Genomic DNA, 282,781 nt, shown 5'->3' with positions numbered 1-282,781 from the left:
CATTGGTATGCGCTGTGCGAAACCAGAGGCCGCCTTTGAGCCGGGATTTGCATTTTCTCCTTGCAGAGCTATTTATCTGGGGATGTTCAAGTCCTCTGTCTGCGGTGAACTCTCATTTAGCCTTATATAAATGGACGCCAACCGAATCCGTGTGGTTCAGGGAGATTTCCAGAAGCGGGCAGCCTGTTGGCTGGAATAGCTTCCCATAATTCTGTATAAAGAATTAGACTGGCTTCTGCATCAAGGAAAAGCTGAACTGGACATCAAGCCTCTTTTCTATAAGAGAACCCCAGAAGAGATGACTAAAACTTCAATCCCAGGGCTTTGGAGAAAATTCGCATCTCTAGGAGGGACTGCGGAGGACAAGGTCACGCAAAGGTCACCTGCAAGTTAGGAAAACTCTTCCCCCAGCCGAAGTAGGGTAAAACATACGCTACATATTTAATCAAGCAGTGGATGGCAGGGAACAAGATGTGACCAACCCTCGCTTCAAAATCATCCCAAGAAAGAGGCTGGACCCAAGCTGAGTCAAGTTGATAGAAGGTTCCAGAACCAGGTGCGTCTGCCCCACATGGCTGCATTGGCCACTGGGCAAATGGCCACTGGTTAGCCATTTGTCCAGGCCGGGTTGAGAGCTCCCAGAGAAACACAGGCTGCAGACTTCTCCCTGCTTCATTCTGATGTGGTCGTACAGCTTAGCTCCCAAGGATTTGAAAAGCAAAGCGCAGGTGTTTGGGTGAGAGTGTGTATATCTGGTAATGGATGTTCTTGGGCCCAGCGTGCCCAGAATAGCTGACCTGCCCACACGCTTGCTCCCGTTCAGAGACCTTATTATATATATACATGTTTTTCTTTGCTTTACGGTGAGTCTCATATCCCCAACCAGACTATATATTCCTTTGAGACTGGACAGTATCTCAGACCTCAACATGCTCCAGCACCTAGCTCAGTGTGGGCCCCATGGGGGCTACGTAGACTGAAGAGGGCCTGAGAATGACCTGTAGTTCGCATTAGCCTGCTGGGGCTGCTGCAATGAAAATAGCAAGCTCTGTCTTCCTCTTCTTCTAAAGCCATTAACCCCATCATGAAAACCCCACCCTCATGGCTTCATCTGCTCTTAATTACCTTCTAAATGTCCCGTCTCCAAGTAACATCACTTGGAGGGGTAGGACTTTAATATGGAATTGGGGGTGGGAGGGGACACAACACACCGAAGTCCACAGCGTTATAGTAACTCCTCTGGTCCTCTTCAGACCAGGGAGGCTGCTGGGGAGGGAGGGGGACCATGAAGGTCTAACTGAGACACTTGAACAGAGAAGGGGACTTTGAAGGAGGTGGAAATCCAAGGAACAGCCACAGGGTAGAGCTAGTGAAGGGAATATTTAAGCGTCTTGAAGGGTGGGGCACCCATTCCCAAAGAGAGTTCTCCACCCCGGACATTGCAGAACGTTCCAGAAGTTGTCTCCCTGACTCAGGGGCACGTCCCTGAGGGACCAGATTGGTAGCATGTCTTCCCCACTCCCTGAGGAGGATCAGTGAGGGGCTACTGGGCTCCATGAAGCGCCTGTCCCTCTGTCCGGTGGATCTGGTTTAGTCATTTCTGGCGCCCCTTGTTTGGGACCAGGATGCCTAATCTCCTTCCACTCCCAGCCAGGGGGTTACAGGATGTGACATTTTAAAGATACCTTCACTGCAAAGTAGTTTATAGTCCCCCTGGAGGGAGGATGAGGGTAGAGACAGACTGGCCAGGAGATTGGAGAGGGCAGGGCAAACAAATCTCTATGCCAATTCGATTCAGTTTTTAAAAAGGAGAAGGACAGAAATACAAAGGGATTTCATGGGCTTCTCTCTCTGTCTCTTTCACATACACACTCAGACGTGCACACGCCCCAGGGCGACTTGACTCCTCGCAGGGATCACCTGGTTACCTGCATTATTCTCAGCCTGCCTCTCTGCTTATCGCCCTCCCGCACCCTCACTCCTCACTGACTCTTCAGCTTCTCCCGGGCCCTGCCTGCTCTTCATTTAATTTCACAGCCGGTCACGGTGCTGTGATTCCCAGGCAGAGTTATTTATAAGGCCTCTCCCATCTCTCCTGCCCCTTCCCCTAGCTGACAAGCTCCGGTGACCCTGCCACACACGTGAGACGGGGTGGACGGACATTCTTAGCTGGTCCACCGGGCTGTGATTCTACTCCCGTCTCTAGGTTAACCACACAGCCTATGAAAATCCCACCCCCCTGAGCGAGAGCTCACAGCCAGAGCTGGTTCTCATGGTCATGCTGAGCTGTGGGTCTGGGGAAGTACCATGGCTGGGGAAACAGCAAGAAGTGGCCTTTCGGTCTTCTTGTTTGTAGGAGTTTTTGAAAAAAATTTAAGTGTATTGATTTGAGAGAGAGATTGAGAGACAAGCATGGCTCCATTGGTTGATTCTTGTATGTTCCCTGACTGGGGACTGAACCTGCAACCTTGGCCTATCTCGGATGATGCTCTAATCCACTGAGCTCCCCCAGGGCCAGGGCTGTGGGAGTTATTTTTACGTGTGGCCATTTTGGAAACAACAGGACACTCTCTCTGGGAACTGAGATCATGCTTCGGTCCCACACCCCGGCTTGACCAACACCTGCCCAATGTGTCTATGTTTCTATTTTATTCTCAGGCTTCCCTGCGTGCTCCAAGTATGTGCGTGACTTTGGCCAACGCGCCGTCCTTGACTTCCTGATTTCTTGTTCTCAGATCCTCAAAAGGCAGGGGTCGACAGGGCTGGAGGGTTTCCAGTCAAGCAGAGTCCAGGCCCAGCTCTGCCACTGTTCAGCAAGTTAACTCGCCCCCCCACCCCCACCCCCTGCACCCTCTGCAACTCGATCATCTGTAAAGCAGGCATAACGGCAGTGCCTGCCATAGGCGGTCGAGGCGGGGAACACAGGTGCCCTGAGGGTTAGCACTGAGCACCAGTATAATTTTGGGAAGCAAGGCTCCAGTGGCAGATCGAGACCTCTAGAGCATCGTGGGGCAGCGAGGACCAAAAACCTGCAACACAGGGAAATCTGTGGCTAAACCTGACCCCTAAATGCTCCAGGCCCGGCTCTGGAACCTGAGGGCTGAACAGTGGGGGGAAGCGTGGGCAGGGGGTATTAGTCCTGGGAATAAATCTAATGCATAATGACCAGTGTTTTTTGTTTTTACAAAATAGAACTGAATAGACTAGAACAGAATAGAAAATTTCAGAGTGCCTGGCGCATAATAAGCAGAGACACCGTATCACGTAACTTTCGTTTCATTTCTGTGTTGTATATGTGTGTGTGTGTGTGATGTGAAATGTATATTTTGTTGGGTAGCTGCCAAGAAAAGTTTGAGAAACGTTCTCTTGGACATTGGAATGTGTACCGATTGCTGACCACTGCCTTCAGAGCAAACAGACTTTCTGCCCGCCCCTCAATTATTCTGCACTGGGGAGTCGGAAGATTCCCCTCCACTGTTTCAATCTGGTGCAACGACGTGAAAGAAATTTCTCCAAGTCAGCTTTCGTGACTTGGAAAGCTTGGGGCAACTTCCTTCCAGCGCTGACAGTCTCCGAGGCCTTCCCACGCTCTCCAGGCTGAGTCCCAAACCCACGGGCTCCTCACCGGACGGCCTTTCCAGCCCGATCTTCTCCAACTGCTCCTGCCTGGCTCCCTTTCCTGGGGTTCGTTCCATCCGCCCAGGAGGAGACTGCCCCCCTCTCCCTCACGTATCTCTAGGCCCCAGGCCTGTCCACATGTCGCTGCCCCCTGAGGCTGTCCTCGCTGGGACAGGACAGCATTTCTTGGGCAAGGAGCCCACGGGGATCCCTGGTTGTCCTGGGCCAGTGGCTAAAGTGCTGTCTTAAACACCATATTCCCTTAGCACAATGCTATTGAGATTCATCTTTGCGTGACATGTATCTATAGCTTGTCCCTTGCTTTAATCGCCCAGTTCTATCCCATTGTCCATGCCACAATCTGTTTATCCCTCTTTGCAAAGTCTGAAGGAACCCCAACCCCAGCAGCCCATGGCTGACCTCCCTCCGGAGAAGCTGGCTACAAAGGGGGAGTCTCCACAACTGTCCTCGGGTTTCATCAGTTGCTAGAACCACGCACAGAACTCAGGAAAGGGCTATGTTTAGAACGACACTTCTATTATAACAAAGAGATACACGTTAGAACCCTTCACAGGTTCTCCTGCATAGGGAAGAAATGTGGAGGGTTTCAAATGCCAAGTCTGCCTGGCCCCAGGGAGGTGGTACCCGCCTGGTATCAGTGGGTGGCAAGGTGCACAGAGGACGGCGGCCCAGGAAGCTCACTCAGGCTTTCAAGTGTGCGTAGTTTTTACTGGGACTTGATCACAGACTGACACGCGGCTGACCTTTAGTCCCCAGGCCTCCCCGGAGGTTGGCACTAACCTATCGTAACTCACCTTATCAGACCATTGGGTGGCCAAGCCCCCAGGTAAACAAAGACAGTCCTACAAGGCAGGATAACCCAGGGGCCCAGAGAGCGCCTTCCAGTAAGTAGTCAAGGCGAAGGCCAGACCTTCTGGTTAATTCTCCACGCACACTGTGTACCTGCTGTGGCACATTTGGAGGGTTTGCCGTTGGGGGTTGTTAGGAATTAGGCCGATGATACACACAACGACATCGGTGAACCTCAACAATATTAGGCCAAGGGGGCTTGTGATTCCATTTAGACAAAACTGCAGAAAAGACTGATTTCATCTACGGTGATGGTAGCATAGGCTACAGCTACGTAATTTGTGGGGCCAGCTGCACTTTAGTGTGTCAGTTATACCTCAATTAAGTTGCCTTTTAAAAACCCCTCTGCCAGTTACTTTGCCCTTGCCCTGTGTGGGCCATTCTGCTCTGCACTTTACAATATTAATACTTGTGTGTGTGTGACATCTTTATCCACTCAGCCACTGACGGGCGCCTCACTTGCTTCCAAAGCTTGGCTGTTATAAATAATGCTGCAGTGAACATGGGTGTGCACGTATGTTTTCCAACTGTCTTCTCTTTTCGTTTTGCAGATACTAAATACCCAGTAGTAGAGCTGCTGGGTCATATGGTAGCTCTGTTTTTAATTTTTTGAGGAAATCTCACACTGTTTTCCCTAGTGGCTGCACCAATTCCCACCCCACCCCCCACCAAGAGTGTATAGGTTCCTTTCTCCACATCCCCACCAACTTTTGCTATTTGTTGACTTTTTGATAATGGCTATTATCAAGTGTGAAACTAGATTGCGGTATGGTTTTCATTTGCATTTCCCTGATGATTAGTGACGTTGAGCATTTTTTCATATGTGTATTACAGGCCATTTATTTTGTTAATATTGACAACAGTCTGATAAGGTAGGTATTATTCTTTCCATTTCAGAGATAAGAAACTGAAGTTTGGAGGGATTAAAAAGCTCATCCGAGGTAACCAAGCTGGTGTAGGCACCAGAAGTCACACACTCTCTTCTTCATTTGCCCCCTCGGTAAAACAGGAATAAGAATGGTTCATACAGTTGTGGCAAGAATCACATCGGTGAATGCGTGCACTGTGCTGTCTTCCAAACAGGGACTCATTTCGAAGGCCACAGGTCAGGATGGGAAGACCCTCTGCTGTCCTGGCCATTCAGGTTGAAGTTGCCAAATCCCCAACGACCTTACCTGTCAAAAGACAGGGTCAGGGAGACATCATCCCAGGTTTGACATGGGTCCCTGGGGCCAGGTGCCACCCAGGGGAGAGGGCTTTGGGAGTCCCTGGGAGGCCGGACCACCACCTGGAATGGTCCTTCCCTCCCTACATATAGCCAGTGCTCTGGCTTATGTGATATGATACTCAAGGCCCCCGATGGTTTTGCCCTGTCTACCTCTGAAGCAGGGTCAAGCACAGGAAATAGGTGCCAAGTATCAAGTTCCCCATCTGTGCTCTTACCTTCCGATGACAAAAGGGAACCCTGGGCCTGCTCTCACCAAGTGTGGTTTAGGATCGAGTTCTGGCCACCGAAGCTCCCAGCTCTCAGCACTCCCTGGGTGCCCTTCGAGTCCCTTCCCCACTGCAGCCCCACACATCAGAGCGTCAGCACCCCTCCCTCTCCACAGCCCCCACAGTGGGGAGGCGGCCACATCCCTGCATATGCAGTCCTCGGAGACCTGCTTGAGGCAATTTGTCACCCACTCTTCAAGCTGCCAGCCAAGGAAGGGAGTGAGAAGACTCTGTAATGAGATCTCCCTGCTGTAATTAAGTGCCAGGCTTTGTTTTACGCCCATCTCTCCCACCTTGCCTGACCACACCGCCAAGCTTCGCTGGCCAGGGAGTGCGAGGGCTGGCTGTTCTGTGATTACACCATGAGCTCCTAGAGGCAGGTGCAGGGGGTGGGGGCTCAGGCACCTGCAGTCTGCACCCCTGCCCCATGCTCTCCCACCCCAGTCTTGCTCAAGTCAGTGCCATGTCTGTCTTTGAACTGGGTTTCAATTAAAGAGCCCCTGCACCACTTGTTCACAAAGTCACCTCTCTTTAACCCTTTCTTTGCTCCAGCCTCTGGGGAGCCATTTTTCTTTCTTTTGACATGTCCCTTTTCCTGCAAACCCCAACAGTGGGGACACAGACAGGAAAAGAGATGAGAAGGCCTGTCTGAAGGAACACCTCGCTCCAAGGACCAAAAGGGTCTGTCTCCTCTTGGGTTCTCCCGCCAAACTCAGGGCTTCTTCCTTGGAACATCCCAGCTCCCACAGCTGCGCAGTAGCCCTTGCTGACCGGAATCTGTCATTAAGATCTTCCAAACGGGGACTTCTGGCCAAGATGGAGGCGTAAGCAGACACACTGTGCCTCCTCACACAACCAAAAGAAGGACAACCACAAATTTAACAACAAAAAACAACCAGCACTGCCAGAAAATCGAACTGTATGGGAGTCCAACAACCAAGGAGTTAAAGAGGAAACGTTCATCCAGACCAGTAGGAGGGGCGGAGACAGGCAGCCAGGGCAGAGGGGATGTGCAGCAAGGCTGTGGCTGGCGGAGGGAGTGGTCCCACGTTTGCATGGGGAGAAACCGGGAGAAACAACTGGGAATTGAGACCATGCAACCCAGGATTCCAGTGGGTAAATAAAGCATTAAGCCTCTGATTAAAAACACATGTGGGTGTTGCGGCAGCAGTAGGAGAAACTCTCAGCCTCACAAGAAGGTTCTTTACAGAGACCCACAGGGTCCTAGAATGTACACAATTCCACCCACCCGGGAACCAGCAGCAGAAGAGCCCAATTTGCTTGTGGAAAGCGGGGGACACAGCTGAAAACTGGCAGAGAGCAAGTAGCACTGTTCCCTCTCGGACTCCTCCCCCACACATTGCGCCACAACGCAGCCAGGTGGGTTGCCCAGCCCTGGTGGATACCTAAGGCTCCACCCCTTACTACGTAACACGTCCGCCGAGAGAGAAATAAAGGCCCAAATGAAAGAACAGATCAAAGCTTCAGAAAAAATACAACTAAGCAATGAAGAAATAGCCAACCTATCGGATGCACAGTTCAAAGCACCAGTGATCAGGATGCTCACAGAATTGATTGAGCTCGGTTGCAAAATGAAGGAACAAATGAAGGCTACCCAAAGTGAAATAGAGCAAAATATACAGGGAATCAACAGTGACAGGAAAGAAACCAGGACTCAAATCAACAGTTTGGAGTAGAAGAAAAAAGAAACATTCAAGCAGAACAGAATGAAGAAATAAGAATTCAAAAAAAGAAATGAGGAGAGGACAACTTTAAATGTTCCAACATCTGAATCATAGGGGTGCCAGAAGGAGAAGAGGAAGAGCAAGAAATTGAAAACTTGTTTGAACAAATAATGAAGGAGATGCTCCCCAATCTGACAAAAGAAATAGACTTCTAAGAAGTCCAGGAAGCTCAGAGAGCCCCAAAGAAGTTGGACCCAAGGAAGCATACACTAAGGCACATCACCATATGTTACCCAAGGTTAAAGATAATGAGAGAATCCTAAAAGCAGCAAGAGAAAAGAGACAGTTACTTACAAAGGAGTTCCCATAGGACTCTCAGATGATTTCTCCAAAGAAACCTTGCAGGCAAGAAGGGGCTGGAAAGAAGTATTCAAAGTCATGAAAGGCAAGGACTTATATCCAAGATTGCTCTATGCAGCAAAATTATCATTTAGAATAGAAGGAAAGATAAAGTGCTTCTCAGATAAAGTCAAGTTAAAGGAGTTCATCATCACCAAGTCCTTATTATAGGAAATGTTAAAGGGACTTATCCAAGAAAAAGAAGATAAAAAGTATGAACAGTAAAATGACAACAAACTCAGTTATTAACAACTGAACCTAAAACAAACTAAGCAAACAACTAGAACAGGAACAGAATCACAGAAATGGACATTCCATGGAGGGTTATCAGTGGGGGAGTGGGAGGGAGAGAAAGGGGGAAAAGGTACAGAGAATAAGTAGCATAAATAGTAGGCAGAAAATACACAGGGGGGTTAAGAATAGTACAGGAAATGTAGAAGCTAAAGAACTTATATGTATGACCCATGGACATGAACTAAAATGGGGGAATGGGGGTGGGTGGGGGTGTGCAGGGCAGAGGGGAATAAAGAAGGGGAAATAGGACAACCGTAATAGCATAATCAATAAAATATATTTTTAAGAAAAGATCTTCCAGCCCTGGCTGGTGTAGCTCAGTGGATTGAGTGCAGGCCTTCGAACTAAACAACCGCAGTTCGATTCCCAGTCAGGGCACATGCCTGGGTTGCAGGCCAGTTCCCAGCAGGGGATGCACAAGAGGCAACCATACATTGATATTTCTCTCCCTCTCTCCTTCCCTTCCCCTCTAAAGATAAATAAATAAAATCTTTAATAAAAAAAAGATCTTCCAAATGTGGCTTGAGGTTTGGTGCGGGTGAAGGAGCCCTGCTCTGGGCATGGGGAGTTGAGTCTCTGGGGTGCCAGCTTGTTTGTGGCTGTGCCTCTGGGCAGTTACTCCAGGTCCTGAGGCCCGGGCCTCCGCCTCCGTCTGATGGGAGAGGAAAGGCAGGGGCGATGCCGGTCTAGAGGACCTCGATGGACATCTCGGGTAACTACAGAGGCTGCAGCTCTGTTCCCCTCCCCTGGCCAGTTCCTCTCTGATCCAGGATACCTAGCAGCACGCCCAGCACGCACGTCCCAGCCCCCTGCCGCCTAAACCCACCCGCTCCTGTATTCTTCCTTGGCAAACAGACACTTTGCCTGGTCCCCGCAGCCGCAGTGCCTCCTAGGCACCGGCAAGTCCGAGGCGCCCAGCGATGGGCAGAGATTTGCCCCAGTCCACTCAGAGGTTACTTGGGGGCCGGGAACCGGCCGGGTGGGCGGGGCCGGCCCCGGTGGGCGGGGCCTGAGGCGTCTGGTTCAGCAGCTGTAGCCTCTCCTGTTGGCGACTAGCAGGAGCAGGTGGAAGCGCAGTCTGCCCTCCGGAGGTGAGCGCCTTGCAGCGAACACGGGCACACGGGCGAGGGCCCACGCCCCAGCAGGAGGCTGGGCGAGGCTGGAGTTAGTGGTCTGACGGCTTTCCCTCCCGGAAGTCCTGGGCTCTTTGCGGGGCGGGAGTCCCATTCCCGTACCTTGCTGTCTGCGCCGCCCACCCCCCCACAGGGGGGCCCTGGGCAGCGATGGGGAGAGGGCTGGGGACAGAATGTGGATACCTTGTGCCAGGTAGGTGGGACACAGGAGAAGGCAGCTGTGCAGAAATCCTTTGTTTTCTCACCTTTGAACAGTCTTTTACTGGACTTTGTTTTCACTTTATCTTCGCCCACGAAGGGGCAGGTGGCTTCACTGTCTTCCTTGGAAGAACGAGACAGCTACCTCCAGCAGAGCCCTGGAAGTCCCAGACAGCACCTGAGCTGGTCAACAAAAAGCCTTGAGCCCCCCACCCCTAGCACCGGGGCAGAGGCGCCGAGGTAAACAGGGTGGGCCTTTATGTTTCTACATGCGAGCCACGTCCCGGGAAAACCGCAGTTGGGGTGACATTTCCCAAGGGTGAGGGGGGGTTTGGCGTGTTGTGTTGGGGGTGAAGAGCGCTGTCCCAGCAAGGCTGCTGAGCCCGTGATGATTGACAGCTGAGGGTGGGACTTAATCCTAGCCGCGGGTTAGCTCGCAGTCACCTGATGCTGGAACACACCCATCCCCCCGCAGCAACACACCCACAACTGGTTCATGCCGGGTGTCCTTCAGGGAGATACCGCTGCTGAGCAAGAACCCAGTCAATACGGTGCCTCTGTGGACATTAAGTGCATCTGGGTGTCACCCTCCCATCCCGGCCTGGGAGAGGGCATTAGTGTTGTGAGCTGACGCTAGACTGGGTGGGCCTAGACAGAACCCTGGTCTGGTCGCTTTTCTCTGCATTTACTGGGCCAGTCCGGGCTCTTACTAGTCTGTCTAAGCGCCCCTGGACTCCCTAGCCTGCGTCACCGTTGTTCTTGTACACAGAAGCCAGTGGCCAGTGACCTCCACGATGCCGGGGAACCCTGGGGCTGAACCTGGGAGAAGGTCTCGCCCTCCATGCTAAACCCTCACTGGTGGGATTGGGGGGGGGGCAGGCCAAAGTAATAACCAGTCATATTTTAACAATCAGAATGCCCACACTTGTGCATGGTGGCCAGACTGGTACTTCCATCCTAAGCATGTCCCATCTTCCCCTTGGGCGTTAGAGCCCTGAGCAAAGCAGGAAGCTTTTTGATTCCCTTGTCTGAATGCAAAGCCAACCCTTCTAGGTTTCTGGGTTTTTTTCTGAGGACAGAAGACTTCTGAGGGGGTTGGCTCCCCCACACAGGGAAGTTGGCTTTGCAGAGTGTCGAAATCAGAGCAGGCCTGTGTGTTTGTCTCTGTATGCTACCAGACTCAGATGGCGAGAAAACACTGAGATACACACGTGCCGAATCCAGCTGCGTCGGTTTCACTCTTACCTCTGTGGGGAAGAATACAGGCGGCGGATCCAAATCCTCAGTCAGGCCCCGAGCTTCAGGGATCCCCAGTGCTGGCTTTGCAGTGCCCCCAACTCCCCACGGGAGCCAAGTATGCTCAGCTGTATGGCACCAACTCAGCTGGGAGCATAGAAACCTCCAGGTTCAGGGAGAAGACAAAGCCGGTGCCTGGGCAACAGTGAGAGCGCCAGTAAAGCGTGAGGTCACACGGCATTCTCTCTGTTCAGAGGAGATGGCAGGTGAGGGCTGGGCAAGGCAGCGAGGGCTTCTGGAGCTACGCGGTCTCAAGTAGCATTTAGAGACCACAGGGCCAGGCAGCGGGAAGGAAGCCTGAGTCTAAGATGAAGCTCAGAGCAAGAACTCTCTGCCCCCGCAGACAGCCCTGTGTCCCTGCCTCCCTTTCCAGCTCTGCTTCTTGTCACTCTCTTCTGTCCCCTGCCACAGTGGCCTTCTGTCAGGTTCTGACCAGGTCTTTTTTTGCATGCTGCTTCTCTCTTTGCTGTTGGGGAACCCTCTGTTTTTTTAAAGATGTACCTTCTCCATTGAAGACATCCCTGCACCCACTGCACTGGCCCCCACAGTCTTCCAGCAGAGTTGGGGAGCCCCTCCTTCAGCTGCACTGCTCCTGCATGAACCTCTATGGACACTCTTACACCCTGCATTGCTGGTTGGAATCTGAGGCAGGGCTGTGTCTCACTCAGCTTGCAATCCTCTGAGCCCAAGCTGGTGGCTGGCACAGAGCAGGCCTTTGGGAAATGTTGCCGGACTGAAATTGAGCCATACATAGGGCGCATTGAAGCACTTCACCTCCTGGGAACAGAAGGCGTGGGTTAAGCACAATTATTGGGAATTCAAGATTAGACTCATCTGGTAGAGCTAAATCCCCGGGCCTTAAGGAGTTCAGTGCAGTGATGGTACGAGAAACCTTAACAGCCCACTGCCCTCAGAATGGGATGCAGGATCCTTCTTGGTGGGACCCCAGGGTATCTTCCTTAGCCTCAGCTTCCACGGCTCCCACCTTGAACTCACACTTGCTGAGCCTCGGCTCCCTCCTGTCACTGGACCACCAGCGATGCCCAGGGCTGCCTCCAGCTTATTCTTGGTCCTTAGGACTCCGTGTCTCTCTCCCCGAGTGTGGCAGTCTCTCAGCCCAGGTGGGCGTCCTCTGCCCACGCACATGGGTGCACCACCTCTAATGGCCTCATGTCCCCTTTCAGCTGCCTCCCTGCTCATGACTCAGCACCCCAAAGGCAGCGATGGGGCGTTTCCTGGAGAAATGAGGGTGGATAACATCTTTGTTGAGAGAGAGTGCCCAGTGAACACATCTCTGATGGAAGATTGAACCCTGGTGATGAAAATAAAATGTAAAAGGAAGAACAGCTCTAGAGCGACATTTGGAAGGGAGAAAGCTAGGATTTGGTGATGAGTTATGGGACGAAAGAGGAGGGGAAGGTGGGTCTAGGTGACCTGCAAGGCAGGTGGGGGTGGCGTCACACATGAATTGGGTCCCCGGCCAAGGGAGAGGGCCGCTTCTGACTGCCGTGCAAAAATGTTTCTGTTTCTATGTGATTTCCAAAATTCAAAGCATTATTAAATCATTTTGGGCCATATTGAATCTGAAGTTATAAAAGGGCCCTTTAGTCAGCCAAAATAGCCACATACTTGGAGTGCCAGTGAGGTCAAGGCTAGAGGGAGATTGGGGGAGCATAGTGGGGAGGGTCCAACTTGTGGAACCAAATGAGCCCACTGAGGGAAGAAGTCTAAGCCAAGATCAAGGGCGTGAGCAGAAGAGACAAGCTGCGGGGTGGGGCGGGAGAAGAAAAGGAGCTGGTGCAAAACAGAACGACAGAAAGATGGAAAGAAAATCAGAGACACTGGGGTGTGAGGCGGGGGGAGGGGGAGAAAGAGGTATTTCAAGAAACAAGTGGCCAACACTGTCTGTGCTAAAAGAGAATGGAGACGTTCAGACAAGAGCACACCAGAAGGAGGCGACCTTTGGGAGGGTAGTCCCCTGGGAAAGCCAGATCTCTTGGGGTCAGAAAGAGGCTAGTTAATGGGCAGTGGGAACGTTGGACGGAGTCTTTCAACCTCACGTCAGAGGAATTTGGCCATGAAAGGAAGGAAAGATCAACTCTCAGCGAGAGGGAAGGAGTGGTCGTGTCACGAGAGGTCTGCCCACAGTGGAATGGAGGAGAGAAGGGGCCGTCTGTGCTGAGGAATTCAGATCAGTGCCCCTCTCCACATGGACTGTATTTTGCATAGACCTTCCTCCCTCCCCTCCCCCACAACTGTCCCAGAGAACTTCCATTTTGGGTGTTCTTCAGAGTCAGGAAATCGCTAAATCCAAGGACAGGATATTGCAATGCTGAAATGATGGTGGCTCCCCTCTCCTGTCTGGGGTAAACTTGCCGCCCGCACCCCCAGACTTGACTTTCCTTCGTGACAGTGCTGGCCAGACGTTTCCTCCTTTGCTGTGCACAGACTAGTACCACCGTGCCTAAGAGCAAGCACTTAAATGGCATTTGCTCTGAGCCGCACACTGGTCTGAGTGCCTCTGAGGGGGTACTGTTATTACTGCCATTTTTCAGGTGGCAAAGAGCAAGTTTATGCTTTCAGGTAGCTTGCTGTTTGCGTTCCTGATGCTGCTCCAAGATTCGTAGTCCTGGCACTGCCGACAGCGTGACTTGTCCAAGGTCACCGAACCAGTGATCTGTCGGCACCCAGTTTCACTGTGGGTTAGACTGGCTTTCACAGGTAATACGTAATTTAATAGTCAACAGTTAGTCTGCTGTGTGCAAAGCATTGCTAGGGACCCCAAAACAGGGGCTGCGTGTCTCGTCACATTTAATCCTTAGAACACTTCTGTGTCATAGGTGGGGAAACTGAGCCAGCACTTGAACTCAGACAGACGTGATAAAGGCAGGAACTAAAGCCACCTTCAGCCCTGAGTTTCTGCAACCTGAGCTTCCTCTGCATCATGGTCAGAGATGCAACTGGTTCTAAATGCACATGGTCCCTGACTTGTGATTTTTCGACTTTACAATGGTGCAGATAATCCTTTTGTTATATGCACCATATAGCAGTCAATAAATGATATCATGAGATATGCAACACTTCATTATAAACCAGGCTTTGTGTTTGGTGATTTTGCCCAACTGCAGGCTACCGGAAGTGCTCTGAGCACATTTAAGGTGGGCCAGGCTAAGCTGTGATGTTTGGTAGGCTGGGTGTATTAAATGCATTTTTACTTATGATGGGTTTATTGAAATATACCCCGTCGTAAGTCAAGAGGCATCTGCTGTTTCAAGGCTAATTTATTTTCCTGCCCAGCATGCAAAATCAAAGGATAGAGGGCGTGAATCTCTAGCGTGTTCAGGTGTGCCTGGGGCAGTGCCTCTGTTGCTTTTCTAGATACCTGTCCCATCAGACTGGCAAGAACAGAACCCCCCCCCCCCCGTGGCGGCATCACTTACAGCTGTTGTGCATCGTCAAAACCTCGGGGCGGAGGTGGGGGTGATCCCGCCCCCCTGCCTGGCCCACGCCGGTCACCAGTGAGCATGTTCATGTCCCTGCCCCCAGGTCCCTGCTGCTTTCAGACCACGAGCCCCACTCTGGGGTCACACCAGAGTCCTGCCCTCCTGGGACCCACAGACCTGCCACCCCTCCTATTCCTTCCAAGCCTCACTGCTTTTCCCCTCCAAGCCCCCTTCCTCTCTGTTCCTGGAAAAGCCTCTGGGTCCTTGACCTGAGGCCATGTTTGGAAAATCAAAGCTACTTCTGGGTCTGGTCCTGCCACTAGCCTGGCCTGGGACAGTAACATGGGGAGGCTGCGGGAGCCGTGGCGGGGGGAGCGGGGCAAGGTGAGGCGGGGGAGTGTTCTACTCTCAGAATATTGTCCCGCCTCTGAAACAACCTCCTATGAGAGTAAATTCTTGGGAGGACTTGCTGCTTAAGGCCAGGATCTGCTCGGGTCCATTTTATTTCTAACATTATTAATGTTAATAGCATTATCTTCCACTAGATATTTTCAAGACCCCCCTAGAACAGGCTCACACCTTTACCAAAAGGGAGGGTGCACCTTCCACCCTTAGGAGGACTCCGCCCCGGTTCGTGACTGCAGTCACGCCGCTCGGCCCATCTCGTCAGGTCATTGTGGAGCTGACGGTGGGGGTAGGGAAGTGCTGCCAGCTCACGCTTGCCATCACACACGCACAGACACAGGACACGGGAACCAAACTGGACCCGGCACCCAGATGGTGGCGGAGGAGGGCTGGGACCCCAGGGTCCCCTCCCCCAGCCCAGGGCTTTCGCAAGGGCCTCAGTCGTCTTGGTGCTCCCGCCCAAGGGAGGTGGAGCCGAGTCTCTGGCTGACCCCACTCACACGCAGAAAGGAGCTCAGCCACTCCGGCAGCTGGCCCAGGGCAGATTCCAGGAGCGTCCCCTCGGCCCAGAGCACTGCACACAGGGCCGAACAGTGTTTCCAGTAGGGGTGTGGTGCCCAGCCCAGCCCACCCACCCGGCACACCCTGCTCACCCAGGCAATGGAATGTCTTTCCTCTTCTGTACCTAGTGGGCCTGGAGACCTGGGACCCACGCCTGCTGGCCGGACTCCTCTCTCCCCCTCTTTCACCTGTGCCAGGGGGTGTCCCCCTTGGCTACAGAGCAAACTTGGTTTTAGCCCTGCACAGGCTCCAGATCCCGCCCAGGACAGCTCTCAGGGCTTTATAACCTCTTCACCCATCTCCATGGCCTGTGTTGTCAGGTCCAACAGTTTAATAAGATTTTTCCACCTGGGTCCCCCCCCCCCCTCCCCCCCCCCCCCCCCCCGCCCAGCTGCTCCATCAGCATCACAGTCCAGACGATGTCTCCTGCTTTCACAACTGAGTCTGAGTCATTACTTCAGGGACCGCAATATCGGACTCCAGGCTCTCCTCTGCTCTGCTTCCCGACCTTGCAGTTGCCCCTCTTCCTGGCGACTCCCTTTGCCCATCCATACGCAGGCATGAGCTGAGTCGCATGCGGGACGCCAGCAGCCTGAGCTGTTAATTCTCTAATTGAGACTATCGGCGCTGCCTGAACTTGAAGCTGGGTGAAGATGTGCCGTTCCTTGCGGAGCGCTTCCCCCAAAGGGTTTAAATATGTCCTGCTAGCTGTTTGTCTTTTAAATAATGGCTCGCATGGAATTTTCTCTCTGCATCAGACGCTTTAAAACGGCACGCTAACCATTTGGGGTTTCAACCTCCTGTCTTTAGAATGGCATTGCTTATGGCTACCGTTTTTGTTGTTTTGTAGTTCTGGAGGACAACCACCTGAAGACAGAAAGACAATAGGGGAGCTTTTACAGACAAGAGAGATGCCAGCTCGCCTCCATGTATTGAGAAATTCCATTTCCTTCTCTCAACTCTACCCTTCAGTGGTTTCTAGAAGGAAGACATTTCTGGTAAGATGCAGTTGAGTAAATGATGTGTGTCTACTTAAGCAAGTGAAAAAAAAAAACAGAGGCTCGTGCACCAGTAACTTGTTCTCTGGTTTGGGCTCTCAAGTGTCCTCAGATGCCCATGTTGAGGCTTCCTGGGAGGAAGTAAAAACTGTTACTGTGGCTGTTGTATGGGCGATTAAACTGATGTTCCAAGAGGTTAAGTGCTTGTTCAAGGTCATGTGTTTATTAAACTATAGAGCTGGGATTTGAAGCCAGCTACAAACTTAGTTGTCATTTTAAGCCTTCAGATAAATCAAAATTGTACCTTGACTGGGTGGCTCAGTTGGTTGGCGCATTATCCTGGGCATCAAAAGGTTGTGGGTTTGAATCCCAGTCAGGGCACATACCTAGGTTGTGGGTTCGAATCCTGGTCAGGGCATGTAGAGGGGGCAGCTGATTAATGTTTCTGTCTCACATCGATGTTTCTCTCTGTCAAACCGATAAACATATCTTTGGGTGAGGATTAAAAAGAAGAGGAAGGAAGGAAGGGAGGAAGGAAAGCACTATATGTCAATTCAACTTTCAGGATCCTTATTCTAAATCTGTGACCTAGTAATGTCTCCTAATTCACCTAGCCACACTGCTTAGAAATGCCACACTCTGAGGGAGATCTTAGCTGCTTTTCCCTAGGAATCTGCAAGTTCTCTGCTCACTGTAGACAGTGCACTGTTCTCGCCCTGGGGCTTGAGTCCCCGGAAACCAAACAACCACAGAAATGACACGAAAGGGACTCCTAGGTCCACAGAAGGCACTTCCTCACCACCCCAGGGATTTAACAACAAGGGATGGCGCCGTGCAACGTCAGCATTTCCCTTCCTGCAGCTGTAGAGAAGGAGGCTGCGTGTCTGACCAACTGGCTTATACACCCACCTTGTGAAGCAGAGGCTAGGCCTGGGGTTTCTCCGGATCCCTTCAGCTCTGAGGTGCCACAGGCCTTGACTGACGAAATGACCTTGATCTTTGCCCATGATATTGCACTCAATAGGAGACACACCTAAGGTTTTAAATTCTTGCACAAAGCAAATGGCTGCATGGCACAGAAAAACACCTGCATAATGTTTTCTGTTTCTGTAAAATAAATAAATATTTTATTTATTTATTTATTTCTAGAGAGAAGGGAAGGGAGGGGGAAGCAGAGGGAGAGAAACATCAATTGGTTGCCTCTCATATGCTCCCACCTGGGGACCTGGCCCGCAACCCAGGCATGTGCCCTGACCGAGAATCGAATCGGAGACCCTTTCGTTCTCAGGCTGGTGCTCAATCCACTGAGCAACACCAGCCAGGGCTGTTTCTCCCTCTCACTTGGATTTCCTGTTCTTCCCCAGGAAAACAAAAGCCCTTTCTCATAATTTACTGGAAAACACTGACCACCATTGTCTCCACGATGAAGCTCCCGTAGTCTAGCAGCTGACGTCCTTAAATAACCAGGGGACGTGCCTTCACCCCCGGCTCCAGAAGAACACGTGAGAAGCACCTTGTGTTAGGACTGGGAGGTAAGTACTCCTGATGAAATCTTCTCATGCTGTTCATGGGGAGAGACGGACAAACCTCCAGTCACAAAATACGTTGTGGGGATGCAAAGTGCAGCACAGGGAAATCGTCGATAATCTCCTAATAACTCTGTACAGTGGCAGGTGACCACTGGGCTTCCTGTGCCGATCACGTCGTCAGTATGTAAGTTGAATCATGACGTTGTACACCTGCAAGTAATATGCCATTGCATGTCAACTACAAAAATAAATGATAAAATAAGTAACGTTCCAAAGACTATGAAAAGGAAATGTATTACTAGGGCACTTAAGTTGTGCTGTGTATGTCAGGCTCCTTGTTCTCCAGAAATGGACAGTCTGGGGGCGGGGCAGGAGGCATAATATGTGAAAATGGCCTGGGGGGCTGCAAACAGGAGGTCATGGAGGGAGAGGAGGCCTGCCAGTGGGACTAGGAGAACTGCTTCATGGGAAAGCCGGCCCTTGGGAAGGGGCAGTGGGAACTGGATGAGCACGTGAGACAGACGCGCTGAAGCCCAGGCGTTGGCCTGGGGAATCGGATAGAGGCCAAGTTCTGAGAAACAAGCCATTCCTGGGACACAGGGCCAGACTGTGCACACAGCCAGGAAGGTAGGCTGGCCTGGCTTTCGCCCTCTGTTCAGAGAGAGAGGGGTCAAGTGCTAGGAGCCCTCTCGGACTGACCATTCCAGCAATTATCGTCCATGGGGAGGGCCTTGAACTCACCCAAGCTCAGGCGAGTGGCGACGGCGGTGCTGTCCAGGCAATTAAGTCAGGAAAGGGGACCCGCTCCACTAATGTCTGGGACTCAAGCTAAAGGGATCTGACTCGGATGAAAGAGAGGCTGCCTTCTCCCTCTGGTCTCATTATCTTAATTAACGGCGCTTGGCAGGAGTGTTGAGGTGGCATTGACGTGCTGTTCCCGTCACCCCTCAAAGCCCCGGATACATGTTGGCCCAGCCTTTGCGATAAAGTCCCAGCATTGAACCACAATGTGTGTTTCTTGCCAGCCCTTCTTTGAAGAGAGTCAGGGGTTTCTGAGGGGGCTCCTTTAGACCAGGGTTCCTCACGCCGTGGCCTGAGAACCACGTTCTTCAAAGTACGTGGGGTTTGGCTATGAAATGAACTTCCCAGGCTCACCAGACCCACAGGACCCAAATTCCAGGACTCGGACTTAGGTTTCAGTAGTGTCAGGGTTTTTCATTTTTTTTGATTGTGGTAAATTATACATAACATAAAATTCACCATTTTAACCATTTTCAGTGTACAGTTTTGTAGCATTCAATACATCTTTCTGTCTGATACCAAATCACCCCCTTCTCCCCAGGAGGGGCCCTCGGACCCCCACTTCCACAGGCAGCCCTCAGGTTCTTTCAAGGTACAGGGATATTTTTTGCAGTGTTCATGTACTTCTTAACCATGCAACATGTATGAAATGGGGCTGCCATGGGTTTTTTTTGGTGGGTCACTGGTGAAGTTTTGGGGGTTTGTTCTGCCTCCCCTTTTCCCCCAGGCACCCTGTGGGCTTCTTGTAGTTTTACACAGTGCTCTATATAGGAAGGCATCCTTATGGCACCTGACAGCAGAACTAGCAGCATCTGTGATTGTACTGGATGCTTCTCGTCCTCTTGTTAATAATGCTTCAGGAGCACACTGACTCCCCTTTCTTCCTCCAGACACCACTAGAGGGCGCACTCCTCTGATGGGGTCCAATGTGGCTCTGGGTGATCTGAACTTTGGGAGAAGCAGTGGCCCAGTGAGCCTCACTCCTTACACTCTCACTCCTCCTGATCCTTATGGCTTCAACCCATGTAGGGCTTTAGGTCGTTTGGTCTTCTCTTCTGGGTTCACACCTCTCTCCTAGGTTCACACCTGCGGCCCACCTGTTCTCTCTTGCTGCCCCGATGGACCCCACTTTTGAACGCTCCTCCTTCCGAGGCTCCATCGGGTCTGAAACAACTGCACCATCTGGTTGCCATCTGTAGGCGAGCTTTCCCCTATGTCCCTGCTCATTTATATTTAACTTCACCCTGCTTTGGCCTCTGGGCCCCGTGCCATCCAGGACACCCCTGTCTGGTGGTCCCTCTGCCCAGCTGTCTTCATGAGTAGCCCCTCCAGACTCCTGTCAGCTGACAGCTCACCTGGCTCCTCTGCTCACCTGCCCTGGCCATTGGCCCATGCAGGTCTGCCTCAGAGATGAACATGTAGTTCTATCATGTCTCTCTGTATTTCTTAAGAAAATAGCTCTGAATGGGGTCATTGCAATACAGCAGAAACCCAAGTAATTGTCTTTAAAATCTATTCGTTCAGCTGGCCTTATCTACCTGACTGTTTCATTTGAGCTTCCCTGGTATGGACGTGAAGATTCAGTGTATTGGGATGCGTAGGGTTTGGGGCTTTCGTCACTTGTTACCACAAATTCAAGGTCACACCATGTAGGTGAGCGTCTGCATTCAGAGGCCAGCAGTGAGTCATCTGTGCCACTAGGCAGGAGCGAAACTAGAAAATTGTCCTGTTGCTCTGAGCTGGTGTTCTCCCTCCCACACCTCTGCAGGGATCTTTCCGTCTGGTTTACATGAGAGGAGAAGCCGTTCGGATGCTCAGATAAAACAGCAGCTGCAAAACTGGCAGCGATCTGGGGGCCGAGGTAGTTCTTTCCCCAAAGACTGGTAGTTCAGGGTCAGGATGCGTTTACCTGACAGTCACTTAAAATCTTCATCTGTGATATCAAAGTTGCCATTCTCTTGTCTCCCAGAACAGAGGTCAGCAAACTGTGGCATTTGGATGGCAAAGCCTGAAATATTTATCATCTGGCCCCTTACAGAAAAAGCTTTCCAAGCTCCAACGTAGGACATAAAATGTGGTGGGTGCTACCTAGAAACTAGGGGTTCTCAATGGAGATTGAAAGGGGCAGGCTTCAGGGGGCCCCCGTGCCCCCCAACATTGGGAATAAAACTTGGTTTTGCGATGCAAGAGTGCATTTTTGAAAGGCAAGGAATCAGAGCTATTGTCAGATTCTTGAACAGGTGCATGACCCTCAAACCAGTTAAGAACCATCCTGACATGCAGCAAATGCAATACAACAGATAGAAAGACAGTGAGGAGTGCTGTTCTGTGTACACCAGACAGCGTTTGCCCACAGCCGTGTCCACGGAGCCGGAGGACCAAAGGGTCTGAGACAGCAGGCACATCACATTAAAGCTCAAAGGGTCCCCCAGGTTCTAAGGGTCCATGTGTCACACCTCAAGCTTGGAGGTAGCTGTGTTTGCATTCTCCCTTTCTCTCTATAGGATCATGGGAGATCACCTTGACCTTGTCTTAGTAGTGATGCTCATGGCCAGTCCGGTGCTTGGAATTTCTTCCTGCTCCTCTGATGGTCGCATTGCCTTATATCGTTCCTGCAACCTCACCCAGGTGCCCCAGGTCCCCAACACCACTGAGAACCTCCTGCTAAGCTTCAACTATATCAAAACCGTCACAGCCTCCTCCTTCCCCTTCCTGGAGCAGCTACGCCTGCTGGAGCTTGGGACTCAGTGGACCTCCTTCACGATTCACAAAGAAGCCTTCAGAAACCTGCCCAACCTTAGGATCTTGGACTTGGGCTACAGTCAGCTAGACTTCTTGCACCCAGAGGCTTTCCAGGGACTGCCTCATTTGTTTGAACTCAGGCTCTTTCACTGCAATCTGTCTGATGCTGTGTTAAAAGATGGTTATTTCAGAAATTTAGAGTCTCTGTCTCGCCTGGACCTGTCCAAGAATCAGATTCACAGCCTTTCCCTCCATTCTTCATTCCGGGAACTGAATTCCTTGAAGTCCATTGACTTTTCCCTCAATGAAGTGCCCACAGTGTGTGAGCATGACCTCCAGCCCCTCCACGGGAAAACACTCTCCTCTTTGAATCTCGCTTCTACTCAGCTGTACATCAGGGTCTCAGTGGACTGGGCGAAGTGCATGAACCCATTCAGAAACATGGTCCTAGACACCCTAGATGTCTCGGGCAATGGCTGGACTGTAGACATCACCAGCAACTTCAGCAATGCCATCCGTGGCAGCCAGGTCTCCAACCTGGTGCTTGCCTACCACATTATGGGGTCCGGCTTTGGCTTCCATAACATCAGAGACCCCGACCGGAGCACATTCACCGGCCTGGCCAGAAGCTCAGTGAGAAGCCTGGACCTTTCACAAGGATTTATCTTCTCCTTGAACTCCCGACTCTTTGAGACCCTCACGGAGTTGAAGCTTCTGAACGTTGCCCACAACAAAATAAACAACATTGCAGATGAGGCATTTTATGGGCTCAACAGCCTCCAAGTTCTCAATATGTCTTATAACCTTCTGGGGGAACTGTACAATTCTAACTTCCATGGACTACCTAGCATCATCTACATTGACCTGCAAAAGAATCACATTGGGATCATTCAAGGAGATACATTCACAGCCCTGAAAAGATTACAGACCTTGGACCTCCGGGACAATGCTCTGAAAATGACTGACTTTATCCCAAACATATCTACTATCTTCTTGGGTGGCAATAAACTGGCAACTTTCCAAGATATCAGATTCACAGCCAACTACATCCAATTATCAGAGAACAGGCTGGAGAACCTGGATAATCTCTACATCCTTCTCCAGGTCCCTCACCTCCAGACTCTCATTGTAAATCAAAACCGTTTTTCCTTTTGTACCCAAACTCGTGCCCCTTCAGAGAGTCTCAGCTTAGAACAGCTTCTCCTGGGAGAAAACATGTTGCAACTCGCCTGGGAGACGGGGTCCTGTTGGGATGTTTTCAAGGGGCTTTCCCGTCTCCGGGTCCTGTACTTGAATCAAAACTACCTGAGTTTCCTTCCACCAGGAGTATTTCGCTCTCTGGTTGCATTAAGGGGACTCAGCCTCAGCTTCAACAGGCTGACTGTGCTTTCTCCTGACGACCTACCCCCTAGTTTAGAGAGGCTGGACGTGTCCCAGAACCAGCTCCTCACTCCTGATCCTGCTGTATTTGCGTCACTCAGTGTTGTGGACCTAAGTCACAACAAGTTCATCTGTGAGTGTGAACTTAGCACCTTCGTTAAGTGGCTCAACCACACCAATGTCACCATATTCGGGTCTCACGCAGACGTATACTGCACGTACCCCGACTCGCTGGCTGGGACTTCCCTCTACTCTCTGTCCACCGAGGGCTGTGATGAAGAGGAAAGCTTACGGTTTCTGAAGTTCTCCCTTTTCATTTTATTCACTGTCATATTGACGCTGTTCCTGGTGACCGTCGTCACGGTCACAAAGTTCCGGGGGGCTTGTTTCTCCTGTTACAAGACAGCCCAGAGATGGGTGTTCAGGAGCCCAGGCAACACAAGAGAATCCGACACGTACAAATACGATGCCTACTTGTGCTTCAGCAGCAAAGACTTCGAGTGGGTGCAGAACGCTTTGCTAAAGCACCTGGACACTCAGTACAGCGACCAAAACAGACTGCACCTGTGCTTTGAAGAGAGAGACTTTACCCCAGGGGAAAACCACGTTGCCAACATCCATCACGCCGTGTGGAGCAGCAGGAAGACTGTCTGCCTTGTGAGCAGACACTTCCTCAGAGATGGCTGGTGCCTGGAAGCCTTTAGCTACGCCCAGAGCAGGGGCCTCGCTGCCCTGGACAGTGCCCTCATCATGGTGGTGGTCGGATCCTTGTCTCAGTACCAGCTGATGAAACATGAGTCCATCAGAGGGTTTGTACGGACACAGCAGTACCTGCGGTGGCCTGAGGATCTCCAGGACGTTGGCTGGTTTCTTAATAAACTCTCTCGGCACATACTAAAAAAAAAAGGAAAGGAAAAGAAGAAAGACAGTAACATTCCATTGCAAGCTGTAGTGACCAACTAACCCCCAGTCAACGGAGTCATTTTCCACTTATCTCAAGCCACAAATAACTCTTCACCTTGTATTTGCATATGGGGGGGTTCCTTTTTGAAGTTTCTTTTTTTCTACTATGAAAAAAAAACCCCATAAAGCTCTTGATTTGCATAGCAACACTCCATGGATTTTCCTTCAGACTCAATAATACCGTTCTTTCCCAGTGCATCAACTATAAAATATTTCCCAGTCTTGGGGAGGTGTCCTTTCCCACAGAGGACAGGCACCCTTTCTCCAGCATCCAGCTCCGGAAGGCGCTGGCCAGTGACTCCGAGCCCTCTGTGCCCCGCAGGACAACACTAGGTAGAAAAGAAAAAAAGGCACATTTCCTACTTCCGCCATGGGAAAAACGTCCTTGCTGGGTCAAGGTCATGCTCAGTCTCAGGGATAAGAGGAGGCACCAAGGAAGCCGGGATGAGAATAACTAGATCTCTTCCTGTTCTTACCTTTGGCTCTTCCACACGGAGCCCGAGTGGGGCCATGAACCGTCTTTTTGGAAGGTGACCTTTCATTCAGCCTCGCATTGAAGACCTTCCATGATTCAGCACCAACCTACCTCAGTTTTCTTTCTTTTCTATTTTTTTTTTTTATCATTTATCAGCCACTCAGCCTCTTGCAGAAGGACTGAGCCCTGGGACCCAGACCCTGGTTTGCGTTCTGATGCTGCCACTGACTTGCTTGATGACCTTGAGCATGAGGCACACCCTGATGGGCCTCAGTTTGTTCACCTGTAGGCCCGGCCGTATCTACCTCATCGAGTTGCCGTGCAGATTGAATGGGTGGAGGATGCCAGATCTTCGCAGGCCTTGTCTTCCGCTGCCCCAGTGGCCACAGGAGGGTGCAAACACTCAGGGGCCTCCAGGACAGAGTCAGAATTTCTTTGAGGTTGTATCTGTTTGATCATAAAAGAAACCTACACATATTTTGCATTCTGCTTCAGTATTTTCTCATTCATTTTAACATAGAAATGGTTTTCTGAAATTGAGAAAATTTAGAGCAAGGAAGGTTCACCAAAATTACCCGTGGCTTCACGAATCGCCTTTTCTGAGTCCAGCGTGGACTCAGGATAGTTGCTGCGGGGTGAGGAGCCACCTGGCCTGGGACTCAGCCGTCCCAAATGTCACCCCCTCTTCTCGCTGTGCCCTCCTTCATCCAAAGTCCTCCGACACACATACTGGCTATTCCCACCCTGGCCCCTTTGGGCCCCTTCGATCCACGAGACTGAGCTTGCCCTGCACGTGCTGATATTATGTGTGAACAATGGCAGTGCCCATAGCCCTGTTCATAGTCACAGAACACACACACACACACACACACACACACACACACATACATCCCCTAGTCTACCCTTCCTTCTAGAATGTTCTCCCATCTCTGCCCATCCATCCTACTTGTTCTTTGGAGCCCAGCCCACCACATCCTGGGATCCCTCCTGCCCAAAGTCCTCTCTCCATTCTGTGCAAACTGAGCCCTTTAGGTGTTTGTTTAGAATGAGCTCTACTTCATGCCTCCTGTGAGAGTGGGGGGCCGTCTGGCCGCCCCCCTGTGGACTATACACTCCCTGAGGAAAGACCCTTCCTGCTGTGCCCTGCCCCCAGCAGCTGGGTCTTTCTGAGGCCACTTTTCAGAGTCCCTCTTCACAAGAGTCGCTGCATGTATGGCAAGAGCAGAGACTAGCAGGGCTGTGAGGAGCTGTGGGTACCAGGGGATCGGCCGAGGTGCTACTTGCTAAGCAGCTGCCCTGGATTCCCCTTCACAGTGATTCCAAGTCAGTAAGTTGATGGATTCCACGGGGCGCGGTCCTTCCACGTCACTCCTCCATTGCAGGGACCACTGCCACTCAGTCTAAGAATGCTGACGGCTTGCTCTATTTGAAATTGAAACTGTTCTGGAAAATCTAGAGTGTCATTTGGGCTGCTGAAAACTTCGGAGGGCGTCCTACTCACCACCCCAAACACAACCAACTTTGAGCATTTCTTATCAGCTACTTGAATCTGCAGAGACTAATATTTAGATAGACCTGATATAATATAAATTAAACATGGCTGAACGTTTGGAATTATAAAATAACTCTATTGAGAGGATAGGAGAATATAAAGTACAGGTGTAAAGTAGATAAGTGCTCTCCTACCACAAGACAGAATCAAGATAAAATGTCTAGGGTGTTAAGTCAAGAAATGGCATTCTGAGTGTGCACTGAGAAATGTGAAATGCCGGAAGGGAGAACTACATGAATTAATGGTGATTGCTGAAGGATTTGTGCCCAGTTCTTCCACTGGAAACATTGAGAAAAGCTGGAGAAACTATTTTTAAAATCTGTTTAAAGGCATTGGAGAGCTAAAAGGCAGTAAAGAAGGCCAAGACCCAAAAGAAAAGGAAATTAGGAGAAATGACCGCATTTAAAGCAAGACCTTCTGCCCTGGCCAGTATGGCACAGTTGATTGGATCTCATCTCTCGCTCTGCAGACCACAAGGTCACCGGTTTGATTCCCAGTCAGGGCACATGCCTGGGTTATGGGTTTGGTCCCCAGTTGGGGTACATGTGAAAGGAAACCAATCAATATTTCTGTCTCACATCCATGTTTCTTTCCCTCTCTTTCTCCCTCCCTTCCCCTCTCTCTAAAAATAAGAACTCCAAGCAAGATTTTCTATTCATGAAAAAATGCCATCCCAAAATAGACCAGAGCATTAAAAATTTCCCAAAGGGATACCCCATATCCAAAAGCAAATGAAAAGATGTTCGACCTCCTTTAGTCATCGGGGAAATGCAAATTAAAACCATGCTGAGATAGTCCCCGCCCCCAACACACACGGAATGGCCAAAATAAAAATGCCTGGCAGGATCAAGTACTAGCAAGGATGCGGGCAATTAAAATGCAACTACGTGATGAGTGAGCATGTCATCTGACGCCACTTTGAAAAACAGGCTCTTGTCCTCTGCTGGGGCTAAGTCCACAGGTGTGTCCACATCAGAAAGCCATGCCCACCTGCACCAGAAGACAGACCTGGTTCTGGCAGTGTTATTTCCAGCAGCCAACACTGGAAACAAGCCACGTGTCCATCAACTACAAAAGGGATAAATAAGTTATGGTCGTTGAAACCTGCATAGACATGGCAATTAACCAAATATAATGACATGCAATGATATGAGTAAGTCCCCCAAAGAAGCAAGGCCTAATTTTTCCAAACAGAGTGGCTCCATTTTTAGAAATTTCAAAAAGGCAAAACTCACCTGTAACAAGCATGAGGATAACGGTCACCTTAGGGAGGAAAGGCGGGAAGTGTTGGGGGTGGGGTGGGGCGCTTCTGACGTGTGGGTCACGTTCTTCTTGACCTGGATGGTGATAACACACGTGAGTGCTCCCATTGTGACAACGCTTTTATCTGTGCCGATTCATTTGTTCACTTTTCTGTGTGGTGCGGCTTTTCAATGGAAGACAAATTTTAAGAAGGAGGCAGATTTGTTTTTTTAATTAAAGGAATAAAAGATGTGTGGTAGACCCATTCGCGCAGAGCTGAGACATCCTCCTCCCGCACACCCTGCCTTTGTTAGGGGTGGCGTCTGTTAGGCTTGCTTCCTCCCCAACCCCGACCAAAGGAAAACACACAGTGTGTGTGCTGAGGGCACCTAGGACCGCAGGAGGCTGGGGTGGGCCAGGGGAGCGTAAGCTTTCATTAAACTCCTAGAGCCCATGGTATTACCGGAGGGTTAACTCTGCATGCATTTCATGAACACTTTCATAATCACGAAAATAAATAACACGCACATTCATAAAGTAGTTAACTTCTGCCCTCGGCAGAAAGAGAATTCGCCAACATTTTTAAATTAAACCATCACCAAAGGAAAATGACATTATTATTTCAGCGGGTGACTTTATTTTTCTTAAGAGTAAAGGAACTTTTCATCTGTTTTACTTAGCAATTAAACATCTCATTTCTGCGCTGCCACAATACCTTTCATTATATGGACTTCTGAAGAAATTGACCGCTGTTCTTTTACAGACAATCCTGCGGAAGGTACACACTCGGAGTCCCTTGGTCCTCAAAGACACACAGTCCAGGCTCCGTGATGAGGAAACTTTATTCCTGAATCTTGGGGACCTGGTCCAACCGGCTGGAAATCTTGTGTCCCCCACCCCGCCCCCCAGCTCGGGTAGCTAACCTCCGCGAGGCCTTGTTTTTCTGTCTCCTCTCTCTGAAATGTGATAAAAACCAATGATGTCATGTCTCATCGGGCCTTCGGCCCCTTCAGGAAGCAGGTGCCTTGGCAGAGTCAGGGCTGGCGCATTTTTTTTGCTGTGCTGACCTGGGTTTGCCGCTCAAGTAGCCCTCGGGGCCTAACACTCGAGGCCGCTTTCTCATTTTTTCCAATGACCTTGACCGTGAATTGGCTCCCCATCCGTTCCCCACCTGCAGCTGTGTTATGGGACCAGCGTCTCCAGGCCTGCGGCTCGTGCCAAGCCTGCAGGGGTTTGCAAACATAAGCAGCCAGTGTTCCTGTGGCGTGCTGGTGCGCGAGGAGCAAGACAGCCTTTTTGGGGAGGCAACGGGGACCGAGCAGAGGTGCATCTGAGGAAGGCGGACCCTCGGGCTTGGGTGTCAAACAAACAAGGGGGAGTTGGTGAGGGAGTCACTGGCTGGTGAAGGCTCTACTTCTAGCCTTGCTGAGGCTGAAGTCCCCAAAGGAGCAGGGGGACAGAAGCTCCTGGGGACATCCACGGAAAACCCTCTGGCCTCTGAATCAGAAAACTCAAGTTGTCATTCTGGCCACTCAAGTCGTCATTCTGGCCGACTCTGGTCTAATGGCTTGGAGATTCCGGTTTGGGGGATTTTGTTGTGAGTGGTGGTTTCGTCCCAGGACTGAAAGGTCTGTGAATCAGCCTAGTGGCTCTAACATGAAATAAATGCCCCTCGACACCTGGGGGTGCCCATGGGCGAGGCCTCACCGTTCCATCAACCGTCAAGGTTTCCCTGAGTTCCCGGGGTCTGCCTTTAGGGCCTCCGGCCTGAACATTCTGGTCCTTGTCCCTGGGGTGCATCTGGTCTTTCCCAGGCCACACCTCTGGCAATCTGACCAGGAAATCCCCGTGCTGTTTTCCTTAAACAAGTGATAAAATGGACAGATCCGAAGGGAGCACTTCGATGCGCTTTGACATTTGTCCCCACCTGTGTGATCACCACCTCAATCCAGACAAGAGTATTTCCATCACTCCGGAAAGCCTCCTTTTTTGCCCTTTTGCCCAGAACACCCACGGCCACCCCAACTCAGATAACCTCTGCCGTGATTTCCGCCAGTTTTGCCTGTTCTAGAACTTCGCATAAATAGAGTCATGCCATCTTTGGCATCTGGCTCCTTTTACTTCTAATTTTTTTGGAGATTCTTCAGAGTGTTGCATCTGTCAGTGGCTTGCCCCTCCTCATTGCATTGTACGGTTCGACCACAACTTCTTTATCCAGTTTCCTGTTGGGGTCTGGTGTTCTCAACAAGCTGGGGTGCTTCCAGCTAGTAGCTACTACAAATAAAGCTACAGATTTTTTTGTCGATATGTATTCATTTTTCTTGGATAAAGATCTAAGAGGAAAATTGCTAGGGCATTAGGTAAGTATATGTTTTATGTTAAGAGAAACATCCCAGGCAGCTACAATATTTTACGCCTCTACTAAGTAAAAGGTCCCAGTTGCTCCACATCCTTGCCACCACTAGCTATTGTCAGCCTTTCACATTTTAGCCTTATAAGTGGGTGTGAAGTCCTATCTCCTAGTGGTTTTCATGTGCATTTTTCTAATGATCACTGTGTCAAATATCATTTCACGTGCTTATTATCTATCTACATATATGCTTACATGAAGTGTTCATTCAGATCTCGTGCCCATCAAAAATGGGTCACCTTTTTATCATGAACTTCCAGACATGTTTTGAATGTTCTAAGTAGAAGTCTTTGTCAGGCATATGTATTACTATGTTTTCTCACAGTCTACAGCTTGCCTCTTCATTTCATTAACAGTGTCTTCGGTGACCACAGATCTTTAATTTTGAGAAAGTCCGACTTACCGATTTATTTTACGGTGGGTGTTCTTGTGTTCTGCCTAAGAAATGTTGGCCTACATCGAGGACAGGGGCAGGGGATGTTTTCTCTTAGGGGCTTTCTAGTTTTAACTTTTATAGTTAAATCTTCGGTCCCCACCTTGCCTCCGGGATTCTCTACACACTGCCGTAAGGAACTGTTTCCCACAGGATGCCCCCAGCACAGACAGACAAACACTCAGCATGAGGACTTCTTTGCCATCTCAACCCTCTTCCTTCTGAAGAGCAGGGAAGAGCTAGAAGCTGCAGCATCGGGCTGAATGTCCAGAAAGCAGCCGGCAGCCTCTTCGTCGGCCAAAGAGGAGGGACAGAACCAACTGAGACCGGGCCCTTTCTATCGCCGGGCCCCAAGCTAAGGCATTTACCTAGGTCGGCTCATCTGAACCACACAACAGGACCTGGTGCTGAGCGGGCGCCTCCCTCCCCGAGGGCCCCCCATCACGCACGGATCTTCCACTCTTTACAGGGAAGGAGACTCAGATTCAGAGTCAGAAAGCAACTCACCAGCTACTGAGTGATTCCAGTCCGGGCTTTTCCGGCTCTTTGCGTCTCCTTCCTGGGCCACCGCCGTGCCCCTGCTCTCTCCCCTGGTGGCTTGTTCAGGGAGGCCGCCCTCCTGGCTGGCAGCTGCCTATTCTCTCTTCGCCACCGACGCCCACCGCCCGGTCCCGGCAGACCACAGGGGACCAGCTCTCAGAGCTGCACGACCTTCCCTCTGTCCCGGTCAGGATTCAGCTGAGAAAACAGGAGCCACGCCATGTCCTCCATCCAGGTGTTCGGGGTTCCAGTTTGGAGAATCGGGGGTTATCAGAAGACCCAGGAAAGTGAAGGTCAAGGGCACCAACACCTAAGACCTCGGCCTGCAACGCTCAGGCAGAGAGACCCTGGCAGTACACGGTTAAGAAGTCGATTGTCACCCTGGCAGGTGTGGCTGGGTGGCTTGGGCATTGTCCGGCAAACCGAAAGGCCACAAGTTTGATTCCCAGTCAGGGCACAGGCCTGGGTTGTGGGTTCGGTCACCCATCGCGTGCAAATGGCAACCACTTGATGTTTCTCATATCGATGTTTCCCTCCCTCCCTTCCCTCCTCTCTAAAAATAAATAAATAAAATCTCTTTTTTGAAAAAGAAAATATGTGAGTCATCCTGTCCCTTCAACATTCACGTAATTATGTCTGACCCCCCAGGACTTCGGAATGCGCCCGTATTTGGAAAGTGGGTCAGAGAGCTTCGGTGGAGGGCTGCGGTGGGTGGGAGTCCTGTAGGGTGCTGAGGCTCGGTTCATCTGTCGCCGCAGGTCCATTCTCATTAGTTATGCAAAGCAGGCAGCCCTAAGTGGGTAAAAATTATACTCCCCTGGGCTCTATTTATTTAAAGCAACTGGATGTGCGAAACACAGTCTTTGGTCTGGTGGGCTTGGAGCTAATGGTTGCAGCCCACTATGAAGAAGCAGACGGCAGCAGGGCCTGGACAGAGGGGCCATCCTCACCCCACTCACACAGCGCTCCTTCAGGAAAACCGTGGACAAAACGCAGGGCAGAGTCTCCACTGCCACGGGTGACGCAGACCAGCGCCGCTGGCTGCCCCAGAAGGGCCGCAGACTGTTGCCCCAGCTGCCCCAGGAACACAGGGTAAGTTCTCACCCAGGAGCAGGAAGAGCAGCAGTAACAGCATTGAAGTATCTCCACCAAGCTGGAGCCAGAAGAGCTGGAAGCCAGATATGAAGAGGGGAAAGCTCAGACTGTCCGGTGCTGGCTGCTCCCCAGGGTCAGTGGGACGCATGGACACACGGACGCACTGACAAGCCGCTCTGTGTGGAGGCCTCTTACTCCATCCCCTTCGGCACCGAACCAATCTATTCATAGCTGAGCTGGTGTCTCGTTTTATGGGTTTCTGGGAAACTCTCTTCATCGGTGTTTTCAAAGAATAGTGTGTGTGTGTTTCATCTTGTTTAAAGTTTCAGCTGGGAACACGAAGCCACAGAGCTTCGTAATGGAAAGAAATGTTCCCTCCTAATAATGGAGCTGTGGTGGGAATGGGTGGCGGATCTGTCACCTGTTTTATAAATGTCACCTGTGGCATAATGGACATCACAGGGACACTGAGGAATCCTTTCTCCCTGAGGCTCCCTCCGCATTCATGATACTTCACGTTCACGGAAATTTTTTTCCTTTGAAGTGTGGCACGATCTGAGTCTGGAGCAAATCTTTTCGGGGGGGGAAAGTGGACACACACACACACAGAGTTTGTCCTTCAACAGAAAGGAAGGAGAAAGCGCTGCCCTATTTTTATGCTCACACAAGTCATGCACGGTGGTGGGGGTGTGAACTCCAAGCCCCGAGAGGCTGGGGCTGACATCTGTGAAGAGGCAAACCACACGCAGACATCACAAACGATGACCCTCCTGCCCGTGAGCCGAGGGAGGCAGAACATGTCCCACCCAGACTCTCGGGCAACCTCGTTACAGGAGCCCCACTGAAAAGCTTCAGGGCCGTTGCCAACGGCCCTTTCTTTTCATGAAACACAAGTCAGAAAAGAAAAGATGAAGGCGAAGGAAGAGCAAACAGCAAAGCGCCCTGTATCTCCTGGCAGCATCATGGGAAAGTGACAAATTCCTGAGCCCGAGCTTCAAAGCCCTCAGCTCCTACAGACGCCTCGGCAGGCTCTGGAGACAATGGCCAGAGTTTTCCTGGACTGATTTAAAACCTGCATCTGAAGGCACAAACACTGAAATCCCAGGCACCACTGAGAGACTCAATACCACACCATGAAAGCAGTAAGGAAGGAGGTCCACAGATTAGATTGCCCAAGGCATACGGAAAATGCCGAATGTGGCGGGTGTCCCGTTTAAAAATGGCTCCGCCGCGTGCGAGGACTCAACTGTTGGATGACAAGGAAAAGTCAGACTTCTCCCAGGTAGTCGGTGAGGGGTGCACGCATCCCCTCCAACCATGGGGGTGGAGAGGCCTTTTACTTGCACACAGGGTTTGGGGTGAGCTGCACCCTGAGGATGGGAGGGGCCAGGTGGTAAACGCAGCCCGACGTCTGCAATCAGAGGACTCGAGGGGGCCGTTGAAAGGGCTAGAATTCAGGACACCAACCAGAGCTCAGTTCTTCACCCATAAAATGTGGCGGGTGACCCCAACAATCTTCCCAGTTTGAAAATTCGAAGGGTCTTGGAATAATCGGCTCCTCTTCACCAAGTAGGTATTCTGACAACGAGCGGGCAGGGAGGGCGGGGAGCGGCCTATTCTGGTCACTCTGCGACCCCCAGTGAGCCAATCCCCGTGGAAGCCTGGGTGTTCAGGGCAAGTGTCCTCCCTGCGATTGATGGACTCAGAAAGCAAACCCCGAGGAACTGGGGAGTTTCCTCTGGGGTCTGTGCCATCGAGGACCGGCCCCCGCCCCCAACCCGGAGGGCCACCTGGGAGGGGAGGCTGGTTGGTCCCAGGGCGTCATCTCCAGGGGCCATTCTCCTGGCAGCCCCCAGGTGGCGCTGCAGGACCACAGCCCTGGGCCATCCTCAGCTCAGGCCCCCGGGAGCCGTTCCTTGGGGAGGAGAGACCAATAGGCTGTAGCTCGAATTCCAGGCCTGACCTTCCTGGCACTCCAGCACCTTCTGGAGCCTTCCAAGTCATGCACTCAGAGGCATCTAGCATGTTCCCACCACCTGACGTCAGAAGTGACACTGTGCAGGGAGCCTGGCCGCGGGCATTCGCACTGGGCCAGCCCCCGGCCCCTGCCCTGCCCCCACCCTGCCCGTCCCTGCGCCCCCGAGACCGCCCCGCGCCCCTGCTGCCTCCAGGAGCCCTACCCACGCCACGTCCACAGACACTCCCGCCGCAGGGAGGAAAACCTCTGAGAGTCTCCCGCTCACAGAAACAAGCAAACACAAAGAAAAACAAACAGCACAGTCACCAAACAGTCTGCACAGACGGAGCCTCCGGGCAGAGAAAACAGCTCACCCTCCACCCACAGCCCTTCTGTGATTCCGCCCAACTCCGGGGGACCCACAGCCACACCCCCACCACACACACAACACCACTTACACATCCACACGCACCACACACACAGACCCATCACACACACAACACCACTTAGACATACACACACATCACTTACACATCCACACGCACCACAGCACACACACACCACACATACACACCCATCACACACACAACACCACTTACACACCCGCACACACCACACCCACGCACACATCACCCCCCCACACATACACACATATACACGCATACCACACAGTAAGTAACCTCTCCTGCCCTAACCCTGGGCATTTTCTTCCCTTGTCTTGCAGGAGGAGGGCCCGAGTGACCCAGGAACAGTGCTCTTTGGACCCCGTGGCCTCCCCACTGGAGTTCAGTGCCAGGATCCTCACCCGGCAGCCAGCTAAGGCAGAGACCACGTGATCACTGAGGCCGGAGAGTGGGCCAGAGGGGTGCCTGTGAAGCCCAGGGTCAGGACCACCGGGGCCCCGGGCCTGGCTGCTGCTCAGTGTAGCCAACGGGGTGTGTGAGCCAAGCAGAAAATGTGGACGCAGAGGTGGGCCACCGGCCCAGAGCAGGAGGCCTGGGACCTGTCCCTGTGCCTGGCGACGGGGGTAGAAGCAGAGGTGAGATGCAGCCGTGCCCCGCAGCCCCGTGGGAACTCTGAGACAAGCATCCTTCTCGCCCATCTCAGCCCAAGGCCAAGCAGAGGGCACTCAGTGGCTCTGCACAAGATCATTCCTTGAAATCCCAGTCCCTCCCATATGTGATAAAGTAGAAATGCTCAAAGCCACTTGGACCCAGTGTGGGGAGTGGGGGCAGGCAGACACCGGGACCAGGTCAGGGACTGGCTTTGCTGGATGGAGCCCCTGGGCCTCCCGAAGGCCTTGTTCACAGTGCTCCTGTTCTCTGTCTACCCCCACGGCTGTACTGTAGGATTTGGGTTTGGGGGCCTCCCCGGGGGGGAGAGACAGGCGCTCAGGAGCAGAGGGAGCATCTGGTGGGCGCGGCGCTGTGCATGTCCCGTCTTCTCTGGAGCAGCGACAGACATGACCTCATCCCTCATCTGTGGATCTGCCCTCCCTTCTTGCCTGGCTCTCCCCACCCCACCCCACAATGTATGGGGCCAGGAGGGCAGGGAGCACCTGGAAGGGCAGAGTGGGTGGCCCATGGGTGTTCATGGGAAAAAGTAGAATCTGTCCAGACCCCTCCCCAGAGCCCCAGAATAAGGGGTCCCTGCCTCTCGGGGATGCTAGGTGGCCACTTGGGGCTGGGCTTGCTGCTCAGTGGCACCTTGGGCCCCAGGACGGGTTGGCCCCACTCTCCAGCCCTGCGTGCTGGCCTTTGTGTCTGGCTTGGCTGTGCGTCTCTGTGGTTTTTGGCCCCGTGTCTAGAGCCTTCTTAGGACAAGGACTCGCTGACTTCAGGCTCTCAGCAGCCCTTCGGTGGGAATGTTCTTTCATAGAAGAGTTGCTCAATAAGTGAGAAGTTAAATGAAATCAACTGAATTCGAATTTCGTCATGTGGGGCTAGCAGGGCAGGACCTTGACCATCCCTGAGACCCAGGAAGTGGACTCCGGGCCAAGGCCTCGTCCACGCCGGGTCCTGCTATCCATGACTGTGACCAGCAGGTGCGGCGTGAGTCGCAGGTGCCTACGGAAGGCCACAAGGGTGCCAGGGCGCTCGTGTCCAGCCACCCTCTGGTCGTGCCATGCAGTCACAGGCTCCCTGTGGGCACCGGGTGTGCCCACACCACAGGATGGAAGGGAGAGATTTCGAGAACGGAGCTTGTGCTGCGGTGGCATCCACTCACTCGGCCTGCCGTGGCCCGCCTTCCTTTCCCAGGGGCTACTCCCGGTGCACCCCACTGGTCCTCGAGACTGAAAATGAGTCTCTAGAGACCACAGGGGGGGAGGGAAGGAGAGGAACTCCGGGGGCCAGCGGCCTCCGCAAGTCCCCATCTCCAAACCGGAAGGCTGGTCTTTCCTGTTTAGACATCATGTCTGGCAGGAGGAAGTCACGACCAAAGTAACAATAATAATTACATAACCCCATGATATGTTAACATCACTAGTATCAAAAATGGCTCTGTTTGTGGAAGGCCTGCCAAGCCCGATGGGACGCAGTGTGACTCTGGGCTGCCGTGGTCGGACGGTGGGCAGTGGCGTCAGGGAGGCTTGACCTGGGGGGCGGGGGTGGCACCCCTGAGGGATGCCCCTGGATGCTGAGGGACCCTCCAGCACGGGGGAGAATGCAAAGCAGCGTGGAGCAGTGGAGGGAGTCCGAACTTTGCTGTCTGCCCAGGTTCAGATCCCACCCCGGCTCGTGCTTGGATGAGCTACTCAGCTTCTCTCCATTGCAGCTTCCTCAGCCCCCGATGAAGACAGCACCCAGCTCCCAGGCTCATGGACCGCCCACACACCTGAGTGCTTGGAGCCACCTGAGAAACACACGGGCTAAAGGTGCGAGCTTTAGTTCACCTTGTGAAGAGAGCGGTTGGACCAAAAAGGGGCCAAGAGTCTCAGCTTCCAGCGGGAGAGGAGACCTCTTATGGGGGTGAGATGTCCCAGGCCTGATCGGTTGTCCTCGTGAGCTGATGGGTGGCACCAGCGAGACCCTCGTGCCCTTAGTCAATGCCAACAAGGCAGCCTCTGCTCACACAGCCCTTCAGTGGGTGCCCCACACAACTCCCCCCACCTGTGTCGGCACCGGTGCCTGGACACATGACGGAAACTCGGAAAAGACCATGCGATGTTTCCCGGGAAACCGACACCCCTGGGAAGAATGGGCTCCCAGTTCTTCCTTAGCGACCGAGAGTGGGCCTTGCAACTGAGTTTAAATCCACAGGGCGCCGGAGGGAGTTCTGCTCCTATGCCGAAAGGGACTTCCCGAGTGCAAGGATTGCACGTGGAGATTTCATGTGATTGTTGTGTTGTGATCACACTTTTAGGGGGCTTCTCCAACTGGGTTAATGGGAAGAACTGACACAGAACACCAAGGCCCAGTCGCAGGAAGAGCGACTCACATCACAGGCTCACGCAGATAACTTGCAAAATCTGAGAGAGACTCAGTCTGCCCAGCAGAATCAAGTTCGTGTTCTCGCCTTTCTCATCACAGGGAGCAAATTGGTTCTGGGGGCCACCTTATCTTTTGCTCCCAGGCTTGTTTCGAGTTAACTCTGTCTGATATCTTCATGAGAGACCATTAAGTTATCAAGAGTTGTGTTCATGAACCTCACACAGCTGGAGCAAAAAATAAATGTATGTAAAAGCTAACAGTTGAGCTGTGAGTTCTAACACGCTGCTCACGAGCTAAGAGCCTTTGTGCCCGGGTATGCACTTCATATTTGCCGGCTGCTGGTGGACATGCCGCATCCACACCCCAGCCAATGTCCACAAATATGCTGCTCCCGTGGCCAGACATGTCACCCAGGCCCTGCACAGCCCATGACTGTGTTGTCATGTGCTGTCTTCTCAAGACCACAGAGAGCAAATGATCTGTTTCTAAAGAAAGAAGTGACCACCAAGAAGGGGTATGGGTGCTTGCCCTGCCTGTGGCTGAGGTCAGTGGGTACTGTCCTCCCCCCAGGCTCAAGGTCCCCTCTGGTCACTCAGGGTCCTCTCCACCTTCCCCCACACATACACACACCCTCCCAGACTCAGTAAACCAACAGCCCCTTTCAACACATGAGCAGCCTCTCCTAAGCCAGGAAGTTTGCTCTCTGTCCGCTTCTATTTTGGGAGTTTGGACTCAGCCCTGGAATTTTACAAGCCTGGGAGGAATTGGCTGGGTCTCGGCACTTTGCTTTGCCCCTGCCTCCCCTCCTGACAACGCCGCTGTCCTCGTTGTCCCCCGGACAGAAGGCCCGATGTCCCATGGGCAGCAGGCAGGCTACAGGAAAGCCAGCGCCCCCCGCAGGCAGACAGGAGGGATGCGGGAGCAGGGGCCGCAGCCTGGCTGGGAGAAGCCGGCCCCTTGCAGAGGGCCCCTGTGCGGCGAGAGGCTAAATAAACACTTTGTATAGCCAAAGCGCATGGTCCGAACTAGAATATCTGAGAAGATTCCCTTAGCTGGTGTCAGGGCAAAATAGACTAACTTTCCTAGAAAAAGGGCTCCTGACTATAAAGATAAACAGCACCTTGATGATTTGCCTATTACCTGGCTCCTGACTAGCCCGTGTTTTTTGTGGGTGCTGGGAATTTTGTCTAATTCGCTGTTTTATGGCCAGCACCTGGGAAGGGGAGCAGGCGGACAGAAGGAAGGAAAATAGCCCACTCCTGTGACGCCACCTCATAGCTATATGCCCAGGGACACTGCAGACCAAGGGAAAGAATGAGGTGGCTCACCTCTACCGAAACTTTGGGGATAAAAGTCTAGCTTCTACTGACCGAAAACCCAAGGGCACCATCTCATTTTACACTTTCACTTCAGGGCTTTAGATCCCAGCAAGGGAGAAAGAATGGCTGCACCAGCAAAGACTTAGGCTAGACATGAAGGAGAACTTCCCATTACTCCCCCAACACTGGCTGTGTAGTGACACACAGTCACCACGGCCAGGTCCCTGCGGCAACTTCAAAGATGTCTAACAGTGGACTCCCCCTGTTACAAGAACCACGAGGCAAACTCGTAGAAATCAAATATTTCAAACAACCTCAGATTCAGCCTGACCTATGCTCTGCTTGGTGGGACTCCGAATTTTAGAGCTTAGAGCAGGGCTTCTTCACCTCAGCACCATTGGCTCTCCGAGTCAGGTATGTCTTTGTAGTGGGGGCATCGTGTGCCCTGCAGCACCCCTTGGGGACCTGCCACGCACAATTCATAATCAAAGCTTTTTCAAGCTCTTTCAGCTCTGGCCTGATGCCATTGAACATTGAAGTGTCCATCTCCTGGCTCTGCTTCTGAGCTTAAAGACTATCTCACTCACCTCCCCCAGCAGCCTCACTACAGGGAGAGAACTCAGCCAACCCTTCAGCGAGTAAGGGTTTCATTCTGGTCTAGACCTCGAGCCCCTGTGAGTCTGGCTAATGGGAGTTTGCCTCAAGGTACAGACAACAAAGTTTCCGGGCATGTGAGGCTGAGAGCCAGACTGTGGGATTGTCAGGGTCATCGAGAGGAGGCCCTGGAGGGCCTTTTGAGTTCATCCCTCCTCGTCATTTTGTGCCTCCAGAAGCTGACCCCAGCAGTGCCACAACTATGAGACAATTCGGAGCTGCTCAGACCGCTGTGGGCCAGCCTCATTAATGTGCACGGACGGCCCCAGAGCATTCAGGCTCTGATACCCTGGACCTGCGTGGATAGAGAGCACCTGGACCGCGCCCTGCGGGGATCCAACAGGTGTGTGTTTTCACGAGCAAAGCATTTTTAAGTGCCTGATTCAGAGCTTTCGGAAAACCCAGGAGGTTCATTAGAAGGAGAACGTGCTTCCAAAGACTTGAAAGCATCCAGGACAAGACAATTAAGTTTATCAGCCTCCCTGTTTTGGTACTCAATAGAAGTGTTTTTAATTCAATTACTTCTAATTCTCTGTCTACAGACTCCAGAAAAAGGGAGTTTTGCAATAATTAACTTGTTGAAAAACAAATAAAATGTCAGCCCACACCTGAGCCCGGAACGGGTCAATCTGAGGCGGGTGAACAGTGCATTTCCGCGTACTCGGTGCCGGGGGCCAAGGATGCAGACACAGTGACAACTGCGTCACAGTTTTCTGTGTGTTGCTCCGAGTCAGCTCAGTGAGGGACTGGCGTTGACTTCGCCGGTGCTTGGACCTCAGTCAGACTCTCTGGGCGTGAATGATTTTATAAATCTGCATCTATGGAATTCTATTTTATATACGAATATCTTCCATGCTTCTTCCAACACTTAGCGCTTTATTGTCCCTTTGTCCCTCTCCTTGGAACTCCATCTTCCCCAGGGCGCCGTCTCAGCCCGGCTCACACTCGCGCCCATGTCCCAGACTCCCCTCCACAGAGAGGTACAGACACCAGGAGGGGAGCAGTCTGGGAGCATGGCGCCTTCCCGTCCCCTGCAGGTGCTGCTCATCTCAATAAGGGAGTTTTTAACAGTGTCAGGACTGAACGACCTTTGCGTGGTAAGAACAAGGTGGGGAGATTATTCCATCCACCACCTGTCCCCGTTCTCACCTGTCCGCAAGGAGATGGCACGGACCAGCGGGTGCACCCCACCCTCTGTGAGGTCCACACCTTGCCCCAGGATTCGGACATTCCTGGCTGGACTCCACGCCAGCCAAGCAGGCACTGCTGGTCCTGCCCCAGGTGAGGGGCAGGTGCAATGCAGCTGAGCTTTATGGCCGACTCACGGAGCTGCGGGCCCGTGTGATGGCGGAAGACTCCAGAGTGAACTGCGGTCAAGTGTCAACCCTGAGGGTTCAAGCCCGGGGTGAAGACCACAGCCAGAGTGAGGGTCGGAACTGAGCCAGCCAGCTCTGAAGGACGAGATGGAGGCAAGGTCAGAGGAGGGCGTGGGGGTCTGGGAGACCCTCCAGGCCATCTGGGGGCACTTCACGGGAAGACAGGCAGGCCGGGCACTGAGCCAGGTCCTCCTGCTCCGTCGCCCTGGTCAGGAGCAGCCTGCGGGGACATGAGCCGGGGAGGGGGCTGTTTAGAGGACTGTCCTGCTGTCTGGAGCGCCAAAGAGAGTCTGCTTCCCTTCTGCTCGTATTCAAACTGCCGCTGCCCGAGTTTCTACTCCAACCATGTTGTGAGCCTCTGAACAGCAGAGAACATGTTGTTTTCATCTTAACGACAGCCACTCGATAAACATTTGTTGTGCCAGAATAATTACAGCAATTACATTAATAAAAAAGAAAAAGATGGACCACCTCCCAAGTGCCAGGCGCTGGGCAGAATCGCACTGTGTTCTCAAACAGTCCGAGGCTGTAGAAGTCAACATCTTCAAAGATGAGAAAATTGAGCGTCCGAGAGGTTAAGTAAGTGGCCTGCATCCTCCAGACGGTGAGTGGCAGAGCCCGGCTTTTAACCCAACGTGTTCCAGGGCTTACCCTGCGAAGGAATCCCACAGCCAGCTCCGGGCACCAGGACGAAGGACCAGGCTGTTGGGGAGGTGAGGGGGGGTCAGAGAGAGGCGGGAATACGGACACCCTCCTGCTGGAGAGACACCCAGATGCGGCACTGAACGTGGCGATGACGGACCTTCCTGAACTGCCTGGGCTGGGCCACTCACCAGCCTCTTGGAAGCCACAGGTTACCCCTTACCTCTATGAAGACGGGGGCACACCTGAAAAGGCAGGGGGAATGGAGATGCCCCAGGTCTCACGGCGCTGCTCCCCCAGCCTGGTGAGAGGGGATTGGCCATTCTTAGGGAGCCCCCAAAGAGGGAACTTCAGTTCTTGGGAACCCGTTGTGGAAATAAAGTGAGAAGGGAATGACCTGCATGCAAGTCATTCTCCAGCTTATTTTAATTCTGCAGAGAGACCCAGCCAAACTCCTGGCACGTGAGCCGGGTGCGGGACAGAGAGCCCTGCAGCTCATGGCAGTGCCCCGGGGTTAGCCAGGGCCTGCCCAGGACTGCACACGCCCGGCACGGCTACCCTGCACGTCCAGACCACACACGTGGGTTTCTATCCCCACGTTACAGAGGAGGAAGGTGCAACGCAGAGACCTTGCAAGATCACGCAGCTCCAGTCTGGACTTAAGGCACAGTTCACCCGTCAGCCTGCACTCTTCTGGGACAAAGCACAGATGGCTGTGGACTCGGGGCTGGCACTAAAAAGGTCCCCTGCGTTTGCTTGACCTGCTTCCACCCGCATGGGAGTCCCCTGGGCACTGGGCCCAGTGCCGACCCCTCCTTGCCTAAGTGCCTTCAACCTGCGCAACCCCCACCCTGTGAGACAGCCCACACCCCTTCGGATGGCCGCAGCGGAACAAGGCTGTCCTCCTTCACTGATTTGGGGCAGGGCCCCCTCGAGTCTGAGGTGACTGCCACTCAACGGCTTAGGCCAGACCGCAAAGCTTTGGGGCAACAGGGGCACAGGCCCGCAGTGACTCTGCCCAGCAGGCTCTGCTGACTCCCGTGAGGGACGAGTGCTGAGAGTGGGCGCCCCGTGACAGATGTTTCACCCTGTGGGGGACTCCTGGCACAGCTCGGCCTTGGACCAGAAACGTCCCTGGAAGTCACAAAATCTCAGAGACGTTTGCACGTGTCCCCAGAGGCGCCCACTGAAGGCTGTTTCCCAAAACACTGTTTGCACCAGGAGGAAAAAGAAGAACTGGAAACCAGAAATGTGAGTACTAGTAATGGTAATATTTCCACTGATAAGGGAGTGATTAAATATTGGTTTGTCTCTATTACAGACAGTGCGTCGTAGCCGTAAGAGAGAATGAGGTGATTCCATTTTACTAACATAAGATCTCTCGGGTGTAGTTTAAGCAACAAGCAGCCAATTACAAAATAAGAGTATCACCCCATTTGTATAAACGGCTTTATAAAATGAAATTGCACATTTCTATGCCCTGCGTGGAAAAAGACCTGACCACAGGGTGCGTCTCTGGGCAGAAGGAAAGACTGGTGAGATCAAAGGGGAACTTCGTCTTTCTCTGTCGTACTGTTTCCAAGCATGAACACAATAAAAATGAGTGACAAAGGATATCCGTGACCCAGGATTAGGGGAGACGCTTGGATCTGTGGTCAGCAGAGTAAGTGACATTCACTGTGCTCTGTCCCCTCCCCCGCACTGGGTGGTTTAAGTGTAGAAGCACCAGTGTGCACAGAGCTGGTGCCTTGGCTGTCACCAGAGCAGCCCATCAGCTCCAGGGGATGCCCCGCGCCGTCCAGGAGGCAACGGCAGAGGCCACTGGGAACCTGGGAGAATGAGTCTTCCATGTGCGTGTCTGGGGAAGGGTATTGAATCAGGCAGGTAAAAGAGCAAGTGCCCGAAGCAGGTGTGGACTGTTTAGGGAGCAGCAAAGCAGCCCACGTGGCCATGTGTGGGGAAGGCCTGGCCTGGCTCGGGGCAGGTGCTCCCCCGCAGCACCACGGGATAAGGAATTCTGCTTCCCACACTTTGTGGGAGCACACATGGGAAATCACTGTGGGATTTTTCGTGTCGTCACTCACACTGGCCATGTGGAGGGAAATGACCCCAAAAGTGGGGAGGCTAGAGAGGAATTCCAGGGAGAGAGGCTGGGGCTGGTCCTTGGGTCCCAGCAGTGGGGGATGGTAAGAAGTGATTACATCAAAGAGACGTTGAAAGTCCAGCCAACAGGCGATAGAGAGGATGGACGACTCAGACGCGCCCTCTGTTTAGTCTGGAACAGGGCAGAGGATGTACAGACAGGCTTAGCCTCCCTCAGGCCAGCTGCGAGTGCAAAGTCAACCACCGTCCTCATGAATGGGGCCGATGGCGGCGCTTTGGAAAGACACCAATGTGGTGATGTCTGATTTTTGTTAAATCGCCTTAGCCAACTATTAAATCATGGCACGAACAAAGGCAGAGGCGCTATTGTAGAACAAATCAATTCACCCCTGGGTTTAGCCAAGGCCCATCAAGAAGCCTCCTTGCAGATTTGATGGCCAACATTACTGCAAAGGACCCCAGCCAAGAGATTGATGTCCCCAGCCTATAGCTGGGGTCGAAGGGGCAGAGGAGCGTCCCTCTTCCTGGGGCTGCTGGACAGAACTCTGCTCTGAGGCTCTCTGAGATGCTGAGGGTCATGGAAAACAAGACCCTTGCAATTTAAAAGCTTGGGTCACAAAACCGAACTTCAGGCCGGAATTCCATCACAGGCCCCACCCAGCCCCACCCAGCCCCGCCCATCCGGAGTCTCGGAACAGCCTGTGGGTGGGGGCCAGGACTGGGAAGTGGTTTGAGAGGTAGGCTATTTGGGTCCTGCTTCTAGTTCTGCTTTGATTTAATGTCGTGACCCCGTTTTCCCAGTAGTAGCAACACCTTCCCTTCCCCCCTTTGCTGGGAGACCAAGTCCCGAGCCACATCCAAGACACTAATGCAATCTCTGGCAGGACCAGACAACGCTAATTCAATTGCTGTCGCGGTACCAAACGATGGGATTGTGCAGGTTCAGATGCTCTTCCTTTGCCTCGCACAGGAGAAGTGCTCTCGTTGTCCGATTATTATGGAGACAAAGATGACAGTGCTCACAGTTACTGCTTCTACTTCACACTGCACTACAGGGGAAGAGAAAGGTGAAAAAGTCAGTTGTGTAGGAGCAGGCGTAACAAAAGAGGCGCTAGACTACATATACGCCACGGTATCTTTGTCTAATTATCCATCTATGGAATACTTAGGTTGCTCCCACATCCTGGCTATTGTCAATGATGCTGCCAGGAACAAGGGAATGGAGGGGCTTGTTTTTTCAAGACACGGATTTTACTTCCTACAGATATAATCCTAGAAATAGAACTGCCGGATAGCACAGGAGTTCTATTTTCAGTGGTTTGGGGACCCTTCCACAGTGGCCGCGCCAATTTACATTCCATCAACACTGCCCAAGGGTTCCCTTTTCACCACATCTTCGCCAGCATTCGTTATTTCTGGTCTTTTTTTTTTTTTCACCACCATTCCCACTCATTCGGACCTTCAGGGGAGAGGTGATATCTCACTGTGGCTTTGATTTGCATTTTCCTGGTGATTAATGATGTTGAGCATCGTTTTTATGTTCCTCTTGGCCATCTGTGTGTCTTCTTTGGAAAAACGTCTGTTCGGATCTCCTGCTCATTATTTTGATCTAATTGTTTGGGGTGGGGTTTGTTATCGTTGCTGCTGCCTCTGTTATTGTTGCTGTTTTTGCTATTGAGCTGTATGAGTTCTTTCTATATTTTGGATACGAGGCCCTTATTGCATATATGACTTGCAAATATTTTCTCTCTCATGCATAGTTGCCTTTTTATTCTGTTGACAGTTTCCTTTGCCATGAAGAAGGTTTTCAGTTTGGTGTAGTCCCTTATGTTTAATTTCCTTTTTGTGGCTTTTACTCTCCCATGTGAAAAATGTAACAGATACGGGAGGAAATATTTGAAATATGTATGACCTTGGGCAGCTTGTTTCTCTCTGTTTCCCTCTTCGGAAGATGAGGGGCTTAGATCAGTGATTTCCAAGTTCCTTTCAGTTCTGACATTCCAAGTCAGTAAGTCTACAAACTGACCTATTTCTTTTCTATTCTTTCTACTTACTGATTTTAGAGAGGAAAAAGAGGAAAAAAATGAGAAAGAGAGAGAGATATCAATTTGTTCTTCCACTTCTTTATGCACTCATTGGTTGATTCTCGTATGTGCCCTGACTGGGAATTGAACCTGCCACCTTGGCACATGGGGACGACACTCTTAACTCTCTGAGTAACCCAGGCAGGGCCTCAAGCTGACGTCTTTGAATGTCCCGAAGGAGACCTGGTCTGACCTGGCTAACACGGAACTCCTTGCTCTCTCAATTTCTGTCCTCTGTGGGGTCTGCCACACAAGGAAGGTGGCCCTTGTCACCTCAGAGTTTCCCAGCCGCCGAGCTGAAGCCCACACCCAACAAGTGTCATCCCTAGATGACAAATTTAGAGCCGGGAACAGATGTGTGTTTGTGGACACCAGCTGACGTGCTGACGGACATGGCAGAGGCCTTGGCTTGGGTGAGAGCCAGGGCCACAGCGCAGGGGGCCCCGGAGGGGGCCGGTGTGCGGAGCGCTCAGGAAAACACGCGAGGAGCAGTGTGCCTGGGCCCGCGGGGGTGGGTGGTTAGAACGTGCGGAGAAACTGAATGGGGACTTTATTGGGCGTCCGGCTTAGGGACTGTTTTTGTTTGGGCTCGAGGCATAAATTACTGCTACATGTGAGAGTTCCCAGAGCGAGAACCCAGGGAAAGTAGTTCAGTTTTAGGAGGTGAAATAAATCTCCTCTCGGTTTTCAAGGCCAACCAAGCTGTCCCCCCCTCTTGGGTTCTGCTGCACCCACCCACCCTCTGCCTCTGGTGCCACACCCAGAGTGGGGACAGGACCCCTCCCCCAGGGCGGTGAGGAGGCCAGGACAGGATGCTGACTGAGCTTTGGTTTGATGTGGCTGTGCTCGCCCAGCCCTGGTCCCTGCCTGGATCCTTAAAGATAGAGAGGGAGGTGACCTTCTCTCCTTCTGTCACTCCCGTCACAAAGCCCGACAGTGGGTAATATGGGGTGGCCTTGAGCCAAGTGGTGTGCACATTGAAGTGGAAGTTTTATGAGGGACATGCGTCCCCAGCAGGTGGCTCTGTCCTGGCCCCCGATTGAGACCCTCTGCAGGGGCATCGGCCACTTCCCACATCACATCCACTTCCTCTTTACAACAAATGAGACCTGGAGACCCCGCCACTTTAGAAAGCAGGGCACCTGCCCTGACAGCTACACGATAGGGGCCCTCTGGTCTTTCTCTGGCCAGAGTCCCTCCTGTGGGATAGAGAGGATGGGACCTGCAAGATGTCCCCTGCCTGGAGCGCGTGGCCCGCGTTGTAGAACCTACATCTTGCTCAGTGGACCCGGGACCCCCAAATTCCCCTCCCCATGACCCTGAGCTGACTCCAGCACCTGCATGGGACTCTCCCCCAGGTCTGTCTCTCCCAGGGGGTGGCCAAAAAGCAGGTATGGGGGGGCGGGAACAGAGCTAAGACCCACGCCCTGCTGGCCAGCTTGGGGATGGTGGACCTTGTCTGGGATCCGAGAGGGTCCTCGGAGAGCAGGGCCAGTCCTGTGTCCACTGCAGCCACGGGCGTCCTTCCACTCCACGCCGGGCGCCAGAGAGCTTTCAACATGCTCCGAATTCTTGCAGAGAGACCGGGCTCCATGCCTGCCTTCAAGCGACATTAACCCCCTGGCCTTCTCAAGCTCCATCAGAAGCCAGGGAGGCTCGCGGCAAAGCCCAGCAGTAACAAACCACAGCCTCGTGGTTTAATAAACTGCATGGACACGCGGCCGCGGCCGTGTGGTGGGAGACAGGGGAGCCCTCTGCACTCACCCAGGGTCCTGTGTTCACTCCTCCAGGCAACAGACCAAAGGGTGTGAGGAGGACAAAACCTCAGTGTCCTGTATTCCCACCCTACTTTATTAAGAGGCATCTGTTAGGAAAATTGCTAAGAAAATTAAAAAATCTCTTGTTATCGCCATTGGGAAATAGTTGGATAGTGGCATGTGGACTTTCTGAAGGTAAAAACTCAGGATTCACTCTTCCTGCCTCCTGGTCTTACCACCTGAGTGCAGTCTGTGTGTGAGGGTCGTCAGCCCTGGTCCAAGCCAGCCCTCTCTCTTTGTCCCCTTGACAGCCAAGTGTCCGGCCTGTAGCCACAGTGCGCTCTGAAACGGGTGAGTCAGGGCAAGTCACCCTCATGTGGGAAGCCCTCTGAGACCTGCCCAGGGACACTCAGAGTCAACCCCAACTATGCCCTTAACCCCTGACCTTACCGCTCCACCGGCATGACCCCCGGCAACACACTGGGCCCCTGTGTGCTTCTTGAGCCAAACATGTCTCAGGGCCTGGGCTCCTCTTGCCGGGACCTGACCCGGCTCCTGACCCGGCTCCCCTGGCAGACGGAGGAAAGGGCTGTGTCAGGGGTGTGTGCAACAGTGGGGTGCATGGACTCGCCCTGCCCTGAGCTGGGGTCCTGGGGAAATAACCACTGTGACCTGTTGAGAGGTCCCTCAGGCAGGACAGAGGCCTGAAACCAGGGCTGAGACTCCACGCAAGCCTGGAGTCCACGAACTCACCACTGGTGCCGGGGGCAGACGGCAGGGTGTGCCAGACACCACCAGCAGGGGCAAGGGCGGGTGAGTGTAGGTGGGCCCCGGGGCGAATGCCTCCTTAAATTCTGCATCTTTGCATTCACTTGCCTCAACCTAATCTCTGTCCTGAAAACCAGAACAGGCCGGGCCTGAGACGCCCTCCACAGGGGCCCCTCGAGCCCCATTTTCTACCTGACCATGCCGGACTCGGCCCCTCCAGGACCTCCGGCCTGGTGGCATGGCCTGACACTGACTGGCTGTCCCCATCAAATGTCCCCATGCCACCCTCTCCAGTGGCCAATTTCCTCCAATGCTGAGGTCTTGCTGTCTGGGTTCCTGTGTCTACCTGCCTGGTGGTTACTAAGCAACCTGGATGTTGCAGCTTCCTATCCATGACACCTCTCCCCGTGTCCCAATGACCAGGCCTCACAGTGACTCCTGGGGCCTCTGCCCATGACCACGGGCACCAATGAGCTCTGTGAAGGCCACTAGCCATACAAAGGCCGTTCTGTGAGTGTCACGGGCCACGCGCAGGCCACATCACACAGCGATGGCACTGACCCAGGTGGGCTGCTGTCCTTTCCCAATCGGGAAAAGGATCTGTTACAGAAATCCCACAAACTGCCACACACAAACAGGCGGGGCCACAGGCTCAGAAGCCTCCAAATTTTGTTTGAAAGGAGGAACACCCAGTTCAAAAGCCACAGTGCAAAACCTGTAATTGCTCCTAAAAAAAAAATCACTCAGAGACGTTTCCAGTAGCAGGAGGTGAGCAACCAGGAGCTTTGGGAAGACTTAGGCCTTAGGCGCGAGACCAGAAAGGCTGTGAGCAGACACACAGGACTCTCCTCTGGGGTCCACCGCCGTCCATGTCCCCAGTCTGGCAACGACGAGAGGCACACCCACACGCTTAGCCCTCCTTCACATGGGTACCTCTCCATCCCCAGAATCACTTCTCTGGACAAGACCTATGAGACAAGCACCAGTCCCGGTCCCTCTTGGGGTGGGGCGGGGCACGGACACCCAGAACTGGAATCCCGCCCCTCCACACTCTGTCCCAGAGGGGCCTTTCTCGGGGCCACAGGGCAGGAAGGGGCACTGTCTTTCTGCCATCAGCTCTGCCTGTCTTGGGGTCCCAGCCCCAGCCCTCTTTTCCTGTGGGACAGAAGAAGGACTGTCCCCAGACAGTGGAGCTCGGACCAGGCTGGGCCCAGGGAGCCAGGACTCACCCCCTCCTCCCTCACCCTTCTCTGCCTCGCCAGCTCTTCTCTCCTTCCCCGCCAATCCCTTGGACTCCCCTCCCCACAGGACAGTGGCCTGCTGGGGGCCTGGGCCCGGCAGCCAGGTGGGGTGCAGGCCTCCTAGCAGAATCTGGGTGTCAGATAAGCAGCAAATATTTTTCGGTAAGAGCGTGGCCATATTTTCTGTGCTGTGTGTGGCAGCCCTGCCCCTGGGGGCTGGGGAGGCCGTCAGTGAGGAGCCCAGGCCCCCGGCCCCCGGCCCCTCTCAGCCAGGTGCCCGGGGGCAGGGACAGTGGGCCGTGTCTGTTGTCCCATGGCCCTTCCCACGTGGCTCACCTTATTCACGGGGCTTTCTCAAAAGACCAGATGAGCACAGGACATGCGGGGGGGGGGGGGCAATCGGGGAGGGCCCCTCGGGTGGGGCAGGGAGAGGTGCCCCTAATGGTTTCACTATGGGGGAGAGGGAGGGGAAATCAGAGGGATTGTGAAGACAAGTCCAAAGGCCAGCTCTGGCCCTCACTGCCTCTGTCTTTAAGGAAGTCACCGAACCCCTCCCTGTCCCCGTTTCCTCGTTTGGAGACGGAATCCCTATAGCCTGGGTGAAGAATGAAAAGGCCGAGGTTGCTGTAGACATTAGACAGAGAGTAGCTCCCACCATGGACGCTGTTGGCCCACAATCGCTGCCTCGTGATGGACCAGGCATTAGCCGCACAGCACTGAGCCTCCTCTCAGGGAGAGGTGACAAGAAGTGGACGGTCCAGTAGATAACCACGCTTGAGCCTGCCCTGGGGACGGAACTGGCCAGGCATGGGGGAGCCATCCGGGCCACTGTGACTGCCCTGGAGAGCTGGGGAGGTGGGGAAACCACTCAGTGTCCGCAGTGGGACAGGCGCCTGTCACTCTCACCCCCGGGCAGGAGTGAGAGAGAGGACCTCACCACCCACGCCCCCTGACCCCCACGTGCTGGTCTGGCCACAGAGAATCCTAGAATCCCAGGAGCCCCTAGGAGCTCCGACCAGGCCCTGGTAGCCTGCCCTGGGTGCCGGGATAGGGCCTGCTTGGGCAGCGGCCACCCACTCAGGTCTCTGCCAGCCCAGAGGTGCCAGGAAGGTGAATCCATGGTCTGGGACCTTAGGGAGGAGGGGAGAGCATCCGTGCCTGGCAAACACTTCTATACTGGGTATCATTGCAGGGTCCTGGCTCCGCTCTGGTCTGGGGGGCTGGCTGGAGGTCAGGCCTGACTCCCCGCCCTGCCCGCTGTGTGAGAAGCCCAGGATTCCCGAGCGATGAGGCTCCAGGAGCCCTTGGGTGTTTCCCTGGGACCAGAGGTGGGAATCACAGTGGTGTAGAAGAGAGGCTGCATGCCAGCCCGTGACCGAGACTGGTTTCATTCATATTTCATTGGGGCACGGCGTCTCTAACAGCCCTGCCTGCTGGCTCTTTTTGGCAGAAACTGCTATAATTTCCCGATATAGCATCTACTTTAAACATATACCAGCATTCTTTCTCAAAATGTTTAATTGTTATGTGCTTCTGAATGATGGAAGGGAATCTTCCTAGCCATGTGAACGAGTTCCCCAGAGGGAGAGCTGATAAACCACCCCTCCGTGCCATGAACTTGGACTCCAGAAAGTCCGAGTGGGGCCTAGGATGTGTCCAGCCAAGCGCTCTACCTGGGAGACCAGGGCACCTGCTGGAAAATCACGGGCCGGCTGACACGCCAGAGGGCTGCTAGTGGCCAACCTGGCTCGGGTCTCGGGGGCACCTTCTGCCTTCACGTCCGCTGAATCCGAAGCACATGCCTGGGCCCGTGCCCCAGCTCCCGGAAGGCGCGGAGCTCCCGGCTGCTCTCCCTCCCACAGGCCCCCGAGTCCTGATCTTGACTTTCACTTTCTACAATAGAATGAGAGCAGTTCCTTCCAGGAAGGCAGGGCTCAGGGGATGTGAGGTTTAAAAATACAACTTTCTACCCCTCCCCAGGGAGGAAGGAAACCCGAGGAAGCTGCAGGAAGGAAGGTGGTCAGTTTCTGCCGGCAACTTAGATTGTGTCAACAGCTGTGCCTGACTCCCAGTGACCTGGAGCCGTGGGGTGGAGTGGGCTGAGCACATATGGGGGGGCGCACCTGCAGGGAGGGGCAGAGAGGCAGCGCTCGGAGAGCCCCCTGTCCTGGCCTGAGGCCACACCTACCCCCGCACTGACTGAGGAGCCACATGCTCTCAGGCACTGTGGCCATGGGGGGGGTGGAAGTCCCGGGCTGCAGCAAGAGGGCTACTCCATCTGAGCCCCCCCTCTGCTGCTCCACACCAATCAGACAGAATATCTTGGGGGCGGGAAGGAGACTTCTTGACCAGCTCTGCCCAGAGCGACGCGCCCATTGTCCAGCCCAGGATCCCATGCCCCAGCCAGGCCAGGCCAGGTCTCAAGACCTTCCCCACTGGGCAGTTTCTTTCTACTTCCCGTGTCCCATCCACTGGCCCCTGGGAGAAGCAGCTACTGGACCCCCTCCTCCTGCCCTGGCTTCCCAGATCCCAAACCCACAACTGGGCCAATGCCACCCCGCCTGCGCCCATGCCCATGCTTCAAGACCCAGTCCACATTAGCCTCCCTCCAGACCCCCCTCCACCCACACAGCCCACTGCATGGCTTTGGGGCTTTAACATTTTTGTGAAACGGGCCGTGGAATCCGTCACTTGCTTCTGCTCTCTGTTGTCCCTGGGTGCCCTGGCATCGTGTGTGTGAGCAGAAAGGCCTGGAGGGTCCTGGCCTCTCTCGGCTCTGAGAGCCGGACCCATTGTGTTGTTGGAAGGGGCACGTGCGAGTGGGTCAGCGCACGGGTGAGCCTGGACGTCATTTCCTCCAGAGGGTTCTTCCTCCAGACCAGTGGCTCCCTCCTCTTCTGCACATTAGAATCACCCTGGGATCTTTGGGACCCCCTGATGCCCAGGCTACATCCTGACCAATTAAATCAGCACCTGTCAGGGAGGGACCCAGGCACTGGTACGTCTCCCAGCTCCGCAGGCTGGATGGAGAATCCTCACACCAACCAGAACAACCCTTCTCAACCGCCACAGTGTGTGTGGGTCACGTGGGGACCTCCTTCAGAGGAAGATTCTGATTCTGGAGAAAGGAAATGGGGCCTCGGACCCCGCCTCTCAGACGAGCGCGTCCGCAGACTTCACTTTGAATGACAAGGCCGGTCGGCAGTTATAAAACAGCCGGGGGTGTGTGAAGAACAGCATAATGGAATATAGCCAATAACATTGCAGTAACTGTGTGTGGGGTCAGGTGGGTACCAGGCTAACCTGGGGGATCTCTGTGTGAGTTACAGGAAGGTCTAACCCGCTATGCTGCAGGCTGATATGATACTGAATGTCAGCTATAACTGATAGATAGATAGATAGATAGATAGATAGATAGATAGATAGATAGATAGATAAATGGCATGTCTGGGACTCAGATACGTTGACTCACATTACCGCCACATTTACAGAAAAACAACACAGGTTGTATTTCTTTTTTTTTTTTTATTGATTATGCTGTTACAGTTGTTCTATTCCCCCTTTATTCCCCTCCACCCTACCCCTCATCCCCACCATTACCCCCCCTTTAGTTTATGACCATGTGTCTCAAGTCCTTTAGATTCTATATTTCCCATGCTATTCTTGCCCCCCCATCTATTTTCTATCTACTGTCTATGCTACTTATTTTCTGTACCTTCTCCCCCCTTCTCCTCCTCCCACTCCCCTCTTGCTAACCCTCCTTGAGATCTTCATTTCTATGTTTCCACTCCCGATCTAGCTGTCCTTTTAGTTTGCTTTCGTTTTAGGTGTGGTTGTTAATAACTGTGAGTTTGTTGTCCTTTCACTGTTCATGTTTCTTTAACTTCTTTTTCTTAGATAAGTCCCTTTAACATTTCATATAATAAGAGCTTGGTGATGATGAACTCCTTGAATTTGATCTTATCTGAGAAGCACTTTATCTGTCCTTCCATTCTAAATGAAAGTTTTGCTGGATAGAGCAATCTTGGTTGTAGGTCCTTGTCTGTTCATGACTTGGAATACCTCTTTTCAGCCCCTTCTTGCCTGTAAGGTCTCTTTTGAGAAATCTGCTGACAGTCTGATGGGGACTCCTTTGTAGGTGACTGTCCCCTTAGCTCTTGCTGCTTCTAGGATTCTCTCCTTCATTTTAATCTTGGCTAATGTAATTACGATGTGCCTTGGTGTGTTCCTTCTTGGGTCCAACTTCTTTGGGACTCTCTGAGCTTCCTGGATTTCCTGGAAGTCTATTTCCCTTTGCCAGATTGGGGAAATTCTCCTTTATTATTTGTTCAAATAAGTTTTCCACTGGTGGCTGTGCCTTTCCCCCTTCTGGTACCCCTATAATTCGGATGTTGGAGTGTTTAAAGATGTCCTGGAGGTTCCTAAGACTCTCCTCATTTCTTTGAATTCTTGCTTCTTGACTCTTTTCTGTTTGGCCATTATTTGCTTTCTTCTGGTCCACTCCATTGATTTCAGTCCCAGTTTCCTTTTCATTGCTATTGGTGTCCTGTGCAATTCCATTCATTCCAATTAGTTTCGCCTTCATATATTTGTCTAATTTGTCGGTATAATCAACCAGTTCTGTGAGGATCCTGATCACCAGTGTTTTAAACTGTGTGTCTGTGAGTTTTGCTATTTCTTCATCGCTTAGATCTATTGGCTCTGGGGCTCTGAGATCCTCCTGCGCCATTCTTGGTCTGTTCTGGTCCTTTATGTGTGAGAAGCGGCGCCTTGGATTCCCAGGTCACTGGGTTGTGACACTGTATGTGGGGGCGTGGCCAGAGCGGGGGAAATGGCGACCCCCTCTGCCGCTTCTCACAGCTGGGTGCGGAGGAGCAGTGCCTTAGGTGGTTCACCTGGGCCGGGCCACTCAGAGTCGCTGGGTTATGACGCTGTATGTGGAGGTGGGGTCAGAGCAGGGAAATGGCGGCACCCTCCACTGCCGCTTGCCGTGGGGACCCGCTGGCCCTGGTCCAACCGCCCACTCCCTCGCCTGTCCACCCGCGCACAAATGCGCGATCACAGTCAACACGCAGCCCCGGGCCCGGCTGTCTCCCCCGCGGTCGCTCGCCTGGTTGCTCGCTGGGTCGCTCACTAGGTCTGACCCTGCGCCTGGATTCCGCCGGCCTGAGTGTGTCTGACCGAGTCCTCCTGTGCAACCCCGCTCCGCCAGCCGCTGGTTTCGCCCCTTACCGGTCAGGCTGAAGAATTTGTTGTTAACGGACTTCCGAAAAGTTCCATTTTCCGTGTTCTGGCTGTGTTTTCTGTTGCTAATATTTAATTTTCTCTAATCTTGGTTGTGTGAGAAGGCACGGCACATCCACCTATGCCTCCATCTTGGCGGAAGTCCCAGGTTGTATTTCGAACTTTCTGGAACTGCCCCAAGTTGGCCCTGTCCCATTTTTTGTGACCTCAATTACCTTCTCGCTGGACGCTGAGGGCAGAATTACTGTCCCGCTCAGCACTGGCCTCCTAGTGACAAGGGAGTGTTCCACTGTTACACGCGTTGTGGGTGAGCAAATGTAATGATTGAATGAGTGGAATGAATTTAAGGTGCTCAGATCTATGGTCCTTCAAACGCTCCCACCTCAGACAGACAGCTGCCAAAGGACAATCCAGAGCCCACCTGTCTGGTGCCTGGACCCCTGGCCACTGGGGGCCAGGAGCTGGGAGGCCACTGAGACTCAGGGAGGCCCATCCTGTCGGCGAAAACGCCAGCCAGCTGTGGCTGTCTGGAGCTTCCTAGGCAAGGGTGGGCTGGGGGAGGGCAGAGTGGGGGAGGCCGAAAGGGCAGGGCTGAGGGCTGGCCCAGGGGAGAGAGGCCTCTCAGGCCAGCAACATCCGATCTGCCTCTCCTTCCTGCTAATCCTCAATCACAACAGTGTGAAATCTGAGCAAGTGTGAACGCCTGAGGCTCCAGCTGTTTTTCAGATCAAGGGCCCATCCCAGCCTGTCAGTGTGGAAGCCCCACTGAGGATGCAGCGGGAGCTGCTGGTGCAGGACTGTGGCCCTCAGCCCTGCAGAGGGGGGAGGGCAGCCCAGGCTCAGGGTACACTCTCAGGGAGTCCGGCCTGGCCTCTGTAGCTGGGCTGCCACGGAGGCTCCAAGTCGGTGCCCAAGGCTGGCTGTCTCTCTCCCCATCGCCCCCGGGGACCCCCAGTGCTGCCTTCCTGCCCTTGTGGGCTTCCTGGGGCCTCCGGGAAGCAGACCAGGCAGGCAGGGAGGGATGGGAGCAGCTGCCTCGCTGGGAACCGGAGACCCTGGGGAGGCGGCCAGCCCCACAACTGTGAGCCCAGACGCAGGGCCCGGCCAGGGCGGGTGACAGGCCGGGTGACAGGCCGGGTGTCCTGGGAGCGGCTCAGTGGCTGTGGCTGGGGACTGGGAGAAGAGACAGCTCTCGGGCAAGTCTCCCCCATGTCAGGCCCCATTGCTCTCCAGGAGGACGTGCTTGGGACCTTGTGGAACACGGTGCTGTGAGAGCTGGGCCCCCGTGGCCTGGGGCAGAACTTGGCCCTGGAAGTAGGGCCCTGATGGGAGTCGGGGCCAGAGGCCAGGGCAGGGGGCTGTTGGCAGCTTCCTGTCTAGAGAGACGAGGACCCACTGCCCCATTGGCTGTTCCCTTCCAGCCCCACCAAGGCCTGGCCCTGTGCGCTGACAAGTAGGTGAGCACCCTGTGGTTTTAGGACTCAGGGGTGTTGGTCACTTCGGACCCCTCCTGGGGTCGCCGTCCCTGCCCAGGGAGAAGCCAGAGCCACGTTCTCTGTGCCTCTGGCGTCCTGCTGCTGAACGAACAGGTGAGCACACCTGGCCGGCACAGGCTGGGCCGGTCTGACAGTCGATGTGGGAAATCGTCCCTGGGACTTCCAGGGCCTCGGTTTCCTGCCTGCTGGAGCTGGAGACGGGGCCTGGGGGTAGAGGGCGCCGCCTTGGAGGGGCCCTGAGAGGCCATGTGCAGACAGAGCAGAGGAGGTGAGCTCACAGAGAGAAAGGAGCAGAGAGACAGAGGGACAAGTGAGCGGGAGAGACCATGTCACCCCAGAGACACAGGCGGGAGACTGCGGGACGGCAGTTTTCTCGGCTCCCTCCCTTTCGGAAGCCTGTCCTGGGCTTCTCACCAAAATCTTCCCCCTGGAATGAAGATAGGTCGTGCGCGGGCCTCTGTTCTGTGAAGCATGCCATTCAGTAAGGTCAGGCTGCAGGGGCAGCCAAGGCCGGGGAGCAGGGCAACTCCAGGCCTGGATGCTGGCCTCTCACTTCTCCCCTCGTGGGTCCTGAGACCCGAGGGGACACAGGCATCACAGACTGGCCTCAACTTTGGTCCTCACTTGAGCAGGGGGGTGGTGCCTGGCTCCCACGAGGCCCTTGGGCCGCCCCCTCCCTCAGGAATCCCTGGCGTCCCCGACCCCCTGACCCCAGCACCGCTGGAGCCATCAGAGGGGCTCCTGAGAGAGGAGGCCTGCCGCCACCCCCTGCCTGGCCCCTTCCCGACATCAGGGAACAATTGTGCTCCGACCGATATCCAGTTTCCAGGAAAGGTGGACCACATCCCTTGAACCTGAAACACACCAGGGGTAATAAGATCAGTCTGAGAACGTGGGCAGCCTGTAATGTATTGAGAAGAGCTTGGCAGACACACCAGCAGCCTCCGACAGTGTCCCTGGGACAGGGCAGTGCTGGGATTATAAGAGCCCTCTGTCACCTCCACGTGATTCTCTCTCGGGCAGGGGAGGGACGGATGGTTGCCATACTTCACGCGTCCTGTTCCGGTCACCTGGGTCCAAACCGACCCTGTGAGCTGCTTCTGAGACGCAGTGGCCACTTCGGGATCCTGGACCCCCAGACAGGTACACGGGCTGGCTCTGCAGACCCTTGTCAGCCCAGACTGTCCCTAGATGCCCTGGTCCATGCGGGAGCCTTCAACGCACCTGAAGCTCCCCAGCCTCCTAGAGGAAGCCCCAGTGAGGGCTGCTCCCAGCCTAGGACTCAGTTTACCTGCTGAGCACTTTCTTAAGGAAACCGCAAAAGTTCAGACTGCAAAGGGACAAGTGGAGGCGGAGTTGACTGTGGGCGGTGGGTCTGCCGTCGCAGCGAAGCCGGGGAGTGAGGTAACTGATTTGCAGGCCCCAGGGCTGGGCACACACTAGCTCACCGAACGGGAACGGAAGAGGGTGAGGGACTGAGGGCGCAGAGAGGAACCCGCTATATTGGGCTCCGCCGTGTGCCGTCGAATCCCACCTACAGGGAACACAGGTCATCAGGTGGCCACTGTGTCCCCTGCGGCCCTGCCCTCCAGGGTCTCTGCAGGAGTGGGGCCAGTGACAAAAGATGGAGTGCCTTGGGACAGGTCACCTCCACTTCTGTCCCCACCCTCACGGGCAAGCCGTAGCTTCTGGAGGTCCAGGGTGGAACAAGCCTGTGCCGTGTCCTCGAGGGTGCCCCCCCCAGCGCCCGGTATACTGTGTGTGGAATGTGCCCTCATCCCAGACGGCCCAAGGGGGAAGTGGTACCCTTCACCCCCACAGCTGTGAGCCAGATGCACGAAGGGACCAGCCTCGGGTCGCACCCAAGAGGGGCTGGGCTGGATTTGTGTCCCTGTGTCCGGGCTCCCAGGACCTTAACGTCCATGTGCTTTGGCCCGGACACCCTGGCCCAGAGGGGGATTAGGGTCCCCCCGCCAGGCCTGGGAGTGTCCTGACCGAGAGGTCACAAGACAAAGCCCTCAGTCTGACCTTTTCTCTCCTGTGTCTGGAAAAGATGCTGAGCAGAGACTCTCTTCCCAATCAATGACAGGATATCCCTTGCTTCCAGTTAAAAAGATGTAGCTCATTCAGGAACTTGCAGCGCCGGGACAACCTCCTGTTTACTCCTCTCCACCTGGGCCAGCCCGCAGATCCAAGGGAGGAGTGGTCCGTCCTCTCCCTGCTGCAAGGCCGCTTCCTGCCCGTTCTAGGCAGCCGCTTCCGAGCTGGACCTTTTCCCCAGGGCATGGGGATGGACACCACAGGTCCTCCAGCTTGGGAGAAAGCAGCGGGGAGGGGTCCCAAGAGAAATACCAGCAGGTAGGACGGTAGGGAGAAGGGTCCCAGGCCCACCTGCAACGGACAACAAACGCCTGACCCGCGTATCCTCTTGGATGTAAGAAAGCCACTTTGCTTTCCATAGGAGACAGGCCCCTTCTCTCCGTCCTTGACCTTCTGGTCTCTGTACTTGATGGGAACCCCCACAACCGCACTGGCCACTCAGCCAGGTGACCCGAGGCAGACCTGCCCGCCACTAGATGGCACTCAGGGCTGGTCCCTCCTGGATGCAGCACAGACCAATCCTGCCAGGACCCCAGGTGGGCACTGCCCGGGCGGCCTACCAACAGCCAGCCTCCTCCAGCCGGAGCAGGGCCTGTCCCCATGGCAAATCGAAGTCACCGGATTGTCACCACTCTCAGTCTTCGTTTTCCGAATTGGTACTGGGACGGGTCACACACTGTTGGCTTAAAAGACCTCCCTCCCTTCTCTCCCTCCGACCTTGTCCTCCAGAGCCTTGCCTGCTAAATCGGGTTTCCAACTTCACAGCAAAACTTTCCCACGAAATATGCAGTCATGGGCCGCTTAGTCTTTATTTATTTTATGTATTTTTAGAGGGAGGGGAAGGGAGGGAGGAGGAAAGGAGGGAAGCATCGATGCAAGAGAGAAACATTAATCAGTTGCCTCTCGAATGCACCCCCACAAGGGACCAAACCAGCAACCCAGGCACGTGCCCTGAGCAGGAATCGAACCAGCAACCTGTGCTTTGTAGGACAACGCCCAACCCACTGAGCCACGAGGGTCAGGGCTTATAGTCTTTATTTTTGCTTTAACAAAACTTTGCTCATGAGGAAAAACAATTCTGTCTCTAACTCCAAAGATAATGGATCTAGAGCATCATTAAGCCACAAGACTGGCCTCGCCTGGGCTCCTCGGCCTGAGCCCCACCGTGGGCCCAGCACCGGTCAGCCTGGCAGCAGGCAGGACCAGCTCTCCTGAGCTGTCCTGGGCAGCTGTGACTCTATCTCAGGGTTTTTATTTTTTCCTTAAGATCAGCAACCCTGGAACCTCCTTTGCATGCTGGGCCTCTGCATCCACCTGTTATTATTAATGTGGCCCATGAGCCTAGGACCAGCCCAACAGGCTGCGCCAACTCCAGCCGACCCTCTGTCTTGAGGGTGCTGTTCTCCAGCTCCCTCATGAAAAGGTCCTAAGGAAGCCAGAGAACTTTAAACATGTCTCCTTGCCGCCCCGTCTGGGTTCACAGTCTTCTTTTTCAAGTGAGCAGGTGGCATGGGAAAGTCGCTCGGGGGCAAGGCCTCTGTCACCCCAACTGGGACTTTTAACAGCTGGTCCCACTGTTGGCACTTGCTGTGGAGGCAGCTGTGTGGTCCAGGCAGTGCTACTGGAATATCTAGACTACTTACACGTTATGGAACGTGCAGTGGTTTCTGGGTAGAATTTAGAGTTCCGGGGAAAAGCCGAAACCTGATCGGAATGCACTGACCTTCAGGAAGACGCAGTGTTAGCAGAGAGACCAGCACACCTCACCTTCGTCTCCATTCTCTAAACGAAGCCAGGACCGATGACAATATAGGAAACCTCTTCCACTGCTCTGGGCAATCGATCGCACATTATGTTGATCAGGGTTCTGAGCTGCAGAAGACAGACCTGTTCTAGCTGGTTTTCGGCAGGGCAGGACTTGTTCGGGGAAATTAGAAAACTCACTGCAGTATTACAAGGGCTAGAGGCACCTGTCCCAAGCTTCCAGGGACAATTCCTGGCACCTCACTGAAGAACAGGCCTGGTAAGAGAGCTGCCACCACCTACAAACGGGACTCACCTGCATCTGCAACTGAATGCCTGTATCCAGGCTTGAGTCATCACTCCCAGCTCATCGATTGGTAGAACCTAAGTCACATCTGTAGTCCTGCGGCAAGGGATGCTGGGAATCAGGGTTTTGGATGCTATAATTCGAAAGTGGATTTCACATCATGGGGAAGGTTTTCAAAATGTAAAGAGGACAGTTGAAATGTGTGGGTGCCCATGAATGACCCACAAACTCCTCTTTCTGCTCATCCGTGGGTGAGATAGGGCTTCTGAGTTCAGCTCTGCATTTTCCTGTTCTCCCTTCTTTCCAGAGCCCTTCCCCCACCTCCAGTCTTTCATCTCAGGGCATGTGAGGAAGTCTGCAGAAAAAAACAGCTCGATTTCGTGGTGACTTGTAGATTCTGTCTCGCTCTTTTATGGTCTTCCTGTGTTAGGTATGAGAACCTTCACCAGGGATCCTCAGTTGTTACAAACGGCTCCTTCATCTGGCTCCGTGCTCTCAAGTCTGAACTCTCACCTATAGTCATCACCTCTCGTCACCCCTGCAACACCTGGACCGAACGTTCCAGGAACCTGCGGGACAGACCTGGTTGAAAGCCAGCTCTTCCGCCGCGTTGCTGTGTGACCTGACGCATGCTTCCTGATTTTTCTTCTTCTGAGTGTGCACATCCATAAAGTAGGGATAACATTGCTGACTTCCTAAAGTCGTTCAGGGACTAAATGGCTAGTTGACTGGTAGTGAACACTCACGATTCCTTCCGCCCCGTCCTTCTGATTCCCATGTCTTGGACACACCTCAGTTATAAGGCTTAGGCATTTGGACATGTAACGATTTTTCTTATTTTAAAAATATTTAAAGCAAATAAAGTTAAAATCACCTACATTGCAAGCACATGGAAAAAGGCATATGAGAAAGAGGAAATTACTCCATCATTCGTAATTAGCCCCACGTTCAACTCTACTCCCCTGAGGGAGTATCATTCTAAACATTTTATTTCAACACATTTTTCCCCATTTAATAATACACCACAGGAATCTTTCCAGCTCAGCTAATAAATATTTGCATCCTTTTTTAAAGGGCGACACAAGGTATTCTAAAGCTTTGTTTAACCAGGAGTCTAATGGTGGACACTGAACTTGCTTCTCATTCTTACCGTGGACATTCCCACACATATATTCAGCACATGGGTGCTGTCATTTCTAGAGGAAAGGTCCCTAAAAATGGCATTCTCTGTCACAGACTGTAAACATCCACAACTATTGTCAGAAACCAACTCTCCAAGGTGTCATGTTGATTTTTGACTCATCCAAACTGCCTCTTTCCCCACCTTCTCCCCAGCGCTGGACGCTATCGGTCTAAAATTCTGGCCAACCTGATGGGTCAAACAGGAAGTCATCTAGTGAAGAGATGGCCATGTGTATGCCTCCGTCTACATGGTGCCTGTGTATATCATCAGTCCATTTCTCTACCAGGTCTCCTTTTCTTTCAGCTTTGTGTAACAGAGACATTCATCATTTGTTATAGGTGCGGTAAAATTGTTTTTTTCGTCCAGGCAGTTTCTTGTTTTTTGTGTGTGTGATGATTTGTTTTCTACTCTGGGCTCTTGGAAGGCAGGATGTCTTCTGGTTTTGTTCAGTAAGCGGCTGGCTCAGGGCCAGCTCCCAGTGTTGCCTGTTGTGTAAACGAGCGAACCTACACAGGGAGGGCAGGCAAATCGAGGGAAAGGCAGCGCCTGCGTTAGTAAAAACTCTACGTCAGGGGATTTTTAAAATAACAGGTATCTTCTGGAGAGTGTCCGTTGTGTTTGTTTTCTGAAGTTTTCATTTTCACTTCAGCTCATTGCAATCAAAACCACTATGGAGCTTGAGTTTTGCTTTCCCATTCTGGCATTATGAAACCTGCAAGATGAGTATGAAACAGATATCGTGTGGCAGCATTCATGTGTGTAAATAGCAAATACAAACTAGAAAAATCTGTATTGACCTTGAATAAGAGCGAAATAAAGATGAACAGGCTGATGAATTCTTCTATCATAAGAGTAGCCATATAGCAGCCAAGATAATATCATTATAGCAGCCAAGAAACCATTGATCATTTTAAAAATTAATTTAAACATCTTTAGATTTAGGATCTAAATCTATCTTTAGATAGATTTAGAAGGAGAAAGAGAGGGAGAAAGAGAGGGAGAGAAACATCGATGTGTAAGAGACACATCCACCAGTTGCCTTTCACACACTCCCATCTGGGGAGCTGGCCTGCAACCCAGCCATGTGCTCTGACTGGAAACCAAACCTGTGACCCTCCAGTTTGCAGACTGGAGCTTAATCCACTGAGCCACACGAGTCAGAGCTCATTAATCATTTTTCAAATGACTTAATCATGGTAGGTTTATATCATGGGGAAAAAAAACAACACAAAACTCTGGGCTCCTAGCTTGGCACATATAATTGAGTGCTCATATTCAGTTCTTTAATCTCAATATTATCATCTGTACACAGGGGGAAAGCTTCTGCCCAGACTACTTTAACTATCCATCCCTCCATCCATCCATCCATCCATTCATCCATCCATCTATCCATCCATCCATCCATCTATCCATCCATTCATTCATTTACAGTCATCCATTTACAGGTGACTTGTAAACTATTAAAAAAATACTCTACAACCATGTCTGCTTTTGGATGACAGGAAAATGCAGCTCATGAAAAACACCATGGAAGAGTTTTTATTATATTGAAATGTGTGCACAAAGGTTTCCATGAAAACACATATGGACATACATTTCTGGCCAAGCAATAGTCCAGAAATGGATGGCTGCAATAGAGGCAAACCCGTAGAGAGCATCTGTGCAGCACTGACTCACCTAACCAAGGCAGCCTGCTCCGTCTCTGCAGGTGGTGGTGCTCTGATGAACAGAGAGACATGATGAGCATGGCCATGACTGGTAACATCCACACTGCAGCATCTCGGACACGTCTCGTCTCATCTAACCCTTGCCCCTCTGTGAGGTGGGCATCATCAACTTGAGTTTATAGATGAAGAGACTGAGCCAGTAGAAAGGGGCTGGTCTTGCTTTTCAACCTAGGTCTTTGTTTTTGAAAGTCCAAATCCTTTGATTTTTTTTAAGGACTTGCTCCTTGATACCAGGGTGATTCTGAAATGCATCAGACTATCTGAATTGTAATTTCAACATTTTTTTGTTATTTAAAAAAATCTTAGTTGTACAATGGCTTGCTTTGCAAACCCCTTTTTCTGGGAGGGCATCCCTCTTGCGTTTTTAGGAGAGGAGCCTTCTGAAAGGCAGGGGTCCTACGTCTCTAAAGCCCTCCTCCGTGCCCTGAATGCAGTGGCCTTTCAGTCCTTTCGGTCAGGTTGTGTCACTTGGGCGTGCCAAGGTGCTGAGGAGTGCCTGATCTCCAGGACTTGGTCCCCTGAGGGAGATGGTCACTCGTAACACCCAGGCATGTGCCCTGACTGGGTGGGTGCTGATGGGGGACCTCGCTGTCGGAGCGACTCTGCTGAACAGAGTTGTGGAGTTGGAGCCTGTGAGGTTACCCCTAGTTCCCCGTGGGATTGGCCCAAACTGCTTAGAAAGACAGATCGGACTGGCTGTCCCGAGAACCAGATAGGACATCCCCACACAGAGACTGTAAAACCTTCCCTCTGCCTTGGAAGGGGCTCAGATGGGTTCCCCGCCATCGCCCCGTGTGGTCGGTACAACAACAAACCCAGAGATGAGAAAAATCACAGTCCTTGTTTTCAGAGCGGCACCTGGGCCTTTTTGTTTTCTGAATGATTTAGAGGATTTAGAGGAAGGACTGAATTTCGTCTCAGAGTTGGCTTTTCTAACCTCTGCTTACTCTTTGATGGTAACATGTAGGCATTTGCCAGAGTGCTGTAAAATGTGCCATGATTGGCTGGGAATTCATTCATTGAAGGAAATTTTCTTTTATGTGCCAATCAGAGCCCAGGGGCCTTTCCAGGGCAGGGTAAAAATTCAAGCCGGGTCCTGGCTGGTGTGGCTCAGTTGGTTGCACCGTCGTTCTGTACTCTGAAAGGTCGCAGGTTCAATTCTCTGTCAGGGCACATGCCTAGGTTGTGGATTTGATCCCCAGTTGGAGCCCACATGAAAGACAAGCGATGTTTCTCTTTCACATCAGTGCTTCTCTCTCTCTCTCTTCCATCCCTCTAAAATCAATAAGCATATCCCCAGAAAAGAATGAAATAAATGCTCTAAAAAAATCAAGTTAGCATCCATGATAGACCTATTCAGCGATCTGAGGTTACTTAGTATATACCTATTCCCGTCTGATATACCCTACTGATAATACACACTCTTCAGAAAACTGAAGGCAAAGAGATCAAACTGTAGAGAAGAACAGACACGGGGGGACTCCACCCTGTGTGGGGAGGTTGCCAGAGATTTGCTCGTTTCCCAAAGCCTTTTCTCCAATCGCTGCTCAAAAAGAAATTCTGCTGGAGGAGAGATAAGCCCGTGGCTTTCCTGCACACCCCGCTCTCAGAGGCTGTGCTGGATGAAGCACTGGCAGCTGCCAGAATGCCGAGCACGGCAGTCGCCTGCAGACCAGAGAGCTCTCGACGTGGAATAATGGCCCTCCTGGGAGTGAAGAGCATCCAACAAAGATCACATTCAAGTCTGTTTAAAAATAGATGCTATTTTATTGTTCTCGGCAAGTGTTTAAACATCTGGGAGAGATTTGCCTGGAGGTGCGCCGACTGGACTTTGCTTTATCAGTGGGATTTGTGATGCTCACATGATGTTGCAAAAAAAAGAAAAAAAAACAAACTCCAAAAACTGAAATAGTGTTTTGAACTCTAGAGGTTTGTTTTCTTAGGCAGGCGGCGCGCATGGGCTCTTTGTAATCTCATTTAGATTATTGATTTACTTAGCAAGTCCTTTCTGAAGTGGAAAGCTGGAGTCCAGTTTGCTGAGCAAAAATGGTCAGTTTGTGGGTACAGGTTGAGCACGTGTTCCTGTTTGTCGCTTTGTCTCAAAACCAGCTCTTATTAGAATCTTCCTGGGTAAAAAGAAAAGGAAAAAGAAAACACCTCCCACTGAGAAGAATCTGCCCTTCATTTTGCAGGAAGATGCTGTTGCATAACAGAAAGATATGTGAAGAAGTATGATTATAATTGTCAAAGTTCGGCTACAGCAGTTGATCTGAGTAGATGAAGTGTAACTTGTCCCACGGGAGTGGGGATGCCACAGAGTCACAGATAATAAGCACAAGGCCAAGCAAAGTATCTCAGGTGTCAGGTGATGATGGCGAAGGTGCAGACTGGTGTTGTAAATGTTGGCTCAAACCCCCAAGAGAGAGACGTGTGTTCTACAGAGTTCCTCTTAGCAACTTCAGCCCGTTACGTATCCTCTTCTTTTTTTAAAAAAGATTTTATTTATTTATTTTTAGAGAGGGGAAGAGAGGGAGAGAAACATCAATGTGTGGTTGGCTTCTGAACATCCCCTACTGGGGACCTGGACGAAGCCCAGGCATGTGCCCTGACTGGGAATCGAACCAGCAGTCCTCTGGTTCGCAAGCCTGCACTCAGTCCACTGAGTTATGCCAGCCAGATATGATGTATCTTCTTATTCAAAATTGAAAGTATGTGGTTCTCAAGGTTATCTAAAAAAAAAACCCTTGAGGAATGTCCATCCTAGGAAGAGCCCCTTTTTGTACTCTGACTGCTGAATGCAGACTCATTGCTTGTTCCACGCCACGTCCCTAAAACTTAGAACAGCAGTCTTGCACCCCAGTCCCCTGTAGGTCTTAGTTCCCCAAAGCAACAAACACCCAGCAGACTGTGCCAAGTTAGCCAACTGTGACCCAGTGGGCCCGTGCGCGGTCAAGTTCATTCTCTAACTGATGGTGTAGTGGGGGTCAACGGGAGCTGCATTGATCCTGCTTACTCAGTAAGTTCCTGTGTGTGTGCACCTTGGTTTCTAAGCTAATGGGAAGAGAAATTAACCCCTTTTCATAAAAATATCCCAAATCGGGGCCATTGAAACACGGTTGAGAGCTAGAGGTACGAAATTCTGCTTGTCAACCACAGATATCCATAACTTACCCTTCTTTTCCTATTTAATGCAAAGATATGAAAGCTCTGAATGTAAGAAATCAAACACTAACGAAAGTGGCTGTTTTAACAAAAAAAATCATAGCTCAGTATAACAATTGGGGATAAATGAACTAAATGCCAGCAAACATTTTGGAAAGATCCACTCTGGTGTAATGGATATTTGAACATGATAGGTGCTTCTGTACTTAAAAAAAAAAAAGAAAGACCCTCGTAATTTCAACAAATTTCTACTTTCATGGCTATGTCTGGATCTGATGAGAAACAATCCCAATTGAGCCTTTGAAATTTTTTTTTAACACAGGCTTAATTTTTTTCTTCTAAAATGACCCTCCTCTTTAAAGAGAAAAGACACAGCTGTTTTCAAAGTCATTGTTTCCTCATATTTCATTCAGAAACGGTCCTAACTGCTGGTGGAAAGATGGTTTCCACGTGAACCGATGTGAATCAGGAACATTTCCTGATTTCCGTTAAGACCTCATTTGTAAAACTACTCTTCCCATTACCCGTTACAAAAGTTTTAAAACTCCGCATATTAAGGCTGGAGCACCGATTATTGCAGTGAAATTTAATATGATAGCAGCTGAGCCTACCTTTAAAGAATATTGTTTTAGGGGGATGCGTATGTTATAGCAGTTACATGTAAGAAACGCGTATGCACAGATGAAGCTGTGTTAGTTTATTTCAAACAACACAGCTCTTCTCTGTGCAAAACTGTACACTCTTGGCCTGTTCCACTTTTCAGTCAGGTAGGGATTGGAAAAGTGACCTTCCAGGCAAGTCAGGAACAATCTTCGCCTCATGGATCCAAACCACAATGGTACATCCTGTTGGCGAAACAGTCTGTGAATCCTGCCCATAAGCAAATACCCTCCAAGCCACAAATACTTCACAGTGAAAGGACTCTTTCATCATCTAAACTTCCGTCTGCTTTGCAGTTCTCTAGGACAATGAATGAAATGTCTTTGTGAACCAGAACTAGAAATAGTGCTACTTTGTTGCCCAGTAATAAGAAATTAAGAAAAAATTTTTCCTAGTCCCAGCTAACAAATTCTTCTAGAAATTTCTGCATGAAAAATATTAATAGGCAAAGTCCAAAGTCTTGGAGAAATCAACGCGAAAGTGTTCCTGCCACGTTCAAGGTGGAGGGTAACCAGTGTCTCCGTTTTGGGTCTCTAAATGAAGCTCACCTTGAAGTCTTTCTGGTTGGACTATCTATTAAGAAGTCTGCTTCTCCTGTCTCCCTGGAGCTCACTCTCTGTCCATGCCAGGGGGAAAAAAGGGGCTTTTCTGTCTCTAAGTTATCACTAGCCAACTGTACATTCACACATTTCAGAAGAAAAACAAAGCATCTAAAGCTGGGGATTTTGAGTCCAATTTTCAGGAGCCCCCTCCTCCCCTCCCCACTTTGTCAGGTTTATCTAACACAATTAAGTGCAAGGGTAACACGCATCTGGCTCTGAACTTCAGTGTCAGAAGCTAAGGGTTTGAAGAGGCAGCTAAGCAGCAGTACATGTGAGACAGACAGTGTGTTTACGCCCCTCTAAGTTGCGTGTGCGTTTCCATCTCCAAGTGAACTAACAGGAATCCCATTTCCCCCGGGGCCGGTCACTTTTCTGCACTGGTGGGAGTCTGTTTTGAGTACCACACCTGGGCAGGGAGTTCCACAGCTTTCCCCATCCAGAGACAGTAATTGCCTAATCAGCGTTTTAACAGCTGAAAACCCAGTCACGGGAAAAACCGTTGAGTGAACTGGGGATTTCAGTGGGAGGACGCGAGCACTGTTTTCCAGCATCTTTCATGGCAGAAGGATCAGAGATGCTCGTTTTCACTTCGTCGAGCAGAATGAGGATGGAAGAGGCAGAAAAACTGCAGGACAAGAGATCTGGGTGCAGACAAGGGAGCCCCAGGGCGGGGGGGGGTGGCTTGGAGTCAGTGAACCCCGAGACTCTTTCCAACACCTGAAAGCTTTTTTCAGGCCCTGAACAACGGGCAAATCTAATTTGGAAAAACAATTCCTAGAAAATAACAAATGTAACTTTTGGAAAGAACGTGGGATTTGGAACTATTTCCACCAGTTGTTTTTTTTTCAGAGCACCAAAGCGAAGGCAGGATGCCAGGGAACTGCCCCAGGAGGGGGCAGGAATGCACAGTATTAGGAGACGTCTTATAAGGAGGACCGTGTTCTGGGAAGCAGCCTCGGACAGTAGGCTCCACCAGCTCGGTCACCTGGGAGTGATCCAACACAGGATGCAGCGTCATTGAAGATGCAGCCTGAAGGCTGAGCACCTCCAGGTGTTACCTGCACAATAGAATCAGCCTGGCACACACTGAGACACTGGCACAGGAGAGAGCAGCCGTCTGTATGCGTCACCTGGGGGCAGAGACGGAATCCTCGAAGGGTTTGGATTCACCTGGCCCAGGTCTGTCTTTGTCAACGTGTGACTCATGCTAAGATGTGTGTCCCCGTCCGGGTGACTGCATCTCTTCCTCTGAGCTCGTCCTTCCGGGGCACCAAAATAATTGTCCTCTGACACAGGGTGAGGCCGGTGACTGCTGGTAACAGATGTAATAACGGAAGAACTGTACATTTTGGCTAATGTGGAAAAAGACATCACTTTAGCCACAAATGTGTCACTGACTTCATGTAAAGTGTATTCATGCAGGCAAGTGGGAAGAACTATTAAAATGCTTCATAACTAATTTTTAAATGAGGCTTCACCCAAAATGATAAATCTTAGTGCTGTTGAGTTCCTAGATCACAACAGAAGTGACTCTATTAAAATCCATATAATGTTGTACAATCAAATGTCCTAATTACTGACAAGCAAATGCACCAGAATAAGAATATTAGGTAGATAGGATTGCCAGGAAGAATGGAAATGTCTAGGTAACTCAAACTCTAAATCTCTGACTCACTGCTATGAGGGACAATTATTTTTCAAGTTGGGGTGTAAAGGAAAAAAAAAACCACAACTGTACCTTTGGAAAATATAAAATCCAAGACTCAGCCAACACTCATTGTGTGTCTGAGTGCCCACACAGAATATCCCAGCATCCCCTGCTTTTGAACCAAGAGAAACCTTGTTTCTGCATATTTTTTGGACTCCTTTTCATTTCAAAGGAACAATGGAGGCACTGGTTCTGAATTTAATGCTATATTTATTAAAGTGTTTTTATCAACAGACTTTCACCAGAAAGTTCCGAGTGTGTTAACACCGCAGGCACGCTGGCCTCCGAGTGCGGCGCCCGGCAGTGCAGGGAGCTGCACCTCCCTCTCACAACTCTGCCTCCGCCGCGCGGGTTGGTTGGGCAGGACCCATAACCAGCCTCCCCCATGAAACGGCTCAATAGGAATTTTGGCTCCTTTTGATTTAAACGTTCTGAGTTCACGAGGACGTCGGTCTGTGACAAGCGTGGCTCGGGCCCCCCTTCTGCCCTGTCCGGCCGAGGCACTGACCCGGAGTCCCTGTCTGCAGCCCCTCGGCTGAGCGCCACACTCGTGCTGTCTCTGTTTGCACCTGGTCCCCTTTGGTTATTCTCGGAGTCGCGGCATGCCCTCCGTAGAGAGGCTGTGCTTCTGCAGAGAGAGGAGGGGGTCTCTGCTGCCTTCGGGAGACGCTCTTCGCTGCTCTGCAGACCTGTCCGGCCCGTCTGGTCCGCGGCCAGCACGTGCTGCCCCGGGTGCAGGAAGAAGCTCCGCGATGGAGCGCTCTGCATCCCCGGCGCTTTCCCTCCGCCCTGGAGGCACGGGCAGTGGTGGATGTGTGGGAGGGGGAGCACGAAGCCCTCGGGGGCCGGCGGTGCCGCCTTCAGAGGGGCCATGCCGTTCTGGACGTGCACAAAGCTGCTGGCACACGGGTGGCACGCGCAGTCACCCATCTGTTGGCAAGGATGTGGGCTGTATTTCAAAGGTTTATAGGTGTGTGGGCAGCTACACCTCTGGTTCACAGAGCAGAGGTGCCGCACGGGGTGCTGTTCCAGGGAGGAATGTGCCAAGGCGGCGCTCGGGTCGCTTCTGGTGCTTTTGTTGGGTTCGAGGGTGTAAGCTGGGTGCACGGGCGCCCCTGCGTGCTTCGCCTGGCTGGGGAGGAATTCAGCGCAGGTGTGGGCCTCTTCGTGCGCGGACTTCTCGGAGGCAGGGCAGCTGTGGGCCGCCAGGGGCTCTAATTCATAGAACTCGTGCTCCACGTCAGATTTCTGGCCCCTGGGATCTAAGTGGTAAGCGTTCAGGGTATGTGTTTTGCTTTGTCCCTTGTCACCAGGACTTGTGGACAAGGCCTGGGAGAAGGCACTGCACTGGAGTTTCTTAGGCAGAGGGATCTGGCCACAGGTTCCCTGCGGCCCCAGGCACCGGCACAGGCACTGGAAGAAGAAGGTGGCGAAGGCCCAGCTGATGCCCATGATCAGCATCATGAAGGTGCCCAGCTGGGTGTAGGCCAGGACGGTGGACGGCATCATCATGGCGCCGGCCACGAAGGTGGTCAGAGCGGCCATGGCGATGGCGGAGCCCATGCGGCTCAGGGAGAAGACCACCTTCCCTTCCCGGTCGGCGTCTGGGGCCAAGCGGTAAGCCACCCCGTAGTGGACGGCGAAGTCCACGGACAGGCCGACCGCGACGGAAATGGTGACGGACTCCAAGACATTGAGCTCCCAGCCCAGCAGCACCAGAGAGCCGACCGTGACAAATATCGTGCCGGCTATGGAAAGGATAGCGTACAGGCTAATGATGATGTTCCAGGTGGTCAGCAGCATGACGATGAAGGCCACGGCCACGGACAGCCCCATGGCGATGAGGGTGCCGTCCGAGAGGCTATCCTGCAGGTCGTAGAACTCCAGGTTGCTGACGAACCAGCCGTGGCCGAGGCCCTCGGGGGCAGAACTCAGCTCGCTGGAGATCCACGCGTCCACCTCTTTGTAGAACTGGCGCATCTTCTCATAAGCCAGGGTGAAGAGGTAGGTGCTTTGGAACTCCAAGACTACCGCCCTGATGGTGTCGTTGATGTCAAACCTTGGTCCTGGGGTTTTGCTGTCCAGGTGGTACCCCGTGCTCCTCTCCAGCTCCATGATGGCCCTCTTGATGCACAGCTCAAAAACCTCCTGCTTGTAGGGGAAGCTCCAGCGGCTGCAGCATGGGTACAGGGCCGGCTCGTCACAGTCCTGGTTTTCCATCCAGCGCTTGAAGGTCTCGATGAAGCAGCTGGTGAAGTCCTGTTCGTCCGTCTGGTGAAAGAACGTCTGGTTTCTCAGCTTTTGACAGAAGTGCAAGATCCAGACCTGGGAGGCGGGGCTCGCGATGTTGAAACTGCTGTCCAAGGTCAGCTTCCCTTTGCTCTTGGGGTTCAGGGGGTTGCCGTTGTCCTCCGGGGACACGCCCCAGATCACGGTGATGGGCATGTGGAGCTCCTCTCCGTGGTGAACACGCTCAAACATGAAGAGCTTTTTGTACTCGGCATCGTAGCGCTCAAAAGGGTGTGAGGGCCTGAAGACCTGGAACTCGGACAACTCCAAGGAGGGCAGCTTCATCTTCGGGTTTACGCACACGATGTAGGCGCCGCCCACCGTCAGGGCCAGGAACCAGAACAGCCAAAGGTAGCGAAACTTGATGACGATGCAGGGCAGGACTTTCTCGAAAAATATTCGAGAGGCCTCGGAAACGGCGAAGAGGACCTTGTGGCACTTCTGGCAGGCCGCAGTCCAGCAGCTCTTGTTCTCGTAGATTTGCTGCTGCGGCTTCCTGAAGCATGTGAATAGGTTGAGCAGGTACCGTTCGTGCAGCACGACCACGGCGGGGAGCCATGTGACCATCAGGACGTAATTGACCAGGATTGCGGTCCCCGCGTACACCCCGAAGCACCGGATGGCCGTGATGTTGCTGACGTAGTTCGCGTAGAAGGCGGCCGCGGTGGTGAAGCTGGTGACGAACATGGACAGGGCGGCATGGTGCAAGGTGATGCTCACCGTTTCCGAGGTCAAGGCGTGAGGCTTGTCGAACTTGGTGTAGTTCCACACGTCGCACAGGACAAATGCGTCGTCCGCCCCGATGCCAACCAAAATAATGAGCGCAGTGAGGTTCATAAAGGGGAAAAACTCAAAGTTAAAGACTATGCGGTACAGGAAGTAGGACACGATCAGGGAACTGATGATTGCGAACATCGTCATCAGCGTGATGAACATGGACTTGGTGTAGACGCACATGACGAACAGGACGATCAGAATGGCTATGGCGGGATACACGGTATCCATCAGAAGGTAATCCTGGAACAGGCTGTGTTTGATGCCGAACTCGATCCCGGTGACGGTGGTGATGCCATCGGACGAGTTCCAGTTCTCGAAGTTGTCCAGGTAAATGTTCATCATACTCTCCCCCTTCTCGGTGGGAGAGAAGAGCATGCTGTACTTCAAAGACGGCGCGGCGTAGTCGCCCGTCTTCGGGGTCATAAAGTCTTTGTCCACCAAGTAATGGAGGATCTGGTACACGGCGTTGTACTTGGTGCACTTGCGCGGCACGTGGGTACACTTGAGCTGGTCCTTCCTTCTGGCCGCCGTGTCCCAGCAGTCCGGCTCCAGGGTGCCGTTCTGGTAGTGCTTGGCACAAGTCCGAAGCAGCTTCAGTGTGTGGGACACGTCCCGCTCCACGATCTTCTGGCAGGACGACCGGTTGTTCAGGATGGCGATGTAGTTGCCCAGCGTCCAGCTGGGGCAGCAGGAAGCGGCTGAGGTCCTCTGGCAGAGGTCGCCAAACTGGGGGTGGGACCTGATCTGCGGAGAGAGAGACAGGCGGAAGGGCTGGTGTTTAAAACGGGGGCACTCAGAAGGTGGCACTAGGGTGGCCATGAGGGACAGGGAGTTACGGAAGAGGAACAGCCACCCTCGGGAGTCAGCTATGGCAGGGAACTCGCTAGGTTACTTGATTCTGAACGAGAAGGCACCGTTTGGGGATGACATACCAGCGTGAAACACCTTCAACCAGTGCTACCTCAGTTAAAAAACAGGAGACAGAATTAACACCTCTTAGGTGAGCAGGCCTTTTCAAAGTCACTTTAAAAAGCCATAAAGTGGGCAGTCTGGGTGGCTTCTGCATGTACACCCCTAGGGTTAATTAAGAGAACAACTGTCCGATTGATTTATGTAACGACTGTGTGGCTTTGCCTAAGATTTCTGGTTATCGGCATGAATTTGGGGTGACGAAGGTGTTACAGCTGAATCAACTTAGTTGGAAGCAACAGGATAGGCCCTGCAAAACTGCCAAAAAGTGACAGGGAAACCAGAATCGCTGACGTCAAAGACGCAGAAACAAAATTGTTTCCTGAGATATATACAGCGTGGGCAAAAGCAGGTGTACAGTTGTACAAATACAAAATGCAATAATTGATAAATAAGACTACGGGAGTAAACCCTGTGTTTTGCGTACTCACAACCGTAAACCTACTTTTGCCCCCCTTGCTATGTACCTGATTTTTAAATGAACACATACAACTAACAAAATAAATAAACCCTTTTGGGAGAACTTTCTCTTTTGGTTTCTCTCTCTGCTGTGTACTAACAAGTGTGACGATTCCAGATTCCAGGTGGACAGCATGTCACTCAGGACACTGTTCCTACAGAAGGCTTCTCTGCTGATGGCTGTTCTTGTAGAGAATTGAAAACCTGCTCCAGTGCCAGGTCCGGCATTGCTCATTCAGGGGAAGCCCGCCCGATTCTGTTGCCTTCAGAATCCGTAAGTGACACAGGTGAGAGTAAGAAGCACTCCCCTTCCCCCGAGCCTGTCCAGAAACTTCTCTTTAGAAGAGCCAGAGCTAAAGACCACCCACTCCTATCAAGCTCCCTCTTCTTTGTTTGTCAAAGGCTGTTCCAGAGAGGAAACTCCGAGGTACACGAAGGGTGTGAGTATTTTTTTTTCTAATAGAATTAAAACCATCCTTGATCTTAATTCAAGGAGGCTTTATCAATCATGCATTGAAAAATACCTTCTCAAAGTGGAGAAGATGTTGGCGTTAATCATCTCTTTGGAACTTAGACCTATGCAGAACCGGGTTGTGTATGACCTCCACATGTCGTTAAGTTTCGGGGGAGTCAAGAGTTATATGTGGGATTTTGACAGCACAGGGGGTTGGCATCTCTAACCTCTGTGTTGTTGAAGGGTCAGCTGTATTTTATTGGGACCAGTCCTGGGGGTGAGGTGTAGAAAGAATGAGACTGGCCATGTATCGGCCACTGGTGAAGTTGGAGAAATTGAGTAATTTCTCTGCATGTGAGAAATTATTTAATTATACCACGTCTGCCTCTGGTAGAAAATCTCCATAATAAAAAGTTGTCGTTTTTTTAAAGATACTCTCTTGGGGGTAAAGAAAATGAGCCCAAAGAGTTATTATTCAAGTGTCCTAAATTAATGTTTATTTTAACAAAACCTTAATTTTTCAGGTCACTTGTAAAGAGCAATAGTTCCTTGACATTTCACAAAGTGGGATAATTCGTATTTAGTTGTTTCCAGGTTAGGACGTGCACATGTGCTAAATCGGGAAACAGACCACCTGGCAAATGACAGGAAACTGGAGAACACCTGTTCCGTTTTCACGGCCCATGACCAGCTTCGTCCCTACAAAGAAGGCACACGCGGGCCCCTGGAGTCAGCCTGGGTAACCGAAAGGAAGGTAAGGCAACCCTGACGTCTGACTGTTTCCAGATGGAGGAAAACGAATTGTGTCCCTTATGAAACCCAGGATCAGCTAGAAGGAACCTATTTGTAGCTGATGATATACAGGGTCCAGCACAAATACTGCCCCTTTTTTATGATAAAATCTCTTACTACAAAATCATAAGCATGTCATTCTGTAATATAACAGTATCACACCCAAGCATACCGTATGACATTTTAGGTGAAATATTCAAATGAAAACTATAAGTTATTACACCCGTATAATTATTACCCTGCCAACTACACTCAAGCAGGGGTTACTTCTGTCGGACCCTGTATGTATAAGAGATGAAAAGAGAAAGGGAACAATAGGGCTGCCAGCTGAGACTGGGAAGAAAAGCTCAGGACCCTGTCCTTGAATAACCTTCAGAGATAACAGCAGGGTTTGGTGTGTATGTGACCGAAGATTAGAAAGCTGGCTGAGATCAACAGACCACACCCTCCTTTGATGGCTGCTATTGAAAATGAGTGCTCCTAATCCGCTGGAGAGCCAACCATCAAATGTGAAGGTGGGGCTGGCTGATGTGCAAACTCTGTAAACCAGCATTCGGGGACACCTCCAGGGTAAGACATAAGGACAGAGAAAAGACATGGTGACTGGCACATTTTACGTGGATTCAAAAGCTAGAGCCCTGATCACCCGGGTCTGAAGGGATGGAGTGTGAGGGAATGTCTTGGCTCTCAGCAGTGAGGCCAAATGTCCCCATGCATCCATCCATCCATCCGTTTGTTCGAAAGAAAGAACACTTATTGGCACCTCTACACGATGAATAGGCACAGTGGTCCTTGCTCTCAAGTCGCTCACAAGTGTGGCAGGGAAATCAGACAAGACAGTCAATAATTCTAATGCCACCTGAGAAGTACTGCATCATGTAGCAGGGTCTGTGTGAACCTGCGGAGGCAGCGCTAACATGAGTGACCGAAGGTGAGGGGACAGTGCCCAGACTCCACTGTCTGTGACTGAGACAGCTAAACGCACAGTCCTACATTGTCCCGTGGGGCCTACAGAGATTGGCAAGTGGGTATATCTTCAGGTATATTTCTGCCATACTGTGGGGAGAGGAATTCATGGGAATGATTTCAAAATCTTTGACATTCATAAAAATCAGAACAAGGTGAGTGAGAGCAATTTCTCATAGCTCTCGTGAGCCATCTAACTCTTAATTCTAGGCATTCACAAATTGGCTGTGAGGAGGTCATGTTGCTTATGTGGTTATAACATGTCTTTAGATACTTCCTAGTTAGATAGTCACAGGGGTGGGGCCGACTTAAAATAGGGGGTAAAGGAAGAGGAGAGCAAAAGAAGCAACCAGCAGAGTTTGAAATCATACCGTAACTTTTAAAACTAGTAGCTAAGTTGGAGATATTTTCAGAGGCTGAGAAAAAGCTAAAGGGAACAAAATTAACCCCTAATTCCAGGTTCCCTCCCTGTGCAACCCCGTGCCTCACACATGGGAAGTTTAAGGGATCTAGAGAGAGAAGAACAAGGGATCCACAGCCTGCCTAACACAAGCATCAGGAAACACACTTCTGGGTCCTCTGAGCTTCAGGGGTGGGGGTCCCAGCTGTCCATAAGAGTAACCCTAGGAAACAGGGTCTTAGGCACCAGATTCAAATCCCTTTTCTCAGCCAACTGCCCCAAGTTCCAACTATGACAATGTACAAAGACTCGGAAACGAGACAAATGGTTTCCGGCAGAGTCGAGATCAGAAGAACACACTTCTGGGTACTAGCGACAGTCTGCCAGTGTGTCCCTGAGGGTGTCAAAGGGCAGGAAAAAGTAACGAGGAAGGCAGCAGAGTCAACTGAGGCTCCTTTCAGAAGGCTAAGAAACGAGCATTTCAATTGGGGGGGAGGAGACAGCAGCATGAGAACCGGAAGTGACGCACAGCAGAGAGCAAGGCCCGGCTGAGCTGAGTGTAAAGGGCATTTCATGGAAATGGAATCTGGAGACAGAACTCAATGTGCTGTCAGCCCAGGCTGGTGACAGCAGAAACATCTGGTCTCCTTGTGACGCCACACTGATGGCCAGACCTTTTCCAGAGCTGACCTAGGACAGCCAAGCTCTGCTCTGTATCAGTTAGTTGGTGTGTGTCCCATTGGACAGGATAGCTGTTAGTAATCAAGGGCTTAAGTGCAACACCAGGATTTGAATGGGGAGAAGGAAGAGCATGCCAAGTTGCCCCAGGACACAGTCTGCTCGAACCAGCACAACAAACAAAAAGTCCTAAAAGCGTCCTGAGACTAGAAAATGGTACCGTAATCATCTGAAACCTGAACCAACCAGTAGCTATGACACCATTGGATATGTATTATCACTATGAGAAAAGTTTACTCTTCTGGGTTCATGGCAGAGTATGAGACTAGAATACAAAGGCACTAGCCTTTGGTAGAAACAGAATTAAATTTAATGGGTTAAAATGACAACCATGCCTTGAGGTTGAATTTGGGGACCCTGATTACTCACTTATTCACTTATCAGAGTGGCTCTGTAACTGGCTTGACCATTCATTCAGACGTCTGACTTGGGTCTGTGCCTCAACTTTGCACAAGGAGACCCCATGCTGTGGTGGTCTTGCTATGGACTGCAAACTTGAACTCCTGGCCATCCAATCCTTATGGTGAGCCAGTGGAGAAGAGTACTCAAAGCAGAGTGCTGCCACCCCTTTACAGAGCCTACACCTGGCAAGGCATTAAAGCCACTAGAAAGCCACACATTTAGATTTCTTTGCTTTAATCCCTTGTCAAAAAGCTTTTGCTGTAATGTTTTCCTGCTACCAACCTACCTGAGATAGGGCCTACCCATCGGCTAAGCGTCATTCCCAGGTCTCTTATACGCAGCCTGTGGGGGACCTTGCGCACAAGGCCATGGTTTTTTGATGAAGGCTATGAGGAATGGTTCTTTCCTTAGTACCAGGGGCAGCTCGGCTTCTTCCAAGAAACAAACTGGTTACCCCACCTACATGACTTCTGTCACTGATCGTGACTTCCTTCTTGCTCGGGCTGTCAGGGGCAATCTGGACAAGTCTATTGTTCACGACCAGCAAGTGGACGGGATCACGGGGACTGTGTTCCTGGATGTTAAATCTTGTCCTGAGCTTCAGGGTTTTCCTCCCACTATTTTCCCCTCATGTAATGCATTCCACCTGTTTATCGTATCTGTTCTGTCAAGCCTTTTCGTAAGCTATCTACTGATGCTGATTTTAATAGTCTGATCTATATGAAAATGAGATTACATATGAAACAGTGCATTGCTTTCACCACTGAGAGCTGTCACGACAGGGCACTGCCCCTTGGCCTTTGGGTCTCTGAGTCCATCAAGGATAAATAGCCGGCTCTTTGAAAAGGATACTTATTCTGGGCCATGCTGACTCCTTGAGGTCCATGTGAGTGGGAAATGGCATATGTAGTACAACTGAACAAAAATGGGGTGCAGAAGCATTCGGGGAGCCTAGGGCACGGTGAGCACAAGCACAGGCTGGAGTTAGGCTTGGCTGAGTTCAGATCCTGCATTTGCCACTTAACCACCCGTGTGGGCAAAATAATAGTACTTAATTCGAGACACTATTGCGCAGATGAATAATAATTCAACAAATGATGAAATCATTCATTCGAGGGTTTAGAACACTTGCTGACCGAAATCAACAACACTGAATAAACATCAGCTATTAGTCAATTGCGTGGATTTAGCCACTTCAAAATCTGCAGGGAAGGGAAGGTCTGAAGATCAACTGGGAAGGTAGGACAATGAGAACTGGGAGGTGAATGAGCTGTTCTCAGCCAAGGTGTGAGTATCCAGGTGGCAGACCAGGCTCACAGGCCCCCGGGGGGTGAGGTCAGGTACTGGGCATACATAGTAAATACTCTATATATCTACTACTCCAGAGCTAACTTTCTACATAAGAAGGGTGGTAGCCTGTGGCAAGGAGAAATGTGTCCCCTGCTTCCAAATAATGAGCTGGTCGCTGTGGAAGAGGAGAAAATATGGCAAAAAAAAAAAAAAAAACTGACCACGGAATGCAGAAATGGTTGTGTTTATAGGTGGTTTGCATCTTTGGTCTGTTTCAGTGATTTTCCATCTTTTTCATCTCATGGAGCAAGTAAACTAATTACTAACATTCTGTGGCACCCAATCTGACAAAAGAAAGGTATAATTTTGATTCATTCATACTGGATGGATGGCTATTATTGTGTGGGCTGTTGTCATTTTAAATTTGACAATCTAAGGGAAAAGAGGTCAGTGCCCCTGACTAAATAGTCAGGCATTGCATGTTTTAAAAATTCTTGCGTCACACTGGTGGGAAATCGCTGCTCTATTTGGAACTGGACAGAGAAAAGCTGGTGCTTGTGGAAAATCCTGACAGATCTGTCAATGGGGTGGTTATTTGCAAAATGTATAAACAGCCTCTCAGAATGTCACCCGCTAGCTAAGCTGGGTAAGCCATGCAGTTCTCCGCAGGCGCTTCCACCAGCAGGATGAGACTGCTGGTCTGGGGGCCTCAGAGTCCTTTCCGCCTTGTATTCCATTAAGAAACTCTGTTGTTAGAACAGGCGATTGCGCTGAACTGTCAGACCAGCTCTTAGCCTTGCAATGTGATTAGACTTTCAACTAACTAAATAGTGATTTTGTGTCTTAGAGCTCCTTTTCTGCTCAGTTACTGTGCTTGGACAGGTCCATTGGTGACATCGGACAGCAGTTTCTGCCCCAGAACACAGGGAACAGACAGCTCCTCCCAGCCCAGAGGCTGCCTCTGCAGGTTCTGGGGATGACATCTATTCATTCGGCCACAGAGAAGAGGAAGATCGGAGACCCGAGTCTCTCTGCATCCCTGTCTTCTCGGGCAGCAGGGCAGCGAGGTGTTCAGAGTTCAGGGCAATCTGGATTGGATTACCCTGGCTATTTACATAGATACTGTCTTTATACCCTTTGATGTCCCTCTCCCCTTTGAGGTCTCAGGCCCAAAGGATCCACTGATGGCTGGAAAGACAGGCATTTCACTGGGTAATTAAGATGCTGACAGTTGCCTCGGGGGAAGTGCAGTGAACAATGGAAGCAGATTAGGAAAGAAAATATGACAAAAGGAGAAAAAAGGTCTTAACTATTATCCTGAAAGGAAATCCGCTGTGAAAGAATGCAAAAGACTATCATGGACAAAGAACAGGAGAGCGAAAGAAAAAAGTCCTTTATTAAGGAAGAAGGTCTGTTCAGGGTGGGGAAACACAGGGACACTTTGATCCTGGGATCTAGGAGACCTCGGAGCTGGCCTGCTGGTGTTCACTCCTCAGCAGGTAAGCCCCGTAAGTACCTCCATCTGATCAGACCCCGGGCTCAGCAGTAAGAGGAGTTTCAGAAACATCGCCTTATTTGCACTACACATATTTCAGCTTTCCTTTACGTACCCTTGAATTATCTACATTGCACATCGATTTAATTGCTGGTAAATTCCATAATGTCTCTCCTCCAGTGGAAGTAAATACTACTCTGGAATATCGGTCACCTGGTGATAGGAAAAAAGAAAAAGGTTGTAAGTTATTCCCGTATTTCATAAGACTTGGCATGTAGAAGCAATACAGACTGGGAAACCACATGGACAATTCATTAGCTGCAGGGGAGCCTCGCCTTCGACAAATTCCAGGAGAAAATATATTTTAAAAAGCGATGCTATAATTTTGTCTTAGCTCAAAGCTTTTGTCTACTTACTACATCTTAAAAATCATAGGAGTTTCGTAACAAATGCATTTTGGATCGGACTCTAGTTGGGAAGTAACATCCATAAGAACTTTCAGCAGGTAGTTAATTAAATGTCTGCACCTTCATTTTCCAACACGTTGCCACAATGGTGCATAAAATCAAAGAATGATGCACCAGGGAATGTCGAGAATGGATTATACGGATGTTCTCTTTGGCAGCTAACTGGAGAGGAAAGACGACAGGTGATCAATTTAAAAGCACTAAAAAACGTTAACTAAGTGCAGACTGCTAGCCAGGGAGGGCCATGGCCACCCCCTACATTCTTGGTGAGAGCATGCTCTCTGCAGAAAAAATATCTTAAAAATCATACTAAAATATGTTTCTGAGTAAGGGAGGTTCTGTGATTTCTGGAAAGGGCCTGGCCTTTGGAGTTAGAACTGGGTGTGACCAGGTCTTGTCATTTCCTAGTGGGGTGACCTTGGGCAACCCACAGCCTCTCTGAGCTTTGGTTCCTCACTGGTAAAATGGAGAGCACAACACCTGTCTCAAACAGTTGTGAGAATTAAATGCAGTGATTAAAAAACAGGTGCTCACGATGTATGGTTTCTGCTGCCTTGGCCATTACAAAAAATCTGAACCAAGTTCAACAAAGCAGGCTATAGTTTTACATGATCTAAAATGCCTCACTGTCCTAACAAAGAAAATCAGCCTACAAAGTTAGGAATCAAGCTGTAGGAGATAAACTTTGTTCACGATTATGAAGTTTTCTTCATAAGCTCTTGTCTTCATCAAATGGCTATTCTCTTACGTAGATTGATGTACACATCAAAAGAAGTCTTGTAAAACATTTTGTTTTACTAGAGTCGGAAATGACTTTTTCAGGGTGGAACCTGCTACTTATATGAGACAAATATTTAGTGTTGACTGCTGAAATACAAACAAGACTGTATTTCAGGAATTTGCTGATGTTCTTCCTGGTTAAGGTATTAACTATCAGGTAGATGCTGGTTAAGCAATATATATATATATAACACCCGGAGAGAAATAAACAGCCAGAACGTGCAACTAACCAGAGCCCAGCTTTCTCAATGAGAGACAAAAAAAAGAATCTTGCGATGCTTCCTGGTCTCCACTGGCTATCTCTCTATTACTATACAGTGAAACCCTGTTCGAAACAGAGACTCTGAGGCTTGGCAACATCTAGAAACCTCAAAGAGCCAACCAGGGCCTGTAGTGATTGGAGTATACACACTGCAGAGAGACTGTCAACACCAACCAAAAAAGCAGAAACCAAGAGAGCTGCAACGGTAATATTCACCGACAGAAGGTAACCATCCACAAGTCGTCATTCCTTATCAGGCCTAATCAATGACTCGCGCACTTGTATGAGCTTCCTCTGGGTCCTGTACTCCTTCCTCCAGGGCAGCTGCAGAGCGGTTAGGCCAACTCTAGGCTGCAGCGGCTTTTTAGTGGATTTGCTGCCAACATTGAACTCTGGATTCCTGACCTCAGGGGAATTCTTCCAGTATCTGGGATCTCGTTTCTTCAGGGGCTCCTTCTGCTGGCAAAGTAGTCATTGTTCTTCATTTCCCCACAACCCCTGTCCCTTCCTCCTGTCTTCCACTGCCATCCTCACTGCCCAGTGGTTGGCATGATGACCCAAGTCCCCGAGGCACTTCACATTTTGGACTTACTTCTAGCTTTGATTTTGGTCATTTCTCTACCCCTAATGCCCAATGGCAAGGCAGGCACAGAGAAGGCTATCAATATATGCTTTTTGAATGACTTAAACTTTAAAAAATATATTTTGGGTTAAATGGTATTTTAGGGATCAATCTCAAAATATATACTTGTTACTTGAGCTTTTTTTTAAAATAGCAGGAGGAATTTTAAAAAGCAACTTGAAAATTTTAGGTCAAGAATTTTATTTGATTTATACCTTCCTTAAAACCGGAATATAACTTGATCATCTCTTCCTTATTCATTTTTGCTCTAGGTAAATACATTCGGATTAGTGGTTGGCTGACCTGGAGAAGAGGACACGGTCATTAAACTAAAGCCTCTTTAAGGAAGACGGGGATAGCGAAGCTGTGTGATGAGCCACACATGTCTATGGGTCCAGACTTTAATCACGTTCACTGCTAAGGAGGCCAGGGACCCAGAGAGGGGCTCGATCCCCCACAAATGCTACTCACTTGGAACGTCGCAGAAAAAGCTGTCTTTGTGGAAGTTCCAGTCAGCTTCTCTTTTTTCTCTTTCGTAATGATCATCGGACCACCGATCATCCCGATGGCTGAAACGGAACAAGTCAGCCTTCAGTAAAGTGCTAGCTGTTTCGGTGAGCGTGCCCGGAACAACATCCTCAAGGTCACGGCCTGTGGAGCACTTGAAATTAAGCTAGAAGGATTAACACAAGCCACAAACATTCATTTTCTCACGTCTGGGAAGAAAAAAAGCTGCAAACCCTCACTGTTTCATCCTAATACAACAAACTCTTACTGTGACTGTCACTCTTACTGTGACGATGACAACTGAAACAAGATTCTGAGCCACACATTTTCTATGGACTCTCTTTGCTCAGGCAGTGTTTAAAAGCGGAATTCATTAAGCAATGTTTTGTCTGACAGTTAGTTACCTTTTGGCTTGCTCATCTGCATATTTGAAGGGGTAATTGGCTAGTGTCGCTTTGTACCCTGTATTTTTCACCATGTTATTCCACGTGACCAGTCTCTGGCCTATTGTCGTCCCTCTCGGTTCAAAACCCTGCGGCAAAAAAAATCACAGATTCCTGTTAGTGTGCTTTATTTCAGGCCAGGGGGCGGTTACAGCAGCTTGGGGAAGCAACCTCCAGGTGAACAGCTTTCAACAGAAAATACAGACATTTCTCATGGCTACGGGCACTAAATTAAGGAGGAGCTAACGTGACACCGTCACCTGTTTACTGTGACACATCTCAGGAAAGAGGGGAAGAAAATTATCGGAGGCTTCTCTTTCAAGTCAATACTTTTATGTTGTGAAATATTATGGTGACGTTAGTTGACAAGAGGACATCACTGTCCTGCTCACCTCTTCCTCATCATTCCTTCGGGGCAGACCCTGCTGTGTCCTAGTGATACTGAAACTCCTCTAACTTCTTTGTGGGGAAATAGAGACAGTTTAAAGACGGAATGAAAACTTCTTTGTCATATGAAGATTCTCCAATTTCTTGCTTTTTATTATAACTTAAACATGGGAACCAAGAAGCAGAATTTCCAGATTTCTCATGGTGAGTACACTTCTTGACTTCTTAAGAACCTGAGAATATGGAGAAGACATCTTCGCTTTGCAGACAGATGGGTGTTTATACTTAATAATGACTTGAGAAGGCTTTAGGAAAAATGGGACCCTAAGTAACATACTGTGATCGGCACTAACATTTTTCTGAGTGGGTTCTGGGCTAAAGCACATAGGGACACAATTTCTGCTGGCCCCGCCCTCCTTACCAGCAGGGGGTCGGAGAAGTCGGGCAGCTCCGGCACCAGCACTCCAACCAGGGCACAGGCCACAATGAGTACAGTGCACAGGCCCAGGACCACCACGGGCCAGTCGGCTATCAGGGCCGCGTAGCTACAGAGCAGAGAGAAACCACAGGTTAGGCCTCTCAAAGCAACGGAGAGATTTCTGCTCCCTCAGCCATTTGTTCCATCCTCATACTTCTGGCCCAGGACAGGTATTTAGCAGTAAAAGATCTGATGAGATTGTAAGTATTCATATGTAGTTGTAACTGGAAGTAACAAGGTCACTGTCCTCTCGTGTCTTAGAGGTGAGCAGCGGTCACGTGCCACAGGCTGTGGGGAGTCAGGATACTGTCTATTTTTTGACAAATAACGTTTTTTTTGTCTATCTCTATGCCTGGAAAAGGGAAACTCTAAAATCTACACTCCCTAAATGGAAAGAACATGTATTTTAACAGAGGACCCAAAGTCCTTGTCACCTCTTCCAGAACTTTGGTTGTCTGGCTTTTCCTTTTCTTCATACTTTCACTCTGTAAACTCTGGCAAAAGAACTCAGCCCACGAACAAGTTTATGTAGTATAAATCTTAAGACTAACTCAGCCAAACCACAAATGTCCCACAAACCAATCACTTTCCTTCTAGCCAAAACTATAGTGAACATATCAATTAGACTGAGATGAAAGCAAAGTGTGGACAGGTGAGGTAACTCGTTCAGAGTCTCCAGATATAAAAAAAAAAAAAAACCCAGAAAAACAAAACCTCACAGGCCTGTAATGCACAGCATGACAACTGTAGGTAATCATATTGTACAGCATATTTGCTAAAATAGTAGATTATAAAAGTTCTCATCACAAGAGAAAAATTTGTGTGGTGTTAAGAGGTTAACTAGCTTCATTGTGGCATTCGTTTTGCAAATATATACAATAGCAAATCATTAGGTAACACACCTGAATCTAATCTAATGTTACCTCAATTATATCTCAGTAAAAAAGTCCCAAAGCTTGGAACCCAGGTAGTCTGGCTTTAGAGCCTGGACTCTTAACCACGATGATATCATCTTTTGCTTCAAGCACAAGAGAAATAAAAGACATCAAAGACTGTACTTGCAGGGATCGTTTCTATAGTTTGTTAGAAGACATCACAAATAAGTCAACTTGCCACAAATGTACCTTCCCCAAGTTCAATTTAAAAATGAAATTCCTAAGCCACACTATCAGTTTATTTTTCTTCAAGTCTGAATATTATTCACCAGACTGTAAATTCTGGATTTAAAAACTGATTAGGGAAAAAATTATGCTAGATAGGAGGGAATAACCTAACATTGATTCTGAAGGGAATGAAAACATGTGGTTGTTCAAATGTAAACACCAAGTGGTCAGAAGCTTTTCGATTTTCTACAACACACCCAATGCTTGTATTCTTTATACTTTATTTCCTCCTCCACCAAATGCAAACTAGGATGAAAGTAACTGCTTTTAAAGCAAGCACACTCGAGACTTTCTCTTCATTGTTTCAGACTTAAAGAGGACCTTTTACATTCTAGACGTTTCAAACATCAGCCCTGCAAAATGAAAACAGCCTCGGGCTCATACAATTACTCATTACACTTCATTTTAAATGGATCGATTTTCTTTCAAATGAAACAGAAGTTACCCGTTTTTCCTAACGTGTTACCAATAGAGGGCAGTGGGCCCCAATTTGCCTGGTTTTCATACCGAAGCTGAATTCGCCCACATAATGGCCTTTTGTTTTGTGCTCTTGAATCTGCACACACGTGCACAGCAGCCTTAGAAACCTGCTGCAGTAATTGCTCTTCTTGCCTTTGAAAGCATTTGGTTTTGATTTTGCTGCGCTGCTCTACGCGACATACGTGCATCGGCTACACGTGGAGACTTTATGTGTTGGTGACTTTAGCACACAATCCTTCCACACGCGGTTCACCTCACTGTGTTACAAGGCCGCTTCCTCCCACAGGTGTTTACACGCTAACCTTGCCTAGAGACACCTGTTCGTGCTGAAGAAATGGAACCGCCACCCCAGCACAGAAAACAGCTGCGGGTGGGGGAGGGGCCTCAGCCACTGCAAATGAAGTTTGCTCAGATGAGTGTCTCTCTGCGAAGTGCCACAGCATTGGTCTTCCTATTCTCTGCGCTAGGGTATCAGGTAGCTACGGGCACCTCGTGGGAAACTGAAGTTTCACACACCATCTGAAACTCCGACAATGGCTGTCACAGTAAGATAAAAATCGAGTTAAGCTGGAAAATTAAAGGGGATGTAAAGGAAATTAAAAAAGGCCAATAAAAGCTCACTGCTACATTTTGTGCTGCTTCCACCCCCGTTGAGCCTGGGCCCAGGGTACATATCCTAACTTAAAGAATGAAGTGCTTGAACATTATTTTCTTTGGAAAGTGCACCACATGTACATGAGAATTTTCAAAAGGGACCACTCTTTTTACTATAGTACGTTCTTCTGCACACCATACAATACTTGCCTTTCATCTGCCTGTTCTAAGTTTGGAAATCCCGAGACGCCGCAACGGAACTGTAATTGTAGTTCACCTCTGCAACACCTGGGTTACAGTTGGCGGTCACTCCCCAGTGAATGGCCAGGTGACAGTAGTCCCTGAGGCCCTCCTGCTGTCCCAGTTGCCCAGGTCAGGGCCCACAGGTTCACACTGTCATCTCAACAGGTTCACACTGTCATCTCAACAGGTTCAGTGTCCAGCAGAACCCAGGACTGCAGGACTCTCCTTCTTCTCTAGGATGAGGAAGCGGAAGGAGCAGAGTGGGCGGCATGTGTTCGGGGGTGAGCTGCAGATCTGATCGAGTGGACATGCTGCCTGCTGCCCGGGTCCACATTGTGACTAGCACGCTGGCCTTTTCACGAGCATCCAATGGGAAGTCCCCCAAATATACCCATAGATTCCCAGCCACCTTGACATTGGGTTTACTCTGGAGCCAGATCAGAAATAACTGTTAAAATAAATAAACTAAGTGTCTTATAGGGCGAACTTATGCCCAAGTGACATCATAGGGGGCCTCTCTTAAATGGGCCACTTGTGTTACAATAAAACCCTCTACAGTAAATTTTCCTTTCTTAGGTTACGATTTTTTTCTTTGCCTTCCATGCCTTTCTGGAAACACTGTCTTCTTTCTCTCCTTCCCTTCTGAGCAGACAGCCAGCCATGCTCCAGAGTGTTCAGTGCCCTGAAGGTAGGACCTTCTTTTCCTGACCAACCACCCAGTCCTAATCCCCTTCCAGCCCGGGTTTTGCTCTCACTCACAACTCGGGGAAACTGCCAAAATCAACTAACTAGTCCTGGTTTTCACCTTTCTGGACCTGAGCAATATTTAACCCTTTGGTTACCCCTTTCTTCCTAAAAATCTCATCTCTGGTTTCTCCTTTCCTATTTCCCTCAATAACTCTTCCTTCTTTCTGGTCCTTTAAAGGTAAGCATTGCAAAATGTTAGGAATCCTAAGGTCTCCAGTTTCACAACTACTCCTGCTTTATTGTAAATGGATAGATTTTCTTTCAAATGAACCAGAAGTTACCTGCACTTTTACCTCCAAACCAGCAGCATCAACTGTCAATTTGGTGGGAGGAATGACTGACACCTAAGAACTTTCACAACAGAAAACTGGACACAGAACTCTCTCTCGACTGCAAGGCAATAATTCATTCAATAATTTGATTCATATAGTAAAGAGGCAGGGAATTCAGGAGATAGAAAATTGGCAGACACGGATCTTGCCCTCAATGAACTTGGAGCCTAATACAGAAAATCAGACAGGTACTCAAATACCTACGCAACCAGGTAAGCAGGGACGTGTTTTCAGAGGAACGGGCAAAATGTTTTGTGAATTCAATGAAGGAAGAAATTACTCCCTGTTAGGGTGGGGAAGGGGAACTAGAAAAGGCATTTTCTTTTTTAAGAAGCTGCATTTATATGTGTAAATACTGAAATTAGGATTTTAAAACTGTTAATCGAATAACAGCAAAAGTAGGTACAAAGTTTTTCAAAATGCAAAAGTTTTAGTCATTCGAAAGGCTCTATTATTTCTAAAAAGTGAAAACTCATTTTCTTACTATACCATATTTACGTATATAACCTGTTCCCTCTATTTTTCCATCTTTTTTTTGCAAGAATGGATAAAATGTAGTATATGCTTACAATGGAATGTCATTCAGCTTTAAAAAGGAAGGTCATTCTGACACATGCTACCATGTGGGTGAAACTTGAGGCATTATGCTGAGTAAAATGTATTAGTCCACTCATATGAGGTATCAGTCAAATGCACAGAGGCAGGAAATAGAATGGTGGTTGCCAGCAGGGAGGGAGGAATCAACAGTAATCGTTTCATGGGAATGGAGTTACAGTTCTGCAAGATGAAAAAAGTCCTGGGGAGGGACGGCAGCATAATAATGTGAATATACTGAATGCTGCTGAACTGAGCACTTAAAAATGGTCAAAATAGTAAATGTATGCTGTGCCTATTTTACCAAAACTTTAAAAAATAAATACTTTTTTTACATGGCAGGGGAATTCACACATATTAAAGTTTGTGCTGTCATTTTCCTGCAAAAACAGGATAATTCTCCTTAGACAGGCTTCGGAATTACGTATCTGAGCTTTTTTAGCAAGTGAATTTCAAAGATCACTTAGAGTTTTTTAGGGTGTTATACCTGGAACATCTGAGACAATACTTTTTATCAGAAACTTATCCATTCAAAATGTTGCTCTTCCACTGAAAACGCAGAACTTTAAATTTCCATGTAAAAGAATACCTCCGGTCTTCATATGGTAACAGGCTTTTTAGGAAGAAACATAGCCAACCTATTTGGAAAAAAATGTGCCACGAATTCAAGCCGTGGGAGTTGGGAGAACACTATCTCTCAAGGAGCAGGGCACCGAGAAGCCAATCCATTCAGGGAAGGAGCACAAAACAATCAGGCAAATGTGATTAAACACAAACGGACTTGAAAGGCTGTCAAGCTACCTGGAGATTAGAACTGCTCTTGGAGATACAAGACCTCAAGCAGCCAACTCAGGGGAAATTTATTTTTCCTTCATAAAAATATGACGAGGAAGGTGGAAACAGCAGCAAAATGGGGAGAAAATACTAGACGGGGAAAAGCATGCAAGTACGATGGTTAGCGAGTAAGATAATCCAAGTTACTTTACCTTTTTGGTAACTTGAAAGGTCTGGATGGTCTGAAAAAAAAAAGCAAAGGGAAAATCATCAGAAAAAGAGCACTGTAACATAAAGGCTTAGTATGTATGTGTTCAACATTTTACTTCTTGCTCTCTTTGGAAGAATCTGGGAAGGGCTGGAAAAAGACAGCCAAGAGTTTCAGCACACCTGGATCCGACAGAGTTGGCCATCTGGTCCACCAGGTGGGAGGGTGCTGGCGCCGCTGGGCGGCACGCAGCGCCTGCACACCCTCCTAACGGGATCAGCCACACGGAGCATCGTTCCCCAGTCTGCAGCCGCAGGCTCACTCATCTCTCTTACGAGAATCCACACCCCTGTCTCCAAGATGAGCTGCTACCTTACTTATCAGGGATCCTCCAACACCTTTTAAAAATAGGACACTAGCACTTTCTGGTATAAAAACATCCCTTTTCTGAGATGGAGGAGCCGCTTCTCCACCTTCCAATTTCTTCCTACCTGACTCTACCACCACTTGAACAAGTATGGGCACACACTTCAACCGGCTCTTCCCACACCCTGTGTTTTCATTCCCTCTCGGCCTCTGTACCCCATCACCTCCATATGGGGCCTAAGTCATCTAGAGGAACTCCAAACCCAACTCGACACCAACCTCCAAACTCTTTTTTCTTACCAGATTTCTTTTTTCCAATTTACTGGCACATGGTAAGCACTTACTAAATATTTGGTGAACAAGCAAAATTCATTACTCATGTTTTCCTGTTCCCAAGTACAGTGTTTTCACAGTGTGGTCTGCAGACCCTCTCTTTTCAAACTCCATACCTGCATAAAGCTGGATTTTCTACGTAATTTCATATACTATATGGTTTTCTAGGTAATTTCATATATTTTAGCCAAATAGCACATTGCAATAGACTGTGGAAGTGGATAGGAGAATCCTGCTGTCTTCTACTAAGCCACACATCAAAGAGAATTGCAAAAATGTGAAACAATGCTAATCATCTCACTATTTTTTTTGTTTTGGAAAATATATTATTTTTCACAAAATGTTATTTATATTAATATGGGAAGAGCTTATTGTTATTTTAAGTGAGTTAACAAATTAAACATTCTGAATTTCTCAGTTTCAACCCCAATGTAGTACGTATCAGCTATAACCCATACAAACAAAAGCTCTTTGGGTCCTTAAGAAGTTCTGACAGCGTAAAAGGGTCATGAGATCAAAAAGTTCGATAACCATTCGCTGATATAGAGGATACTTAAATATTTGCAGAATAAACGAATAAATTTCCAACCTGTACAATCTACTAACCTGCAGTCTCGTACCAGGCTGTCCCATACTTTGAGGAAACAAAGCAATATGCAAAAATCTGTCTTCTCATCTTTCTACTTTCAAGCTATTATTCTTCCAGTCGTAAGGACCCTATTCTGAGATCTCAAGTTTTCTTTCTTATTTTCCCTCTCCATTCACATTTCTAATATATCTGTGTTCATTCTTTAAAAAAAATAGTTATTTAACTCCTGATACAGCCCTGAGTGAGACCAGCTGGGTCCCAAGCTTCACGGAGCTTACATTCTAGAATGCACTTGGTATTAACCTGTCTCTGAAGGAGGCATATGCTCCAAACTTCATGCCTGATTTCCATGTCCTCATTAGCAATATTGAGTCCATTAAAACATCAAAATCAAGGAGAAGGACCAGCCTCAGAGACTGTAAGCACCGGAAGCAACCAGAGAATACAGAGTCCAACTCCGCCCCAGTCCCGTGGTTGAGATGGCCTCAGTCTGTCTGTGGTCATTTGGGCCTCAGGGGCGGAGCTGCATAAGGACTCCTACCCCTTGATGCCTCATTTACTGCTCTCTGTCCTGAGTGTTTCTGTCTATAAAACCAAGGAGGGTAGAAAACCAACAACACAGAGATCATCATAAAGCATTAACCTGTCACATGGGAGAAGAAGTATTCTTTGTTTTGGAAGATGTGGAAATTCAAGTCAGGGTTTCCAGTAAGAACAGCCTAACTTGGTGCTTTGAGAACAAGAGACTGAATATTCACATCCTTATGGAAGAATACCAAAACCAGCATTCTTTTCATAGAAGTGTAGTAAAGAGGATTCATTTCTAAAAGCTGAAAAAGACATTAAAGCTGCAGGGAAGGACCGTATCTTATTTGTTTTCACATCTCCACAACCTAGGACAATGCACGGCCCTTTGTGAATATCAGATCACAATTTGTTGGATGAATGAATGAGCATCTTTTGTCACTTGTCTCAGGCTCTGAAGCGAGTAGTTGCTGGGAGAGCAAGAACATGGGAACATAAGTATCTATGAGGGTGAATTTCATTTTCTGTTTCTCTCTTTCTGACACACATGCACAGTCTGTACCTTCAGCCCCTTCTCATCTGCTAGTCCTACGCTCCTTCACCACTTGACTACATTTTGTAAGATTTTGTCCGTGCCTCTAAATCCTATAGTAGAGGCGCTCCCTTTCAATGCTGCAGGAACCATTACTCTGATGATAAATAGAAAGGTTTATTGAAGCAAAAAATTAAAAAAACTGTAACATAGATGTAGACCCAGCTGCCACTCTTTCTCACGCAGCTGCACTAGGCACCATGGTCTACAGTGTCGTCTTCACGAGGACTTAGGATACCTGCCTGTATCCTGAGTATGCTGCCTGCAATACACGACTCAATGTTGACTATTCCCCGAAAATCTTTTACAACTGTCTCTCTCCTGCCTAATCCACTATCAATTTTTTTCACAGCAATTTGCCTTTATCCACAGACTTTCCAAAGTCTACAGTTTTCCTTAAAAAAAAAAATTAACTCTTTTAGAATGTATATATAAATGGATTACCTTGGAATTTTAATTAAGCGGCCTAATTTACAAAAGCAAGCCCAGCTGGTGTGCACGGGTTTGGAAAACACACCTGCCCGGAGCCGCAGGTGGAAGTGGGTGGAGATGGGGCAGCGCAGCTGCTGCCGTTGAGTGGCTGGCCATGCTTTCCACAAACATCTTTACTACTGAAGAAGTCCTTTAGAGCATTTAATTTGGGGGGTACATCTACCAAAAAATCTATAGTATTTCAAAATGTAATGACATATTGACTTTAAAATGTGTAACAGTTTTACTGAGCTATAATTCACACACCATGTAATTAATTCCTATTAAGTATACAAGTTAATGGTTTTAAGGACTTGCAGAGTTGTACATCTATTATATAAAAATTGATGGACACCCGTCCATCGATTTTTAGAGAACATGTTATCTGAACAGCAATGATGAGGCTATCAATGAACTGTGAGAGAACATTCATTTTTACAGAGCGAGAGAGTAGGACACTGAATAAAGAAGCAAATCACTTGATTTACATACAAAGCCTTAATGTTTTACTCCGAGTTTTGAAGTCACACGTTCTCAAAACCAACTCATGAATTTTCGTAAGTTAATAGATTTGCTATCTTTAGGTTTAAAGTGATCCTCGGAGTCCCTGGGATAGAGCGCCCAAGCAGTTGCAAAGAAATGATATTTTATTGTACACATTTTGGGCTGTCACAAATGTAAATATTCTCTTTTTTCCTACTTACCCCTGCTAAGTCTTTCTCTTTTTTTTCCCACTGAGACATTCATGGCTCTGTGACTAGTTTCCTGCCTAAAGACAGAAACGACTACAGATTCACCGCATTCTTTCCGCTTGAGTAGAGACTTCATCTTATGTTAAACTTGAGACCATAAGTAGAGATCGTTGACATCAATTGAAAAAAGAAAAATTGAGCTTACCACAAAGATACCTCCTGGGAAAACATGAGATCCCTTTGAAGTTGTTTTGGACGTGACAAGCAGAGAGGTCTGAGACGCCAAACCACAGCTACAGGTACGACAAGAAATCGCTTTGATTCGCCGTGCAGTTATCTTTAATTCTTCCCTTTCAATCTCTTACCAGAAAATATCCGAGAAAGGAGGCAGGCGGAGGAGCCACCCCGCATGTTCTCCCGTCAAAGGGAGTCTTCCTCCGTGTGTGAAACCTTTCCAATTTGCTACTTTTTATGTCTGTCTAATAAAACCTGCAGCATGATTTTTCACCCCAACTTCAGACTTATGTTGATAAATAGCAACTAGTAGAAATAAACACATAAATCTAGCTTCTGTTATAGAGAGAAACAAGGTTCTTCCAGGGTTCTTTCACATTTTAATACCACACAGTCAAACACACACCCAGGAACAAACAAATAGTAATTGGATACAGGACCCACTGCCTGCCCTTCAGTTAGGTTTTTAGCCTTTTTATCTGATGAGGAAGAGCCCCAAGGCAGATGATCCTGGTGTGTTCCAGGATCCCCTCCCAACCTTGGGTGGTACCCACTTCCCAGAGGACTGGGTGTGGTCACTCTCTCCCACTCGGGAGGGCATTGCTGTATGAAAGTGGTGGCTGATGCTGTTATAGGACTAAGCTCAATCCTGCCCTAAAAAAAAAAAGAAAAATGAAGCACTGGCAACCTCAGATACTGGTAATTAGTGATAAGTGGCCCCTGGCACTTAACCCCCGAGAACTGGAATAGCAGTTGGGGACCTTGGCTCCAGGACCCGGGTGACCTGTGAGTGTGGTTTGTGTCCATGCATCGGTCATGGAACAGCCAGTGAGACCAGAAGTTCTCAGAAGGAGGTACAAGCAAGATAATCAGGATGAGGGGTGTGGGGGCCAATCCAGAGGCAAGGACAACTTTTTTGAAGGTAATTAAAAAAAGAAGTAGTATGAGAGGAGAAAAGTTAACAAGAAACAGAAAAAAATGGAAAAGCTGTCAACAGTCTCTGTCCCTCACCTTTGTTCTCTCTCATAATTTTGGGGGCACGTGAGAGCGGGAGATGGAAGGGTGATGGAAATGGGAATGTTGAAACGTGAAAACACCTGTCCAGAGGATTCTGTTGTTGACAGAGCTGCAGGATTAATGTCACAACTTACAGAGGGACGGTATCAGCTTTCCCCAGTTCCAAAGAGCTCTTCCTAGCACTCAGGGAGAGCATGGCTCTGGGGAGAAAAAAAAAAAAAAACCAGCTTTGTGTAGTTCTGAACAAGTGAAATAATAGGAAGAAAATAAGCTTTCCTCTTGATGGTAGTGACCAAATTCAAGTAAAAAAAGTGCTTCGGGTAGCCCATTTGAGTCTTGACAGTCCCCCTGGACTGAGCCATGTTGCCTTTTCATAAATATTCTACGAGCAATAACTTCAGTCCAGTGCTGGCGTGTTAGGAAGAAAGGGTCTGGAATAAAGCACTCGCACTTTGATGAGCATTCTTTAAAAGATGTCCAACAAAAACACTGCCACTCCGCATCGCTAAGTGTTCCCATGAGTCATCGGCGGCGTACTTGGGTCCCACCGTGAGGGTGAAACAGAAACCCTGTAGACATGCTAAGCCTGGCCTCTAATTCATCTTTCATGCACCGAAGCTAAAATGGTTATGGTCTTGTCAAGTGATTTGAAGAATAACAGACCGCAGCAACTTACGCAATGTATTTCCTGATCGCTCAGGGGCTGTGGCCTCAACGTATTGGTCACATTGACGTCTGAAACTGTGGTAGGAACAGAGTCCCAACCACTACACAGAGTCTAAAACAACCTAGGAGGCAGGAGGAACAGGTTGGGAGTGCAGGACTCATGTTTAAAGATCACCCAATAAATACCAAACACTTTATAAATGTTAGAAAAGAAAGTCAGCATGTATTGAATAAATATTTGAGTATGCAGAAACTATCTTTAAGAAAATAGTGAAATGAGTGAATCAGAAGACATGAGGAAGCCTGTGGACTGAAACAGCTGAGGGATCCGGGGCAAGTCCTTTAATTTCTGAGGACTTGGGAGAAGTGGGTCATACCTAAAAATGCGCTGGTAGGGAAAAATGAGCTTCTACAAAATGCTGAATGTTATCTAAAGGATAAAAGTATGACTCCTGCTCCCACCGCCATCACTAGTAGTTCATCTAGAAATGGCATCAAAACATCCATTACGTAGCACAGAAGACTAATGTGGAATAAAGCGTTAGTGGCCCTTTATGCACAAGCACTGCGAACCTTTATGATTTACTTGACAAGAATCAAACGGCACTTGCAACTGGCTGAATGCAATACATGAATGGCATCAGACCCACGTGCCTCACTGAGTGAGAGGTTGATTGTTAGAACTGTAGGGAACCCGAAGAGCCACCCCACCTAACACCTTCACGTAAGGAAGGAGGAAAAGTCTGAGATCACAGAGTAAGTCAACGGAGGACGAGGTCTAGAAGGCCAATGTCCTGACTAGACCCTGCGCTTTTTCGCCACAACCTGGAAACCTGGTGCGGGCTAGGAGATATTGCTTGTAAACTCCAAGGCGAAAGGCAGGGAGAGCAGGAAGCACTTACTCAGAAGCAAATGGCACATGTTCACAAGAGGGCGTAAGCAAGGATGTTCACTGCAGTTTACAACACGGGGAAAAGGTGGCAGCAACTTACATGTCCACCTGTGCACAGAAGGGCCCTAAATGGATGTCGGCTCATCCGCCCTGTAGAACGCGATACAGAGTGAACACACACACACACACACGCACACGCACACATGCCCCGACAGGGAAAGAATGCCAAGGGAAAGTGCAAAGTCTCAAAACAATTCATACTGTGCTCATGGGAAACACGAAGTACAAAATACGTGAATGTATTTGAAAAATGCAGAATGGATATGGCAAATGGATAGCTGTTTACCATCGGAGAAGAAATCTAGTTTGTTTTGGTATTTTTGAATTCTTTGTGAGAACGTGTTCATGAATTCACTGTATAATAAGTGAAAAGAATTTTTATAAAGGGAGATTGCATATGTATTCATTTATGTGTATGTGGCTGGAATATTTTATTTGAAAACTTCTCCCACTGATTCTGAATTTGGGGAGAATGGGGCACTCTGGCTGACTGAACTAGATGAACAAAAGTAACATTACACACAGATCCTAAGTTTTCAAAGAACTTCCAAATACATTTAATACGACATCCATTGTTCATTCTGTCAACTCAGATATTTACCACGCAGTTAAGTGACACCAAGTAATTTGATCATCATTGAAGTCACCTGGGTAGCTTATTAAAAACAGGCCCTTCCCCAGGGTCTGGTTCAGTGAGGCTTGGAGTAGCGACTACATGGTCAGAGCTTAAACCACTGCCTGGGACAGTCTGCCAGGAAAATGTGACCTCTGAACAAGAAACAATTAGAGAATAACGCAAGAAGATAACCAGAACTTAAAGGTGTGGCACAAACATGAAGTGCATGGGAGACAGGGGGGTAATATTGGAACACAGTAGTCCAAAGAGTAGCTCTTGAACTTGACATGAGAAGTAGAATTCGAGCTAGGCCTTAAAGGACAGGTAGGTTTGGGAGAGATCAAGAGGAGGGAGAGAGAAAGGAAGCAGTGTGCCAAGACCTATGCCGGCCAGCACCACCCGGCAGTGCCAGCAACGTCAGTGCGCCTTCCGGTGACAGAACAGTGAGGAGGGCAGCGTATCGCAGCAGGGGAAAGCAGGAGACTAGAACGGGCCAGACAAATAGGAAGCTGCTCCATTTCTTGAGCAGGAAGGAATATGATGAACACACTGTTCAGAAGCGTGACTTGGTGGCAACGTGCAGGATGAAGTGGGAAGGGGAGACCCTACAGCTAAGGAGATGGCGTTGGGAGCTAGTGCCATGTTCCAGGTTTACGGTGCTGAGAGGGAAAACCAGAAAAGACGACATCTTCCTTTAATGGTTTGGAAAGCCTCTGAGAACCTTCTAAATGTGTGAATTCAAATAATGAGTATCAATTGTCAGAAATGTATATGGTGTTCTAAGAAAAAGTTCTGATGAAGTTTTGGATTAACCAAGGCTTACATGTATATCTTATGTACATTTCAACACATTTCTATACTCACTATTGTTTAATATTTACATATAAAGAAGCACCTTAAGTACAATTAGAAATGTGTAAAGCTGCATTTAATGCATCTGTATGTGATGAATTAAAGTAGTAATGTGCCTACTGAAGTGAAGTGAGTGACAATTTGGCTTACAACAGAAGAAGGCTGTCCAAAAGCTTAGCCTGGAGGTTGATAGCACAGATTTATAAGTACATTTGTGGGGCTTATATTAAGCTGGATTCGACAAATATACTTCACTAATTTTATTAAAATAAGACACACAAACATTTCTCCACTTTCAACATTTCATGAATCATATCTATAAAATAGTGAAATGTTTTTCCTTTTCACTACAAACTGTATAAACTAAATAAACACTAATTATAGCCTCAGCAAAGATACATTTGCATCTATGAAAATAAGTTTTAATCTATTTCATTAAGGACTAACTGAGGACAAAGCTGTCATCAGTTAGAGCAGAGGTTGAAAGTATAAACAGTCACCAAATAGTTGCCAACTGTCTTCTTCTCCAGTATTTACTGCTTCTCAATTAGAAAATAACGTGTCTATATTCTGTTCAATGTAAAAGCTATTATTTGAGCTCAAAATTATAAGGGAAGATTATTAATCTTTCTTAAATTCATTTTCCACATATTTTAAATTATTTTCCCCCTACAAAATCACTCAATATTGTACAAGTTTCAGTTGGGAAGGTTAAAAGTCACACCTGCTATTTAAAAAAAAAAACATGGGGGGGGAGTTAAAAAAAGAATAAAAATCCACTGTATCAAAATGAATTCCAACAGTGTAACCAATACCTTGCAGCTGTTGTGATATCTTTATTTTACTAGCCAGGAGAATAGAGTATTCCCTCAACTTCTACAGAAATTCTTTAGTTATGCTTTTAAGAACAACAATATATACAGTGAATTGATTTTTCTTCCTTACCTACGTTTTCTCATATTCATCCTTTAGTTTAAAAATTAAATTTAGGTAACTCAAGTAACTGTCAAAAGCTTTAATAAAGAAAGATCAAAGCAAGCTCAACACAAATCTTACAAAAACAATACAGATAGAAAAGTGTCTTCTCAGTCAAGTCTGCGGTTTAAAAAAACAACTAAGCTCAATGGAATGAGACTGAGCACAATCGAGAATTTTCTGAAGAAAAATGAGCCCCCCCCACCCAGGGGTGGGATCCCATGTGCTCATGCCGCAGTGGGTCCCTTGTGACACTGTGGCACTAAGGACAGCTCACTGCCACCTGGAATTCAATATACTCATTTTGCAAGGCACAGCCTCTGTTTGCAACCCCCAAACCTATGATATATGCCAAAGACCCCGAATACCACACTGAAGTTTAGGAATTTATTCAAAGGAGAATGTATTAAGACCCCAGTGAGAAGTAAGGAGACCTAGTACTAAACGGTCGGGCTTTAATGTCTCTGGTTTCTGTCCTCATCTGCAAAATAAGGAGAGTAGACAGCATTATTTCTAAGGTCTTCTGCTGTGAAACTCCACTGCACTCTCCGTGGGATTTCAGATCATTTAGGTCCCTGTGTGTTTTAACACTCTGCCACGGCAAAAGCTACGGAGGCGGATTCCCCTAATGAAAATTCTATTTCATTTGAATAATAACAGCAGCCCTCCCATAAAAGAGGTAAGAACCAGCCTCTTAAAATGCATTGAAAAATGATGACACTTCTTTAGCTAGAGAGGCGTTGGAAACGGCCGGGTGAATGTTTGATGAAAACGTGCCTGCGCTCGGTGGCAGGAGGGGGCGGGGCTCCCTGTCCACGCACTTAGAGGAACTGGAGACAGGATCGTGGTGGGAGGGACACGTGCGCGGCAGGCGTCAAAGGAGGAAGAACCTCCGCAGCACAGGGCACCAGCTTTTCTAACACGTTCGTGGTGAGCAGTTGGTCACTCTTCTTCACCAACGCGCTGGGTGTTCCCAGAAGAGCAAGCCCAGCACTGCTCAAGTGCGAAGACCTAGTTTAAAATTTCTAAAAGCCTCTTTCCTGAGTTTCCCACCCAGTATCCAAGAAAGGCAGTGTAAAATCTTCATTAAAAATATCTTGGATAGGTTGTTTTGCTTAATGTTCTGCCCCTTCTAAACATGCACTTTAATTTTTAAAGGAGGGGCCAAGCTTTCATGAGAAGATAAATTTTGTTTTAATGTTGATTTTGTTTTCTGATTATACCCACATTCGTTTTTTGTCTGAAAAAGCAGAACATTATATTTTTAAAAATCACCCTTAGTCTCACTAGACCAAACTGAACTCTGTAATTCTTTTTGATCTTTGATCTCTGTAATTCTTTCAGTATTTTTACCCTTTGTGCCTAAATACACACATTAAATATGCACAATTAGGTTCATACTGAACATCTGACGTATTATCCATTTGGATAATGAGCTTTCCCCGTGTAATTAACATCTTTTGAAAACATGGTTTTTAGTAGCTGCATAATGTTCCGTTCTATTTACCATGACTTATTTATACATGCACACAACTGTACTCACACCAATATATTTCTTTATGTCTCCTCTGCCTACATACATCTATTTCCCTATTTATTTATAAGAGGTCTGTACGAAAGCCATGAAACATCACAGTTGTGGCAAATATTTTTTTCCTAGTTTGCGAACGCTTTTCCAACATGATTTTTTGCACACACACCTGATATTTGTTTTGTAGTTTCTGTGACTTCTTTTACAAGTCAAGAGTTACCCTTGATTCAGACGTCGGTTTTTTCCCCCCATTTCACTTACTATGACTTTGAGAGGCTTCAGCTACCATCTTCTGAAAAGCCCTGTTTTAAGGAAGAACGCAGAGTCCAAAACTTCATTCCCATAAAAGACACGGCCTCTGACATTGTGACGAGAAGGAGCTGATCGCGGGGCGTCTGTGCTGACAGGAGACCTAGTGTCTGTGGTCAGGCTGAACCTCCTGGGCCCCGCCCAGTACGGGCTGTGGTTTGGCTTTACAGCCGTTCCCTTGAGTTTAATTATCATTGGGGACAGGTGTGGATGCTGAGACTGTCCTTCCAGAACCCACAACAGCGAGGACAAACCTCTCGGTTAGTTGGTGCCCATTTCATTAGCCAGATTTGGGGAAACCAGGAGCAATGGGAACATGGGAGATCCACTTTCTGCCTTCCTACCTCCTGAACAGGCCTTGCCCACGATTTCCTGGCTTAGCAGAAGGGAAGATGTCAGACTGGCCACATTTGAGAATGGGGGCTGAGCGGAAGTCAGGAGGCCCCCGAGTGAGCAAGCGGGTTCAAGTACTAGGGTTTACACGTACTGAGGTCTGTTTCCTCTGTCCCAGTGGGTCCACTGATCTAATTCTTCTAACAGAATCACATCGTTTTCGTTATTCCAGCCTCAAGATAGGCAAGTCCCAAGATGGAGTATGTAGGAAATCCCAATTCCCTTTAGAAAACTAATGGGTTTAGAGTGTTGTTCTTGCATCTGTTACTTAAAAACAATTCCGGTTAATGAAAGATCTGAAGAGATTACCAAACGGGCCTTCGACCAAATAGGAGAGCTTTCATTCTCCGATGACATGCACGTGTGAAATTATAGTCTAGAACAAAAATCCTAAAGGAAATTTCAAGTCTTTGTGTTCATTCAGAACCAGCTGACCAGGGAACAACTGCACGGAATTCAAGGGCAGCAGTGTTACAAGACTCCCCCACACTTGCCCTGGGCATAGGCTACTTCGCACAACGCAAACTCACGCTCAGTTCCACGTGGGCCGAGCACAGCCCATTTTCGCAGAGCCTGCCTCAGCCTGGAGTATTTTGGAGGAAAAGGCTCACCCAAGGACTCCTTCTTGTCATAAATGTTAAAAACACCTTCTCCGCTCCTGCTTCCTGGCTCCAAATCTGCCTCTTCCATATGGAAAAAAAAGTCTTTTTATAAGCTTGGCTCGCTCTATGATAAACTATTTGGCAGAGGGATGGAAAAGATGAGTTACTGCCTCCCCAAGGCAGGCTGCCTGAGGACACCCCCTATGTCCTCAGCATCCTTAAATCAAGCCTCTGTCATCTCTCCTCCATCCTAAAAGTTCCAGTGCACCTCCTGTGTGCTGAGCGGTAAGAAGTAAAGGTACAGCGTCTTCTCACGAACCACATGAGGACGACGAGAGGCTGACAGGTATAAGGGGGAAGATGTGACCTAGGATATGTGCATGAATGTGATCATGTCACAAGACACTCTACCTTTTAGATTCTGGAAAAAACATGCCACTGAACTTTGCTATCTGACTTCAAGAGGAGCATAAATACTGAGATAGAGGAAGGACCTCTGCCAGCACCCCGCAAGCTCCCTTGGTCCCCTTTGGTCCCCTTCCTATCAATCACCATACCCAGCCTCCAGAGCTAACCAACGTTCAGCCTTCACAGGTTAGTTTTGCCGAAAGAATATCACCCTTTTCAAGACAGCCCAAAATAAAAGACTCAGGAGAACCTTAGACGGTTAAAATTCAAGTTAGCTCCAGTTTAGGAAAATATACAAAAATGAAGTATCAGACTTCCGCCAAGATGGAGGCATAGGTGGATGTGCCGTGCTTCCTCACACAACCAAGTTTAGAGACAACTAAATAATAGCAACAGAAAAACATAGCCAGAACACAGAAAATTGAACTTTTCGGAAGTCTGATAATAACAAATTCTTCAGCCTGACCGGTAAGGGGCGAAACCAGCAGCTGGCAGAGCGGGGTAGCACAGGAAAACTCAGTCAGACGGACTCAGGCGCGCAGAATCCAGGCGCAGGGTTGGACCTGGTGGGCAACTCAGCAAGCGATCGCGGAGAAACAGCGAGGGAGCAGGGCTGTGGGTTGACTGTGGTCGCGCATTTGTGTGTGGATAGACAAGCGAGGAAGTGGGCGATTGGACGAGAGCCAGCAGCCCCAGCAGCAAGCGGCGGTGGAGGGCACTGCCATTTCCCCGCTCTAACCCCGCCCCCACATACAGCGTCATAACCCAGCGACCTAAGTGGCCCTGCCCCGGTGAACAACCTAAGGCTCTGGTCGTCACCCAGCTGCGAGAAACAGCAGAGGGGGCCGCCATTTCCCCGCTCTGACCCCGCCTCCACATACAGCGTCACAACCCAGTGACCTGGGAGTCCAAGGCTCCGCTCGTCATACTTAAGGGGCGCAAACAGACCAAAAATGGCTCAAGAAGATCTCAAAGCCCCAGAGCCTATAAATCTAAGCGATGAAGAAATAGCAAAACTCTCAGATGCACAGTTTAAAACACTGGTGATCAGGACCCTCACAGAACTAGTTGATTATAGCCACAAATTAGACAAACATATGAAGGCGAAACTAATTGAAATGAATGGAATTGCACAGGAAACCAATAGCAGTGAAAAGGAAATTGGGACTCAAATCAATGGGAGTGGACCAGAAGAAAGCAAATAATGGCCAAACAGAAAAGAGTCAAGAAGCAAGAATTCAAAAAAATGGGGAGAGTCTTAGGAACCTCCAGGACATCTTTAAACGCTCCAACATCTGAATTACAGGGGTACCAGAAGGGGGAAAGGCAAAGCCACCAGTGGAAAACTTATTTCAACAAATAATAAAGGAGAATTTCCCCAATCTGGCAAAGGAAATAGACTTCCAGGAAATCCAGGAAGCTCAGAGAGTCCCAAAGAAGTTGGACCCAAGAAGGAACACACCAAGGCATATCATTATTACATTAGCCAAGATTAAAATGAAGGAGAGAATCCTAGAAGCAGCAAGAGATAAGGGGACAGTCACCTACAAAGGAGTCCCCATCAGACTGTCAGCAGATTTCTCAAAAGAGACCTTACAGGCAAGAAGGGGCTGGAAAGAGGTATTCCAAGTCATGAAATCCAAAGACCTACAACCAAGATTGCTCTATCCAGCAAAACTTTCATTTAGAATGGAAGGACAGATAAAGTGCTTCTCAGATAAGATCAAATTCAAGGAGTTCATCATCACCAAGCCCTTATTATATGAAATGTTAAAGGGACTTATCTAAGAAAAAGAAATAAAAAAAAACATGAACAGTGAAAGGACAACAAACTCACAGTTATTAACAACCACACCTAAAACAAAAGCAAACTAAAAGGACAGCTAGATCAGGAGTGGAAACATAGAAATGAAGATCTCAAGGAGGGTTAGCAACAGGGGAGTGGGAGGAGGAGAAGGGGGGAGAAGGTACAGAAAATAAGTGGCATAGACAGTAGATAGAAAATAGATGGGGGGGCAAGAATAGTATGGGAAATACAGATTCTAAAGAACTTGAGACACATGGTCACAAACTAAAGGGGGGGTAATGGTGGGGACAGGGGGGTAGGGTGGAGGGGAATGAAAGGGGGGACTAGAACAACTGTAACAGCATAATCAATAAAAAAATAAATTAAAAAAATTGAAGTATCAGTAACATTTTAAATGGGGTACTCTTAGATGAGTCTTAATTCATCTCCTGCTTGAAATTTTAGAAATGTCTGTGCAAATGACTTACAGAGATCTCAGATTACTCACAAAAGGCCTCTGATGAGCAACAGAACATCCTGATCTATATAGAGCAAAGCTACTCTTGCTGCTGTTATCCCAATGCTACTTTTGAATAGATTATTTACAAATCCATATCGTTGTACTCCCTTATATTTTAGTTTCTTCCAAACTTCAAGGGCTTGCCCGCGTCAAGAACATCTGGTTACACTAAGTGCCTATGCTTACTTAAGTATAATTAATGAAGGAGCACGTGCTTAATTTAAGGATTTCAAGGTGCTGTCCTCTGATACTTGGGCAGAACATTTCAATGAAAACGTCTGACGCGCTCTTGTGAGTTCAGGGACGTCCGTTACAGGGAGAGAGACAGGCAGGAAAAGGAGACCTAAAATGTTCAACAGCTGGGGTGGGGTAAACAATTTCTTATTCTGCTTTCACATGAGTCTCTCCTTTATGTACTTTTGTAGCAAAATAACCTGAGAATTTTAATACTGTTCTATTGTTACTAAAAATATTCTAAAATGAGTGCAGAGATTTATTTTCATGTTCGTGTCAGTGCGTTTATTTTTTATTGTTGTTCTGTTACAGTTGTCCCGATTTTCCCTCCCTGCTCTCCCTGCCCCGCCCCTTCCCTTCTGGTTCCCACCGTCAATCCCCACCCTGTTGTCCATGACCATGGGTCATTCACACCTGTTCGTGGACCAGCCCTTCTCCTTTGTAAAGATGTTTTTAACTTATGAAGTGGAACTGGGTTGGGCCTTGTACCTTTGGTGAAGAAAATAGACTCGACTCGCATCAAGTTACAAATTTGTAATGCAGTACTAATGATTTTACTGAGCCCTTACTATATACAGATACTGTGCTATATTTTACACACACTCTTTAATTTAATCCTGAAAACAGCCCAAGAAATCCATCACTTCACAGATGAAGAAACTATAATTGAAGCGTGTAAAGGATTAATGAAGTGGTTAATAATAAGCAGTAGAGCCTGGTCGGTCTGATTGGAAGTCTTTCCTCTCAGTCACATCTCTCTGCTGCTCAAGCATAAAAGAATGAATTATTGTAATTTTTTTGGCTAAAACCTTTTTTAATGTTTTAGCAGTCATTCAAGAAACAATTCCTAAGTGCTTGCTATGGTAGTAAGCACCGTGCAAGTTCATTACTAATCACATATCATGCTGATAATCACCAGGTGCACAATGACCTGCCGGGGCTGGCCCAGTGGCTGTCTCTCACATCTATCCTACCGTGTAGCCCATTCACGCATTCGGTGGCTATTCCTGATTGGCTGAGAAAACTCACCTGCTGCCTAGCTGTTAAATAATTTGCAACATCCCCCTAGAGATGTTAAGAATGCTGCGGAGATGTGATAAGACGATTCAGTGAACAATGACAAACAGACTCATAAAGCTCCACATCAACTTAACCAACTTGTTGGGAAAAGAAAAATACCAATATTCTAAGAAAAATAGGTTTTGTGTGTCATGTACATGACTCTGTCTGTCTCACTCAGATTCAAACCCCTTAAAAAGATGGGACAAATCCGACTCTCATGGAAAGTTTGAGTTCTAATTTAAGTTTAAAAAATGTTTTTTCTCTTATTAATGGAGCCTGCTCCTAAGAAACAAGCCAAAAAAATAAAAAAGATGCTCTTTCCCCCCTAGTTATTTCAGTAAAACAAGAAAGGAATTGTACAAAAATGGGCGAGAATGGGGGAGGAACATGTCTTCCACTTCTATTATGAATTATTTCTCCTTAAAACAACAGAGTTCCAAAGCCGAACAGATCACTAGTAGGACAGCAGCTATTCTGCTGGTCACTGAAAGGTGAGGGAGGCAGGCCCTGGGAAATTCATTTTCAAACACATATTGTCTCTGCCACTTGCAAGGCGGAGTGAGGAGGGGCAGCCGCAAAGGGCAGCACCCCCATGGCCCTGGCGGGCCCTGTGCGGGGCACCCCCCAAAGCAGAGGCTGAGTAACTCCTTTTTTTTTTTAAAGAAAGAATTTAAAGCAATTAGAATTCTGAAAGGACAACTGGGTAATTAAAAATATTTTTAGCTGATTGAAACGTAGCTTGGGTTTAAAGACAACATTCTCCCTCAGCCCCTGATGTTAAGCTCTGCACGGTTTAGTTGGCGGTTACGGAGCAGACAGCCCCGTGTGTGACAGGTTCACAGTATACTCAGTTATAAAGCACTTGCCCTTCAACTTGAGCTTCTCCGGGCCAGACTGTTGCCGTGAGCCCTGTACAAAACACGCTAAATGAGAGTACAGATTATACTTTTCTTAATAAGATGTGAATAATAATCACTACTAAGAGATCCAAGAAAAGCTCATAAGAAAGCCAGAAAAATCTTATTAAACTTAACTGACTTAAGAGCGTGGCATGCTGGAATGAAATCTAAAATTCTCAAGCCAGAATACTAAGCACTAGAATTTTAAGCTTTGGGAGAAGGAGGTAAGGAAGTTAAAAAAAACCCATATAATTTGAAGCTTAATGTAGAGGATTTAACTCTGTGTTAGAGGGGACATTATAACAACCAAATAATACATTTAAATCAATCTCTCCTCGGGACAGCTTTGCAATGGAGTCCTTTCAGTTTTGGGGGCCATCAATGGCTGACACCTACAAAACAAAGTCCCACACTCTGCCTAAGAGACCACGGCCCAGAACATTTAGTGTCGGCCAGGCTTGCCCCCCCAGTGATCTGAGTCCAGCTGTCAATTAAGTGTAAGTGCACACGAAGACACAGTCATTGATCAGATTTCTGTTTAAACTTCTCATGTGCTGGGGGAAACCTGTGTTACAGTAATCTTATTCACTGAGCTCCTTGACCTTGTTCCCGTCCAGGGCTAGAGGGTCCCCCCTCCCGAACGCCCTTCCTTCTCCAAACACACGCCATCCCTTAAAGGGACTTTCAGTGCCAGGTCAAGGAGTCTGGGGAGGCCACGGAAGGTTTTGGAGCAGGCAGAGGAGTGACATAATGAAAGCAGTGTTTCAGGACGGGGGCGGCGGGCGGGCCCCAGTGACCGCAGACACACAAACGGGGTCTGAAGGGATGAATGTGTTAACTGTCCACCCGTGCCGCTTCTTAATGGACACACAAAACGGTGCTTAGAAACCGTAAATTGCTCACATTCCTAGAGAAAGCATCTTGATTGCCTCTCGGACTCTTTGGGATCTACCGGAGTCCTACACCGCCCCAGTGGAGAACGCAAAGTGAGTTGACCAAACTGACACCTCAGCAGGGTCACGTAGAATAAGGCATCGCATCTGGTCCTGGACGCTCTCATTTTATGCTCCCTTCTACATCCATGAGATACGTATGAACAAAGATAAGCCCAAACTGTAATCCAGGAATTTGTCTCATCCACCAGCTTTATAATGCCGATCGCTTAGGAAGTCACTTATGCTAGGTTTGCAAATATCCAGGAGGTGGCCAGGGGCTGAGCGAACAGAAAAGGCTTTTCCAGGGTAACTGTCCTCCAGGTGCTGGGTCCCCGGGCCCCTCCTGGAATTTCTCAAAGGGGCTTCAGAATCGAATGTGAAAGCAGCTTGGGAACTGTGGGAGTGGACTGGGCCTCTAGCTTTTCTTTCTTTTCTCTTCATGGGTAAGGCTGTACTTTTTTAAAAAATCAGAAACCAATGTATGGGGGCAGTGGGGAACTTAAAGGACACGATAGGGCATGTCCAAAATAAACTCGAACAACAATCAATAATAAAACAGGTTTTGGAAGGAAACAAAGGCTTTGAACCTTCTCCCACTGTTTGGCAAATACCTCACTACACTGGACCAGTGGTGACTGATTGTTATTATTAAATAAAAATGTCATAAAATCAAGCTCTACAGAGGAAGGGCTGGACTGATGCTCAATTATTTCTTCAGTGCATTCAACCATTAATTTCTGAGTGTTTACTAAATGCCTGGCACCGGGCTAGGCCCCGGAGATACACGTTAGTACAAAAGGAAGTGGTTCAACAAGCCTAGGGAAATATCAGTGAGTCGACGGTGTTCAAACTCTGTAATTACTGCATATGAAGTGCTTAGGTATTAAATTAGATGCTTAATGAATAAACAAATAAGTGAAAGCACAACATTTGGAGCCCACTGTTTGTAGGGACCAGTCTTCTTTGACTGACTGTAGCATACTGACCTTCCAAGGTCGAACGTGGAGAACCCAGGGGGCGCCACACACTGGGAGGCCCTAGCCGGCCCCTTCTGCAGGCAAAGGAGCCGCCGGCCTGCCCAGCTGTGTCCCACCTGCTCCCACTCTCAGTCCTCCGGGCCGCCCGTCCCCACGCTCCAGGCAGCCGGACTTCTGTTATTTTCTGAAAGACCCTCCCCTCTCCCACGATGCTTTCTCTGAGCTCTCCTATGACTCCGTCCCCCTCTTGGGGACTCACAAAACCCTCTGGGCTCTGATTTGGGGGCTCATGGGGCCTCGATCATCATCTCTCTCCTACTAGACTATAAGCTGGTTGCTGGTTGCAGTGACCAATCTAACTTTGTGAGGATTAAAAAAAAAAAAACACTTAAGCTTTGTGAATAAAAAAAAAATCTTAAGAATTTTAAAATAATAATTCATTCAACAAATATTTGAGTTCCAAATATGTCCCAGGCAGTAGGCTGTATTGCAGACTCCAAAATACCAAGCAATTGGTTAATTATCTGGTTTGTATGTTTTAAAAAAAGATAGAATTTTGTAGAATCAGTTTTGCTGGAAAGAACACAAAATAGGACAGTAATCAAAATTCTCCTGTAAATGGTAAGTTCTGTAAATTCTCTTAAATTACACTTAACAATCCACTTGAGTTTGGGAAGAAGATACAACAGATAATTCTTTTTTTCCTGGAATTAGCAATGTAGCTGATCCATAGCACTGTCTTTTACCTTTTATTGTTTGCCAAATATTTTACTTATTTAAACTTTCTTTTTAACCAAAATGAAAAAAGGAACATTTGAACCATTTCTTTGTTCTTCACTCTCTAGTACCTGCTAAACACACCCTAGCAGGAATATGGAAAGTGGATAAAGAACATATTACTTCATTGCAAAATGCTACACTAATTAATTTTATAAAATAAGGGCATTGTTTCTCAACATTTACTGTTGAAATGAAAGATGACCAAGGCTTATATTCTGAAATATATTACTGGCTGTGCAATGCATTCCACAAGGCCCAGCAAACTCTAAAGTCTGCTCATTTATAACATAAAAGTCTCTCAAAGAAGTCCTACCAATAAAATAGGCCTTCACTCAATGGGACTGCCAAGCTCACTTACTTTGGCAAGCAAGCTTGGAACATTTTAAATTTTACAAACATTATCCTGTTTTAAAAAGTTAATTTGGACTACTTTGAGGAAAGTAAAAATAAACCTTGGTTTCAGTGAAATCAAGATTTGATCTTACCAGACTTCTAAAACTAACTATCATAATCAGATTATATAATTAGTATAAAGGCCCTGAGTCCTTGGGGTTGGAGAGGCCCACTTATTCTCAACAACCCCTGTTTCCTCTTGGAAGGCAAATCTGTGACCATCTTTTCCACTTCTTCTTCCCTGTAGGTCGATAGGGTGAACTGCGAGATGGAGAAAGAAGAACGGAAAGCCACACTTACTCGAACCAGGATGCACGGATAACGTGGTTTCCAAAACAATACTAACTGCGTTCACACAGGCGGCAGAGAACGGCAACAGAGAAGAGAAGAAAATAAAAGGAACCAAGAAGAGAAAGGGGATGACTTGGGTTCCAGGCACCGCGCTGTGTGCAGAAGGGCTATGGTGACTCGGTAACTTGTACTTGTAGAGACAAGGACCAAGGCAGAGAGAGCCGAAATGCCTGTCCAAGGCCACGCAACTGGCAGATGGCAGAGCCAAGATTCAAATGCATTGCGTGTCTTCTAAGGTCCACGCTCTCGCTACCTGGTGCAGTGCAGAGAGGAAAGCCGGAGGATTAAGAGAGATGAGGGCTGAACTGCAGTGCCCATGACTACCTCTGCAGGCTAGCAGCGCTCATCTGCCTTCGAGGAAACCTTGACTTTTACACTGGTATTTTAGATGGGCTTCCAAAAAGCCCAGGCAACTACGGACTGAGTCGGTGGCTACAGTGTCTTCAGACTGATGTAAATGATGGTGAGGCTGAGGTTCTGCAGATGTGACTGTGGCCCCTAGAAGATGCTGGAGATTCTCTCTGCATATAGGGAGGGCTTCAGAACGTAAAGGGATTTGGGGTTTTGTCATTTCTTTGTTACATTTTCAACAAAACACAGGTAGTCGTGCAACTGTGTTGAGGAAAAATGGCGTTGCCTGTCAAATCCTGCTGTTTCCTCCACCAAGTCACGCGTGTTCCATTCGCTGCCACGGAGGCTGTCTCGACAGCCAAGAAAGAGGGCCCTGCCCCAAAACACTTTCTATGGTGACAGACATGTCCTATATCTGTGCTGTCCAACGTGGTGGCCACAAGGCACAGGTGTCTATGGAGCCCCTCAAATGCACCAGGTGTGACCGAGGGGCTGATTTTTCCATTGTGTTGGACAGTGGGGAACAGCACAGGCCTGAAGATACCAGTCCGTCCAGCTCCTCTTGCAGAAAACACCTGTCACACAGTCCTGGACAGGTCACGGTGGACACCAATAAATCAAAACAAATGATTATTTAGCTATTGGTAACCTTTATGTGCTAAGAGGGGAAAAGAGGGGGAAATGAATTTGTGAAACTCTCACCTGGCTCTCTTTACCTTAACAGGTAAACTGGCTGTACCCCTGCAAAAGCACTGGTATTTGACTTCCATGCCCTGGGGGGCCCAGCAGCATCCGGTCAATATTTGTTCCTTAAAGAAGACAGTTACTGATACCAATGGGAGGCTCCTGCTGAATCCGCATGTCTTACCCTGCTCACAGCACCACCATGTCTTTGAAGCGGGGGCCAATATGACCATTTTCAACTCTATTCCCAGCACTTAACACTTGGTAAGTACTCATTAATTACTTGCTGAATAGCTGAGTAACTAACCTTGAATTTTCCCACTCATTGATCCAACATCTTAGAAAATCCATCTGGGCTGAGTCTGGTGATTTGGGCAAATCAGAGACTCTGGGGTCAGGGTCGATGCCCAGATTTATGCTATGTTGCTGATGAAGTGTTCAAAGTGATTTCTGGTTCAGATTTCCTAGCAAAGTACAGTAACACCATCACCAGGCTCAGGAAGGGGGCAGGGGTGGGCCACTGAAGGCCAGGTGTGGCAAAGTAAGATGCTTCTGAAAATGACGCTCGAAGCCGTAACTTTATGCCGTAACTTTACACCTGGATGTTCTGATACAATGTATACAAAAAAACAAGGTTTCAAGTGGCAGTTTCTACCTTTTTAACCTAAGACAAGGATCCTTATTTCTACAGAGTCCCCGTCACAGAAGTAACTAGTGTCCTAAGGGGAAACAGAAAGAAAACCTCTGAGAAACGTGAGTCAGAAATTGGAAAATTAATAAAGAACCAAAGGAGAAGGAAATACAGGTTACAAAAATTATACAGTCACAATGTATGGGAGGGTGCGGTGATAATGTTTATTTAACCTTTAAGGGGCTGAGCTAATGCCTGGGGTTGCCTGGCCCCTCCGTGCCAAGCCTTCCTGACTCTGTGTAGCTGTAATTCCTCCCAAGTGCCACAGGGAACATTCAAACTGACCATCTGTCCCCGAAATCACCTTCAGGGAAATAAAAATGCATCTGGCAAGTGCCCAAAACTATCACAGGTTCCCTAGCATGATAATGAGTCCGTGGCATTGCCAAGTATCCTTTACGAAGTCCTCTGGTACGATCAGGCACATTTCTTTGCAACACCAAATTAAAGGGTAAGTACAGTTTGGATTAGAAATTTTGTATGCTATTTTTGGATGCAGAACTCCTTATTAATTGTCATAAACCATTACCCTTTCCATTTAATATGGCAATAAGAAGATCCCAGATGAATAGTTTGCTTCAACCAGCACACATGGAATGTGACTGGGCCCTGAGAGACATTTTCCAGATCTCTGAAGGATGAGGAGCAGACCGTTAGCACGCAGACTCCCAGACAACTTGACTGCACTGCAGACCGTGAGTGGGGGAAAGCTAGCGCCACTCATGACCATACAGATGACCCCTTCCCTCTGGCCATCCTGTTTTCTTTACTTTCCGTGACTTCAATTTTGCATGCTTTCTGGCTATAGCCCCCCACCCCTCCTGGTCTGCTTCCTCCAGTCCTTTATTGTGTCCCAGTCACCCTTCGAGGGTCTTGAGTTCTCTCTTCTCAGTGAGACTGTCCCTAACCTCATCCACCTACAGGATCCTTCCCGCCTCTGAACACCCAGAGTTCTCTGTTGTTTTCATAGCACAAGAAACTCCTTAGACTCATTTTGTATTTCACTCCCCAGGTGATGTGGGCGCAGGCCCCGTCTCACGGGGAGTGGAGACCACCTTTGGCCGTCTTTAATGCCTGGGTTCTAACTGGTGATGCTCAGGAGGGCTGAGGGATGGATACGGCGAGGACAGGAATGCACCAATGAAAAAGCCGGAGGCCCTAAAACAAGATCTGTTTAAACTACTTCATATTGGGGGATAAACGGAATTTAAACTAAAGGTGACCTGAGTTATATCAATGAGAAGATTAACAGAGAATTTTAAAAAGCAAAAAAAAGAACCAAAACACCACAGAGGCAGAGGACAGCACGAATCTTTCAGACTCATGACAGCCGACAGACCCAAGAAGGGCCGCAAGGAACCTACTGTGTCCCAAAAGGCAGGGGAAAGAGGATGGGAATACGAACAATGGAGAGGAAGTGGCAATCGAGCTGGGATAAAATTAGATTTTCTATTGGACTCTTTCAAACAGGCTCTATGGTTTAAGTGCTTTATAAACAAATAAAAACTTAAACTAAGACAAAGTGCCAGCCAGCCGGGCTGGCTGCGGTGCAGGCACTCGGAGTCGCTGCAGAGGAGAGAGCTGGGGTCTGCGCACAGCGTCACTCTCTGGCTGTCCACCTGGGAGGCACCTTCAGCAACGGGGCACCATCCACCTTGACCGAGTCACAGCGCCTCTTAAGCAGGAAGTGAACAATGCTTCGTTGAGTACTTGAGATTTGCAATACGAAAGCAACACGCAGTAAATCACAAAGGAAAACTAAAAGGAAACTTAGTTCAAGTTCCTTGATGGTGGACATCCGCTTCGAGAACCTTTGTTCTAATAACTTCCCCAGAAGTGCTGGGTAGAGGAATTAATGAAAGACAGTGAAGCCCCATGTAACATCCTTGTTTTTGGTATTTCTCTTAAAAAAAAGATTTTGTTTATTTTTAGAGAGAGGGGAAGAGATGGAGAGAAACATTGATGTGTGAGAAAGACGTCCATCGCTTGCCTCTCACAGGCCCCCAACCAGGGACCTGGCCCACACAACCCAGGCACGCGCCCTGACTCGGAATCCAACCAGCAACCCTTTGGTTTGAAGGCCAGCACTCAATCCACTGGACTGTGCACCAGCCAGGGAGACTTTCAGTATTTCTTAGTGAGGACATCCTGTGAGCACCGTCCCAAACCGCCCTGCCCTTCCTCACCCAGCAGCTACCCACTCGCGTCCACATTTGCTCCTGGGGATCCCTCTCTCAGTGGCCTGAGGAAGAGACTCGACACCTGGCCCAGGGCCTTGGCCTTGGCCTTGGCCCAGTTCTGTAGATAAGTGCATGCTGGCCTGAGCCTCAGCTTGTCAGAACTCACTCTCAGGTAACACTCCTGGTATCCTCCACGTAATCGTCATGTATCACCCAGAATTCTCATCCTTTCAAGAACACGCAAAGGATGCCGCTCTTTCGCTGTTACTGCCCCGGAGAGTCAGTGCCCTGCTCCGTCAGTGCAGACAGAGCTCTCCTCCTACCGCCCCCGTCTTAGTGATGTTGGTGACCACCTACCGCCCAGCTGCTTAAGCCAGCAAACTGAGATTCCGTTGAGACTTTTGTCCTGCCCGGACCCGATTATTCACCAGACCTGGTAGATGCTCATAAATCTCTCCAGCCTGAGATTATTTCTAAACCCTGGTCCAAGTTGCCACCGTCTCTCACCCGAAAGGCTGCGGCAAGCCTGCTAATGAAGGTCTTCCTCCCTCCAGCCCTCATGAGCCAGTTCAATCTACTCTCCACAAGTCAGAATGGAGGCCTCTCTAAAAGGCGAAGCTGACAGTATTCCTTTTTTGCTTAAAAATCTGTCATGTCACAGCCATTAAGATGGCCTTTTCTTTTTTAATCACACAAAAGTACGAGCGTTGGCAAGGATGAGCGCTGCTGGTGGGAATGTACAGTTAGCACAGCAGCTGGGGAAACAATGCGGTGGTTCCCCCAGAAGTTAAACCCAGAACTGCCACAGGGCCCGGTCATTGCACTCCCGGGCCTACACCCAGAAGTGAAAGCAGGAACTCAGGACGGGTCGTTTACCCGTGTTCACAGCGGCGTCCGTCCTTCCCGACAGCCACAAGGCGAGGCAACCCAACTGCCCCCGACAGACCAGTGGAGAAACACGGTGCGCTGTGTACCTATGTACGACGGGGCCTTTTTCAGCCTTAAAAAAGAAACTCTGGCACACTCTGGGGCTTGGATAAACCTCAAATGAGCCTTGCTAAGTGAAATCAGCCACTCACAAAAGGACAGATACTCTGTGACCCCAGAGCAGTCGAATTCATGGTGACAGAAAGCGGAACAGAGGTTGGCGGGGGGCTGGGGGAGGGGGAGGGGAGTTACCGTTTAGCAGGTGTGAAGTTCCCATCTGGGAAGCTGAAGAACGTTCTGGAGATGGACGGTGGTGATGCGTGCATGGCAGTGTGGATGTACTAAATGCTACTGAACTGTACACCTAAAGGGGTTAAATGATACATCTTGTTATATATGTATATATATATGTATATTCCCCCCCCACAATTAAAAGCCGCACACCCACAAAAGTGCACAATGGCTCCCCAGGGGCCTCAGCGTAGAGCCTAGCGCCCTCCTTACCGAGGGTGGCGGTGCCCTTGGGACCTGGCCCAGCTCACCCGCCTCTCCCACGGCTCCCTCCACCAGGCCCCAGCCGTGCCGGGCTGTGCAAATCGCCGCACAAACTCTCCCTGCTGTCCACGAGGCTCCCCTCTCCACCTGCCACTCCTGTTCACACCTGCAGCCCCGTGAGTTCTTCTCGGCGGCGCCTCCCGCGGTGTCGCAGCTGCCTGTGCGCTTTTCCATCTCCCTTCCTGCTACTCCCTGACAGCTCTCGGGAGGCCAAAGTGTGTCTCAGCTCACTTAGAATCACAGCGTAAGGATTCGGTCAACTTTGACTGCATAGGCAGATACATGTAGAACATCGGAAAGTAATGCCGGCAGCACCCATTTCACAATCAAGCAGGTAATACCCACAACTGGACGCAAAGCATTCCTTTGCAAGGCGCCTTTGAAAGATTCTATGTCTTGTTATAAAGAGTTGATCAAGAGGTTCAGAATCCTGTGATAAAATTTTAAATATAAAAAAATTCTCACATACTATTTATTCCACTTTCTTCTACAAATGTTCATGATGGACAAATATGCATTTTTACGAGTTTTTTTTTTTTTGTTTATTTATCTTTAGAGGGGAAGGGAAGGAGAGAAGGAGAGAAATATCAATGTATGGTTGCCTCTCGTGGGTCCCCTGCTGGGAACTGGCCTGCAACCCAGGCACGTGCCCTGACTGGGAATGGAACTGTGATCCTCTGGTTCACAGGCCCGTGCTCAATCCACTGAGCTACACCAGCCAGTGTAGGGCATGAGTTTGTTTTTTAATGCCACTCTGTTTAACTTGAAGTTGTACACACACAGGATTCTTGCTCCTTTAAAATTAGGTCTCTGAAAAACACTAAGCCCAGTCTTGGATATATCGACACACCCGCCACATTGGAAGAACCAGTTCCTTGCCCCTGGTTTTAACATTTTGTGAAGTTTTTTTAAAGAAGGGATCAGCTTCAGAATGTACAACTACCTACCTCATCTCACACTCTGCAACCCTATAATTTATGATTCAAGAAACATCAATATTTATGGCCATGCAATTTCAAAATCAAATACTTACACAAGTTAATTTAAAGTAGAAAGTGTCTAAAACTGGTCATGCGACACAGGGCTGTCAGGTCAAATCTAAGAAGTGGCTCTGGTGCGTGTTCTTGTCACAGTTCTGTAACCGAAGGTCTCTCATGTCTGACACAGAAAACCGTATCCAGACAATGTAGACACAGCAGAGGACCCCTCCCCGACCTGCCGGTCCCCCCCCCCACCTTTCTCTTCCTCTCTCTTTTTAGGGTCAAACCAGACAATCTCAACGGCATGTAAAACCTTATAAAGGTGAAATACATTAATTCCTTATTCCCTCTCTGGATCTTATTCTTTAAAAAAAAATGATATTAACTATGTAACAATATAACATATTCGGTTCAGGTATATAATGTCATGAATCAAAATTCATAGTGACATATTATAAAATGATCGTCAGAAAAAGTAGTTAACATCCATTACTCCATACAGTTACAGAAACTGCTTTTTCCTGTGAAAACTTAAGATCTACTCTTTTAGCACCTTGCAAAGACACGATACAGTATGAGCATCTCTCGTCACCAGGTTGCACTTTACATCCCCGGGTCTCAGGCATTTGAGCACTGACCCTTTAATTAAAAGCGAGTTTGCTACATGTACACCATGCATTACTGCTCAGCAGTAACGAAGGAAATGAACACACCAAGCGATCAGCTGAGTCAGAGTTGCCAGACAGTATGTACTATGATTCCATTCACGAGACATTTGCGAGTGGGCAAAACAAACGGATGGAGACCAGAACAACGATAGCTTCAGGGGAAGAGGGAGAATAAATACCGAGGAAGGGGCATGAGGAAACTTTCTGGGGTGAGGGAAATACCCCACAGTGAACCAAGCTGTGGGTTACCCCGGCGGACACACTTGTTGAAACAGACTGAACTGCTGACTTGAGATAACGAGCATTTCCCTGCATGTAAATTATACCCTAATTTAAAAAAGAGAGTGTTCTCGTCTATCTCTTTTAAAATGTTTTATTACCTAGAAGTGTAATGGAATACATGGTCTCTATAAAGCACTGGGTATTTGACAAAATGTACTGCCCGTGCTCACCTAGAGCACGTGTGACTTCACAGTGAGAGAACTGTGGGCTGTGATGTGCAGGACACCTGAAAATGAGCGAGGATTTTCTAGTACTTCTCCATCTACGGGTCTGCAAATACTTTACAGAAAGTGTTTTGGGTCCTCTGCTGCATGGGACATCTGCTGTGAAAGGAGAGGCTGCTTTGCCTGATCGCAACACCTGACGTCATCACCCGTGCCACGCGAAGGGACACCGTGGGTGTGGTCACCCGTGCCACGCGAAGGGGCATTTGCGTGTTCAGCCACAAGGAACCATGAGGAAGTAACCGGTTTTGTGCTTTTTTCCCTCCATGATCTTTGATCATTATCAATAACAGAAAATCAAACGCTCCTGTTCAGGCAGCCTCATCATGTTTAATAACAGAAATGATTACCACTAAAGCGTTTCTCTGAACTTCCTAGCTCCAGGCCTCACAGGGGCGGCTGGCAGACAGGGAGCAGGGCGGGCGGCGGAGTGGACTACGGCACAAGTGGGTAGAGCAGGTGTATTATCTGCATTTCACTAGGCTGTGCACAATCCACAAAACATGCTCTTTCATTGGTTTCCTTTCTCTGCCCCACGTTTCTCCCCCTCCGGGAACAGCAACGCCAGCAAGTACATTCACCTGGGGTTCCGAAAGCTCACGCAAGCCCAGCTCAGGGACCACTCACCTTATGCTGCCTATGTGCCGCCGCACAGGCTGATGCTGAAAGTGGTCGGGCCACGGGTGATGCAGGCAGAAGGACGGAGAGGGCTGCAGACAGCACGCGGTCTGATACACGGGGGCGTGGTGGGGACAGAGAGCCACGGAGTACTCGGAGGGGGCCTGCATGCAGCACGCGGCCAGAGCCGCAGGCGGCGGGGAGCCGGCCTCCGGAGGGCCCTCGCAGTGGCCGTTGTGGCTCGTGGACGCGTGATGGTACGGGCAGGGCGGGCAGCACTGGGGCAACAGCGGAGTTGCTCTTGGGTTGTCTGCAGGCAGGAAGGAGGACTTGACCGTGCCGTTCACTTGCAGGCATCCGTTGGGACTCACTTTTGTTCTTGGCGCTTCTTTGGGGGTGAGCTGTGGGGCTGCAGGGTCTCCGTCACAGGCAGGGAGGGGGCTGGGGTGAGCCGCCCCAGCCGCGATGCCGCCAGGGCTCAGGACCCCAAAATCGCTGTTGCCGTTGCTCAGAGCCATGCCCCAGTGCCTTGACCCTAGGGAAGACCAGGAGATAAAATCATCCAGTTAGAGCCAGGCAGGCAAACCTGTGGGAAAGGTCGTTTGGCAACAGGTGTTCCTGAAGGAGCTGTGAGACCGCTGGCCAGACAGCTGAAGACAGAGCCAGCCAACAGCACCCTCCTCCTCCTCTTCTTTACTGCCCGCACCTGAGAACCCTCCCCCGTCCTTACCGACTACTTCCGGCCCGCCTACTTCCCATCACCCTCCTCCCCATTCTGGATGTGCAAGTAACAGTGAAAAATCAGAACATTTCAGGGTTGTGTGGGGAAGAAGAAGAGAAAGACTACCAATATCATCCTTCGGCTTTTCAACCATGTCCTGTTTGGGGCGTCCTGACGAAGGGTTAAAGGGCAAACTCAGAAGGGCAGGGCTACTCGGGAGGCCGAAAGCTGTGCGGGTTAAAATGAGGTGAATAATCTTTAGAATGTCTTACGTCCTAGAAAAATGTCAAGGAAATAGGATGTTTCCTTGAAGTCACTCAGGCCTGAGAATAAACGAAAGGAAATAAAAACTAATCAGCGAGGCAAAGAATCGTGGTGATGGAGACACCAGGCAGGAAAGGTTTATCCTCTAAACCAGTAAATGTATTGCTGAGAAAACAGTGACCACACCCGCCCCGTGAGTCACCATGAACCTATTACTCATTTTTTAATGTTATGGACTAAGGTAGCACTCGTGGCGTGTGAGTGAGAAAAATAATAGTATGGATGGGATTGGCTTCAAATGAGATTTCTGTTCCTAATTTTTCCATGCCACCAAAGGGTCCAGGCCTTCAATGTAAAAAAAAATAAAAATAAAGTATTAAAAAACAAAACCCTTCAAATTACCAGCAGCGTATTTCTGCCCAGTCCACAAATAAAAGCAAAAACAGACAACCTCCTCCCTCCCCACTCCCCCACTCACCACTCTGACCAATACACTCGAAATCTGGAGATGTGCAGTTAAAAAGCTGGGACATCAAATGCTATTATTGGTCTCCTTAACCCTAGGCGAAAGCCAACAAGAAAAAAACCTTGGCTCATGAACCCTTCTGGCTCAGCCTTCTTCCAAGGAGAGAAAGAACTTCTGGAGGAATCTCTCCCCAGGCTCCCTCCACCTCCCACAGACACATGGGCACCAGGCAAAACCATCTCTTTTCGGCCCGAGTACACGCATGTTTTCATCCAACCTAAAAGCCACTCAACGGGCCATTTCTGGGCAGGACAGGCCAGAACAATGCATCGAGTGTCCATCTGAACCCTCACACCCAGAAGATACTTGTACACCAGGATGCAGAGTTGGCATCATTAATTTGTTCACCTTTTAGACAAAACTCCTCAAACACACGCCCACACCCACACAAATTCCATTACAGAACTATCGAAGCTAAGAAACTAAGTGTCATAAATTGTTTTAGTGAACAGGCAAAACATTTAGAACATCAATCAAATACATGCTAATTCCCTCATCAGCCTGAAGCTGATCCCAGCTGCCTTTCAGAATGGCTGTGGAGGGAGATTTTGAATTATCACGGTAAATACGGTGGCTCTCTCCTTCACTGAACCACTCCTGGGTATAACTATCCACTATAAAACAAAGCTTTATATGTTTTATAAAGCATGCAAATACCATACCCAACACAAAGCAGTGGCAGCTAAATGTATTATATATTATCCAAGTAGTGGGCAGGCTGGGCGGGGAGCTGGTGGGAGTCCCATCCTGACCCAGGGACGCAAACTCATCTTCCTTCCATCACTTCCCTAACATGTGCCACCTGGGCCAGGTCTGCTCACTCAAACTTCCACCTACTCAAGAACACAGCCTCCCTTGTGTTGTTAACAAAAGAAAAAAGCTGCGTGGAAATGCTCTGAAAACAAGCGGAAAGGCCACCTGAAAAGGCACTAGATTTCAAAAAGTCCGTTGTTGAAGTTTAAGGTGTTTATTTGCATGCTTAAGTGAAAGGCCGAGTAGACAATGTAAGAAGCAAACTCGAGATGAAGGCAGTCAGTCACTTCCCAGAAGAGAGCCCCTCACGGCTCGAATGCTCAGGCACGAGCTGCCACCCACCACTCTGGCTACCAAGCCCTCGCTCCAGTCCTTGTCACCCCAGGTGACGGAGCTGCCGGGACGAACGGGAACAACCACGACTCCTGCTACCCCTTCCCTCAGGAGGATGGAAGGAAGGCTTTTTCTGGTTCAAGGGTTTGGTCTACCATCCCAGGTTGGTTAATATCTTGGAGAGTCTCTCTTTTTTTAAAAAGTATTTAATTGACCCCTGGCTGGTGCAGCTCAGTGGATTGAGCACCAGCCTGTGAACTAAAGGGTCGCCGCTTTGGGTCCCAGTCAGGGCACATGCCCGGGTTGAAGGCCAGGTCCCCAGTAGGGGGCGTGCAAGAGGCAACCACACATTGATGTTTCTCTCCCTTTCTTTCTCCCTCTCTTCTCCTCTAAAAAAAAGTACTTAATTCAATCAAACTGTGACTCTAATCACAGTTTTCAGGTGAGTTGTGATAGTGGGGAGTATCTAACAACAAAATCTTCAAAAGTTTTCAAGTGAAACTGGGCTTAAAACAGAGTGTCATCCAGCTCCCACACCCTTCAAAGTGCACCGGAACCCCCTCTGGGCTCTTGTCAATTTCTTTTGTTTCCCTATCATTTAACTGGATCTGCTTGTCCTCAGGAAAAAGCAATTTCTCTTTCTTTGTAACCAGAATTACAACTATCATTCCCTCTTATTTTTATTACAAATGAATCATTTTGTAGTTACATAAGAGTTAAACAGATTTTTGCAGGCCAGCCAAGGGACTTAATCACCATTTATAACATTTTCCCCCCACTGTGGTAAAATGCAGTTCAAATGCCAAATAACTGACTTACAAATGAAGTTTTGGAACAAAATCTGTTTCGTAACTTGGCGACTTCTTGCAGCGAAGCAGGAACTTGTGGATAGTAAAGAATAATCTGAACTCTGGCTTTGGCTTGTAGTTGAAATAAGTCACATGAGCTTTCTGTGATTGGGTCTTTAATCATAAAATGAGAAAAACCAAACTGACTTTATAAATAAGTGATGAATTATAAGTAAAAAATAAGCAGAAGCAAAACCAGAAATTGGGCTCAGAAATGTGCATGAATTACGTTCTGTGAATGCACCGGTGCAGGAGTCCAGGGGCCCAGGAGAGCTGGCAAAGGTTCCACCTGAGGTCAAGAGCTGCCCGAGGCCGAGACAGATCTTATCTCTTTGGAACTGAGACAAACGAGGAAAAAATTTGACCTGAGCCTCTGATAAAACAGGGAAGCAGATGAGCCAGAGGAAGAGTCCCCATCATGAAAGGGAACTCTTGTGGGATGGTAAATGGAATGCTCTGTGATTATAAATGCAGCGGTCACAGCACGTACAGTGGAAGTTTCAAGTTGGTTTCGGACCGAACAAGAGGAGTGGCTTCGGGAGACAGCTATGCTGAAATCACCTGTTTTCCCCGGGGCCCTGACGCGCAGGCACTGCCAGAAGAGAACTCGTCTGGAGGCTCAGGTGTGATGGGGCCCGTGGCCAGATGCTTTAGTGGATTTCCTGTTGTTCATGCATGTGACGTGTCAAAAGCAATACAAAGCCACTAATCCCACTCTCCCCATTTCACCCTAATTCTACTAGCATTTTAATGTCCTGCGTGCTTCAGTAGGGTGGGGGCTGGAAGGCCTTTGGCCAAGAACCACCTTTTGATCACATTTTGAAATGTAAGTTTTTCCCTTTGAATCTACGTTCTTCCCATGTATAAATCAGCCTCACAATCAATGTGCATCTCATAGGATTTCAAAAGTGCTTTTGAAAACTGTAAAAGGCTGTGCATTTATAGTGAGAGCATTATTATAGCTTCATTGAGTGATGAGAATATTACAAAGACACAGAATGCCGGTTCCTAGTTTGAAAGCCAAAATTACAGCTTTAAAATGGCAGCCAAGACCTCCGTGTTGTGGAAGGAAGAGCCTGGGCAGGTCTGAATTTGACAGTTGACTATACCAGCTACTAACTTTGAGGACCTGGGTCAAGTTCCTTACACTCTTTGGGTCTCTAAGTCTTGGTTGTTCTTAAAGAGTTAAATCTGTTTGAAATGCAAATGGTGCAACCTTCTAAGAGAGTAACATTATACTACTCTCATTGGTTGAAAACTCATCTTTAACCAACGATGGTACCAGGCCTTTATCCCTTGGACCTACTTCAACAATGTGTAAAGATAAATGCACGGTTAAATTGCTGTACCACTGAAAACTGGAAACAATCTAAATTCTCAATGGGAGAACTAAATTCTGCCATGTCTGTACACAATGTATTCTGTACAACAACAAAGAGGAATGAGTTGCATCAGGATTATTGCTACGGAGAGAAGTCCACAGTACATCTTTATGTGTAGATAGAACCAGCTGCAGAACAGCCTATCTGGACTCCACATAGGAGCCCATTTTGTTAAAAAATGCAAGGACACTACACATACGTGGCTAGAATATACAAGGTAATTCCTAGAAGGATGCAAGACCATGCCAACATGGTTTCCTGATGGAGAGTTGGACAGAGTGGAAGAAGCTTTCACATTTTATGCAACTTTTACTACAAACGTATCTTGTATTGAATACATAGGATTTTAACAAAACACAACATTCCTAGCACAATGACTAATAATGAACAAAAGGTAATTATTATTAATATTTAATAATTACATTATTCAGGAACGTAATTGTTGTTTGTTGGACCAGAGCTGTCCATGAACCCCAAGCACCATGACAAGTTCCATAAGCATTATGAAGGCGCAATAGAGAAGATACGACACATTTCAATTGTGTTGAAATACAGGCAGAAAAGCCATCGGAGTTCATGTGATAAGAAGGGTCAAACAATGACATCCTACTCTGGCTTGGGACTCCCAGAACTGACCACCTGTAAGATATAAGGAAATGACCATGCTTCAAAGACGAAAAATAGCATCTCACTGAAAATGCTACCATATAATCAGAGTAGGATCTGTTTGGATTATGGAAGTTTTATTTGTCAATATATTACATACCAAAAGATGCTAATGACACACAATTTACCCAAAGGATGCGAGATATTTAGGTGGCTCCACATCGAACAAAGAGTGTTACGAAAACCTGATAGTCACTACTTGGAACTGGAAGTCAGAACTGCTGGCGTGGCCAGAAAACCGTCAAGTTAAAATCTACACGTAACGCTAAGCGGTTACAAGACCTGTCCCAATTACCACGGTAAAAGCCCTTTAGCAAAGCCATCACCACTCCTGGCCAACACAGGGCTTGTCCAGCCTGAAGGGACATGGTCCCCATCCCCAGGCAGGGCGGCACACCTCTCTGGGATTTCCAAACGCTTTCGCACGCATGATCTCTCTTGAGCTGATCCTCTAACAGCCCTCGGAAAAACAGGTGTGGCAGGCAGGCATTGCACTTCATTTTCCAAAAGAAAACCTGAGACACAGACAGCCTCAAACGGTAAGGCCAGAAAGCTCGCTACCGAGGTTTGGAGGGCTTCCGGCTGCGCCACACTCACGAGCTCAGAGGACAGGTTCTAGAGGCCCCCCGTGCTTCGTCAGGGTCCCAGCACCAAACCTAACAGTAAATGGATCACCAGTAAGGCCCCACGTTGCAGCCAACCATCTTCTTCAGAAGAGCGACGCGCCCGACAGCGCGATTTCTCTAGGTGAAATACGCAACACCAAGCCAGCGCTTCTCAGACACCAAGGAGCACTTGGTGAGGTGGTTAAAATGCAGATTCTGGTACAGTCCACCTGGAGCGGGGCAGCAGGAGGGCACACCACGCTGCTGGGACACACCTTGTGCAGCCAGGCCTGACCACAAGCCAGGTGGGGACGACCACAGGAGATTAGGCCTAAGTAATGGCCCTGTGATGCACAATCACTGCAGAAAGGATAAGTCAAGCAGGGGGAGGGCAACAGCGGACAGGGAAACAGAGGCCCATTCTCCCAATTAAGACAGAGGAAAGTGACAAATGTTCACTAGAGGTTCTAGCTGATGGCCAAGTTTAATTCTGGCTTATTTTACGATGCAAACTGTTGTGCGATTAAGAAGACAACCAAGGCTACCTTAAATCTCTTCGGTGAAACGTGTATAAGGATGGAGCACCTCACCCAGTTACTGGGTGGATCACTGTTCCACCCAAGGGGTCTACATACTGGAAGGGGGTGTAGAGAGATGCCAGACGTCTTTCTCACCCTGGGCACAGCGGCAGTCTGGGGTACTGTACTACGGTTCCTTAACCTATTCTAATACAAATGCCTTGATGCTTTGCCTAAAATGATCGCTTCTGATGGCCAGAAATGATGGCCTTATTTCTGATCACTGGAACTAAAGCTGACTTATTACTACTTGGTGCTATGGCCAGAGAATCAATAGCTTCTCTAAAAGCACCGGAGAAACTGACAAAAAACTGTGTTTTAGGCATCTTCTGCCTTAGGGCTATCAAAGACGCACAGCAGAAGGTCATCGGCCAGGTCTTGTCTGTAGGAGTACTTTTCCCCTAAAAGGACTATGGAAAATGTGGTGTGTGTGTGTTTTCTTTTAACATCTCATTATGTGAAACACTTTCTTTACCTCTGAAGATACTGTTAAACCATTACAGAGAAAACTGAGGGTCCAAAATGTTAACGTAGAACTAAGCCAAATCAAGTGACTGAAATTCAATCTCAGACCAGTGTCCCTCCGAAAGTAAGGCTGCCTGCTACCTCAAGATGCCTCTCGGGCGTTGCCACGTCCAGCTGGCTTATTGCAGGGCCACTAGAGGCTCTTGCGAGAAAACGCCGTTTGGGGGTCCCCGGAAAAAGAGCCTCTCAACCCAGTGTTCCCCAAGAGAGTTTGAAATAGTGCAGGAGACACATTCACTGAATCAAGCAGAGGGGCCACCCACCCAGGTACCACGTTAGGCAAGACCCGAAAAGCAAGGCAAAGGATTGGTCCTCATGGTCACGTGGCATTTAGACTCTTTCAAAATGATGTCATTGTGACAGGACAGCAAAACCTGTGTCTTTGATCAAAGAACTGGGTACTTTTCAGAAACTAAAAAGAATGGTCATAAATAAAGAAATAGAACCTAATATATAAATATATATAATCTAATAAATATATATAATCTAATATATGAATAAATGTAACTTAATTTGTCTCCCCTTCTGAGACAAATTAAATTTTCTTGTTTTTCTTCAAGTTCATGAACTTTCTACCATTAAACTCTCCTTCAATAAGAACATGAAGAAACCACTTAATCAAAAAATGAAGTATTATGGTTATTATTCCCCTTAAGCATAAACTGCAAGGCATTAGAAGCCATTTTTTCAAAGACGCACTGTTATACATTTGGGAATCTCTATTATACCACTAAATATACATTTCATAAGAACCTTCTAGGTATTAGTATGCTTTTCATCACACCATGAAAAAGCGAAAAATCCAAAAGTAACCATTACTGTTCTTTTACAATGAACACTTACCATTTTCCTATTAAATTTGTACTATCCAGAAGGTACAGATAGAGACAGACTCACAGATGGGAGCGGGCTGACAGGTGGGCACTGGGGTGTGGAGGGGTTCAGCAGAAAGGAAAACAAGAAGGAGCTCATGCACATGGACAACAGTGTGGTGATTGTGGGGGGTGGGGGAGGGTGGACAGGGTATGGGGGGTAAATGGTGCAGGGGAAAAATAAAATAATTGGCAGATAAAGCCCCCTCCCCGCAGTGTGCAACAACAAGAAGAATAAAAGCTAAACAACTGCAGGAAGGTGTCTCAGTGTGTGTGCCTCAGCGCACCCAGAAACCCTGAATTTGGAAGCTCGCCTGTCGTGACATGTGGGTGAGGCTGTCAAAACAGAGACTGCTGCACCTGTGGGGTGACCAACAGCGATTTCAGGGCTGTGGGAACGTGAATGTCATTCCTCTCACGGAATTTTGGTCCCATGTGCCTTTGGCAGTGGGTCTATGAGTAGGTGGGAAGAGAACTCTGGGTATAAAATACAGTTTATCTTTTACAGTCTGGGGTAAATGATAGTCAATAACATCCTCTTTTTAGCATAGACTTGGCCTTCCTACATACATATTTCAAGAGAGATCTCTTTTCCAAGTTCATCTGTAAAAATTATCACTTCACAGAACCTTCCCCACTTCTCCCCACACTTACAAGTACTGTATCCATAGTGTCCATGCCCTTGACTGAGAGAGAGAGGGGTTTCCTAAATCCTTGAGTTCCTATTTCAGGTGAACTTAAATTCTATTGAAATTCATTTGTATAATTAAGAATATACAAAATAAAACTAGAGAAGTTTTCTATAAGCAGAAATATGTGTCCAAAAAATTCTAGAAAGCCCTCAGACACGTTGTTAACTAACCCAAGGACCAGGCAAGACACTGAGTTAGTCCCCTGCAAATGCTGAAGGAAATGCAATAAATACAACAGATATTCCCAGAGCTGCTAGTGTGTACTGCAGCAGTCCCAGCCCTTTGCACACACTGCAATCGCCTCAGAAATAAATAAATAGTTACAGACACAGGCTGTGATTTAATTCGCATTGTAATGGGGTGTGGCATTAGTATTTTAAAAAATGCTCCCCCGATGATTCCAATGTGCAGCTAGGGGTGAGAACAAATGATGTATACTTTGTAAAATTAACGCTGATCCATTTATAAGAGCAAGCAACTGCCACTCCAAATCGTCAACATTCAAAAAACATTGCTTGAAATGAAGACTGTTGCTGTATATTCAAAAAACAGACCTGTTCACGTTTGAGAGGCTTTGTATTACTTGGATGACCTTCACTTTTTTTTTGTTACAATGAAAAGAGGTTTCATCTATAATACTTTTGAGGCTATAAGGGTGCAGGGGTCAAGGGTGCAGCTAAGAGAAGCCCTTAATAAGACCTTAGTTTGAAAGACAACAGGGCCGAATTTATGTGGAATGATGCTGTGGAAATATAAACAAGTTGTCACACAGCCTCAATCACTTATAAATCATTTACATAAAGGTTAGGATGCAGCTAATGTATCTGATGAGTTCGACTCTTGAGAAAAAAATACATCCCCCAGCCCCGTCAAACTCTAAAAAGTGAAGCCCAAGTGCCTTTATCAAAAGAGCAAGTTTCCCCAAGTTTTATGCCAAAATGGGGGGGGGGGGGAAGCACAAGACAGAAAAGAAAAAAAAACTGATTGCATTTTAAGCATCTTAAACATTCCAATTCTAGGATGAGACAGCCGCCAGACACCAAGCCTGCTACCCCACCTCACATCTCAGCCAAGTAAGAATTACAAGATGCCTGGTAATAAACAGGCCTCTTGAGATGGGATAGGCCTATGGCTGGGCCATAATATTTCATTGCCAAGTATTCTGGCTCAGCTACGAATGCAAAACAGGCGAGTTTAGAGTCGAGCAGGCTACGCGTGTGCCTCCGGCCTGGTCTCGGAAACAGAATCAGATGACTGGGTTTGAGCATCGTGGGTGAACAGGTTGCCTGATGTCCTCATGAACGTTTAATACTCCACACATCTCAAAACCTCAAAACTTAGCCGCTCAAAGGAAAAAAAAAAAACAACCATCACTTAGGTCAGTCAAATTAAGAAAATTCTATTCCCACATCCTATGAGGCAGAAGAAAGGGAGAGAAGTTTTATGATGGCTTCCATAAAGTCAAAAATTGAGATCAATCATCACAAAGACCTGGGAAGTTATTTGGGTTAGATAGTGGTGTTTTTTAATGCTGGGTTTAGGATTAGCTCAGCTTTCCCCACAAATGCTAAGTACCTGACACCGCCAGGCTCCACCCCCTGCTGTTCCGGGAAGTGTGAGAAGCAGCGGACCAGAGTTCCTGGAGCAGCTCCCCAGATGGTTCTTCCCTGCAGAGCCCAGCCCGCAGCATCCTTAGGTCTCAAAGGCATCCTTCAGTCTCCTGAGCCACCCTGGGCATCGGCTCTCAAAGTTTTCGTGTCAAACCCAAGGAGCGACATCCATTTACTTAAAGGACTCTGAGATTTTAAGTTCAGGAACACATCAAACTTTGACTCTTTTTCTTACTTGAACTGGGTCAGTAAATGAACTTAGCAAGAGCCTGGGTCTACCTTTCAGAAACCTTTTCCTATTCCTCACTTAAATTATCACTATAAATGCTTGTGAGTTCTGCTGTTTGCTTTCTCGTGCACATTAGATGCACTGCCATTAAATTTACTGTTCACACGGGGTTTCCCATTTGCTCACAAAGGTAACTAAATCCTACTTTCCAGTTAAGCAGGCGAACGACCTTATTTAGTATGCCTATAATACGCACCTACAGTGCTCCCCGCGAACAGTTTTCTTGCAATCTAATACGTGAGTCTGTAAAAGTGAGCCTGTTTAATGGAAACTAAAACGATAAAAGAATTGAAATAAAGATAAAGAGAACAAAGGCCCCCTCTTGACCAAGTCTCGCTTTTCTCATTTATTATAGTTGCTCTGCTTTTATTTCTCCAAAAGGCCAACAGGCCAAGCAGTTCACTTGTCTATGTCTCGTGGTAGCATGTGACCAGAAATCCCCACATTTTTTAAAACTAGGGAATGTTCCTACGGTGCACGTGCCAGGGACGCCCCTCACCCACCCTGCGCTGCCTGGGAGGACCTCTCCCATCCGAGAGCTCTGCTCCTGCCCCCGAGTCAGAGCAGTTGGAAGGAAAGGCCAGCTGGGGCACAGCCGGTACTGGAGAGCACATTCCCCAGTCCTAGCTAACAAGGGTGGACTGGTTCAGTAAAAATTACAAAGCCGATTGGGACTGGATAAAATGTTGGATGAATCAATCATATAACACACATCATCTCCTGGACTGAGGCAAGCTAACATGCATACATGTATTTTCCCTATTTTTTACTGTATTCATTGGGGGGACCCTGGTGGATAAAGCCACACAGGCCTCCAGAGCACAGCTCTATGCAGGTCTGCACAGGGCATCATGCACTCGACACCCAGAGTCCAGTCTCCTGCCACCATTTACCCCCCCTCACCCCCTTTTCCTTCCCCTCTGGCAGCCCCCACACTGTGGTCCGTGCTTTTTTTTTTTTTTTTTTTTTTTTTGCTTGATCCCTTCACCTTTTTCACCCAGTAACATGTATTTTCTAAACTGCTTTGTAGGGCAATCCTTTGAGGTTCTTAAACATTATATATTTTTCATAATCAAGGCAAACGGTTCATGCTCACAGTTCATGTAACTCGGGCCTAAGATGTAATTATGTGAAGCAGGGCAAGCATACAAAATACTCTGCCTTCTTCCCGTGCACTGAAACAGAGTTACAAGTGAAGTACGAGCCAGTGAAATATTTCAATGTTCAAGATCTGGGCGAAGAAAGCATTCTAAGATAGTTTTCTTAGAAATGCAAAATTTTAAAGTAAATAAAGTAATTCAAAAAAGACTACTCACTGTAACATTTTTAAAAGTAGAAATGTGTCAGCAGACATTAAAACCACGGGAAATAGTGACCCCACTGTGTACCAGTGAAACACTATTTCAGAGCTTATTTATGGAGTTTGGTGACTTCCTAACCATCAAAGGGAATTGGAGGTTTTTAAAATTAAAAATACTATCATCTCTAAAAACCATCTAGTGGGTAAACAGAACATATTTCATTCTTTTTCTTTCAGCAGGAAGACCTGTCAAATGAAATTTTAACAAATTGTAAAGTATGCTGTCTCTTTCTTTCTGCATCTTCACTGAAGAAAGTCATCATTGGTCAGTCAGTGATTTGCATGAAATACCTCAGTTTTATGCAATTTTATGTAATTTAAAGAAATTTACATTTCACTATCAGATACACAAATAATTCACAAGTTAAACTAGTCTGAATTTTTCTGCCAGCTACATATAAATCATCCATTCTCACTTTAAGCAAAAGTCCACATGGCAAATATATTCTGATTTCCACTTTAAGAAGGAAATCCAGTTGCAATATAAGTGCGATTGTGATATAACTGTAACTGGACTCAATTGTGTTACAATCAAAACGCACACGGCGCACCGTAAGACACTCAACTGGAACACAACTGGAAGACGTGTGCCAAACTGTGCGTTCGACACGAGCCCTGCTCGGCGTTAGACTGGCCGTGGAAGCTTGGCTCCCAAGTGGTCATCTTCATGGGACTTCTGTTTTCATAGGTGGGAAAATGCTGATGTTTTACTACTTCCTCACAAGATTTGATTCACAAAAGTGATTAAAGTGATCCCTCCGATTCTGCATCTAGTTTGCCACCAACTGGAAATAAGAGAAGCCTGTATTTCTAAACTTCTCTGATTTAGATAGTGGTTTAAGAAAAACCTCAAAGCAGGAAACTGCTTTAAGGCTGAGGTTTCCCTCCAGCTTCATAAAGCAAGCCCATTTTAATAAACCTTCCCAAGAAACAAACAGCCTTGCCCTAGCTTCCTATGCTAGACTATATTCCAATAAACATCGCATTTTAACGCATGGAGAAGTGATTCCCGGTTTACACTGAATAAGAAACTGTGAGCTGGAGTTTTGAATCCAAATCTAGAAGCGCAGAACAAAGTTCAGATTTTAAAGAAATTCTCCCCAAATCACAAACTGGCAGAGAGAGCGACGCAAGAGGAAGGGTATTTACCTCGATGTTCAGAGCAGCGAGTTCCCTGGCTCGGCTGGGCCGGCCAACGCTCGCGGTTCCAAAAGCCCGAACAGGCTGCGGGAGCCCAGCCCCAGGGAGAGCGAGCTGCAGTCGGCGGCGGCGGGACAGGCTGAATGACAAGAACGCGCAGCTCGCTTTGAGTCAGGCATGCGAGGGGCTGGGACTTGCAGTGTTTGCTCTCCGATAGGGCAGGAGTTTTTCTCCTACTTAACCCCTAGGGGCAAGGTCTTAATAATGGTAACAGCTGGCGTGCAGAGGGGCTTGATCGGAGCACGAGGTCAGCGCGCCAGGATATGAAGGTGACATGTAATTTCTAGCCCTTTCCTGCCTCTGCGGAGGAATTGCACAAGGGACTGTTTTTAGTTATACGTTCCTTTGATCTTTCGGATTTCAAGTTACTTAGTAGATTAAAGCCATGGTAGCTGATATTATTTGCTTGCTTAGACTAACTTAAGTGTCGCCGTTTCCATTTTCTGACACGCGGGGCTACTACGTTTAAACTAACACAAATAAACACCAACCGGCGTTTATTTCCAAGTTCCGGGGATGCCTGTGTTCTTTCACAAATGGCTTTTGAGCCCCTGCTTTTCAGGGCAGAGAGTTCCTAGTTTCCCAAGGAGGAACAGCCTTCTTTATTAAAGAGGAAAGTATTGTTTAAAAGAGTTACAAGTGCTCTCTTCAGTTTTCCCAAACAACACAGCAGTCTGCTCTATGAATTTGGCACTGCCTTAACGGATGTGTGGCCTGGGTGACGGGACAGCCACAACACACAGTCCTTGTAAATACCTGTAAACAAATGCTTTGCATTTGCATACGCCACCCGTCGGCAAATGAGTGGTCATTCACTGACGCCGTGAAATCTAACTCTTCTCTACTTCTTTAATAAAAGCGTGCAAATAACTCTTTTTAACAGGCTGTATTAATTATATGATGGCACTTTCAGACTTACAGAAAATATCGCCAAAAGCACAAGCAATAGAAGAAAAAAATAGATACAATTGGATATTGTCAAAATAAAAAAAAAATTGTGTACATCAAAAAGACAAGACACAGAATGGGAAAAAATATTTGCAAATCACATATCTAAGAGGCTTGCACCATTATATATATATAAACTTACAGTTCAATAATAAAAAGACAAATAACCCAATCTAAAAGAAACCAGTTTTGAAACAGACCTTGTTCCAAAGAAAAATACACTGATGGCTAATTGGCACATGAAAAGATGCTCAACATCACTAATCAGTAAGGAAATGCAAATTAAAACCACAGTGAGATCCCACTTCACATCCACTAAGATAGCAATAACCAGAAATAAGGAAGGAAAACCACACGTGTTGGCAAGGCCATGGAGGGACTGGAAACCCCATCTATGGATGGTGGGAATGTAAAATGATGTAGCCACTGTGGAAAACAATGTGGCAATTCCGCAAACAATTCAAAACAGAGTCACCATATGATGCAGCAATTGCACGCCTAAGTACAGTTGATTTTCACTCTCTGTGGAGTCTGCATTTGCAAATTTGCCAACATTTATTTGGCAAAACCTTCTTGGTGCTTTCGCGGTGCTCAACCGCGCAGGTGCACAGAGGGGTGAAAAACCTGAGTCCCGCGAGCATGCGCCCAGGTGGCTCCGCCCTCGCGTTTCAGCAGTTTGTCAACAAGCGTTCTTTTCGCAGACTAGGTAGTGCCACTTTTCCCACATTTTTGTGCTTTTTGTCGGTAACTTCACTGTCTAAAATAGCCCCAAAACGTAATGTGCAGGGCCATCTAGTGCCCCTAAGGTCAAGAAGGCTGTGATGGGCCTCATGGAGAAAATACACGTGTTAAACAGACGCGTGCACTAGACACGGACGCGTATCCACTGGTTGTCAGAAACGTGACCAGAAACTCGTGGTAACTGAAGCCTGTGTTTCCCTGTGAGGCAATGACTCAGGATTCACCAATTCAGTCTTTAGGAAACAGAACTACCACAGATAAAGAGAATTAACTGGAAACACGTTCGTAAAAATCCAAATACGCACACGTCCATAGCAGCATTACTCGTAACAGCCAAGGAAGCCACTCAAATGTCCATCAACAGAACAATGGATAAACCAGACGTGTCTGCCCAATATGATGGAATACTATTCGGCCATAAAAAATGAATTACTGTTACATGCTACAACATGAATGAACCTTGACAATATTATGCTAACTGAAAGCCAGACACAAAATGTCATATATTGTGTGATTCCATTTACAGAAAATATCCAGAATTGTCAAATCCAAAGAGGCAAAAGGGAGATTAGTGGCTGCCAGGGACTCGAGGGTGAGGACAGAAGACAGGGAGTGGCTTTCGGGCGATAAAAATGCTCTGCGATTTGTATCCCAGTGGTGGTGGTTGTGAATACATTACAGGCAACTGAACTGTACATGTTGTCATGGTGAGTTTTACAGTTTGTAGAGATAGATACTCATCTCAAAAAAATCAGGAAGGTATAAATTTCCAGCTGTTTGCCCAGCATTTCTCAAACTTGAGCGTGCATCAGAATCTCCCAGAAGACCTGCTAGAAGGCAGACTGCTGAGCCCCATCCCTGGCTTCCAAGGGCCTGGGCAGGACCTGAGCATTAGCTTTTCCGGAAGTCTCCAGGTGATGCTGCTGCCGCTGGCCCGAGACCCACCCACGTTCCGAGAGTCCCCGCATTAAAGGCCGTGCATGAGCTCACAGAGGGTAGAAAGAGCCAGTCTCGCAGAGGAAAACCGCAGCAAGTGGGAAGGCGGGAAAAGGAGATGCATTTCATCAGGTAAAATAGATTAGAAGATTTGGTCCCGAAATCTTAGGCTATGCTGATGTCATACCGCATGAATGCCGAATGCTGTAATACGGGAAGTCCCCCGAAAAGGAATTGGAGAATTAAAATGAAAGCAGAGGTATTTAAGAATCTTTGATGATTCAAATACTCCTTTGGTTTAGTTTATGGAAGCAGCTAATCCATCTCATTGTGCCTGTCCTTGCAGGACAGGCAGACCGAGGTTCTGAGAAACTCCTCCCAGGAGGCCAGCTGTCACGGAAACCAAAGACCGGAACTCCCCCACTCGGAGACTCTCAAATTCTAACTTACGTTTTTGGATAGGCTACTGATTTGCACCTTTCACCACTTTATATAAAACTGTTGGGTTTGTGTAAAAATAGGGAATGTAAAATACACTTTAGGTATTGTCCCATAGAATATATTTAATAAATAATAGGGTTATTTCCAATCGCTTCAGTACATTTCTCAATTTATTATTTAGAGTAGAAAGGAAAATGCTGGTAACTTTACCAAAGTTCTCATGTTCTCTGAAAATGATATCCCTTTTCTTCTCAGAACACATTCTTTAGGAATCTTTCTTTCTTTATTATTAGAGAGAGAACTGGGGAGAGGGAAAGACAACACTCGGTACTTTTTAAAAACTGGGAAACAAATCAACTGCTTGCTGATTCACAAACTCACTTCTGAACTGAGTTCAAAATGTAATTCTAGATTTTGTTATATTTACTAACATTTAAAAGTCCCATCTATTAATCCTTGTGTGTGTGTGTGTGTGTGTGTTAAATGTCAAAACAGTGATGAACAAGTAAACTGTGGTCTAAGGTGGACGGACAGTGGAGTCACTTAAAATATTGGCAAGATCATTCTTTCGTGTGGTCATGTCAACAGCTTAGCCATTTGAAAGTGCAAGTTCAGAAAAAGGAATCATGGGGAACTTTTGCAGATGATATTCCACATAGTATTTCAGTGTTTCTGGAATACAGGCTGTTAGATGTGCACTTAAGACGTCAGCCCAGAATATTACGCTGCTCAAGAATCAGTGGATTCTTTTTTTTTTTTTTTTTTTAAGATTTTATTTATTTATCTTTAGAGGGGAAAGGAAGGAGAGAGGGAGAGAACTGGCCTGCAACCCAGGCATGTGCCCTGACTGGGAATCGAACCGTGGTTGCTTGGTTCCCAGGCCCGCACTCAATCCACTGAGCTACACCAGCCAGGGCAGGAATCAGTGGATTCTTGAAGTCCAATCTCAGCTCTGTCTCTCACCAGGCTCTGTAACCTTGAACTAGTCACGTAACCCAGAGGTTATAACCACTTATTTACAACACCCAGAGATTCGATGCAGTGCCCTCACAGGTCCCTGCTGACTGCGAATTTGGTTTTTATGGATTTGGATATCTCTGCAAATAGATAAACTAAATTCCGGTTTTTACTATTCAAATTCTGATTGAGAAGAGATGATACATTCAACACTGAGTTAGCGATTTTGGAGCCAAGACTGGCCACTGGGTAAGCAACCTGGAGCAAAAACAAGATAATTGCAATGGTCCTTCCCCAATGCTCATTTGCTTTACGTTTCCTGATTTCCCAGCATCACGGGCAACACCCTGCTCTCCTTGCTGTTTCTATTATTCGAAGAGCCTCTGCCTGTTTAACCTCTACTCCTGGCAGATCCTCTGCGTTCTCTTGTTCTGAACCTTCGGCCACAGTGTCCACGGCTGTTGTCCTTTGTCCTTTCTGCTCTGCGCTTCCTGCCTGTGTCATCCCTTTCAACGTCTCTTCCAACCTCTGTTTCTGCAGCGTTTGGTCTTCGGGGGCTGGGGAAACATTAATGCTTTTCCTCCCACCCTCCACATTCTGGCTGGGCTGAGAACCAAATGAACAGAGACCGATGAACAGCAGAAAGGTCAAAGTATTAATACATTCCTAGGGGGGGGGTCCACATAGACAGGAAAATTCCAAAGACCGTGAGGGGCACTGGGTACTGGGTACGTAGGACATTTTGGACAGAGAAGGGAGTGGGGAGGGGGCAGTAGGTTTCAGAAGTGACAGTGAGCGATTTACAGGTAGTTGAGGAAGAGGGGACCGCATGTGGCTAGGGGACTTGAAAGGAGGGGACATGGGGGTTATCAAGCTAACTAACAGGCACCTGCCTGCCTGAAGCCCTCCTGGGTACCACACTTAAGTCTAATCGGGCTCAGGGGGCGCCCTTCTCCTTCCAGAGCAGGTTTCTGTGTCTGAATCTCCGGCAGAAAAGAGGGGGAGGGTCTGAGTCTTCTCAATAAGCAGCTTAAATCCATACCCCACAAAGGCAGCTTCAGGGGGGCATTTATATTTACTCAGTGTGATTTCTGAATATTGAACGGCAGCTTCGGCCCTGTCAGCTCTCTATGGACATTGCAATATGTATGTCCTGCCAGCGGCTCCAACCCGTAACCTCAAATATCAATTATCTGATCATCCTCTAATGAGTTGATTTTTCTCTGTTTACTCTTTGTCTCGTGAACCCCAAAGTTTCAGTTAGATATTTACTTACTGAGCGTCTGATAGATGCTGCATCGTGATCTAGGATGAGGGTCGCCCTTGACCTTTATACCACCACTCACCCCTGTTCACTTGTTCTCAAGACCAGTCATTGTGCCGTTCGCCCATCCTTTCCTTTCCGTCCCCTCTCCCACCTTCCACGCACCCCTTTCCCTCAGATCTCCGCAACCACTTACTAACACGACCCAACCTGCAGCCTCCTGCATTTCCAATCCAGGCAACACAGGGCTGCCGGCCTCCTACGGCTTCCCAGCCCAGAGAGCACCACTGGCTCCTCCACGCCCACCAATGAGGTGCAAACACCTGAGAGGGCCTGCAAGACCCTCCGACGCAGGGGTGGGGGGGGCCCTTTCCGGCCCTACTCAGTGCCCTTGCCAAACAACGTGCTTTGCTCCAACAAGCTCGTCCCCACCCCCTCAGCACTTAGGCCATTCCTTCTACCTGCAATGGCCTTTGTGCACCCTTCCAACAGCTACAGCCCCATCCACTCTTTACAGCATATGGAAAATGACATCTCTTCCAGGAAGCCTTCCCTGATTGCCTAAACCAGAAATCCTCCCATCTAATTCTCTCCGATGCACCCAGCATGCATTAATTTTTTTAGCCTGGTCATCTTGTATACCTCTTTTACCTTCCTAATCTTACCACACAAACTCTACTGTTATATTGCCATTTTTATACCCCTCAGGAACACCCAGTACCTGCTTGGAAAAAAATGACAGTTTACAGTTTGTTACTATTTCATATGTCCCTTATTAAACAGAATAAATGTAATTTTGAAATGCAGTCTGCAAAATAAAATTCAGTAGACACAATCCTGTTTTCCCGCTGACTGCTAGGGGCCCCAAGGACCACTTCTGGCACGGCTTGTGGGTAAGAAACAATGGCCAACATTCAATATACTTCGTGTATGACTGCAATGTTACACTCTTCTCTGCTTTTAAATTCTGAGCATTGATCGCTGCTGAAGAAGAAGAGATGTCAGCAGTTGGCCTTTCTTGCTTTTCTCTGAACCAGTAGAGGTCACTCCAGCAGCTGCTGTGCAAGCCTATTCTTGGGCAGCTTTTAAAACTTCTTTGTGTTTTGTTTTGACAGTAGAATTGTCCTTGGCGTTAGCAGAAATAACATAACCAATGAAAACAAATAAAAGAGTTTCCTCCCAGTGAGCCATTAAATTTAATAGGCTTTCTGCTTAATTGCCAATTGATTTTATTGTGGCAATTATGATTTCTGTGATAAAGTGTCTTGGAAATAGGTGAATCTGGGAAACTTAATTTTTATTCATTATATCTCATACTTGATTTCATTAAAAAACTATCACTACAGTTGACCTTTAAACAGTACAGGGGTTCAGGACGCTAGCCCTGGGTGCAGCTGAAAATCCACATTCAACTTCTGACTGCCCAGAAAGTGAACCCCTAGCGTCTACTGTAGACCAGAAGCCTCACCAATCACATGAACCATATTTTGTCTATTATACGTATTACATACTGTGTTCTTACAATAAAGTAAACTAGAGAGAAGCAAATGTTATTAAAAATGGTAAGAGAAAATACATATATAGTACTATATGTATTTACTGAAAAAAGTCCACATATAAATGGACTCACACAGTTCAAATCTGTGTTGTTCAAGGGTCCACTGTAATCCAGTACATTTCATTATGGTCATCCAGAATGAAATGTACTTATTAATACATGTGCCAAAAATTTTAATGAAGATTAAATGCTAGGGCATATACTTTACAGCAGGAAGCACAGAGATTAGCAACTTTCAGACAAAGGTAGTCTTATTTTTTTTTTCTGTGAAAAAACATCTCACTGGGCAATACAAAAAGTAGACAAAAAATTTGAGTGCTCCCTAACTGAACAAAAAAATTACTATTAAAAAAACCCTTTAAAAAATGTGAAAATGACTCAAGCAGGTTCCTTTACAGTAGGTCGCACGCTGGAATTCTGGTGGACACTGTGCCTTGACACGCGTGAGCAGTGTAAACAGCTCACGTGGGGGTCTTTGTCCCACACCAAGTGGGAGGAACGTGTTATGTCTTAGGGGAGAGAAGAGGCTCAGATTTGATAGCTTTCTATCAAAAACAAGCTGGGTTGTTTCAGCCAGAACAAAATAACTGAGCTGTAGACCGTCCAAGAGTATAATCTTGAGATGCTCGAAGACTGAAAAGCAAAGCGGAATACACCCATAGGCTCTGGAGCGCCTCCAAAATATTTCTGGTTTGCAACCTAGGATTTCAAAATAAGGTGTTTCCCTTTTGTAGCAGATGCCCCCAGCATGAGCTCCAGGCCTAGAGCAAAGACCTCTGTGTCTTAACTCTAACCGAATCCGAAAATTTTAACACCTTCATTGCATTATTACCAAACTTTAAATGACTCTACATGAATGCCGCATGCCTATGTTCAAAGGGATTGTGAGCAATAAATTGAAATTTCCTGTAAATCAGACTTCTGATATTTACGGAGAAAGTTATCCTTACTTTCCTTAGGTCATGAAATAAAAAGACCTGCAGGTTCATTTTCCAAAAGTCAGACTTTGCAGGAAAACGCGTGTTACCTGCGCACACACGCCTCTCCACTGCTGTAGGCTGAGATTAAGCAGCACCGAGACATGACGCGTTCCCCCATACCACACGAAGTTGTGAGGAAGAAAGCAAACGCATGGTCTAATCCTATTTTATCTATTTATACTTCTTGTAATATGTGGTCGTGTTATTTTTGGCAGGGAAGGGACCTTAAACTACCCAGACTCTGAGATAGAATTAGGGTCAGGTATTTCACAAATGTAGCGGGAGTTGTGTTAGAGGTTGAAAACAGACTTTTTAGTTATTCGCAAGTTCAAACAGTTCAAAATGATAAAATTCATGCTATGTCTGGCTTCAGAAAGTTATTTATATGCAATAAAAACCTGTGAGATGGCTGCTAAGAAATAAGAAATAGTGTACTAACAAAAGAGAAAGCAGTGAGGATATTTTTTTTATCGGAATAAAAACCTGCGAGATGGCTGCTAAGAAATAAGAAATAATGTACTAACAAAAGAGAAAGCAGAGAGGATATTTTTTTATCAGAACCTAAGAAAGCAAGAAATATACTAGAATACTGTACTTAGGTCTCCCCAAAAACCTTTAAAAATATTCCAACATAGCAGCAGTTTAGACTTAAACCACAGGCATGGCTCAACAAATATCTACTTATAAATGGGGTTCATCAGAAACTAGGACTATCTCTCTAAAACCAATACATTAGTAGAAACTAGGATTAGGTCATGAAAGATCAAAGTTATCTTAACATTGTTAAAGACAGCACGTCACAAAGCTCAGCAAAAAAACATGGGGACAAAAACTACCACGGCGATGGATACGCTCCATGATCTGGCCTCCCGACAACGAGGCATCTTGGGCACACCTGTGGCAACCCCCCGGGGCTGAAAGCTGGGTGCGGTCCAGCTGGTCATCACGGGCCCAGAGTGGGAGGCCTCCCTGGGCTGTGGGACAGAACACACCTCCTGGCTGGGTGTGGACTGAGCAAGCTCCAGTCGGGGGGAGCTGACCTGACAGGGTTGCTGACCCGACAAGGCCGCTGCCCCGAGACCATTCCGAGCCACCATGTCTGTGCTCTGATGTAGATTCCGCGTCCTCGAAAGACTCAAAGAAAACCTGCCCCAGGCTTCCTTAGCCTTCAAGGTCTTTGGAGAAGAAAAGTCCACAAGTGCTTTGTTAATCTGTTCTCAGGAACTCAAATGACTTAAAACCACAACACTTTTGATAACATTAGGGGGAAGTGTTTCAATTGAATTTAAACATCTCTATTCCTTCATAACCAAAAAAAATGTATAATGAAAATGACCATGACGAATACTCAACAAGCCTTGGTTCGAGCACGGCTTTGGTGCCAAAGGAGATGGGCATTTGGTTACTTTGATTACAAAGCAACGACAAAATAAGCTCACGCCGTTATTTATTAAGCAGGTCACTGTATCAGAGTTCAAAGTTAGGAGGAACCTCAGGATAGCACCGAGGTGGCCTCTGCCTTCCAGCAAAACCGAAAAAAGACAGGTGTCATGATGCTCTCGACAACACCGGTGTTTGGAGGTCACTGGAAGTGCCCGATGCTACCGGAGAGGAGAGGTTGAAAAAACAGAGGTGGAGAAAGGAAACTGGTAAGCTCTTTGTTCTGGTCCTAAGTGAAGGCATCTGCTTTGTTGAGTCACCCAGCAGTCTTTGCTCTCCTGGACGCCACGGTCAGCGTCCAGGAATTCTTATGTACTCCCCTTACCATCCTCAAGTCCCATTCCCTCCCGCAGTACCCAGTCAGCACAGCCCTCGGTCACAGCAAAGAAACATCACGCGCTCCCCTTTGCCACCCCTGCGGGATATTAGGCAAGTCGCGGTTCATGCCTTCCCCTGCCAAGTGGAATTGCCTTAGTAAGAACACGCGTCCACGCCCTGCTGGCTTCACAAGGAGTCAAATCCGGCATCAAGGAGCAAGCTGTGAACCTCTATAGTAGAAACCAGCAAAACTGTTACTAATCTCTAAAACAATCCTCGACCTTGCAGAAAGCTAAAAGACACCTTTTAGGTGGATCAGAGAAGCACACCTTTTGGAAATAACTGCTTTTTCTAATCTCTGGTTACACCGCAATGGTGGTTGGCGTGGATGCTGACGCCCTGACAACCGGTACCCAACACCGTGTCCACAGTGAGCTCAGGTTTTATAAAGCCGAGAGTGTGTGGAAGATGCTCAGTCTTTGCTCCTGTGACCTTAAGTCCTTTACATGAACCTCTGACACTGTCAAAGACTCAGTTTTGTAAGATCATTCAGCCTGTCTGCTGCAACAGGGACAGTACTTACAGTTGTATTCTCAGAGGGACAGATAACTATATCCTTCTCAAGAGAGCAAGTGGAGGGGCAGGTGAGCCCATGGAAAAAGGAAGAAAGATCCTGGCGTCCTGGTCATCTTGTCTCTGAGGACAAAACCCCTTAAACTAGTCAATAAAAAACCTTGAATCCCAATTAGTAATGAGGTACAGACCTCACCGGACCACAACAAAGAATTTTTCCTGATTCCTAACTTCAAAGCATAAAACGAATACCCTGTTGGCCTGCTGTACTTTGAAAGGCAATTACATCTGTATTTGGTGATACAATGGGTTCTGGGTTCTGGTCCCTGTACTTGAGAAGTTCACCTGCAGAATTACACAAGTCTCCCTAAAAGAATTTTTATTTTTTAAAAGTATCTTCTAAAAATTTAAATTCTGGTCCCTATGATCAAGACGAACTCCAAATTAAGGAGCAAGAGCAGCAGTCACAGCCAAAGGGTTTAACGGTTCCTTTGGGTCACCAGGCAGCAGAGTTAAGTCTGCCCTGGCTTGGGAAAGAGATGCGGGTGACAGTGTTATTTATACAAGGATGTACCCATTTTTTCTTGCTTTGTTTAGAATTTTTTTTAAATGAACTATGCCCATTTTCAAGTACAAATTTGGAAACAAGTTTTCTCCACTTGGCTTGGAATGCACTGATTATACAGAAAAAAGGGTGTTTAAATCTCAAACTTTATGAGTCATCCCCAAAATGAATGCCAGTAAAAAGTTCCTATTTTATTTGTTTGCTGAATGTTTAACGCTATTAACCTATAACTTTTTTTAACACTAAACATTAAATAGTAAAAGCACAGAGACAGAGGAAAGGGAAGTCTACAAGGGCAACATCTTATTGCTAAGCAAACAAAAGAATGTAATCAGAGTAATTCGATATTTTATGAACCAACTTTTTTTTCAAATAAAGCAATTTGGAAGTTTGTATTTTAGATAATAGGAGTCTAACATTAACATCTCCACTCTATATTTACACATGTAAGCTAACATATTGATGTATGAAAGCGAATTATTTTATCCACAAAAATAAATGTGGTCCATTAATTTATTTACTTAATTCTTTAATATTTCATAAAATAATTCAGTCTTAATTTTATATTTCATTTCTAACCATTCCCTAGGTAAACCTTTTAAGAGAATACAAATGACTTACAAGGAACCAAGGAGACAGGGTGAAGGCGATATTTTTCTCAGTGTGGAAATAAATCTATTTAATGTACTAAGTTCCAATCACTATTTTTCACTTTATTCCAAAACATTAAAGTACAGTTGACAGTGTCTTAAGTATTTTTTAAGATTTTATTTATTTATTTTTAGAAAGAGGGAAGGGAAGGAGAGAGGGAGAGAAGCATCCATGTGTGGTTGCCTCTAAAGCGCCCCGCACTGGGGACCTGGCCAGCAGCCCACGCATGTGCCCTGACTGGGAATTGAACAGGCGACCCTTTGGTTCACAGGGTGGCACTCGATCCACTGAGCCACTCCAGCCAGGGCAGCAAGTACCCCCCTCCTTTTTTTTTTTAACATTCCTGCTGTACAGTCATTCAGGCCCAGAGTCCTGCAGGTTGTCTCGTACCTCCAGGCCACCTCACTGCACATGGTGGCTCGGCTGCATCCTTGTCCCCATTGCCTCAGACGTCAGCGCTCAGCCGGGGAAACACATGCTGGGACCCTGCTCTTCTCCTGGCTCACATTCCTCAGTGAAACTTAAAATAACCCAATAGGTTCAACAAAAGGTTACCGGGGCTTATGAATATAGTGTGATTGGCTTTTATTTTTCCGCTGTCTAGGAAGCCCTGAGAATACGTTCAACTTAAAAGGAACAATTTGATTAATCACGAATCAACCCCCTATCATGAACTTGAAGAAACCCCTTGTAGAAAAAGAATTCAACGTATGAGGAAGCGGAGGCTGACAGGAATAAAAGAGCAGAGGGAGAGAAAGAGGAAGTAACCGGCAAAGGATAAAAGGAACGTGGGAAATGGAAAACAGCCCTGGTATCAACATGATAAATTTAAGACATGCACATCAAACAATCGGGAGGAAAAGAGGCCAGACAGCAACTAAAGCTATCTGAGCATCAGACAGGAAACAGAAGGCAGAGCACAAGAGTCTAAAGCTGAAAATAGGAAAGGCGGGGGGGGAATTAGGTGGTTTATACTGCAATCCAATGGTGTAGTCATCTTGGTTTCTACACAATTCATTGGGAGAAAGAAATACAAATGGAGGCAACGGCCATATGACCCACACCTACAGAATCATTACCCAAGTGTGACCGGGCCCTCTTGGCCACTGCAGCTCGTGAGATTCCAACTTGGGTTTTTATTACAACCCCGAAACTTCCGTTATAATTCTGGACACGGGAACCTGGCGAAAGCACATTCATGAGCTCGCGAGAAGGGTCAGGTTCCTTGGGCCTGCGAACCATTCCTTGCTACTCCTTGGAGCTGGTACCCACCACCTCACCCTCTCGTGGAAAGAATCTCTTTCATCGGTACAACAGCTAAAAAGGCACCAGGTATCGGCACACCTCCTTTTAGGAGCTCCTTCACCTTGCCTTACAGAGTTTTATACTTGAAGCAAAGACAATTCAAGTCTCCTAGGCTCTTTGTTGCAAAGAGACCTCTGCCTCCTAGACAATTCAAAGTGGAAACTGCAACAGGCTCGGGTTTAGGGAAGATATTCCCTGATATTATGATTCCCTTATTTCATATGAACCCTAATCAGCCTTTATTCTATCTAGAGATCAACTAAGAGACAAAGAGAAAACCAGATTTCCACCAGAAGTTAAAATAAGACAAGAAGCTGGAAACTTTCAAATTATGTAATCATCAGGGAAGAGGAAGAGGGAGAGAAGGAGGGAGAGAGGGAGGGAGAGGAAGGAAGGAGGGAAGGAAGGAAGGAAACACAACTGAGAACAGAGAATTTTACAAAAAGAAATTTCCTGAGTCCATTACGCTTTAAAGAAATGCATATTGCTCACTTACAGAAGACAAATGACAAGAGTTTCCCAGCAAAAATACTCAACTAAAAAGGATGCCGTCCCATTTCGCTCAATACAGAGATACCCCAGGCCTACCAGAGGGTTCCACAAGATTCAAAACAATCTCTCCAAACACCCTCCTACACGAAACCTCATCTCTGGCTGCCCTACCCTCAAAACGAGTCTTGAACTTTACTACATATATGTAATTTGCTCACAATGCTCCTATGAGATCGGCAAAGCAGAATCTACCCATTTCTTCAAGGCACAGCTCAATTTTCTTTTTTCTCTTTAGACGACTCTGACTCACAGAGATCATTCTCTCTTTTGATTACCAAACAACTAGTGTCTACACCACATACTGGATATTTGCAGTGTCTTAAGAGCTTGTACTTTTGTAGTTGGAGTAATTAAAATTGAGGTTATTATTGAACATGTCATGTTCACACATTCTCAAAGACAAGAAATGACTCCTGTACTTCCCAGACATATTTAATCCATTTCAGTATTATTTTCTAATTTCTCCCACACCTCCCTCTGAGACAATGTCTATTCTTTGAGAGTACATTTAAAAATATATTTATTCTGGGGAGGTTATATAAATGATAAGCACTCTTATTTTACATATTTAAAATTTCTTCATTTCGCTCTCATCCCGGAGTAATAGTTTAGCAGGGTATAAAATTCTATGCACTGTTTTTTTTTTTTTCCTTAGCTCTCTGAAGTCACCATACTTCACTGTGTTTTGGCATCTATGTTGCCAATGAGATATCCATTGTAGGTCTCGTGCCATTCCTTTAAGTAAGGTCTTCTTCTCCTGGTCATTTTAATATTTCCTCTTTATGTTTCTTCTACTGCAATATTTCTAGATGTAAATTTGCCTTTCTTTACAGCTTAGTACCTGGAGTACACTTTTGTGTACTCCAAAAGTACTAAGAGGTGAGTCATCAGATCAACAGTTTTGATCTGATGACTCACCTCTCCCATCAATTCTGGAAAATTTGGGATATTATCCCCTCTGCTCTTTGAGTATACCGAACATATTTATTTTATAATCTTTGTCAGAGAGCTGCACAGTAGTGAATTTATGTTCTTTTCCCCCTCCTTTTCTTTAACACATGTTTTGGCTCATTTTTAAATGGGAGGTATTTTTTGTTTCGTTTTGACCTGGTTGTTCTTTCTTCCCCTTTCCTGCCAATTGCTTTTGGGGTCATGAACTCTTATTCCCTCTCCTAATGTGACTGTATACACCTGTCAGCACGATAACTGTGCAGGTAACACTTTGAAACGTTAGCTCTAAAGCAATATTAGTGATATTACAAACCCAGCAGAAACCTTGACTCAGTTTCTGGTCACTGGACTTATTTTCGTCCTCCTTTCTCTACTTGGTTATACAGCTTCCAGTCTCACTAGGGCCCAACCAGTTAGCAGAGCTTGCAAATTTTTTAGCTTCCGGTGACACTGACAGAAATCAGGCTTGGAGGGTTCTCCTCTCTTCCACTCCATCCTCCAAGCAACGGGCCTGGCTCCTCTCCCATCTCCTGAGAAGCAGGTGAGCAATTCTCTGCTTCCGGGCAGGAGGTCGGCAGGCTCACATTCCCGGTCCTACTTACAACTTTCTACTTCTGATCATTTAATGGTCTTTGAGATTTCTGTCTTGATTTTGAGGCTGGCTATGTCACTTTAGTTTTCTCTTTGATATTGTCATTGCCATGCAGAGGATGGTGTTGAAATAAGACCTACGCTGCCGTGCTGACCAGAGTGCTCTTGTGTCTCTTGTCTGCACCTGAGTGTCCAGTGTGGTACCTAACACAAAATAGGCTTTTGATAAATACCTTTCACAAGACAAGTCCAAGTAAACATGTTCCAAAACATGTCAGTGGGATCTTGAATCATATGGGAGAGCATTAATTCATTCATGAGCAATCGTAGTGACACCTGTTTTATTTGCTGGGGGGAGTGGAGTATAAGGGGACTAAATATAATGGGAAAAATACAGTATAGCCATTTTTGTCATTATCAGCCACGTAAATGAGAGTTTCCTATATAATTTGTGGAGAAAGCAAAATCATTAGATTATTGATTTTAAAATAAAGAATGCTTAAGAATGTCCAAGTACCTTGGGTTTAATTCCCTCTTTGGTTTATAATTTTATCTTCTAGGGGAATAAACACATCAAGTGGAAAGTACATTGTTCTGGTTCCAGGTAGGTTTGTTCCCACTGTAACAATACATTAACACTGCAGTTTATAAACCGTAAATCTCCAGTTACTTCTGGGTAAACTAGTGGGCGTCCTTCCATCCACAAAGATGAAACCTGAGGTTACTCCGCCGAAGAACAAACATCTCTATTTCTGTACATTCCATGATTAATAATTCCTGCACAGCTGTCCTTGGTCGTCAAATCCTTAAATCGTGCACTTACGGTTGAACATGACTCTAGTGAGCCTCTCTTCCATGGAATCCCTTATCTTCCAGATATTCCCTGATGAGTCTGCCTGGAAGGCCCACTGAAACAGGGTGCTTGGGTCTCTGCCCTGCCCGCCTCCCCACACCCCGCATTCCTCAGCAGGAGATTCTGATCCAACGGATGGGGGGGGGGCCTGGTATGTGCCCTCCTAAAAGTTTCCGGCTGATGTAGAAGCTGCTCCCGTGGTAACAGCTAACGTGACTCAGTTTGAAGTGTAAGCTGCTCTGTTAGACTCCTGGTTTATCCCGACCCCCTCTCTTGGCTAAACTGACAAACCTTTTCACACTCTTGCTTTCTCAGTTCTCCGCTCCCTCCGCTAAAAGGCTCTCCTCCTTACCTATTTTATCAATTCTTATGTACTCATCCATTAATTTAAGACGTATTTATGAAGTACCTGTAACATGTTAGTCACCGTATTTAGTGCTATGAAAAAAACTGACGTCAAAACCTGCTGCAATTAACCCACAATTAACTCCAAATGCCCACGAATCCCCATTCAGCTTTAGAAACTAAATTCAACAGGCTAAAACTACTGACTGCCAAAGCTGTTAGAGCTGTTTTTTCCAGGAAAAATGGAAATATGGTCAATCTCTATATTCTCTTTCCTGGCCCTCTTATATAACTTAGTATCCATCTTAGAGAGGTCTAAAAAAAATTTAGGGTATAATCAAGATATCACTATCCATATGGTAAATACATTTGCAAGTCTGAAAAAAGTAAGTGCTAGCAATTGTAAGTGGATGCTTGGTATTCTCTTTAGCTGGAAGGAAAGTGGTCTATCTGAGGGCAGGAAAGAGGCCTTCCATTTGGTGTTTCCGGAGTTCAACAGAACACACAGTAGGTGCTCATGAGTTAATACCAAAGGGGTGAAACTGCTCACTGCCTGTTCACATCTTCAGATACAATTCTGTTATAGACAACCTAGAGCAACACAGTTAGTGATAATAACTCATTTATGCTTTTGAATTAAACATTTTTTAAACCCTCGAAGTCCTATGAGCACATGTTAAAATGTGCTTTCACTCACACTTAGTTAATTTTTAAATAATATTTACTCATATTCTAGGGCAAATCTGAATGAAGTCATACAAGTTCTCCAAGACTAATAACCCCATGAAATAAATGGAATTACTAATGATAAAGGAAGCTTTCACAGAGGCCCAATTAAGTCATTTTGTGACTTTATTAAAGCATGACAGAGGAATCCATGTAAGTGCAATAAAGTTTAATGGAAACTCAGTCTGGTACCGAGAGTGGGCATTACATGCAATGAAAAGCCTAAATTATAAATAAGGAATAATCTCACAAGAAGTCTCTATTTCCTCAGAAATTAGCCAACGTATACTTATGATCAAATTTATGCATTCAGAGTTTGTTAGATAGCTATGACGATGCTAGACATTGTTGATACAGCCTGTGTTGAAAAATGAAGTTATTCTTTAATTAGCCATTTCTAAGCCAAAGTTAATGGTTGTTTGAAAATGAGGCTCATTACATGATTCCGTAAATGCAGTCTGTAATAGCCCACGTTAGCACACAGCTGTGAAAACATATTTACCGTGACGTGGTTTTCCCCCACAGGTGTGTATTTCCATTCTGAGCATTGCTAATACGCATCTCAGACTAGCTCGATTTAGTATGAATGCTGAAGGGAAGAAATATTTCTTAAATTATTTCACTACTTGTAAAATAAAATGTTAACCCAACAGAACACTTCATATGTCAAAATCCATCTCATGTTTGCACTTTTATGCTCCAGCTTGTTCCCCCCAAAAAAGTTTATGGTAGCTTCTTAATTCCTTTTTAAAGATATATTAATAATACAATATTCATCTAAAAAGGCAATAAAATTAGTCTCAAAATAAGTTGTATGACGTGCATTTGCCAGCAAACATCACTTGCAGCCACGATATATTTTGTTTTTCTAGTAACACAGTAAAATATAGCTTTGAAAAGTAAAATATTCCAATAGTATAATTGAATGATTAGAAGTCACTTTATCAGGCAAAATACAAGTCCTTGAATAGGCTAAAGATGAATTATTTTTTAAAATAAAGTATATTTAAAAAAAAGTTTGAGAAGTGAGCTTTTAGCCTCTTTTGAATATTGAGAGTAGTAACATGTTAAATGATACTGCAACAGCCCACAAATATGTTAGTATATAACCAGCATCTATGGTACAGTTCAGAAATGGCTTAGTAATGACTTATGAGGAGTGGAAGTCTGATGATCACTTAAGAATAAAGGTTTAGGAAGCTCACAGAAATACATTTTCTATCTAACAGATAACTCAGACTTCAATCTGGGAGAATACTTTTTCATTTTGGAAGAATAAAACAGATTAAAAAGCTCACACTGGCAGGTGCTCAAATACCTTCTATGTTTCAAGTGATTTCCAAAGATGTATAAACCTCGGCATAAAGGACACAAGACTGTTGCTAACATCTGGGAGCCTCGTCCCTCCTGACTGGGGAAAGGAACATGCAGATTAGTCTTCTGTCAAAGGGACCTGCATTGTACGGGCACACAGAACAAATACCAGCTTTTACTTGATCCCAATGCAGACAATGAAGCACACAGAATTAAAAAATCAGTGTTTTTTCACTCAACGTGTCTCTTTCTGAGGGACCTCCCAAACACAAGACATCAACACAAGGGAGATCCCCTCCCTGGCTTCTAAGCAAATATCTCAGAGCCTGGGAATGTGTCTCATTCATATCTCTTAAGTCAGAGATTTAGAGTGATAACACTCAGTATACTTGGAAGATGAAGTCAAATATCTTTGGTACCAAGACTTTGACTGGAATATCATGTCTAAGAGAGACATGCTTCGACCCTGGATGGTACTGCAAAGCTTTACGGAGTGAAGATTGACTTCAGGAGCTGTCAAAAGCCTCTTGGAAAGACAGCCTGGCACCTTGCTTGTTTACATGGTTCACAGCTGTCTTCCTAGGTAAGGGGCAAAGGTTGCTTTCCTGGAAGATGGCAAAGAAAAAATCTCAGGACACTTTGGGAACCTCGAGAATCTGAGGAATTCACCCAAACTTACAGGTACTGCAGGCAAAGCCTGAAAAAGCCCAATGACAACTGTGTAGCTTGGCTTCTTCGCTCTGCGAGGCAAATTAAAGCTCAATCTGGAGATTCCTTATGAGATTCCAGCAAACCAGATTTAAAAGAGCCTATATGACCAAATGCTATTCTCATCATGTTTATGCACATAATCAGGCCAAAATGAAACTGGACTTAATGCAGTAAATACATGGTTTTGATTTGACTCTGATAAAAACGAGGGTGATTTTGGGGAAAAGATTATGTGTCAATAGAATCTATAATACACAGTTGTGGACATTAGACTGTAGTCCAGTTAACTGTCTTCAAAGTTCTATTTTCCACCTATACACTGGATCCTGAATGTGTTATCACCAGAGATGTTACTTGTTAGTTGGGGCAAATAGCACCCAAAATCTGGGCTGGCCAGCCCAGGGGCCTCCCAGGAACCTCACCTGGATATTCCCTTAATCAGACCATTTGTCATGCTTCTTGTTATTCTAGGCTTTGCCCCAATAATATGAACATTTGTAACACAATTTCCACCCGGTTGGAAGCCCTTCCACTCTGGGAGCACTGGTCCTTACCCTCTAGACACCACACCTCCTTCCACCCCCAGGCCTCACTGTCCCTCAGACAGAGAGCAGGGACCCCTGCAGCAGGAGGCAGCCACAGAAGAGATCCTACACTCCTTTCCCTTAAAGAGTTCGGAGCCAAGAATCCTTGAGAGGTGAATGAAATAGTAGTAGGCAGTTGGTCGGACATGAGCAGAATAGGAAAGATAAGCCAAGTATGGAAGGTCACCCGGGCGGAAAGCTCTGAGTGCCTAGTGACCGGCAAAACTGGGAGGACAAGTATTGGAGGGTGGGACCTCACCCCCAGGGGGACCTTTTCCTCCCCTAGCAGATCCCTGGTCATGTGGTTCAGAGCCTCCCCTGACCTGTCTTCCCCTGCACGTCTCTAGTCATGTGGTAGACCCCCTACCCCGAGAGGAGGAGCAAGGGGGCTGGAGAATAACCTCCTAACAGTCCCATACAAGCCCTTGCACGACCAATCCCTTTAGCATTAAGCCCGACAAATAACATCGAGGCCTCAGCTGTGTTTCAGCTCCTGGCCCAGAGAAGCAACAAGGCCAGGTGAAGTGACACCATGGCTGACATCATGAGCAGCTGCAAGGACAAATGACCCCCTGCCCTGGCACTGACCCTTCAGTAGACACCACACCCCTGAAAGGACACACGTGGAAAGCTGATGCATATTCTACTGAGATCCTCCCCTAAGACCTCTTCTGAAATTCACGCCTTTAAATAAACCTTCTCCTTCGGAAAAAAATACACAATATTTCTTTTACCTTCTATTTTTTTCCTTCCAATTTTAGCTTCAAAAAGCCACATTACACCTAAAATATCTAAACAGCAATCACAAAGAAAGCTTAAACCACAGAGGCTCTTTGAAAGCAGCTGGTAGAGCTTTCAGTTTTCTCAGTATCCTAAACAGAAAAACACAACTTAAGCACTTTGTTATCTTGAAATGTGTGTTCCAAATTTTTCCCATTATTGTATTGGTAGATATATTTAAATACACAACTTTACATTTTACTATTTACTTTTTACAGTGAATGCTTATTTATATATAGCAAAGTATTTACCCATTTCTTTGCTCATATTGATTCTTGCATCTTACACTTTGCATCTAGGTTCAAGTTTCTTGTAGCCGAAGCACATCCTTTTGTAGTTCTTTCTGCAAAAATCTATGAATAACATACATCTTCAGTCTTTGCAGGTCCCAAAATGTCTTCTTTTCACTCTTCCTCGTCATCTGTTCCTTCAGATATCATTCCACAGCCTTCTGGCACGTGTTAAAAAGTGTGCTGTCAGTCTGACTTTTCATTCTTGGGAGGAAACCGACTTTTGTCTCTAGTCACTTTCGTTAATACTTTATATTTTTCTTCTAAATGACTATTCCATACCTTCCCCTACCTCTTCAAACCTCTGAAAAACACTTGTCCATCCTCACGCTGGGCTGATGCCCTGGCTGTCTGTTCCACGGAAAAACACCATACAAGCAATCAGAACCGAACTTCCACTCGGGCCACCATCGCAGCTCCTCATCCACTGGCAGCTGTACACGGATTAGTCCCTGCCGTCGGACCTGTTTCTAAAAATCCATGGTTCTCACTTCTGCTTCTAAGGTTCACCTCTTCGCTTGCGTCTTAGAGTCCATTCCCCCCCACCAACCGAGGAACACTGTCAAACAATTCGCATCTTCTCATAAAAATCTCCCCCTCAACTGGCTCATTCCCATCATCTTACAGATATGCTCTTATTTTCCCATTTTCAAAATAACGACAGAACAAAAACAAATATACACTCTCCCCTGGCCCTATACCTCCCTTGAACCACTGCCCAGATTTCCAGACATGCCTCCAATTTCAGTTCTCATGCATCACTCTGTTCATGTGATGTTCGTTGAGATCATAGTTCACAGTGAGACCACAGTTAACTTAATCGGGACCACACTGCAGTTGAATGAGGTCGTACTTCACTACTTCCATAGTGACTTATTTTATTTTTTCAGGTGAGCTATTATTCTGCCTTAAAAGTATGCTCTGGAAGGAACCAAGATGTCTCTCAGTAGATAAATGGGTAAATAAACTGTGGTACATGCAGACCACGCAATATTACTCAGCACTCATAGGAAAAGAGCCGTCAGGCCATGAAAAGACAGGGAGGAACTTTAACTGCGTATTCCTGAGTGAAAGAAGCCAACCTGAAAAGGCTACGTACTGCACAGTTCCGACTCTATGACGTTTCGGAAAAGGCAAAACTCTGAAGACAGTAAAACAACCATTGGGTGCTGGGAGTCGTGGGGTGGGGCAGGATGAGCAGACGGAGCCCAGAGAATCTTCCGGGCAGTGAAAATGCTCTGGGCGAAGCTGCAATGATGGATGCCTGTCATCACACGATGACATCACACATCATCTTGCCCACAGAACAGATGGCACGGAGAGTGAGCCCTGATGAAGACTACGGGCTCTGGGTGATGGAAATGGGTGGACGCGGGCTCACCATTCATAACAAATGCCCCACTCTGGGGTGGGGGGTACTAATAAATGGGGGAAGCTGTGCATGTGTGGAGTGTCGGGGTACATAGGGAATCTCTGTACCCTCTCAATTTTGCTGGGAACTTAAAACTGCTCTAGAAAAAAAAAGTTGCGTTTTTCAAAAAAGATGTTCTGGGTTATTTTGGTTGTTGCTGCTTTAACTTAAAGCATAACTACAGCCAAGTGCCAGCCTCTCAATCTATCCAGTTATACAGTATCCAGTTGGCATATTTGTGGAGGGACACTACTTCCATATTCCGATGAATTCATCACTCAACAGCATCTCCAACAGAAGAAGAAAACACAAGCACGGAGAATCAACACAGTAAGCGCGCAGAGATGTCAAAGTGTGCATAGCACTCGCCGACCGCATTTTCTTTTTTAGGGATCTCATCTGCGGACACGGGAGATCCAAACCAGCTGAACCGTGTGCTGGTGTATGCGGGACGTAAATAACGCTTCATGCACGCCACCTCATTTAATGCTCATTCGTACACCAAGAGGCAAGGGCTGTGATCACTGCCATTTCACCAACAAGAGAATGAAGGCTGAGGAAGACTGTCCCGAGCTACACTGTGAGGAGACGGCCAAACAGACATTTAAACCTCAGCAGTCTCAATCCGGATCCCCAAACTCTCCACCACTGTGCACCCAGTCTCAATACTAAGGATTCATGTCCACGAAAACCAAAGTTACATGTAAACCTGTTGGGATTTTAAGAACTAAACTACCTGAATATTACTTGCTTTAATTAACCTTACTAATTTGCCTAACTATACATCATATAACATTATACCTTTTATTAAACTTAACAGTAAAGTCATTTGAACTCAAAGTCAGAAACCTTTAGGGAGATGTTAAAAACAAACAATTTTTTTTTTTTTTTGTAAAACTGGATTCAGGCAACAGACAGCTCTGTGTAGTACTACTTAACATTATAGTTCCCCTTGCTCCAGTTAAATTATCTTATTCCTTTAAACCAAATAATGTAAAATAAAATAAGAGCCTCACCCTTTGAGATGGGGACATCTAATTACAATAAAGATTTCACTCTGAATATTGGAGCCCATATGATTCAGTGCCCATATTATTTCATGACTCAACCATTTCACTCCCTTGGAAATCGCAAGTGATAATTCATCCCCTAAGACATGTTCTAACTTTCTCAGGCAGACAATGCAAGCAAATAACATTTAAAACTGTTGCATTAGAATCTCAGACTCAATTTTCTTGACTTCCCCTGCTAAAGTCGATAGGTTGAAAATTTCAGAACACAGCACATCGACATGGGAAGACCGTATTTTTTTTTAGACACAATTTCTGTGAACTTTGGATTTCTTGAGGCCTTGCTGCAGAAATCAACTATAAAAAGCAAAGGACTATATTCATATAAAGTGTTACTTCAAAGGGAAGCTGTTTAAAAAGGTGTTTACGATTTATTTTCTAAAAAAATATTCAAGTCTTTTCTCCAGAAACATTAAAGATTAAATATCACAAAAGTTAAACGAACCCTGTGTCAGTCGTGTGCTTAGATAAACTAGATCGGGGTCCAAACACTTAACTTTATCATTTAATTTAAATCAGTTCCAAAGCTGAGCTCGGATCTACAGCAGATGTGAGGGAATGAAAGTAACGTGATGTAAACCCCTAATGCACCCAAACACATTACCTGTTAAAAATGGAAATACTACTACCACCATGGAAAATGGTTTCAGCAATTAGGCCTTTCCTTAATTGAAATAACTATTCGTGTTCTTATTAAACTGAAAATTCAGCAAGAGGGTTTCAAGAGGTATGAATTATGCGAGGATTTTCCATTTGTTTTTCCACAGAATCACGCTTACGCTTTAAACAACACTCTATGCCACGTGAAAACAAAGCTGATACTTCAATAATTGTGCTCCCTTCCCCAGCAGCCTGCTTGCTCTATGACCTCAGTCTTTCAGAAAATAATTCTCCTGACCCCCTCTGAAAAAGACATTCTGATACCAGCTTAAATTTTTATAACATATCAGCTCGTGCAGACTTTTCTACTCAAAACAACGTTTACGTCCCTGCGGTTCAATTTCTTGCATCTACTCTAAGCTGTAATTCCTGAGAGAGGGACCAGAACTTCACAAACAAAGAGGATTTAACCACAAAGCTTATGTTTGTTCTCAAAGAACGAAGTCAATGAAAGTCAGGTGGCAGTCATCCTCCTGCGACACCTTAAGACACAAAGCAGAAGCAAAGAGTGACAGGAAAAACGCACTACTAACTCTGGAGATTTAAGACTTACATGGAAGAAGATATAGCCTTATGATTCCGATTACACATGGAGCAGTTTTTGGAAGAAAAGCCAAAGTGAACACTCTCAAGTTTTTAAAGGCGTGTGTAGGTTAAATAAGGCACCAAGTGCCTCAGCCTCTGAAAATACAGAAAAGTAAATATAATAAAGCTGGTCCGTATTTGAAAAATATAAATCACTCAAATGAAAAGTGAAAGCTGTAGATGTTAAGCAACCCTTCCCCAAGGGAATGGGCTGCCTCATTATTTCTGGATCCAACCAGACTATTAAGTTCAAAATTAAATCATTCATGACAGGTTCGCTGAACTGCCTCCTATGAAGCTTCATAAAGTGTCTTAGAAATACAGGCCAACGCCCCATAAATTAACTGGAAAATGTTTTTAAAGAAATATACAAAACTAGATGCTAACAGTATTTTAATTATGTTTTTTAAAATTCCATCATGTTCTTATTTCTCAACTTTATTTAAGTATAATTTACACGCGATAGTGTGTACAGATTTTCAACACACAATTCGATAAATGTTGACAAGTGGGTGGGTACATTATGTATGAAATAATACCTAACGCTTATGCTTTTAAATAATGAGTGACAATAATTCTACATACAGTGAATAACTTTTGCACAACGAGGTCACACAAAAAGTTTCAGAGGTTTTCTGTAACACAAGATATTTAATAATAAAGGCATGGCCTTGCTATTATTATCAACCAAAACACTGTGACAAACATTATACATTATGATTTCAGTAACATATAAAAATAATCTGTGCCTGATATAGACATCTTATAATAGAAAACGTTAAATGAACATTAACGTACATGTAAAAATCATTTGACCACTGAGAGACAATACCGCCAACATTTGCTGTCTAAAAGTGCCCATTTTTAAATGAAATATTAACACATACAAAATAGTGAGGGTCTCCAAGCACTCCAGGATAGAAAAAACGTGTTTTGTGCAGATGGTACGATCTGCAGGTTGGACACTGGGGTACACTTTGCTTCATTTAAGCTCATTTCCTCTTTTACCAAGACGATTACTTGATTACCCAATTTTGGTTTTGCTATTAACGTCAATATCACTTTGTGAGTTCAGACTCTGCAGGTCAGCCTCTGATTTCAGGTGGGAGTGCCCCACAACCACACTCCCGGCACTGTCCCCATCAAAGTGTGTGCAAGTAACTGTGGTCTACAGCAAACAGCAAACCCATGAAATCGTGAGTGACCTTTACTGGGCAGTATTTGAATAATGTAACATGTGGATCCCCCAGCAAGGTCAAGCACATTACACAGGATCCATGTCCAAATCCCCAGTTTAAGAATTTAGTTTGCTGTCAAAGCTTGTTATTTCTTGAGACAGGTTAATAACAACCTTATTAACACTTCCTTTTTGCACGAGTGAGTCACTAGTAGCAGCAGAGGGGCTAAGGAATACATGCTCACAGGGCAACAGCCACTGGCCGTGAACCCTTCTTCCTGACGTGCTCACATCAAGGTATCCAGAAATATCCATCGTAACCTGCGACTCTGGTCAATGTCCCCTGCCCTGGACCTGGACTGGATGTCAGTGGGTTCCTGGATTGCTAAACTTTAATTCACTGTCCCTGTTTTCCTGCCTTTGTCATCATTTGGGATCTGGAGAAAGGACACAAATCCCACATGGAAACACTTCTCCTGGGCATCTTTATCTCCCCAGCCCCCGCTTTTACCCCCATGGACTCCTATGCCAACAAAAGAACTCACACGGCACAGCTCTCGCTATGGCTGATCCCCAGGTGATTTCGCTCAAGACACTCAACTTTCCATTACTTTCTTCCTTAAGGTTTCTGCTCTGAAACAGCGAAATGGAAAGGGCTTGAAGAAAGTCTCTTTCAAGATTGTCAAAGATGAAAGTTGTCTTTCTTTGAATGTTCCATATTGCTGAAGTAATAGGAGCAACATTAAGGCATTTTTAAAAACTATTTTGATCCATTAACCGATGTCTTCAACATGATGGGCATTTTCCTTTTTCTATGTTTCTCGTAGCCTTGGCTCCAAAGCATCTGCATTGCACACAGTTATAATACACGGCTCTGACTGGGAGAAAAACAGTCACGGGGGAAAAGGATAAACCAAGGAAAAGCTTACATTTGGAAGCAAAACGGTATCACAAACAAGACAATATCCCAAGTGGCACTGTTCGCTCCTTGAGGCAGAAAACGTCTGAAGGAGCTCCCTAGGAACTGCAGAAAAGCTCTCATTTGGGGAAAACAGATTCCCTATCATCGTCAATCAGTTCACCAGACAAGACATAAGACATGCAAGGTAACTGGATACCAACAGAACCCTAGCGTTCAAGGGCTTAAACATCAATTTATTTAATACCAGTGTACTTAGCTTTTAAGGGTATTTTCTTCCCTCATTCTTGACTTAAAAATTCTTGACTTCAGAAAAGATTCCAACACATTTTCCTGAAATATATCCTAATCAGAAATACAAAACCTACACTACTCAAAGCATAAAATATATTTTTTAAAAATGAGATTCTCAGAAAAAAAGTATTTCTCTTAATTGTTGCAAATTAAAAACAACTAAATATGCTAAGAAATCTTTTAAAAGTCTTTCAAATAGGAAAAAACCCACAGATAACTGAACATTACCAGTTACTCAATATAAGGTTGTCAGAAAAATAGTTAAAAAGAGAAAGCTTAAAGTTTTCCTAGTTCTGACAGAAGGTAGCACTGATGATGTTTAGGAAGATTTGGGCGCTCGCTCCCAGTCTGAGGGGTAAACGAGGGTGATTCTAGCTTGTTCTGGTTTGCCTGTCATCTCTACTGCACAGTTGCTTTTATTTTGCCATCAGAACACATTCTGGTAAAGACACTGAAAGCTCAGATTTAAAGACGACTCTCATTATGCTGGACATTGGAATTCTATTATTTTCATACTGCCCCACCCACAGGATGGCCTACCTGCAGAACAAAGATTGACCGAAAGCAGAACTTTCTCTCTTTTCATTCAATAAAAATACCACTGAGCCCTGGCTAGTGTGGCTCAGTGGATTGAGCGCTGGCCTGCCAACCAAAGGTTCCTGGGTTCGATTCCCTGTCAGGACACATGCCTGGGTTGCAGGCCAGGTCCCCAATAGGGGATGCAAGAGAGGCAACCACACACTAATGTTTCTCTTCCTCTCTTTTTCCTTCCATTCCCTTCTCTCTAAAAAGAAATAAATAAAATCTTCTTTAAAAATACCACTGAAAAATTTACTTTCAAAAACTCTTTACTTCCTAGGATTGGTTTGTCCAACACATGCAATAGTTTGAAAGTCTTTTCTGTTTGTTCAATATATAACGTGCACGTGTGTGTATGTGTGTGTGTGTGTGTGTGTGTGTGTGTGTGTGTGTGTATAAATATAAATTTGCTCCCTCTCATTCAGGGCCAGGGAGTAGCCAACCTCTGTCTCACTTGGGATGCTTCTTATGAGAGACCAGTACGTCCAAAATCAAAAGTTCCCAGAGGGCCTTAGTCCCTGCTGCACGGCATCATTTAGAAGCGAATGATGGAAACCCACAGGGGCCTTGCCGGGCTGTTGTGAGACTGTAAAGCTACCGCCTCCTAGAAATGATCTTCAATGAAGCGACTGGTATGAAATGCCAACCTGCTCCTAACACCTTGCAAATCCACCCAAGGTGGCGAACTTCTTAAAGTTCCATGGTCATTACTTCAGGGATCGGTAGCCAAGGACCCACGAGTCCCAATCTGCAGCCAGGATTAGAAACCCAGATTAGTGACTGACACAATCAAGTGAGGATGGGTCGGCAGGTGCTCTCTGTTATGACCTCCAACCCCACACCGACCTGCGGTGTGGGGACAGACGGTCGGTGGGACAGACTCTCTCTTTCTGCTCTTAAAGGTACCGTTATCTTGAACGTAACAAGACTAAAAACAAAACTAATGTGATATTTATAAATAATAAAGCAAAGAAAACCACCAACGAGATGAAAAGGCAACCTCCTATGTGTAAATTATGTATCTGAGAAGGGGCTAATATCCAAAGCATATAAAGAAATCATGCAACTCAAGAGCAAACACACACACACAAAATCTGATTAAAAATGGGCACAGCATCTGATTTTTCCAAAGAAGACACACAGATGGCCAACAGGTACATGAAAAGAGGCTCCCCATCACTCATCATCAGGGAAATGCAGGTGAAAACCACAGTGAGACACCACCTCCCACCTGTCGGAACGCCCCGAGGCGCTCATCAACAAGACTAGAAGTAACGAGTGTGGTGAGGATGGGGAGAAAGGGGGACGCCTTGGGACTACGCGTGGAGATGTAACCTGTGCGGCCACTATGGAAAATATTATGGAGGTTCCTCAGAAAACTGATCACTGATCATATGACCCAGAAATGACACTTCTGGGCATTTATGCAAGGAAAACGAGAATGCTAACTACAGAAGATGCTCGCATCCCCATGCTGACTGCAGCATGGTTCACAATGGTCAGTTACAGAAACAACCTAGATGTCCATCAAGGGTTAAACGGATAAAGAAAGTGTGGTAGGCCTATGCACACACACACACACACACACACACACACACTCATACAACGGAATGCTGTTCAGCCATAAAAAAGAAGGGAATCTGATCATCTGGGACTGGCGAGGATGGACCCTGAAGGCATTACACTAAGCGAACTCAGTCGGATAGAGAAAGACAAATACCCTGTGATCTCTCTTATGTGTGAATCTAAGAAACTAAACACATAAGCCAAGCTAACAGGTACAGAGAACAGATCTGTGGTTGCCAGAGGCCGGGGCTGTGATGTGAGAGATCTGGGGGCTTCGTTTAAAAAAATTCAGTGCAAAAATAAAACAAGGTTAAAATTTAAAACGATATTTATATAAATAATGACCCAGTTCAGGAACCTGCTATGTGTGAAACCGACAATGAATTTAATGGAAATCTATGAATTTGAGAGGAATGGGATGAGAAGACACCCTGACAGGTTTCTTTAATGCCTAACTGCCTGAGAAATGCCCAGATGCTCTGGCTGTGACCAGAATCACGGCCAATCCAAAAGGCGACGAGCAGTCAGGAAAAGAAGGGCTCGGAGTTCAGGTATTCAAACAAATACTCCAGAAATGTGCCTGTCTTAACCAGCAACACGTTAAGGGGGACGAGGCTGACATGCACCAGCTTTCTACTTCCAGATCCCCATTAAGCTGACGTCTCAAGAGAAACCCGATAACGTGCTCTCCCTTCAGCCTCTTGACTCTTTGCTCCCCCCTCCAAATCCTCTATAGCTGGCTTTCAAAAATACCTCAAGCACACACTTTGTGTTTTGGACAGTCGTGCATGCAGCAATAAGCTGACCCTTCCCAGAAATGTCTGCATTAAACATGCGCAAAGAATTCAGAGAGATGCATTCCATCGACCTGCAAACTCCCATAAGGAATCACTTTTGAACAACTAATCCTCTGCCTGTAGGTAAACCAGATTAACTCCAACTGATCTCTCTGGAAACTCTCTCTGTAGATGTAATGCTTCACATCACTGGGAGCTATTTTCAAGTCCCTTTTGGCAAAGGACTTTTCTTTCTAGGCTTCCTAGGTCAAATGATTGGCCCTGGGTAAGCAGAGGCTGCCTTGAGTCACTGCTTCAAAGGCAACGCAGCCTAAGATGCTCTCTCAAAGCAGTTCTGACATCAAAGTCCACGCCAGCTCCCCATACCTTTGGAAGTGACAGGGTTAGTCTCTGCGAGTGAGGAACTTCAAAGGGCTGGCCCCCGGCCAGCCACCACGGTACTCAGTTATCTCCTGTACTCAGTTAATCCCCCAGAAAGAAGACACGCAGGCATCATCCGCCAGAGCAATCGAAACCTCTGCACGGTCTCTGGAGCTTTGTCTGCAGGTGAGTTTGGGCGCTCTGCTGCCTTTTCCAATGTCATTTTAACGCAGAGGGTAGGCGCTCGGTAAACGTTTTTGAATGCAGGAACACCCAAATCCCATGGCAGACGGTCAGGTGTGGGGGCTGCTCCTGGTCGGGTGTGTCACCCAATAAACGTCAGACTACAGCTCTGCTTCCGGTTTCCTTGGACCCCTGCGCACCCCCAATTCAGATTCCCCACGGCCTTGCTCTTTGTCTTCGGCATCAGAAAAATGCAGCAGAGAGACCAAAAAGGGGTCTGGGAAGCAGCGCCCCCATCTGAGTTGCAGAGGTAGTTCTGAAAGGGCTGTCTCCCCAGAGCTGCTAACATGGGCCCTCAGTGATTTTTCGGAAAAAAGCCATCTTTTCTGTGGCAAACAGCAGTGGGCGGAGTCACAGCTTTTTGGTTCCACCTTCCAGGCCAAAGTGGTCCTCACTCCCATTTTGGAATGTAAATTATAGAAATGTCTTTCTATACCAAGAAACCAGGTAAATTCAAGCACACACAAAGTAGAAATTATAAAAGACACATGAAATAATGTTTGAAAGTATTCCATTGATGTATTAATGGTTTAAAAATTATTCCACTAAAACTACTAACTACTAATATATTAATAGAGTGATTACAGTATTATTATACATTTTTTTTCTAGATTTTGATCTAACCCTTTGGGTAAAGTGATCTGCAAGTCTGGGTCTCCTTTCATTTCGCTTAGGTACTCAGTGTTGGGGTAGAAACTCTCACAAATAATATGTAGAATGCAAACAAAAGGAGTCATGTTTAATTGCGTTATTACAACACTTGTTTTTTGACTTCACCCATTAGTTGTTAGAGATCTGTCTTCTCTTCTCGTACTAAGAGTTCATTTAAAAATTTCCAAATGCTGTAAAGGGGTGACATCATCAGCTAATAACTCAAGGTACCAATTGCACATAGAGTGAAATTAGTCACCGATAACAGGCTCATACCTAAGAAGCTGAAACACTTGGACTCCAGGCCAGAAACCATGATTTCAAAGTCAGAGCGATAAACCCTCGTTACTCAGATGAGACCCACAGCCAGCCACACATACAGGGAGCTTGTTAGAAATGCAGGTTCTCGGGCCCTGCTCCGGACCTACTGGCTGGGAATCTGCTTTTGAACAAGACGCCCTCCCAGCACTGATGGTGAGTATACATATTAGATGTGAGAAACGCTGTTCTAAAACATGCACAGATGTCACAACACCACTTAAATGTCCAGTATTGAAGAACACTGAGCACCTGTCTTCAGCAGTGAGCACCTCGCATCCAACCTTAAATCTTAAATGGTCAGATGCCCATTCATTTTTAAAAGCCTAAAATGACTCATATCGGAGAGAATCAGACATGGTACTATCTATTCCTCTTTATATATATATTTTACCATGAAAGTTCACACGAGAAATGCTTACACTGTCTGCATGAGTTAGGCTTTCCAGGAAAAAGCTTCCGCAAAAATCATGGTTCATTATTATCTTAACCTCCTATGTTGTACATCAATGTAACAATTGGTCACTGTATTTTTTGCAAACCCACTGTGAGCCCCCTGAAACGAGAACTTCTCAAACGCAGGAACCGGGTGAGGAAAGAGCACAGTGCCTCAGTACATAGCAGCCACACAATGACCCGTGGCCACGTGGCTACCTGGGAGAATAAAACAGCCATCCCTGGGGGCCACTTCAGGTTGCCGTGGAGGTACACTCTGCACGTACACCTGCGTATCCTCACGACAACCCTTAGAGGTAGAAGTCTGGAGGTCCGAGAGGGGAAGTGACTTACCCAATGTTACATACCTGATGCGAAGAAACCAGATTTAAATTCAGGTCCGACTCCAAAGCCCATTAACTAGGCCAGCGGTTCTGAAAAGTGGGTGAACATCAGAATCATCGAGAGAACTTTTAAAAAAATGGATTCCCACTCGTCCAAGGATCCCTTTTTGCACTGTTCTGACTCTTAGAATCGCGTGTCACATACTCACAATAAACAAACAAAACCCCACAATGACTAAAAATAGTAACAAGTGATGCTGGCTGAATTGTAAATGACACAAGCATGCTGAAGGGGGTGGGGGTGGATAGAACAAACCCTAATAAACGTGAGAAGGCAGTGCTTTGATGGAATGCTATGAGGCTAAAGGGAAAAACGGCACGCAAATATCAGATCTGGGTTGGTAAATCTGCTTGTCACAGGGGCACAGACCAGCAAGCCCGAGACTGCTTGGTGTCGCCATTTCTCAGCCTTGGCGCCGCGGGCATCTGGGACCGTGGAACTCTTCCTTTTGGGGGCAAATGTCCTAATGTATGGCAGGACATCTCCAGCCTCTGCTCACTAATTGCCATGAGCCCCCCTCCCACCTGAGCAGTGACAACAGAAATGTCTCCAGACATTGCAAAAATAAATGTCCCCTGGGAGACAAAATAGTCTCCAGGTCGAACCACTGCTTTCTTTGTCTGTGAGACGTGAACAAACAGGCAAATACATTCTAACGAAAACCAGTTCTTTCTCTCGGGCTGGAGAAAAAAGTTACAGATAAGAAATGGAGAAATTTTAGAATCATACAGCTATCTTAAAAATGAGATAGCGAAATTCAGATCTCTTTTAATGCATGATAGCAGGCATCTATAATGAGTGTTTTCCGATGCTAATTCCTACCTAAAATACTCTGCCCCTCTAAGAGGTGAAGAGACGATCCAGCCATTTCCACTCTTTGATGCTCCTAGGAAAAGAAAAAAAAGCCAAAATAGTTAAAATAATTTATAATACATTTTATAGTTTAGCATTTTTAACAGAGGCAATAAAAAACCCATACAACTGTATAGACGACCTTAATGGGGAATAATATAAAAAATTTAAATGTAAGGCCCTCCCCATGAATGTGAGGCCCGAGCTAAAAGTCACACCACCCTATACCATTTTAAGTCCAAAACGCTCTTATTGTCTGTCTTCACTTTACCCACTCCCAAAATTAGTAAACTATAGCAATGATTTCCTTTCACCTGATAATCACCTAATTTTTACTTACAGCTATAATAATAGTAGGTATAAGACATGGTCAGAATTCTTCATAGTCAACTTTAATAGTTTCATTGGAAAAGCTACTATGCAAATTTAGTTGCCTGTAAGTTACAGCTCTCAAAATGCAGAGAAGATCAAGGAGAAGATGAGCTCCCTCTACTTTTCCTTGCAGATGCTTCTTCATGTATAATTTAGTTTGTTCTTTTGTAGCCTGAATCAACTAATCCTTAAAATTATCGTGAGCTTTTAGATCAGATGGTCACGGTTTCCACGAGCTTTTCGGCTCCTCGGAGAGAAAGCACTCCCTTGTTAAAATGTGACGCTTGGTTACAATCTCACGGTCTTTTAAAGATACTAATTTCGTGCTACTTTAATGAAAAAAATGGAAGCGTGGGGGGAGAGCACAAAGGCCTTCACTAAGAAAAAGGTTAGTATTTTGTCTCCTAGGTCCCGAACACACTCAACTTGTTACTGGCATTTTTCTTGTGTTCTTAAATTGACTCATTTTTATATTTTATGTGAAGCGCCGCTTTGTTAGTGCTATGTGAACCCCATGATTAAGAAACTCCCAGTAAATATTTACGTTCAAAAATATTTTTCTTTTATTAGTACCTGTGACTTAAAACAAACAAACAACCGCTCACGACCGGAGGTGCCTCTGATGCTGGAAAAATACAAGGACATTTGCTCTTATTTGTAGTTACTGAAGGCTCTGAGCCTTAGCACTTATGAAAATTCACAAAATGCACAGAATTTATTTCATTCCCTTTTTAAAAGGAAACTGTAATTACATTAAGCAATTCATTTCTTGGCAGAGGAAGCTTTGGATCTTAATGCAATCAAAGGCACTATGAGAATTTATTAGCTTTGGTTTCACATGGAAACAACATTCATTTTTCATTGGTGATTATACTAGTTTAGCCAATTTACTGCCAAATACAGGAGATTTCTGACATAAAATAAGAAGAAAAATGCACAGCATAATGTAAATGAAAAATATAAGCATTTGGTAAGTTTGATCTTAAGGAAAGCACACCTAAAAATTATCTTCAAGATGTTCCTCTCTGTATAAATGTTAATCACTGAAGAAATTAAAGGTATTAGAAACTACCAGAGTTGAGCCAATCAGTAGCCAGACGATCTGTATATTTCTTCGTGAAAGAACCGTAAATACACAAAGCTACGGATTAATTTGAATTTGTTTCTTAGATCTCTTTCATAGCAAAAATGATAGATGCTTCCTATAACAAACAACGGAGTGATGAACAAAAGGGTTAATAATTCTTCTGAATCCCACTCCATGAGAAAATTAAGTGAGCACCTACTTGCTCCTCCATGCTCATTCAACTCCACATAAACATAGCATATATATGTATATGAATACCTATGAAGGATGATTACACATCATGTGGTCATGTTCCCGAGATGTTCTCCTCAAGGAAGATACCAGGTTATAAAACCGAACAGGGGGCCCTTAAGGAAAGTTCAAACAAAACAAAAATATCACTTTGGCTAAAAGTAGAGAGACATTTTTGGAAATTTGGCAGTGTGCCTACCCACCTGCCTCTACTAGCTAAGTGTGTGTGTGTGTGTGTGTGTGTGTGTGTGTGAACTCAGCCATGCAAGGCTGATGCTGGAGCAGTAAGACAAACTGGACCACAGGGAACTCGACAGGACACTGCCCCCAGTCCCAAAGTATTTTTTAAGCAACAATTTGGGGGATTTTAGCTCTATACGCCTACATGTAAACAATATGAGGCCATAGAACTTTGCTCTCAAACATGTAGTCACGGAAAAGACGACAATCTATGTAAAGTGGTACTTAGTTGTTTTTTTTTTCTTTAAACAGGAAAGGCTTCCAAGACTGAAGGGCTTCCGATGTCTTGAGGTTTCCATTCATTTTAAAAGATGCAGACCCCTGGTGCTCCCCTTATCAGCCCGGGGCAGAATTTAAACTCAATGTTTCCATAAGGGGTTGAAGAAGCTATGGTGAAGGAAAATGTCTTTAAAACAAAAATGAATTTCAAGCCAATTTTGTGGGAAATCTTACCGAACTTAATTAAGGCTTTGTGTTACGGTTGGTAAAAGACCCTGTTTCTTTGATTTCTGCATTAGAAGTTACGATGCATATGCCATGTTTACCATTCTTTAGGTGAACAAAAAGAAGCAAAAATATAGTCGTTTTAAGCGAGTTTCTGGGGATAAGCTAAGAGTTTCTGAGCAAGAAGCTGTGAGTTTTAATTACATCAGAGAGAAAAAATAGATCCCATTTCCTGAGATTTAAGGAAAAAATCCACTTCAAGAAGTAACATCACTAATTGGCTGCCCCGCAGTGTCAGTCTCTAACCTCTGAGGGCACAGGTGAATGGACCCCCACTGCTTCCCCCAGATCACTCCCCGAGCTCATAATACAACTTGGCAAGGAGCCTTCAGGTATCAGAAATTTCTAGTCACTGGCTCATAAGTTATCTTCAAGCTTCCTTGTTTACGACAGCTTAATAATAAGCAGCAGTGAAGGGAGACTCTTTTGACCTTGACGGCAGGGGCACAAAAAGGGAATTCGGATGAAGAACACATTTCACGTCCCCGGAGCCGACAAAAGTGAAAAATGCACCGGACAACCCCTGCAAGCTGCAGTTTTTGTCATTAGGAACACTGAAAACTGTTCAGTGGTGCCGCCCATGCCCAAGGGTTTTCTGGAAGAAAACAAAGAAGCTATTTTTCTTATGTTGCAATTTTATTTTTATTGATAATTTTTTTCTTATTGCAAAAAAGACTGGTTGTGGTCACTGAATAATTTAACTGGACTCATGCTTTAAATAGTAAAAAACAAACAAACAAACAAACAAGAATATTCCTATGGAGTCATGTTTCATGTGGTTTGGAAGGAAAAAATAAAGATCTTGGAGAGAAGAGAACCATTTGTTCAACCACGTTTTATTCAACAGCTAACTCATGCTGGGCATTGGTCTCAGCAGTGAGGGTATGTACAGATATAACACCATGACTATTAAATTTACTCATTCATTGAAATCCTCAAAACATGTATGTGCCATTTACTGCCAAGGCTTGGACAAGATACTAGGGACATAAAACAGTATCATAAAGACATGTTTTTCACTGTTGGAGACGGGAGTTATAAATATGAGGGGAGACTGGACTGAATCATGGGGTGCAGGATTTAATCTGGAATAACTACTAGGAACCTCTTAATTTAGGTACAGAACTTTAATTTAGACATAGGTACAGCACACACACACACACAAACACACGCATCTCCTCACTCAGTACAAGAGACCTGGGAGAATCTAACACCAATGACATGTTAGCAGCAACGAGCTCCCATGCACCCAGCTCTCAGTTTAACTACCACTCACCACTGAAAGGAATCAGGGTACCTGAGAGAAAGGCTGAGTCGAGGGCTCGACCTAGAACATCTTATTATAGCAGAAAGGAAGAAATTCTCAAAGAATGATGAAAACATGTCAAAAAAACCACAACAAAACAGGAGTAGGGAATCTAGCAGGGCAAATCTAGAATAATTCAGGAATCAAAATAATTAATGACAGGACGGAATGCAACTCCTGGAATAAAGGAAGAATCTATGAGTTCAGACTAATACAAATTAAAAATAAATAATTTCTTTTAAAAGGAAGCCTCTCCTTAGAATTCAAAGCCAACTAATAAAGTGGAAGAAAGGAATAATGGATGCTTCAACCATGGAGTGAGAGTCTGATGAGAATCGAGATATTTACAGTTTCAAAGTATCTCCCCACAAATTACATTTTAATTGCAAAGGAAAACCCGTCATTTTACAGTGGAGAAACCGGGTGGACATAATTTAACCAAGTAAAAAAAATCAGTACTGTCTGTACAAACTGGTCTCACGGGCACGACCCACCGAGAAGGACCCTGCCCCATGGCTTTCCTCCCAAAACTACAGAAACTCAATTGAATTGCAACAAACTAATCATTAGACAAACAACCTAATAATTAGACAAATGCAAATCGAGGACTCTTCACCTAAGTAACTGACCTCTACTCTTCCAAACATGTTAAGGTCAGAAAGGAAAAGAAAGGCTGAAGAACGGTTCCAGATTAAAGGGAGATAATCGGGCAGGAAAGTTAAGTGGAATGTGTGATCTTGGACTGGATACTGGCCTGAGAAAAAATAGCTACAAAAGATCCTATTGAGACAACAGACAAATCTATACAGATATGGACTAGAAAACAGTATTATATCAAAGCTGAATTCCCAGGTCTTGATAAGGGAACTGTATTTTATTTTAAAGGAATGTCCTTCTTAGGAAGTAGATACTGAAGTGTTTAGGGGTAAAATGGGTACAATATTGGCAGCTGATTCTCAAATGGTTCAGAAAACCATTATGCTTACATAGAAACACTTAAAACTTAGCAAGCAGCTGATAAATTTCAGTAAACCATATATATATATATGGAATTCCCTTGCACTGATTTTGTAACTCTTCTTTAAGTTGGAAACGACATCAATATTTAAAAGTTGTAAACAAACACAACAGAATAACTCATCCCTTTATAAATGGAGTCACTCAGTGAATAGTTAAGAGTTTACTCTTTATAAACTCACAGGGACAAAGAGCAGTGGAACTCAGATCCCTACCCTTGGGGACACCCCAGTCTTGTTCTATTATTCATATGACAAGAACTTCGATGAACATAAAAACATATTGTCCATCCCCTTCAACATTCTGACTGTGGTAAGCGATTATCAAAGGCGGTCTAGGTGCAGGAAATAGCTGCTTTCTAGGGCACCAAGTTCAAAGACTTGGGGGCAAATCTCCCGAACACCCTCCTTTTCCCTCAGTCCCCTATCACATGCCCACCCTCCACTGCACTGTGTCTATCATCGAGCTCGTATCTATCTTTCCGGGCCCCAACATGAAGCCTAGTGACGTCAGTGTGCAAAGGCTCGCTTATCCCGGTTGCTGGAATTTCAGGCACATTATCACTGGCTTCTCATGGGAAAAAAGGCAAAGGCTGCCTTTATGTTCTGAAAAAGAAAATTAAAAACAGTCAGCAGCCATACCTGGATTGCTCACGAGCGGCAGCAAAGCAGCCTGGAACTATTAGTTTCATGTGGGCCGGAATGAATCTCGGTGGAGGGGGTTTGGGCTGCCGCTCTGCTATTTGCTGCGAATTTTGAAAATTAAACCCTGACCCACTGAAAGGAGAATGTGCCTCTGCGGATCACAGGCACGTGTGGTCGGCTGCAGCCCAGGGTTTCCATGTGAGATCTAATAAAAGACTGTGCATGTCAGAATAAAGTTTTCCGTTCTTCCCTCGGAACTCAATAAAAAAAATAAATGACGGTGAGAGGGCTCGAAATAGTCACATCTCGGAGCTGCCAAGCTAAATAATTTAATATCTCTTTGAACAGAAAAGTCTTAGGCCCCCAGGACATATTTTTCAAAATATTAAATGTCCGGTTAGTTCAGACCCCTTGCAAGCAGCTGCATTCTTTTTCTGAAACTGGAGAAGACGGTTTGCCTCTCCTATAATTGGAGAAAAATTCCAGTCCCATTAGGTAGGAGGCCTCCAAATCACATACCTTTATAGCTGAAAAATGAAGGGACTCTTAAACAGTGTGCAAACTTTGAAATAGTGAAAATATCTCCCAGAGGTGGGCAGAAGCATTCATTCTGAAATAAAATGGAGGAAGCATTTCACACCACAAAGCGAAGGCAGTCGTCTCTTTAAATGTTCCTTCAACAGGTAGGAAAGCACTTAGCAACCAAATTAACTGCCCACGTCAGAAAGCCCTGGTATAATGAAGACTTCAGTCCCTGACTGAGGAAGGAGGGTGACAGAGACCTGTCTGCTGGTGCACAGTAACGATTTCTACGTGCTAATCCTGTAAAGGTTAGGCCTCATTATTAGCTAAAATATGTTGCTTTCTAAGTAGCTCAGTGTGTTGGCTACTTGCATACATATTCTTCTTAATGAGGATAATGCAGTTTTCCACTGGATTGGAAGACCGAAAAATGAAGGGAAGACCGAACTGTGTAACTTTCAGGGCGTTTGAATATCAGCTGCTTCAACCTGCTGTTGCTCACGGGTCTGCCGTAACTCTGAGTGGCCCTCAAGAGCTGCCGCTCTTTTCCCTACGTTCCTTTCCAAGTAAGTGCGAGAACGGCGGAGCAAGAACGGGAGAAGCAGAAAAGAACAGGGGGGCCGGGGGAGGCGGTCACTTGTCCTCCAGGTTGGTACCCACTCAGTGTCGCTCTGGAATGTTTTATGGCACAGCAGCAAGAATTCGTTTGCTGTTTCCAAGCTCTCTATTTCACTCTGTGTCCAGTAGTAGCAGCTCCTTAGTTCAGGGAAAAGGGGGTGGGCAGAGAGCCCCCTCCTTTGAAAAATCCACACCCACAGCAGACCTGAGGGCTCTCCAAGGGGCCCCTGAAGCTCCCTGTCCCTAGACAAGTGTGAAAGGGGTTCAGGACAAACGAGGCACCAGAATCGCTCTAGCTCCAGAGAAGCCCTCCCATCTCTGTTCCCCCAAACCCTGCTCATCGCATGCAGCTAGGTGTCCCCACTTATCTCCTTAACCCTCAGGTTTCCAAGCAGTCTTCTGGGTAGACATAATACTAACCGAACGCAACAAAACAAAATAGCAACGCAATAAAAGCAAAGCAGGGTGCTTCTCCAAGCAGCTAAAAGCCAGCCACGGAGGCCCTCCTTTTCATCGCCGGAATAATGCAGGGGGCGGCCCGCATGGGGCGAGTCCAAACTGTGCCCCTTAGAGAGCGGAGTTCGGGGACAGCTCTGAGACAGGGCCCGACCAGGGCATCCACTTCTCCTTGTCGAGTCAGGGGAGCGCAGGGTCACGAGAAGCAGAGTTCGTCCAGCTGCCGTCCCCCCTCTGGGCCATGGCTGTGCGGGTGTCTCCTGCACGGTGACAGCATAGGCTCGTTTGCAGCGCACAGGTCGCCGGTCAGAGCACACGCATCCTGGGATGGCTGGAGCTGCTGCTTCTGCGAACAGCCACGAGTCAGGGCCATTGCCGACTTCATCATTAAAACCCAGAAACCGGATTAATCAAGACTCAGCGGAGGGCTCTGTTTTTCCACCAGATCCCTGCAGATGGCATTCCAAAGGACAATTGACTCCCCCTCAGTCCTATCCATTTCTGTGCTGCACCGGCCCCTATTTGGATGTGAACACATGCAATACATGCATGCATATGTGTGTATAGACATTTATGTGTGGATATGTGTATGTTTTTCTCAAGGGCAAGGACCTTACGTGACATGTTCACTCTGGCACTCCGAGTCTAGCATGTGCTAGGCACTGTCTTTACATTTGATCAATATGTATGCAGCACTGTGTTAGTTAAGCTCCTCACACTAAGTAAACCAGGATTGGTTACCAGTATTTATTTCTCTACATGTCGCTTTTACACACAGAGCTGGAGAGACAAACACTGACGTCCTGTTCCACTTATGGATGCATTCATTGGTTGGTTCTTGTATGTGCCCTGACGAGGGATCAAACCCTCAACCTTGGAGAATCAGGGGCGACACTCTAACTAACGGAGCTACCTGCCCAGGATTGATTATCAGTATTTTTTTAAGTGTTGTGTGGGGAGTAAGAGGTTCGTGTTCGTTATTTTGGTTTGATTACTTCCCAGTGGAACCAGGCCCTTGAAAATGGAGTTTTATTTTTGAGGTCAGAATTATCAGTGCCGAGATGAAAAAGTGCTCTGTTCAAAGGAATGTTTTTCTGCTCTAAACTTTTGCACACGATAAGATGTGCAAAGAATGTGAGGCTTGGGGATCTTCTTTTCCTAGAGGAGTTTTAAATTTTTCAGGTTGTCATGATGATTCATGTGAATGACGATTTTAGTTAAGAACTTGAACTCTTTGGCCAAGTAGAAAAAATATATACCAAAATCTTACATTACTATTTTGTTATCACTGACATGCCTGCCTTACTCAAAGGCTGAAAAGAAACCCAAGATGCTGTCAATCTGGAATTTTTTTCCTAATGAATTTATAACTCATTCCAAACACAGTGTTTTTTCCCTCAACAATTGGTCTCTAAAATATTGAATGCTTTGTTTCCAAGTTGGCTTGGGTGTATCACGCAGAATGGAAAAGAAATTAAAATGAGAAATATCTGCTTTGTTTTAAATTGAGCTGGTCATTCGTCATGAGCATTTGAAACAGGGGAAAGAGCTGTGGAGCGCGTGATGCCGTTTTTCTGAAACCACTCGGGTTCTGGAAGGAAAAGCTGCTGCACGCGAATGTTGAAGCACATCACGGTAACGTAGCAGGCAAGGAGTTTCCTGGGAATCACAGCTCGAGTGCTCCCTGGCTGGAGACAGTGAGTGGTGAACACCTTCCCGTGTATAGAGAGGTCCCCTAAAACCAACTGGCGAAGGGGCCCAACAAGCCATTTGGGGCCAGGGGGAGGAGATGGTCCCATTCCATTGACTAATGGTTCTTGACCTTGGAGAATGCATGACATCCTGTGAAACTGGGTAAAGAACCATGGAAGCTTTGGTTCAAAAAAAATACGTCGTCATAAAACTTAGTGGACAATTTCAGGGGTTGGTCAGGCTTCTGAGGGGCGTCAGAGACCTCGGGTTAAGGGGCCCTGAGGCAGGGATACAGGCCTGGGAAGGGAAGAGGAGAGCTGCTCACAGAGCCTGGCCAACAAAGTGAGAGGAGTCGGAAATGTCAAAGGATAAAAACCTGGGGCAGAGTGGGAGAAAAGAGACTTAGAAGAGAAGGCGTGGACGAGGGAGCCGGCGAAATAAAAAGAGTGGGGCGATCAGAAACTAAAGAAGAAAGGGGAAAAGAATAAGAGCAAGCAGAGGAGTAAAGAAAGACGAGGGAAAGTGCCTAAGGGGCAAACAAGTGCCCTTGACTGCCAGCATTTACTAAGTGTTGCTCGTGCACCAATGATATGCTAAGCGTTTTCCCTGTACTTACCTAAAGTTTATACCTCTTAATGCATAAGGCCTATCGTACACATGTCACAGCTTAAGGAACTGAGACACAGAAAGACAAAGTCCACTGTTCCCCTGACCAGGAAGTGACAAACCTAGGATTTAAACAGATTCCTGCTGCTTGTCCCCAAAGCCAGACACTGTCTTTGTAGCAAAGCCAACCTGGCTTTCTGACTCAGGGGTGGCGGCTGGAGACCTCTCATGTCCGAACTGCCTCCTGAAGACAATTTTCTAAGAATGAATGTGCCCCCAGAATGCATGGTCTTTCTTCCCAGACATTGCACCAGAATCTAAATTATTCCGTGGAACCTGAAGTGGCCATGATCGCCTTTCGAGCTTTATTGAGATACAGTGGACACACGACATTGCGTGTTATGGTTTTCATTCCGACAGAAATGGCGCTTTTCTGTATGTTTTCAATTTCTGGAAATTCCACAGTTCCCCGTGCCCAAATATTTCATGTGCTTTAAAAGAGTATCAGAATGTACTAGAAATACGGCCTGTGACGGTCCTCTGAAGCCAGCGAGGACGACACACTGAGGGACTTCGCTGCACAGCTTCCCAGAACGATCTGCCCGTCGGGCTGGCTGCCAGCTAGCTGTCTCATTTTTGCTATTCTCAACAATACTGTTTTGTTAAAGCTGCCTTCCCAAATCAGGAAGAGTTTTTAGCTACATTGATCCTGAACGGTTTATGTTTTACAGATTTGGTCCACTGCAGCTCGGTATGGCTTTGATTTAGAAGGCGGCTTTGGTATGACTACCAGGTTTACAAGTGACTTCATTCTTCTCCCAGGTTCAGTAATTGGTATTTCTCACGTGGCTGCCAAGTAAAAGACAGAACGCAGCCTTCAAAGCCGGGGTGCCCCTGACAATGTGTTTCTCTTTTATAGGTGAACAGTTAAAATCATCTTGCCACAGGTGTGGAACAGAATATAGAAAACAGGTTCCTGCATTTTAAAGTGCATTAAATTGAGCTTATAAAAACACAAATCAATTACATGATTTTAGGCGCAGAACTAGAGGAAGCATCCAGAGAAAACAATACTATTAGGATGGGGTATTGAAAGTAGCATCATTGGTTCATTTGCAGTCCATACGCACCCCTATCCAGGCTTACACGCGGAACACGTAGAGTTAACATCTTTCCAAGCAGAAAAGATACAAAAGAAGCATCCCCAAAATGTGACCTCTTGCCTTCTCTGTGATTGGTATCCTACAAGGCTTCAAGGGTAGGGGGTGGAGAGACAAGTAAGTCCTCGGAAATATAGTTCATAGGAAGTCAGCATAAAAACAGTATTTAAATATTCTTATCATCCCATCCATATGTTCAGGAAAATGTCTCAGTGAGTGTGTGCAGTTCTGGTGTAAGTATTTCCACATCAGTCGAAGACAACTGAAAACATTGGGACATATGATATGTAGGTGTTTTTCATACTGTTTGTACTTATTTCTCTATATGTTTCCCCCATTAGACGTGAGCTGTACTAGTGCTCAAGGTCAATACTGTGACTCGTTCTAAGCTCAGTGCTGGGCACACCGAGGTGCTCAATAAATACTTGTTCAGTGAAATAAGGCAAACGCTCTACCTATAAAGATGCTGTCATGAGGACACCTATAATTCTAAATAACTGAAAGTCGTCTACTCTTGGTTGTGTTTCTTAATTTACCTACACATAAAGAGTATCGGTTCTTGCCATTCTATAAGCATAGTGTGAAAATTAGGAGGTCTAAATTTTTATGGAAAGGAAAAGATGCCAGGACTTCTTACTATACTTTTTACCGGCTTTTTTTTTTTTTTGGTCTGCAGTTTACTCTCTCCTGTTTTTGAACTGGACTTCTTTTTAGCTAATTTAACAATGGCTGATATGTGGACATACTGCCTCCCCTACACTGGAGGGCTAGCACGCATCATTGTGGGCATTTCTCACTGAACGCTAACCACCCCCTGTGGGTTAACAGGACACTGCCCCACTGACAGGCAGGCAATGAAAGACACAAACAGGTAAAGGGAACCTAAGAACGTGGGAGCAGAACAATGAAAAACAAGACCCAGAGGAGACAGCACGTCAAGGCAGCGGTGAAAAGATGGATTAGTCGATATTAACACTGGAATAACTGGTAATCCAGTTGGAAAAAGACACTATAATTAGATCCTCAAATAACCCCATGAAAATCTCAGATGAATTAAAAAATTACAATGTCAAAAATAAGACAAAAGACAAAAAGTACTCCAAAACTATTTTCATGAACTTAGTTTGTGACATAAAAGCCAGAAATAATTTTTTAAAAGATATTGACAATGCTGGCTAGTCTCAAGTTCAAAATTCTAGATGGCACCTTCCTCCCTTCAGGGTTTTTTTTTTTCCCATCCAATGGAGCAGTTCCGGCCACCTGCATCAGGAGGACCTTCCTCCCTCGTCCTTCCCTTGCATCCTCTTTCCTTTCCCCTGGGCTGGGCTGGGGCTGCTGGGGACAGGGGCGTCAGCATATCCTGGAGCACAAATCTGGTCAATTGTAGCCTGAAGATTTGATTGTTACATGCAAGGTAATGGAGCAAATAAGTAAATATATTGAGGTTAATGAGAAACAGATCTCCTCACATGGAAAGGGAGAAGTTTAGGGGGGAAACCCTTATGATACTGGCTTACAATTAAAGGTATAAAGTTATAGTCATTTATACAGATAGATACAGAAATACATACAGATATGTATGATATAGAGATATATACATATCATACAGACATATATATCTACACATGTATATCTGTACATAGCACCCAGAGCTATATTTCCTTCTGCTATAATTCTATGTATCTTTATTCACATATCCATAAAGACATAGGTAAACCTATCTATACAGAATAGATGTGTATTGTGCATACTCACATACACCTTTATACACAATTTTGCAGCTCTGTCCACTGACCTAAAAGCAATGAGCACACCTGGCCTCTAAGTCTTTGGTTCTAAACATCATTCTCCACTAAGAAGAGGCAAAGCCCAATACCGTTACGCTGAACAGCAAGGACGGGGGGCGAGGTGGGCTGTACTTGGGATAATTTGAGCATCAAAATAAATAAGGATAGTACAATCTTACTTACATCAAAAGCATGATATGAGATGTCTGCAGATCTAGATGAAGAATGAAAGAATATCCTTATTAGTAGTTATGTTATGATGCGAACAGGAGAGAAATGTGGTGGAAACCATTTTGATGGCATCATTTATTTTTTTAAAAGAACATCATTCAAAAGCAAACTAAAAGGACAGCTAGATCAGGAGTGGAAACATAGAAATGAAGATCTCAAGGAGGGTTAGCAACAGGGGAGTGGGAGGAGGAGAAGGGGGGAGAAGGTACAGAAAATAAATAGCATAGACAGTAGATAGAAAATAGATGGGGGGGTTAGAATAGTATGGGAAATATAGAATCTAAAGAACTTGAGACACATGGACATAAACTAAAGGGGGGGTAATGGTGGGGATGGGGGTAGGGTAGAGGGGAATGAAGGGGGGAACAGAACTGTAACAGCATAATCAATAAAAAAATTTAAAAAAAAAAAGAACATCATTCTTTACGTAGCAAATATATAGTAGCTTCATTACAAAACCATGATATTGCTAAGCTGTAACAATCCCATCATGGAGACTATATAATAACATAGAAAACTGGTTACAGTAGTTTAAATTTTTTTTAGTGCTCTCACCAAGAATCTGGCTATGCACAAACATGTGTGCATGGGGACAAGGACCAAGTGTCCTGCTGTCACCTAAGTCAACAGTGTGACAGAGCTCTTCCCCATCCATCACAAATCTCTCGCCCTGTCCTGCAGGGCTGGTCACAGGCCACACTCTCTCCTGGAACCATAAGCCTTAGCCTCGTCCCTACTCCCAGACCAATTCCTTCTGCCTCTAAAAAGCCACTGAATCGGGCCGCTTTGCTGCTCTCTCCAGACACGTGACGGCTGTCCTAGCTCTGGCCACTATGGACTCGCCGCCTGTCTCTTAACTCTCGGGTCACGGCCTCTGCACTGTTGCCAGAGTCGGCTCCCAGCACAAACATCGTCAGTGGGCTGCGACTGACTTCACACACGCACAAACCAGACTCCGTACGCACAGAAATCAACTCGGAATGGGTTACAGATGTAAAGGTGAAAGCGAAAAACTAAAATTGCAGAAAGAAAATCTGGAAGGGAATCTTTAAGACCTTAGGCTGGGCAAAGATTTCTTAGACAAAATACAAAAAGCACAGGTCATGTAAAAATGATTGATAAACTAAACACCGAAATAAAAACGGACGCCCTCCAAAACCACCATCGAGAAAAGGAGACGGGTCTGCTGGCCAGGGGGCTCGGATGGTGGGAGTGTTGTCCCGGGTTCAATTCCCAGTCAGGGCACATACCTGGGTCACAGGTTTGTTCCCCAGCACATACAAGAGGCAACCACATGATGTATCTCTCCCGTGTTGATGTTTCTCTGTCTCTAAGATCAATAAACATATTCTCGGGTGAGGAGTGAAAAGAAGAAAGAAAATGGAAAGGCAAGCCACAGACTGGAGAAAGTATTCACAATACATACACCCACCAAAGGACGTGTAACCAGAACATATAAAGAACTCTTCAAACTCAACAACTGTTGGGAACCACCCTGCCTGGTTTCAGAAGCTGTAATCCCTCCATGGCTAAGGCTGAGTGAGCGACCTTCAGACCATAAGCCACTAAGGATACAAAGCATATCTCCCTGGCAGGGGCGCTGCTTCTGCTCCTTTTACTTCATCCATAACTGGCCCCCAATGCCTGATCGGTTAGCCAATGACGAGTTAGATTCCCCAATGGGGGAACGACCTAAGACAGGCATGATCATGGGGAGGCCCCTGGGAAGGACTTGGGGGGCTATAGCAAAATGGGGTGATGCACTCTCACCCCTCGGCTTTGACAAAGCCTGAGTCCTCATTCTATCTGCGAGAAGTCTCTGAATCTCTTGGCTGCCTTACTTCCCCTGTCTGACTTAAGCCCGAAACAATGACATAGGGCGGTACAGCCCTGTGCTGGAAGGGGCAGGGCTCCCTGAGTGATCAGGCCTAAGAAAGAATATGTAAAATCCCGTGAAACCTGCTTTGCTAAGAATGCTCTCAATTAAATGATAAGGGTCTGAGCAGGAAATGAGTTTGTTTCCCAAAGTTTTGAAGCCCTTTAGCTAACACACCCTGACTCAGAATAAGCCCTCTTAGTTCTTTGTATGCTATCTATTGTTTGATCCTTACTGCCTGACAATGACTAATGAACTTTACCTGTATTCCTGTGCTAACGGAACCCAATAAAAGCCTGTCTGGGAAAGGGTCAGGGCGCTCCCCCCTTGAGGGAGTGGCCATGCCATCCCCTTTTCTTCCACAGGACTTGGCAGTCCGTGTGAATGTCTTGTTTCTCATCCATAACGCCACGGACACTGCAGACCAGTGTCTGTGTCAGCAACAAGAAGACCACCCAATTTAAAGTGGGCAAAAGACCTGAACAGGCATTCCACAACTGAGGCTGTATTTATGGAAACTAAGCGCATGAAGAGACAAGGCTGCACATCCACCGGGGTGGCTGAAATTAAACAGACCAGCCGCCCCGAGTGTTGGGAGGATGTGGGGGACACCTGGAACTTTCACGCACTGCTGGTGGGAATGTGGAACTGTACAGCTCTGAGCGCTGCTCACCAGTCTCTTGTGAAGTGGGAAGTAAACTCACTCTGTGATTCCACAAGTCTACTCCTGAGTATTAACCCACGAGCCCCGAAGGCCTACTACCACACAAAGACTTGCACAAGAATGTTCATAGGCACTTTATTTGTAATAACCACAAAAGCCAGGAGCGACCCAGAGGTCCAACAGAAAGTGGGTGAGTGTGTTCCAGTCTGTGCACCCAGTGGGGCACAACTCGGTAGTGGAAAGGAGCGAACCACTTGTGCATGCAACGCGGACGGATCTCGGAACATGATTGCCCAGCAGCAGAAGCTGCACACAAAAGAGGACTCACCACGTGTTGCCACTCGCATGAAATTCAAGAACAGGTCCAACTTCTGCAGGGTGGCAGAGGCTGATCAGTGGTTGTCTGGGGCTGTAAGGGGGAGGGGGACCTGCGGGGGACGGGGAACTTTGAAGGTGACAGAAATGGTCTGTGTTTTGAATGTGCTGCTGTTTACGTGGCTGCAGAGAGAGAGAGATGTGCGAGACACCTAAAACTATGCCCTTAAAATGGGCACATTTTATTATACACAAATTATACCTCAACAAAGTTGATTTTACAAGAAAATAAAATTGAGAGATTCAAAGATGTTACCTCAACGCTGGCTACAGAGGTCACTCAATGTTTCTGTCACTTCCCCAAGCACTGCCAGGCTTTTCTGAATAAAGGTATCTGGCCTTGTGCAAAATTCTGTCTGGCAGAATTAACTGCAGAGGCATCTCGAAATCTCCTTTGGAGCAGTCACCCTGCTTCAGCACCCCCAAAATTGTCTTTCAGTTTTTTAAACAAGATTGGTCAATAATTTCATTGCAGTACATTTCATAAAACCCAAGAATGGAAACAACGTAGTGTGCATAACAAACTGTAAAATAAAATAAATGCGCGCACAACACGTAGGCTTGTGTTTGCATAACACCTGTGGCTGGTGTCAGCTGGTGCCTCCCAGGAGGCGCTGGGGCGGAAGGGGGGAGGCGGACACTCTGTACGCCCTTTGAACTGTGTACCACCTGCACACAGTACCTGTTCTAAGAAGTTATGCAGAACAGATATAAGCTGCTACCCACGGAACAGGGTGACGCATGTCATAATCAGAAAACGAACTCGGAGATGACGTCCTTATAGTTGTACAGATTCTAGCTCTGCTGCTGGAAATGGACTCTGTCCTCAAACTCTCCTATCGTAATCCTTGCTACTCAAACTCCACCATCATAGAAATGACGTCTTGATTTTATTAGGCATCGGGTAGCATTGTTTACGTCACTGAAAATGCTTTCCAAACAAATCTACCCCCTTCTATCTTTCTGCAGTTTGACTGTAGAAATCCATGTCGAGTGGCTCATGCATTCCAAACACTATATCCCAACACACACTTTCAACCCAAAAGTAATATATCACAGAAGAGGGAACAAGTAAAGAGTAATAAGCCTTCGAAATAGTGTTACAATAGAATTGTCATTAAACTACCCAGCGGAGGTCTGGATAAAGCCAAAACATGCAAAATAAATCAATTCACAGTCATAATGAAAATAATTCAAAATAACCTAAACATATTGTGAACTAGAAACTCACAAAAAGCTGTGTAAGAATTGTTTGTTGTGCTAAAGTGAGTAACACTGCAAGTGTGTATAGTTCAAAAACACACGTGGAAAACAGAACTAATAGGCGTGTAATTTTTTTAAGTCTTTCATCTTGTATTGAAAATTTATACAAATTAAAACAACCTTGAATGAAACATACACTGAGATTCGAAAAAATAAAAAAGTTCGGGCCAGTAATAGTGCCTATGGTTCAATGTCAAACATACATATAAACCATTAGGTGGTATTTACTATCAGTCTAGTCGCTGTCTTCCATTTCCTTTTTGCTTTAGGACGACAAATGAGGTGCAGAATCCATTCTAAATGCACATGCATTAATAATACTTAACTGTGCCTTGCTTCTGCATTTACCAGAGTTTGAGCATTCTGTGGGGAAAAGAAATAATCTTTTTCAAATTCTTTTGCCCAGCCAAAAAAATAAGCAGCCAGGATCTTATGTACAGATTTTATCTTTTAAATCATTAGATTGCAGAAAATAATTTTTATACTTTAATAGATAAACGATAATTAGCCATTTTCTTGAATTGTCTGGTCAAAAAAAGGTAGCATCCCGTTTTGTATCATGTCAATCAGCTATAAACCCTAAATACAGAGACGAATTTCTGTCATCCAGGTATTTCCGTCCTTTTTTATACTCAAAACACCTTGTTCCTGCCCTACAATTAAAATAGGGCGAGTGTTATACCCACTGGGGTGTTATCCTAAACCCTCCCATAATATCTTAAAATACTCACTTAGAGATGCAATGATCAATACAAATTGATACAAATGCAATTCTTTCATTCTGGTTGTTTTTTTTCTTTTTTTGCCTCCTGGCGCAGTGCCACGTAACGTATTTTTTTGCATTCTGAAAAACCTCAATGTCTTGCTTTTAGAAACAGCTTTGAAAACTGGCTCGTGGCCTATTTGCAATTGATACTGTAGCTTAAGTACCTTTCCAGCAAAGTTAGACTAACTTCAAAATATCAACCATTAAAATGTTTTTGTTTCGGTTACAACACTAATGAGCACCAAATGTTCGAATTTGTTTTAACAACCTAATACATCAAGGATTTTCTTAAAAGGAAAGGCTGGATCAACTATCCATTATATAACGAAAGGTAGATTAGTCAGTCCCAATATAGATAATACTTGAAAGATTTAATATACTTAAGGGTAGAATCAAGCATTAAAAAAGTTAAATTCAGAAAGCCTGCTCAATTAGCCGTTATATTTTTTTCCCTATAAAAATACCAAACCCCTGGTTTCTAAGCGGCACTTGAAAGCCTGGTTCCCGTCGTTCCTTGTATAAGCCACTTAACCTTCACCTTGCTTTTGCCACCCCAATAAAATGGGCGCTACCACTAAGCTTTTTGATATTTTCTTCTGGCACGAAGGAATATAAAGTGTTACAGGAAGTAAAAACTAGAGGAAATCTCAACACAGAACCACTGATATGGCAAGATTTTAGGGAACACACGTGTACGTGCTATTTCAAACACACAAAAACAAAGGGTAGAAAATGGGCTATTCCGTGTACATTCTGGGATGAACCCTTAGCATGTAAAAAAGCGGCTTTCAGGATGACACAGTTCCATGGGTGTCTTTCTTAGCCCCAACGCGACACGCCCTGAGGGTGTGACATACTGGTGGACGCGGTGGCGACCGTGAGGGTCACACCGTGGATGAGCTTCGCCGTTGCTCCCGCTGCGACTCCTCCGCGGAGCAGCCCCTGCGTGCGGACCTCGCCCACACCCACCCATCACGGTCGCCGCAGCCGGTGCCAGTGATCTCGTCTTTGTCTTCCAACACTGTTCGGTTTTCCTTTTGTTTTTTGATCGCTGCTGTGACTCAACTCTTCTTGGCCTTCGATCTGGGCTCTTCCAGAACTCAACAACTATGTGCCTTTCCTTTTGGTTTATCGACAATTAATCGCTCTTTTGAACTGGAATAGTCAAGTCGTTGGTCCTTATTATTTTCATCACTGCTCAAAAGAGATTTTCCTCCCTCCTCCATCATGAGAGAAGATCTCTCCTTTGCCTTTGGCCCCTTCTATTCCCCACTAGCACACAGCTCACTGAATAACTAAGGCTCAAGGAGACAGGCCGTAATAAGGATTGGCCATACATTATCTAACAGAAATGGCTTAGGAAGCACATCATATGAATACGATGCATGTAATACAAGCTAAAACTTTTGAGAGAAATGTTTTCATATAATCTCGAGTATTTCAGAGGTGCCAAAATGTTTGTACCTGCACTAACTACAAGTCTCTATTGTTTATTCTTTAAAGAATTTCCACCCAGAGTCTTCCACTTAGGAATATCTTGTTAGTATAATTTTTGATGAATTATTTTGAGTGATCAAACTGCATTTTTTAAAAAACCATTCTGTTTTTTTTTCAGGCTATCTTAGATTTGCATAACTTTCCCAATTAGTTGGGACTAATGAAGTTGATAATCATATCATTATATACTAAGTAGACACAGGAAAAGTATTTTAAGCAATATATCTATAAATGCAAGGTATTATAGTATACAATAAATTCTAGGAAGAGCCATCATCCCTTAAGTTTCTAACAATTTCTAAATGCTAGTCCCTGAAATCCACTTATTAACTATGATACAGTAATGATTGCTTTTAATGGGTCGTTACTCTGACCCCTAACAGAAATAACACACTGTTTTCGCTGTGGTGCGGAGCAGCAGTACTTCCCAAAGAATAGTGCGAGGAGTATGAAGGGCACCGAACAGCCGACCGGTATCGGGGGGAAAGTTCTCAGTTCAAGTAACTGCGGGAAATGTTGAGCTAAACAAGCAAAGCTGGACCCGTTTTTGTAACTACGGGACTCCCTGTAGTTCATGCACAAATGCTCACTGTACCTCCTCCCGGTCTGTTTACTGACACACGCATCTGTGTGTGTTGAGAAGGACGGTATTTACACAATGATTCCTCAATGGACGATTACAAAACCCTATTCCAGCAGATCATATCCCCAAGCTAGAGTCTCACAGAACATACTCTGGAAATACTAGTACTTCCAGAAAATGGTCACTATGGGTTGCCGTTTTTAATCTTTAACATAAAGCAACATCTGCCGGACACTGTGTTGGTAAAGCTACCGATTCCCTGGGGAAAGAGGGTGACAAGAGAAAATCGGTTTAGGGTCCTTCTCCCGCACGGTCCCCCTGGACACACAGACGGGGCTCCGTTCCACGTCATTCCTCCGCTGTAGCTGTTTGAGTACAACGCACAACTCCATCAAAATGACGGGTCCTGCTGGAGAGAGGCCACAGTGAATTTAGACACTTCGCCCTTGAAAAATCAGGCTGTCTGTGGTCCTTAAACACCCAAAGTACTCAGAAACACCCCAAAAGGCTTTCAAGAAGGGCTGCGTGCAGCCACAAAGGAAATGTGCATTAAGTGTCTTGATTGGTGAAATAGTCAACTCAAACTAGACCAGAGCTTAAATTTTCAGAACTCTTTCCTAGTTCACAGACTTGGGCCAGAAAGACTGTCAGCCTCCGTACAGACTGGGTCTGGTATAACTGGTATGTGCTATAGCCTCGGTGACTCCAGTGTGGTTCGAGAAGGCTATTAATTTTCTTATCAAGGATAGACATATTGTAGAACCAAAGTAGAATTTTTTAAAAAGTGACCCTTTCAAAACTGGGAATTATCTTTTTGTCAGTGAAGCTGCCTCTAAAAACTGCTATATGTCACTGCCTCTGACAACTGCTATACGCCCTGTGAGTTACTGCATATAATTCAACAGAACGGGGTATATGTTGTCTCAGAAATCTATGCAAGGACATAATCTATGTTCAATCCATAAGCATTGAAACCTGCAAGACTGCCAATATTTGGAGTGCTCTTATTATATCAAGAGAGTTCATTGCCAACAATGCACAAACATGTAGCCACACATTAAACCTAGATCAAGAACGAGCACCCATCGTTCACTGAACCCTGCTGGGCTCGGGCACCACACCACGCCCCTCACATGTCCTGTTCCATCCCACCCACCCTGCACGGCACTGTTTCATTCACCGTCTAGTAGAAGCACCAGTCCAGAGAGGCTGAGTAACTTACCCAACATCACATGGCTCATGTGTAGAAGAGCCCAGAGTCAAATACTTCACTTTCAAAAAAACTAACTTGAAGGATGTATTTCTCCACTAAAAAGGGATCACAGGGGCATTGTCTTAAAACACATTAAGTCCTCAACGGTACACGAAAGCTGATTTACACACATAAAAATATCAACAAGGCAGGATTTTGAAAGCGGGCAGCTGGAGGCTATGCTAAGTGTGTGAGCTTAGTGTGCGTTACCTGGTGGGGGCAGAAGGCCTCAAGGACAAGGCCCCGTGAAGCCCACGGTCTTTGCCTGGATTCCCCACTCAGCTGCGAAGCCTGAATTCCGCTGCGTCTGTCTAACCTTTGCCCAAACATCTTTCTTTTCACTATTGTGTCTTTGAAGTTCCCATCCACTACTGCGTTCCTTTTTATCTGAGGCAGACAGAGAACTCACAGAGAAGCCTGTTGTCCAGTCTCCTGCCTCTTCACCTTAGGGATCAGCCCACAGGCTTTGCTTACCTGTCCAGCTGCAGAATGGGGCGCTGAGCTTTGCCAAGCCACCGATTCTGAGATGAAGAAGGAATAATCGATCAAACTTCCAAGACCGGTGGGTGAATAGACAAACAAGGATCAAAAATTCGGGAACTTAGAAATAAAGGAAATGAGACATGACATTCTAGAATGGTGTCAGGACTACCCAAGTCTACACCTGACACTGACATAGCTCTTTACAATGCTGTAAAATGCTCTCTTAGCATTTTATTTGCCTCACTGCAACGCACAACAATAGGAAGAACTATCCCTCCCTTTAGCAAAGAGAAAACAGATGAAGAAAAACTACATTTCTTGCTGAGAGTGACACAAAATCCCAGCCCAGGTCTTCTGGCTCCGACTCCACTGTGCTAGGGGTCTCTGAGGACACTCAAGCCTGGTTTCTGTCAAGTGAATTTAGAGCTCAGTTCCTAACATCTGAGACGCCAGCTTCATAACCCATTCATCACACTGAAGCTTCACACAGTCACGGCAAAGCAGTGGTCACGTGGGGACAGTGGTCAGCAACACAGGGGACGTAAATTCTAAAGGACAAGGCACGGCAGCAGGCCTGGGCTTTTCGCAGCCCCTTTTCCTCGGGCCGACCCCATTTCCCACTCTCCGTTCCGAGTCTTGCCACACCGTCTGCATGGGTGACTCGACTGCCCAATGGCGTCGGAGGCTGAAAGGTGGTGTAGGGTCAGAGGTCAGCGAGGGCTAGAGGGTCGCTGTGGGCTATCCCAGTGCTCAATGCTGTCCGCACAAGACCAGAGCCCGAGAAGTGCCCTTGAACAAACAGTAGGCAGTCTGGAAGGACGTTCGTACCCACAGTCTGCCACACTGGCATGAGTTCCAGTGAGGCTGTCCTTGTGACCGACCTCCGCTGTCCTTTCCACTCCATTAAAACCCTACTCCCAGAGACAGGGACCTAGCCCACTCTCCGTCTGTGACAGGCTGTGCAAGCGAATTCTGCCTACGCAGCATGCTTCCCAAACTCCCTTTTCTGATTAAGAAAACAGCAGCAATGACCACACACATGACCATCATTCACCTTGTCTTTATGACCATCGTCCCCCTCCCCACCATGGTATGGGCACAGGTGTGGCACGCAGGACCCTCAGTGCCCCCATACCGAGCCCCCAGCCACGGGACGGGCACGAGGCTCTTCTGGCGAACCGCGATTTCTTTGGAGTGCTTTTGGACTTTATTTCTAACTTATTTAAATCTATCATTAAAAATTTAAATCCAACTCATTTTAACTTTTCATTTTGAATTTGATTCAAAATGAACTCAACAGTATTCAAAAGAAATCAAAAGTAGCTAAAACAATCCCTCCTTTAAAAGATTCACAACAGTCGTGGCTGGTGTGGCTCAGTGGATTGAGTACCAGCCTGTGAACTAAAGGGTTGCCGCTTTCATTCCCAGTCGGGGCACATGTCTGGGTTGCAGGCCACGTCCCCAGTAGGGGGCACTCAAGAGGCAACCACACACTGATGTTCCTTTCCCTTTCTTTTTCTCTCCCTCCCCCTCCCTAAAAATAAATAAATAAAATCTTTAAAAAACAAACAAAAAAGATTCACAACGAAAAAACCACTGATATACTAAAATTTGTGTTAGTAATAATAGTTTTTTGTATATTTTCTGACCTGTAACCAAAAATGAAGGTTTTTATTAAGACCTGAACCACTAGGAAATTTCATAAAAACCAGTGACGTGGTGATTTGACAAACCTATCATCGCAGATCAGTCCAGACCCGTCAGAGGGGGCTGAGGAGTCTGCACAAGCTCACTAAGCCACGAGCACTGACTCGGGACTTCGCCCAGAAGGTCAGAGACCCGGAGCCTGTGCTCCTCCTACCCAGACACTCTCTGTCCAGTTGGCACCTGGCACACAATGTTCAGTTGGTTAACAGATGAATGGATCTCAGTTTCACAAGATGCAGAGTCTCCTCAGGATGGCACTCAGTGTCCTACAAGTCCCAGGCCGGGTCTGATCTTCCCCCATTCTCCTATCTGCCACGTGCTCCAGCCACAGTGCTCCCCCAAACCCATCCCACTACTTCCCACTTGCACCCTGGCTCCCTCTGCTGGGCACTTCCTCCTCTGCACCTGTGCCTCCTGCCTTCTAGTCCCAGCCCAGGTCTCTACTCTCTTCCTCTCTCTCGTCTGAACTCCTACAACACTCCATTCGGCAAGGATAGGATGTAGGAAAAGTCTTGAAAGATAAGAGATAAGAACTTCAGGGTGTTTATCAATTCTCTCCAGCATCAAACATAGTTCTATACACACCATGGACATGTAGCATATACGAATTTGTTAAATTAACTTAGAATGCCATTATTATCCAAAAGTACACTTACTGCCTCTAAAATAATCTCTTTTTACATACCATTGCCTAACTTAGATTCACAACTCCGTGCGTGTGTGTGTGTGTGTACACAAACCAAAGCGAAAATGAGTGATATTTCAAGTGAAGGAGGAGCTCTGGCCAGGTAATGATGCTAAAACTCTCAAGGTTGAAGCAACCCGGTGTTTACGAGGGGAACCAGAGAAGCACTTCACAGGAGCACAGCTGAAGGTCAGCATATTAGAGGTTCTACACAACCCACAGCTACACTCAGCTTCCAAAAGAAAGGACAGACCCAGGGCAATTTCCACAGTAAAGGTATGTCGAACACAATACAGCCATCTAAATACAAAAGACCCGTCGGTCCAGGAAGCCACCATAACAACCTTTGCAGATTCTTTGCAAATGTACAACAGACACCATTCCTTAGGGATAGGGGTCCCTGAACCCCCTTAGCCCCCAAAACAAAAGGAACAAGATCTAAATAATATAAAGGTCACAATCTCAGATGTGACTGACTGACTTCCTGTCATCTCTGAAAGACTGTCACCAAAAGACCACATCATTTAATTGTGTAACAAGGAAATGCCCCACTAACCTTGGCACAAAGCTAACTGTGCCGCCAGGAGGAGCCATTTGGGGAAGACCAGCCAAGAGCACTGTAGAATTGCTCCCACTGAAACTCACTTTCAGGAAGGGAAAAGGGAGGAAGAGAGGAAGGAAGGGGGGGGGATTTCAATATGCAACAATCTTCTTTTCATTGCAGCGACCCCAAAAATAAAAAAATAAAATGTACTTGCAAAAAGCCCTTTGAACAGCTGCTTGATTTCATGGTCAAGTTATGTGGTTTTTAAAACTTGAAGATATTCAAGTCAGTGATAAACACCCAATCACATGACCCACTTGAGGAAAAGGCAGGGGAAAATCTGTCTGGAGTTTATATTGGCTGTGCAAATGAATGTACTTACTCATTACTCAACATCAGCACTTACAAAGCAAGTAATTGTTTCCTTTTGAATGCTCATCTTCTCTCTCAGAGCTCGTGAAAACCGCTGCCAAAAACCACTCAATTAAGACTGCCTGCTACAGAAATAATAACTTGATAAAACGTTAACCTTAACACACTAAAAATATATGGGTTAAGTGCCTTTTCAATTAAAGTATTATTTTTAACGGTGTTTATCTAGTGAGCAAAGGAAAACACATCTTCTATAAGTAATCGTATTACACGATCACATGAAAGAAAGAATATAGGAAACACAGCTTTAAATTTCTTTTTGACTTCTAGATGCCCTCCTCATGCTTACTCTAAATAAGAGTGAGTAAAAAATAGCACACACACTATTTTTCATAATGCATGATTTTTCACTTAAAAATGAATGAAAACATCCATGAAGGAAACTTCACCTACCAGACTTTTTAATAAAAAAGGAACATCTATTTTTCAGCCTAAAATTGAAAGGGAACTGATGAAGTACATTTATCATCTCTTTGAAGATTACGGAAGCCCTCCAAGAAGTCCTCAGAACACACTTTGCAAAACTGCAACACTAGTGGGTGTGGACACATTCGTGGGCACTCCGGCCTCCCGGGAGTATCTGCTCCTCCCTGAGCTTCACACGGGGCACTCAGTGCTCAGGGCAAGGATGCCTTGGCCCCCGCTGATCTCAGAATGAGACATAAGATTTTATAACGATACTTAATGTCCCATGAGAAAATCTGTTTTCAGATTTTCTTGTTCTTCCTCCAGAGGGCAGTCAGGGAATTTTCAAAATTTGGGGGAAGCTATTTGGTGCTTTTTGTAGAAGAAAATCATCTTTTCCTTCTATCCTTCTAAGTTCTCAGCTAGATCTCTATAACAAGAGAAAAGCACACAAGTTTATTGAATAGAAGTTTTATGGGAAACAGGAGACTTCCTAAGGAAATGAAGAGTAAAGAAATGGTTAAACTTGAGTGGTTTTAGGGTTGATGAAAAGTAGAGAATCATGGGAAAAGGTGACAGGATGAAAGGAGTATCGGCGAAAAGCAATAAGCTGGGGACACTCAGCGAGGCCTGTTTGCTCCGCATCCTCTCGGAGTCCCCCCTCCTTTGGAGACAAGGGTGCTCCTCTCTGTGTGTACGGAAGGCACCTCTCACGTGAGGGTCTTTGGACCTGCTTCCGGGGAAGGTTAAAAGGTCCTCCTGCACCTTCAGTTTAAAACAGTCCACCTGCCAAGGTGCCATAGTTGGGGGTAGCATGTCCTGACTCCTGTCATTCCATCATCTGAAAGTTTCCCAAGAAGTTTCACAGTCTAGAAACTGTCTCATAACCTGGTGACCCAGGGTCAGTGCGGAGCCTGGGTCAGTCCATCCCAACGCTGTGCCTCATGTCAGGGGGTGGTGGTACAGGTAGGGGCAGATGCCCACCTGGGACAGGTCTCTGTTTGCTGTGAGCAATCGGGCTTTTAATAAGGGGCACTCCCATAGAGACAAAGAAAAAGGTTCATGGTTAGAACAAACTGTAAACTCAGTGTCTGAGTCCAGGTCAGCGAAGATTTCAGGATGTTGAGTCCCAGGCATCTTTAGACGGTGCAGTGGGAGAGGCCGTGGCGATTTGACTCATTTTCCTGGTCTGTGCTTTGCTCATCTCTGGTGAGGTCACCAGGTGGTCTGGTGACCTTTCTGAGCAGCCCACACAATAAATAGGCTTGATGGTCACTTACACATGGTCTGTTGGGGTCTGATTTCTCTAAAGTTGAAATCAAGTTATCCAGCCTCAGCCTGCAGGGTTTCAGGCAAAGAGCAGATTTAGTTCTCAATGGTTCTGAGTTAGAGGGGTGGGGAAAAAAGCTGGAAAAGGTCACTTGGAGGATTGTAGGCAGAGATGGGAGGAAACCAGAAGAAACCAGGGTCCAGTCCAATCTGTAGGTAGGTAACAAAACCTTAAAGACTATGAAAAGGACTAGAACTTAAGACCCACAGGAGTGGAGCACAGTTTCCTATTGAAACATTACTTTTGTCTATATATTTACCCCCATTTCTATCAACAATAGGAGGGTAAGACTAATTTGTTTCCAAAATCAGTCTAATCTCACTACATTTGGTCTGATTATTTCCATGACTTTCCATATAGGTTCTTCTTAAGTTTGCTTTGCTGGAACTTTTTGTAAGAAATATCCAATTAAGACTTTAAAAAGACTCTCAAGGCTGGCCAGCCAAGCCAGAAACTTGACACCAAACTTTGCCTTCGATACCTGTAGATTTGGCTGAAATCCTCTCTTTTTAAGGTTCCCAAAATATTTTAAGGTTCCTGTGGGGGCGAGGGGAGTCCCCAGGAAATGACTGTCCTTAGTCACCTATAAAGCCAGGAACACTGTAAGCCAAGTACCAGACCAATTCTTTTTCCAAGAGAGTTTCATAAGCATTAGCTCGAGAGGGACCATGAGAGATCCTTAAAATGGCCATTTCTGATTTTATACATCCTTCTCAAACATGACATTCCAGTCAAAGCCTTGGTAATATGACCACTCTTTTCCATTATATCCTGTTAGAAAGAAAACATTCTCTCTCTTTTTTTTAGTCCTCAACAGAGGATGTGTTTAATGATTGTAGAGAGAGAGGAAGAAGAGAGAGAGAGACAGACAGACAGACAGAAACATTGATGTGAGAAAGAAACATACATCTGTTGCCTCCTACCCCAACCAAGGATCAAACCCGCAACCTAGTTATGTGCCCGGACCAGAATCAAACCCACAACCTTTTGGTGTATGGGATAATGCTCTAACAATCGAGCCACCCAGCCAGGGTGAGGAAAACAGATTCTTATTGGGTTTATGCGAATAACTACGTGGCCATGAAAATAAAAATAAAAAGAGTTTCTGAATTCTAGAGGGATCAAATTGTTTCGTCTTTGCTCACAAAGGTACACTCTGCCAAACTGCTGTAAATCACAGCTTAAGAGAAAAGAGAAAACACAAAACATTAAAGAACCAGCAGGATTTCAAACTAAAAGTCATTGAAAGTTATAATCATCCTCATCAGTTCATGTAATTAATTCTTGTTCTGTTTGATCTTGGGTGAGCAGCTGTATGAACCCATCAACTTCTTCATTAGCTGAGAAAATTACTCAGTTCATTGGCGTTGTCTCAGGGGATGGTGGGGAAGTCAAGTGGCTGCTTCACTGAGCATGCTCGCCTGTAGCAGACTGTAAACACTTTCCCAGAAGAATGAGGAGCGGCAGACAGAGAGGCCTGGGAATGACACAAGACCATGGAATGGCCATGGCGGAAGCACTGAGGAGAGGTCATTATCATGTAGGAGACGAGAAAAAGTTGTTTATTTCAGTTATGTACAAGATTCCAACATAGTAACTTGAATATGACTGATAACATGATGCTGAACATATTATGAATGTCAAGGGTATTGACAAATTTCTATATGTGTTCATGTATTTCTATAACATATGTCCATACGAGTACAACCTAAAGAAGGTTAATCATCACTTGTTTGACAGGCTTCCCACACAGTTTAATATATCAAATAAGGCTCATTAGTTTAATAGCTCTCTTTTACAAAATCCTTTGAGATTTTCCTCAAAGTTCATTTAGATTTTTTTTTTAAAGATTTTATTTAGAATTTGATTTGGTAATGTTTATCAAAAATGTCAAAAAGTTTGAGCACTTGATCAAACAGGATCACGGATCATTATAAAATGATAATTATCTATTCAACCAAAGAGACAATCATTGGGAACAAACCCTTAGCTCTTTTAAGATGGAGAAGATTTGGCTTTCTTAAGTAATCGAAGACCTGATAAAGAAAACATAAAGTATGGAGAGTCATTCTGAAAAGACACAAAATCTTGTTTAAGACAGATTACTTAAATAATAAAGAAAACTCTTTTACAATTTCTAAATAAGGGTAGGCCAATAATCGTAGAAAACTCTGTCGTTCTACTTTTGCGTCAGTACGCTTTGGATATTAAGGCTCATCTTTTTTTCCTAACCAATAAATTAATCTATTCAATCTTAGCAGCTTGACCATGCACAAAATTCCTTTTCTTCAAACCTACAAACCTTGTTAAAAAATATCTGTCCAGTTTCTGTCCTGCTCTTTTTCTCTGTCTCATTCTGGAATAGCCGGTCATTTCACTTTAGGACAAATTACTTTCTTGTTCCCAAAACAAAAATGCACCCTTCACACCTTGTCTACTTTCCTTATCTCACACACACATACACACACACACACACACACACACACACTATTTTCCTTGCATGCTCTGTATACCGAGGTATCTCTTTGTGCTTCCTAGTCCTTTCAGTTACATAATCGATAAGGTGCTTTAATCCTTAGTAACCCTAATTTTCAGCAAAAACTAGGAAGTGAGCAATTGTGAACCGCCGGCCACACCCCAGCATCCTGCAGCAGGTCGGCAACTTTATGAACACACCGTTTCACAATGTCTTCAGGCTTACACTCCCCTCAGTCCAATTTTCCAATGTGGTAAACACGTTTGCTAACAGACCCAAATACCTTTTGTCTCCCTGTGAAACATAAGACACCAAATGCAGATTGACTTAAACTCACGTTCAGCAATCAATGTTTTGGGATTTTATCTTCCTTCGAAATGATCTAGATAATAAATATTTATCATGTAACTTAGCTTCGTATTGCTTTAAGGTTTCAAGTTACCAAGAAGATTCTGGAAAATCTTTTTAAGGAGGCATATTATAAAACATAATTATTGTTGAAAAATACATTTTTAAACTTTTATCCTACTCACATTAATTCACTTGTTCTTAAGAATTGTACCAAAATTGCTGATGAAAACTTCAGGAGACATGAAACAAAGCTATGCATGATTTTAAGTTATTGTTCTTGTTGACAAATCAGGCAAGTATGAAAAATACCACAAAAGCAAAGAACCTAAAAAGTTAAACATGTTTCCTCCCTTTTTTCTTTTTCTATTATTGTGCTTGACACATATCAAGCAATTCATTTTTATTGTACATTTTGTTCTCAGGTTGGATTTATATTTCCATAATCTTAAACACCCAGTAGAGATGATGTAAGCTTGTTTGTCTAGTAAACTTAGGTAGAAAAAAAATTGTATATTTAATGCTGACAACTCTGAAGACATAAGTATTTTTTTTAACCAACAATTTACCAAAGGTGATTCCAGATCACATGAACTGAAAATAACTTTGGATTAGTGTCAATATTTCTGAGAGTTCTAGGAACACTTAATTTATATAAGTGCTTGTTTATCTCTAAGCCAGTTGAATAGAACTACCGTAAGGATTTTAAAAACTTGGTAATAGCTTCCAGAGATAGAAACTCACTGGTTTTCACCCATTTATATTGTTACCTAAATTGTGTTTCCAGCAAATGTGACAAGTTAAGGTTTAATTACTGAGCATGAGGGCTAGTGATGTTTTTGCAGTATTTGTGGAGAAGGCTTTCAAGATTTTCATATGCCCTGATATGTAAAGTCATGGAAACTATATTTTGGACTGTCTAGATGTCTCCAAAGCTCCTCTGAGTGGATAAAAGAGTCCATCGACATCTAATTATCCTTATTCCTATGCAGCCTCCAAGAGTTGCTTTTGGGGAACCCTGAGTCAACTGAGAGAAGGAAGTTGTAGGCAATAGTGTAACAGGAAGCAGGACACAAGGACCTATGCAAGGTGGAGAGTCGGACGGAGCACAGCCCCTCCCACATACGGCCCCCCACAGTGGGGATGAATTAAAAAACAACTCATCTTACAGCTGATATGCATGGAGGAACATTTAGGAGGGAATAAAAAAGAGCAAATGCATATGGGTGACTCTAAACATTGTTATTTGAGGGGTTAAGAAATAAAGTCCTAGAGTTACAGTAGCTTAAAAAAGACATTGGTTCGTATCAGAAAGAGATTGATCTTATTTTTCAGGAGGAGGGCAAAGATGTTATTTATATTTAGGCTTTAAGAATACATATTCACCTTTCTTAGGGTACCCAATAAAAGAAAAGAAATAGAATAAAAACTACCAACAGAGCCCAAGGGTGAAAATGGAACTCAAAAGAAGAAAACCCAAAAGTGGACAGAAAGCACCGGATGTGACAGAAAGAACGCAAGACTTGGAGTGAGTTCCTGGGTTCGAATCCCAGCTGTGCATGTCCTAGTTCTAACCACAGAAAGTCATCTACATTTTAGATACCAGTTCCCTCGTCTTTAAAAAAAGAGATAATAACATAAGATTGAGCCCAGGAACTCGTCGAAATGTGAGCACATGACACCCAGCACCGTGCCTCGTGCAAAGATCTGCAAAATACTGCCTCCTTCCCTTCTTTTCACGATGCAGGAGGACATGAAGTAGATCACTGTCTCAGGCTGCGGATCGACTATTTTAATCACCAATATCATGACTATTAGGTAGGATTCAGTCACCCTTGCCTCCTTGGCTTCCCGTATATTCCTTCCTTATGCAGGACTAAGAAGCTTCCATATAAAATTATGTTATTGTGTAGTACCTCGAGCTTATTAGTGTTCCAGAAGCACACCATGTAGGTTAAATTCAGTCCGAAGTCAATGCCCCTTCCATAGCAAAATGCAAAAACCACACTTGATGTAAAAGACTAAGAAAACCCAGTTGCTGCTCTAGTAGACAGCTGCCCATCCCTCCAACCTCAAACTTTCTGGAAGAAAAAGAAAGACTATTAATTATGTCACCTCAGGGATAAGTAACTCACCTCAGCTCATGCAAATGTGTCAAAATTAGGAATGAGTGTATAATCCCAAAGTACAAATAAAATAAGATCTTGCTGAGTGAAGATTATTTCACAGATTTAGAAACTGTGCTCCAAAACTTAAAGTGTTCAGGTAAAGTTTAAAAGTCCAATTTTCCAATAATAGTGCTATAAAGTTAGGTCTAAGGAGAAAAAAAAGGTGGAAAACTTAATTCAACAACCTACGTGCCCTCACCCCCCCCCCTTTTTAATTCTCCACGGCCAATTTAAAATTCTGAGTGGACTTTTTCTTCTCTGCGTGGGCTGCTTCTGGAATTTTCCCATCTGCATATTTTATAAAATAAAAATTCATTTCCTCACATGTCTAAAATAAAGTTCAAACGACAAATCTGTGCCCCAAATCCTAATATAATCTGAAATAAAGAATGCTTTAACTGTTCATTCCGGAGGCAGAAAGATCTGCCTCCCCCCATCTTTCAACCACACAGGCCAACGAGTTAGCAAAGGGACGCAATCCTCTCACCTGGAATAAAAATGCTAAGAGCCGAACATGTTTTGCGAGAAACCAATTGGCAACCACTAAACCTAAAGATGAAAGTTTTATTAGAATAGAAGCGGAAAATCCTGCCCATGTACACAGGCCTCTAATAGGAAACGACATGGGGGAAGTTTACGAGTGGAAACCTGAAACAGAGCTGCATTATGTACAAAACGGGAGGCGTCAGCTTGACGTGCAACAGAGGAGTTACGGGCTGCGGCCCTGCAGTCGGGCTGCCTGGGTGTAAACCCCAGATGCGACTACTGTTAATTTGGGCAAGCTACTGAGCGTCCACATACCTCGGTGTCTGTCTCCCTGAAGGTGGCATAATAATGGCCCTTCGCAGGATTACAGTGAGGATTAAATTAGATGCGACAGATGTAAAGCACTTAGCACGATCATTGGCACATAGTAAATATTTAATCATTGTTAGACAGCTGTGTGATTATTATCCTCTTTCTAAAACTGTTTTATAAGGCCACAGTAGTGGAAGTGTGAAAAAGGCACCTTAAGCAGCAGTTAAATGAATTCTATTTTGGTTATTCAGTCCCTGGTAGAAACAGATGACTGTAATGCCCATCAACATTCATCCAGTACAATAACCTGGATCCGATACCAAACAAACACGAATTAAAAATCATTAAAAAGTTTTAACGCATAAAGGTGACTACTAATCTATGCATTTGAGCCCAGAGTTCTAATACTAATAATTATGTCATGACATGAAGGGACTACTGAAGTTCTTCTACAATATACTGCTACTGAAGTGACCTCGAGACAGCAACCCCAATAAAACCATAGAAAAGTCAAAAAGCCTCAGGAAGCACCTCCCCGGCCGCGCCACCCCCCCCCCGCCCCTGGAGGCAGAGCAGTTCCCTGCGCCCCACCTCACAGCCCGAGCAGCTGGGGAGGAGGGCTGGCAGGATGCAGGCTCTTGAGAACAGCTTAGTTCTCTCATGTTCCGATGAGTAAAAGGATCTACTGGGGATCATCCTAAAAGTTTGGTCCGCACTTGACCTTGACAGCCCAAGAAAACCCAGGCGGTCTCAGGGAAAGTAACACCTCCATCTAAAAGTGGCAGGTTGCGGATGGAAAGGAAAGACTCCAAGAATGCTTGAATTCTTACACCACCCCCTGGGGAGCAAGTATTTCAGACTGAACTGTTAACTGGCACCCCCCCCACCCCCCTCACCTCCCCACCCCACCTCCACCCCGTCAGTATCACCTGAGCAGCCTGCTAGAGTGGGAATCTAATAACTACTCATTTGGTACCACTAATTGACTCTTCATTTCAAAGCGGCCTTTTCATCTAGGTGTAAAAGAATGAAATCGCCTAAAAATTTTTTCACAGCAGATGGAAATGCATTCATCATTACTCTCCATTACCCTGTTCAGCTGGCAATAGCTTGTGGTTATAAAGCAAAGAAAAAAAAAAAACAGTTTGGGTGCTTTTAATCAAAGCTTGGATTCCAGCCCTGCCCTGCAGGGCTGTAATGCAAGAAAAGTTCCTGCTTCACATTCCAAAAGAAATGGATTTTTATGTGAGCAGCCCCCCACATTCACTGCCACCTCCATCACTGTCTTCATCCACGCAGCAAATATCGGAAGCGTCTCCTACTTTAGATGTGCCATCAGTTACGGTGCTTGAAAAAAATTCACTAATAACGCTATTGCATTTCAGAAAGGTTGGAAGTGGAACAAATGGATCATGAAACACTTCTAGGAGTACGCAGATCTAAAAAAAAAAATTGGAGAATCACCATGCTGCTCACATTCTCTAAAAAAGTGCTTTAGACGTAAGCACCAAAACATTGAAGGTGCTTCGAAAATGTACATGAAAACTGGGTCATCAAAAGCAAATGGGCTTTAGAATCAGCTCCACCATTTATAAGCAGTATAAATTTAGACAAATTATTTAATCGCTCCAAACTTTGGTGTTCTCATCTATAAAAGGGAAATAAAAATACTTACCCCATATAAGGGTTGCCATGAGGCCTGAATAATATATAACATGCCCAGTGCGCTGCCTGGCACGTAGTCTATGATCAGTAAATAAATAAAAGCCGGTTTTAGCACAGACACGTTCAACAGAAAAGACAGATTTAGTGGTGACTTTTATTCCTTGGTGGAAAAAATTCATCGTGTCAACAGAATTAATGACTGTTTTGAAAAACAAAGTAAAATCACCAGTTTCGTGGAAAAGGATGTAATTTGACAACCGAAATTAGGGGTATCTATCCAATGGCAAGTTGGGAGATAGGAACCCGCTACCAGGAGGTGAGTTACATTTCAGAAGAAAAAGATGTAAACGAACAAACGAAAAGGCTGCAGCAAGATCACAGAGGAAGGGTGCACAGAAGGGGAAGTCGGGAGGCAGACAGTCGTGAAGTCAAAAAAGGCCCTCTCTCCTCCCATTACTTTCTCCTCTTCTCAGCTCCTCTAGGGAAGAAACACGTTCTCTTAGAAACTAGGAGTCCAATAAAAGGGAAGTCTAGAGTAACGAGGGAAACAAACAATTTATACATATTAAGCCACCTGCTAATTCTTTGGGTTAACGAGTTTTTTGTGTAGGTTTACGAGTTTCACTTTACAACCCGTCTAATTGATATAAAGAATCTTAGAACCCCAAGGTCTAGCAGTCATTACACACCTTATTCAAGTTCACTTAATCAAATAATGACGGATTAGCTGTTGGTTAAAGAGAAATGGAAATTTCCTTTGGTGGGGGTAAAAGAACACAAGAAAGAGAAGTGGGTACTTCAACACACAGGGTACTTCAGAGAGGGGAAGGCATCTTGTCCAGAGGGGGAAACAGCAGCAGGGAAGGGAAAAGAGAGCAGGGCAGTGGGTGCCAAGGACTATGGGACACGCAGATCCACACCCAATACTATTAATCTGACTTTTCGGAGGTAATAACTGTATCTTCAATGAAAATCAAATGCTACTGTAGATTACCAATACTTATCAACTATAGGACTGTGAAATAGAATACTGTATAATTTGATACACTGGGGTCCAGAAATATGAATGTGTTCTACCTTATAATCAAACTACAGAAAATCATTCTCTCTCAAAAATTGTCTACTTAATCATATCTTTTTTAAAAAGCAGGGATTACTTGTTTAAAAGCATCGAAACACTTCTTTCTTCTAAAGGCCTCTTACAAGCTTTTCAGAACTCCTTTTGCTTGCAAATGTAGACACATAAAAAGTTTCTCAATTTAAGTTAATTTATAACCGAACATTCTTCAAAATCCTGTTCCTTCCATTCTCGTTCCCAAACACATCGTCCTAAGTTATATTCTAAGGAAAACAAATATCACACACACACACACACACACACACACACACACACACACACACACACACACACACCAGGAGTAATAAAATCAACTGGAAATAGTCTGTAGCGAGCACATCCTTTCAATCTGATGAAATGGAATTTGCAATTTAAATATAGCTCCCCCCGCCCCCGCCCCCGCCCCGCAAAGTGCACAGCTTATTTTAAAAAACAGACCTGCCGACCACAGAGGTAGACAAGTACTAGATACAATCCGAGATGCGCACCTGTGGGAAATAATAAACCCAAAGGCCAACGGACCTCGAATGCTACCCAACCATGGGGTTGATATAAAGTAGAAAGAACACGGGAAGGGAAGGGGGGGAAGCACCCGGTGATACCTTCTAACGAGACAGACCCTCAGCAGCTGCCACGATGTAGTGCAACAAATGCTATCAGTTAGCAACTTCCAGTTCTGTGCCCTGCGCGTTCAGAGAATGCCTGGGTTCCGACACTCCACGTCTCTTTATTCTTAACCTCCTCCGGAAAGCGAGCACTCGGAGCCCCTCGTCTCCGTCCGCGCGTTCTCTATACTTCAGGTCCGTCGGCATGTCTACCGTGCAGCATCCAATGGCTAGCTTGTTCTTACACGTAAGATCTCTTCACGCCCCATGGGTACCACATGTCACCATGCCCCCGGAGAGGATGTGCTGTCCACTTGGATGTGCCTATGACGCGCCCACTTCTCGCTGCCCACCCTCCCCGCAATGTCACTGAATGGCCTGAACATCGCCTCCATTCTCTTAACTACCGTGTCATACTCTGGCCCTTAAGTAACTACTCAAAACCACCCCCTGTGCAGAAAACCTTGCTCTTGACTGGCTTCACTTGCCTGCAGTCAGTCACTCTTGCAGGACAAAAGGTGCCGAGTCGGAGACCAGACCTGGCCTCTATTCCCGGTTCTTCTGCTCGCTGCTATTACCTGAGCGTATCTCTGCACCCTTCCGGGCCAGTTTCTCAACCACAAATGGTGGAATGTAGAGTAAATAAGCTCAGAACTGATCCCCAGCTCTAAGAATTTCTTATGGAAAAGACTATCAAGAGCATTAACTTGCCCTGGCTGGCATAGCTCAGTGGATTGAGTGCGGGCCTGCGAACCAGAGTACTGCTGTTCGATTCCCAGAGTATCGCTGGGAACTGGGTTGCAGGCCAGTTCCTAGCAGGGGACGCATGAGAGGCAACCATACATTGATATTTCTCTCCTATTCTTTCCCCTTCCCTTCCCCTCTCCCGAAAAATAAATAATTTTTTTTTTTAAAAAAGAGCATTAACTTATACAAACAAAAATTATTATGAAATGTCAAAGTTATGTAAGGTACCCTAAGTTAAAAAATATACAAGCTATATAAAAACCACAAGAAAAGAACAACTTTTAACTTTCAAAGAGTGACAAAGTTAGTTAAATTTGTCCATTTTCTATTCTTTATTGGACACATAAATGAAAATTCAGGTAAGCCCTTAAAGACCACTAGTAGAGATACTTTCCTATTTACTAATCTCTGTGCAATATTTTACATACATGGTTGTTTAATATACCAAGTGTGTTTTAAGTACTGTGATTAGCCTTATATGTCAACTTGGCTAGGTTATAACTTACCCAGACACTTAACCAAACATTACTTTGGGTGTTGAGTAAAGGTACTTTGCAGACGTGGTGAATCAGTACAATAAGTTAACTTTAAATAAACGAGATTACCCTTAACTGTATATGAGCAACTCATCAAACGAGCTGCAACAATATGAACAAAAACCAAGGTTTCCCAAAGAAGGAATTCTGCCTCAAGACTGCAGCATAAACTCCCGCCTGACCTTCCGGCCTGCTGACCTGCCTGCCCTCTAAGTCCGGGGCTTGCCCATCCCACAATTTCATGGGCCAATTTATTAAAATAAATACATGAACATGATAATGGTTCTTTTTCTCCGGAGAGTTCCAACATTCATACTCCAGCACACTGAAAGACTCAAACTGGGCTTATTTTCTTTTTTCAAGTAAGGATTAACAGATGTGTGTCTTATAACCTCTTTAAAATAGGAAAGTAAGTGTCCAGAAGGTTAATTTTGTTAGTATTTCCTACACAATGCCAATGAATTAGCAATGCCATCACCTCACTTCTCTTTATTAAAATATACAGGAGCAAAAAGAACAGCGATATTTCCTACATGGAGTTTTTAAGCTCCAAAACGGATTCCAGAAGATTCTGAGATGCAACGTTTTTCATTTTTGTGGCTTTCAAAGTATTTCATAACTACATATAGTGATGTGGTTAGTACAACATCACTATCAGGATGTTACACTATCAGCTCAATTTTAAAGAGTGAGGAATGATACATGCAAAATAGATGGAGATCTGGCATTACTCAGTGATACCTGCAGAGTCATTCTGAGGGTTCTCCAGCTCTGAGTTTTAATGATGATCTATCCACAGGTTAGTCCTCGGTGCTACACCAACATAGGAAAAGATTTTAGAATCACTACATACACAGGAAACTGCTGAGGATATGAGAATCACACACTCAGTAACAACCGTTCACACTCTTGGTCCATTCGGAAAGTATTACTGACAGCAGGTATCCGTAAACTTCCTTCTAGAAGGGGCCAGTATTCTCTAGGCTTCGCAGGGCAGGGACTACCATACTGGATGGCACAGCTCCAGAATATTAAAGCTGAAACAGATTCCAGGGGCCACGATTCAGCCATTCTCCTAGCCCAGGAGAAAGACTTCCCACAGCTAGGAATTGCGAAACAGCTGCTAAGAGGAACACTACCGCCGTAACAATGGGGAAAGTAAGAACATCGATGGATCCAGCCCCTTTCACCGGAAGTTGCGTCCGGTCATACAGTCCATTAGCAGCATAGCTACTTCTAGAATCCAGGTATCCCGACCCTCGGTTCAGGGCTCTTTCCATTCCTCTACAGGTATGTCGCTAACTGAATGAAACCCAGTGACTGCAAGTCTAACTTCCCATCACTACCTAATAAATATAAGCATTATTCTCATCAATAAATGGACTCTTCAAAGCTGGACTTAGCTAAAGACAATTTTAACTTGAAAAACATGAAGATGAAGAACTAAGATTTGTCTATGTCAGAGATCATTAGTTTGGGACTTAAAGGTTTGACATTGGCTAAAAATGTAAGCAATCACTACAATCTGTATCTATATAATCTACGTATAATTATACATCTCTGTAAAAATAACAGTGGACTAAGGCCATTGGCAAGCATAGTTTCCAAGAACATTAATTATCGTTTCCCTCTACAGGTCTTTTCTGAAAAAACCTTTTTATAGTTCTTGGCAGCTTTTACAAGTCTTCAGAGTTATGATAAGAGTTCATACACAGTTCAAAGACTAACTCCAAAACAAAATCATAAACATGAGAAATGGCAGGTCCCAGATACTTTCGTTAAACCAGATTTTCGACTCTCCTGGATTTAAGTGGTGACATCCCACTTTGAGGTCTAGAAGAGAGACACGTACGCCAGAACATAGTTCTAATGATTTGCTTTTTCTATTCTGCAGAGGCATGTGTGTAAAAGTGGGGGCAGGGAGCCCTGGCTGGTGTGGCTCAGTGGAGTGAGTGCTTGCCTGTATTCCCAGCCAGGGCACATGCCTGTGTTGTGGGTCAGGTCCCCAGTTGGGGGCATGCGAGAGGCAACCACACATTGACGTTTCTCTCCCTCTTTCTCCTTTCCGTCCTCTCTTTCTAAAAATTAATAAGATTTAAAAAAAAAAGTGAGGGGCAGGGAGCAGGGAACCCACTATGAGCTTGGGGAAGGCCTGTAAGTAATTCCTGGGTCTCCCAGGGAATAAGGGCGCCAGGTCCAGAGAAGTCTCACTTGCCCCACTTTTCTGCAGAAAACTCTGTATAAACCAGTCTGTAGGCGCTCTGCTCTGAGCCTTACGGGGAGCATCAGCCACTTAGCTATAATCACTCGCCAGCCCTGACTCAACACAAGAAACAAGCACTGAAAATGGAGAAGACAAAGCCTAAAACGATGGCTAATAAGCACGTAGGAAACTGAGACCAAGATGCCTCTACGGGTCGAGTGCTGGACTGCAGATCCACAGGCAGAACCCAGCACATGAGGAAGAAATGAAAAGTCCTGCACTTCAGTTTAAAATCCAGCTGTACGAGACCAGGGCCGGACTAACAGGGAGAGGGAGTTCCTACGAAAATTCTGGGAGTCAAATCAAAGTCTGGTCCCAAGATACTTTCTGGATCTAGCGCTCATCCAATTAGAGCCAACAAATAACTGTTTATGAGGAAAAGAAATCACGTCAGCAGTTCACCTTAGGGATATATATTATATGAGCATTCTCCCCTACTCAGAAGCGCTCTTGTTCTTCAGTGACGAAGCAAATGGAGGGCCTGCCCCGCTCCTCCACTGTGATGAAGCCAAGTTCACTCAAGTACACTGCCGGGTCTTCCCCTGTCTGAAATGTTCTCACCCGTCTCCATGGCTCTGCCCTCTCAATTACTGAAAATAAGTGCCAGTGCTAACCTAAACCTCAACACTTGTTTTGTTTTTTTTTATTTCACATTGCAACCCTGGCCTCAAACCAATCCATGACCCTAATTACCATATCGACTTCAACTTGAATCATATTAACTTGAACTTCAAGGGCCTCTGCCAGGCCATTCTCAAGGAGGTGAAACCGAATGGTGGGAGGGACTTCTCTCCCTGCCCTTGCCAACAGTAAGGGAGTACACGGACTGCTGGGTATTTTAAAACAAGAATAATACCAACAAAGAAGAAGAATACTGTAAGTCTTTCTGCTTTTTACCATCACCAAGCACTGGCAATTCTAAACCACTTGAGTGCTGAGATACGCCTTCCAACCACTACAGACAGCTTCTACCACCATTTCTTGATATGTCACCAGTACTGGTCAGCCTTCCTAACCGCTGCCCAAGTCTTTTATCCAATAGCTTTTCTTTCCCTTAAAATATTAAATTTTAAAAACCTAGTAACAAAGCCCTGGGTGGTGTAGCTCAGTGAACTGAGCGCAGGCCTGTGGATCAGACAATCGCGGTTCGATTCCCAGTCAGGGCACATGCCTGGGTTGCAGGCCGGTTCCCTGCAGGCCAGTTCCCAGCAGGAGACACACGAAAGGCAACCATACATTGATGCTTCCCTCCCTCTCTCCTTCCCTTCCCCTGTAAAGATAAATAAATAAAATCTTAAAAAAAAAAAAAGACTATCTCTAAGAAGGCGACTGCATATAAAAAAAAACCAAACAACCTAGTAACAATAAAGACCAAGGACAACCCGTAGTATGTGCAATTGTGAGGTATACTGTATCGCTTTATCAGAAAAGTTCATGTACAATTTCATGGAATGCTTCACTCTAAGCAAAACGAAGTAGAGTCCATTTATATAATCCAGCCAAACGCAATTTAGTTTGAAAACTATTTTTCAAGCTACAATAATGCAAACAAGTGGCTCACAGCCACAGCCACAGGCCTGGAGGCTGGACAACCTGCCGGACTGATGGGACCAGACTCAGTGGAATGAACAGGCTGTGCTTACAGGACCACAGGTCTTCTGGCTGCCTGACTCCAATGCCCTGCGTCACTCTGAGGCCTAGGTCGTCTTAGACACTATGAGAGAGAGGTCTAACTCAGCAGAAGGACAAAGACAGACGATGCCGACGGAAGGGGTCCACTGGGCCTCAGCCCGTCTTGCCGATGGTCATGCGAACAGCACGAACAATGCAGCCGCAGGGTTGTAAGTCGGCAGACTGACACTCTGCCTGGCGTCTGGCTGTCCAAAGCTGTATTCCTCGGCTAGTAACCAATTCTCCTGATTCTCTCAAATGACAGGGAGTGGCTTTCTCACTAGGGCGCGCAGATAACTGAGAACAGACTGTATATGGCAGTACCATCATCAGAGAGTACGGAACCAAAGAAGTTCAAATTCCACCATACATTACAAACTGGTGAGTAAGGAAAACAAAACGTGTAAGTACGCACATATGAAGACAGACTTTTGGTTATCCCTGTTTTAATAGTTCTTCCCGTGCACAGATAGGTTTTCCACTGCAGCAGAAATAAAAAGAAATACATAAGAATAAATAGGAATTTGCTGCACCCTAATAAAAAAATTTACGTAATTGGTTAAACTGTAAAATACACCTAAATCCTACAGAATAACATATAGACTTTATCTAGAGAAAGCTAAGAAATTTACACTACAATTACAACAAAGAATAAAAACTCCAAAGGTCACAAGGCACTCAAATTTCAAACATACCACCCAGATATAGACTAGAAACTCACCACAGAAGGCGGGCTCTTGGGTTTCAAACTGGACCACTTGCTGAATCAAGAACTCATCAAAAGACCCGTATATTGTCTCAAGCACTTTAACTCCCAAAAACCAAAGGAAAGGGGAAAGAATATATATATATATATATATATATATATATATATATATATATATATATATATATATATATATTTTAAACCAAGAGTGTGTGGAAAAATCAGAATAAGCCTTATCAAAACAAAAAGAGTACTGTCTAATTGAAAGAATTAAGATTAAATTATATAAATTAACCGCAGTTAGTTCAGGAACTCTAAAGATCAGTGTCATCTTTTCATTCCCTGATCTGAAAAGTCTTCAACTCTCATTGACACGTTAAAGCGCTGTTTATGCTCAGGCGCCCAGCTGCCCACTGGTAAATCTCGGCTGTGCCACTGAACAGGAAGGATTTATAACTCTCTAACTCAAGCACAGATTTTTTTTCAAGAGTCTATAAGCTACAGTTAGTACCACCATACATCGGAAATTTAGAAGAGAGTAGCTCTAAAGTGTTCCTGCCATACAAAAAATAAATGAAATGGCAACAATCTAAGGCTGTGATCTGTTAATTAGCTTGATTGTGGTAATCATTTCACAATTCCTATGTATATCAAATCATTGCATGCTACACCTAGACAAGTTCTATTTGTCAGTTATACCACAAAAGGCAAAAAAAGGATGTATACGCTAGCAAGACCTGAAGGCACCAGCAAAGATAAAATGGTCTAGTTTATGTGAATCAGTGCAAGTAAGATTTAAAAATCACCTGTACCAATACAGTAATTTTATTTATTTATTTATTTATTTATTTATTTATTTATTTATTTATGTTTTAGAGAGAAGGGAAGGGAAGGAGAAAGAGAGGGAGAGAAACACCAGTGTGTGGTTGCTTCTCACACACCCCCTACTGGGGACCTGGCCCTCAACCCAGGCATGTGTCATGACTGGGAATCGAAGTGGCAACCCTTTGGCTTGCAGGTCAGCACTCAAATCACTGAGCCACATCAGCCAGGGCACCAATACAGTAACTTTTTTTTGAATAATCAAGTTTAACACTTGAACTATAAAGCACCAGAAACAAGCTAAACGATTGGATATCACCCTCCGCCAACGACAATACTATGGTTCTGCATAGCTGCCCTGCCCAGTTTGTGGCAAACACTTCACTTACCATCTATCGGAAGCTCGGAGAGTCTCCGTAATCACACTGAAGTGAGACACTGTACAATGCAGATTAGGTAGTACACGTTAATTGCAGCTAATAAAACATAAATACAATGTAGACAATAACTCATTATAATTATCTCCAGTAATGATAAAAAATAAGCCACATATTATAGCTGCCCATCCAGGAAAATTGTGTTAATGTGTAGATCACAACAAATCTTGGGTTACCAAATATTTTTTTAAATACTGCTAATGGCAAGTACATGTATTTGCTTGTAGCAGAAATGAGGAGTAACAGCATGTTCTTAGTAGTTGACTGCACCCTAATCTAAAATTGCTCTTACTGGTGAAAGTGAAATCAAGCAACATAAGTTCTAGTATTTTGTGTTAGAAAGGCAGAAAAACAAGGGATTGTAACTGCAAACGCTGACAGCGGGCTTTCCATGTAATTATCACCATAATTCTAAACACACTTAGAAGTTCATTCCACGTCAAAGGAAACAGGACAGCCGAAACTCTGCAGGGAAGAGAAGCCTGCGAAGGAAAAGTTGCGTTGGCTTGCTCCTATGCAACAACTTGAAAGAACAAATTCGGTTTGACAAACAGATGCAGCCTAAGTTGGAACCTGAATGAGCTCAAGCTTCCCGAGGAATGTAAAATATGTTCCTGAAATCCACATGGGGTGTAAACACACGCGCGCGCACACGCAGCGCCAGCATTGACTGAAGATGAAGCAATAGGCGATCAGCATCCCCTGGGTGGCTGATCACCTTTCTGATCCGTTAGGTCAAGACGTCCTTCTCATCAGGACCCTCAGAGAAGGGCTGACCCCCTCCTCTGCAACCTTCCCCAGGAAGCCAACCTTTACCATCTCGCGCCACCCTCTCTATCAATCAGCCAAGTCCCGGGACACTCCCCCACGCAGGCGGCTGTCCTCCGAGACGCATCCCTGCCCGGTGTCACCTGCAGCTCCTCGTCTCCGGCCTCCTCGGCCGCAGGGTCCCCGGTGCCTCCCTCCCCAGCCCCTTACCACTGCCCCGGTGGTCCCCGGTCACGGTCCCCTCCCTCAAATTGGGGATCCCAGCTTTCCCTCCAGCCGCATGGGATGTCCCAACTCTCCGGTCCCTACCGGGTCTCCCCGTCCAGCGGCGCTGGCGTGGCAGCGGGGCCAATCTGCTCCCACCGAGGGCACAAGTACCTGGAGCTCTCGGCTCCGTTCAGAGTTCAGACCCGAGCTGGGCTTCCGCCTCGCGCCGGAATGCAAGCAGGACCGGGACCGGAAGTCCCGCCCCTTGCGCCCCGCCCTCCCGGCTGCTTAGGGGTGCAGAGGTGTGTTTTCTCTGGCGATCCTCTGCGCAGGGGGTCCGTCACCCACCGTGCAATCGCTTGACGGGGAGACTACCCAGCTCACGCCCTGTGAAGAGCCACAAGACGCAGACACTGACCCTTGTCCTCCCAACCTAGTTGAAAGTTGACATAAATGGAAACAGTCACACCAGCAGGCAGGACATGTGTGATACAAGCATCACAATACAAGTACTGCTGCATTCTTTAATTCAAGCTTTTGTCAGCCACTCTACTTTCACTGGTCCAACAACCGAAACAGAGCCCCTTTGTTAAGGAGGGAGGGAGACAGGATGGTGACACAGTGACCTAGGCACAGAATATGCCACACAGTGGCCTGCCCCCTGGAAGCTTAGTGCAGTATAGGGACAGACACCAGAGCGCGCAAACAAGGGCGCTGAAAACATCAAGCTTTGGAGGAACTACAGCAGTGTTGGAGGGAATGGCGGGGTGCAGGGAATTGGACAGAGAAAGGCTCTCCAGGGACGGTGCTCCTCATTTGAAACTAAAATGATGAGTCAGAGTTGCAGGTCAAACAAGGTGGGGGAGGCCATGCAGAGGAGGAGGCTGGCAGAGGCCTTGGCTTAATCAGGGTCTGGAGGGGCATTCAGTTAATTTAGCAAGGTCGGAGGTCATAGAGGCAGGAGCCAGCTCCCTGAGAGAGGCAGGGCCAGATCCTGGAGGCTGCTGTGCATTAGGCTAAGGAACGTGGACTTCCGACTCCATGCAACAGGAAAAGGGGGAAGGGATTGCTAGGTAAATAGGCACAGTGGGGAGTCATGGGGTTGACTAGGGTGACTAACCTTGTCATCAAAAAAGAATAAGAATTTGAAAGATCATGGGCCCCAGCACGGTAGGTAGCTCAGTGGGAGAGAGCATTGTCCCACTAAACTAAGGGTGCATGTTGGACCCCAGGTCAGGATGCATACAAGGTCAACCAGTTGAATGCGTAAATAAGTTGAATAGCAGCAAATCAATGTTTCCCTCCTTCTCTCCCCCTTTCTCTCTCTCTCTAAAAATCAATAAGTAAAAAGAAAAAATAAGAACTTGGAAGGCCATGGATCATTTTACCTTTGAGAGTGCATTCCCAAACTGCCATTCCCATATGTAAAAGCAATGGATGACTTACTACAACCGTATAAAAGCAGGACCACCAAGGCTCATACCCCTCCAGTGGCTCCATTGGGCAAATCACCCCAAACAACTGAGATGCCAGCTGAAGTGACAGAGAACTATGAAAGGGGCCGAGGTGGAAACTTCATTACCAGCTATGATAACATAGGCGATTGCCTTTATTACCATTTCCTTGCTTGCCACTAGTGTTTAATAAATACCTTCTTGCACGCCAAGCCCTCGTTTTGCTTTCTAAAGAGAAAGCCTTTTTGCAATAACATTTTTTCTTCATTTTCTTTTCCTTTTGCTGGTGACAGAGTATGCTGCAGTATATGGTGATAAGATTATGGTAGAAGAAAAGGAAGAAAGGACATTGTCTAGAAAGTCTGTGATTAGAGGGCACAACGTCATTTCTGGATGGAGCAGAAGAGCATGGCTTGTGTTGTCTCTGATTGGGAAGGTGAGCAGTCCATTTGTGGTAGTACATGAAGCAACTGAATCAGGTAGTGCAGAGGTGTGCCTTTGAAAGAATGGGAAGAAGAGAGTGTGTGTGTGGTGGGATATATGTGTGGGGGGTGTTTGTGTGTTAGCATGTCTGTCTGTGTGTTAGCGTGTCTGTGTGTATGCCGAGCCATCAGGAAATAGAACGTGATAGACACGCCGTGAGATGTTTTCCTATAGCTCACTACAACCCCTCTTTTTGTAGGAATGGCCCAATACACTGGGAAAGCCCTTAAAGAGCCATATACACACGCTCAAGAGACCATATTCTAGGGTGTCCAGCAAGCCTAGTATGCCCAGTATTGAAGGGGATCCCAGGACACTGGATTTTGGGTGCTTAAACTGGGAAAACTTAGACAAGTTGGTCACACTGACGTGTCAAAAGATTGATATGTCAATCTTTGATTGACAGATTAATCCAGAGATGGACACATCTTAAACCTGGCTATTTAGAACCCCCACACATAGCCCAGGAGTTTTAAATACAGCATAGAGAAATGCCAAGAGAAGATATCCATTAGGGCTGAATCATGTAAATGGCAGAGCCCTAAAGATGTATTGACACCCTTTCCCAAGGACCCAAGACCTCCCTGCCCTGTTGCCTTTGGTCGCAGGTGATATTCTGCTGTACTTTCCAAACAAGTTTTTGTTTGACTAGCCAAAGAAGGCTTCTGCTTCTTGCAAACAGAATAATCTTAAGGAGTATACATACATCATAGCCTTGTTTAAGACAGCCTTCTCCCAGAGTCCTTACTACATGGCACTGAGCCAAGGGATCCATACTGGTTGCCCCAGCAAACTGGAGTAGAGGCAGACACTACCCAAACAAGCTAAGCGAGCCCCTCATAACATGGATTTTGGAGTTTAGATGAGGGGCTCCAACTGGTCTCTCTTTCATGTAGACGTAGAAATCTCATGTAAACCTGGGACTGGATTAGGAGTATGCAAGATGTCCAAAGATGATGGAGAAAAGGGGCGAGTAAGTCCAGGGAAGTGGAAGAAGAAGGAATAAGGAGGAGAGAAAGAAGGGAAAAGAGGAGACAATGATCTGAGAGGCGGTTGTCTTAGTTCCCATTTTTCCAGCTGTTTGATTCCCAGTCCCCTGTGAGGTCCAGCTAAACTTCCTGTCCTGAATTTCTATGAAACTGCTGTGTCCTTCCAGCAAGCTTCCCATTTTATCTGGGTTATCTTTGGTGGGTTTCTATCCCTAGCGACGAAACACCAAGACACCAATTCACAAACCGTAAGATTGCCTGCCCACTCTATAGCATCCCTCTCTGCTCTCCAGAGCTGTGGAACCTGCTTCTCTTCCCAGACCCGGTCTCTTTAAACAATTGTCACAATTCCCATGGGGTTTGGTGGCTGGGACAAATCATGCAATCAATATGTACAGAAGTCTGGAAGGAGACCAGAAACCATGTACCGCAAACTCTTAAATATACAAAGGAGGGAACTAATGTCCAACCAGACACAGTGGTTTTCCTAAGGTCAAACAGTTCAATAGCCCCAGAGACAGAATTAGTTCAAAATCTTCTCTCTCCCTGTCCAGCCGCCTGATTTTCTGGTGTGGAGAATGCAACACACCCTGTGGGCTACTGTGAAATCCTTAAAAGTTGTGGGCAGGGTATAGAGTGGGCAGGCAATCTTACGGTTTGTGAATTGGTGTCTTGGTGTTTCGTCGCTAGGGATAGAAACCCAGCAAAGATAACCCAGATAAAATGGGAAGCTTGCTGGAAGGACACAGCAGTTTCATAGAAATTCAGGACAGGAAGTTTAGCTGGACCTCACAGGGGACTGGGAATCAAACAGCTGGAAAAATGGGAACTAAGACAACTGCCTCTCAGATCATTGTCTCCTCTTTTCCCTTCTTTCTCTCCACCTTATTCCTTCTTCTTCCACTTCCCTGGACTTACTCCCATAGCCTCCTCCTACGTACCCCACCCTCTGGAGTTGACCCACACCCACTTACTGGCATCAGCTCACTGCAGAAACACAACTGTTCAGCAGACACTCCTGAGTGACCACAAGTAGTAGACCGCGATTCTGAACCAGTAGAGAACATTTTAAGGAACACGTTCCTACTTCCCCACCCCCCCTGCCAGTACCAACCAGCTGGCTCATAGAGATAGATGGGTTCCCTGTAGAGCCAATAAGGTTAATTGTTTTAAAAGTTTATTTATACCTTGTGTATTCTCTTTTGTTCATACATGGGTGTTTTTCTTAACCTTATTCATTCTCTTCACCACCAACATAAACATCACATCCCTTTGCACATGCTGGAATTTAGTAATTTATGGCCAAATAAACTAGCCTATAGTTGGAGACAACCACAACAACATGTTCCTGGGAATATTAACAGTTTTTGGAAAATTAGATTATTTAAAGATTGCAGACTGAGTGATGGTTAAGGTCAACTAGCTGAGGACTAATCATTCCCAACCCTACTGCAGGGTATGGAGGGAGGGACTTTTTATGAGGACCCCAATCTTCCATAATGCAATAACCCCCCCTAGACTGAAGTGAAAGATGACTTTTTTATTACATTAGGGTAGTGTTCCCTTCCTAAAAGGGGAACTTCCCCCAGAAAAATTTCAATGAAATTGAAACATCTAGAAACATGACTTCTGATATTTCAGTCTAATTTTTTTATTGCGGTCAAATATAGAAAATGTAAAATTGGCTATTTTAGCCATGGTTGCGTGTGTCCTTCAGCGGCATTAAGTGTGTTCAGAATGTTGCGTAACCATCACCACCATCCATCTTGAGAACTTTTTCACCCTCCCAAACTGAAACTCTGTCCCCCTTAAACACTAACTTCCCCTTAAACACTAACTCCCTCCTAAGTCTAATTTTGGTCTAATTTTACAGGTTTGTGTATTCCATAAAAATACTGTCAGCGCGGATTCAAACCCCGTCGAAGTAAACATGTTTATAAATAGAACTAAAATAGGGCCCTGTTCACCTCTTTTCTCCTGTGGAATTCCAATGAAACGTGATTTCCACAGGGACACATTGTTCCACGGTCAGCTCTTTCTACTTGAGACCAATGGAATTTCCATATGTCAATGAGAAACACAGCAGGGAGACCTGGCGTGATCCTCATTCACTGGAAATGTGGGTGCATGTGTTCCCAAGGACTTATACTTAAGTGAACAACTGTAAACTCTGATCCTTGTTTGTCCTTCTGCAAAAACAAGGGGCATTCACTCCGTTGGATTCCCGACAAACTCAAAACTAAACAGAAATGCCCCTTCCAGAGAAAGCTTCACCGGCTAAATCCCGACATGACTAGTAAAACAAGATTTTCTCTTCAGTTGAAAACGTCGCTCCACGGTTTGATTACTGAAATGGACACGGAGCTCCTAACCTGAAAATCTCACCACGAGTAGATAAGTAGCAGAATGGATTTCCAGGTCTAAGTCTCAATACACAGACTTATTTCCTAACAAGAAATGAGCTGCAGGTTGGGAAGGCTGAGAGAAAACTTTCCCTGTAAAAGCGGTGGATGTGCGCCTTACAGAGGATCATGTCTTTCCTACAGCAGATCCTGATTAGTTGGTAAGAGTCTCTGCCTTTATTTATAGCATCTCTTAAAAACTTTTAAAATCAAACAATACAGCACAGATTTGTTATAAACTGCCTTGAGCAGGCAGGATAGAATCACAGTTACCTCTGATTGCTTCCTGTTTTTGTCCTGAAATGGGCCTTCCCCGCATTGCAAGTACTCACTACCCAGAAAATTGCCCTGCATACATCGTTACCAGATCAGACTCGGGCAGCCCAGTGAAATTCGAATTTCAGATTGATTTTTAGTGTAAGTATGTCCCAAATACTGCATGGGACATTTTATAACAGGAAATTATTGATTACTTATCTAAAATAATTTAACTCAGCATTCTGTATTTTAATTTGCTATATCTGGCAACCCTACTTTGCATATGCATGATTCCTTAAATATTTGTAAAGGGGAAATTTCTTAAATATATAAATGCAAGTTTTCTCCTGCAAAATTATGAATAGAACATTGGGCTATTGATAGGCTGTATGAAATCTATCCACCTTTGTATACTTTTCTTAACATTTTATAACAAAAATCTGAAGATCAAAGCTCCGTGATGGATATTGCTAAGAATTAAATGAAAAGTATGTCAGACTGAATCAGAGAAACTGATCTAATTTCCGTATGGTAAATTTACAATCAGAACAGAGTGGGAACAAATGCTATCGAACGAGACTAGTCTCCCACAGTCTCCTCAGAGAGTTATTTCTGAAGTTCCTTTCATAGTTTTCATTTTTGAGAGTCCTGTTCTATATTTTTTATTCTTTTTTTTCCCCCTCATGGCACTCAAGTGGAATGTTGGCATTCGAGTACAGCTGAAAGAAAGTTGGGGGAACTTGTGTGACATTTCTGGAAAATGAAACACTGAGACTACATTCACGGTCAGTATGGATTCTGCTGACTTTTGTCTCTACAACTTCTTCAACATTCAGTCCCACAGAGGCAAGCAGCCCAGAGTTTCTAGACATGACTGCTGCCCTGGCCCAGAACCCTGTCCACGTATGTCATTGGGCTTCCAACCCTTGAGAACTCGAGTGCAGGTACTTTAGAAAGTCCCCTCCCAACCCCAGGTCTTGCTGAGCACCAGAGAGCCCGGTGAAAACCCATCTTGCAGGTATTGTCTGTGATCCGCCCTTCTTCCCTTCCCTCAGATCCTCTCGCTAGGTGGGAGAGATAGATAACATCTGAGACAGACAGCAAACCATCCTTATTGGTCTTATTTTATTAGTCTTATTAGCCTTTTGTCCCAAACAACTTTCTTTTTTCTCCTCAATTCAGCATCCCTTTATTCATCTGTTCATTCAACAAATATCCAGACAGCTGCTACTGTCTTAAATCCACTGGTGAACAAGGGACAGCAACTCCTACCCTGACGAAGTTCGTTTTCTATTGGCCGGGGAAGAGAATGGGAAATAAACAATAAAACAATAAATAAACAAGCATGTTACACCATGACATCTTTAAATGTGAAATGTGGTATGATTTAACATATTTATTTAACATGGTAAATGTTTGCTTATAATTTAGCATGTTTATTTAACTGGTGATAAATACTTTAGAGAATGACAGAAGGGCATGGGGCCCAGGTAGGGGTTGCAACAACAATCATCAGAAAATGACACTGGGAGGAGGCTTGAAAAGATGTGAAAAAGGGCGTGTGGTGGGGGGAGTGTCCCGAGACAAGAGTGGCCAGGGCAAAGGCCCTGGGGCAGCAGCATGCAAATAAAATTCCAGACATCCAGCTCTTGAGCTTGCAATGTGCTCAGACATGTCTTAATTTCAGCTTAGGCTCCGATTGGCCTCCCCGGAACGGCCTGTTTGTATTTCTGTCTCCTACGTCCATCTTGCAGGTATGTCCCCTTTGCCAGTGGGTTGGGTTAGGCTTCTCGGATAGAGGGTATTAGAAGCAGATCAGCAGCCTGGAGGCAGAAAAGGGACTTGCTCCTTCCTGTTTACTTCCTATTTCCTGTCTACTTCCTGTTTCCTATCACCATCTCCTACAGATGGTCCTTCATCCTGGAAGTGGCTGTGAGGACCAGTTACCGGCTTCTGCTCCTAAAAGCAACCACATCAGGCCCCTCAGAGTATCTGGTGCAGAAATGCAGCCTCGGGCCCAAGTCCCAGACCTGGTTCTGCAGACCCTGGGCTTCCCTTCTTTCCACAGCAGGCTGCTTCCTGCAGTTATTGCCTCTGACCTTTGCCATTTCAGCTGCCTGTCACCCATTTAACCAATTCCCCAAAGACAGTGAGTGTGGTTTCTTTGTTTCTGGAGGGAACTTGACTGCTAAAGGAGCCAGAATATAACTTTTTATTCCTCTCTGACTCAAGCACTCAGCACCGCCCCTGGCATATATAATAGGGCTCAGTCAGGGTTTGTTGGATGAGTCACGAACAAATATCATACCTCTTTGCTGGCAAAGTAAATCGATGGTGGTGCCCGGACACATGACACCCAAGCCCAACGTCCTCCCTAAGTGTTCAGAATAGTGCCCTGGCAAAACCGTGGGCAGGGCCTTCACGGGACCACCGGTGGCCCCCGCCCCAGGCTCCCAGGCACCGCACAGTCTCCCTCTGTGCAGAAACAGAGGTTACACGTGGAGAAGGCTGCCATGAAGCCATGGGGGCTTGGAAACAAAGCCCCCATGGAGTGTTCGGGTCAAAATTATTTACTAAAATCATTAGCGTCTGGCCCACTGCCCACCAAAACTCTGCCAGAACATTGGTCACTTATGACGAGGGGTCCTTGCAAGACACCAAGCAGCTTATTTTAGTTCATTCAGAAGATATAAAAGGCCATCTCTCTGGGCATCCTCATGCACTAAGGAAATACCACCCCACATTTTAGACGATAGACTACATTCCTTCTAGGAAATTGAGTTGCAGTGAAAAAAATGAAGCAAATGGCACCTAAAAGTAAAGCCATCACAGGGCCTGCATGTAGGGAGTGTATAATGAATGGGTGCGGAGTTCCTCTGTTGCCACTCTTTATCAAAGTTCATCCATCGTCGTTACAAAACCACCCCAGGGAACTCAGACCACTTCGGGACCCCCCAAAGGCATAGGAGAGATGGGATTTTGACACAATATACTTTTGGTATCCTTTCACACCCCAGCCGCCAGGTGAGTATAAACTCTCTTTGAGATTATTGTAATGTCCTCCAGACCGCACTTCCGACCACTGTCTCTGAACCGCCCTCCACAGTGCCCTCAGTTATTTTTCCAAAGCTCCCTCACTCAGTTCAAACCCCAGCTTTGCCACTAATTAGCTGTGTGGCCTTAAGTAACTTAATGAACCTCTCTGAGCTTTGGTTTCATCATCTTAAAATGAAGATAATAGCAGCGCCTCCCTCATAGGGTTGGCATAAGGTCTAAATAAGTTAATGTATCTGAAGTACTTAGGACATTGCCAAGCACGTTGACACTGCAGTATAAGTGACGGTTATTATCATGACTTCACTGGAAAACGCTGGTTGGCTTCGTGTTGCTGATGGGATAAAACCCACTTCCTTAGCAGATCTGGGTTTTCTGACTCGGAACCTCTGCTGTCCTTCCAGGCTCACCCTCCACCGTTTTCCTCTCTGCTTCTCCCCATAATTGCCTTCTTCCTGTTCTCAGAAAGAAAGCTGGGAGTGTCTCACCACTAAGTGTGCCGTTAGCTGTAGGTTGTAGGTTGTTTTTTTTTTTAAATCAAGTCTCCTCACCTCCTCTGACAAAATCCACTTTCCTGCTAGAAGCTTCCATGTGGAGAACCCCTAACCCCCACTGTCACCACGACCACAGCCACTGTCTTTCTGGTCTCTTCTTCCTGGGTGTGTTTACCTGTGTGCCCGAAAGGTCCTCCTTCTGCCTCTTCTCCAGCTGCAATCTCCTTACTCAACCTCCAAACCGCTGTCACCAGTGAGTCTCTGAAGCATCCCTCTGCCCTCCAGGAAGAGGTACTGACTGGTCAGTCCTCTAGAACAAATAAATACTCCACATCTCGGAAGTGTTCACGTCCACACCACATGCTCTCTTACACCTTTGCCTGGTTGTCCCTCCTCACAGGAATGTAAACTTCCTGGAGGGCAGGAAATGTGTCAAAAGGGATGACGACCTTTTTCATACAGCGCCTTAAATAGTGACTGACTTAGTATGTGTTCAATAAGTCAACGCATAAGTGTAGCCATAAAATAAAAGCAGCTCAGACCAGGCAGAAGGAGCTGGACATTCCTTGAGACCTTCCAGCAGAAGCTGAGTGACTGTCCGCCACCATGGCTCTAATGAGGGTGAGTTTGGACCAGATAACCTAACTTCTCTAAGATTGCAGGGAAAATCCAGGAAAAAAAGTCTGCGTGTTAATATATTTTGCTTAAGGTCAATAAACTCAAATTGGATTCCGATGTTATCCTTTCATTGTCCCCCTTCAATTTTTAAACTAAAAAATAGGGGTATATACATAGGACAAAGCAGGACCTGATCCTCAGGCTGGTGACATTCGCAATGGTTCACAGGAGGAAGGAAGAGCTCAGATTGCCTGGTGCTGCATACCAGAGCCATTCTCCCAACAAGGAGACCTGAAAAATGCAAAGTTAGTCCACTCCTATCACCAAAGATAGGCCGATACAGAGAAAGAAGAATGCTAAAGTGGGAGGTGCCACAAGAGACAGTTAAAGAACTGCCAGGGGGACCAAAGACAAGAAAGAGACAATAAGAGTTCAGTGAACAGTGGGTGACTCCAGCTGACTCAGAAAAGCCAAGCGTTCGAAGAGTTCCAGATCTGAAATTAATGGGCTTACTTAAACACTACATAAAATGAAAACAGTCAAGTAGTAAAAACACGGGCAGGGTTTCCATGACAAATACACAGCACCCACAGCTTGAAAATGACCTCTTCGCATTTAAGAAGCTTTCGCCTTTCTCAGATGTGAGTCCTTTACGTGCAAGGGTAAATGAACCATTCTGTGTAGACACAGACATGACAGAAAAAGCCTGGAAACAAAATCACTCCTGGTTACCTTAAATAACCAGGTGTTTAAAATACTAAAATCATTAAAATACTGAAATCATTCATTCAGGATGTGAAATGTCATTTTTTAATTAACAAAAATAATGCTCTGTTTTGGCCAAATCAGCCTGAAATACTTAAAATATTGGCTTGCCTAGCTAACTCGGTTTTCACAGAAAAAGACAAACTTTCTTGTTTTCATGTTTAAGGTTGCAAAGAGATCTCAGTTGCAGAGGTAGAGAACACCCTTCCTATACCTTAGAAATCATCCCTTTCTCCAAAAAGCTGGACTCCCCTCTGGATCCTCCCAGAACTCCAGGCCCTCACGTGCCCTTCAAAACACCACGAGCTGTCTGCTGGGAGCTCTTCCAAGAGGCCAGCGCTCGTGGCTCAAATGAATTGACCATGGCCAATCATAACTTTTGCTTTTAACATGTATGAAAATAAAATATGAAGTTAGTTTAAAAAGGCAAGTCTTCAAACAAGGAGAAAGTGTAACAATACCCACGTGGTCAAAGCCACGATTTTCCTACAGTCTTCACGGGAAAGAAACAGCTCGACCTTCCATTCCACGTGGCACCCGGCCAGCAGATCTCATTGCAGCTGGGCAGGGTGTAACCCCTGCAAACCAAATGGGAGTCAGCCGCCTTCGGCTAAAGTTCACTGTAATCTCAGATAGCTTACTTATGCCATTATGCTGAGAGTTGTTGGATCACTTAAGGACATTTTTATTTCAAAAATATGATGACTGAACTTTGGACATGTAGGCCACTAATAACCTTTTAAAGCTGCTGGAACAAGACTTCTGAGAGAGAGAGAGAGAGAGAGAGAGAGAGAGAGAGTCCTCCGGCGAAAGTATGAAACAGAGCCATCAGCCTTCCATTCACACCTCCTTGTCCCCACCCCTTTTACGTGGCATTAACTAATAATGGGGGTGCAGCTGAAGAGGCCTTATTAAGCATGGATTCTCTGGGGGGGGGGGTTATTCCCAGAAAAATGTTCCTTAAAAAAAAAAAAGGCTTCAACAATGAACTAAATGAAGCAATAATAGTGAACTGGTATTCTGGTAAAGGAGATCCTCGGTTTCCACCTTCCTAGCAGCAGGGTGAGCCCAGGGGAACTGCAATACCCCTCTGGCCACTTCCTCTTCCTCCTTGGCCCTCTCCTCCCCCTCCCCCACCTCCGCCAAGTTCCCCCAGCTGCTCCAATGTCCCCAGACTGGATGCATAAGAAAATATGTGCGACTTTGGAAAAGGATGAGCTCTGGCCAAATCATAAACCAGAAAGAGCTGAAATAATCCATTGAAACAATGGGCCGCTTATCCCCTCCTTAGAGAAGGTCTAAGGGAGTGAATTCAGCCAGGCCACTTCCCCTCATCAACCCTCGGCTGTTTGCTGCTATGTGCACCGGCCTACGGACCACAGCAAGCATTTTTCTGTCTCCAGTGGGCTTGGGTGGAGAGTCTTGACCTGAATGATTTGCAGGAGCCTGACCAAAAAAAAAAAAAATCAATTCTGGCAAATTGAGCTTAGAGTACTGACAATAAATAAGCCCTGTCTTTGAGGACTGCCTTCGCTCTCGGCCCCAAGTTGAAGGTTCTGGCCGTGTTGCAGCACAGTGCCCCTCCCAGCCCCAGGGCTGCCTTTGAACAAGCATTAGGTTTTGTTCTCCAGCTCCTCCTTTGTTCCCGGACTTCGCTCAGAGGTCAGTGATTCTTAACCTGAGCTCTGCCACCGCCCCTTCTGAGCACACGCTGGAAACACATCGTGCCCCCACAGGCAATCTCACACTTTCAGTATGCTTAAGGACAGTCCTGTGGTTTGGCTCCATGAACCCATTTTTTAGGAAACCCTAACTATATAGACAAAGTTAACCCATTGTATTAGAGAGGAGTACAGAGGTCCCCACCCCGTTATCCGCGGTTTCACGTCCCACAATTTTGGTTCCCCGAGGTCAACTATGGTCCAAAAATACTAAGTGGAAAACTCCTAAGTTTTAAACTGTGGGCCATTCTGAGCAGCCTGATGAAATCTGTCTCGCTCCACACCGCCTGGGGCATGAATCATACCTATGCCCAGTGTATCCATGTGGTACAGTACTGCCCACTGGTCACTGGTCATCTCGGTTACCCAATGAACTGTCGAGATCACTGCTTGTGTTCAAGTTGCCCCTATTTTACTTGCTAGTGGCCACAAAGCACAAGAGTGGTCATTCTAACAATTTGGATATGCCACAGAGAAGCTGTAAAGAGCTTCCTGTAAATGAAAACGTGTAAGCACTTGACTGAAGGAGAAAAAAATCTACCTGAGATTGCCAAGATCCGCAGTAAAAACGAACCTTCAGTGTCTGAAATTGTGAAGATATAACAAGAAATTTGTGCTAGTTTTGCAGTTGCACCTCAAACTGTGAGAGCTACAGCCGCAGTGCCTGATAAGTAGCCCGTTAAGATGGAAAAGACATAAAATTTGTGGGTGTTTTTCAAATGATGGCAGCAAGCTGTTCCAGAAAGCATTGAGACTGTAGGCAGACTTGAGCAAGGGGTCCCCTGAAATGAGTGACACCAAGCCATTTCCTGCAATGAGGGACAGTCACACAGACCCAGGAATAGGTTTGGCATTTCATCATCTCACATCCTCATGAGAAGAAGGGTGAGTGCAGCACAGGAAGATGCTTTGAAAGAGAAAGAGAGAGAGACACCACACTCACATAACTTTATTCCAGCGAATTGTTATCACTGTTCCATTCTATTACTAGCCATGGAAGGTAACCTCTTACTGTGCTTAACTTACGTATGCATAGGGTACAGAGTTTGGTATTACCAGCAGTTTCAGGTGTCAGCTGAGGGGGTTAGAATGAACTCCCCGCCACATGGAGAAGGGAGGACTACTGAATATCCTATATTCGTAAAGTCTTTGAAGTGTATGGTTCAGTGCAGATCAGTTCATTAAGGGGCAAAGTTGGCAAGACCAGTCTTTAAAAACCCACACTATCCAGGCCAACCCAAAACGTCGAATCACCTTAGGCTGTTTGCAAGGTCTACACAGAGTGAAAGTCGGGCCTTTCTTAATTTAGCCAGAGGAAGGCCAACCCAATTTGTTCTAAGGCTCCACTTTTTTACAGTCCTTTCTTTTGAACCGTGCTATGCATAGCTCATAATTCCTTGTCCACGCCCACGCCTGCCCCGCGTCACCCTTTTCTTTTCCTAAGAGATGAGGAAGAAGGAAACCTGATCGGGATAGGAAAATCAAATCAGATTCATCGGATATCACTGGTGCCCCCAGTCACGAGTTCCAGAGTCCAATTACGTCTAAGTGTGATCAAGTTACAACCGTCCTCAAGTAGAACGAATCTCGGGAAGAACTTAATGGTGGCGGTACAATTACTGTGCATTATAATCCCTTCTGCATGACGATCGTCCATTAATCGGACGATGACAGCTTAAGTGCAGTTAGCACTCCATGGAGATACTTTTACATTTATATATTGAAATATAAGTATGAGGAATATAGTACTTTAAAAAGCACTTTCGAAGCCTGCTTGATAATATCTATTATAAACCCCCAAACCACTATTTCCGTTCTTTGAATCTAAAAATTCCTGAGTAAAAGGAGAGTAGGTGGAAAGGAAGAACAATATGTAAAAAGAAATGATCTTTTTTTAAAATGCCATTCCAGTTATTCAATGCTTTTGGGCGTGCATATGTTCTTACTAGAGACCATGAAGAGACCCAGGTGTTTCACAGCGCATTGCTGGTCTCCGTGTATAGCCAGACTGAGCGCCATGGAGCAGACAGCTGTGGGACACGACCCCAGAGCCAGATGCAAGGCTAAAGTCCCCTCCATCACGTCCGCCTCACCGAGCATCCCAGGCAGGGTAAGGGAGTGGGCTGGGGCCTCAGGGCCCAAAGGGTCAAGGATGCAAGGTCACAGGGGCTGCTTCAGATTCCACAGGAAGGAGCAGAATGCTGGCTCTGACCTAGTTACAACAAGACTTCTCCCAAAGCTGCTTCCAAAGCAAACCTGTAGTTTTTTTCTTAAACATACAAAGTGCTGGCCGGCCCTGGCCAGGAGGCTCAGTTGCTTGGAACATAGTCCTTGTATGCCAAGGTTGAAGGTTCAATCCCTGGTCAAGAATCCACCGATGAATGAACAAATAAATGCAACAACAAATCTCTCTCTCTCCCTCTCTTTCTCTTTGGCCTCTCTCATTCCCTCCTCTCTCTCACCCCTCCTCTCCCCCCCCAAAAAAAAAAAATCAGTAAATAAAAAAAAACAACTAAAAAGTGCTGGCCCTGGTGGTACTCATATGGGGTAGCTCGAGGAAGGCTGGTGGCGCCATGGCGTGGGAGAGCCCCCTAGTCCCTCTCTGGACCTTCTGCTACACATGCTTTCCTGATTCTCCCACCTTCCCACTCTTCTCACACAAATAACTGCCTAGACACCCCCACGCCCACCGCACAGGAGCCAGGCAATGATTCCCATGGACCTGCCAACCCTCCTCTGCCTCGTGCTCTTCCACGAGCCTCCTCTCAATGCCCGTATCCCTCCGCCGGCAAGTCCGGGCCTTCTCCTTCTCTGAGTCATTCTGGTGGTGGAAGCTCGTTTGTCATTCTTTCCCCGGGGCACCTTCCGGCTCTTCATTAAGACCCGTTAATGAGTGCAATTTATTTCAGAGAGGTTTTAGGAACTGTCCCCTGTCAGAAGGAAGGTGGCTCACATTTATTGATTAGTTTCAATGAAGCTACGGGTCCAAGGGTTGTATGCACCTGTCCATTCATTTAATTCTCTCAATAACCAGAAATTAGTTTCGCCTATTCTTGAGCTTCGTAATAATGCAATAAGACAGTGTGTAGTCTTTTTGAGTGACTTTTTGTGGGAGCAGCTTTCCTCACAAGTCCCCCCATGTGCCACAGATGAGAGTAAACATGACATAGACATGATGTGATCTGCTTGGGGAAAAGAGATGGCCAATTTCCCAAAGGAAAAAGGCTGTGAGCAGTGACCAGTTTCTCAGGGGAAGAAGGCGTTGAGCCCCGTCCTCCAGGGTCTTTTATTGGGTTGTAATACACAGGAATACAGGGCGGCAAGGATCAAACAGTAGATAACATTTCAAAGAAATCCGAGGGCTTAGTCTGAGTCAGAGTTTGTCAGGAAGGGAGTTTTAGGGTTTCCTGCTTGAACCCTTAATACATGAATGAAAGCACTCTTAGCAGAGCAGATTTCACAGGTTCATCAGGAAGTCTTTATGATGCCAGATTTTTCCCCAGGACACATTCTAGCAAGGCGAGGAGCTGCACCTCTCCCCATCAGGTATTCAGGCTTAAGGGGATTAGAGCCAGAAAGCACTTCTCCCAGAGGTCATGGGGACTTGGGCTATGTCAAAGCTGGGGGGCAAGAGTCCATTGCTCTTTGTTGCAGTCCCCCCAAGTCCTTCCATGAAGGCCTCCCAAGTGATCATGTCTGGCCTAGGTCACCCCTCCTTTAAGGGGTCTTACCCATCAAGGACTTCCGACCAAGCTTTGGGGGCAGAGAAGAAACTGAGGCAGTGTTTGCTACCAGAGACAAGCTTTGTCTCCTGCTGCTTGCATTCCAGAGCTCACTGACTCACCCTTAGCCACAGGGTGTAGGAGTTACAATTCCTGAAACTAGGCGGAGTGGTCCACATCAACTTTTTAAACTCAACATTATGCCTGTGGGATTCATCTGAATGGTTGAGAGTGAGTACAGTTGATTCTTTTTTATTGCGGCATAAAATTCCACTGAGTTCACGAGAACAGGATTTCCTACCTTAGCTTTCTATGAAGACTGTTGTATTAACAGTACAACCTGCAAAACAGATAGGTTTTGTGTTTTCTTTCCCTGTTTAATTCCAGGATTACATGTTCTAGAGTTAATGCTGGAAAGTTCTTTAGTGATAATTTAATTACACTTTTAACATTAAGGTTTAACTAAAAAACAATAGAAAAGAACAAGAGACCAGCCCTGGCTGGTGTGGCTCAGTGTATTGAGCACCAGCCTGCAAACCAAAGGGTCACTGGTTTGATTCCCAGTCAGGGAAGATGCCTGGGTTGCAGGCCAGGTCCCCAGTAGGGGGTGCATGTAAGAGGCAACCACACATTGATGTTTCTCTCCCTCTCCCCCTCCCTTCCCCTCTGTCTATAAATAAATAAATAAAATATCTTTTTAAAAAGTAAAAGAGCAACATAACACTAAAAAAAGAAGAAGATGAAAGAGACCACTTAGGGTTAAGATTACTTGTTTGTGATTGAGAGTCTGGAGTTGTTTTCTAGAAGCCCTGAAATTTTAATGGGAGCTGAGATCCTCAGAAAGTTTAGCAAGAGATTGAAAAACAGATCTTTAGAAACAGAGGCCATGATTTTAGAGGATGGGAAAAAGGAAGTTAAACTTCTAGATAAGAGTTCTCGTTCTCTAGAAGTTAAACTTGCACAGTAACTCTTCCATACCAACTGGTTTTAGATCTTAGAGATCCCACTCAGAGTCCTGTGGTAAAGATCAGCCCTGAACCTGTCTGTTCGACCCCAGCTATACTGTGATCTAGATAAACTGACATCTGAAGACTTAGAAATTTGAATAGTCAGCTTCCGATTACCCCCTGTCAATCCAAAGTCTTACTACTTGAAATGTACAGTCTGACCATGATGCCATTGTTTGAAGAATTTTGCCAAATACTTTCTTCATCAATATCATCACAAGAGGGAGCATGGTAAGAAACTGGTGAAGACGCAGGAAAGAACAGAAAAGGATCCAGTAGGGTTGTTTTTTTTTTTTTTTACAAAAAAGAACAAAAATACATTCTCATTAAAATTTCAAGTAAAAATATAAAACTGCATTTATTCTAGCAGAATTTCCCTCTTGTTCAAATCAAATAAATATTTATCAAGTATCTGCTGTGTGCGCGTCCCAGGAATAGGTGCCCCGAGAAATATAAAAATAAGTGGGAGACATTTCCTTCTACTGAGGCACATAATTGGGAAAAATAGATAAGTCAAAAAATGCAAAGATTCATAAATAAATCTGTGGGAGATGAGGACTTTCAGAAAGATACCCACCAAATGGCATGAGAACTAAAAGGAAAGACAAATCAAATCAAGTTGGAACAGAGGGAAGAATTTGTGGAGCAGCTGGCAATGGAATTGGCCTCGGAGGGCAGGTAGACTTGTGCTAGTAGAGATGGAAGGGAGAGGAGAACGCACCACGTGCGGGAAACAGCAAGGCCCAAGCCATGGAGACGGGACAAAGCTGGACGTTTGATGGGAGCAATAAACAACACAACCAACCGTAATGCGCTGTTGGGCTTACAAAAGAGAGATAAGTTAACCACCCCTCTCTGTGGCCCTAGTATCCTAGCCAACACCCTTTCTCCCCAAAAATTTTTTTTTGTATTTACTCATTGTGTTAGTTTGCTAGGGTTGCCATAATCAAATACCTCAGATTGGGTTACACAAACGACAGCAGTTCATTTTCTCACAGTCCTGGGGACTGGAAATCCAAGATCCAGGTGTTGGCAGCCTTGGGTTCCCGTGGTGTCTCTCTCCTTGGCCTGCAGACAGCAGCCAGCTGGCTGTGTCCTCACATGGCCTCTGCTCTGTGTGAGTACCTCCCTGGGGTCACTCCCTGTTCTTATAAGGACACCAGTCAGATAAGATGAGGGCCCACCTACATGACCTCATTTAACTTTAATTGTCTCTTTAAAAGCAAATACAGTCACAGTCTCCAGTACCAGGGTTAGGGCTTCAACACAGGAAGGGAGGCATAACTGATAACACTCATTTAATAACCTTGTGCTTTTCATAAGAAAAGAGTCTGGTTGAGTTTCTATCTCTACCCCATATGCCTTTCTTCACCCAATGCCTGACACGTAAATACTTCGAGACCCACTTTTGGTTAATTCAGCGGTAGAGTGCGGGTGATTGGGGTTGGAGTGAATGATGAAAGAGCTCTAGAGGCTAAAGGGAGGTTTAACCATTTTGGAATAAAGAATGCAGCTGGGACTCAAATGATAAAAAGTGCCCTTCAAGAGAATCACTTGGTCAACATAGAGAGGATTTGTTGAAGGCAAGCAGAAAAGGAGATAGGAAAGCCACTTAGGTTCCTCACAACATGGCCCAGGCAAGAAATTTGAATGTTATTGATGGCTTTGGGGAAGGAGATGGGGGGGGAGAAGACCTGTTCCAAAGCTTGGATCTGACAATCAGCTGGGACAGAGGGAATGAGTTATGGTTCCATTCAAGCCAAGAGGGGTTCTCAAGGTGAGTAAAAGGAGTTTGAGAGGCAGGACGGTACGTCGATGCTACCTCGGGAGATTTGCATTGTGGGAAACAGAAAGACAAGTGAGTTTGTTTAGCTCATTTCCCCACAGAAAGTTGGTGGTGTCGGTCTGCTGTCCAAGAAGGAGCTATCAGAGTCAGCTGCACAAAGGGGTGATACTCTTCATTATTCACCCTCGTACCTGCAGCTCCTAATTCAATGCCTGGCCCATCTGTAATGATCAATGGTTATCTGTCAAATGATTGAAGAGTGAGCTGCCCTGCAGGTACAGTAGGGAGATAGATGATGTTAAAAAGCAAGGGCATGGGAGGGGGAAAAGGAAATGTGAAATCTAAGGACATTCTGTTTCCCTTACCTGACTTTGAATTGTCTCACTGTAAATTATGGGCAACCCAACAGATAATTCTCAAAATCGAATGGAGGAGAAAACAATCTCAGTGCCTCTTGCAAAGGCACTGCATGCATTTCAGAGCCAGGGGAAAGGTTAATAATACGTTCCCTTGACAAATGGCTACACCTAGTGACCAGTTCTGAAAACAACATGAGTTTCTTGGTGAGGGTTTTGGCCACCATCAGCTGTGAGGAAGGGAGCTGATAGAAATGGACCAGTTCTGCTGGTTGGAGTGACAAGGAAAACTAGTATTTGCATGGTACTTAGTAATGTACAGAAACACTCTCCTGCACCTTCTCTTCTCCTGTAACCGAGCATGTATATGTGTGCGTATGTGTATGAAAGCCAATGGGTAGCAAAATGTCAACAGTTGGTGAACAAAGATGGATGAAGGCTATAGTGAAGTTTATTGTGCCATCCTTCCCATTTTTCTATAGGTTTGCTATCTTTTGAAATTCAAAGTTGGGAGGAGAAGAGAAAAAAGACTGCCGGTTCCCTGGTACAAGTTAGTGTTCAGTCCTTGGCTTCCCATTTGTCTGAGATGCTGGCAGTATGGGACATTCGACTCTCTATGCCACTGCCTCTGTTCCAGCATCTTCAAGCTCCCAGGATATGGGAGGTGTTCAAAACCTGCTTTGAAGCTACAGAGGTATCATTGTTCCAAATCACACGGCATGTGCCCAAAGACCAAGAAGCTGTTTTTGTACACTCTGTGAGGCTCTGTTGCTTTCCTGTGTTAGAAAATGATTTATATGAACAACCTCGTCAGCATTATATTTGAAAACTCACACACAGGAATTGTCTCATTCTTTACGTTTTGCCTTTCTTGGGACTTTGATTCTGAACAGCCATTCAAAACACTGGATTCTCATCTCAGGGCTCATGATGGATGCTGCCTTAAATAATTCACAACGCAACTCCATCGGCTGTTAACACCACCTTCCTCACTCCGGAGGCTCGTAAAATGTGTTTGCAGATGATTGCCTGTGAGCTTAAGAAATATAGACAGGGTGTCTTTTGAGAGAAGAGGAAGGAAGTTATTGATACCTGGTGAATGCAGTACGTGACATGAAGATGGGTGCAATCAGTCACGTAGGAAGGAAAGCTACAGGACTGCACCCAGTTTACTCTGGGCCAGGTGACAGGCACCGTTCAGGGAAGTGACGCTTCAGGGAAACTCTGATCGTAGACTTGTCAGTAATTGTATCCTCTGCCGTCTACTCGCCCTAGGAGCATGTTTGATGATATCCCTTAAGAGACACAGTAGGCGGTCCCTTCTTTTCACAAGAGTCTATCACACATACTTCCCTTGTGATATTTGCATGGGATGGAGGCCACTGTACCTGACAGTGGTTCCCCCCTAGATCTTTATGGTGACGGCATCATGTAGCATGTACTCTTCTGTTTGGCTTCTTTCGCGCATTATATTTTTGAGATTTATTTTTGCTGGGTGTATTGTTGCTGGGTTGTATTCCATTATATGACTATACCAGTTTGCTTTTCCACTTTTCTATTGTTGTAATATCATGTATCCTTGAGCAAGCAATTACTGGTATCAGACCGGATCCGTGAGAGACATTGCTACCTTACGCTGGGATCTGGGATCTGTCTTTTTTTTTTTTTTTTTTTTAGATGTTTTAAATTTATTTATCTTTAGAGAGGAAGGGAAGGAGAGAAGGAGAGAAACACCAATGTGTGGTTGCCTCTCAGGAGTCCCCTGCGGGGAACTGGCCCGCAACCCAGGCATGTGCCCTGACTGGGAATCAGACTGCAATCCTCTAGTTCACAGGCCCGCGCTCAATCCACTGAGCTACACCAGCCAGGGTGGATCTGTCTTATAACTATATCACACGTGCTTGCCTTTTGTTAGGATTTTAATCCATAGCATATTGACGGGGAGCGAAACGTGGAACACCAACTCTAGAGACAGTTAAATGGATGAAGGAGATAGAATACTTCTCATAATCCTTTGATGTGGCTTGTTTTTTTTAAAAAAAGTACTTCTGTCGCCCACGCATCCTATTCTAATGGGTCTATCACACATTTTATTATAGTTAACTTTTTAGGTATTTGTCACTCCGATTTAATGGAAGCTCCTGACACCTTGTAGGTGTTGAGTAAGTGCTCCATGAATGAATGAGTAAATGAAGAAAGCATTTGTTGAATGACTTCCTGACTCAGACTCACTACCCCTCTGCATAATTGAGGCAATGTTTTCTTATATCTGCTTTGATGTCTAATTAGACTGAAAACTGAAGGCCAACGGCAGGGCTGTGTCTTGGGTAGCCTTCAACAGAGGTGGGCTAGACCCCGGAGAAACAGTTACTGTCTCCTGCCTGCTGGATGGATGGAAGTTTATACTGGGAATGACAGAACCTTAAGTCATGGAAGGTACCTCAAGGGCGGGGTCCCACCTTGTGGTTCTGCCAAAAGACTGGGATCATCTAGAGGACAGGGAGTGTCTTTCGTATTTTTGAGTCTCCAGGACCCAGTAGATTCCCTGACAGTATTTGTCACTCAGTATATATCCAGTTGAAGGAAAGAAGGAAGGAGGGAAGGGAAGGAGGGGGAGGAAGCAAGGAAATAAGGCTTAGCGTTGCCAAGTGATTTTGCCAACACCAACATCAGAACCCAGTCCTCTTCTTTCCCAGTCCGGCTCTGTTTCCACTAGATTGTTCTCATTTCCAGCATTACTAATGCTGTCCAAAATGCCATCCATTTTCCTGACGCTGATGGCAACTTACTATGAAAGCGGTTGCTTCACTTCATTGCAGCTGTTGCTGCCCCGAACCTGAAATGCCGGTGCTCCAGCTGCCTTGATTGAGAGGCCTGGTTTGCAAGACAACAAGACAAACGACTCTGCTGCCTTAATTCTAGTGGGAATTTAATTTAATTAGCATCTGATTTACACAATGCACTTCTGACAGCTGTGTTTGTGGAGTATCGTGGAAGCAAGAAATTACCAGCCATTGAAACCAGCATCAAAGCTTATTTATCTTCCTGCTGCATCTCTGCAGCCTGCAGCTTTGAGGGCTTCTGTGTGTTCACGGCACACGTCATGGAGGTTACAGTAAATAACACTCCAGCGAGAGCTCCTGGATTTGTGTAGTGTTTAGTGCAGGCTTGTTCCAGAGACTTCATAGGATGAGTCTGAAAATGAGAGGCTTTGGAGATTTGATCAAAGGACAGGTGTTTTTTTAATGGGTTTTAAGGAACATTAAGGATCTCAGATGAGAGGGTTTTACCACCTGGGCCAATGGAGCCAGCGCAGCAGCTGCATCTGGAACCTGCCCGGCACACTGTGCTCAGCGCTGCTCAGGAAGGACTGGGGCGGGGGCGGGGTGGGGGACAGACTGTTCATTGGGGCCTGTCCTAAAGCACCGGGAGCGGTACTGGGGGAGCCAAGGAATGGGTTGTAGGACGTCATCCATGTTCTGTATTTATGCTCCAGCTCTGGATCATGACTGTTCTTTTCTTTTAAACATGTTTTATTGATTATGCTACTACAGTTGTCCCATTTTCCCACCTTTATTCCCCTCCGCCCTGTGCATCCCCTCCCACCCGCATTCCCCCACTGTAGTTCATGTCCATGGTCATATATGTAAGTTCTTCGGCTTCACCAGTTCCTAAACTATTTATAACCTCTCCCATCTATCTTCTACCTACCATTTATGTTACTTATTCTCTGTACCTTCCCCCCTCCCTCCCCCTCCCAGTCCCCTGCTGATAACCTTCCGTGTGATCTCCTTCTGTGATTCTGTTCCTGTTCTAGTTGTTTGCTTAGTTTGTTTTTATTTTAGGTTCAGTTGTTAATAATTGTGAGTTTGTTGCCATTGTACTGTTCATGTTTTTAATTTTCTTTTTCTTAGATAAGTCCCTTTAACATTTCATATAATAAGGGCTTGGTGGTGATTGAAGTCCTTTAACTTGACTTTATCTGGGAAGCGCTTTATCTGCCCTTCCATTCCAAATAATAGCTTTGCTGGATAGAGTAATCTTGGATATAAGTCCTTGCCTTTTATGACTTGGAATACTTCTTTCCAGCTCCTTCTTGCTTGTAAGGTTTCTTTTGAGAAATCAGCTGACAGTCTTATGGGAACTCCTTTGTAGGTAACTGTCTCCTTTTCTCTTGCTGCTTCTAAGATTCTCTCCATATCCTGAATCTTGGGTAATGTAATGATGATGTGCCTTGGTGTGTGCTTCCTTGGGTCCACTTTCTTTGGGACTCTCTGAGCTTCCTGGACTTCCTGGAAGTCTATTTCCTTTGCCAGATTGGGGAAGTTCTCCTTCATTATTTGTTCAAATAAGTTTTTAATTTCTTGGTCTTCCTCTTCTCCTTTTGGTACCTGTATGATTCAAATGTTGGAAGTTTAAAGATGTCCCGGAGGTTCCTAAGCCTCACCTCATTTTTTAAAATTCTTGTTTCTTTATTCTGTTCTCGTTCAATGTTTCTTTCTTCCTTCTGATCCACACCATTGATTTGAGTCTGGTTTCACTGTTGGTTTTCTATACATTTTCCTTTATTTCACTTAGCGTAGCCTTCATTTTTTCATCTAATTTGCTACCATATTCACCCAATTCTGTGAGCATCCTGATTACCAGTGTTTTTAACTGTGCATCTGATAGGTTGGCTATCTCTTTGTTGCTTAGTTGTATTTTTTTCTGGAGCTTTTGATCTGTTCTTTCATTAGGGCCATTTTTTTTGATCTGGGCTCACCTGTTACGTATGAGGGGTGGGGCCTTAAGTGTTCACCAGGGTGGGGCAACTTACGTCGCTGTATTGTGATGCTGTATGTGGGGGCGGGGTCCGAGAGGGAACAGTACTGCTTGCTCTGCTCTCTGCCGGATTTCGGTCACTTTCCCTACTTCCCACAAGCAAAGTGGGGCCTTCTGGTGCTGATTCTTGGGTGGGTGGGTTCAGGTACTTTCTGGACCCTGTGGGTCTCTCCAGCAAACTCTCCTGTGAGGCTGGGAGTTTTTCCCACTGCTGCTTCAGCCCCCACAGGTGTTTTTAGTCAGAGGTTTGAGGCTTTATTTCCTCCGCACTGGAGCCCTGGGTTGTGCGGGCTGGCTCACTCCTCAGTTGTTCCTCCCAGTTTATCTGCACATGAATGTGGAACCACCAGCCTGTCAGCTGCCGCCTTGCAGTGAGTCCTCTCCGCCCAGCTGCTGTCTCCGCCCCTCCTACTGGTCTGGGTGTTTCTTTTTTAACTCCTTGGTTGTTGGACTTCCATACAGTCAATTTTCTGTCAGTTTTGGCTGGTTTTTGTTTTTAAATTTGCTGTTGCCCTTCTTTTGGTTGTGGAAAGAGGGACAGTATGTCTGCTTACACCTCCATCTTGCCTGGAAGTAGTGGATCATGACTTTTGAATGGGCGAATAAAAGAATGGGATCAGGTACGATAGAATTAGAGGTGGATCTTTTAAACCCAGGTCAGTCCTTCACTATTACTTCTGTTCAATCAATCTGTTGTCTGAAGGATGACTGGCATGAGTTTAGCTCGGAGCCACGTGGCTCACTTGGTTGAGCACCGTCCTGCAAAGCAAAAGGTTGATGGTTCCATTCCCAGTCAGGGCACAACCTGGGTTGCCAAATGGTCCCTAGTTTGGGGTGTGCCAGAGGCAACTGGTTGATGTTTCTCTCCTTCCCTCTTTCGCTCCCTCCCTTCCCCTCTCTCTAAAAATAAATAAAATATCGAATATAAAAATACTAGCAAGGGGCGTAGGAGATAAGGGAGGCCCTAAGCAACTAAGGGAAGGAGATGCTAGGGAGATTGCAAAGAAGGTGAGTTCAGAGCTGGGTCCTGAATAATACAAATGTTTTATTGGAGATTCGTGATTTTAATAACAAGACATAAGAGGTGGGAAACCTAAAGAGGAAGAAAAATTATATTCATAGAGATGAAAAAGCATGAAATAAGATGTCTTGAAGGAGCGTGGCTCCTAGAGAGGAGGAAGGTAGGATAAGGGAGGGCTAGACCGTGGAAGACATTGAAGAGTTTCAGATTTTATTTCATCACAGTGAGGGAGCTTTGAAGACTTTTGAGAAGGGGAGTGGCCCAATTAGATGCATGCTCTAAAAGAAAAGCCTCTGGCGTCAAGGTCAAGAATAGACCAGTGAAAAGGGGGAGCCTTTACCTGCCCACGCCAGTTAGAGGGATTTTCAGGGTCTCCACCAGCAAAGCAATCATCAAAGAGGTGTCTCAGGAGAGTGCTGAGTGCCGGGAAGTGGGCTTGCTGGCATGGAAATGAGCTTCAGAGATAACATAAAGGACGAATTGTCAAGATCTAGCAATGGATAGACTGCCGAGAGTCGAGGTCGCCCCGAAAGTACTGCCCTTTCCAGCTTAGCAGACAGCGGGGACGGTGATACCATTAAAAAGAGAAAAGCCTACAGCAGATGTGGGTGCAAATGAAAACCATTTCCCACATCCACCTGTCATTCACCGGTGACACATGTCCATTCTCTTAGTACTATTCCAGCTTGACAGAGTGAGAATAAGAATTAAAAGACACTTGAAGCTGAGCTGGTTTAGTGTTTGTCAAAGAAAGCTCCTCCCATTGCTGCTTATTGAAATGCTCCAGGCACAAGTAATTTTATAAGCAAAGGTTTAACAATGCACATTAGCATATTAAACACCTTGAAAAGCCCTGCCGTAAAGAAACTTTTTCATTTCGAAAAACCGAACTCCTCCAAAAATATTTCCAATTTCTCAGACCGTTTTTACATATAAAAGTTAGTAATATTCAGAAGGACGTACTTCGGGAAAAGCTAATTTAGTTCCAGATTCCTCATTTCATAAATGAGAAAACCAAGGCCAGAGATAGTAAATGACTTTTCTAAAGTCATGTAACTTTCTGGTGGTGAAGTCAGGACCCAAATCTAATTTTTACAACTCCTTATCCAGTCCTCTTCCTACTTCTCCCGGTTCCTAATTAATGTGAAGGTGATTGGTGTATCTTTCCTAAATGAGAATCAGCTAGAGGGTTGAAGACTCCATTTGTCCTGCAACATCATGGGTAGGTTCTTGGGAACTGCAATGTTCGGTGAAACAATGCATAAAAAAAAAACCAATGCTATCATAGACCAATCAGTATAAGCAAGTGTTGAGCTCCTACAACATATTTCTGGTCACAGAAACATCAACAAATTGCTGGATAAAACCCCAACACTTTCATATTGAACACCAGGATAAACATGAGCTTTGCATGCATTGCAGAAAGATGCATAAAAGCAAGGAAGCTCATTCTTTTCCAGCCTGCTTCCCGGCTCAGGGTCTCCGGTGACTGCAGCTCAGGGCACAAGGCGGGACCCACCCTGGACTGGACGTCCTCCCATCACAGGGCCCCACCCACCCACACTCACTCAGACCTGGACGACGTGGACACGCCAAGCCCCCTCAGGAACTTCCCTTCTCACCTTTCCAGGGAAAGACAAAACTAGTGGCCTAGCGCTGTGGGCCAGCAGAGAGGAAACCTGTTTCATCTGACCCAGAACAGAGCTCCTCACTCGCCCCTTTGTGAAGCTGCTTCCTTTCAAAATTAAGAGGCTATCCTTCATCCATCTCCTTGGCCCCGCTGCTCTCTGGGCAAATCCTCTCTCCTTGTTAGCACTGTCTCCTCCTTCCTGTGGAGTCTGACCCAGGAGCCAAGGGTCTCTGACCGGAGTTACAGGAACCGAAATCCTGTGCCAGCCCCCGGGCTTCCTGCCCTTGATGGGAAACTATCTCAGAAACATTCCGCCTCCCCGAGGTCGGCCACTGGGGTCACATATCTGTTTTCCACACAATGACACGTCTCAGTAGATGGCAGGTAAATTGAACTACCCACAGCTGCACGTCAATGTGTGTGTTGCTGAATTTAAATATTCCACGTGCCATAGAATCATGACTCCACAGGGCGGGGGTGCCAAACTCATTTCCACCGGGGGCCACATCAGCCTCACAGTTGCCTTCCAAGGGTCGAGTGTAATTTTAGGACTGTGCACATGTAACTACTCCCTAACTAGGGGCAAGGGGCTGGGTGCTGCCGCCAGGTAGAAAGAAGATGGAGGGCCGATTCAGCCCTCGGGCCTTGTGTTGGCAACCTGTGTCCCAGGGCATCAAGCAGAGACAAACACAGGAGTAATCCCCAGTCTACACTCCCACTGTGCAGTTCTCCGCTTCTTGGGTTATCCCACAGGGGTCGAAGGGACCAAGTGGGATGAGGCGGTACTGACGGGGCCATGGGAACAGAGTTTAAACTGTGCTTTTTCATACATTAAGATCCCAGTGAATTCTCGCCCTCTGGTGGGGGGGCAGTTTTTTATTATCCCCATTGGGAGCATGAGCCTGATGATTCTGTCTATGGCCACCTTGCTAGTGACTGGAGAAACTGGAATTAACATCTAGCCCTGGCTGGCGTGGCTCAGTGGATGGAGTGCTGGCCTGCCAACCAAAGGGTCGTGGGTTTGATTCCCAGTCAGGACACCTGCCTGGGGCGCGGGCCAGGTCCCCAGTTATGGGGTGTACAAGAGGTAACCACACACATCGATGTTTCTTTCCCTCTCTTTCTCCTTCCCTTCCCCTCTCTAAAAATAAATTTAAAAAATCATTTAAAAAAACCCCAGCAACAACATGGTTCCCTTGCTCTCGAATACTCACTATACTTGCCCTTTAAATTCCAACACATGCTCTCTTCGCAGGCTCACTTGGAGCCTCTGTAGGAAATGGGGGGCTGGTTTCCCACAGGCAGCTGAGTGAAGATTTCTAGTTCTCAATTATGCAGTTGTAGGGGATCACAGTTAGTCTGCGGGAAGAGTGAACACAAACCCAGGGACTTCTTCATAAACATGAGATGCCGGACTTCCCTGGGTAAGCCATGAGGAGTCAACGTGAAAGATTGCTGCATAAGAATCTAAGAGTTGAAGGGACTGCAAATCAAAATTATGCACACACGTGAGGCAGAGGAGAGAGCTTCCTTACACATGGCATAAGGGTAGTGTTGGCCAACCGGTCGACACAGTAGCTGGCTGTAGTGTCAGTAACTTTCTAAATGCATGCTGGACACCAGCTGCGTCACTCTGAGAAACCTCAGTTTTTCTCTTAAGGCCTCTCAGCTGATCAGAGGGGGCCTACTGACATGATCCAGAATAATCTCCATTATCAAAGTCAACCGACTGTTCACGTTAACCATATTGGCAGAACCTCTGTTCGACACTCTGATGAATATTTGATTAAGTAAGTAGGTACCAGATCCTGGCTAGGCTGACTCGCAAAACTGTCACATCAGCCAAGGAGGAAAAGTCGATAGTTCAATCAATTGTCTGAAATGAGCATGAATGAGGTACGTCAAGTATCAAGAGCTACCTTTCTTACAATTTGATAACGAACAAGTAGATTCTCCCACCATTGACACATTCTTGGCGCCAAGACAACCAAAGACCATCATGAAATGCTCATCTAAGGACACCTTTCCTACAGAATCCACTCAGTTCTGAGTAGAATTTGTTTCTACCACTTTGCCCTGATTCGTGCAACAGAAGGTAGCCAATGACAAAGTCAACGTGCCAGGGAAATAGACCCGCTTCCTTTCAAAGGGTGTGTTGGGGGCCCGTCACCTTTTTCTCACTAACATACTGCCAACCCCAACTACATCCAGATCGATAGAGGCAGGTCACTTCCCCCACCTGGTATCCATGGGACCATGCACAAAAGATTTTCTCGAGTTTTTACCAGTATGTCACTCTGTTGCCTGAAAATCTGACTACCGTGTTTGCTAGCTCTCGGCAAACCTGCATAAAAAGAGCCTAAGAATAAAAATGGTTAAAGGTGGGGTGAGTTTCATTTTCCTGTAGGTCTAAAAAATAATTATATCTTGTGGTTGGAGGTGGTGCAATTTGGCAGAGGACAGACATTTCCACAGGAATAATTGAAGGGCATCATCCCCAACAAGTCTGCAAAGATGAAAAGACCCAAACCATTCTTGATAGGCTGCTCCTTTAGGGAAAGATGTTTGAGTGATTTATAAATGGCAGCAAAGCATGGCCGCCTGTGCGCATTTGCCAGAGAGCTTCTCTGATCACTTCGGACTTTCAAGTTTCCAGTGTAAAGGTTAAGACTCAGGTGACTTCATCATTAGAAAGAAAACTGATCAAATGAACTTTACCTTCACTACACACAATGAAATGTGGTGATAACCCAAACCTCAAGAACCAGAAAGTCATTTAAATTTAGCTTATTGATTCAAAAGACTTTGTCCTATATAATTTGCTTAATTGGGGATATTTAGAGCTTATTGAGAATTCAGGGCTTAACTATCACTGAGAGAGGACGTTAGTTGCCCCTTTCCCAGTGTTATCATTGGACCTTAGAAGCTACCGGATAGAGCTGGGCAATGCTTTTTCTCTGCATATTGTTTAGCATCCGCAAATATACGAAAGGCAGAGCTGCCTTCTCCAAGTTCGAAGATATAAAAATGAGGTAGGATGGACAGGGATGATAATGACCAAGGCTAGGTGGCGTGAAGAACAATAAAGGCCCAAGAAGGAACCCACCTTAGGAAAGGGGGTCCAGGCTGGGGTCAAGATTGAAACCATTGTCTAGACAGCTGCTGTGGAGAATCCGTCTGGTCATAAACATGGCCAGTGGTAGCATCCCTGCCTAGAGAGTCAACCTGATAACATGGTCGTGCCTGGGGAAATATGGCTATGAATTGGTGAGTGAGTTGTAACATTACAGACTTGTATTTCCTTGAAGCCCAACTTTTTTAGGGGGAAGGGGATGCTCAGGACTAGTGTTACAGAGAAGTGTTTTGCTGGTCCCTCGAAACCCACCTGTGTGAATTGATAAGGGGGAAATATGGGACCTAACCATGGTGGGAATGGAGCAGACACTGAATCGGCAGGAGCGGGCTCTGCCCCAACCCACCACAGCGAGGTAGAGGCCTGGCCATTCCGCTCAATGAGTCCAGTCTGGCCTTGAGCAGCAAGGCAAACGTCTGGCTTCCCAGAGGATTATGATTCTTGGATAAGTACCTGGGTCCTTAGGATTAGTTAGGAATAAAAATATGTGTTAGTTATCCATTGCTGAGTCAAAAATCATCCCCGTATTTGGCAGCTTAAAACGAACAACATTCACTGGGTTGTGGGCCCGTGTGATGGGAATCTGGGAGTCGCTCACCCAGGCCGTGCGGGTGGGAGTGTCTCCTGCAGTTGGGGGGTGAAGGGGGCGGGAGGGGGGGGCAGAGAGCTGTGGTTGCCTGAGCTGTGGCCCTGCACAGGCCACACAGCCCGGAGGAAGGTCATCTTCTACAAACACTGGCAATGTCCAAACCCATTCCTGACCAAGGCTCCCATTAACTCCAAAGCCATATATCCTGGGTGCTCTGAGGCCGGGATGGATGAGAGCAGGCCTCCCAGGAATGAGAGACAGACAACCGGATGCCCTGGTTCTTGGTGAGGCCCCGGGGCCCCATGAGCCGCAGGACAGATTCAGGAAATGACTGTTGCCATGTTTGCAGCCTGGGGATTGGGTTACGCTTGGAATGGGTTCCTCCAAAGAGGCGGGTGTGCCGGTGGCTGGACCCGCCCTGGCATCAGAGGCCCGCAGTGCCCCAGCTGGGCAAGGCCTCCGGACAGGGTGCGTACTACCCTTGCTTGTGTGGTGGGGTTCGAGGTCGTCGAGAATCTGCAACAGTTCAAGGGTCTTGAGAGGTCTGGTCACCAGTGTAGACTCTTGGGAGACCCAAAGTTTCTCAATCATTCCAAGGTGCCATCTAACCAATAGCACCTACTGCCCATGAAGCCAGATACCGGGGCACCTCGAGAGTATGTGCAGGACGGGGCAAGGCAGGGCTGGGTCGGGTGCCTCAGATAGGGGACACCTGTGGGCCTGGGGGCCAAGAGAGGCCTCTGCTCTGGGGAGCCAGCTGCAGAAGAGTGAACTGCGCAAGTGGGTTCAGCTGCATTCTGGTGCTGAGGGGAATGGGCGGGGGTGGGGGCGAGGTGGGGTGCAGACCCTATTCTGGGCCTGGACCCCATTTTGAAGAGGCAGAGTTCCTATCACTGACTCCTGGGATGCACCAAGAATCGCCAATGTCCAGGCCCGAACTACGACAAGCTCCACTCCCCGCCCTCACTCCCCAAGCCAGAAATCAAAGGAACTAGGAAGTCTTGCTTCGGAGGACCTAGCAGTCCTGGAAGGAGACCTCTAGGAGCGCTGGCTCCTGGATGAGCCTGGGTCCCCATCAGCAGCCTTTCCTAATGAACAGTGACCTTCGCCATCCCTGTTCGCAGCCTCCATATCAGATCTTGATGTGGGGGCTGGAGGTGCCCTCAGAGAATATCCAGGTAGCTAAAAATCTTAAATATCAGAAGTTTAGGCCTAACAGTCTTATTCCAGCCAATGTCCTCCTCTCAAGACCTCCTCCTGCCAATACCAGCATTCCCAAGCCAACCCTCTGCACCGGAGACGCCTGGTGCCCCCAGTCCCTTAGGGACAGGTGATAGCTGTTAGATCTCTGCAGAAACCCCAGCTGGTGCTCTATGCCACAATAGCACTGTGTGTTAAATAGACACGTGCATCTCCTAATTCAGAGGCGCTCTTTTAATTAAAGGGAGGGGGAGAGAGAGAGAGGCAGACTGAGGAATCTGACTTACCTGCAGTCGATTTAGTGGACAGTTTCTGCCACCTACTGGAAAATGTAGGACGTGCTATGCGGAAGTTTTGGTGGTCGCAGTGCCTGGCGTGTACAGGGGGCCCGATACCCAGCGGTGTGGAATCTCCTTCTTTTACTTACGAAAAGCTTGGGAGTATTGCCACCTTCACACCAACTAGCTGGATGTGGATGTTTTTAAGCGCCCTTTTACGGAGGACCCCAAATATTTCCTACAATGTACTTTAATTCTTACGAGCACCTCTATTCGTATTTCTTAAACTCCCCAACTTGAGTTTGTCCAGAATTGTTCCTGAGTATACAAGGCAATTAACAGACTGTAACATCTCCCTGAACTTTCAATGTCAGAGTGCCTCCGGGATCCCTGATTGGATCTTTCCTGTTTTTTGTTTTTAAATCTCCTGCCCTGAAGATCTTATCTATGGCTTTCAATGCCATCCACACACACATCTGCAGCTGACATCGCAATCTCCAGGTCAGACTTCTCCCTGCACCCCAGACTCATAGATTCCACTGTCCACTCAGCACCCTTCCTGGGTGTCTCATGGGCACGTCCATCCCGGCTGGTCTGAGCCTCTGCCCGACTTTCAGCGCGCCCCTCTCCCTGCGGTCCCCCCACCGCATACACAGCCATGCCTACTCCTCTGGCTGTCTTCTCATTTCAGTCTTTGGGAGTCTTTCTTTGATTCTCGTCCACGCATCACACCTCATGGGAAACCCATCAGGACATTCCCTTGGCTTTTTTGGGAATCCTGGTCCCACCACGGCACTGCAGCCATGCTGGTCTAAGCCACCGCACCTCTCACCTCCATGAGTCCACCCTCATCAGCACGGCCCCCACCGACTCGGCTCAGAAGCACCCAGAGGTGTTACCTCTTTGATCATCAAGTCACTCCTCTGCTTCAAACTCTCAGTGGGTCCCCACGCCACCCAGAGGAAGAGCCCAGACCGTGCCGTGACCTCCAAGGCTGTCCACCTGGCCCTCAACACTGTTCCAACCTTCTCTCGGACCACCCTCCCTTCACTCGTCACCCCAACCAAAGGGTCTGGTTGCAGCCCATGTCAGGGCAGCCTCCCATGCCCCTGACCACCACCACCACCACCACCGAACATCTTACTCACCCCCTCCGTTTGTTTAGTTTCCTTGGCTCTTACCACCATGGACACACACTGTGTTTTACTCCTCCTGTCTCCCGCTTCCGTCTCCTTCCCCCGCCCCTCGGCCTCAGTGGGAGGGGCTTCAGCTGTGTGCTCCTCGTGGTAGCTCCTGCCCCTACACCTGACACCCAGCTGGAACTCGGTGTTTAATAAATGAATCACACATTTAGTTCATTTTAATGGGTGGGGGAAGGTACTAGATATTAGAAAAACAAGGCGAACAGACTTGGTAGTTTTATTTTCTGATGTTAAAATGGCTACCTTTTAATATACTTATTACATTTACACACTAATCACTTCATTTTATTTTAATTATTATTTTTACTTGAAGCCCATATAATTTTATTAATCAATGTCACCCCAGTAAATTTAATTTAAAAAATAGGGTTACCTGAAAATAGTACTTGGTTGAAAGATACATTTTTTGAATGTCAATTTTTCACTCCGACTAGTATTCTCAAAGAACATAATAAGAATGCAAAGAGTTGTTTATCTAATTTTAAAGTCAGCTGTGATGTGGGTCCCATCAAAAATCCTCTGAAACACATTATTTAATCACTTCATTTTAATTGACCCCTCCACTGAAACCCAGCATTATAATCTGTATCGACAAAATAACACACTAGTCCTAGATCTTAGCACTAAACTTCAGGATGGTTATGAAACAGATTTTCCTAGAGTTCTTGGTTTCCACCCATCAAGAAACATTTCAAATGAGCCAGGTTAAAATGAAGCCAGGAGCTGACATTTGAGCCCATCAGCACGGCCCCCTGGGCCTCTGCTGGCCGGTCTGTCTTCCCTGCTTCCACGGTCGGGGCTTCCCCAGGCAGTCCAAGTAGCAGACCTGTGGCGGCAGTGATGGGCAGGACTTGTACGGCCCCACGGGTCCTCCGTCTTCACTGACTTTGAAACGCTGCTTCCACGCGCACATTAAAGGTGAGACATGTAGCATTTCCCACAGCACTGTTACTCTGGAGAAGAGGGAACTGTTTCTGAACATGGTTTCATTTCTGAGTATACTCACAGAGCATTGAAAAGGCCAGCTCAAGATTCCAAAGTACTAAGTTTTCTAGAGTCCTGTACAGTGTGATAAGCTCTCTAGCTAGCTTACCACAGTCCACAACTTACTTATCATGTGGATAATAAGTACTAGGAACAAGATGTACAAGCCAAGTGAAACCCTATCTTGAGATTAAGAGGAGGTAAGTACCAATAAACATTGAGACCAAATAGATCAAGGCATGTTGACTGTTTAATGAACTCACATAGCATAAAGCAACGGACATACATGTCATTTTTAAATGTTACTGTGAAAAACTAATTTTGCATGGCATTTAAATGCATGGCATTTTACTGGCTTAATAAATGTAAAAATATTTATAGAAAAGCAGATAAAAATGCCAGTGGAACTGTTAGTAAAATGACTTTTATTTTCATAAATAAAGATAATCCATTATACAAACAATACCTGTAGCAGAACGCTAGCTGTCCTTATCTTCCTGAAAGGAAGTGTGAAGTGTATGCAGTACCTAATGCAGAAGCGACATCTCTCTGTACCCTTCCTGCAACCTCCCTAGATTCCCAATCCTGTTTCAATGACTATGATGAATAATGGGATATTCTAGTCACAAGGTGTCTCCTTTGTTGAGTCAACAACATATTTATCTGCTAATGTCAAGGCTGCCCATTATGATGAAAATACCTGTATTTATGCCATCTTTCGGAAGCTCGGAGCATCTGCCCCGTCTTCACTCCATGTATGGTAGTACGACCCACAGTGATGTCGAGTGAAAATTTAGCGACTCGGTTAACACGCACTGGTACCCAAGACACACTGAGTTCTCGAGTGAGATGACGGCATCCAGCACAACTGGCCCTTGTCGGTTAACGGCGAGTAACAAACAAATGGTTTTGTGATCAGAATGCGGCGAAATTTAATTAAAACATTTTTACTACAGACAGCAAACTTAAATGTCTGTTCAGTTGTAACCCCGCTTATTCTGGAAACTGCAGGTTCAACTATAAAATGTTTTCCAGCAAGGAGCATTTCATATGTTATTTTTGGTACCATTTCCATGTATTTTAAAAAATACCATGTGCCTTTTATTGAGAGCATGAGTTACAATTGAAGTAATCACGTACGCGTCCACAACACTGATTCCGATGGGCACGATCTGTGTACTCTTCGCAGGGAGATGGTCCCCACTGTTTCTCCCTTCATGCGGACTGTGCGCTCTTCTCCGGGCTGCCGAGTGGACTCCAGCATTCACCACCCAAGGGCTCAGCGCGGTGCCTCGAACACAGTAAGCTCTCGGTTTACACCACTCCAATGATTTTTATTAGGGGAGCCAATCCATTTGTAACAGGAAAATCAGCTAACGCTGCAGGGGCATCATTGAAAGATGATAAACCTACAGATGTATGACTTCTGTGAATGTATTATGCACCTGCTACATCCCAAGTCTGTCTAGACACTAAACTGTTTCAAACATTACAAGCTATCTTTCGGATCATACTGTATCTGTATGCTTTATTAGTTTTTGTGATGGCCTATGGCCTGAAGCAACATAATTCTGACAGGAGGTGTGTTATTAGAAAACCACATAAAAGTCAGGTACACTGAAATCGGGTAACGAAAGCACTGTACGGTAACGGCTTAAAGAAGTAGAGTTCCTGGTGTAATTCAGAACAGCTCACCTCCTTTAGGACTGAAGTTTTTCTTTACATCAGGCAACATCTCACTTCTCCTAAACCCTTTCCCTCTGTCTCCCCGCACACAGAAACCCTACGAGCCGTCTCTGGGTTCTGTCCTCGAAGTGAAACGCTCGTGAGAAAGGAGCTGGCAAAAGCCCCTGAGGGTCCCACCGAGACCGCAACGAGGAGCAGGGCCACCAGGAGACCAGTGCTCCGACAGCCCCTGTGTCCCCACAGACGCTGACTTTTGAGCAAACTATGGACTTGAACGTACGTTAAGGGGCTGGGTATAAACATTTTCTGATCTTTAACTAGAAGGGACATTTTTTTCCACTGGAAAAGAAAACTAACTCAGAACATAAGCCTGTGCTACAACTCACAAAGTGGTGATGGGGAAAATGTCTAAAACCAACGCCTGCCATTCTCCTGGTATCAAGTAAGAGGAAGGGAAATGAAAAAGCTTTTTTTGTGAAGACAGAAAACACACCCAGAAACACATGATTCTGGTCTACAGTATGTTAACCTGTAGTATTACTGGCCAGGGTGCGGGTTGGGGAGGAACCAACCCTCAAGCACACTGTTCGGGGGCAGAGTGACGCCTTTCCCGTGTCCTGGCTGAAAAGGAGTGTGGAAACGAAGTGGGAGCCTCTCCAGTGGGAAAAGTCTAGACCTAAATGAAGGCAGATGCCCGCTGGGAGCACTGAATGATCCGACAGGCTCCAGAGAAATCCTCTCCAGAAGTGCGAACTGCAGGCCCGTGGTCCAGCTCATCTCCCAGCAGGGAGACCGTGCGCACCTTAGGAGACAGAGCACCCCGTGTCCTTTTGAGGCTTGACGTCTGGCTCCTTCACGGGTTTCACCGCTTCTTCCGGTTTGGCTTTGGTCTGTGGAGAAAGCAAGATGCGAGGTGAGAACACACACTAAGGTTTGGAAAACAAACACTAGCTCTTTCCACTTGTGACTTTTAAAAGCTGCTACATCAAATTATGTAACATTGAGACGAACACAGCTGTTCCCAAAGCTACACATCCATTTGACTGCAGACAGGACTGGGAAGCCACAGATGGGGACCAAACCCCGTGGGCGGCACGAATCAGGCTAATGCTGCTGTCTCGGAGGGAGGAGAAACTAAGTGGCAGATTGACGCGTGAGGAGCCCTTCCGTGTGGAAGTTGCTCGTGCTAGTGACGGGCTACGTTTTAGGGCATCATTCTGGAGGCTGAACAGGATAGAAAGACTCTTCTTGTAAGAAATAATGGTTTTAGTGTGTGTAGAAAATTACATAAAAATCATCCAATTCAAGGAAGGATGAATTCCCACTCCCCTCAACCCTGGCCACCACACAGATCCCTCCGAATTTTGGAAGTCAAACCTCATTTCCACCTAATCTATCATTTGACCTAGTACACAAAGGTACTTTGATATAAGTGAATGAAAGCAATCTTATTTCTAGCCCTGCACAAGTTCACAGACTGCTGAAATTAGGCCAAATGTTCAATCACCCTGCACTACGCTAAGTCAGAAACAGAGAGTGCTGCTGTAGCCACAGACAAGGGGACAAGGCATCCTTTTCGGACCTGCGCTGTCACGCTCTGGTTAAAGGAGGCTCTGACAAACCAGAGAAAAGGAAGACAATGCGCTGAAAACGAGGCCAGGCAATTCGGCAGAAAACCGAAGGCAACGGAGCCTGGAGTCCGGTTCCGAGACTCCTCTGCCAGAGCCCACCGGGCACGGCCGCGAGCCCACCGGGCACTGCCGCGAGCTGGTTCACATTCGGAGAAACACACACCTCCGCTTATAAAGAGAAAAGCGTGGAAACGCAGGCTCTGAATTCTAGTTAAACGCTTGTGAATGAACGGAAAACCCATCACATACGCTGTCATCCTTGGGTCTTTTGGTGAGATCAAACGCGGCCAGCGCCTCCGGGGTCCAGTGCGTGCTTGTGGGAGGAAACTCGAAAGGCACAGGCTCCACGAGACCGTAGTTGGCTTTCAGTTCCAGTTGCGGGGCTTCCGTTGGAATTTTCTGAAAGTAGCTGCAAAAAGCCATGTAAACAGCAATGTATTCATTTATTCATGTACTGTGAACTGCCTACGACGTTCAAGGCCCTGTGCAAGGAAAAGACCGTTTACAGTGAACAAGACAGAGAAGACTGTCCTGCCTCATGCAGAGAGCTTACAGGTGAGCGTGTGAGAGGGTCCAGAAACCTTGTCAACGCCAGGGCACGCAACTGAAGCTGAGACGGCCGCAGAGTGTGGTGAGAACACCAAGGGGGTGATGAACTCGGATCTGGAGGTCGGGTGCTTTCCCACGGATGAGACAGAAGTTGAATGGGGCATGCTTACGGGAGAGACGGCCCTCGGTCTGGCCACATGCAGGTGTAAGGGGAAGGGTGGAAAGAGGAAAAAGCAGGGACGAGATGCGGGTTGGTCTTGCAGCCTGCTGTAGGTAAGTTGTTTGTTTCGTATTTGCTGTTGGAGCTTTACTGAGAATGCTAAAAAGAAGCCTGATAGAAATGAACTCCACAAAAAATGTACAAGACCTACGTGAAAGAAATTATAAAGTGTGACTGAGGACCAAAAAGAGAGACCTCACAAAATGGAGAGGTGCAGCAATTTCTGTAAGGGAAGGGACTGAAATGACGGGGACCGTGCTTTTATCTTCTTTACACTTCACTCTCTAGTTTTTCCACATGTGAGCACAACAGTTTCCCATTATTTCACAGTTTTTAAATCCGAACTTTCGAAGTCTTTTAACAACATTGTTATCTACCAACCTCCATTGGTGGCGATCCACAGTTTGACCACGGCTAGTTTAACAACAAAACAGGCAGAAGACAGACAGACAGACAGACAAAACTGGGAGAAGATTTAGTTTCCCTGCTTTAGAGGTGGCCGAAGCCAGGGCGAGAGGAGCGCGTGAAGGAGATGCGAAGGCGGGTGTAACACGTGGAGAAAGAGCGGCAGGGAAACCAGGAGAAAATCAGGACAGTATCGGGGGCTACGTGTTAACAATTCTTGTTGAAGTTGTAAAATCTGCTTTGATATTTCATCATCAGAAGCAGAATAAAAGTTTAACACAAGTGAACTGTATTACTGGTGTAAAGAGAAGACTATGCCAACATGAACTGCAATGTGACATCAAGTCTTTGGAAACAGATCAATGCAGAGATCACAGACGGAGTCCTCCTCTCTGTGGACGCCCAACGATGCATCAGAAAGTTACAGGTATTTACAAAAGTAACAAAAGCCCCACGGATACAGGGACCCAGGCAGTCCAGACCGGTGGTTTTCGAGTCACCTGTACACCACTGTATTATGAGTATTACTGAAATACTACTGAGCGCACTCACATGAACCCATTTTCTCTCTGACATTTTTCCAGGGTGTTCTTCACGAGACTGCCCAGTTTCCTGAAGAACAAGTGTCCCGAAGGCTTGGCTGTGGGTCCAGGTCCTTTGGTTTCTCCGTATTCTTTGCACAGCGCTTCTGCCTTCGCATAAACTGCACGTGAGAGGGAGAAAGGGCGTTTGCTCACAGCTCATTCTTGCCTGTTTGCACTCACAAGGCTTTACATCAGCGATGGCAGGGAACTGCACTGCCCCTCACTCACCGGGTAATGACAGCAATGCCAGCAACAGTGCGAGGGGAGCGGCCCCCCTCCAGGCTCCAGGTTTCTGAATCATTACTCTTTTCTCCAACCACCTCACTCATTTCCACTCCCTTCCATGAACTCAGCCAAAATCTCTTTTAGCGGCCTCTCCCCTCCATGGTAAAACGTTTGTTTTTAAACAGGGAGTTGACACCCTGGCAGGAAAACTTACGTTTCTCTGCTTCCTGGAGAGACCGGATTGCTTCACCACATTTGTCACTAGCCAGCAGAGTCTGACCGTGGTAACAGTGCGCCTGATAAAAGACAGACGTCTGTTCATTCTCTCCCCAGACGATGCTTGCCAAACCATCGCCTCGTGCGCTCATCGGGCAGATCCCTGCCCCGTCCGCTGCCCAAAGTCTCAATGGAATCCCTCCTATTTATTTCCTTGGGTCAGCTTCCCCCATCTCTGTTAGCATTCACAGTGGAATGACATCAAGCCTTTGAGCCTAACTGGCCTTTTAACCATGGGCAGCTGAAACCTGGCTCTAAACTCGGGGCACTACTGACAAAGGAGGGACATCACTGCACTAATGGGGAGGGAGAGTGGAACTAAACAGGTTAGGACTAAACAGGTTTTAAGAGAAATGTACGGGCCTGAAGTCTTTGAACGTCTATGTCAATACAAGGATAGCACACACATGGTTTTATGTAGTGTGCCTAAAACAGATTATAAGGTAAAACAATGAAAACATCTACCTAGATTTGAAAAAGGTTTCTGATGATCTCCCACATGATATTTTTTAAAAATAAGAATACATATTTATTGTGATATTCTTTTTTTTTAAATTTTATTTATCTTGAGAAGAAAAGGGAAGGAGAGAAGGAGGTAAATATAAATGTATGGTTGCTTCTGGTGCACCTCCTGCTGGGAACTGGCCTGCAACCCAGGCATGTGCCCTGACTGGGAATTGAACCTCAATCTTTTGGTTCACAGGCCCGTGCTCAATCCACTGAGTTACACCAGCCAGGGCTTCCCACATGATATTCTAACCAACAAAATAAATACTGATAGATTTGTTGGGTGGGTATGAGAGACAAAGAAGTAACTTCCCAAAGAGGCTTACTGACGGCTCTTCACCAGTGCGGGCGCGACACTGCACGGCATCCCTTAGGACTAGAACTAGTCCATGTCTCTGCCAGTGCACAGGATGCAATGAGAGGACTCCTTATTAAGTGCACAGAAGGTTCCAGCCAAAAGTGGGTTTAAGTGAAACAGTAACTCCATTGCTAGAATCCAGTTCTAAACTCTCCAGCATCTATTTGCACCCATTTTAGTCACAGTGGCTGGCTGCGTGGACTGCCCGGGACACTCACTGAGAACTGTCCATTCTTTGTGAAATGCTACGTGTCTGGAGAGATGGCCCACCTGGCACCCGAGGGGCGGGACAGTCATTCACACTGTTTTAGGGTCACAAATACTCACGTAAGCCGTGTAGAAGCACATTTTCAAGAGAAGATATTTTCTCCACTTGGCAGAGTATGCAGGCTCCAAACTGGATAAAGTATGATCTAAAGTTACATTTTAAAAAGCAAAATATCATTTCACCCTGATTCGCTAGAAGATTTAGTTCACGTGTTCAGACGCTAAAAGCAGAATGCCATTCAGGTCTAAAACTCAAGCATTTACACGTTTTTAAAAACCTCGCTGTATTTAAAGTGATTTATTTTTCCACTAACTACAGTTTAATGACATTATAGGACTGGTTCAATACCAGGGTCTCTCTTTGACATGATGGTTAATGCAACTTAGGTTTAACGTAATGATAAAAACATGTAACTAAGAACTTTAAGGTAAACATGAATTATACTATCATCTACTTTTTAAAGATTTATATAGCCATGCAAAGAGCAGTTGGGTCACCTGTGTCAGAGACACGAAGGACACTCTCTAACTCCCCCCACCCACCTCTGCCCGCCACACGGCTCTCCGTTTTCTTCCCCCCACTGCCCGCCTGCTGTCTCTGTCGAAGCCTCCATCCTTTCCTCCTTAGGCTGTTGCCATTTCTTCCAAAGTGCTGAGGGGAGCCAGCCCACTCCTCCTATTTCTCATCTTACAACCCCAGGGACCTTTTTAAAATTCAAATCCAGTGAGTCGGATTTACTTTATAGCTTTTCATGAATCCTGAAGACCAACCGAATAAAGGCCAAACTTCTCAGATGAGCTCTGGAACCAATTCGCGATCTCACGCACGCACACTCCCTCAACTTGTGCTCCCAACACTCGCCCTGTGTTTTAGTCGATCTGTCTGTCCAAAGATCCCGCAAGGGGCTAAGTTCCTTTCTATGTCTGTACGGACTACAGCATGTTTTCTTCCTACAAGCTGACACTTCCTAGCAAACTGAGAGCTTCTATTTGTATTTCAGAAAAGGGCCGAAATGCCACCTTCCTGTAGGAAGCCCACAGGAGCACGCCCGATGCTCTGTTTTTATTTCACCGCGTTATACCATCTTATTTCACAGTGTGCTAGCGTGTGTGTCCCCTTCCCTGACCTGTGAGTCTGTTCTACTGATCTTTGTATACCAGCAACTAATAACCGTTCCATCAGCAGAAACTGGTGTTTCCTCAGAAAGTGAATGAAGAGAAAAACAGGCTAATGAGAAGAACAGTGTTCTGGTCCCAGCTTCCCACCTGCCAGCTGTTCAATTACGGGCCAGTTATATTCATTCTGAGAATTTCAGTTTGTCTCACTAAGAATAATTAACTGTAAGGTTGTTATAAAAACCAAAAAACTTTCAAAAGCAAAACAGCTAAGTAATAGACATAACTGGTTAAAAAGTATAGCATCACCCTTTCCATCAGAAGCTATGCAGCAATACTAGCTATGAACAGGTCTTTTCTTTTGAACAAAAATCAAAAATAATGCAGATGTTATTCCAGTTTTCTAACTAATGAAACACCTGAGCATCTTTTTGATTTGCTTGTTCCCTATTTAGCCAAGAGGTTAATGTGAAAAGCTAAAGACTAAAAATACAGCAACAGAATTACACACTTACCAGCTTTTTGATAGAAATTGGCTGTTTCGTAGGCCAGGGCAGCTATTAGTCCGGGAGCATGTTTCAGTTCAATTGCCCGAGCGATTGTTACTGTGACCAACACACACACAGAACACAGAATTAAGTTCATTTGCATATACTCTAAATTCAAGTATAACAGCAAATAACAGTCTAACACTCTATTTGGGGTTTCAATAGTTTGTTAGAAGTTTTAACATGAAAAGTAAGGTACAAGAAATGCAAACATAAACAGCAAACACTGAGCTTGTGGGTTCTTTATATAAATCACTAGCCAATTACCAGCTAATCGCAGAAAAGCACAACTATAAAACAGCAGGATGTAAGAGAAAACAAATACTTCTAGGGCACTGGAATCTGAAATAAAGCAGAACAAAAGCCTACAAAGTTTCTTGATTGCTTTCGCCTAAGTTTTCATTTTTTCCCACCATTCAAAGGTGAAGACTTCAAGGCCAGACCAACAGCAGAAGAAGCAAAGAGCTGAGCCAGGCAGAGGGGACAAGCTGAGTGTCAGAAACAGCACGAACCCAAAGTCCTCTTAAAAAGAGCCACTCAGTTCGAGGCCTTTTCCTGCAAACTACAAATGAAGGCACACGCAGCAGATCAAGTTTGTTCTCACTGTGAATTTGTCAAAACCTGGGAATTCCAGCTAATTCTGATTTAAAAGAAGTTTTTTAATGCCAACACAGACTTTCTTCAAAACAAACAACCTTACAATATTTAGGCTACCTTCTTGAGCTTCAGCCTGACACTGGATGATATAAGCTTCGATGAGTCGCGCTTCTAAATCTCTGCCCTTTTCTGCAGGTGTGATAAGCTTTGGGATGTGACTTTCCTGAAAGAGAAAGAGAATAAAAAACCAAAAACTTTTTAACCAAGTTGCGAACACTGAAGAAAATGGAAGCTGAGACATTCAGTTTGGGGATTCATCAGAAATTTAGGATAGTAACAAAAAAATATGCTAAGAAGGAACACTAAGCTGATGGGGACTACAAGCTCTTGTAGAGTAAAACTTTTAAAGCTTTTTGTGAGCTTTTGTGAAAACAAGAGATTCAAGAGCAAACTTTGGGTCGTAATAGGCTGGTTAGATACGCAGGTTGCGTCTCCACCTCAGACACGTCCGACGGACACAGTAGCCAAGTTCCCTCCTGCACGGCGGCCAGCACTGTCCGCTCCCCCCAGGGACAGCAGCTAACTCAGGGTCACAGCCTCCCATTGCTGCGAAAGCATCTCACTTCACCCCAGGAACACGCGACACAGGGGCCCAGGAAGGGGTGGTTGAATTGGAATGAGGTGGGGTAATTCTGGTTGGAAATACAGGGCTCCTCCCCCTAATGCCCGAATCAGGCCGTTTAATATGACTGGTGTGTGCTGACCGCCCCTCTAGTGGTCTCGCCGAGGTGGAGAGAGCACGCCCAGTGGCTGGGTTCTGCAGACCTGAGACCGCTCCGGGCCACGGCTGAGGACGGCAGTGAGAAATGGGCAGGAGCAAGGCCTTTGTGCTTTATCCCTACCTTTGCAGAACAGACAGAATAAGCACTGAATTACTCTTGAATCATCTAATTGTAAAATTCACTGACGATTTTCTGAAATGATGACATTTACTATTCTACAATTGGCTGCATTCACCAGCAAGGTACTTATTAACATCAGGGAACTGGAACACACACCAGTACTTTCTGGCATAATGAAATAATGTCCCCACTCCTCATGAAATAAACAAAGATTATTTAAGAACTGAACTATCGGAAATATATTTTATTATTATTTTACCTTTAAATGTTTAAAAATCCCAGCGGCAATTTTCAGGCTTCGATGGACCTCTTTCGCTTCCTCTTCTGTTATGCTTAAAGACAGTGGTTACGTTACTTAAGAGGGTAAATCCCATTTCTGTATCAAATCCAGAAACGAATCCATTACCACAACACCAAATCAGTCATTCATGTTTCTCACCACTCGTTTTCCTCCTTTTAGAAAATCTAGCTTGACATCTAACAAACGCACGTGAGAACTACCCAAAGGGAACAGACCACAAATGAAACAAGACCTGTCTAGAGGTCTGAACAGGCTTGTTTCCCCTTCCAGATAACCTCCTGTGCACGAGGAGGCATAAAACGTGCGCACACTTGAGAAGCAGAAATACACAATATTCACTACTCTGCTCTTGTTCTAATCACGGACGTTACTTTAGGGATTTACTTTATTTTTTAGAGATCGCTTTAAATCAACTCATCCAACTTCATTTGTACATTTTTGTTAAATTTATTGGGGTGACACTGGCTAGTAAAATGATGGTGATTTCAGCTGTGCAATTCCATAGCACAGCTCTGTATACTGTGCTGTACTGTTCGCCGCCCCAAGCCACGTCTCCTTCCACCAACTTCATTTTGGAATGGCTGCCCATTACTCCCACGTTCAGATGCGCTGGGGTTGCTGAGGGATTTCGTGTTGCTAGGATCTTTTTTAACTACTACAAAAATTGTATCTCACTTTATTTCACAGTTCTCTAATCCTTCAAAACATCTTTTGCATACTTACAAGCCTTTGTATGTTTTCTTCTGTGAACTGCCTGTTTGTCTTTTGCTTACTTTCATTTGTTGGTCTTTTCCTTGTTGATTTGTAAGAGTATACACTATAAAAATAATTTGTAATGTGCACTGCACTTTTTTTTTACCCATCTGTCATTTTTAAAATTCTGTTTATGGTACTTTTACATAATCAAACATTGGGTTTTATTTAGAAAGACCTTCCCCACAAGATTATTTTCTTCCCCTTTTGACACTGGGCTCCGTAATTCTGACAGTTAAAATACTAACATTATGAGGCAACCTTTCATTTATTGGAGTGCTACTTTTTACCAACAGCCTACACTCTCTAGTAACAAAGCTCTGTGTATTGGAAAAACAACACCAATGTGTGTATGTAAACTGCCCCTTTTCACTTACTTTTCCTTTCCAGCCAGTCTTGAAGCGTATTTAGTGTACCACAGAGCCACGTTAAACCCCATGGAAGCTAATTCGAAAACGGCATCCTGCTGGGCACTAGAATTATAAAAATGATCATTAGTTTCTGTCAATTATTAACACATTTCTACATGAGGCCCACTGTACATCGGACTCAAAGTCACAGAGAACAAGACGCTAACTGAAAAATGAAGAAAACACACCCGTGTTTCACACAGACGGGGAGATGCAACACGACACAATGGACAATGAACGACTACACACAATGGCCCCGTGTGTCCCCACGTGTCCCCGTGTGTACGCCATGACAGTAACAGTGAGACTAGCAGCTGTTCCAGAAGGCTGCTGCACAGAGTAGCTTCAAAGCCACAGCTTCTGGGCTATAACCCCCCAGAGCCAGAAAGTCTGGGAGGGGCCCACGATGTGTGTTTCTGAGAAGCAGCCAGTTGATTCTGGAGCTGGTGGCTCTCACACCACACTTTAGGAAAACGGAGTTCAGGGGACAGATGGTTCCAGACTCAACTAAACAAAAAAGGTGTGATGGTATTTTCAGAACTGCACTGCGCCTGGGGAGATGGGGCCCAGGGGAGCAGAAGGTGCCCCAGGCGGGGAAACGACGCGGTTTAAGCACAAAACGGTGGGAAGACTTTTCTGAGAGCAGAGACCCAACCACCTGGACTGCAGCGGACGCTTGTGGAAGGAAATCGAGGAGCAGCGGGCAGAAGGCGGGGCTGAGAAGGAACTGACGAGGGTTTTGAATGCTCAGCCACTCAGCACATGACAATGAACAAGGTCTCTGTACCTTGTTTCCTTCCCATTCTGTTACTAATATGACACAAAGACAGCAAGAGTGTATCAAGCAAGATAATACTAGTTCTAATCACTGTATTGCGGCTGAGACCCTAAAAATTCCTTATACATTATCTCAAATGATGAAGAAAACAAAACACCCTTATTTCACACATGCAACATTAAGATAAAGGAAAATCACCCAAAGAGAAGAAACCAGAATCATGACTCCACTTTGTTGCCACATCTTAAAAGGAATGGAGATGTGGAAACTTCTTAGAGTAAAAACAAAGTTTTATTTTAAGACATATGCTATTGAAAAATAACTTACACAACACTTCGTTTGATGTTATAATATATAAAATATGATAGTTATGAACAAACTCCCTACAAGTTTCAGCCTGCTGAAAAACAATGCACAGTTTTAACAGCTGCTTCTTTTCAGCACTGAGACCTTCCAAGTGAATTACCTCTGGGGACCTAGTGGGCATCTCCAGTTTGTAACTTTACTTTCAAATAAGAAGTTAGTTTTGCTCAGTTACACTCTCATGAGTTAACTCCCTTTTCTCCTACATTTATTTTAATCTGCCTCGCTCCCAAACACTCCGCTTCTATTGTACCACATCCAAGTAACAGAATGCATATAGTTGAAAAAAACATTTTTCAGAAAAGACACACTCATTCTACACTCTAAGTGCATTTTCTATTGCATATAAGCAGCAGTTGAGGATAAAGTAACTTAAAAGTCTCGAATGTACTGAATATGCAGTATCATCACTTAAGGCCTTCATCACGGAACTGTGCCCCGTCTCACAAAGCTGAAGATGCTGCCACAGGAACCAACATGGAACCTGACAAAGTTCTCTCATGTAACGAGAGAGGTTTGATTCTTTAAAGAAAAAAAGGGCTTTTTAAAGAAAAATATTCCTTGGTTTTGGATAAAGTAAAAAGGAGTCACAGAAAGAAAAACAGAAAATGAGGACTCAGAAAACCTTAGCATCCCAGAATGTTACAACGGAGAGAATGCTTTGTCCCCAACTCCTTCCCCAACGTATGAATCCCACAAACAATATTCCCAAGGAAGGAAGGAAGCCAGCCAACACCTACTGAATGCCTGCCATGTGCCCGGCACTGTGTCAGGCCCGAGACACAACTCTTCCAGTCCCGCTGCTCACAGAGCCGTGGGTCTGTAAGCCGCACCGTGGGGCAGCAGGGGCTCAGCACGAGGAGCCCTGGGGCTGCCCCTCGTGCCGCGTGGACCCGCAGCACACACTCCTGCACTCGGCGTCTCCCTGGTCTCCATTCCTCCCCTTCTGATGCCAGGAAGCAGGAATTCTACAGCAAACCCAGACAAAGACACACAACCACCTCAGCAGCCCTCTGGTGTTAAAAGTAGTAGTTACAGAAAAACTTAGCACCATGGTGATCTCCTTCCCGCTCTAATTGGATCTCTTTTAATTACTTCCAAGTTAGTGACAATGAAATTCTGAGGAGATGTTTTTAAAAAGAGCCAAAACCATGAAAAAAATTAGGCAGGAAACAAACACTATGAGGAAAGAGTGGGGAGCTGGTGTGGAGGTGGGAGAAAGAGAGAGAAAGAGATGGACCAAAGACATCTCAATTATCCATCGGAGAAGAAAAACCAGGGAAAACCAAAGTCTGTTCTGCTGAATGCAGGCAAAGAACGAAAGCAAGCTCTGGTTCCCCAACTCCCAACCCACTCTCGGTGTGTTCCTGGAAGTCAGGGCTACTCGATTCCAGCTAATGTTTGTACTGATTATCCGAAAACCAGATCTGGTCCGGGAGAAACATTGTATTTTTACTCAATGGAGCATAGTAGGCGTCTAGGTGGAATTTCTCAAATTAATTTCCTGATAACAGAAAACACTGCTCAGATCTCTATTTTATTTCTCCAAAAACAGGGGGTATGAGTTAACCACTGGCTAAACAGTTACCAAAACAGCGTGGATTTAGCACTGTTCGTTAGCACTGCTTACCTTGGGACTTGTCCCTGTAATGTATCCGTCCACTTGAAATTTTGCATATATCGTAACTTACTTTCTTGGCTAGATTCATCCAATGAATTTATGAAACCTGTAACGACGTATAAAACACTTCAGTTTTAGAAACGATAGCAAATATTCCATTTAGATCATCTTTTCAGGTGTTTCTGGGTACCTGAAGGAAACTGCTGACCCCTCGCCCTTTCTGCACCCCACACCTGCTCCCAAGGTGACAAAACATGAAGTGGGTACACATTTAATTTTCAAAACGTTGGAAAGACCACATCCACCCTTACAGTCTCACATTGCTGAACATCACACACACCAAAGAATACAGCAGAAGACTGTATTTGAACTTACAAAGTGTAAGAATGAAATGGGATCTCCTGCATGGTTGTGTGTTAAAAACTCCGGAGTTCGTACACATAACTAACCTTGTAGAAGTGAAAAGTATGAGTCTGCTGCGCTCTTCATCGTTTCCGGGTTGCAGCCCAAATCCGTGAACAGCTCCAGCAGCCGTGCTCTGGACGATCGCAAGTCACTTGCACGAGAGAGAGAGAGAAAGAGTCCAGGTAAGCAGGCCGTCCTACAGCGAATGGCTGTGGAGGCGGCTTAAACCTTTCAATCGTAAGTTTTAAAATAACACGCGTGCACACACAACCCCTCCTCTAATGTAAATAATACATTTAATTAGGACTCACACTGGGGGTAATTGAAATTCCTAGTAACAACTGTTTTAAAAGTCATACTGACATAAACGCCATCCAATTAAAGGGGAAAATCATGGATAGAATATATAATAAAAATATACAGCAAGTTTTAATTAACAAATTAAGCCTAAGTACTTACGATGGAAGGAAGGACTTTAGAATGAGTACACTGACCAGTTCACAGTGAAATTTTGAGAAATGGAAATTGAACGCGTGTGCATGATTGATCTTCTCGAAATTTCAAAATCTGACGTTATGTCAAAATATGTATTAAGTAAAAACCGCATTTTAAAAATGAAATCGCATTGTACAATGCAACATACACACGAAGAATATGTAACAACATGCTGCCGCTAGTCATTTAAAACATCCCCCCTCTTACTTCTCTGTGGCAATGCACACTGCAGACCCGCCGTTTCCTTCGGATTTCTTTTCTCCCTCGACTGCAGTAGCTCCAAGTTTTCCACGTTCTCCTCGTATCTCTAAAGGTCCCTTCTATGGATTTTTTTTCTATGTCCCCTTCTTAGGCCCACCTCCAAAAATGTTCAGTCTCTGGCTTTGCACTCTTCTCTCCTGGCCTCATTCTACCAGACGACTTTGTATCCAATCCTAAACCTACTTCATCAGCAGGAACTTGGTCTAGTTCCAGTTCCACATGTAATTTCAGAAGGCAACGTGCTTAGTGAGAGTTCTAGAAACCCCGTCACGCTGACAATGGCTGAAACGCCGTGTGTCAAGGACTACAGAAAGACTGGATTTAAATTGTAGGCAGCAAGAGAGTAGGGATGTATACCCAGAATTGAGTAGGTGCCTAGGACAAAGCACTTACTCAAAATTGTTTGTTTTGTAAAAGAATACTTATGTTTCAACTATTTCCAGATGCAGGAGGACTGTAACGTAGTAGCATTGCTTAGGAGACAGTACAGAACTGACCTTGAATGGTGCAGATGGAGTGTGTATTCACTGGGACTAGCTCTACGGAGGCTTATTCCAAGAAAATATAGCCTAACAGTTATATAGAGCTGACCAAAAATGGGATGGGTGACTTTATGAATGTGTCATTCATTGTTAAGCTATGGAACTAGAAGCTGGGAAGAAGTAATTCCTGAACTAGGAGAAAAAAAACTGAATTCTTAAAGCCTAAGTTGGACTCAAATAGCCTGCTAGCTATTTCCAGTAAGTACTTGATCATCTGCAACCCAACTCATATAAGGCTATAGTCATCTTAACATTATATAATTTGAGGAAAATGTACCTTAGAAATACCTGATGTAGGCTATTCATTTTATAACTGAGTAATTAGACCCAAAGAAGTCAAGAGTCTTGCCCAATGCTAGAGATAAAACAGTTGAGCTGGGACTGCCTTTAGGAGACTAGGGTCAAGGCTGGCAAACTGCAAGTTGTCACTTGTCCTAGTATGGCCCACAGCTTATCTTTTGTAAAAATGAACAAGCAAGAGTACGCAGCAGTGACTGTAGGTGGCCCATGAGGCCTAAAACACTTACTATTAAAGAAAAAGTCTGCCAACCTCTCGTCTAGATACATAAGCCACTTGCCCCACCTTTTGCTCCAATTACTTCTTTCCCACAAAAAAGCAGCAACTATCTGGGCTCCCCTTTGCAGGTACCCCCAGCACCCTGATCAGCCAGGTGTGCTACATCCCCTACGGAATGAACCCTTCTCAACCCCCGAGCAGGTCAGTCACTCTGGCCGGCTGACTCCTCCTTCGAAATATCTCCTGCATCTGTCTCCCTCTCTCTCTCTTTCATTCCAGCCAATGTGTTCCAGAACAAAGGTTTTCCTGATGGAAAGGACTGGTCGTCTCCCTTCTTACTACCTAAATCAGGAGTCAGCAAACTTTTCCTGTAAAGGGTCCGAAAGTAAAAGTACTTTAGGCTTCTGGGCCATAGAGTCTCTACTGGAACTACTCAACTCTGCGGCTGCAGGGGAAAGAAGGCAAGGCAGCCATGGAAGTAAACGGGGGTGCAGTGGCTGTGTTCTAATAAGGCCGTATTTATAAAAACAAGCGCCGGGCTAAACCTGCTGCACATAGTTTGTCAACTCCTGATTTAAGCTACACGATTTGTTTAAACTCCTTTCTCCTACACGAACACCCTCAGGGCTGTTCAGGTCCTAGGGTCCGAACACAATGAACTTATAGTCCGGCCAATGAATAATACCCACACACAACTTTGTGGAGTCTCTTCCACTATTATCATATATACAATAGCTTAACTCTTTTATTGTGATTGCTTTAGCTCCCCTGACACTCACTGATCTAAAATTAAGGACCCTGGCCTGACACCTGCCAATGTTTAAGCAATCTACAATTTAACTCCTCGTGTTACTTATAGGTTTGTAAGAAGTCTAAGGGTAGGGACAGTGTGTTACTTACTTTTGTGCTACCCAAGGGACCTAAATAAATACCTTGTGTTCAAGGGTGGCTCAATCAACACCTGCTGAGACTGACTAAAACGCACCTGCAAATTTTTGAAGCAGCAGGACCAGTGACAACCTCATAGTAGTTAAAAGAAACAGGAGCTGTGGCTTTGAGGGGGTTCCTGTGAAACCAATGTGTCATTTTTCTCCAGATGTTTCCTATACACAAAAAAGAGACATATGAAAATTAAATAAACAATGTAAATAGTATAAAAATAATTATTCTGAAGATAAAATTTTACTACAAAAATATATAGATTTTTAATATGCATTAACACATACACATATAAATACAATGCTTCGCTGCTTTCAGTCAGCCTTGTTTTGTCTATTTATAGTAGTCTATGTACAGATCAGGCCTATTAAAGGACGTCTGAAGCAGTCATGTCTAAACCTTAGTGCACACAAAAATCACCGGGTTGGGTGGGGGGTTGTTGTTAAAAGGTAGGTTCTAGCTGAACAGCCTGGGTGGAATCGAAAATGCTGATGCTCCTGGTCCCCAAACCACACTTCTGAGGAGGCAAAGTACTAGGCTCTGGTTGGACAGCTGCGAGGGAGAAGGGCACAGGGCCAGATACAGATAATTTCCAAAACAGGTTCAAAAGGAATCCTTATTAGTACTGCTGCGGTTATCTGCGAGAAATAGGCTTTAAATTAAGTGTATTTCTCACATGAAACTGCTGCCATCAACTGACTGGTTACAGCACGGGTTCCATGATAAATATATGTTCCAATAATAGCTAATAAGAATCAATATTTTCATGATAAGAAAATGATACTTGATCAGTAACTTCTATCCCTAAAACCAAAAAATGTGAACAACTATGTAAGTAAAATGCCAACCAAAAAAAAAAGTTCCACACTTTTTAGATTAAAAAAAAAAAAAGGTGTTATGTCATGTGCCTAAAAGTCCTTGAAGGTAGATAGCGCAGATTTTACAAGGAGGTCTAGCTTAATATGGCAATTAGATTCCAGGAAGTAATATACAAGAAATTCTGATAAGGTTTAATTAATCTGAAGGCATTACACAAAGTTGTCGATTCATAATGGAGGAAAAAACCATGGGCTGCACAGGGTATGGAATGTACTTTCAGCACTTCCCTTCTGCTATTTAATTATTCATGACAAAGTCGGTTTTAGAGAGTACCAGATACTTGATGAAGAGAAACACGCAGTGTGTTCTCAATAAGAAACTGGATAAGTTCATTTAACAAGTCCTGAAAAATACACATATACTCTTCTGAACATCAACCATGCAAACCACCTCTATAACCTAATACAGCACCTACGTGCATGTAAATCAAGTCTTCTACAGAAAATGGCACACAATAAATACACTTGATTTTATGGCAGCGAATCTTCCTCAAATATTCTTTCAAAGCGGCCTCCCACTTCCCAGATGAAAGTGTCCGATGTTCTGTGTGTCTTTGCATTGTATTCTCTGCCCTGCCCTTCCCGGAGACCCGGCACTCCGGATACCAGGACCTGGGTGGGCAGCGTAGATCGCCACACCCACCCGCAGGTGCCAGGGTACCTTTAGAGACCCCAGTACAACAGCGGGGTCGAGGCTGCCAACTAACCCGCCTCCACAGGACTACTCGATTACTGATCAAAGCCCCTCCCGCCCCCCCGCCCCCCTCCCCCGCTGCAGCCCGGGAGGAACCTACCTGAACGGAGCCCTGGGCTTGGAGCATCTACTTCCTGTTTAGCACCGGCCTCTTCCTCCCGTGCCCGTCCCGTTCCAGGCTACCAGCGCAGGCGCCAACGCCAGCGCACCCCTCTTCCCCAATAGGCATTTTTCTAGAAAGCCGATACTATCCACCTGGGAGGGACCGGCCGACGACTGCCAAACAAGCCCGTTTAGCTAGAAGCCTCTCTAATGCCGGTGGAGAAGAGGGCAAAGGGACTCCGCGAATCTGTTAATACTATTGATTCGAGGGAGCAAAATGGATGTTCTCTCTTTCTTTGGTTTCAAGGTATTAAAAGGAGAGTTTTGGGGACCACAATCCGGGAGTCTACGGAGACTATGTAAATAAATACATAAAAGGGGGTAACCCGGCGGCTTGGGAATCTACGGAGGCGACCATCCTCTTGGCATACTCACCAGATTTCTCGGAGTCCCGACAGCAGTCCTCCTAAGGGAAGAAAGGCAGCGTCCGAGTCCACCGGCGAGAAAGGGAGGGAGGCGGGGAGCCGGCTACAGGACTGGACCGACGGGGAACCGGGCCTGCGCGGAGCCGGGGTCACGTGACCCGGCGGCCATGACAGCTGCCGCGGCGGCGGTGCCGGCCGCTGGGGGGCGGAGGCTGCCGCGTTGTCGCAGCCTCTGCGGAACGCTCTGTTCCTGGGCCCTTTCCTAGCTGCGCCGCCCTAGTCTTTCCTCCCGAGCTGCAGTCTCGTGTCCGGAGAGGACGAGCAGAGGTGGTGCGGCCTCCCCAGCTGAGAAAGATGCCACAGTGGCGCCACCGCTGCCGCCGGGGAAGCGGGGCGGCCTCAACCTAACACGTGGGGCGGGGCCTCGGGGGCGGGGCCGCGGCGGGGCGGCCGCCTCGGAGCCGTAAAGTTTGGCTGTGGCAGCAAATGGGTTTGGGCGGCTCCTCGGCGAGTGGCGGTGGTGGCCGGGGCGGTTTGTCCTGGCCCTGTTAATGTCGGGGCCAGGCACCGGGAGGATGGCGCCCTAGAGCCAGGCCTCGCTGGGGTAGGGGCGGGAGGGCACGGGGCGGGGGCCGGCCATGTCGGAGGTGACCCGGAGCCTGCTGCAACGCTGGGGCGCCAGTTTTAGGAGAGGCGCCGACTTCGACTCCTGGGGCCAGCTGGTGGAAGCGATAGACGAGTATCAGATGTGAGTGACTAAGGGCCGGCGCGGGCCGGACGGGCTCCGGCGGGCCGCCTCCCCTGGGTTCTGTCGGCATCGCTCATCCCTGTCTCCGCTGCCAAGGCTTCCCAGGGCGGGGCCCCGCGGGCACTGGGGCTGCGATCGCCCCGGCCCAGGAGAAGCTGCCCTGGAGACACTACCCGCTCTCCGAGCTTCCTCGCCCTCCTCCCCTCTCCGCCTCCGCGGGGCGGGTTCCATTCAACAGGTAGCCCTTCTTTCCCGGGGCGCCGGCCCCATCAGGCTGCGTCCTGAGTTCCTTGCACCGTGTTAGGGGTTCCCAGCCCTGCGGTCAGTTTCCTTTCCTCCTTTCCTCCGCCTCTCCCAGGATGCCGCCCCTCAATTTCTCTTTTAGGATCTCGGGGGAAAGACTTGGGTGTTCTCCGCCCGCGGTCCAGGGATGGGTGGCTCTGTGCCTGGTGCCATCCTCCCGTGTGGAGGACAGGAGGGAACTAACTGGTGGCGGTCGCGAGCAGGGGGTGCTTCGGCAGCCAAAAGAAGGGGTCCCCACTCGCGCCCCTTCTCCACCCCTCTTTCTGGTGAGCCCTGGTTTTTTTTTTCCCAATTCACCTCGGGTCTGTTTCGGTTTCTGGGGCTGTTTTCTGCGAGGCAGTGTGGGTCCCACCCACCCCCTCGCTCGGCTGCTTTGGGTGGAGTCCGCGCAGGATGTGAACAGAGGAGAGCAAAATGTGAATTAATAGACCACGCACGGGAGCCACCACTCCCTCCTTGGGTCCCTCCTCCTTTTCCTGTGTATAATGTATAGCCGCTGGGTGCGTGTGAGTACCAGTTTCTTCGATCAGCCCGTGTCCGATTTCTTCCCCTTTTCCGGTTATCCCTGCCCCCCCCCCCAAAAAAAAAAACTTAAGGGATTTTTTTAAATTAAAAGACAAGATTTACGTACAGATAAAAACTTGCTCATATTCTTGCACATTTTCCTGGAAATAACTGCCTGCTAAAATGCTATTGTTTGCAAATCGTTGCCGTTAATTACTTCTTGGGTTAAAGCGAGGTATTGTTTGAAGCTTTAACGAATGTGAAACCGTGTGTGAGTGAATTCTCTTTTTTCCCCCCTCAGTGTCTTCTGGGAAGAATACAAAGATTGGTACTTGGAAGGTCTAAATTCTTTGTCCTTTCTCTACAGTGGTTACTTGTTTTTATCTGGCCATGAAGATAATTTAAATGTGTAGATGTTCTGTATCCCATGTTACTGACTTTGAATTGGCCGTAGTTTCAAAAGGCCCTGGAAACAGCCCTGCTCTGGGCCATTTTGCCTTGTGTAGAAATCACTGTCATTCGATTTGCACTTTCACTGGCCATCACTTGCTCCTGCAGCCACTCTGTGAGCATATTACTCTCACTTTACAAGTTGAGGAAACAGAAGCGCATGTTAAACAATTATACCACTGAAATCTGAGATTGTTTTTAAAATTCCAAATCCTGTCTGCTCTACTACATAGCGCTTCAGACGTTTTATTTAAGATGCACTGTGTGCGTGAATTGGACAAACTAGGTTTCCTTCCATACCAAAGAGCATGTCTTTCCCCAGCACAGCCAGTGAGACAGTGAGCGCCTGTAGGCACTCGTTCTGTGTGTTGACCAGAATGCGCAGACTCTGAAATATAAAGCTGCCTCTCCCTTGTGATGTGGTGGGACGCAGCAGCTGTTGGCATTTAGCAGCAGACCTCACAATAGAAAGTGAAGGATGCCGTGTCCAATTGCAGTTACAAAGGAGAAAGGAGCATGCAAGCTGTTCAGCTAGAACTGAGTAACAGGCGCATAGGACACTATTGTTGGACCTCAATACTAACTTTTGAACTTCATCATTCAGAGTACTCAAATTTTAGTTCATCCGAACTACAGCATTTAGAATTCTCTCAAATTTTAAAAAGCATCAGTGTCAAATCTGAATAGAAATGTGTGGTGATTGGCTTAAATTTGGTAAACATGCAGGCTATATGTATAGAATGAGGTTGAAGTTAGAATTCATGTATTCAAAAATGAAGGTAGAGAGTCTTTTTTTATTTGAGTTATCAGGGAGGAAAGGCTGCAGAAAGACCATTTGGAAACTCCTAAATGCTGTAAAAAAAGAGTTAACAGGATATAGTCGCTGGGTGTGGGGAGTGAAGGAGAGGAGTCTAGGTGACCAGCATCTCCAGAGGGGCTGGCAGCAGTGTCTTTGGGGTCATAAGCCATATAGGGTCTAATTTATGGGAGGGGAGATGGGAAGAAATGAGCATGTTTAGTGTTATCACAATGTAAGATACTGTAGCTTAAACAATTTCAACATTCAACAAGTGAGAGTTAGCGATTTAAAGACCATTAGGATTTGATTTCCTCCATCAAAGCACTGATTGTCTAATTGGAGGATTTTAGAGTTAATTGAGTATGAAGAAGTATGAAAAGGGTGCTTGCTACCACATTGCTTGCTGTTTTTGTGGAACTCCCCCCCCCCCCCCCCCGTTACCTGCTTGTGTCACTTGGTCACCTCCTTCAGGTCTCTCTTTGTTCAAATATTCTCTTCTCCTACAAGGCATCCTGGCGGCCCTGTGTAAAGTTGCACAGCCTGCCGCGCTCGTCCCGCTCAGTTTTTCCTCGCGGTATTTATCACCATCTAAAATACAGTAGATACGTTGAATTCATTTGGTGCATTGTCTCTCTCCCCACTTGGATGTCAGCTCTTTGAGGGCAGGGCCGGTGGATTCAGTAGTGTGCTGTAGGGAACATTAAAGAGCTGATATCAAAATGCTGTTGGAAGATTTAAACAGATTATGGCAAAAACAGAATTTCTGCCCAAAATAAACATGGTTAATAAAAATAACCCCATTTGGCGGGCCCCCTCATTCAGCAGCCTGGGGGTACATGACCCTGACTCATGGCAGAGTGGTGTGGGGTCTTGCTCACACCCTGCGTTTTGCAGGATCGATCCCGAAGTGTTCATCTCGAGGGGATGTTCAATACATAGGTGCTCAGTGAATGGGTGAGATCGAAGAGTAATACCTGCTGCTGGTCAGCTGTGCCGTGCCTTCTGTGGGTGCTCCTCAGTGTCGTCCACACATCGCTGCCGGTCTGCACCCGGAGAGATGCGGAGAGATGCGGAGAGATGCAGGCATTGGGGCTGAAGACTTAGAACTGTGTCGCAGTTTGACATCTGCGCTACCCGCGGGTAGTTTTTACTGTGTTTTATTAAAGTACTGGTCTGGAGCAGATTGAGGGGGGAAAGAACTAGTCCCTCACTGTACATGCTTGGGGAAGCACTGATTTCTGCCACCGATGGCAGTCAGTCAGCTGCTTGTTTGTGTGTTTCAAGTACATTTAAAACCGGCCTGAGAACCGTCCTGTTTTATCTGTAGGTGGCCTTGTAAGGTGAGTTTATTCTCTAGAGAAGAATACTTGGTAGGTTTTCCACCTCCACGAATAGAGTGGGGGCTCTCTCACCCGCTCCTCTGGTGTCCCAAGTGTGTGGGTTTTCTCTCAGTGGACAGTCATGTCTCACTTTGTCTTCCAATGGTAGAGTCATTTATAGATAGAGAAACTTTGTTTTGCCTAGGTTTTTAAGAATTGGGGAGTGGGAAATAACTACTGAGGTGTGATTTGTATGCCATGAATCCGTCTCTTATAGATATGCAGCTGAGTGCGTGTTTAGTGAATTTGCCCGGGTGGGTAACCATCACCTGAGTCCAGCTCTCGCACATCTCCATCCCCCTGAGAAGACCCTCTTGTGCCCCCCTCTGCACTCAAGTCGCTTCATGTTCCCACTCGAGCCCAGGCAGTCACTAACCTATGTTCTTCTCTTTCTAAAGACGTGTCCTTTCTGAATATTTTGTGTAAATTGAATCATACAATAGGTGCTCTGGGTGGCTTCTTTGATCTAACATAATATTTTTGAGGTTCACGCTGTATCACTATTTCATTCTTCTTTGTGGCCAAATGATATTCCACTGAACGGGTAGTCTCCTTCGTGTTGACCCATTCCTCAAGGGATGGACATGTTGGGTGTTTCCACTTGGGTGTTGAGTGGTAATGCGTGATGCGGGTGCTGTAAACATTCGTGTACACGAATGGGTTTTCATGTGCACATACGGTTTCAGTTGCTTTGGCAATGTACCTAGGATTTTTACATTGCTGGGTTATATGGTAACTTTATGTTTAGTGTCTTAAGGAACTGACAAACTGATTTCCACGATGACTACATTTTATGTTCCTGCTAGTGAGACGTGAGGATTCCAATTTTCCATATCCTTGCTCACACCTGTTATTTTTTCTCTCTTTAAAAATTACGCCCTTCCTAGTGGGCGTGACATGGTATCTCATTATGGTTCTGATCTGTGTTCCCCTGATGATAATGTAGGATATTCTTGTGCTTATTGGCCATTTTGATATCTTCTTTAGAGAAACGTCTGTTCAAGTCCTTTGCCTGTTTTTAAATTGAATCGTTTGTCTTACTATTTAGTTAAGAGTTCTTTGGTTTTTGCTGTCTCAGAAAGTGCTTTGGACTCCTCCTGTTGAGCTCTACTACCAGTGTTGCTCCATCTTTGAAAATTCACCAAGGCCTTGCCGCTGTTTTTAATTTTGATGATGAGTGGGCATACAATGATTTTCATGTCCTATGGGTGAGGTTTTCTTTCCTGTGGAAAACATTTTCCGAAGTTTACTTTGATTGCATAGTATCACTTTGGTAGGACTGTCCATTGGGCTCATCTTATCAGCAGATTAGTGATAGATTGATCAAGTGTCTCTGGCTGGCGCTGCCATTGGTGCTCCCTGGAAGTGCTGAAGCAGAATCTGGGCAGCTGCTTGTCGCTTCTCCTAGAGGAAATGGGTGCCCACTACAGAGGGTTAGGTCAGATACCATCTGAGATCCTTTCCAGCTCTGAGATTCTGTTTTTACTGCCTGGAGCTGAAATTTGTTCCAGCGAAGCGGTATGAAAAGTATCTGTTTCATTGATGTTGAATAAAAAGTTTGATTCTAAAGACATACTTTGAAAACAGAACATAGTATTGTACTTCCTTGTCTGATTTTTAAAAGATTGAGATTGTGTTTCGCCTTGTTGCACTCCCCTGGATTCTAAAGGACATTTACTTTCCTTGTTACAGATTAGCAAGACATCTACAGAAAGAGGCCCAGGCGCAGCACAACAACTCTGAATTCACAGAAGAACAAAAGGTACCGGGGTAGAATTGCCAAACCCCTCAAATTCCAACTGAAAAGGGTTTTGTCTTTCGATTCCATTAAGCAAAAGACAACAAAAACTGTTATTCTTAAGTAGGAAGAATGATACTGATTATGCTTTGCCAAACATTAAGTGATCACATGGAGATTCCACATGATTTGCCACTTAATGAGTTTCTCACTTCATGAATTTCTTTACTTAGCCATTTAGAGTTGAGTTTTAGGAAGACCATCCCTGCTTTCGCTGGGGGTGGGGAAGCCCGGAGACTGGAGTTTGATTATGAGTAGTTGCATCCCACCTCAATTTTTATTTTTAACTCAGCTTAACTTCTTCTTTACCTCCTCTGAAAACAAAATAAGCCCCTTGCCCCCCCACCCCTCAAAAAAAGTCACCAGTGAAAAAAATAAGTTCAAGAATTTGGCATAAGACTCTGTCAGCAAAATAAATGCATAAGATTGCAGAATGTTTCAATGGTGCTCTTTCTCCTTGAATTAAAGTTTTAATGTGTCAGATTATTCCTTGTACTGTTAGAGATGATGAAAAATGGGATACTTTTAAGAAGCTTTTCTTTAAAGAAAAAAAAAACAATTTTCATTTTTTCCTGGCTCGAAGTGTCTAATGTAAAATCAAAGTTTAATCTTGTAGATAATGAAAAAATATTGTATCAGTGTTTCCCTCATCTCTTAAGAAAATACACTGTGAAAGCTGTAATGACTTAATTGGCTTGAATTCTGTTTTGTGCAAGGAGTGGGAGTGGTTTTCTTCGCAGACTTTTTAAGTAAGCCTAAACCAATTAATTTTGGTCCTTAGGCCTGTATTCATTTGACAGTTTTTTAAAGGAGTTTAGAAAGAAAAAAATAAACTCAAAGATTTGGGTTAGCCTTATTTCTTACACAGTTAGTATATTTGCATTTTTAGAATATTTAGGATCTGCATAATCTAATGTACTTTTTTGTGTTGAAAAAGAAAATACATTGCTACAACTTAAAAGTGTATTGTTTTCTTTTCCTTAATAATTACTAATACCTACAATAGATTTAGGGTATTTAGGATTTCAGCCCTGGAAAGTAGTTACCATAGAGGAAATTATTAGTTTGCTTAAGGAAAGGAATAAAGACTACATATTTTATTACCTCTTTGAAATGTGTTATGAATATGGAAATAAAATGAAAGTTTAGGGAATTAAAAAAGTTTAATGACCCCCATATTTTAATCAGTTATTTGCATTCAGTTACTAATGTTTTGTCTCCAACATCTGTTTCTTAGGTATAAACTTATGAACAACATGACCTCAAATATAAAGTGATTTAACTGAAAACTTTAAATTTTGAAAGACCAGCATATGATCTTTGTCATGCAATAATGATTGAAGTAATGAGAAAAAATTAACTTTTTCTTAATTTTTAAAAACTTCCTGAAGTGGTAGCTGGTGTTCGATGATCTGTTTGTTTATTCTTTGTTTATGGCTGTTCCTTAGGAGCCCCTGGTTTGTTTGTTTTTTTAGCTAACACAGACCCACAGGTCTTCTCCTTGATGAGGTCTGGGACGCCCCACAACCTAGAGGAAGGAGCCCGAGATCTGGGGTCAGAAGACTTGGTTTTAAACACTAGCTCTTTCTCTCTGGGCCTTCATTTCCTTGTGTATACAATGAGGAGTTAAAAATAAGAAAACAGACAAGGAGATGAGGGACTCGATCCCCCTAAAGGATGTGTAGTAACCCCGCCTTTGAAGCATTCTGTGCCTCCTCCTTGCCCGGAGGCCTGATTTCTAAGGCATTTCTCACTCACGACACCTGCCCAGGGGCCTTTCTGGCTGCCAGTTGTGACTGCAGAGAAGGCTTCTGCCTCCTCGGGCTGGAGGAGCACCCGCAGGTCACTCTGTGACCTTATTAACATAAGGCAGCTTGTGTACATTTACAAATTCACATTTCCTTCCAAATACAGGTGAAACATTCACAGCAGGCCCCAAACTCATCATGACCCAGAGGCCTTATCTGAAGGTCACATAAGGAAAAAGTTGCAAAGTGATTAGAACACTGTGATTCCCCAGGTGTGCTTTGGAGAGCGTTGGCTCTGAAAACTGAGCAGATGCCGAGTGAACAGAGTCCAGGGCTTGGTCCGGGCTTTCAGTGTGCTAATGTGCGTGTGATTTGTTCTCTGTTTTTTGTAGTTCATTATTTTTATTTTATTCTTTTGTATGTTGAATTTTTAAAGAGTTTGGGTAATGGAGTATTTTTCAAATTTGCTTGCTTTTGGAACCCCTCCGCCCTGCCTTCCCTTTACCCAGTATTTCCTTGGTTCTAGTGTTCTGAAGGACCGACCGTGTTATGGGAGATTTTGAAACCAACTGTTAGGTCTGCGAAGTTAATTGAACGCTAGACCTGGCCCATAAGCCAAAGTGGGAGAAACTTGACTGTGTTTTCCTCGAGGAAAATGGAGAATGCTCCTTACATTATTCTAAGCAAAATTGTTCTTTATGGCTTTTATTTTGTATTATATTGTTATGCTTTTACTATTTTCACTGTGTTTGTAGCAGTGAGAAATTTGAGAATTGGGGCAATCAGTCACTAGTTTGTGGGACTTTAAAAGATTTTTTAAAAACCAACCATGTTTCTAGAATTCTTTTTTTTTTTAAGATTTTATTTTATTTTTAAAGGGGAAGGGAGGGAGAAAGAAAGGGAAAATTCAGTGTGTGGTTGCCTCCCCTGCGCCCCCTACTGGGGAACTCGCCTGCAACCCAGGCATGGGCAAGACTGGGAATTCAACTGGCGACCCTTTGGTTCGCAGGCTGGCACTCAATCCACTGAGCCACACTAACAGGGCCCTTTTTTTCAAACTGATTTAGAAAGTTTCAGAGGCAAAAGGAAGGGCCCTTGGAGCCTAGGAGAGAGGAGTAAAAGTACCATGCCTGGGGGGGAAGAAGAGGGAGGGGAGGGGCTGGCTGCCGCCCCCACAGGGAGAGTCCTTGACATGGGGGTTTTCTGTTCATAATATTCTCAGCTTTCTGGGGGGAAGTGTAAAAAAAAACTATGATTCTTATTTGATCCTCCCTCATGATTAGTTTACTTAACTTTCAATTCTCAATAGTTTTGTCATAATAACAACTGGGTTTAGTAGCCAAAGAACAGCTGCCAAGAGCGTCCATTCCATGAACTTCCCTACTGTGGTGCAGCAGATTTTCTCATGTAAGTTCTGGGCAGAACGGAGCATGATGCCGAGAGAGGCTGTCTCCGTTTTGAGTCAGATTTGGTGGTAATGAGAATTCGAACACTGTGTGCTTGTTTTGTATTTTATAGGTCTCCCCTTTTGAGTGCTTCCCCTCCTCTCCTCCCTTACCTGCCCCCTCTCCCCGAAACCCCCAGCTAGAGAGGAGAAGACTGGCCACTTGAGTCTAAAAATCTAAGGCTGGATTGAGACTCTGCTACTTCAACTCTGTGTTTTTTTAAAACCTATTTAAATTAACCTATTAATTCTACATTTTAGTAGAATTAATTTAGCTCTTTGTCTAACTTTTATTCTATCTTTTTGTTTAACTGCTCTTTTCGAGTTGTTAATTTCCCTAGCAATGATAAAGTAAAAATAGCCAATATACTGCAAATGAGGACATCTTCTATTTGTGTACCATATTAGGGATGAACAATTAATTTGAATGAAGGGCTGATCATTTGAGTCTTTCTAAAGTTAAACTTCCATTACCTGCAGTGCTTAGTCTTAATGTGCATGAGTTAATAGTACTTCGGTTGCACTCTGGCCCAGGGGACCTTGTGCTTCTCAATCATTTTGTTTCTAGGAAGGTGAAACAGTCACGGTAGCAAGCACTTGATTTTGACACCCATAAATGCTACATGTTTTAAAAGTCATTGCTACATCTGAAAGTGATAGCTTTTCTCTCTTTTTTTAATACTAATGTTGGGTGTGGTCCCTTAAAATAGTTATGAATAATGCCTGTTGGTATTTTGCCATAGTTCAGTAGATTGCGTATAAAAAGCTATTTCTTCTGTTTAACTTGAAGAAATGTTTCATTTTAAAATAGGTTATTAGTGGACTCATAGTTGTTAAACTACATTTTATCTTCAAAGTTAAAAGCATCAAATCAAATGGGTTTTATAGTAAAGAGAGAAAAGTTAACTAATTTTTTAAAGACTTATTTATATGTCTCAATACAGATGAAATCCTTTTTTAAAGCTATTTTTGAAAGAACAGAAAAAAGTATGGCCAAATGGTATTACATGTCTTGCTTTGTTATATACTGCTTCTGTGTAGAACGAACTGATGTCCAGAGCAAGCTATGGAACCACTCTCCAATTTCCACATTTATAAAATGATTGTATTTAAGCAGTAGAGTTAGTGTGAGGATCAAATGAATTCATGTTTGTAAGTCCCCGAGGAGATCCTGTCACTTAGTAAGTGCTACATAGTTGTTAGCCATTACTCTTACCATAGTGATATACTTAGGTTTAAAAGTATTTTTCGGAGTTGAGTGGTATATTTGAATAACAGTGATTTGGGGGGTATTAGAGTTCATGTAGAAAAGACTAATTCCCGTGCAACAGCTATTTGAGGAGTAAATAAATCTGAGTGCCTTGAATCCTTTTGCACTTAATATATTTAGAGGCATCTTGAAATGTAAGTTTTCAGAATAACAAAGGGTGTTTTCTAAACTTTTACATTGGGATTAAAAGGGATGTTCAGACTGCGGAGGTGGTTAGATACTATCCCTTGTGCTCTAGCCGAGAGCTGTTGTACTCTGCCCAGCAGTGGTCACGGTGTGGGCTGCTCTGCCGGCTCCTGTCGTCCGTGTGGCCCTTGCGTGGTGTCCACCGGCCTGCGTGCTGGGGCCAGGGCGGTGCTCGCTCTGCCTCTTTGCTCCCTGTTTGTCTTGCAAAGAAAACTGAGGAAAGAGAAAACCGCCCAATCCAGCTTACCTAGTCATCTGTACATTTAGAGAAACAGGCCACTTGCTTTCAGAATATTTCATTGTGAAGGCCTTGCAGACACCATACAAAGATACTTCACTTTTATGGTCTGGATCGATTCCTTGTGAAAACTTAAATGTCTTCTTTGGAAGAACTGGAAGGTCTTGATGGGCATAATTCAGCCACAGCTACTTCTGTGGGTCTCCCCCTTTTCACATCCACTCCAGTCACTCAAGCTGTTCTTCATTACCATTTACCTGGACAGTTGGAAGACCGGACTGATCTTATCTTTGGTCTTTTGCCTTTTCTACTTCAGCATATAGAGACCGTGGTCACAGCAGTCTTCTTAAACAGCAATTCCCACAGTCATTCTGTGGTCAAAAGCCTTCTGTGTAATTTACTGCTAAAGTACGTAATGACAGATTCCTCAGCGAGTCCTTGAAGGTCCCCTTCAGAAGGACCCCACCCCCAACACACCCTCCCCCGTGTTTCCAGCCTGTGTTCAGCTTGGGGCAGCTGAACCACGGCCGCTTTGCAAACTTTTTAGTTTCCAGAGCCCTCCCAGTCGATTCCTGACACACATTAACTTGTCCCATTTCTTCGGAACGTACAGTGGCTTGCTGTGCTGAGTCTTAGGGAATCGAGTGTCTCCTTTCTATTGCAGCGGTTCTGCGCATGTCTTGCTTTTCAGGGTAGAACCTGGGCTCACTGCGGGCAAGTGTGCCCTGTCACTTACACCATCTTACAGCTCACATTATGAAACACTTGCCTCCATTCTTCACAAGCAGTGATTTTGCTCTGTATTGCCTATGTCCAATTAAATAAGTCACAATTGGACGTAGTCAAAATTAACTTATGCTGTTATGCTGACTTCCAGATATTTTAAGTCTTTTGGTGAATTTCAGGCTTTGTGGAGAAAAAGGGAGAGTTTGTGAGGGAAGATGTCAGCAGTCCTTTCCATTGCTCTGAAAATCATCCTACAGCCATTTAAACTTGGTTGTGGCACATTGAGGTCAGGAGGGACCACACAGTCACCTTCTTTCCCTTATCCAGCAGTTTGCTTTCTGTTTCTCTTCTTTAAAATCTGCAAGATGCTAAAAAAATTATACATCTGCCCTGGCTGGTGTGGCTCAGTGGATTGAGCACACACCAAAGGTCGCTGGTTTGATCCCCAATCAGGCACATGCCTGGGCTGTGGACCCGCGTCCCCAGGTGGGGGCACGTGAGAGGCAACCACACACTGACGTTTCTCTCCCTCTCCTTCTCTAAAAATAAATAAATAAAATCTTTTTTTAAAAACCTTTGAAAAAATTATAGATTCTTTATCAATAAAAATTAACTTGATTTTGAGAACTAAAAGTTATATTTGGTATTTTTTGCTTTTTCTTTTTCTCGCAGAAAACCATAGGCAAAATTGCAACATGCTTGGAATTACGAAGTGCAGCTTTACAGGTAAATAGGTTTTTTCTTCTCTTGCTGCTATAAGGACACCACCAACTGTTAAACCTGCAAAATTAAGGAAAAGGAATTATTATGAACTATTCTGGTAAAACATGAGGCATGCCTGCTAAAAGCGATATGTCTCAGAAGAGTTATAACCATAGGAATTCATGAGTTAAGCTTGTATTAAAAGATTTAGCTCATATTTTATAAACTAGAAATAAAAGATATAACTTTATTTTCAGTTATTATTTGTCTGAATGTTTCCAAAATACAACAACAAACAGAAGTCCATTTCAGACTCTCGCCACTTAAAGGTCATAAGGCAGCGTGAAGTCTTCATGATAAACAGGTGTAATGTGCGTATTTTACATTTAGTCCACACAGTCTCAAGAAGAATTTAAACTGGAGGACCTGAAGAAGCTAGAGCCAAGTAAGTTTTCTCTTTACTTTTTTGTGATACGCTTTCCAAAAAACATGTATTGGGGCTGTTAAGATTAATTAACCTAAGTGCTTATTTAATTTATTTCTGTTACCATCTAGTCCTGGGTAACTTTCTTATGCTTTTGTAAAAAGAAACCCTGCGCCAATCACTTGCCCGGCCCCCCCCCCCACCCCCCAGGTAACCGCTCATGTGTGGTCTCTCCATGTGGGTTTGCCTGTGGTGGACGCTGTACAGCAGTGGACTCAACAGACCACAATAGGTGGCCTTTTGTGATGGGCTGTTACTTTAACAAAAGTACATCGGTAGCTTTGGTGGTTACGTAATGTTTCTAATGAAAATTATAATCAGTTTTTAAATGGTAAGCATAATTAGGATTTTGGCTCCTTATTTGGACACTTTTTCCATTAGTTCCCCCCGCCCCCAATTTGTCTCCAAGTAAAATTTAAAATGGAATAGATAGGCAGGATGACTGCAAACCACTGTTCTCAGTGACGTGTCACCTCTTCATAGATAAGTACGTGCAGTCATCCCTCCTGTTGCCTCAAAGGCTCTTCCCCGGGCGGCCACGGCTGCCACTTTCTGGAGCAGCCGCCGCCTGCCAAGCTCTCAGATAAACCCACTCACCTGCAGTGTGTTAACTGGCACTTGCCCGCGACCTTACAGCTTCTCGGTGCCAGCCCTGGTTCTGACCAGAGTTCCAAGTGCTCCCGAAGCCTCTTTCCTTCCGCCACACCTGGCATGGTGCAAGGGTGACGTCAACCCTGAGTAGCACAGTTCTCCCCGTGGGACCCCTGAGAGGTTACTGATGCGGAGGGGGGACAGGGCGTCTGTCCCTTCTGTGTCTGTCCCTTCTGTGTCTGTTGTTGCTGTTCTTAAGGTGAGGAGTGAGACTGCAAAGGAAAGATGACATCGGGGTTCATTGGTACATCTCGTTTACATAGTGCTTTTCGTGTAGACCCCTCCATCTTTGTATCACTATCTTTTTAGATGATGTTAATTTGCTCCTGACTCCATCAGTGTATGTATTGTATCCCAGTAGGATATGCTGTGTAATTTCTGTGTTATTCAACTTAGGCACTTATGATCATTATTTTATTAGAATTAATCATTTTCAACAAGTTGGTATTTGATATATTTCAAGTTCAGCCTACTTAGTCAAAATAGCCTCTGCCTCTTTTGAGGCTGCAAGAAAAGGAAAATTAAGAAATGACTGTACCTTTCAATATGTGGGACTTGGTTGCTTTATTTTGCTAATGTATTTTCCCTGCAGGGTCTTTTAAATCTCTTAATAATCCTGTCTGGAATACACAGAAACTAAGATCATGAAAGTACTGGCCATTTAACTTCCTGACGATGATCCTTAGTAATACCAACATATCAGGTTTCAAATCTCTGCCATCTCTGCCCCTCACCCAGCTGCAGCTGTGCAGCCGGTTCTGTTCCTCGAACCAGCCAGACTAGTTCCTGCCCCTGAGCCCTCCTTGTTGCTCTCTCCTCTTCCCCAGTACTCGGAAAGCCCTTGCCCCAGAGCTGCTTCCTGGCCGTTCCTCTCATTCCAGGTCAAGGCTCACATGTCCTCGAACATCGTGGTTTTGAAAGGCCTCCCCTGTCCACCCTGGTTCTCCCCCTTCCAGTCACTTGGTCTTCCTGTCCGTGACCTTCATGACATGAAGCGCAGCCTTACTTTACCTCGTTAACCTATGGGCTCGTTTACTTTCCTCACTGGGGTCTCAGGTCTGTCTGGGAGGTCAACAACCCTCTGTTTTGATCACTGCCATCTTTTTAGCACCTAAAACACGGCACATGACAGGCACTTGAGGCCCATTTGTTGAGAAGAAGGGCGTGAGGGGAAGGATGAGGGTGAGAGCTGGAGGGAGAGAGCAACTGTGATGAGTGAGACCCTGGACTCAAGTCTCGGCCGGCTCTCTCACCGGGGGACTTCGCGGGGTGCGCATCCTACAGGAAGTCCGGTAAACAAATCCGGCTCCTGTTAAGTTGTGTACCTCCAGCCTGTGCACTGAGATTTCCTCCTCTCGGGTGACAACGTGCCGTACTTACTCTAGCTTTAAGCTGCAAGGCTCCAAAATCAGGCTGAATAAGATGAATATAAAGTCCCGGGACTTTCTGGATTGCCAGTTGACATCGTTACTTGACCTTCATAGAAGTGCAGGTAGTCACTGGGATCCCTTAAGGCCGGATGTGAAACACGCACACAGGACCTCTCCGAAGGGGGGCGGGAGTTACAGCCGTGCTCTCCGAGGTTGCATGCCAGCGTGTCATCCCTGCCCACAACCATAGCTGCCGTGCTGTGCTGTTTGAGGACTTCTTCTGAGGCTACAGCTCTCCTTACGTTTGTGTGCACGTGTGTGCTCGTGCATATATGTACATGTACATTACATGTGTGTGCATGTAATGACCTTTATCATAGATGATGATAAACATTTATGTGTCCAAACGAGCTCTGTGTGTGTGTGTAATAAACTTTATATGTGAGAACTGTAATCCGACTTCCCAAACTTTCATGGAGTTGAGGGGAAAGCTAATCAGGGCGTAGACTAAGACATGTTCATGTGCCTCTGATTGGCCGACTTTGATGTCAGTCTTTGAACTGACGTCCCCCCGGAAGGGGGCATTTGTGTCTGGTTCCTGTGTCTCACCCGGGACGTCGTCCGTAGAAGAACTGTTTTGGAGTTGTCCTCCCCGAGGGCTTTGAGACTCTGGAGCTTCTGCTCCGTAGGGACCTGGCAGTGCTCTGAAACGGTCGGCACCTGCAGCACCTGTCAGTCAGTGGACAAGTGCATGACGAGGTTGGCGGCTTTTAAAAATTATTAACGAGCGTAGTAAAATTGATTAAAAAACAGTCATTTGTGGTAAAATTTTAAATTTTGACTCATAGAATTCATGTCTTTTTCTCTCTCTTTATTCTAGTCCTAAAGAACATTCTTACATATAATAAAGAATTCCCATTTGACGTTCAACCTGTCCCCTTAAGGTAAAATAAATACGCACCAGTATTCTCTTTTTTTTACGTCTTTTTGGTCAACCTTGTTTATATCGGTATCTCACCTGGGAAAGGAGGAGCCGTGAGGCTCCACGAGTACACCTAGTTCTGTAGCTCACTGCTTTTCCTGTCTCTTTGCGTACAGAAGAATTTTAGCACCTGGCGAAGAAGAGAATTTGGAGTTTGAAGAAGATGAAGAAGAGGGTGGCGCTGGGGCAGGGTCTCCCGATTGCTTTCCTGCTAGAGTTCCTGGTGGGTATCGCTTGTTTACAAACACACACCACTCACCTCAGCCCCAGGTCTGGTGTTTGGAACTTAGGGTGGTACTTGCTGGCGGAGAGTGAAACCTCCACAGAGCCCAGGTCAGCCTGAAGCAGGTGTTGGCGGCTGTGCTGTGGGCGGCAGCTACTTTGGAAGTGCAGTGTGAAAGTATCTGACCGTGTTGGGGGTCCCAAGAGCCCCTCATTTCAGTATAACAACAACCGAGCACGGGTTTCACGTTAAAGGGGTGAATATATTCTTTATGTTTAGTTTTTAAAAACTGGCTGGTTACTAAGCGATTTAAGAGGAAGCCTCTGGCTTCTGTGTATTGTTAAAATATTTACTCTGGAATTACTGGTAGAGCTCATTTTTATTGCTGTTGCTCTGTTGCCAGGTACCTTATTACCAAGGTTGCCATCAGAACCAGGAATGACGTTACTCACCATCAGAATTGAGAAAATCGGTCTGAAGGATGCGGGCCAGTGCATTGACCCCTATATCACAGTTAGTGTAAAGGGTAAGTAACCTGCCTACCTGTTTTCCCTCTGGCCACTTTCATGATGTTGCTTCACTGGGATTGGTGGGCTGGAGAGGGTGGGCGGGAGGCGGGGTGGGCAGGGCCCCAACTCACTTTCATTCATTCTACGGTGAGGCAGAATCCGAGAAGAGGTCATCAGTTCTTCCCCGGACGTTTCCCAGAAACGGACTAAAAATATTTCCCTATGATAACTTACATTTGTGTATGCTGTTGAGTTTTTCTTCGTCTGTGTGTTTTTATTCTCAGAATTCCATCAAGGGTGCTGCCTAAGACATGCACACTGTTCACAGCATATTCCTCTTTCTTCAGGAAAGAGGTTTAGAAAATGTCCCCACCTCCCAAGGCTGTGCAGTTTTCTTGGCAAAGCCGTGTCCCCCTGCTCTCCTGGGCCTAGGAGAGGCCGACCCCGGAGAGCCCGGCCCTGGGAGGTGAGAATCAGGCTGTAGTGAGTGAGTCGTCGGTGGGGTCAGAGGAAGGGGCCTGTCCGTAAACACCCACTCCCTGAACGCAGTCCTGAGGGCATTAAAAAGTGGCGTATTTCTTACCATGAACTATGGTACCAAGGTTATTAAGCATGATTATTCTTAGGATTTGGTTTCTTCTACTGTCCAGTGCAGCCGACATGGATTCCTAGAAAACAACTTCCTCTGTTCTTGGTTTGAGAGGGAAACCGCATGGTTGAATTTTCCTGTTGCCATTGCTCAGCGTTTTATACAGAACTCTATGGTGAAGCACTCAGTGGTCTTCTAAAAATCGTGCCTGGGTGGTCGAGGGTGAAGTTGTTATACTGTTACTCAGAAATGACAGCACGGTTAACCTGCAGTTTGAGACAAATCAAAGAAACAGGTTTGGACTAAAATTAAATGGAGGGAACTGTCACTGATGACAGAAATAAATCCGACCCCTTCAGGTTCTTTGGTCCAAATAAAAGAAAAAAGGGTTTGTCCACAGAAGACCCTAAAGTGGAGAGACCAGGACGCACAGCACAAATGCTGTGCTGCTTTACGTTCTGACGTGATCCGTTGTCAAACCCACGGCCGCGGGCAAGGACTCGGACCCTGCATTGTTCACAGGCCGTTTGCAAGGCTGCACATCTCAATGGGAATGCACCCTGCAACACAAAAAAGTGCCGTGAAATGGGTGTCATGTTGTCTGTCTTGTTGAAGTGTTTATTTACTCTGAAATTACTGGTGGGGCTGACTGTATGAACGTTGAACTGAAATACGTTTTTGTGTAAATACCTTTAGGAACTGAAATAGTTAAATGTACTACATCTTAAGTTCCTTAAGATGGGTCCATTGAGTACTACTTCAACTCCGAGGAGTCAGTGAGTCCCTATTGAATTTGATTAAATTAGAAGATTCCCGGCCCCAGGAAGTTAAAGCCACACACCATCCATAGTGTTCCTTCTGGTTGTGAGTCAGATTGTTAGAGCAAACAGAACCAGAATTTAGGCGGCACACGTGAACAGGCAGGCACTCCTGGGTGGAGAGGCTTCATCGGCGGCTCTCATGCCCGTCATCTGGTCCGCCAGCTTCTCCCACACGGGCTGCGATGATGGCAAACTGGAAGGCCTTCCCACACCCCGCCCCCAATCGAGAGTGGAAAATAGGGGTAGGAGCCCCGTTGCGGAATATTACTCACGTTGTAAATGTTTATCGCACGCAAAAATATAGTGGCCTATTCTTTGAGAAAGATACAAAATTCTCTTCACCTCTCAACTACATTGATCAAATTTTGTTAACTCCCAGCTTTTGTACCCAGTCACGGCAAGGGTTCCCCGTCTAGTCCATGAGGCCCCTGCCTTCTCCCTCCTCAGCTCCCTCCCCATCCCTCCGTGAACCAAGTCTCCGGGGGCCTGCCCACACCAGGCCCGAGCTCCTCTAGCTCGGAGTCTGCCTGCGGCTTTCGCCAACCCTCTAGGAAACAGGGTGCCCTATGGTTCACTTGATGTTTTGGAGTCTATATTTGAATGCTCCTAAGCAGAAACCTTTTTCCTCTCTAGACCTGAACGGCATAGACTTAACTCCTGTGCAAGACACTCCCGTGGCTTCAAGAAAAGAAGATACATACGTTCATTTTAATGTGGACATTGAGCTCCAGAAGCATGTTGAAAAATTAACCAAAGGTTTGTGTTTGTAAATCATTGGCTGCTTGTGGTCTGAGTACTCAATCTTGTTCATGTTTGTGCACCTGGTGGGCCTGGCGGCAGTGGGAAAAGGAAATTCACATAGTGGTAATTGATGTGAATGAAATGTGTGTTTAAATGTGGAAGTAGGAGTTGTATTACCTAGTCGGATATAACTGTTAACGTAACAAAATACTGTTTGGTTGTAAAACACTATCACCTTCAGCAACAAAACAGAATGAAAGCCCTCCCCACCCTAAAGGGCTGGGGGAAGCCAGGCTCCCTGAGGATCAGGTCTCTAGTAGTTGAAAGAAACGTTTTTTTGTGGTTTTTTTTCCAGCTAAATGTACCAGGCAGAAAGGTCCTATAATTTGCAGTTAGTTGTGAGGAGGATGGGGAAGGACAGAAGCAAATTTCTAGGAGTGCGAAGTTGCATTTCCAAGTCACACAGTTCGTAGGCTGCCCTTCACACCCCCACCCCCCTCCCGGGAGTGTCAGTATTCTCTGAAAGCAGACTGTGTAGCCCTTTATCATGGGGGATTTGGTTGCAGTTTTTAAAATGCTTCAGCCTGAAGAGGATTGTGCAAGATACACAAGGGCTTTTTGAGCAGTTGCTGCATCCTCTACAGTATCTGGTATTTTCCTTCTCAACCCTGGTGCTGCCGTTCCTCTGCTCTGTACGACTTGGCCTGCGGTGCTTCCTACAGAGAGTGGGTCTCCGAGTGGGAGCAGCAGAAGCGCCCAGAACCTTCCTGGTTAGGTGCACGTGCTTGGGCCCCACCGAGGGCCCCCCAATGCACACCACAATGTGCGAGTTGCTGTGTTCGAGGAATGTAAAAGTAGCACGTGCTTAAGAAACAATGTTCAAGAAGTTTCAGGACAAAGTATGCCTCGTGCATAAAAATCTTAACAAAAATGTTTTCCCTGTTTACCTCCATGGCTTTGAGGTGTGTTTCTGATATGGGGTTAGCAGGCGTGTGTTATGGGCCAGTTTACCGTGTTCCTCCTTTATCGAGCTGCGCTCTCGGTGACCTGACTCGCCGCAGGGTGTGAACTCGACTCCATTCATTTTCTCCAGCTCAGGATTCGTTCTGTACAGTTACTGTAGTTCGAGGTGGCGTTAATGCTAGTGATGCGCTTTCTTCGTGTTTACCAGCACTTCAGCTAATCATCTTCGGCTGTTCTCACTGGACATTTGTCCTTCGGTCAGTCTGGCTCCAGGAGTTGGGCTGCACTCTAGAAATGCCACTCCGCTGAGGTGCAGAGGAGCTGGAGTGACGAGCACAGCCACAGCTCAGATTGCCTGACAAGGGTCCTTGGCAGTCACGCCAGCTGTTGCTCGTCTTTACACTCCTGTGGGTCAGAGAAAGCACGTCGACCAGAGGGCGCTGTCTGTGCCCACCGTGGTCTGTTTTCTCTCCTCAGGGGCAGCTATCTTCTTTGAGTTCAAACACTACAAGCCGAAAAAGAGGTTCACCAGTACCAAGTGCTTCGCTTTCATGGAGATGGATGAAATTAAACCGGGGCCCATCGTGATAGAACTGTAAGTGATGACGCAGGGAATTGGTGCGATGGAATGGGGACCAGTGTTTCTTCTCAGTGGGCAATAGTGTGCAGTCGGTCATTGGGATAGATTCCTTATCAAAGGATTTTAAACAGTGGCTTTTCTGTTGTGGTTACAGATACAAGAAACCCACTGACTTTAAAAGAAAGAAATTGCAATTATTGACCAAGAAACCACTTTATCTTCATCTACATCAAACGTTGCACAAGGAGTGTCCCTGACCTGAGGGACCTGGGACCTCTGTGACTTTCCCGCGCACTAGAAACCGTCACAGTCCTGTGCAGCCCGGCCACCCTTCTGCAGGCAGGACACGAGCCGCCTCGTGGCAGCGGGCCAGGCGCGCCCACTGCGAAGCCGCAGCGCAGAACTCCACTCCTGCGTGTCCCTGACGTGGAGACTCCTTCGGGTGCGGGCTTATCGTAGGTTTGGGAACACGTTTTCACTTTTACGTCAGTTGTGCAGTTGACTGTGTCTTTTCTAACTGACCACTGCCCCTGCCCTGCTTCCCGGACAGCGCCGTTGTGGGTAGGATGTGCTCGTCCTCAGACTTCCTACAGCAATAAGAATGTACTCGAGTTTACACATCGGATCACTTCTGCTCCTCTGCGCTGTTTGGCTTTTGAGTTAGCGTCAGACTGTGGGCCGACGTGAGGTTGTGGGAAACTGCTCTGAGACTGTTGGACCAATTACGCTGTCCAAGAAGGAACTTTCTAGGCTGCTCCTCGGGCATGGCCCAGCGTCATCCTCGTCTCATCCTTCTCCTGCTTAGAGTGTGCCTTGGCCAGACCAGTGTCCACAAGGGCGTGTTCCCGGGTGCATCTGTGGCTTCCCAGGTGGCCAGATTGTGTTTCTGAAAGCGAGCTCATTTTCAGTCCTGCCGATGCACTGTTCTCATCGCGTTGTTATTCGTAGTGGTTATAGGGTTAGTGTGGAACCATCTCAGAATAATACACTTTTTCAGGTGGGTTGCTGTCTCTGAAACCACGTAATCAAAAAATGCTTTGAGTCGGATGCAAAGGGGAACCCGCAGGAATAACTGCTGTTTTTCTGACAATGATTGTGAACCTGAAAACCTGCAGACCTCTTCTGTGAGCAACGAGTATGCAAAATTGGGAGATGCTCATTTTTTTTAATGTAGGTAGGACTGCCATTTACTTCCTATTTAGATATATCAACATGCATCCGCATGGAAATGTGCAGGTCATTCGCTTATTGTAATTTGACTATTTACATTACTTTTGACTGAATGGGGCGTAAGTAAAACCTTCAGAGGAACAAGAGGCAGCTCTTTGCCACACAGAACAGTAAGGCCTGGCGTGGGCGCTCCGTGGGTCAGATGCAGAGCCCGAGTACTTCACCGTCACTACCCGCAGTGACGGGTGCCGGCAGGAGGGGGATGCGGTGCCAGGACTTGGCCTGGCTTTCAATGAGTGTATGGCCGTCATACTGTTCAGTGTTTGCTTTTCCGACTAAGTGACCACAAGTAAGTAGTTCTAGCCCTCGCACTTCAAGAGGTCTAGTCTTTCCTTCGAGTTGTTGATTAGGTCAGTTCTCTTGACTAAGATGGGCGTCAAAAACGTCATGAGCCCAGGAGTTCTCCGCAGATTGTCTCGGGTGGGTCCACTGCACAGCGGTTCGGCCACAATGGCCGGAGGGGATGAGGAATTGCCTTAAGTTGCTGCTGATCACGCCGCTCAGACTGAGTTGTTGGCCCCCTAAACTGTAAGCTCCTCGAGGGGCAATCGCCGCGTTTTCTGCGCGTCACGTAGACCCTCCCAGGTGCTCAGCAGCACTCTGTGCCCTGTGGAGTACTCAGTACCTTCTGTCTGACGTTGCTGACGGGGCCCGGAGAGTTTTATTCCTCAGAAAACCTATTAAAATGTAGCAAAACTGATAGACTGTTCTCTTTTCTCGCAGACCGTAAGACATGTGTATTAGGGTGATCATTTATCTGGGGCACCTGCTGTTGCTCACATGCGTGTGGTCCACACGAACAGACACGCCTGTCCCCAGGGTGGCAGCAGCTCGAGCTGGACGACGCTTGTGAGTAGCTCGGCTCTGACTCGCGCCTGAGCCAGACGGTGGACGAGTGGCATCGGGGGGCAGCCAGCAGACTCCCGGCCCCTCTCTGGGTGTCAGCGGGGTGCCTGGGCCCCCGCTGCACGCAGCGGGGGTACGGCTGTCCTGGCAGGTGCGACCCGCTCCGTCAGCGATGCTCGAGCCCGCAGCTCACCGGTTTTTCAGTGGTTTAGGATACAGAGTAAATACCCAGAAAGGCTTAAGGGGCAAAAAAAAGACTGAGCTTTGACTGATTTCAAGATAGATTCTACTTTTTCTACTTGAATCATCTTCCTAGCTGGCATAATCTGTATTTAAATACTATTTCAAATTAAAAATATTAGTCATTTTGTGTCCTAAACAGACTGAAATATTTGAAAGTTGTATTTGTGATATAACCTTATTTTACATGGTTA

General features: G+C 46.2%; 4 protein-coding genes across 13 annotated transcripts; 2 read left to right on the top strand and 2 right to left on the bottom strand.

Moving 5' to 3' along the window:
• Positions 1-9,397: 9,397 nt before the first annotated feature.
• TLR5 (toll like receptor 5) lies at positions 9,398-24,712 on the top strand. 2 transcript variants are annotated; one of them, XM_053659637.1, is made up of 5 exons: positions 9,398-9,451; positions 9,792-9,931; positions 16,247-16,394; positions 17,759-17,926; positions 21,229-24,712. In XM_053659637.1, the coding sequence occupies exon 5, from the start codon at positions 21,233-21,235 to the stop codon at positions 23,807-23,809; it is 2,577 nt and encodes an 858-aa protein (XP_053515612.1). In that variant the 5' UTR covers positions 9,398-9,451; positions 9,792-9,931; positions 16,247-16,394; positions 17,759-17,926; positions 21,229-21,232; the 3' UTR covers positions 23,810-24,712. The 2 variants fall into 2 exon arrangements, with proteins under 2 accessions (XP_053515612.1, XP_053515613.1); XM_053659638.1 differs by lacking the exon at positions 9,398-9,451 and adding an exon at positions 9,555-9,686.
• Positions 24,713-69,028: 44,316 nt separating this feature from the next.
• On the bottom strand, positions 69,029-239,715 carry DISP1 (dispatched RND transporter family member 1). 8 transcript variants are annotated; one of them, XM_053659565.1, is made up of 11 exons: positions 206,844-206,956; positions 205,719-205,767; positions 163,043-163,106; positions 162,184-162,249; positions 117,162-117,687; positions 88,937-88,966; positions 83,741-83,864; positions 82,894-83,021; positions 82,454-82,551; positions 79,967-80,064; positions 69,029-72,630 (listed from the first exon to the last, which is right to left on the bottom strand). In XM_053659565.1, exons 4-11 carry the CDS (start codon positions 162,230-162,232, stop codon positions 69,034-69,036), a joined length of 4,650 nt encoding a protein of 1,549 aa, XP_053515540.1. In that variant the 5' UTR covers positions 162,233-162,249; positions 163,043-163,106; positions 205,719-205,767; positions 206,844-206,956; the 3' UTR covers positions 69,029-69,033. The 8 variants fall into 8 exon arrangements, with proteins under 8 accessions (XP_053515540.1, XP_053515543.1, XP_053515542.1 ...); XM_053659568.1 differs by lacking the exons at positions 205,719-205,767; positions 206,844-206,956 and adding an exon at positions 239,671-239,715; XM_053659567.1 differs by lacking the exon at positions 205,719-205,767 and having other exon boundaries at positions 206,913-206,978.
• Positions 239,716-242,901: 3,186 nt separating this feature from the next.
• BROX (BRO1 domain and CAAX motif containing) lies at positions 242,902-260,445 on the bottom strand. Its single transcript, XM_037128319.2, has 13 exons — positions 260,074-260,445; positions 258,011-258,128; positions 255,255-255,361; positions 254,815-254,911; positions 252,011-252,106; positions 250,839-250,911; positions 249,795-249,900; positions 249,048-249,137; positions 247,477-247,562; positions 246,223-246,304; positions 245,752-245,902; positions 244,275-244,434; positions 242,902-243,284 (listed from the first exon to the last, which is right to left on the bottom strand). Exons 2-13 carry the CDS (start codon positions 258,109-258,111, stop codon positions 243,198-243,200), a joined length of 1,236 nt encoding a protein of 411 aa, XP_036984214.2. The 5' UTR covers positions 258,112-258,128; positions 260,074-260,445; the 3' UTR covers positions 242,902-243,197.
• On the top strand, positions 259,834-282,201 carry AIDA (axin interactor, dorsalization associated). 2 transcript variants are annotated; one of them, XM_053659581.1, is made up of 10 exons: positions 259,834-259,945; positions 265,939-266,008; positions 272,329-272,382; positions 272,749-272,803; positions 275,744-275,807; positions 275,962-276,068; positions 276,472-276,594; positions 278,621-278,743; positions 280,169-280,286; positions 280,426-282,201. In XM_053659581.1, the coding sequence occupies exons 1-10, from the start codon at positions 259,920-259,922 to the stop codon at positions 280,526-280,528; spliced, it is 843 nt and encodes a 280-aa protein (XP_053515556.1). In that variant the 5' UTR covers positions 259,834-259,919; the 3' UTR covers positions 280,529-282,201. The 2 variants fall into 2 exon arrangements, with proteins under 2 accessions (XP_053515556.1, XP_036984216.1); XM_037128321.2 differs by lacking the exon at positions 259,834-259,945 and adding an exon at positions 260,554-260,811.
• The last annotated feature ends 580 nt before the right edge of the window (positions 282,202-282,781 follow it).

The sequence above is a fragment of the Artibeus jamaicensis genome, unplaced genomic scaffold, assembly GCF_021234435.1.
Source record: "Artibeus jamaicensis isolate MK-2021 breed Jamaican fruit bat unplaced genomic scaffold, CSHL_Jam_final scaffold_754, whole genome shotgun sequence".
NCBI lineage: Eukaryota > Metazoa > Chordata > Mammalia > Chiroptera > Phyllostomidae > Artibeus > Artibeus jamaicensis.
The sequence above is the reverse complement of the archived record's forward strand: the minus strand, read 5'-3'. Positions and strand labels throughout refer to the sequence as shown.

Bases quoted from the DNA above. Each gene is read 5' to 3' on its own strand.
- TLR5 (XM_053659637.1), top strand. From the start codon at position 21,233: ATGGGAGATCACCTTGACCTTGTCTTAGTAGTGATGCTCATGGCCAGT.
- DISP1 (XM_053659568.1), bottom strand. From the start codon at position 162,232: ATGGGCTTTGGAGTCGGACCTGAATTTAAATCTGGTTTCTTCGCATCA. The intron at 88,967-117,161 runs GTGAGTGGTCCC...TTTTTTTTTCAG, and splicing joins CGGCACATAGGCAGCATAAG to ACCATCCAGACCTTTCAAGT. The intron at 83,865-88,936 runs GTAAAGTAACTT...TCTGCTCTGTAG, and splicing joins CCTTTCAAGTTACCAAAAAG to CTACGCGGCCCTGATAGCCG.
- BROX (XM_037128319.2), bottom strand. From the start codon at position 258,111: ATGACACATTGGTTTCACAGGAACCCCCTCAAAGCCACAGCTCCTGTT. The intron at 255,362-258,010 runs GTGCGTTTTAGT...CTCTCGTGCAAG, and splicing joins GCTGCTTCAAAAATTTGCAG to TGACTTGCGATCGTCCAGAG. The intron at 252,107-254,814 runs GTAAGCAGTGCT...TTATAATTCTAG, and splicing joins TTACAGGGACAAGTCCCAAG to TGCCCAGCAGGATGCCGTTT.
- AIDA (XM_037128321.2), top strand. From the start codon at position 260,702: ATGTCGGAGGTGACCCGGAGCCTGCTGCAACGCTGGGGCGCCAGTTTT. The intron at 260,812-265,938 runs GTGAGTGACTAA...TCCTTGTTACAG, and splicing joins GCGATAGACGAGTATCAGAT to ATTAGCAAGACATCTACAGA. The intron at 280,287-280,425 runs GTAAGTGATGAC...TTGTGGTTACAG, and splicing joins GGGCCCATCGTGATAGAACT to ATACAAGAAACCCACTGACT.